Below are 288358 nucleotides of genomic sequence, written 5' to 3' on the forward strand. Positions count from 1 at the left end.
ATTTTATTATCTATAATACAAAGTAGAACGATGTCTGTATGTCTGTCTGTCAGTCTGTCAAAATCAACCAACCCTCCTTCAAGTGCCCTTAGATGCCTATAGGGGCGGAGCCGCTAGTAAATATACAAATTGATTCAACTTTCTTAATTTTTTCTAAAAATAAATTTAAAAACATTTTTCTAAATTTTTTTTTTTAATTTCTCGAAATTTTATTATACTGTTATTACAAAAAAGTTATAAATATATGCATTGTTTTTATTCTTTATTTTTGAACAAAATTCCTAGAATTAGGTTAAATAGAAAAGTCAAGTTTTATTAGACTCTCGTCTCAGTGACGTTACAAAAATGACGGATAGGGAAATGTAATTAGTTCAAAATAAAAGCTAAAAGAAACTTACTAAATATAAAGATCATTAATTGCTAATTTAAAAAAAAATTACCCCTTAAGTGGTAGATAAAAACTGGCCCCAAGTTTTAAGCCAACGAATGTTTATAAAACATTGAGTAAGAAAACAGTAAAAGTGTCTGACTATGACGTCAGAAAAAAATAACAATTAACCAATGAGAGGCCGCTATATATTTTACCATTGTGAATACTGGCTTCTCATTGGTTAATTGTTAATTTTTTCTGACGTCATAGTCAGACACTTTTACTGTTTTCTTGAGTAACATTATGATTTGTATTTCATTGCCCACTCCATCCCTAGCTAGATTACTTGATGTTTTATGGCATTATGGACAACAGACGATTAAAAAGTTACAATGTTGGGGTGTTGTCCCTTTCGTGTCAACGCCTGTTAAGGGGCGTTTCGTCGTATTTTCACAGTAGATTTTCTCTTATTTCTAGCCCCTGCGGGGCAATCACCTAACCTAACATAAATAATAACCTCTGTGAAAATACGACGAAACGCCCTTTAAGAGGCGTTGTCACGAAAGGGACTATACTCCAAAGTTGGATATGTCAATCATATAAATTTCAATTTCTTTGGTCAATTTAATTATCCATATTTTCTCTATATATTCCAGACAAATCAGGAGATCCCACAAAATAATCATCTTTTTCCATTATTTCATTATCTATTCCATACATATTAAAAATTTCTACATAATTAAATTGAAGGGATATCGACTGCTGCTATGTCAAGCGCAAGACTTCATTTGTAGGAATATCTTTACTAATAAATGCAAAAAGCTCATTAAATGCGCTGTCAGAACTTCCAGACAAAGGTCATGTAATATCAAAGGGTTGTTTTTTTGTCAAAATAAGAGGTTTAAAGTTTAAAGTTTCTCAAGGGTGTTTAATATTACAATGAAACTTTTTAAAGCTCAGCTTTAATTTTTTTTGTTGTTCTGTAAAATATTCAACAAATCATTTCCCTTTTTCTTCAAAGTTTTATCTTTATTTATATATTTCTTTCTTTTCAACAACAAAGAACAATAAACTATAAAAACCTGATTAACATAAATACTTTTATAGTCATGCTTTGTTATTTTTTACATTGACTGTATTTTTTTATTAGGAGAGTTTTATAAATACACTCTCTTATTTATTGGCTCAAAAACTTTGAACACTTTCAATAAAGCTTGTTTATCATATTTTAGGGTATATCTATTGTCCATTGTATCAATAGAATTTTAAATGAATTGCCGATATAAGATATTTATTGGGTACTATATTGTAGTACTCAAAAAAGAAGATTAGCCAATTTGATTTTTTTTTATAAAACTGTTCACCTTTATTCACCTATAAGCCTTTTTGGAAATATTTAGTTAAAGAGACGCTATAAAATACTTTAGTTTCTGGCCACAAAACCTAGATATATGTTTTATATATGCAATATATACAGGGTGCAACATGAAACTATTTTAAGTTTTAAAGAAATTATCGAACTTCACCAATATGTAGGTACAATTACATGTTTGAAAAATGGTATGAAATCTACAAGAGAGGGGTAGGTTTCTGGTAGAATCCGTAAATGTGCGTGTTTTAAGGCTTAAAAATAGTAGTAGAACGATAATATGTGTATTTCTTATTGAAAAGAACTATAGACAAAATATTTTTTTTTTTAAAGTTAACATAAACTTTTATCGTTCTACTACTGTTTTATACTTATAACACATAACCTTTACGGATTTTACCAGAAACCAGAATCTTTGTCTCCAACTCTAATCCTATTATATAAAGTAGTAAGAGTCTTGAGTTTTATGTCTGAAGCTTAAGATCGCAAAAACTATAAAACCAATTAGTATGTAGTCTACTCTATTTTCAAATTCAAGTCTTGGTTTTTAGCTATTTGTAAACATAAACTTTTGTATCCCCCTGTCTGTGTGTCATCTTCTTGTGATATTTCTGTCTACAGAAAATATATTTTCTAAGAGCAAAAAATTTGCTGAATAATTGAATTCTTTTTTTTCAGATAGAAATGTTTTTTGTTTTTGTTGCCTCCGCCTGTTGCAACATAGTTGATACACATACAATTAAGGTAACATGTTATTGCTGTTTCCCTCAAATAGCCTAGTCGAACAATGAACCCCTTATTTTGAAACAAGTTGAAAAAAGAGGGGGTTGGGGGTTGTTTATTGCTTTGGGTCAGATTAGGTTAAGATTGATTTGGTACCGGGTAGCCTTATGGGGGTCAAGTAACCCCGTAGGGATTACACATAGGAAAATAATTACCTCAAGTTTTTTTTCAAAATAAAGGGAGGAGGTGATTTTCTTCAGGGGTCTAATGGCCGATAAATTGATGTACCTCCCCAATGATGATAAATAAAATTACACTTATGTAGATTAAAATTGGTGGTTGAAACGTTTAAACAATCAACCAATCAAAATTCACTAAGGTCCCCATAGTTGTTAAGGCAACAAATAAGAAAATGTTATTTTAAAACATTGGAGATTAGTGAATTAAACAGCCCATTGGCCCATCTCTCTCTTTCTAATTGTCGACAGGCACTTTGAACAAGAGCACAACATATTATCTAATTTCAATATATTGAAGGCTGATCAGTGATCATGTCTAATATAAGCAATCATAGTATGACAAGGATGAAAACAGCTATAAAAGAGAAACTTAACAAATTAGACAAGCAAAAGTTAATTAAATCAAAAAACCTATGTTTAATATCGACGTACTTACATTTTTAGACTTGATTAAAGAAATGCTTAATAAATTATACCCTATATTCCTTGTAAAGGACATATAAAACCTGTGGTAATGATTTCAAAATTTTAACCTTCATGTCACAGGAATCATCGTACAAACATTCCAGAGTTATTACAGAAAAGCATTGCTTTTAAAAAATGAACATACTTTATGTTGATTATTGTTCTTGTTAATTTTATACACCTTCATTACATGCATTTTTATTGCACAAAACCAAAATAAACACAAGCTATAAAAGTAATAACAATACGAGGTAATTTATGTAAGTAAGACAATAAAATAAATTCTCTTTCAATTTTTAAGAACTAAACCTTTTGTATTTTTTGGTATTTTTGAGATTTATTTATTACTAGCGGCTTCGCCCCTAGAGGCACTTAATGAGTGGGGATTTGAATCCCAAAACCCATTTTTTAAATTTAGATTTTAGTATAGCGGTTAGCGAGATCCTTCGGTACAGACAAACACACATCCTGCTACTTTATTATAAGGACTAGCGGCTTCGCCCCTAGCCTCTAGGGGCTTTGCCCCAAAAGGTTTCATCAACCTATTTTTGTGGTATTTAGATTTAAAAAGAAAAAGTAAAAAAGAATTGGGGGGGGGGATTTTTCATTTTGGGGGGGAGGTTGGGGTGTCCCACCCCCCAATAAGATAGCTTAAAACCATCCCAGGACCAGTAGGAATATTCTCTGAAGAGTAGAGCCCAATCAGTTCAGTGGTTACTGAGATCTTAAGCTTCAGACAGACAGACGGACAGACAGACAAACAGACATACATAGTACTACTTCGTATTTTAGATAATAAACAAAACACACTCCCTTAATACACACTCCTCAAACAAGACAGTACCCTATTAAGTGTAAGGGGATGTGAAAAATTTGGAAGGGGGCTTGTAGAATTTTCAGCTGCGCTTTGCGTACGTCCCTAAACAAAACCATTTACTAAAAAAATCTATATTAAGACTTTATTTTCCCTGGGGCGTGATTGATAAAAAACTGGTAGACTAATTCCTCTACAATTTATTTATCCCTATAACCCTGATTATGACATCTGATTATAATGGATATACATATAATTACTTAGATCTTACACCAAATTTTCATGTTCTCTAATAAAGTGAAACTTGTAGCGGGCTAAAATAATTATAACCCTCATCCACCTCCCTTCCTACAGGATGAACGAACTGACTAATTAGTGTGTTTCATGAATAGTGTGCTCTGTGACAATTATTTTATCCACAATTTATTTATCCCTATATCCATGAATATTATATCTGATTATTGATATTTTTAGATGTATAGATGAACACTGTGAGAAGATATGCACATCTCTCTGTGACAGTTACTATATCCAAAATTTATTTATCCCTATATCCCTGATTATTATATCTGATTATTGATATATTTAGATGTAGATAAACACTGTGGAAAGATATGTACATCTCTCTGTGTGACAGTTATTACATCCACAATATATTTATCCCTATATCCATGATTGTTATATCTGATTATTGATATATTTAGATGTAGATAAACACTGTGAAAAGATATGTACATCTCTCTGTGACAGTTAAGACACTGGGATAATTGTCACACTATAGCCGATACAGGGTGATTCTCTAAAAACTTTCATAAAATAACTAGAAAAAAATTTATTACTTATAATATTTAAAACATTTTGGTTATATTAAACATAATTGAAAGATATTAGGATGATTTTTACACAATATAAATACAGTGTGATTCTCTAAAAAAAATTAATATCCTATTATTAAAAGTAGTAAGCTATTTTGTCTGCAGAGAAGGATCTCACTAACCGCTGAGCCGATTTGGTTCTTTTTTTTCAGTGAAACTTCTTATAGGTCCAGGTTTATAACTATTTTGAGGGTGGGTATCTCCACACTCCCAAGAGAAATCGTCCCCTTACTTTTTAAAACTTAAATTGATAATGTTAAGCGGGAGCTTGTCGATCTCTACCCCCCCCCCCCCTCCCTACCTTATGTTTATTTTAGATTTGTCTTACTCAAATGTTCGAAATCGAATTTTAAGAATCACAATGTTTAGAATAGAAAGATATAATACATTCAGTGTGAAGTTATCTACACATACATAGTCTACAATTACTAGGAATATAGGTAATAGAAAGTGAACCATTTCAAAAAAAAAAACAAGTTATAGTGGCCAAAACACCGAGAGTCGAGAAGTCTCAAAATATCATCATTGTGACGTCATAAAAATGAGGGATTATCCTTCTCTCCTCATCCCTCATTTTTATGACGTCCCATGGCTGATTTTTAGACACTTTGTAAAGCTTCCAAGAGTTTAAAGATCCTTAGATATACTATGTTATTTTCAGGTTAGGTAAGATTATATTGGACACTGGGTAGCCCCGCAGGGTCATGTCACCGCAACCATAGGCTTCGCAGGGTTAGGGTCCTCCGCATGGGTTAGGGGTATCTGAAAAACTAACCCCACTTGTTTTCAATTTAGTTAAAACATAAAGGGGGGTTAAGGCTAATGGCTGAGTCCGTCCGTCCCTTAAGATCTCGGTAACCACTGAACCGATTGAATTCTACTCTTCAGGGAATATACCTACTGGTCCTTTGGTGGTTTTAGGCTTTTTTTTGGGGGGTTAGACACTCCCAACCCCCCCAAAAATAAGAAAAAAATCCCCATAAATTTCTTTTGATGATGCAGATGATGCCAACTATTTGGTGCTGCACCACATGTACTACATTTTTTAAAATTACTTCTTGGGGCAAAGCTCCTAGAAGCTAGGGGCGAAGTAGATAATTTAGATATAAAAGATTAAAAAAAGACTTAATGGACGAATCTTTTTTTTTCATTTAAACACTTGTCTACTCCTATATGCCTGATATTTAGTTGTATTAACGATGCCAAATAGAAGATATTCACCGTCTAGAATTAATTGGGTAAGTAATCTTTTATTCTATTCTTATTAACAGCACTGATGCACTAAAACTGAACGTCCGTTTGTCATTCTGTCCGTGACAATATTGAGAAATAAAATTTTCTTGGATGCTATTAAAGGTAGACAGCTGATTTTTTATGTAAAAATTTTCTGGACCCACGAATTTACTTGGTTCGTCGGTTGCTTTGGCTAAAAAGACATTAACAGTTTTTTTTATAAAGGTTTCGTGATCACTTTTTGCTTATTATATATTTGAAAACAGAAGATCTGTTCTTTAACTCATTTTATATGTTTGTCTATCTATAATTTTTTGTGCTTTGTTACTTATGGCTGCTAACATCTACAAAAAAAATTTTAATTTATCAACATAATATGCTTATAGATTGTGTATTTTATGTTTACTGTATTATATCTTACTTTGCACCTTTTTGTCTTCTTGTTATATTCTTTTAACTTGTTGCTGTTGCACTATCTGAGTTGTCCTTGGTTTTATTTAAGACTGGTATTTGAAATGTTTATCAATTGTTTCTTTAGTTTACTAACAAAAATTAAACTTGTGTACTATTTTAGTAATTATTATGATATAGTTATGAAAATAATATTACATACTTACGAATTATGTATGGACTTAAGTAGTAAACTGTATTTTATATGATATTATGCTCTATATGTAATGTATTTATAAATTTTTCTAATGTTTAACACTTTTCATCGAATATACGTACAAGTTATATAAAGTAATTGTATAAATGATAAGCAATAAATTTATCTCTTTAGCTTTTTTGAGGGTTTAATCAACATTAACCCCTCCCCCATATCCCCTTAGACGTTCTTTCGCCAAGTAAGGAAGGAATTGCTTTCCAAATTATGCTGGTCGGAATGATGACTATCAGGACTTACGGACGTATACTTTAGTGTTATAGATCAGCTTCGCTTCTAACAATTACCAAGAATGACAGACATTCCAATTTGTCTGATAAACTTTGAAAACTTTTCTAATCAATTTTTTTATTATCTTTCTTCTGATTCTATCTTTCTTTGGAAATTTTAGAAATTATATCAATCGATTTTTTTGTAGTATAGCCATTCATAAATATTTGTTTTTAAATGCGTACGTTTTTCACGTTTGTCTTCAGTAATGAGCAAAATAACTTAAAAGAGGATAGAAAATTTATTTGGTTTTAAAATTCAAAATTTGTTATATTTAACTACTTGCTTTTCCCCTAGCCTCTAGGGGAGAGAAAAGGGAGGGGGGATGTTAGGAAAGTAGCAAAGAACCACCCTAAGACATTAATAGAGCATCCCTTTATAAAGAAAACAATTCGGACCAGCATTTTCCGAGATCTCAAGCTTTAGACAAAAAAAACCTTACTACTTTATATATTAATCATTTTACAATCCCTAAATCTTTACTGTTTGTTTGGTATTTTGTAGTTACTGCACTACTACTCAAAATATAAAATATTATTATTTGTCGCATCGTATTAAAAACATATTTCCGCGAATATAAAAATAAACAATAAATTTAAACCAGCGGTTTCGAAGCCACACTGGAATTATATTCCTGTTTTGTTAAAATTTATTTTGGAGAAGTAAACCTAACTAAGACGACATTTATGTGAATAGTTTCATAGGAAAGTTTTAAAACTTTCAGCAGAAGGATAAAAATAACTTTCTTTCCATGCTTACTTGTATAGTATACTTTCCTGCTTTCCTTTACACTTCATGGTTAGTTCTTCCTATTGTATTAACAATTTTCGGAGATTTCGCTCAAAGTGCTGTGTAGCAGGGAGTAAGGGAGGGGACAATGGGCAGTTAATTCAATTTTATAGTTGTGACCCTTTAAGGTTGAAAACCCAGATATTTCCAGATAAAACAAGTATTTGCAGTATGGCAACCTTTAGTGGAATTATTTGACTTTTTAAATTGTTTTTAATTCGAAATGCACCATCCTTAAACTGATGCTTTACTACAAGCCTTTGATTCTAGAGATCAAAACCCTTGTTTACAATTCATTTCCATAATTGTTATTATTTGAACTTCGGAAAATTAAGGAAACATACCATTTTACTTTTACAACATTTTTTACCCAAATTATTTTATTGTATTTATTTAAAAGCTTAGACATGAAAAAGCCTTTAAATAATTATATTACAAAACTTACTAAAACAATTACCTTCCTACAGAACTTTTAACTCAAGTTATTTCATTTAACGAAATAAAAATGAGATACCTTGCGTCAAAATTTAATACTACATAAATAAAATAGTTGAGAACATAAGTACATCTTAATTTTAAAGATCTTAAGGTTTAAGTAACATATCTTAGGATAACTGGTAGCTGCGCTCCTAGCATCCAGGACAGAAAAATAAAATAACACCATCTTGAGATTTTAATGATAAACAAACCTTGAACAACTCAGGACTTCGTGAATTTTCCCTAAAGTTTTGAAATTAATCGGATCATTAATTACAGAAATATTAAGCTAAAGACAAAAAACTTTTGCCTTTACATTAAATCAATAAGAAACATCTAACATGTCTAAAGTAACGAAAAGAGCTAACCGTTACGGACGTACAAATGTGCGGGACCTAATTATAGGAAGGCTTTGCTCATAATAACTAATAATCTTAATATAATTTCTTTCTACAACGCACTAATCGGAATGAATTAACATTAAACAAGAATTAGATATAAAAAATGTAATGATTCAATTTACAAAATAATTTTCAAAATCAAAATATTCTGTCTGCTTGTTATTGTTTATCTTTTTGTTGACGCGCTAGTTTGCCGCGAGATTATGCATGATTTTGCGTGACGTCATTCATAATTGGTCCCCAAGATTGGTTAGAAACTGCTAAATTCTTGCATGTTCCCTTTAAGCCAGTCCCCAAAGTCTGAGACTCCTAAAAATTGAATATTCGATCCATTGTCCCCTCCCTTACTCCCTGGCTGTGTAGAGCACAGAATTCACCAAACACTTATTTTTAATAAAAATGAATGGTTATAGATTATTTAAATTTTAGATTTAAGTCTTTATATTTTTAAGAGTTTAAGCCTTAGAGTATAGCGCCTCTAGAAGCAAGAGGCGCAGCTATTAATCATAATATGAAGCTTGGAGCTAACTTTTCTAGTCTCAGCTAGCCAAGAGCTGCAGCCGCTATTTACTTTTACAAAGTATTCTTAATTAGCTTGTTTTAGTAATAATTTGAGACAGTTTAACTTTACAAAGGCGTTTGATATGTTTTTTTTAATAATTTACCTTTAACTCATGGAAATTTCTTTTACATTAATCATAATTATGCAATTTTGGACAATTTCCATGTAATTTACTCAAAACGTTTTGCGAAATTACTAAGAAAATACTCTGGTAAGCCGAGCGTACTCGGCCCACGGGGTAACGAGTTCGGATTCAACGGGCCCTAGCCTTTAAGTATTCTACCAAACAAACAAGCAGGATTCAATCATACAGAATTATATATTTAAACTGAATAATATTTACAAGTTATGTTTACTATATATATACAACAAAAATATGACAATAGTTAGGTTTGAAGGGGGTGTGGGGCGCTAGGGCTTAGCGCCCGACGGTAGACAGGCTGTGGGGGCAGCGGTGGTAAAAGGGGAGGCAGTGCCTCCCGATTATATAAGTGCATGATGGACTCGTGATAGTTGCATGTTCAAGTCCCCTCCCCACATTTAGGCAGGCTTAGTTTGACCGCCGGGTGCGGGGTTAACAGCGGTCATGAGATGGATAGTGATATAATAGGATTAGTGCGGGGGGTTTGTTATCATAAGTCACAGCGAAGCAACTCTGTATTCGGCCTGTCCGTATGGGTGTCGTATTACCACAACCTCCCCTTCAAGGGTTGCGTGGCTCCTGAGCCACCAGGCCTTGAACCTGGGGATACGACAGCCGGCTCATGCGCCGGACAGGCAGTTCCTGGGGCACAGCTCGATGGAGGACAGCTCGGGCTACACAGGCTCCTCGGGACACTCGTTGCTCGGTCTGACTGTGGTTGGTGATCAGCATTGTCAGCTCCTGGTTGGCTTCTAGGCGTGGGTTGGCCACGGCCAGGCCTCGCCGCTGGAAATTTTGCCTCGTCTGCAGGATCAGTTCTGTCTCGACTGGTAACTGGACACGGAGGCCTAGGCAGATTCTGGTGGTTCCTAAGGGTGGAATGGTGATGGCAAAGGGCGCATAGAATTCCATGGGGGCGCCTGCTTGATTCAGGTTGCTTGGCCTCCTAGCTCCTACCTGGATGGGGATGGCTGTCATCAGCAGGGGGCACATGGCTTCTTCTTCTTCTTCTGGGGCGGCTTCTTCCATCGCAGTGGCTGGCTCTTCTCCTACAGGTCCGCTGCTGGCTGGCAGGTTCTCCATGTCTGCGTCAGGGTTCCAGATGGCATCTCTGAGTGGCTCTGGAGCGGGCGGCGGCGGCGGTGGTTCGTTGGGTTGCTCCTGCAGGTTTTCCTCCACTGGGTCACGATCTTGGCCGCTAGGCTGTGGGGCGGCTGCGGCTGGCTGGTGCACTGGGAACTCTCCTGGGTTGCTAGCTGCGGGCGCCGCCGCTCCCACTGGCAGCTCGGTGGCATCCTCGTCGCCGTCCACGTCAACTTGGATGTCTTCTGGGATCTGGTGGGCAGTCACATCTCCAGTGTATTTGCGCAGTCGGCCTACATGCGCGGTAACTTCTGAGATCCTGGCTACTGGAGAGGCAGGTTTGATGACATAATGGACTTCTGTAGCTTTCCTCACTACTTTCCAGGGGCCAGTCCATCTCTTGGTAATCTTGGCTGCCTTTCCTGGCACCAGGCGAGGGGCCAGGTACCAGACCAAGTCTCCAACCTCATACTTGGCCGTGCCTTCGTAAGCTGCCGCGCTCCTCCTGATAGCTCCCTCCTCCTTCTGCTGGATGGCATCATAAACTGCATAGTAGCGCTGCAACAGAGCTTGGACGTTGGCTGGAACTGAAGCATATTCGGTCTCTGGCAGCCGTAGCACCATGTCCACCGGAAGTTTGGCCTCTCTCCCAAAGAAGGCCAGGAACGGGGTCACACCAGTGGATCTACAGGCCTTGGTGTTGTAGGCAAAGGCGATGGCAGGCAGGTGGGGCTCCCAGTTGTTATCGTCTCTGTCTAGGAACAGGCGCATGCCTGTGTTGAGCGTCCTATGAAACCTCTCCACTCGGTTGGACTGCGGATTGTAGGGTGGTGGATGTGTCAGGCCAATCTCGAGCCGGGAGGCCAGTTCCTGGAATACCTGGCCGGTAAATTCCATTCCATTGTCGGAATGGATCTTCAGGGGGCATCCGAACGTGGCCAGGTGGCGGTGCAACAGGGCTTCAGCCACCGTGAGGGTGCGCTTGTTGGGGATGGCGTAGAGGCTGACAAACCGGCTAAATCCATCTTGGCAGGTGAGGATGTAGCGGTTCCCAGCTGGGGTCTCTGGCAGTGGCCCCACCAGGTCGATGAATAGGACTTGCTGTGGATACCCCTGGCGGGAGGGCACGTGGATCCCCTGCTTCAGCCTCTCCTTGGTAACTTTCTGGACACACTCAGGGCAGGTTTGTACCATCAGGCGGACGTCACGGGCCAGGTTGGGCCACCAGAAGTGCATGGCAACGCGGGCGATAGTTGCGTCCATCCCAAAGTGCCCAGCCATGGGGGTCCCATGGGCTAGAAAGAACGCATCCTGCTGGAGGGCCGAAGGCAGCAGGTATCTTGTCCTCTCTCCTGTCAGAGTCTGGTCAGTGGTGGTGAGGCAGCCATGCTCGTCAAGCCCCAGGGCTGAGAAGCGGCTGGCGTACTGCTGCTCGTCTCGTTCCTTGCCACGCAGCTCAGCCTTGGTTGGGGCCTTGCCATCAGCCACCCATTGGCGGACACGGAGCAGGAGGGGGTCCTGTGTCTGGGCTTCCAATACTCTAGCTGAATCCAGTCGGGCGGCAGGAGGCCGGCTAGCTGCGGGCTCCCCTAGCTGGGCCAGGTTGTGGATATACTCAGCCTGCTCTGCTAATTCTTCGGCGCTAGCCGTTGGCATGTTGGCATCTTCCCGGCGGCTGAGGGCGTCGGCGTTGGTATTCTGGGTGCCAGGCCTGTGGCAGACGGTAAAGTCTAAGGCCGCTAGCTCCTCCTGCCAGCGGGCCACCATCCCTGTGGATGTGTTCAGTGATTTCATCTGTAGCAGGGCAGAGGAATCAGTGTTGATCTGGAAGCTGCGGTAGGACAAGATGCCGTGGAATTTTCGGATCCCATAGATAATGGCGGCCATCTCTCCCTTCCAGGACGGGTAGCGCGTCTCAGGGTCGGTTGTCTTGCGCCCCACGGCGGCAATCAGCCTCTCCTTGCCCTCCTGGCATTGACTCAGTATGGCAGAGATGGCGCGGCTGCTGAAATCTGTGGTGAGCTGGAACACTGCTGGTAAATCAAACCTGGGCGGCGCTCGGATGGGGGCCTGTCGGAACTTGTCCTTGAGTTGCAGCAGCTGGGCTTCCATCTCAGGCGTCCAGGTTAGGGCCTTGGCCGTCTTCTGCCGATTCATCTCGTAGGTGAGGTCTGAATACTCTGGGATGAACAGGCGGTAGTATCCAAAGAAGCCCAGCAACGCCAGCAAATCCTTGGGGGTGCTAGGGGCTGGCCAGTCCAAGATGCGGTCAATATAGTCCTCTTGCATGGCTATCCCCTCTCGGCTGAGGGTGTGACCCAGATAATCCACCTTGGACCGGAACAACTTGGTCTTGGCTGGCTTGAGGCGGATCCCTCCCCTGCGGTGGGCTTCCAAGACCTCTCGGAGCCTGGCCAGGTGGGCCCAGGTATCCTGGTGGAAGGTCAGGACGTCGTCAAGGTATGACTGGAGGTTGGCTGTGCCTAGTGGGTTTAGGACCCCTGCAATAAACCTGGAATAGACAGACGGTGCCGTAGCCAGGCCAAAGGGCATCCTTTTCCATTGATACAAGCCCCTGGGGGTGGTGAAGGCTGTGCAGGGCCGGCTATCCTCAGACACACGGATGGTGTAGTATGCGGCCACCGCGTCTAGAGCACTGTAGACACGGTGCCCGCCAGCTCGTTCCACCAATTGCTGGATCCTAGGCAGGGGGTAGCTGTCCAGCTCTAGACACTTGTTGAGGGCCCTGTAGTCGACGGCCCAGCGGGTGCTCCCGTCCTTCTTCTTGATGGGCACCAGGGGGCTGCTCCAGGCGGAGTCCGACGGCTCTATGACTCCTTCCTGCAGCCAAGTGTCCAGTTGTTTCTCCAGTTCAGCCTCTTGCCGCGGGTTCAGATCCCTAAATCTCTGGCGGATCGGCTGGGTCCCTGGCTTGAGGCGCAGCTGCAATTCAACCACATCTGTGCAGCCGGGGGTAGAATTGGAGAAGACGTCCCTGTACTCTGACAACGTAGTCCAGACCTCCTTCTTGAGCAGGGGGTCCTTGCGTAGGAACTCATTGTCTTCCATCTCCAAGGCCTCCCACAACTCTTGCATGTCTATAGGCTCAGCAGGTTCTTGGACCGAGTGGAGACGCGGGGGAGGCGTATCAGAGACCTCCAGAATGTCAGGTTTGACCAGCTCCCCTGCCACTGGGAGGCCAGCATCCAGCAAGAGGGGCACCTCCCCCTCATTGACCACCAGTACTCTAAACACAGTGGCAGAGCCAGGCCTGTGGGCATACAGGCCCTCTGGAATAACAAGGTCCTCCCCAAACCTCTGTTCTGGGGCAGCTAGTTGAATGGCATCCTTGGTGCGATGGCCTACCAGCTCAACAGGGACTGCCATAACCCCGCGGCCAGGCAGGACCACCCGCTTGGCTGTGCGGAGCTGGGGTGGTTGACCGTCAGTTGGAGTGACAGCGCTCAGCCTATACGTGGCTGGTGAGGGGTCAGCCTTGGCTCCGGGACCCACCGGCCGCGACTTGACGGGCTCGGCTTCTGGAGAGGCTGACGTGTCGGAGCCAGGCTTGGCTCCGGGGGCGTCCGGCCACGATTTGACGGGCTCGGCGCTGGGAGAGGCCAAAGTGCTGGGTCCAGCTTTGGCTCCGTGGGCGTCCGGCCGCGACTTGACGGGCACAGCGCCGGGAGAGGCTGGGGCCTGAGAGTTGAGTGTGGCTCCGGGTACATCAGACCGCGACTTGACGGGTCTGGACTCGGGCTTGGCTGGTGGACTGGCTGGAGGTCCCAGGTAGAGGGGGCCAGGTGGACACGGCTGGCCGTTGATAAAAATGTCGGAGGAGAAGATTGGTTCTGGAGGGCTGGCAATCTCAGGAAACGTTGTTGGCAGGCTCTCCCTTGGCACCTTGGGCACTGGAGGCAACCCCATGGCTAGCAGGTTAGCTCCCTTGTGTGCGTTGAGCTCAGCGTCCACCCAGTGTGTGCCTTTCTCAACCACACGCGGCTGCTCAGGCAGGGGGCCTGGCAGAGGCCCCTCATAGCTTAGCTCTCTCTCGGCTGTCTCCCGGTCAATGGGGACGCCACGGAGTGGGATAAACTCCCCACGCGCCCACAAGCAAGGTGGTTGCATGTCGAAACAGAGCCTAGTTCCGAACTCCTTGAGAAAATACCCTCCTAAATTCAGAGGGTGGGAGAGATTTCGGACCACAGTCACGTGGTATAGATGGAGTATAAGAGTGTGTGAAACTGCCATATATAACTCTTTTAATTTTCCAATTACCTGGAGGGGCTGGCCTTCCTCATTAGCAGTCAGGATCTGGGTGTTGTCCGGAATCAACATGCGTTGCACGCCCATCGCGTGCATGAGGTGCTCAGAAATTACAGCAGACCCTGGTACACGGTTGCCAGAATCAACCATGGCATCAACCTGTACATGCTGGGCAGGGTCAGGAGTAGGAAACCTCACCCTGATATGGCAGGGGAAGTGGAGGTCCTGCCCTTGAGACAAGGGGGCCTCTCGTTCGGCTGGGGTTGGCAGAAACTTTGGTGGTGGCCGCACCGCAGCTATGGTGGTATCGCTTACCATGGTGGCTTAGACTGTAGCTTCGAATCACTAGAGCTTATTAATTATCACTTGGTCAACAATTTTATATTTATTTTTATCACTTGGTTGACTTTTTATACACAATGATGTGTTGTTATCACTAGGAGCTCTAGGTGTGATTCTGGAAGCACTGGCAGCAGGGAATGTCCGTCCTGCAAGGTTCAGAGGGGTGACGGCGGTAGGGAATGACCCGTCCTACAGCGCCGCTGGTTCGAATCCCGACAAATGGCGGCAGGGAATGGCCCGTCCTACAGCGCCTCGGGTTCGAATCCTGGGAGACAGCGGCAGGGAATGTCCCGTCCTGCCGTGCCTGTGGCTCAAAATCTGCTATCCGTCGCAGTGGTAGGGCTTACTTGTGTGCTGAAGCTTCGCAGCCACACGTTGCCTTCTTAGGGAGACCAGCACACAGCTGTCTGTCCCGTAGGTTTGGCCTGGGTGTCCTGGGGCTTGTCCCAGCTACACTTGCCAATTTAGACTCAGTTTTGTAGCCGTCTGAGCTAAATTATCCGGTTGCCGTGGCTGCGCACCTAGCGCTACTCCTACACGACACGGAAAAAGCGTCTTAACTGGCGCTTTTAGCAGGCTAAATCTGCTTGCCGTAGGCCAGAGGCCCACATATTGCGTTCAAAATGATGGAAATTCGACCTAAAAAGGCCGTCTCACGGGTCAGTTGGCGGCTGATTGTCCCCTTACTTGCCAAAGGGTCCAATCAGAGGTAGAATAGGCTAGTTTCTGTAAGGCTCGATTGAAACACGCTGACACCAAGTTCTGGTAAGCCGAGCGTACTCGGCCCACGGGGTAACGAGTTCGGATTCAACGGGCCCTAGCCTTTAAGTATTCTACCAAACAAACAAGCAGGATTCAATCATACAGAATTATATATTTAAACTGAATAATATTTACAAGTTATGTTTACTATATATATACAACAAAAATATGACAATAGTTAGGTTTGAAGGGGGTGTGGGGCGCTAGGGCTTAGCGCCCGACGGTAGACAGGCTGTGGGGGCAGCGGTGGTAAAAGGGGAGGCAGTGCCTCCCGATTATATAAGTGCATGATGGACTCGTGATAGTTGCATGTTCAAGTCCCCTCCCCACATTTAGGCAGGCTTAGTTTGACCGCCGGGTGCGGGGTTAACAGCGGTCATGAGATGGATAGTGATATAATAGGATTAGTGCGGGGGGTTTGTTATCATAAGTCACAGCGAAGCAACTCTGTATTCGGCCTGTCCGTATGGGTGTCGTATTACCACAATACTTTAGTATGCTAAAAATATGTTACAAGGAAAATCCACAAAAAATAAGTAATTCCTAAAAATGCAAGGTATCAAACCGACGACATTTGTGAAACTTTGTTTGAAGTAAGTTCTAACCTTGGTTGAAAATAAGGAAGGCATGGCTTTTGCCAAATATTGCAATGCAGAGATTGGGGTTAGAATTGTCCCCTTTTTTAAACCCAAAAAGTTTTAATTAAATTTTTTTTAATAATTAAGGAGTATCTTATCTAAATAAAAATTATTTTGCTCCAACATTTTTGTTAAAAAATACTTACAAAAATAATATTGTATAAGTTTTTACACTGCAAATCAATTTTAGAAAGCTTCGTTATATTTTAAAAATTTGTTTTAGTTCATTTAATTTATGGGGTTATTTTGAACCATTATCATAAGAGGTAACATGAAAGAAGGAGGCATGCATTAAAGAAAAGAAACACGGGGGACACTTTTAAATGCGGTAGGGGGGTAACTACCACCCAATACAGTTGGTTGTTGGGTGGGGTATTTTTGCAGGGAATGGACTGAAAATCATACTAGTTAACAATTTTTTATAATCATTAGTTGGCTTTAAAACTTTGAGTACTTCTATTAAATATTGATTGGTTGGGTCAAACTTTAAAAGAATTTTAATCTACAGATGAGTTAATTAAAATGTATATAAAGTTTTGTTCATTGTCTTATCCCTTAAGATCCCTGTTTTCTTTTCAATGAAGACTAGAAACTATAAACCCCCGCTGAATGCAAAAATGCAAAATCCTGCTCCTTATGTCCTATCTAATTTAAACTGGTTTTATTTAGAAACTTTCATTTTAACATTTTCTAATTATTTAAGTTAGATTTATATTATAGGATAGATAGATATAAAAAAATGTTATGGCTTCCATTAATTGTATGAGGTTTACTCTGTTTACTCTGTTTATACTAAGTAGTAAAGTTAGAGAGAGAATATAATTTCAATACAGGCATGTGTCGCCAAAAATAAAGTGGTTACAATATTCTGCAGAGAATTGTCCAAATAGAAAAAAAAACAGCTGACTAGACCAGACCTGAAGCTGTTTTTCTAGAACAGCTGTTCTGCCAACTAATCAGCTGTCAAGCTGTCATTCTATCGACCGGTTATGCTTGAAGAGAGAGGTAGGGGGGGGGGGGGAATTGTCTGGAATATAATATAAAAAGAGAGGCCAGAAGGGAATATTTCAGGCTCATGGCTTCTCATTCAAAGGAAGTTGGGACAGGAAAATTACAAATTTGGGGAGGAAGTGAAAAGAATGATAATAGGAAGTGGGTAGGGATACTTTATCTGTTAGGGGGGGAGGGGGGAGGGGGTTTCAGGCTGGCTTTGAACCTCAACCCCACCCATATACTTTGATTACTCTAGAGTGGATACAATATTACGAAATTTTTCTTAAAAATAGAATCTTCAACCCCCAAAATTTTATAAATGTTAATGTTAAATTTTAGACAAAAAGAGGCTAGATTTATAAAAAGATTAACCTTTAATCTGCATCACGATTGCCGGTTTTTTGAAGGCAAAGTTAAATGACAAAACAGCTGTTTGATTGATTGTGTCCAGTCTATGTTAGGCACAGCACCAAGTAAAGTAGAAGAAGAAAGAGGAACAACAACAAAATATTCACCTCCCCCAATTACTTGGAAATAAAAGAGTGCAGCCCCTAGTTAAACAACTCCCTCCCACTGGCGTCCTGAAAGAATCCACCTCTGAAAGTTAAACTTTCTTATCTACCTCAGCTTTGCCTCCCCCACCCCCTCACAACAACATTGCCCCTCTCCCCCCAATTGAAGTGTATACCACAGCCAAACCAAGTAAAACGGTTTTGAGAAGAACTGCCAAGAAGTAGCAGAAAGAATTGTGTTGGTGTGTGGAGTGCTGTGAGTTTAATAAAAGTGTTGAAAATCAGTGCAGCAGTGTGTAGACCAGTGGAGAGAGGACACACACCACAACAGTGCAGTAGTGTTGCAGAGGAGCGGAGACAGTGCCATGATCTCCCAGTTCTGGAACCTGTGCAGGGCTTGCCCCGCCGTTGACGTTGACAAGGTGAGCAGGCTCGTCGCCGCCATCGCGCATTTTTTTGGAGATAATTTTCCCAGTTTGTTTTGCCATAACATTTATACATACATATATCATATACATACTAACATGACAACGTAATTAAAGACAGCATATTGAATATTATTAACTCATCTATTTATTGTCGTTTATATGAATATTCTAAAGGGATAATGTATTTTTATTATCATAATGGCATAAATATGCTGAATTGCAGATATTGTTTCTTTATACATAAAACATACTTGAATTAGGATTTATTTCTATAAATCTTCTACTTTTATACAGTTAAAGATTTTTTAATCACTTAGTTTAAACTAGTTTTATGAATTTAAATGATATATAATTATCCTATTATATAAAGTAGTAAGGTTTTTTGACTGTTTGAACTGTTTTGGTTCTTAATATTGGGGAAGCTAAGCAATTTAGGTTCTTGGATGGTTTTAGGCTATTTAGTTTTATCTTCCAAACCCCGTTGAATAAATGGCCCCTATTTGATAAAATATTAAGAAAATATAATCTGTAAGAATTCAAAAAATTGAAATAATTCTACTTACAAGAAATATATTTCTGCAATATCCAATCTTAATATGTCATGCAAAAACGACGGGCAAAATGACATTTGAAAAGTACTTGTTCTCATATTGATTAAATTTAATATTCTTTAAATAGGAATCTTACATTAAAACTGTAAATTAATTAATGCCTAAAGTTTTTATTTTATTTTATTGTATATTAAGGCTTATTTGGTTCTGTTTGTTTTTATAAAAAAAAACTTTTATGAAAGTTTTCATGAATTATTGGAAAGTTATTTTTAGTCTACTGTAGAATTATTTTTTATATCACTGCATACTTTTATTATTGAATTTAGAAATATTTATTTTGCTTCCATGGTTTTTGACATGCTTGTTTTTTATATTACTGTGCATTAGAAACGTTTAAACTATTTTAATGATGACAACATACAAAAGTAATTGTTATACATTTAACAATGGTATTTAATAATTAAATATTTTTGGAACGTTTTTTTTATATAATGCTTAAAAAAATACCAGTACTTATAAAAAATTACTAAAACAAGGATGACATCATACAGAAGGAGCGAAGAACAAAAATTTTATATGGACAATCGGAAATAGTTTGTTATAAAGCAATGTTCAGCGTCATAAAAAATATTATTTCTGTTAGAGCATTAACGCCAAACCGACGAATCAAGTTAACGAAATACGAGAAAGTCATTGGTTCACGAAATCTATACAAACAAACTTCAATCTTCTATCTTAAATAACAGTCGAGAAAATTGTATTTCCCCATTGGATTATGGACGGATAGATAGATAGACAAAGTTATTTGTATAGATTTTAGAGTAGTTTCGCTATTAAAAACCAAAGATCAATATTATATGACTCAAAACTTTCCTAGATAAATAAAAAGCTTCTCTAAACCGAAATTTGCCCTTTCCGAGATCTTTTACTTTAGACAAGAAGCCTCTAATACCTTACATTATTAGTTATTCTTTAATTTAGCTGAGTATTAGATAAACCTTTATATTAAATGTGATTTCTATTGAAATGTATTTGTATTGTAGATTTCCTAGGACTGTGACATTAAATATTAATGGAATTACTAGACTTGTGATATAGTTAGTTACCAAACACATAGTCATCTTCGAGAGACACTCAAAGTTTCATTTAATGTCCTATTTTCTTTAGAAAATTAAATCTTATAACATACAGAACAATGGATGTAGAGTATACGTGGATAATATGACAGCGGAAAAATTATCGTCAATTTAGCTTGCTAACTTAGAACTCGTTAATTGGCCAGTTTGTTCATCCAGTAGAATCGATATATTAGCCCGCTGCATGCTTCACTTTATTAGAGAAAATAAAAATCTGGTGCAAGATCCAAGTAATAATAGAACACCGAAAACCTGTTAAGTAATGATACTTTGACTTATTCAAGGCATTTGATACTATGTTATAATGGGATTTATAGTCAGTGGTAAATTTTAGATGGGTAATCTAATTTTTTATCGCTATCCATTGGCGATAATAAAGCATAAGGAAGGGATGTTTACTGTTTAGTGCTGTTTTAACAATGCGGCTTTGACATTATAATACCAAATGAAGGTAAATTATTAGGTATTTATTTTCCACTAATTTATAATGTTTTTAATTATTTTAATGAATAACAATGAAATTTAGAAAGAAAAAAAAATTAAGTTTTAGACAATATCGTAAGGAGTCAACTTCTCCCTCCCCCAAACCATGACCATTGTTCTTCTCTAGACAAATTAAAATAAAAAATCATTTAAAAGAAACAATGTGGCTAAAGAAAATGTTTTGACAGCATGATCTAAGAAGTACTCAAAATATAAACACTACAATAATAATAGATAGTTGATATTAATTACTTGAGAGATAATTGAGAGAGAGAGAGAGAGAGAGAGGGGGGAGAGAGAGAGAGAGAGAGAGAGAGAGAGAGAGAGAGAGAGAGAGAGAGAGAGAGAGAGAGAGAGAGAGAGAGAGAGAGAGAGAGAGAGAGAGAGAGAGAGAGAGAGAGAGAGAGAGAGAGAGAGAGAGAGAGAGAGAGAGAGAGAGAGAGAGAGAGAGAGAGAGAGAGAGAGAGAGAGAGAGAGAGAGAGAGAGAGAGGGGGGGGAGATAGTCACATAATATATTAGTATTTAATTAATGACATCTAGTAATTGTGCATCAGCTACCCAGCTAAACTTATTATGTTGTTATTATATCAACATAAGCCTGTTAGACTTACGCAATTTGATAAAATCCCTTTATCAGGGAGGGAGGGGATATAGACCGTACGTACATTATGCTGCCAACCAATGTATTATGTCTTCAGTGCTTAAAAACTTTAAGGCTTTATAAAAATCTTATTGCTTGGCATAGGCGAGAAGTGTCCAAACTTTTCCAACAATTATTTTTAATTTATTCTGCAATTTCGGGGGAAAGTTTGCTTATTAGAATTTTGTGGATTAAATAGCTACATAAAATTTCCTAATATCAGGATATTTTGAATACAGACTTAATTATGTTGATGCAATAAAAGCACACGAGAATAACAGGGATGTATCACTCTTTAAAAAAATTCCCACGGGGTTAGGCTGGAGGTTGCGGTGTATGTCTCAACACACAACCTATATTTTAAACATCAACACATGATTATGAACATTATCACACAAAAAATGAAGTCATTGTTTGAGTATACATAATAATAATTGTTAAGCAACTAGAGGCCCCTATGTGCACTTTAATTTGTGTAATTTTTTTTTAGGATTGATTTCTCTTGGGAGGGTTGTGGTACCCCAAACTAGTTATAAACCCTCCCTGAACCTAAGAGAGGCCTCACTAAAAAGAATGGCCTGACATCGGTTTATCGGTTAACAAGATACTTCGGTAAACAAGATAAACATCATTTTTACTTTTTTATGGATATATTTAAATGAATTGAATTGAAAAAATATTGTTTTCAAATGCGCAGCTAAGCTTTAACATTTAATTTAAATGTATAGAAACAAATTAAATTTTGTCTTATCCAAAGACCTAGACATTTTATAATCCCACCACTCCTCTACTTACTTTCTTACACTCCCCCCTTTTTTAATTCCTGGGCCCTTCTGCCCTACATAGATTTAGAACACAATTTCTTTTTTTATATAAAAAGCAAGGATGACAACGTACAAAAGTAAATTTAAACTAGCGAGGGAGGGGACAATGGATTGTTTATGAAGCTTTTCCCCATAGTTTTATAATAAAGTTTTCTTATTTGTTAGATTTACAACTTTGGGGACTTTTAATGAATTTTAAATGGTTGGTTTGTTAAGCTGAGTGTCTAAAAGTTTCAACAACAAACTGTAATATGGGAAGTACATCAATTTATCGGTCATTGTCTTATCACATTAGATCCCTGAAATTAAATTATGTTTGAAAGAATCTTGATTTGGAGATTTGTAAGCAATATTGACTTCAAGACCTAATGTGTTAAGATATTATACATCAAAGACACCTATTCTTACATAGGTTAAGTTATATATAAACAACTGTCTGAGTTATAGAGTAGCTGCTTTATTAAAAAGTGCTGTAAATTGGTTGAGCTGTCTGTATATTGCATTTGAAAAAGCTTGCATTTCATATTGCACAAGCACTACTACTAAGGGATAAGACAATGGACAATGATACTTATTATGTTACTTATACCCCATCGTATAGATTAAACTTTTTGGTGGAACTGTTTAAATACTGGTAATTTTTATTTTATGTCAATGAATTGGAAAGAAAAAATCAATATCAATGATAATAAACAAATTAAACCTTCTGCTGATTAAAATGATTAGTGGAAATGTTTCACTGCTACTTTTTATTAAATAATATATTTTTTTTTTACAACTTTGGTTACCAGTATAATATTATGCTTTAAAATATGACAAAAAGGTATCAAAATTGATTTTAAATGGTTAAAAGTTAAAAGCAAAAACTTTTTTGCGACTCTCCCTATCTGTTCATCATTGATTGAAATGCTTAAGTTTTATAAGCGATGTAACCTTTTACTTAAAGTAGAGTAACTTTTTAAAAAATATTAAAATATTTTTAGAAATTCATTTTGTTTAAATGATGTGATTCATATGATTTATTATACTTTGATCTACATAAATTTTACTTCAAAGACATTAAAATTTTCCTCTTTTATCAGAAAAAAATAAAAATTTTATCACTGGTTTATAATCGTAACTGCTTTATGATAATATGCCAAAATGTCAAATGGATTAAATTCCAAATTGCTGACTGGATTTTAAAAAATCAATATTTCCGGAAAGAAAATATTTACGTAATGTCTGTCTACCTCAAATATTACTTAAGATTTTCGTCTTTTTATATAATTTAACCCTTTTCCCGGGAGGTATCTTAAAATTCTCTATTATAGTGGGGGCGAAGGCCTATGTAGTATGTAACCACCAAGTTCATCTATCTCGGGAACCACAATCCTTTTAATAAAGTAACAGAATGTCTGTCTGTCTGCTTGTCTGTTTGTACCGAAGGATCTCGCTAACCGCTGAACCGATCGGGTTCTCCTTAACAGGGTAGCTGCTCATAGGTCCCGGGAAGGTTTATAAAAATGGTGGGGCACCACCAAAGTTGTAAAGCCAACGATTAAGAAAAAGTTATTATAAAATTGGTGTAATGAACATCTCATTGTCCCCTCCCTCCCAATTTTATTAAGTGCTGTCATTGTATCAACATTGTATATTAGTTACCATTATAAAACAGAGGAGGTCTGTATGTCTATCGAAAGACCCCCTCATCTAACAACATAATCTATTTTTAGACTTTTATTTTTTTATTTGCTTTAGTTAATTTTCTATACCTCATTATGCCTGCTAATACCTATAACCTGTAATAATTTGTCACCAAATTAGCAAAATTATCCCCCAAGGAATTAAAGGGGGGGATACTTGGCACCCAATACAACAATTCTACCTTGAGCTAAATGTACACATTTTCATGATAGGGGTTTATTTAGCCCCGATATAAGATAGATAGGTACAATAATTTTTATAGGATTTATATTAAAATTTTGCAGTTTATATATGAACATATTATCTTGGTCAAAAAAGGAGTTTTTTTCTTAGGTAGGTTATCCAAATCCCTCCATTTTTGACAAAGTCAAAGTCTATGACTGGCAAAACTTCATTAAAAGTTTAGTCATTTACGAGATCTTAAAAGACAAACCTAAATGGATCTTGCACCAGATTTTTATGTTCTCTAATAATGTGAAACTTACAGCGGCGATTTCCCTCTTTATCTCCCTTTACCCCATCCATTCCCCTCCTGTTGGATGAACGGACTGACCAACAAACGAGTTTCATGTTAGCAAGCTAAATTGACGACAATCTTTCCCCTTTTATGATATCCACGAATATTCCACATCCATTAGAATGACCCAATAGGGGCAAATATAGGCTGTATCTTATTATGCAAGATGTTATGCAAAATCTTCCTCCACCACTCTCCATAAGTTATATATTTGTTATCTAATTAGATAAGCTCAAGATTAAGCTAGAAAAAGTTGCACCCAAGTTACTTAGAAACAATCTCTTTTTAAAAGCGAAGCTTTTCTATAATTAGGGTGTGTCCGTCCGTACGTCCGTCCGATAGCTTTTATTCGTTAATTTAGGCATGTTAAAATTGTCCTATCGATTTCAAACTTTGCATGATGATTCCTGTAGTATTTAGGTACGATTTAGAAAGCGTAGCAACTCTATAATCATTACCAGAATCATTTCCGTACGTCCATTTTTAACATGTTGATTTTTTTACTTTTTTAACAACAATTTTTTATGTGTTCTAATTATTCGTTTGATTTGATTTTTTTATATTGATTCCTGGGACAACAAAGAACAATATAATAAGCGAAGCAACTTTATAATCAAGTTCTAAAAATGTAAGTATGTCCTTAAACATTATCCTGTATCAAGCAGTTTTTCAACAAATTTACTTACAATTTTGCTTTGATTCTTATACTTTTATATTCTGACTATTCAGTTCAGACACTATACAAGTGTTAATATCCGTTTGTCCTACCGTTTCAGTGCTTCGCTTTTGTGGATGTTGTCATCCTTGTTATACCAGATTTTTAGGGTGTTTGACTTAATATGCAGGGATCTAAAGGGATAAGACAATGGCTGATAAAATGATGTACATCCAAAATTACGATTAGTGGTTTAAAGGTTGGACATTCAACTTACTGAATTAACTAATTAAAAAATCAATAAAAGTCCCCAAAGTGGTTAAAACGTTATTATAAAACTTTGTGGACAAGTTAAATAAACAGGCTAATGTCTCCTCTCTCCCTGCTTAAAATGTTTATAATTATCTCGACTGGATGGTGTTTTATTAATGTTGCCTGATATTTTTTTCGACATTACGTTTGACATCAAGCAATGATATAAGAAACCTAAACATAAGTTTAATCTTATAAAGATATTATAAATTGTTCTAAAAGCCTGGGATCTTATGGGATAAGGCAATGGACGTTGAAATTTGATTGTTTGATCTACAAAGGAATAATTTTGGTTATCATAATAAAGATATAACAAAAAATTATGGGATATACATCAATTTATCTCCATTTTGTATGTCTTATCCCTTTAGATCCCTGCAACAAGCTATATTTTTCTTGTTTCCCAATCTTGATCTAATGAAAGTTGTAACAAATTTTCAAGGATTTTGGGATAAGTAAACAGTATGATACTATTTTTTACTGGCTGAATTTTGAAACTGTGGATTGATTTACAACGGTTTAGCCTATAGCATCTAAAGAGGGGTGGGAAATAAAATAGCCTAAAACAATACAACTAATACATTTACCAAATCTTATTTGTTTATATTTGAGTAAATTTTCTTATCCCAAAATCCTGTATGAAATACCGGCGGCCTTGATGCTTCCATTAGAAGATAAATCAACTATCTAAGCTTCTCATAAATATCTTGTAAACTTATATAAAGACTTCTTAATACACACAACAGGCAGTTCTACAGGGAGGTAGGGGACAATTGAATTATAAAAAATACTGGTATCCAACGTTCTATAAATATTCAGGGAAGGGATAGACTTTTTTTTGTAAATATTTTTCTCTCATTCGTTTGCCTAAGAACTTTGGGAACTTTTTAAAAATCTTATTTGTTGACTCAAACTTTCACTGTCCAAACTTTACCACCAATAGTTTTAACCTACAGAAGGGGTAGTTTTGGTTGTAGATAAATTTATCTTTCATTGTCTTATATTTAAAATATAAATCGACGAAAAATTTAATTTTTCAGTCTATTTTCAATTGAATAGAACATAATTAAATTTGATGAGTACTAGTTTTGAGTTTCAGTGTCTGCTTATAGTCTATACAAACTATTATGTAAATTAGTTTCCTAACATGCTAATTACATATTTTACTCTTTGTTCATATGAATATGGACATGGATTTGATTATAAAAAAAACTTGTAGAACGCTAAAGCATAAAAGTAATATTAAATTTGTAAGTCTAAACAAAATCTTATGTAAATTTGTTGAAAAATACGGGACACTGTTTAAGTACATACTTGTTTTTTTTGTTTGATAATAGAGTTTATACACGTTCTAAATCGTACTAAACTAATACAGAAACCATCTTACAAAGTTTGAAATCTATAGGACAACTCTAACAAGTCTAAATTAGCAATAAGAGCTATAAATGAAGGCAAAATAATTTCTTGATTTCGTTTGTATCAAATTTGTCACCAACATTATATATTTTGTAGATAAGTACTTATGTAAATTTAACTAGACTGCTTTAAATAGAACACAGTGGAAGCAGCTTATAGTGCCTAATAAAATATGACGTCATAAAAAAAATCACCAGTATACATTTTACCATTGGTCAATTAAAATGTATACTGGCCTGTCATTTGCCATTTATATTGTATTTTTAATTATGTTCTACAAGCTGCTTCTCAAAGTGGTATTTGTTATAATAGTTATTTCTTTCATCGTATTATAAACGGCTTTCCGCGGATATAGAATGTGCAATTATAAGATTAAAACCAGATTTTTTTTGCCCCGAGATGCCGAAGGCACGGGCTAAAAAAACTATGAGATGCTATACTGGAAAGGACAACCATTTTTTCCAGCATTTAGCGAGATCCTTTGCTGAACACATACAACCACACCCACACACACAAACACGACAAAGACATCCTGTTAGTTTTATATAAGGATTGTTCAAAGTTGAGGTTAAAAATTATTTTAATTATCTTCTATTACATTTTAATGTACATGTTATTTGATTTGTGAATTTTCTTTGAGATTTCCCTAATTCAATTATTTAAATTTAACTGTGAGGTATGATTTTGAAAGGGTAAGGGGGAGGTAAATCTATTCATATACTACACAACACAACTGTAAACCAATGAAAACTGGTTCCTTCATCCTATATTAAATCAGTGTAACATCATATTATCAGGAGTAGGCTAGTATCACTGTTACTGTAATTATGGTATAAAAAAATTCTGAAAACCATCTAAAATCTCCTAACTCAGAATCAAAACTTTATCATCCTTTGAAGGGTGTTTATACACAACAAACAATTTGTATGTTATAGAAGATAATTAGAAGCGCAGCTACTTTAGTCTCTAAAAACTAGGAATTCTGTATGTCCATTCTTTCAAATGTTTATATTTACTGACGGACGGACATACGTATTGAGTTATTGAGTAGCCTTCTTACTAAAATGTTGCAAGAACAACTCTACACCAAAGGAACACCTCTTTGATGCACATTGTGTTCTCTACTTTAAAGGATACTGATATCTAACCATGGTGTTTTTACATAGCAAAGAATAGCAATCTGCTAAATAGTTAGGGATTAGATTGTGTTCAAATATAGAATCTTATCACTGAAAAACTGATTATGAAAAGAACAAAAATAGGCTATCTTTAATGATCATTTTCGTTACATGACTTTTACATTTAAAGTTTAATAAATTAAATTCAAATCCTTTTTGTCGATTTGGAAAAGATTAAACAGTTTTAAGGAACATAGTTCAACTTTCTGTTAATTAATTTTAAAGATTTTTGTACTTTTTGATACATTTATGTTCTAAATTAAATAAAATAACAGTTTGACTGCCTATCTTCCCTTTAGTTAAAGTAATCTATACAATAACAAGGATGACAACATCCATAAGTAGCGAAGCACAAAAAATCGTCGATGGGAATACGTACAGGTAGATTTAAAAGGTTTTTACTAAAATCAAGAATAGATTTATTGGATAAAATAAACATGAAACCTTGTTTTATTTTGCATGATGACGATGGTCAAAGTAAATTATATTAAAGATGCTCATAACAATGGGAAAAATTATTTTGATACAGATATCCCATAATAGTTTGAAAATTGCATCAAAATAAACAAAGATATGGGGAAATATGTAAAACATATAAAAATAGCCAAAAACCTGATAAAAGGCAGTCTGGCCGTCATGGTTGTTTTATTAAAACAGCTAAAAATTTAATTTTTAAATCCTTAACTTAAAAAATTTGGAAAATCGGACCATATACACTGAAGATATTGAAAAGTGTTAAATATATAAAAATAGCCTAAAACCTGCTAAAAAGGTAGTCTGGCCGTCATGGTTATTTTGTTTAAAAGACGGGAAATTTAATTTTGATATCTATAACGGAAAAATTTTGAAAATCAGACTGTAAACACTGAAGATATGGAGAAAAATGTTAAATATATAAAAAAACAGCCTAAAACCTGCTAAAAAGGCAGTCTGGCCGTCATGGTTGTTTTCTTTAAAAGACGGGAAATTTAATTTTGATATCTATAACTGAAAAAATTTTGAAAATCGGACCATAAACACTGAAGATATGGAGAAAAATGTGAAAAATATAAAAATAGCCTAAAACCTGCTGAAAAGGTAGTCTGGCCTTCATGGTTGTTCCTTTAAACGACGGGAAATTTAATTTTGATATCTGTAACTGAAAAAATTTTGAAAATCGGACCATAAACACTGAAGATATGGAGAAAAATGTGAAAAATATAAAAATAGCCTAAAACCTGCTAAAAATCTGTCCGAACGCCAATGATGTTTTTTAGTCAATTGTGCTCCTTAATGATGGGAATGTTGTCAAAAAATTTCAGCATTCTATCTTTTATAGGAGCTGAGTAAATCCCATTTCCCCCATAGCGTTACGGACGGACGGACGGACAAAGTGAATTATAGAGTAGCTTCGCTACTAATAAAAAATCATGCACGTCCAAGGATGGAGGAAAATGATTGTTTACTCCCCTCATTCACCACACACACAACAAAAAACAAAAAAATACATTAGATTACCCCCCCCCCCCACCTAGAAAAACCTATATAACCCCTCATCTTACCCCCATTAAAAAAGAAGCTTGGAACTTACAATACGTTTTGATTGGTTGATTCATTAAGTTTTGTCCAAATGTTTCAACCCAAACTTTAATCTATAGAAGAGTGAATTTTGTTTATCATCATTGGGGATGTACATCGATGAATCGGCCATCGTCTTATCCCTTTAGATCCCTGTCTAAAATATCTTTATTATCTAGTATTTTGTCCTACAAATAGTAGAACTGTTATGTAAACAATGACACAATATACCAATTACAAATATTACACACATATAAAATACTTTTTATTTTTCTAGTGCTCATTCTGTGCAATATATGCAAAAATGGTCGCAGTTTCCATTTAATTTGCAGTTGGACCACTTTAAATAAATTAGAACAATTTCCTATAGATATAAAAACAGAAAACTATTCCCTTATAAAATTGTATAAAAATCGAAGCGTTGGAAAGAATCATGTGTGACGTCATAAAAATACGTCTGAAAAATAGGAATGAAATGAGAAGTGGAGAAGAAAAAGAGATAGATTTAGACGTATTTTTATGACGTCACACATAAAACTTCCCAGCGCTTCATGAAAAGCCCTGCTTCATGAGCCTTGATGATAAAACATTTAGATGATATTAGAATTAAATAAAGGCTATGTAAGCTTTTTGATTTGATTTAATTTGTAACTCTACAAAGGGTATCAAAAATCAGCTATGTGACGTCATAAAAATGAGGGAGATGAGAGGAGAAATGGGAAAGAAAAAGAAATAGATAATCCCTCATTTTTATGACGTCACATGGCCGTTTTTTGAGACACTTTGTAAAGTTACTTTAATTTAGTAAACTTAAAGTTATATTCCCTTTAATATTTAGGGTTTATTTTGCAATTCCAAAACCAAACATTATGATACAATTGGAAAATTAAATATCCTATTTGAAGCTACTTAGATATTGTTAAGGATCTTGCTTAGTGAGTTATATATTGTTTGGTGCAAAATAAATTTCCTTCCATGTGCATAAACCCAGGCATTAAAGGATAAGTAAAAAAAACCTAAATTTTTATTCGTTGGCTTTACAACTTTTAAATTTTGATTGGTTGGTTCTTTACTTAAGCGCCCAAACGTTTCAACCACTAAATGTAATCTACAGAAGAAGTAAATTTGTGTATCATCATTGGGATGTACATTGTTTATCGGTTATCCTATTGTATAAAGTAGTAAGCGTTTTTTTGTCTGTAGCGAAAGATCTCGCTAACCGCTGAACCGATATGGTTCTCATTTAGAGTAAAGCTTTTTATAGGTCACAGGGTGGTTTTAGGCTGTTGAATTTCTATAAAAAAGTCGTTGTAAGGTTTTAAGTTATTTTTCTGCACTTTCATGTCCCTTCTAATATCCCTAGATACTAGGGACGCAACCGCTAGTTGTCTTATATTGAAATAATAATAGCACATTTTTTTGACAAGTTTCCTTTCCCTTTACCCCAAGTGCATAGGGTAACAGAGGCCACTCACAAAAAAAGTTTTTGAACATTGATGAAAATAATTCCAACTCTGGCAAACATTTTCCTAGTATAGCTTCGAATCCGATTGATATCCGCTGGATTAGAACGGGTTGTTTATTTTGATATCCGCGGAAAGCTGACTATAATACGAATCGATGACTAAATATTCTAACTCTGTTCCTATCAATGTATACCAACATTGTGCCCATTGCTTTTTGTTGTTTTAATTGTTTATGTCAAGGATGATATGTTTAAAAGTTAATTCTTTGACTAAAAGTTCATTTGATATAAAACTAGGGGCTCTGTACTTGAGGAAGGAGGGAGGAGAAGGGAAAAAAGTAGCTTGAAACCTATCCAAAGACTTTGATTTAATAAAGATTTAGAATAAAACAACTTACCGCAAATGGAAAATTAAATCAGTGTTTCAAATCTTAATAAACTAAAATGAAAACTTTTTTACAATAATTAAATAGCCTAATACACTTGCTTTAGACTATAGACACTTATGGCTGCCATAAAGTCATCGATGATGTCATCTGAGTAGAGGAAATACCTTGGCCCACAAACAGGCTAATTTCTTTACCCCGTCAATTATGGCATGGATAGCAGTTAAGTAAATTAATTGCATATTCTTTTTATCTTTATTTATTTTTTTTGGCTTATCTGTTTGGTCAAAAAGGACGGGAAAAAACGTTTACAACTCATTTTATTTATATAAGTGAATGTCTGATTGATGCAAAATGATGACATTTTTCATATTTTTCATTGAATTACAACATGGTTATAAAATATTTTATTTCCATCAAAAAGTTGCTCTTTAATTTGGTTTTATGATTAAAAAACATAATAAACATTTAGAAAAAAAATCAATAAATGTTCTTGAAATAAAATAATTTGAAAACCCTTTCGTTCTATGATAGGCCTATTATAAAAAAACCAGGTATCTTAGGACAAAAGACGACAAATCGATGTACATTCCCAATGATGATAAACAAATATTAAATGTAAAATTTTAACATTTCTAGTTTGAACCAACCAATCAAGGTTTAATAAAAGTACCAAATTTTTTTATTTAACGAATTATAAACGTATTTAAAACCTTGGGGACTAGTTTAATTTACAGTCCAATATCCACTCCTTTCCTGTAAAACCTGAATCAATTGATAAACAACAAAACTAAGATTGTCCTTTTTATTATTTGTGCAAATTTTATGGCCTCAAGCTTTGGGGTGGGATACATAGACGATAATAAATAGGCATAGATCGATATGCAACGAAACAAAGTAGTCATCTACTCGTTTCACGGTAAAATGGCATCATAATAGTTATTTATTGTATCGTATTATAGACAGCTTTCCGTGGATTAATAATAAGATTAGATTTATTAATCTTATGATTTTTTTATTTATTATTCGTAGAAAATTTTCTATAATACGATGCTATACATGAATTTTCAGCATGGCTCAAAACTGGTTTTAATCCAGGGAATATTAATCGGTTTCGAAGCCATTCTTTAATAAATTATTAAACCACTTTAAAGCTTATAATTATTTGTCAAATGTTACACTAAGGTCAAAGTGCTTTTAATTGATTAATTTTAGGAAACGGTGTAAAGTGCCTGCAAAAAAAGTGACGTCATACAATACAAAGTACCAATGATAGGCCAATGGTAAAATTTATACTGGCCTCCCATAGGTCACTTGGTTTGTATGACGTAATTTTTTTGGCGGCACTTTATGCTATTTCTATTTAAGTCTTAACTGCTTGGAATTTGAAAACAAATATTAGGCTCTCTTTTTCGTCTTTGTACATTTTGTAATAGTAGCAGTATTATTCATGTAAAATTATAGAATGTGAAGTTTTCCTAAATGTACTAAACTGGTATCTATGTAGATATGCAGGAGAGAGGGGACTTACGTCAATAAATTACAGTGATACCCAAGTCCCAAAGTATCTTATTCATTGACTTTAGTTACTTTATTAGATCTTGATTGATTGGTTTAACTAGCAGTGTCCAACCTTAATATAAATAATTTTAATCTCAAATGGGAAATTTTGTTTCTTATTATAAGGGATGTAAATTAATTTATCTATATTTGTCTTATCCCTTAGGATTCCTGACTAAACTGGTATGTATCTATGTACTTATACATATATATGTGTGTAATGTGTATCTATTTCTGCGGTACATAGTTTCAAGGCGGGTTCTAATAATATCCAAATACTGTTAAATTACAGTTATAAAGCAGCCTTGTTGAGGCTATAAACCTAATGTGATACTTTTGTATGAAACAATTATAGAAAAGGTAAGTTTCAGTTATGTGTAAAATACCTTGGAAGATTAAATTCTGTTTAAACCTTATCTTTGTAGGTCCCCAGTGATGCATTTTACAATGACGCTAGCTCCGGGTGGGTTTGGCAATTTTCTTAACTTAAATTGTGATTTTTTTAGGGATTTTAAATCTATATCCCAGATCATGTTTAACATAATTACCCTTTCTGTATTAAAAAAAAATATGATAAGAAGGTTTGGACGATACTAGTTTGACAAGTACCTAAGTTATTAAGCCAACTAATAAGATAACGTGCTTATAAAACTTTAGGTAACAGTGCAATTGAGAGTCAAATATTTCCTCATTTACTGGATATTAGACTATACGTTATATCTTTAAGGCATAACAAGGAATTCTAAATATTATGCAATTGACATAACTTCTGTCGACTATAAAAGTGATCTTGGCTAACATAATATCAACACAATGAGATTTCAAATTGTCAATGCTATAGTTGTTAGTACTATCATTGAATTGTCAGTAAACTCGTTAAATTCATCGTAGATTACTGCAAACACGTACTGGGAGACAGACGGTAATGAACCATTTATTCTTTAATTTTGAAATGAATTAAATTTTCATTTATGGAATATAATCTTGGGTCATTTAACTTGCCCTACTTTTAGCATGGAACAAAAAGGGTGGGGATGCATTGGCCATAAAAAGGGCTTGGGTGTAGTGTTTTCATAAAACAAATAGAATGCATAAAAAATATGCACTCTTTTTTGCTTGTTTATTATAAATTACATTTGATCAAAATATGCTTTTCTCGTCATTTTGTTATTAAACGAAAAAAGGTTTTTGAACTTTCAAATACTTGCAATAAATTTAAATAAGAGGTTATAAAGCTTCTAATATTATGACAAATTATAAAATAATTAAAGCAAATTTAAAAAGAGAAAATTAAAATAAGAATTATCTTAATGTTTATTCTTTTAATGGGCGAAGACATTATTTAAAAAAAAAATTTCTAAAAATTGGAGTAAAAAACTTAAAGCTGTATTACTAATGCAGCAGTAAGAAATGATGAATATATTAAAAGGTGTGACATCACTTACACATAATATCAGCATAGTGCTTTCTTTATAATTGCATAAATCAATATGCAAATTAATAAGAAGATATGGTAGTTTTTATCTTTTATATAATGCGAATATGGTAGTTTTGATTTTTCATGAGTATGTAAAACATCTTTTAACCATAAGCGTGCGGAAAAGGTATATTTGGTGATGTAAACACCCTACTAAAATAAGAAAAATGGGAGGACAATTGTTCCCTTTTACCCCCCTCCCAAACACCCTACTAGGTGAATGTCTGTGCACGCCACCATGCGAAAGTGAATGCACATAATATTATAAGATCCTGGGGATGAGATAAATTATTACAACATTTTTATATTCATTAATCTTTAAGCAACATTTTATACTCAGCTTTTCTTACACATGAAAAGATTATAGTGTAAACAAAGGGAGAGGGGGTATCTTTTACATTTAGAAGCAACATAGAAAGGATAATTATTAAGAAGTATTAAGAAAGTCTATTTTAAATGAAAATTTTTATCGGATTCTTGACTGCTTTCGATTTTATTCTCAATTGTGCTCTTCTAATGCATGTTACTAGAAAGCCTTTATGTTTGATTGGTATTCTATCGGCTGCGCACCTGGCCTGTAGGGCTCTTAATTCAAAGGGGAGGGGATGTAGCAGAACTATAGCCAAAAATAATATCGAGTCCCTCCATCGGTTCAGTAGTTATTAAAATCTTAAGACAATTAAAAAAACAATGTTTTTGAGCAATATAATAGAATTTCTGAAATAAAAAAAAATAATTAATTAGTTTTCGATTTAAAAAAGGCGAAAAGACTGATTCTGAGAGTTTAGTTTGAAGGGTTGAAAAAAGTTTATTAATCTAGGCATAATTTGAATAAATCTTCACCTCGACAAGTTTTCTTACAAAACAGCTAGCAAAATATTTTTTTTTGCATTTAAAATTACTTGGTTAGGTAAAGTAAATATTAGAAGAGCCACGCAGGCATAAGGCCAAGAAGTGTAAGAAGACTATGCTTAAGCTAAGAAACATTGTTTTAATGATTAAATATAAGAAAGGGGGGTTATCATTTGTTTAGACTGATTCATTTGTAGATTATTAAGCTAAGCTGTTTTTTCTCTTGCACAGTAATTTTAGAAAGTCATCATCACTTTTCCGAAAACTCTTGTTTTAGGATGTTTCTTAGGATTTATTATATTTCATTATCACAGTAATATCCACACTTTTTCCAGTATACTTTAATAATGTAATACCTATAATTGAACGTTTTTAGGAATCAGTTCTAGCCACCAACTTTTCCATAATTTCCTTAGAATTTCCCTAATATCCTGATATTTTAAAGATTATGATTTTTTTGTAACTTTTTACTGAAAATCAAAAAGAAGACAAAAAAGTCAGTCATTGACGTCATAAAAATGAGGGATGAGGAGAGGAGTAGTAGGAAAGAAAACCCCTAAAAAAGAGATGGACAATCAATCGTTTTATGACGTAACATGCTGATTTTTTTCGTCTTTCTTCGTCTTCATCAAAAGTCTTCAAAAAAAGTTTATGGAAGTATGGAAATATAAACAATTAAATTATATATTAAATCATTCATAGCATTGTAATTTACTTTACAACTGAAGAGATTAGAAGAAAAAATATGGCTTAAAAAGTAAAATTGAGGTGATTAACTTATTCTTAAATCATATTTTTCTGTCCAATTATAGAATACTCTTTGCTATTTGTTTTATAGAATTGATTCTGAATTACTTTTTTACTTGATATAGTCTGGAAATACAAAGTTTTGCTGAACAAGACTTTGTGGTTTCAAAAGCTGTGTGTTAACACTCTAGGACTTGACTAAAGAGAGGCAAATGTTCCGAAATATAATTTGTAAAACTGGGCATCAAAGGTTTTTTCTTGTTTCTTACAAAACCTATATGATATATATTTATATCATGGTAGTTATAGGTTTCTAATAGAAATGCCTTAATTAAAGCCTTTATTGATGCAGCTTACAGTGCCTAATAAAAAATGACGTCATACATTACAAATGATCAATGATAGGCCAGTTTACATGTAACATTTTACCATTGGTCAATTACAATGTATACTGACTTTTTAATTCCTTAAATCTTTGTTTTTATAGAATATTAGTCCGTGTACCTTTTAGTTCCAGTCAACCTTAGCTAAGCCTTTAAACTTTGAATTAATTCTTTAACTTGGTAAATCTTAAATTCATTTAACTTTTAAATCATTTAGATACCACTGACAAATTGACATTAATTTCTTAATGATCAATCCTTATTTTACTATTAGATTGTCAATAAATAGCTTCGTAAAAAAAGGACACCCTACCCAGCCTTCAACAGATATTAATATTATATGTATCGTTCTGTCTACAGAGGTCCCTAGGAATAATTAATTTAAGATAAATGAATGTACATCCCAAACTATGATAAACAAGGTTATCCCTTATGAAGCATAGTGGTTGAAAAACTAGATTGAGACCACCAATAAATATCTAATAAAAGGAACTAAAGTTTGTAAGCCAACGAATAAGAAAGCTAAAGTACTAGAAAAACTACTAAGAATGTCCACTCCCTCCCTGTTTTTCTATAAAAAATTTCTTTACTTTTGATCAATATTCTAATAAGTTATTTTTAACTGATAGTCTATTTATTCATCTATCTGTACAAAACATATATCTATCTATTTACATATTGTCTGCTTTAATTATATATGCATATATCCTTCTATCTATTTCTCTATCCTTTTTTTCAATATTCTCTCTTTCGCATTTAGTTGTCTAGCTCCATATTAGTATTTTCTATATTGTTTTTCCTCACGCAACCTTTCTGTAAACAAACACTTGATCCTTACAACATCATAAATTAATATATTTTCTCTCTTTCTCTCTTTCTTTCCTTTTTTTTCTTCTCTCTCTCCTTATCTCTCTCTCTCTCTCTCTCTCTCTCTCTCTCTCTCTCTCTTTCTCTCTCTCTCTCTCTCTCTCTCTCTCTCTATCTCTCTCTCTCTCTTTTTCTCTCTTTCTCTCTTTCTCTCTCTCTCTCTCTCTCTCTCTCTCTCTCTCTCTCTCTCTCTCTCTCTCTCTCTCTCTCTCTCTCTCTCTCTCTCTCTCTCTCTCTCTCTCTCTCTCTCTCTCTCTTGGATCTTGATATAAAACATATTATGCATTTATTAGTAAAAATGCTAATATTTCAGTCTGATATTTGATAAATAAGCTTTTTTTGTTTATAGTTTCTAGCATCTATTCTACCCCTTATTTTTAAAATGAATTTAAAATAAGGGGCGTTTTTTTTCTTCTCATTAATGCCTCTATCTCTCTCTCTCTCTCTCTCTCTCTCTCTCTCTTGGATCTTGATATAAAACATATTATGCATTTATTAGTAAAAATGCTAATATTTCAGTATGATATTCGATAAATAAGCTTTTTTGTTTTTAGTTTCTAGCATCTATTCTACCCCCTTATTTTTAAAATAAATTTAAAATAAGGAGCGTTTTTTTTCTTTCTCATTAATGCCTTTCCTGCATTATCAATAACCGCGGTACCATAACCATGTAACCAAAATACCCTAACCTTACTTAAAGTAAAACACAAACAACCCCTATTTATTTTCAAATTATTTTTTAAAAATGTCCCTCATATTGTGTTCTCATATAGTAAACTTAAACCTTGCTCGTTCCCAATTTATCCACAATGATATCTAAAATAGTCAACTTAAATGATGAAAATTGTTTGTCAACCCAATGCTTCTAGATCTAATTAAATGTTTAGTTAGCTTGTCTTTATTTTCATTTGTTATGTAATATAGTTAAATATATATTCAGATAACTTCAGGGAAGAAAGGGGCATAGGACTGTGAATTAAATCAGCGCCCAAAGTTTTTTAATCACTTTTTCTTATTCATAGGCTTAAAAACTTAAAACTGTCTGTTGGTTGAAAGTATAAGTATCCAAACTTTTTAAACAATAATTATAATCTTGAGATGGAGTGAACATCAATTTATTGTCTATTGTCTTGTCCCTTAAGATCCCTGGCTAAATTCCTTGCAAAGAATTCACAAATTAGAAGACCAAACCATGCAAGCTAAATTATTTCACAATTTTCATCTAGTAAATGGATACAGGGATCTAAAGGGATAGGAAAATAGCCGATAAATTTATGTATATCCACAGTGATGATACACATTTTTAGAATAAAATTAGTGGTTGGAACGTTTAAACACTTAACTTAATGAATCAACCAATCAAAATTCAAGAAATTCCCCAAAGTTGTTGAGCAAACCAATTAAAACGTTATAATAATACTTTGGGGACTAGTGTAATAATAGCTCATGTCCCATCTCTCTCTGAAATGGATACCTATGTTTTCGTGTCAGGGAGGGAGGGGACTATGATAGTTAAATTATTCTATCTTTTTACCCAGTATTTACATGCAAAATATTTTTTAAATTATACAAAAGTACATTAAAATTCTCCTGATGAATTATAATTTTTAATTTAGAGAAATTACCTACCTGTATATGAATGAAAGTTTATTAAAAAAAATGGCATACACATATACATTTGTATTTTTTATTTCTAGTTGATATAAATAGTATTTTCTAGTTCCAGAAATGTGCAACTTTTTGCCTTTTTTCAAAAAATTAATGTTTATATTTTTAAAAAAATATATGCATTGTTCAACCTTGACTTCACTTTGTGTTTGCATTTCAAAAGTTATTTTAGATGCGTGACATCTCTACAACACTTACTTATCATCCTCATGTAAAAGTGTCAGTCTGTCTGTACCAAAGGATCTCCATAATCGCAGAAACGATATCGTGTTCCTTTACAATATAGCTCATGTTAAGGTTTGTGACTATTTTGGGGGATAGCACCATAATCCTCCGAAGAGATTTCCCCCTCTTGGAAAAATTACAACACAAAATTTATGTTTCTTGTCTTTTTAAACAAAAATTTAATAGCATGGGGACGAACTAACCCCCCTCTCATCTAAAGAGCCCTAGAATGTCATAAGGACGTAGCATCTATTCTTAAACTAACATGCTGAAGTGATATATAAATTTTTAATATTTTTAACTTTATATTTTAATAATGTTAAAAAATATTGAATACAGCCTCCCATAAATTGAATTTTAATGTTATGTTTAAAATAATCATAGATTAGGTATTATACTTTATATTTATTTATTGGATTTTCATTTAATTTTTAGCATAAAAAAACAGGTTTTTGACATATTTTATAACTAAAACATTATTTACTTAAACAAGTATGTCACATTTTTAAACCATTAGTTTCAACTAATGGAAATAAAACCACATATAAGTAAATGATTTACGAAGTTTTATCTATAATACAAAATAGAATGATGTCTGTCCGTCTGCCCGTCCGTCTGTCTGAAGCTTAAGATCTCGGTAACAACTGAACCGATTGGATTCTACTCTTTATGGTATATACCTACTGGTCCTGTGGTGGTTTTAGACTATTTTCTTGGGGGGGGGGGGGTGGTGTGGGGGACACCCCCAACCCCCCTAAAAACCAAAAATTCCACCCCCATTTTTTTTTTGCAAAAGATTTCCCTGGTCCTTTTTTTTTTTTTTTGCAGAAAATTTCCGTGGTACTTTTTTTTTTGCAGAAGATTTCCCTGGTCCTTTTACGAATTTCAACTTAATTTGAAACTTTAAGCCCCTAGAGGCTAGGGGCGAAGCCGCTAGTATATATATACAATGGACACCAGGAATAGAAAAGAGACCAATTATACTCTAATACAAATATCTATTGGCATAATATTGCTTAATGCACCATTTGTAAATAAATTTTACAAACTTTTAAAAGTGAAATTTATGCATCAAACTTGTGTAATTAGACATTCAGGTGGTTGGCGGTGGCTGGTCAGGGCCGCAGGATCCATGGCGGGGTTAGGGTTAGGTAGGGGCGGGGTCGAATAATTAACTACCTTGCTTATTGGCAAAAAAACAATGGCATATTAATGTGGTAAGTTGAAGCGTTTCAGCTTACCGTCGCGAGTTCGAATCCAAACGAGCCCCTAGCCTTGAAGATTCTACCAATAACGAACTAGCAGTATTTACTACTACAAAGATATATTTAAAACTGAATACATTTACAATAGGGTTATTACTATATATACAAAAATAGATGATAACAATAGGTTAGGTTGAAGGGGGTGTGGGGAGACAAGGGCGGAGCCCTGCGGCGGTAGGCATTTGTGGGGTAAGCTGCAGTCAAGGGGAAGGCAACCACCTCCCGGTAGGATAGTTGCCTGGGGCGCGGGGTTGTAAAGTGGCCGCGTCCCTCCCACTATTAGACGGTCCAATCTGACCGCTGCCTGTGGGGTCTCAGCGGGCATGGGGTGAAATGGTGATAATAGGATTAGCGCTGAAGGCTTGATTTGATAAGCCGCTGCGTAGCAACTCTGTGTAATGCCCGTCCGTATGCTGCCGTCTTACCACATTAACAACAATCAAATTTATTAAATGATTTAATTTTGAATAACCAAATAAATTACAGTATTCTTCGAAAAGCTTTAAATTGAGCCTTGGTAAGGTTTTCTGCCATTTTTAGAAGCTTTATAAAATATTTTTCTTTACTAAAATGACACTTTTAATATCAGCTTCTTCTTATTACGCCAATGGCAAAATATCAATTAGTCCTTAAACAAATATTAGATTTGATTAGCTTTCTATATATCAGAAGTGTGTCCTCAAAAATAGATTTTTTGGGTACAGTCCCTTTCGTAGCAACGCACCTTATGGGGCGATTCTTCATATTTTTCAAAGTAGCTTTTCTCCTATTTCAAGCCTCTGCGGGGGGCTCTAACCCTGTGGGGCCCACTGCCTAACCCTGTGGGGCAATCACCTAACCCAGTAAAACCTAACCTAACCTAAAATAACCTATACAAAGCCATTTCAAAAATACGACGAATCGCCCCTTAAGTGGCGTTGCCACGAAAGGGACTATTCCTGATTTTTAAAATGTTTTTTTTTGTTGGTGAACACTATGGAGGAAATTAAGTGTAAAAGATATTCCCGGGTCATACACCAATATACAAATAAATAAATAAGGTGTGCTTAATAAACAACAAAATATTCTTTTTTTTTTTTTTTTAAATAATGATTTTAGATCTATCGAAGCCATTTAAAATTTAGGAAAGATTCAATTACAGTATTTCACAAATTATACTTGATATATTTCGTCTGCAATTTTTATTGATTATGGGTCGTGAACAACTGAACCGATTGAGGTCTCCATATTAGGAGAGCTTCATTTATGTTCTGGTACTTTTGGTATTTAAATTCAAGTCTTGATATCATTTTATGCTCTCTTTTTCTTTCCCTCCCTTACCCTTTGAATTCAGAACCCCTAGTTTCGTAATTATTATAAAAGGTAATTCAGGCATTTCTTCATGATTTATGATATTCAAAAATGTTTTTTTCACTGCTAACCACGACAACTCAAATAAATAATAGCCGAGGGAAAGTATAGACAAGTATTAGGAGGGGGGGGGGGGGGGAGATGAGGATATTAAGTCTAAGTTAATGCAGTATTTTACTGGATTAGCTAATATAAACACAATATATATACCACACTTCTATTTTGTTAGTTGAAGATACATACAACAGCTATTTTTGGTATATTTTATCTTTATTAATTAGTCTAAAAATCTTGAAATATAATAATGTAGAATTATAATTATTGTTTTAATACTTAATTTTTAAGTTTCTAAATGATATCATTGTATGGTTTGTTTAAGTTAAAGATGAGATATAATAATGGATTTATTTTTACTTGGATCTCACAATAGATTATCATGTACTCTAATAAAGTGAAACTTGTAGCTAGCTGGCTAAAATAACGAACCACTACCTTTACTCCATCTTCTCTCTTAAAGGATGAACGAAGGGATCAATAAATAATGTCCGTATTTGCAAATTGATAAAAATTTTTCCTTTATCAGAATATCCACGTATATGTATTATACATCAATTGATATAATCGTAATCAAACGCTTTGCTGATGTCTAATTGCTACAATAATTATAAAAATACTTTGGCTTCGATCCAAAGCAGTTTTTAAGGGAAAATATACCCAAAAACAATACATAGACTCTGATACATAAAATAGCCTAAAAATATTTCAGGAGCTAAGTAAAGCTTCTATAAAATAAAATTAGTTCAGTGGTTAGCAAGATCTTAACAAACAAAAATTCCTGTATTTAGGATTGTAAACGGTCCTACCCCAAACGTAAGAGTCCCAAACGTCAGAGTGGACAAACGCAAGAGTCCCAAACGCAAGAGTCCCAAACGCAAGAGTCCCAAACGTCAGAGTGGGACAAACGTCAGAGTGGACATTGCTTAAGTAAAACATCAGAGTCTATGCTATTTTAATTATATGACAAAAAATAGACAGTTAGGCCCCCTAGCCTGCCTAGCCGCGGGCGCTCGGCCCCCTAGCCTATAACCTAACCTAACCTAATCATAAAGAAAATGACTCTGGCTGCAGCACTCAGCACCCTGGCCTACCTAGCCGCAGCGCTCGGACCCCTAGCCTGCCTAGCCGCGGGCGCTCGGCCCCCTAGCCTATAACCTAACCTAACCTAATCATAAAGAAAATGACTCTGGCTGCAGCACTCAGCACCCTGGCCTACCTAGCCGCAGCGCTTTAATGATTATAAAATCGAGACTCATACGTTTTACTTATAAAATGTCCACTCTGACGTTTGTCCCAAAAATCCTGCGTTTGTCCACTCTGACGTTTGTCCCACTCTGACGTTTGTCCCACTCTGACGTTTGGGACTCTTGCGTTTGTCCACTCTGATGTTTTTCCACTCTGACGTTTGGGACTCTTACGTTTGTCGTGGAACCTTGTAAACAAGTAATGAAGCCATAAGCATAAAAAAAAATATTTGCACTTTTAAAATTTGCATGACTTGCTAGTTTTCAAGTAAATTATTTATACTAAAACAATATGTTCAGTCTCAAATAAACTTTTCAGGAGAAGCAGGGATAAGAAATTAAACTAGTTATGATTTCAAGCTTAAATAAGATCACTATAAAATTTGTCATTAATGAAAGGGAAAGTAGTAGATTTATTGTTTGTACGTTAAAATTTATCTAAAAATAATTGAGTTTTATATTCTTATTTATGCCCAGTGATGGTTTCAGGGTATTTATTTAGAAAGTGAAGTCTTTTGGCATTTTTATTTTAACTTTCGAATAGAGAGCCTCAAGAAACTATTGAGGACGCAACCGCTTGTTAAACTATACGATAAGATAAGTACTATTATACCATGTTTTGTTTTGTTTAAAATGTACTAAAACCTTAGATTACATTTATATGAATTTGACCGAAAAACCAACGGACCATGTAAATTATAAACTTGAGGCGCATTGGTACAAAGAACCCAAATAATATTCAGCTTTCTATTATAAGTGAAAAACGAGAATATTATTTCCCCAAAAATGTTACAGATAAACAGACGGACGAAAATTTCGAATTATAGAGTAGCTTCATTAAAAAAACTTTATCACTTTATCTCTGTTTCTTTGTATTTTTAAAACTTTTTCAGACTAATTTATTTACAAAATTTCGATATTTAGTATAAACTTAAGTTTTGTTTTACTATATAATATTAAACATTTACTGAAAAGAAAAAAAGCTTGCATGAAAACTTTGGACCATTATTATTTTTGTTGTAAATAAATGTTTTACCCTCACAGATTTAAATTTGAAATTGGTGTTTGCATAAAACGATAAACTTCAATGAAAGATTCTAGGTTTTAGTTTTTGGGGTAATTTTGTTTTGCATAATCATTAGGGTGTACATGAATTTATCGTTTCCATAGTCTTATCACCTACTCTATATACTTAAACTCTTGCTTTAAAAAAACAACTGCTGTGTAGTATGAACACTTTGAAATCCGCGGAAACTCCGCCATTAATCCTATTATGCAAAGCAGCAAAAAATAATTCACTTATCCGCAGGCATAAAGGAATCAGAGAAGTCATATTTTCTGCCAGTCAAATGCTATATTATTTACCAGGTTGATATCAATTACAGCTAAACATTAATAAAGCAAAGAATTGGGTCAAAAAATAGCCACAAACCTTCTTGGGATCTATGTAGGGCTCTCTTTAAAGGAAAACTCAATGCAAGAAAATAATTCTACAAGATCTTGACGGAGAAACAAAAATAAACCTTACTAATTTAAATAGAAGGATTTGCATATTCGTTTATTTCTGAGTTTTTGGCTGTTTAAAAGCAAAGTTAGGATGTATTATAAATTTAAATGCAGACAGTCACAAGAACGATAACTTAAATAGTTGTAGAGCTGTGGATCTGAAATATCGTTAATCGCTAGAAAAATCTATTTTTATGAAAGTTTCATATTGATTCTTATTTTTTTTCTGAACCTCTAAGAAAATTAATGTCCATATGGGGAAAAAAATACTCATAGACTAATAAGTTAAAAGTATCCCTATATAAAAGTAACATAATGTCTGTTTATTTTTGTATTTGTTTATCAATATGGCTCTCAATCAGGAAGGATACCTTTACTCTTCCATTAGAAATTAAATCTAAAGGGTCAATATCTCCTTCTGCCTTATCAAAGAGTCTTTAAAGGCCTCTAGGGGCGCAGCTGCTAAATGAATAATAAAGAAGTTGCTATTCTAAAAGTTAGATTAGGTAGAGAATGATGAAAAAAGCAAGAGAGGGGAAGGAAGATAATAAAAAGAAGAATAGTTTATCGAGTTTTATTCAAATTCGTTAAATTTACAATCTTTTTATTGGATTTATTTGATTTTACACACACGCACACACACACACACAGACAAACGCAAACAAATACACAGAAATACTTTCAATATTAAAATACCTAAATATTTTGTTCACATTCGAAGAATTTAGGAATTTGATTTGATATATGTAGATACTAAATTTTAGATTCTGTTTTTATCTAGTCTTAGCGGCTGCCCCTTTAGCTTATAAGGGGCTTTGAACGTAAAGATGAGGGAGCCTTAAACTAACCCCAAAGACATGAAATTTGAAAGTTAACAAGTTAAAAACCATCTAACTCTGTGTAGCTTCCTTAAAATGGAAGCTCAATCGGTTAATTTATTGGCGAGATCTTAATTCATATATTTTTTCTAGTTTTCTTTAGGTTATATGAATTAAATTTTTGCGTGTTTAAGGCCATTTTTCTCTCCCTCTTTCCCTTTTTAAAAGTAGAAAACATATATGCTAGGGGCGCAGTTGCTAATTTTATAAAAAAAAGTAGAATAAAGATTAAAATTTAATTTATACAGTAACCTTATATATAAAATCTTTAAATATAAAACTTTCAGTACAGACATTCATATACAAATATATATTGTATATTCGTCATTGAAAAATTAAAATATGCATTAAAATTCTTTATTTAAAAAATGATTATATATGATTATTCACAACTATTGGTCAATTAAAATGTATACTGGCCTATCATTGGTCATCTGTACGTATGACGTCATTTTATAAGGCATTATGTGCTGCTTTGCTGTTTAAGAATTATAATTACTGCCGCGGTTGCATAGGTTATACAAATTTACGCCGCTGGGTATTAACTAAAAATAAAACGGCCAGCTGTTGCCCAAAAACTGCTGCGGCTGCCGATTCTAAATATTTAGCCTCCTGATAAAAAGTATTTGAAAGTAAAGTATTTGGGCGTGAAAATTGCATCTCTCTCGTCTTCCATAGATAAAAATTCACCACTCTCTTTCTTACACCTTGCCTTTTTCATTTTTCTCTCGTACTAAGTTGGTCAATAAAACAGTAAATAATAATATAGTAAAATTAAATTTTATGAATTACATTAAGACTAGAATCTTAGTTCTTAAATAGATCTTTCATCATTATTTATATCAATATTAGCTGCGCCCCTAGCATCTAGGAAATCTGCATTAGAGAGATAAAATAGCCTAAAGCCATCCAAACACAAATCAATAAATTAATTGGCCAAAAACTTTCCCGGGGCCTATGTCAAGCTTCTAGAAAATGAAGAACTCAATCGGTTCTGAAGTTCTTAATCTTAATCTACTGACAAAAAACATTTCACATTGTCTAAGTTTAAGAATGTTTTTGATAGTAAATAAAATGCTTTGGTTAAAAACCAATTTTTAAGCCCATATTTCAATTGTAATTTAAATTTGAATTATTTTTATTAAATGATAACCCTTACCGGTCTTTTTCTCCCTTTCTTTTAATATCTTTCCCTTTTTATTTTTTATCCCAATGACATGCAACTCTCTCTTTTTTTCTCCTCGTCAACTTAACATATCTCTAAAAGCCCTCTCCTTCCCTCTTTTCTTCTTTCTCTATGGTTCCATCTCTCTTTTTCTCTTAAATTGAGATGCTCTATAACACATGTCATCTTTGCCCTTTTTTCTTTCCCCTTTTTGTATATCGACCCCACACACTTCTCAGAGTTAAGAAAATTTTGGGAGATTTTTTGGGATGAAAAATAGGGGAGAGTTTTAGAATTGGCGTGATCCGGAGACCTTTTTGGGAGGGGTTTGGCTTATAATATCATAAAGGGGAGTACGGAGGGGTTATTAAGGCCTTATGATATAAATTAGGGAGGGGTTGGACATGATGATTTTATTGAGAGGTGGTTGGAGGGGGGGGGGGGGGTGATACGACCAGTTGGATGCTAGATATTACATGTGAATCAACTTAAGAGGCATCAACATTTTTTAGATCATCTAAAAAATAGCTTGACAGATTCTTCAAAGTCTTCAATTAAATTATAAGTATGAATTTCAAATATTACAGGGATTGGTAAATTGGCAAGAAAATAAAAAAAAATATTTGATATTTTAAATGATGCAGAATTTCAGAATATTTTTTACTTGGAATAAAGATTAATATACATTTTATTTTCATTCCTCTTTATACATTATTTTTTTTTGTTTGTAATTAAATATCTCGCTACCCCTTCTACTTTATGAAAGCTCCACTTTGGTTCCGGGAAGGTTTCACTGCTAAATAAGTCTTTGGGTGTTTTTTTTTTATGTTTTTATGATACTTTTCCAACCTTTTTCTGCCCTAAATGCTTGGGGCGCAGCCGTTAGTATTTTAAATAATAAATGATTCTTAAATTAAAAGTTTTAAAAAGACAAAATAAATGAAAAAGTGTTTATCAAGACAGACTAATCTTTCTATAATCCAATGGCATTTAGTTTTTAATTAAGTTTTGTCTGTCTATCTCTTTAATCGTGTTTTCTAGAAATTATCTAGAAATAAAAAGAAAAAACAAACAAGAATGACAACATTCATAGGTTGTTCACAATAAAAAAAATCATGGATTAACAAACTGACCTAGTGAGATGTAGAGCAGATGTTTAGTGTTAATAAAAGAGAGAGAGAGAAAAGAAACCTTATGTCTGAACTACTGTATTAAATTTGTAACACGACCAACAGACTGACGGACAAAGTAAATTATATGCTGAATGCTCATTATAAACATAGAAGAATCTTCTTCAAACACGTTTCTGTCTACCTTGAATAGTTGTTGAAAAAATCACCTTTCCCCCTTTCCTTTTCCTACAGACGGTCGAATGAAAATTTCGAATAATAGAGAAACTTCGTCTCCAAAAAACTATTGGTTTGTATTTGATTTAGAAGAAGCAAGGGGATTATTAGGAAAAATTACTTCACATATAACAAATTCTGATCAAGTATAAATGTAGCAAAAACAACACAATAGCAAATATCTTTATAAAAATTTCATTGAAAACAAATTATATAACTTCATTAGATTGTTACCCAAAATTTTATTTTATAAAGTTGCAAAACATCTCATTTCATCATTTCATGGCTTCGGAAGCTTTGATAATTTTAATAAATCTTGGTTGGTTGGTTCAACCTAGTAGAGTGCAAACATCTCAACCAATTATTTTCAATACAGTAATGTTAATTTGTTTAAATGAAACATTCAATGGCAATCCTTTCTTCAAGTATAAATATTATAAGCTTTTTAAATTTATTTTGTTTATATATTTTGGTTGATTTGTATAGCAATATGAAATAAAAGATTATACTCAGCTGTAAAATAGAAACATTATTTTAGATTTATTTCAAAGGAGGTTCATAAGTTTCAAAGTTTCACCACTAATCGTAATATACAGAAGGGGTAATTTTATGTATCATTATTATGAATGTGCAACAATTTATCGACTATTGTCTTATCCTTTTCGATCCCTGGGATATTGCATTGTGTTTTTTTTTTGTAAACACGTTCTCATATTATCACTTTATCCGCCATTGTCTTATCTCCCAAGACCCCTGGGTATTTTGGTGTTCTTAAGATTTTTTAATTTAAAGAAAAATTCTCTGAAATACCTTTAATCATTTAATAAACGCATTATTGCGTTAAGATTCATGAGTGTACCTTTGAAATTGAAATAATAAAAGTTGATTGTTCTAGAACAAAATATGCAAGTTGGTGAAGTCCTAGTTAATTTTAAATTATATCCTTCATGAATAGTCTGTCATTTAAGATCTCGCTAGCATATGAACTAATTGAGCTCTCTATTTTAGGGAAGCTTCACATAGCTCCTAAGTTGGGTGTATTTTAATTTAATTTCAGATTAAAATTTTGGGATGGTTTATGGCTATTTTTTTGGTACTTCTATTTGGTTTGTTGAAAATGTTCAGTGTCCAAACGTTTCAACCAATAGATTTGATCCTGAGAAGGTGTAATCTTATTTCTCATCAATGGGGATATACATCAATCTATCATTCATTGTCTTATCCCTTTAGATCCCTGGTAAAATCTACACTTTTCAAATCATTCCCTGACTGAAATTTTTGCATTTTTGAAATGAATTTGTAATTTGTCCCATTCATACTTGATGTGAAGTGCTCTATTATATGCATTACAATAAAGACCCACTTACATTGTCATTATCAGAACAGAATAGAACCAGATAAATTCAGGGATGACAACATCCTTGAAAGCGAAGCCAATAAAAGTATAATTAGTAAAATTTTATAAAAAAGAAAAAATTCCATGTATAGTATAAGCCTGGCAAAATTACGAAAAATCTAAGATTCTTTATACAGAACTAGCCCTTGGCACTTAGCCTTTATGTCGGGTATAGAAAATTACCCAATACCCCCCAAAGACATATATTGAGCTTCCCTAACAAGAACAACCGATTCGAACCAGTATTTTCCGAGATCTTTGGCTTCACACAAAAAATACCTACTACACTATGAAATAGGATTTATATGGCAGCTAAGGCACACAATGCTTATATTTTTTTACGGAATGTAGAACCCTTAAATGTATAGAAGCCTTTTTTCACAAGGCCTGAAGTCTTTTTTCCATTAGCCTTTCACTTTATCCCTGAACATTTGAAATGTGAAGTAGTGAAAAATGTTAATTTGCATAATCATCAATAACTGATATTTTACCAATACTTCAACTCATTCCTTTATTTTTATAATATGTCTGTAAAACACCTAGTAGGACAAGACAAGGGATGATAAATTGATATACACTTCCACTTATTATAAACAAAACTACCCTTACAATAACCGGCGTTGTTACAAAAGACCTACTCTACAAAAGACCTACCCCTACAAAAGACCTACTCGTCGGTTTTACAAAAGACCAACGCCTACAAAAGACCTATTCTACAAAAGACCAACGCCTACAAAAGACCTACTCTCTAAAAGACCAACGCCTACAAAAGACCTACTCTACAAAAAATCGTAATGCTAGAAGGTCATGGCCGCAGAGCTCGGCCCCCTGGCCTGCCTAGCCGCGGGCGCTCGGCCCCCTTGCCTATAACCTAACCTAACTTATATGTAATAATGTATGAATGTTTATCGTACATTAACTTAATTATATTTTAGAATTTCGTTGATTTACAAAAAGTGGTTGGTAGATTTTTTTCAAATTTTAATATTTTTTTTTACAATATTTAGGTAAGGTTAGGTTAGGTTATAGGCAAGGGGGCCGAGCGCCCGCGGCTAGGCAGGCCAGGGGGCCGAGCGCTGCGGCCATGTATTGATTATGTATTACTTTATTAATAAATTTGATGTTTATATAACAATATATATTCGTAGGTCTTTTGTAGAGTAGGTCTTATGTAGGTGTAGGTATTTTGTAGAGTAGGTCTTATGTAGGGGTAGGTCTTTTGTAGAGTAGACCTTTTGTAGGGGTAGGTCTTTTGTAGAGTAGGTCTTTTGTAGCAACGCCCAATAACCAGCACCAGTACAGTTTACAGTCAAATGACCTCTCCCAACTGCTAGTTAGTACCAAGATTATGTTAACTATTTTTTTTTATATAAATTTAGGATTAAATTAATCTTTTTAAAATAGATATTTTAACATCCACCATACAAAAATAACATACGGAGGGATAAAGTAATGTACATAGCATAAATTAATATTTGATAGGTCATAAGAAACTTGAATATTTACTATAAGAGGTGATAAACCGATGGTCGGACATTGGTAATCGTAAAATAGCTTTGGTACCAAAAAAAATTAATAGAAAGGTAATAACTTTTCCCCTCTACTTTTCCTCTCCACATAATTTACAGAAAGAAAAATGTCTATATTTTTAGTTTAGTTTTTATAAGAGTCTGCAATATTCATTACTTGGTGTACTTTTTAGAAGTACACCTATTATAAAGTACATCCAGTTTAATTGATATGTTTTCTTAAAGGGGCAGAAAATTTCCATAAAATATAGCAAAAACCAAGGCAGGATTAAAAAAACAACAACAAAAATTGCATATTTTTGGAGGATTATAGAAACACTTTTTTCTATTATGCCACCCAATTTTCAATTCCCAAGCGAATCTTTCTCTATCCTAGTCAGTTTATTGAATTTCTATATATATTAGATAACTAGTTATATCAGGGATTTTAAGGGATAAGACGTTAATTGGTAATAAAAAATTGATTAGTTTTGAATTAATTGTGGAAAATTTAGGATGTTTGTCGCCAAAATTTTTAAGCATCAATTTAGCGAAAGTATTTATGACACCTTGGGTACCAGTATAAATTACATTCCAATATCCCCTCCCTTCTTGATAAAGATAATATTAGATAATGATTTGCACAAAAAGAAGAAAAAGTATATTTTTTACATACAAAATTAATCAGAACAAGGAATTTTTCTTTTTAAAAGCGCAACAATAATAGATTTTAGAAGCATAACAAATATATAGAAAGTAAAAAGGAATAGAATAACCAAAAATAATTGTGTTAGATTATTTTTTTGCGATATTTCTAAAATTATTGTCCTTGGTTTTATACCTATGTTCTTTTTATTTATAGAAATAGAATATTTTTTCCTTTTTAAGACGCTAAAGTTAAAAATTGTGAAATAAGAATCAAATAACGTTTACTATGTTATTTATGTTTCAGATAAGACATTAATCTTCTTATTTTGTTTAGCTGACAAGTTTACCATTTTTTTAACAGTATGACCTTTGTAAAGCATTTAACATTTATATTTTAAGTTTTAAAACATAGAAAAATGTAGTTATGAAGATTCTCTTTATAGTGACTATAAAAATGAGGTTATACATACAAATGTCCAATGATAGGCCAATACACAGACTAAATTACCAATGGCGGGCCAATATACATTTTAATTGAGCAATAACTGGGCAGTATGACGTCATTTTTTATAGGCACTATAAAAGCTTAAGTTATGAAATGTTTAAAAAAATAGAATACTTTCTTTTTCAAAACCCTAGAGGGAGCTCTAACCCTGTCGGAATCTTATTGACCTTACTTGCTTAACCTTAAGTAAAAGATTTATTTGTGAATGCCTTGGTCCATTATCTATTAAAGGGGTTTTGTCGCAACTTTTTATTACATTTTGTAATTCTAACAAAAAAAAATGATTGTCGTTTTGTTTGTCATTTATCTTTAGGCTTTATTAAAACTAATAACATTTATCTTTTTTACCCCCGTAATATCAAGGGATAAATTGATGTACATCACAATGATGATACACAAAATTTCCATTTTTTAGATTAAAATTATTTATTGAAAAGTTTGGCTCTGAAGGTTTCCCAAAAGTAACTAACGTTATTTAGTGAACAATTTAATATTAAAAACAAAAGTCTAATATCTCTTAACTCTATGCTTATGCCCCCAGCTTAGAATTTTTACATTTTAATGAAATTGTTATTTGTAATTTCTAGATACTTTTTTTCAAACTTTTTTTTGCAGAACGTTGCAAAGTGCAAAGAATAAAAGTTTTTTTTTCTCCTTGCCATTTGGTATTACTATCATTTATAACTTTATATCTATTTCCCCCTTTTCTTAAGTGTCTTGGGGTGGGGTTGATATTTACCCTTTCTACCCCCATTTCTACATTAATTGTAAGGCGAAAGGCAGGGAATTGAGAAATATAAATTTTAGTAGAAGAGTATGGTTAAAATTATTAATGGTAGCCACTTAAACTTTTCAAATGTAAGTTTGATCAAAGTTTATATTATATACATGTAATATAACTCTTACAGGATGTCTAATGAAAAACTTTTGTGTTATTTACTAATAGTAAAAAAACAATTTTAAGCATAAATAAGTTTGATTTTTTATGAAATAAATTTTAACAGCCTGCCACATATTTTTATGGGTCATATATATCTGTATATATGTTATATTTGTAAAAATATAATTTATTGCACATTTTTATGGGTCACACTGTAATTATTTTGTAAAGCTAATAGTTCAATGTATTACTTACTTTTATGGATCACACTGTAAATATATTATATATGTATTAGTTTAATGTATTACATATTTGGCACAGGAGACCTGTATTTAAAGTTTGACTACTACCTATTCATGTATATTAGCTCCATATCTCCATACATTTATAAAATTAGGTTTGACCTAAAATTTTAGATTATAAAGCGGAAATATATGTTAGTGTAACATTATGGAAGTTTTTGAAAGTTTGGGTTATTGATATTTAAATTACATTTATACAAGATGTTCATATAAAAAAAGATAGATTTTAAAATAATTTGTGTAAAACAATTATATTTGCCTACACCAAAACATATATTAGGAGTATCGAACGTTATAGAGCAGCGACGCAATCTTTTTTTGAGATATAACTATAACTTATGAATGGTTTATATAGGTTTATGGCCAGGAAGAAGGGACTTAAAATTAAACTGGGACCCAAAGTTTCATTTTAACACGTTATCTCATTCGATGAAGGGAAAAGGGAATGTGATTCTGACAAACAATTCTAAAGGAAAATTTCTCCACAACCCCCTTCCCCTTTTCCTCCCCTTCTTACCCACCCTTCTTCAATTACATGAAAAAAACAAGATATACCCCCCACCTTACTTCTAAAGGTTTTGTGATTTTTTGTAGAATTGATTGTTAGAATAGCTAGGCCTTTATTCGATGTATCTTAAATAAGTTTAGTTTAAAGAAGGTGTTTATTTTTGTTTATCATATTTGGGATGTACCCATCAATTGTCTTATCCCTTAAGCTTCCTGATTATGGTACTTGTATTATGAATAACAATTAAGCACAGAGTCCCTGCTAGCCTAACAATTATTACGGATTTACTATACACTAATAGAAAAGACAGAATAATAATTGAATACACAGGCAATATATATCATCAAGTTAGGATTTTTAAATGCCTATTTAAACAAAAAAAACTTTGTGTTATTTGGTCACAAATGACATAAGTCTATAAAACGCGATAATAACTTTTTAGATGAAATTATTTTACCAAGCAAAGCTTTATCCAAAGAAATTCAACTATTATTAAATGGAAGAAATAAAAAAATAACTGCCCTTTGCTTCCTAAATGTTTAAATTTTCTATTGGTGATTGGTGTTTCTGCTGATTTAAAATGTCTTAAAACAATTCATTGAGCTATAAAATAAAAAAAGATACAATTTTTGGGTATAGTCCCTTTCGTGACAACGCCTCTTCAGGGGCACTTTGTCATATTTTTACAGTAGCTTTTGATAAGTTATTTTAGGTTATGTTGGGTTAGGTGGTTGACCCGCAGAATTAGAGCCATCCGCAGGGCTTAGAAATAGGAAAAATCTACTGTGAAAAAACAACGAATACCCCAATTTTTTTCATGGAAAATTGCTTTGCTTAAACTTGAGAAAACAAACACTATTACCCCGTAAAGATCCTAACTATATACTAAACTCCAGTCATTTATCTATTTAAATGATAATTTATTATTCTACGACTATAATAAGCTTTAATGGAGGGAAAAAACCTAATTATTATTTGAATGATAATAGTTTTTATGTGTGTTGTATGGATGCATGATTCGTGACATAGGTAGTTGTAATTTACTTTTTAAAATCGGCTGCGCCCCTACTCCTAGTCTTAGTTAAAAGAATAATTTTTATGGAATCATATTACAGCTCTCCGCGGATATTAAAATTAAAAAACGTAAGATTAAAACTAAAAAAATAAAAAACTGGTTAAAATTTTATGATATTTATTTTGATATTCGTGGGAAATTGTCTGTGATGCAATGCTATACATGATTTTTAGTATGGCTGAGAAATGGTTCTAATCAAGCGGTTTCGAAGCCATACTGTAAAAATCGTTTTAGTGTTTTGTGAGATTTTAAGAGACTATCAATCTGGCTATTTATAGACTGTATTGCGTCTATAAAGTGGAATAGGATAAAAAGATTTTAAAGGATAAAGTAAATAGGAAAACTAATCAAATATTTATTATAATCTCTTCTTTTCCGACAATTTTTGATTTAATAATAGATTTTTAGAAAACAATTGAATCAAATTTAAAGAAATTATCTCTTTTTTACAAAAAAATAAAACAAACTCCATTTTGAAAATACAATTATATACAAAAAAGTGACTCTACTAGTATTTATTCTAAATATATCAATTATGAATTATTGTTTTGTTTGCTTATCTTTTATTGCAAAACTACTATCGCATAATTGTTCTTTTTATCCTCGTAATATCATAAAAGAGGGGAATAAAAAATGAGATATTTTTGGGATGGGGGTTAACTAAGGGTTTGATTCTGTACACTGCATGTTTGCTTTTATATTTTAAAAAATATTTGTAGAAAGTTTTTTAAAATATGAAAAAATTAAGGAGATTCCTGAAATTGAATTATTTAATGCATTATTTGAGTTTCTTACGTTTCTGAAAATTTTATGTACATTCTTGGTGAACTGGGTGCCTTTCATTAACTTTACATGTATTGCTTGTAGGCCGTGTCGTTCAATCATAATCCTTTTCTATACCCTTCAATGCAAATATACGCTTATTATTGACTTTGTATTAATACATTTTCTTTATGCACTATACTGTACTTTCACAATTTTATTTGTTAATATATTTTGCTATTTTTAACAATATGACTCAACCCTTAGACAATTTGGCAGCAAAAAGCACAGTAATTGCAAATTAAAAGTTTTCTAATGAAAAAAGAACTATAAAGTATAAAATCGTAAGGATTTAAGTTAGTTTTCTTGGTAAAGTTATTTTCTCAATTTATGTTCTGTAGTTTATGGCTTTATTAAGATGCATCCCTTTCATTGTAATGGGGAAAATCTGATTTCTTTTCTAATTTATGATCCCCACAGACACACCCACACACACACACACACACACAAAGGTCAAGAAATAAATTATTGGTCAGTGTAAGTAACTTCGGTCTGTATGTTTTAAAAGTGGATGAAATAATAAAGGGATATAGATAAAAATAATAGTTTACTAATAAGATTACTAAATATTAAACATTATTAGTGAATGCACTATATGTTTGTTTTTAATTTATACAAAATATACAACTTTACAAGAATGTATCCATTATTATTAGATTTAATGATAATTAGGAAACTCCCATTGAGGATTATACAAGGATACTAATTTGCATAGCCATGATATATTGCAAGCAAGAACTGGTTTAATCCTGGTTTTAAGACCATGCCATTGTTATATTATTCTATGTGTCTGCCAAATATGGCTCATATAATCTGTTAATTACATATTTAGTTGTAAAATTATTACATTTTATTGTTTTGAGTATAGAAATTAAAAACTTAAATTGTAACTCTATATTTTATTAAATTAGCTTTCCCTCAATTTTTTGTTAACAAAAGAGAAAAACATAAATTTAGCAGCTTTTGAATAAAGGATAGATCCCCTAGATTATTAAAAGAGACTTAAATTCAGAATGGTGCTGAGATTTGATAACTAAGTAAAGATTGCATCCACCTAAAAAAATGTGTGAATGGTAAGGAACATGTCCCTTGGGTATAGTTGAAGTCTGAAAATAGTGATAAATTATATCAAGAGGACACATTACACATGGAAACCTTATTTCTCATCTTGGATCTTGTTTAATTATGCATTAAAGTATTATTATTAGAAATAGGGTACTATTTACTTCTGTCATTAAAAATATTAGTTAGAATTAAAATTTTCTTCCTAGCCTTGCCAAATTATTATGTTATTAAACATGTAAATATATTGTATCATATATAAACTCTTCATATGTATGTTAATGTCATAGCCAAACTTTAATCAATTTCTGCTGCAAACACTTTGTATTTATGTCAGCATGTGCTTTGTGTGTGTGTGTGTGTGTGTGTGTGAGCTTTATTAGAGTTGTGTATTTTCATTTTGCATGTTATTTGGCTACTACCAGGCTTTTAGTAAGGGGATGTGGATCTGTGTTAGATGAAATTCACCTTTTAGACCTATTTGTATCATCATTAGATTTTAATCAAGTAGATAGCAACTTTATACAGTAATTTTAAAACTTAAATATCTGTCAATTTGGATCTTCTTCACTGACTTGGATCCTGCTGGCTTTAACCAGAACTGGACTGGCATCCAATATATTGGGCTAAAACTAATCTAGATGAGCAGCCAAATTAGTAAAACTTTATAACTTGGAGCATAACACTCACATACATGTATGTACAGAATGTTACAAAATATCAGAAAATGGATTACATTTTGGACATTATGTTATATAAAATTACTTAATTTTTAAGATTTGTTTGAAAGCATATATAAAATCTAAAATCACATATCAACAAAGGATCATATAACCTAAACCTTCCACCAATTTTGATTGAATGTGAGTCAATGGGAATTCTGACAGATGTGACTTAATCTGATTATTGTCTGAGGTTTTGAGAATACTTCTGACTGAGATTATTTTGAGTTTAAAGATCATAATGGAAACTCTTTAAGTAAAACTTAGCATTTAAAAAACAAATTGAAAAATAATTGTGGAGAACTATTAACTTTCTAGGCGAAAAAGTATATCTTGTATAACAGACTGTATGTATAAAAAATATGTATATAAAATTGTACTATGTTACACTCAATAATTTGATTATTACTAATCAAGTGACATTTTTATTCATTATGGAAACACATATATAACAAAAAAAGAAAATCATTTTAGTTTAATGAGATTTATTATTTTTTAAATATCACAAAATCTCATGTGAATGCATGTATCTTACTTTAGAAAATTTACTCTACCTGTGCAATAAAAGTTTGTAAGAGGGTAATAATGCTGATACCTAATCCAGAAAACTGCTCTTCACAAACTTATCATATTGAGACATTTTATGATCTAGAATTGGACAATTCTACAAAATAAATGTTTATCTAATGAACCTTCTGATATATTTTTAAAGAATTTTCAAAATTGTAAAAAGCATATTTTGACATGCTAGTTTAGATCTAATATTTATTAAAATCACTTATTTAAAATCACTGATGTGAAAAAAATATTATTGTTAATGTAAACAGTTCTTTTGATATCTTAAGCAAGGATTTTTGCAAATCTAGACACTAATAAAGTATAAAAAGTTAGTAAGATATTTGTGAGATGAAATACAGTGCAGGATAGATACACATAATATATATTTTATGTGTGTAAAAGAAAGATTAATGTTTAACATTTGTAGGATTGCCCTGGGATGGTATTTCATACTTCATGCTTGCTGCAAAATAACTTTAAGATTTGATTCTATCTTCTTTATCTGGAAAGATTAATTCCATTTGCACATCTTAGCCAGCAAATACTATGAATTTGTAGCAGAGTAAACAAATATCAACATTATTTTGAATAAAGATACTTCCTTGATTTGTTTCAAGATATTATAAATAGTGTACATCTCAGTAATCTTGGACTAAACGATCTAAAACAAAATATGAACAAATTCAAAAACTTAATATTTCAGCAGACTAAAAGTACGAAAATAAAGCAAAAGTATTTTGTATATAAGAAATAAGAAATATTTGTGAAAATTAAGGACAATAAGAGACAGACAGACACAGCTCATTTTAGATACAATCTAAACCTTCTCTATACAAATAAAGACATAGTGAGCTTTTGGAATCATATTGTAATATTTAACTTAAATCATTATTTTAGAAGACTTAATTATGTTAGCTTTACAGATGTTATTAAACCTAATTGATCATAATTCATTGCTATGTTTGAATCAGTAAATTCTGATTAATATCTAAATCTAACTATTTGTTAGAAATAAAGATACTTAGTATTTTCATTATAAAAGTATCAAATTTGTTGAAATGGTTTAAACAAGAAATTATAAAATTACCTACACGTACACAATTAGAAATAATACAAAGAATTTAATGCAAATAATTAAATTTTGGATGATGGCCCTGAGAATTAAATAGACCAAAATGCATTCATTCATTTAATGTTCATAAATAATATATGTTTGATAAATTGATATATCATAGTTTAATTGTGTACAAAAAAGTAATATTTTATTCTTTAGAACACAATCTATAAATTAAGTTTCATGTACTTGAAAAGTATCCCCAAATCATTTACCTTTAAACCTTAAATTGTTCCAAGGATATAAAGGGATAAGACTATGGCCAATAATTAGATGTACATTTCCAATGACGATAAACAAAATTACTTCTTGAATCAACCAACCAATCAAAATTCAATAAATGTCCCCAAAGTTATTAGACCAATGAATAAAAACTTTGGGGACTAGTTTAATAAACAGCTCAATGTCCCCTCCCTCCTTGTAATTAACCTTTGTAAATGTACTTTTTTTAGTTCAGCTGCACTGCACAGTGAGTACAGCAGTACATACCTGTACACTCTGACCCCTGTACTAACTTGTACTCTTTTATTTCAGCTGCACAGTGAGTACAGGAGTACATACCGTTGGTACGAGTACACACCCAAGCAGAATCAGGTGGTTAGAAGACCTCCCCAGCCTATAGCACATTCAGGTATACAGCTATTTATTAATTCGTATTTCAGATAGTTTTCCGTGGAAAATTAGAAAAAAAATATAGAATTAATTCCAGTTTTGTTGGTTCAAAGGCGCCAAAGTAACAGGCTAACAAAAGAGGCATTAATCTCAGAGTTTTTATTTTATTTTTCGTAAATGCCTGAGTTTATTATGATAAATAAATAAATGATTTTTCAGTGATTCAGTGAATTTGAATCGAATGTTAAGCCATACTAGAACGGAAATATAAGACGCTGATTTTTTTTTATAAAATGACATTTTTTAGTAAAAACTTTGAGTGGGTTGCACATATGTAAATTTATGTCAAAACATGTGAACATGGAAAAATAGTTCAGCTACTCGGAGACACATTAATTGAGTTAGTAAGTAAGAAATAAAGACAACTTCCAATGTATTGAAGCAAAAGCATTGTTATTTGTTATTTAGTGAAAGATAAATATAATCCCGATTGACCTGTTCCTGTATTCTGATATAAATATATGTTGTTGGTTTAACGTTACAGTAATACATGGTATATAATTAGTAACCTGAGCTATTACATAATACATAATGCAAAAATTAGAGTAAAACAATAGAGGAGGAAGGGATTAAATAACTGTATTTCCCTATCCGAAGGACCTCGTGCCAACTTTCAATTGGGTCTTAAATTGGGTCTGAAAATTAACCAATGGTGTCACCGCCAAGTAGCAGGGAATAGTTTGTTAGCAGACGAAAAAGGTCATTGGAAAAGAGTGGGAGTTAGTTATCTGTACATACATCTATACTAGATCTGTTATGCAAATAATAATATTGCATAATAATAATATGAAACATTGACCTGAGTGCTGAAAAGACAAGTCTAAGTATGTCTATAGTGAGCGCTGTAATAAGCAAAGCATTAATCAGTGAAAAAGAAAATGGTTAGAATGTAATGTATTAAACAGCTGATAAAGATTGAGAAATTAAATTTTATAATTATATCAGTAAATGAAACATTAATTTTTGATTATTAATATTTTGAAGGGTTTTCTTTATTTTAAAAGAATACCTGATATTTTGACATTATATTCCTTTTCATAAAGAGCTTCTTTGTATATCAATGAATTAGTTCTAGAATTAGGTAGAAACACTTTTCTCGTATTCATTTGAATCCGGTGGATAGGAACCGGTTCTCATGAATACGAAAAAACTATGTCTAGCATCGTATTATATCCAGTTTTCTACGAATATAGAAATGTACAATCATAAGATTAAAACTAGTTTTTTAGCCGGTGCCTTCGGCACCACGGGGCTAAAAAAACTAGTTTTAATCTTATAATTGTACATTCTATATCCGCGGAAAGCCGTTTATAATACGATACGAGAAATAACTATTCTCGTATTCATTCGAATCCGGTGGATAGGAACCGGTTCTCATTCATACGAAAAAACTATGTCTAGCATCGTTTTATATCCAGCTTTCTACGAATATAAAAATGTACAATCATAAGATTAAAACCAGTTTTTAGCCGGTGCCTTCGCCACCTCGGGGCTAAAAAAAAACTAGTTTTAATCTTATAATTGTACATTCTATATCCGCGGAAAGCCGTTTATAATACGATGCGAGAAATAACTATTATACATTTTGTATTGTTATGGCGTTAATTCGTTTTTACTTTTATTCTTTATTTAACTTTAGTTTTTGCAGCGCAGCTTCTCAATAAGTATAGTTTTCCATCAATGAAGTCTCTGCGCTGTTTATTCTATAAATTTTTCATTATTCGTCTACTAGCGGCTGTGCCCCTAGGATTCAGGGGCTCTGTATTTATAGGGTCAGAGAGTGGCTAGAAAACATCTTAAAACCTTCCAAAGACTTAAATCTGAAAATAAAATAGCCTAGACCCATCACGGGATCAAAGTTATTGATATCTTAGCTTCAGACAAAAAATAACCTTACTACTTTATATAATAGGATTATGTTATTATTTTATTTTAGTTTAGTGTACCTTTTAGTCAATATTTTGTCTTACCAAAACAGTATTTCTGTTGATTTATTTTGACACCGAAATATAAAAACCTACTAAGAATCTCCATCAATTCTGCCAATCAAATTTTGCAAGCTTTCCATCCATCCATCCCACTTTATATTACAAAGTGGTTCCTTTAATTTGTCTTATATTGAAGTATCACAGTTAATTTAAGGTCGGGCATGGCTTTTTTTTATTATGTTACAATTCTAAAGTGTCTTTATCTTTTTTTTACAATCTTTCTTCTATCTTCTTTTTAAACAGAATCGTTTAAAGTGTTCTTAAATCTTTTTACTTACTTTTTGGTTAATTTGTTTGATGGGAATATTTTTCTCTAAAGACAAAACAATTATTAAACTGCAAATTATACTGGAACCTAAATTCTTATGATTAAAAACTTTGGGTACTTTTATTAAATCTGGATTGGATGGAATAAAATGTAACAGTTCCTTAACGTTTAATCTATAGAAGGGTAAAATTATTGGGGAATAGTCCCTTTCCTAAAAATGGGAGAAAAGCTACTTTGAAAAATACGAAGAATCGCCCCTTAAAGTGCATTGCCACGAAAGGGACTATACCCAATTATTGTTTATTGTCTTATCTCTTAAGATTCTTGGAGTAAAAGTATAATTTAAAGTTTAATGTCCCTCCCTCCCTTGTTTTCAATTCCATTTTTTTTATTTCTTTTTGTCCTATGACTATATCCCTGTGATTATGGCCTAATAAGTTGATTACTAAGTTATCAAATCTTGTAAAGTTTTGCGACTCTGCTAGAATATAGAATTTATAGATTGTGTCCGGGGGGAAGACATTTACCAAGTAGTCCTAGAATATACGCATATATAAGTTTCTATGTACAAGAGCATATAATATTCTCTTGTAAAAATGTTGAACTATGTATATATATAGGCTTTGATGATCTCTTCGTTTTAAGCATTTAACAATTAGAACTTTATTAAAAATAACCCATATATAATGTACAAAATTGAGACTTAAATATACCTGTCTTTGTGCCTTGGTAGAAAAAATGCCACTTTCTATTCAGGTTTTGTTGGGCATGAAAAACCCACCCATTCTATGATTTAAAGAAATAAGAGTTTTTATGCAATGCCAATTCGTCTTTTTGGCTTTTTTTATCCTCTTCAGTTAGGAGTAAACTTACTACCCCCACCCTGAATATGAGTTGTATTTTATAAGTTGGTTCTTTTCTTTATGTTTTCTTCCCTCCAAGATATATTTTATTCCAAAGTTAATAAACCATTAAAATTAAAGAAGTGGTCTATTTTGTAAGCAAATAGAACTCGAATGGTTACTGTTTGAAGCTCTTCGGACAGGCTAATTATATATCCCTCTACAAAGTTACCAGTTAGCTTGGTTCAAATTTTGTATTTTTGATTTTTTTTAATTTAAGATTCTAGAAAATCTGATTGTTTACCATTTGTGCTTTTTATTGAGACTTTGATTCACTTTTATAAGTTTGTTAGAGTCCTTTTTATAGCTTTTTTCATTATCAAGAGTATGATATATCCGACTTTATTATGATATTAATTACTTACTATTGTTGATTATTTTTGTTCTTGTTGGTTAGTCAGGCTAAGATTATTTACAGAATTATATCATTGTAGGTTACATCTGAACACAAAATGATGTAGTTGCCCAAAGCATGTTTTATGATATTGGTGGCTTTGCAATAGCCATTAGGGACACAAAACTCAAACATTCAAACAATTTGCTGGACTAATGTCTAAATTACCTGAAAATTTACGATTGATTAGTCAAAATATTAGCATTCATACAAACAGACAAACTTATTTTATCTACTTAGGATGGTTTTAAAGCTGTATCAATTAATATACAAACCTAATGCCAACCTCCACTATTTTAACATATCTTTGCCCCTATATCTCTGGTTATGAGCATCTGTATCTTTCTACTAGAGTTTTCATTCTTTGTCCCTATATCTCTGATTATGAGCATCTGTATCTTTCTAGTAGAGTGGTTATTCTTTGTCCCTATATCTTTGATTATGTTCATCTGTATCTATCTACTAGAGTTGTTATTCTTTGTCCCTATATATCTGGTTATGAGCATCTGTATCTATCTGCTAGAGTTGTTATTCTTTGTCCCTATATCTCTGGTTATGAGCATCTGTATCTATCTGCTAAAGTTGTTATTCTTTGTCCCTATATCTCTGATTATGAGCATCTGTATCTATCTGCTAGAGTTGTTATTCTTTGTCCCTATATCTCTGATTATGAGCATCTGTATCTATCTACTAGAGTTGTTATTTTTTGTCCCTATATCTCTGATTATGAGCATCTGTATCTATCTGCTAGAGTTGTTATTCTTTGTCCCTATATCTCTGATTATGAGCATCTGTATCTATCTACTAGAGTTGTTATTCTTTGTCCCTATATCTCTGATTATGAGCATCTGTATCTATCTACTAGAGTTGTTATTCTTTGTCCCTATATCTCTGATTATGAGCATCTGTATCTATCTACTAGAGTTGTTATTCTTTGTCCCTATATCTCTGATTAAGAGCATCTGTATCTTTCTAATAAAGTTGTTATTCTTTGTCCCTATATCTCTGATTATGAGCATCTGTATCTTTCTACTAGAGTTTTCATTCTTTGTCCCTATATCTCTGATTATGAGCATCTGTATCTTTCTAGTAGAGTGGTTATTCTTTGTCCCTATATCTTTGATTATGTTCATCTGTATCTATCTACTAGAGTTGTTATTCTTTGTCCCTATATATCTGGTTATGAGCATCTGTATCTATCTGCTAGAGTTGTTATTCTTTGTCCCTATATCTCTGGTTATGAGCATCTGTATCTATCTGCTAAAGTTGTTATTCTTTGTCCCTATATCTCTGATTATGAGCATCTGTATCTATCTGCTAGAGTTGTTATTCTTTGTCCCTATATCTCTGATTATGAGCATCTGTATCTATCTACTAGAGTTGTTATTTTTTGTCCCTATATCTCTGATTATGAGCATCTGTATCTATCTGCTAGAGTTGTTATTCTTTGTCCCTATATCTCTGATTATGAGCATCTGTATCTATCTACTAGAGTTGTTATTCTTTGTCCCTATATCTCTGATTATGAGCATCTGTATCTATCTACTAGAGTTGTTATTCTTTGTCCCTATATCTCTGATTATGAGCATCTGTATCTATCTACTAGAGTTGTTATTCTTTGTCCCTATATCTCTGATTAAGAGCATCTGTATCTTTCTAATAAAGTTGTTATTCTTTGTCCCTATATCTCTGATTATGAGCATCTGTATCTATCTGCTAGAGTTGTTATTCTTTGTCCCTATATCTCTGATTATGAGCATCTGTATCTTTTTACTAGAGTTGTTATTCTTTGTCCCTATATCTCTGATTATGAGCATCTGTATCTATCTACTAGAGTTGCCATTCTATCAAAACTTAAATTGGATGGATGCCAGAGTTTTATAGTTAGATACATAAACCATTTATTGTGTATGGAAGGAGTCTTAATCTATAACACAATGAAGAATAAAATGGCACTTCTAGCTCGAAACAACTAAAGATTCAATGAAAAATACCCAAATGTTTTAAACAAATTGAAGAGAGCATTCATTTTTTAAGAATTAATTTTGAAAATTCTTTAAGAATAAGATACTTGTTGCCCTATCTTAGATCAGACAATGAATCTTGGTTTAATTTTTTAAATCTTTTATTTTTAAACAACCATGATGATAACACATTAGCTATCCAGTACAAATAAATCTATTTGAGTATCTTACTATTTTCAGAGAAAATATCATCTCTGTACATAGATAAAGGTACACACTACTGATACAAAAATATCTTTATTACCAACAAGTGTAATTATTATTCAAAGTCATAAATAAAAACCCAAAGATATCATTCATGCAGTGGTTCGAGTTTAGAGAGTTTTTTTTTAATTAAGAACAAATGTTTGCTTAGATTTTTTTTAGTTTATTATAAATGTTTGGAAGATTAATTTGTTCTATAAAATCCTATTCAGATATACCTATTTTACAAAGCTAAAGAAAATGTCACTTTTGGTGGATTTATATGATCCATATATCTCTGATCTATCTATCACTTTCTAACAAAATATGGAAACATCATATTTTATATAAAACTCAGATATTAGATAGTATCAAAATTATGTGTTGAATCTCTTTGATAAATTCTTGAATAATATACAATTTTATATATGTATCATCCCTATTTCCTTGCTGATTGTATTTTGAATTCTTCAAATTTTCGAGGAGGGAGAGGACAATGAAAATTGTTTAATATATAACCTCTCCTCTTTCTTTTTAAATGTTTTTATGATGGATATGTGCAATTCATTCTATGTTAAGTTATGAATATTTAAATCTACGATCTATGATTGTTTTCGGTCTTGTTTATACATTAAGTCAACAGTATATTGCAAAAAATATTAGTTGCTTTACTCATAAAGGGTGTTAAGAAAAAACCCAAGCGCTTCACTTTTTTCAATATAAACCTTACAGTTTTGGTCCAAAACTAACTAAAAATAATACAGTTCATGCCCAAGCAATGACAATAAGAAAACAATATTCAATTTTGAATCTACTCACCATTCCAGAGCACTAGAGCTCAAAACCTAGCCCTTGCAGAGAAATTTGTCCTTCGCCGAAAGTGCATATTTTATTATAAATTAAGACAAATTTGTTTTTTCTTTTCAGATAAAAAGAACTAACCATCTTAAGAGCTTGAAATCTTTGCAAACATCAATAACTAGAAATAGACAGAGCCGTCATGCCTCAAAATTGGATGGGTCTTTCTTTTTCATTCCAAATTGGCAAAGATTCAGTTAGAAATCTGGTTAAGGTGTCTATAGAAAGATTTTTATATGCACAATCAAAAACTCTAAACATTATGGGGTCTATCACAAAGATTTGAGGTACTTATGGTGGTTCAAATTGTGATCGATTGTTTTTTTTAACACCCTTTATATAAACTTTACATAGTATGAAAAAAATTTAATTCTATGATTTTGGTACCCTCTATTAACAATTTATAGAGATAGAACCACCGCAAAGTTTATGGCTGGTGTCAGTTTTGCCATCTGATAAATTAGTTTTAACTTCTTTTATAACCTTCATAATGATGTTCATTTTAAGTTATTAGTTTTCTAATCAATTAAAGTTTTATATATTTAGCAAGGAAACCTAGAATTAATATAAATCTTACAAAATTATCATATGTTACGAGATGGTTTTATGCTATTTTACTACATTTTAGCCCTGAGATAATTTTGGGCTATTTTATGTCCCTTTCTCATTTACACCCTTGAATAAAGAGCCCTTAGATGCAGGGGCTCAGCCGGTAGAATTATGAAAAAGTGCAAAAGGGTTAATATTTAAAAAAATTTCAGCCAATTAACAATAAAATTATAAACTTAATGATTCCTTTTGTAAGTAGTCTAATATTTAGCCTTCATGAATTAGGTTACTAGTCTCTAAACTACATGTATCATGCTCAGCTCATTGCTCCTGTTACAATTTTTAAAAACTTCTTTTATTTACAGGAATTGATGGTGCTGAATTTCCGCGAAAGAAGAAGCACCCCGAGATAGCCTACAAGAGTCATGACTTCTTTGACCCCAACGCTGTAGCTCATCCTACTAGAGCATCTAGGGTAAGTTGGGGTATGTTTTTATTAGGGTATGTTTATTAAGGTAATGGTAATGATAAGTATGGGTAAGTTGGGTGGTTTAGTAAAGGAGCAAAAGCAATGACTTCTTTGATCCTAACGCTGTAGTTTTTCCTATTTGAGCATTTAGGGTAAGTTTGGGTCAAATCGATAAATTTTAAGGTATGAAAAACAGTTTGCTCTATATTTCTTGTTTTACATACGTTTGTCAAAGTACTTTTCACGTATCTAGGTTTTGTAAATAAACAATTGCAACATATCTCCATACAATAAATTTACATAGAAAGGGAATGTACATTCCACTAGTAAGACAACTTTACTTTTTTTTTAAATATTGTTTCATTGATCTTTATCTCCTCTATTTTACAACCTCATTTGAACTGCGTCATAATAAAGACAATAAAAATTGTACCTACTACCAAGAAAGCTAATAAAGGGGAATGCATAGGCCAAATAAAAGGCTCAACTCATTATCAACCATCATTGTTTGTCTTGCTAGGGATTACTTTTGGTACCGTCTTTACAAGTAGTGTAAAGGGTATATTTTTTATTTCATTAAACATATCTCTGCCCCTTCTTGTACAATGTACATGCATAGTTTAAGCACATACAAACGTACATATTACACAAATGCACAATAAGCATTGCACAAACTCAATAAATATGAATGTGTGTGGGTGTGTTACATAAAAAGTTTGATATTCTAACCGTACATGTTAGCAAAGATGGAGATGGCATTGGACTGTAAATTACACTGGTACCTAAAGTTTTATAAAATTGACACCTCATTCGATTGCATAAATAAACTACTTATCAATTTTAATTGTTTAGATCAATTACTAGCAGTGTTCAAACTTTTCAACCAATAATTTTTCATTTACATAAGGGATAATTTTATTTATCACCAATTATTGGTGATGTACACAAATTTTTCGTCCATTGTCTTATCCCTTTAACTCACTGCATGTTAACAGCTGTTACCATGTATTATTACAAATGGAATAAACTTTAAAATTATTTTAATATTTTTCAATGTTTAACCTTAAAAACAACAAAAAAAACTTTAGCTAAATTAAATGAATTACTGATTATGTTTTTAAAATTTCGAATATGACCAATAAAGGACGTCCAAGCTTTTTGATTTGGGAGGGGTAAAAAATTGAAAATAAAAAATATAATTTTTTTTTTGGGGGGGGGGCGGTAATCTTTACATCATAGAGGCAAGGACGTCCAAGCTTTTTTTTATTTAAGTGGGAGTTTAAAATTCAAAAATCAAAAATTCTGGGTGGATCATCCCTTTAACCCCCTCCCCCTTCCCCTTGGACGTCCCTGTGACCAATTTATAATAATGGAGAGGCCATATTTGTAGATACATTATCATTATAAATTATTCATTCCAAATGATTCATATTGAGGATTTATATTGAAGAAAATGTATAACGTAGATGGATTCCTAGGACAACAAAATGCAATATTTTTAGCAAAGCATCTCTATAATCAAGTCCCAAAACTACAAATATGTCCTTTAACCTAATCCTAATTTTGCAACAAGTTATATAATTTTGTGTATACCTTAAAATTAATTAGTTTTGAATAAGTTAAGTCTACAGGTATTGATATTGGTTTGTTCTGCCATTTCAGAGCTTCACTTTTCTGAATGTTGTCATCCTTTTTTTGTTGTAAAAATCCTTGAATAATAATTGTTTGTGCTGACTATGGCTCATAGATCTGCCAGAGATATTCTTTAGGATAATTATTCATTGCTCAACTCTCTGCTATATCCTTCTATTATCTTAAATATACATAGTATAACTTATGTGTTGAAAGCATTTTTGTTTTATTAAATAGATTGATTAGTATTCTCTCTATCTATATATTTTTAAAAATATATTAAGATTCAATTCACATAAAATAAGTATTATCTTTTTTCTGACTCTATTACTCATAAAATATGCAGAAATTAGCATGTCATTGAGGATTGCTTTCAAGTAAATTTTCTCTTTGTTGAATATGACAACTAATTAAGATCTCTTATTTAAGAAGTAAGGGTCATTTGCAAGTTAAAATTGTAAATTTTTTTTGTTCAATTGTTAATATATCTTTTACCAATTCAATGGCTGAATTCTCCACTTCAGAGAAGCTTTACTATACAGTTATGGGTTGGTTTTCATCCATTTTGATTAACTATGACATTTTAAGGAAATAATTGATAATTTCTAACTGCTAAACTGATTTTATTCTTCTTCTCAATATAGCCCCTAGAAAAAATTACCCCCTAAAAAAAATTTTTTACTTCTTATTTTCAAATGTAAAATGAAATAGTGCCACTAAGGGGTTGTTTATCAAGTATATGATAACTTTGTAAATATCTCTTGAGATTTTTTAAGAGAAGAAAAATATGTTCAAGTTTGGTGTATTAGTTTGTTGTGAAGGGCATAAGCACTATTCAGTTTACAATAAGTGGATATTTGTGTAGTGCTCATTGTTTTTTTATGACCTATATTTATATTCTTTTCCTTATTACTTAATATGATAGTATTGAATGATTTCAAACACACTTTCTACAAAAGGTTGCCAAATAGTCACACGACTTTGTCTATAGAAAATATCAAATTGCACTTAATCACTTAATACTAAATAAAGAATTTAAGTTAAGGTACATTAAACCTATGAAATTTACAGATTTATCTATACTTTTTTTCCTTCGAAATTTTCAAAACTCTAACTCTAATATTGCTTATCTATTATGAAAACTAGAACAAACACATCATAACCTACTAAATACAAAAATATCATGTGTTTATATAACTGTAAGAGTCTGTTCTAAATTAGAAATGATTTTAAGTAATCTAAAGTTAGAATGAGTTTAAATGAATAGTACAAAGTTTGTCCAACTTCACTCATAGTAACTTCACTTGAAAACAAATTTTTATTTCACTACTTCACATATGGAAGTTACAACAAATGATATTTTCATACTTTTTTGTTGGATGTTTAATAAAAATTTTATAAAAAAATCTAAAATATACATAGGAAGTTAAATAAACATTGAAGATTAAAATTCAAATAAAAGAATCATTAATCAAGAAAAAAGTAAACCACAAAAATAGAAAAGGCAAAACTTTTAAAACCAGAAAATGATAAAAGTAAATTAAACAGTAGATTATTTCACAAAGTATTAAAGCTATCAAGAAAATTCAATTTTCTACATACCAACAGACACTATGTGATAGGTTGATAATCCCAAGGACCCTGTACCGACTTTCAATTGGGTCTTTGAGAATTAACCAATAGCGTCAGGAATATTAACACCGCCCAGTTGCTACAAAAGAGCAGAACGCTATTTGCTAGTAGATGATATTAAAGGTCCCCGACTTGGGGATTCAGGTAGTTGTTTGGTTATACATCTATATTTATAGATTTATTATTTCAGCATACAGAGAGAGAGTCTAGCTCAGGTATGCAGCGTAGGAGCCAGAGTGAAGGTCCAGTCACCAGAAATCCCCTCTTCCAGTCAGAATACAGGTAAACATATTAAATACATTCACAGGGACAACTAAGTCAGGCTTTTAAATATAGGTTTATGTTCCAGAATAATTATGTTTCCTAATTTTTTCTGAACAAAATTAAATTAATTTTTTATGGCAGTTGCAGATTTTTCAAAAATTATTTGGATACAAAGTAGTTAGTAATATCAAAACTTTAAATAAAAAAAAAGTTTACAAGTTCAAGCTTACCATTTGGCTATCTTTCTCTTTTTATGTTTGCTAATATACCATTACTAATTTTTAGATTGCAGTTTGCATCCTCCAGAAAAGCTAGAGAAAGATCTCATGATACTGAGGAAATCAGACCACAGGTATTAATGCATAGTAGTTGCCAAAGACAGAGTTTTGCATATAATGATTGCTTATCTATATACATATAGACTAACAAATTTTACTTTTTTTAAAAAAAAATCATCTTTATTACTATATTCATATTTTCTAAGTTGGGAACTATGTGGTTTTAATTATTTGGTATACCAATACTTTTCTTGCCTTTTCTTTACAATTTAATAACAAAAGAGACAGATACTCTCTCGATCCTTCCCATCTAAAAGGCACTTCCAAGCTGGACCCGTCTACCTTAGCCTTCAGAGCCATTCTTTCTCCCAAAGATGGTCAGTTTTTGTATTTTTAAACTGTATTGGCTCCTATTTAATATACCTTTTACGACGATTCCCATATGCCGTCATATAAAGGGAAAAGAAAAAGGGAAGGGGGGGTGAAAGAAAATCTCTTCAAAAGAGATGGGAGAAAAGGGAATCGTCTTGCTCAAAAGTGGGACAGATTGGGCTTCGTCACCTTTTACCTAATAGCATTCAATATATAACTTACTTCTTCTGTCTGTCGGTCAAGCTACAATTAAAAAATTTTATATTATATACACCATATATTCTTTTACTTTTTAATGGCCACTGAACATTTGTTTTATAACTTACCCTATAGTACATCCATTCATGATTCTTATTTTTTCTACTTATGGATGTTGTCATCCTTGTTGTGTTAATTACTAATTGTTTGAAGTGTGTTAGTGTCTCTAAACTATCTAGCCATCCTTACACAAATAAACCAGAGGCGGCGTTGAAATGATAATGGCCACGGTCGTACATATTATGTTTATAAATATAATCTCCATGGCTTCGAAACCGATTAATATCCGTTGGATTAGAACCGGTTCTCAGTCATACTGAAAAATATTGTATAGAATCGTATTTCAGTACATTTTCCACAATTATTAAAATAAAATTATAAGTTTGTAGCAGTTTTGTTAGCCCGGGACTTTGGCCCCTCTAGATAACAGAAATGGTTTTAATCCTATGATTTACCGTTTTAATGTAAACGGAAAGCACCCTTTGTAACAATGCGATAATAGTTATTTCTCGCATCGTATTATAAACAGCTTTCCGACACCTCGAGGCTAAAAAAACTGGTTTTAATCTTATATTTGTACATTCTATATCCGCGGAAAGCTGTTTATAATACGATGCTAGACATAGTTTTTTCGTATGGATGAGAACCGGTTCCTATCCACCGGATTCAAATGACTACGTGAAAAACTATTACTTAATATCAAATTTGTTTTCTAATTCATACTTTATACTTAAGAACAACGAAAAGTATTATAAAATGCTGATTTAACTATTTGTATAAGCTACCTTTAAGTATTTATCATCATTCAATCAACCTTACTATAATGTAATAGAAATATAAGAATAGAAGCATATTCTGAACACTTTTTTCGTCAAATCTAACAAGGAACATTTCTAGCAAACAAAAGTATTGTTTACTTTCGACTCAAGCTGATGTCGATTCTTAAGAAATTATAGACTCGCTACTCGATAGTGAGGCAAAATTATTTTTGTGAAAAATCATCCAAAAGCACATTAAAAATCTACAAAAATTAAACAAAATCATATGTTAATAACCCTTTTAAGATTTTATTTAATTTTTGTAAATTTTTTTATTCGATTTTGGAGGATTTTTCACAAAAATAATTTTGCCTCACCAGCGAGTAGCCAGCCTAACTTTTTTTTAAAGAATCCTCCTAGTTACTAAGCTTTCAAACTTAAACGAAATTTTTGGGCAATTAATTCTGATTCCGCAAAGCTTTCTACTAAGAAAATATACTGTTTACAGCTGACTTTTATCTATGTATGAAATGAAAAAAAACATGCATTCGTAACAAGATGTGTACAAAATTTCAACCAATGAAATTAAATGTATGTAACGATGCGATTCTCCTTTTGGCTCAATCAGACATTCCCTCTCTTTCTTAGTACCTTTATTTATAATGTATAATGGATGTATTATATACGTAGATATTATGATAGGGGATACAATTGTCGTCCATTAAGGTTGCTAATTAACCTGTTACTTATTGGTCAATTCGTTTATCCAGTAGAAGGGGAGGGGATGGGTTAAGGGTAGGGGGAGGAGTGAATCCTTATTTTAGCCCTCTTTATTAGAGAACATAAAAAATCTGAGGTGAATTCTTTAAAAAATTTGCCTCACTAAAATCAGTGTGGCTCACTAAAAATTTAGATGGGATAATTTTGCCCCACTAGAAAAATTTAGTGAGGCAAAAGTTTTTTTAAGAATTCACCACTGGTGTAAGATTCCTGTAATGATAAATCCATTATAATGTTAAAATGTATTCAAGTGTATCTGCCTGTCCAATACTTGAATCAATCTCAAGTTTATTCTCTTCCAACAGTTCAATTGTCTGGAAATACAAACAAACTCCAGTCCACTCTTAAGAACATTTGTTATACAAATATAACATCAGAAATTGAAGCAATTTTATATTACAATCATACTGTAACAGTTCATTATCTAGCAAATTCAAAACCAGCTTTGTGTTATACAATGTAGAAATGTACTACAATTTAAATAAAGCATATATACATAAATGTTATATATAAATTTATATGGTTATTGTCCAATAAACTATATAGAAATAATGGGTTAACTAAATGTGCTTATAAAAGTAGTGAATTTTTCATAATTTTTTTTACGCAGATAAGGTCAATAAATCACAGTTTTCGGATAAAATTTATCCGTTAATTTTACATTTTAAGTTTAAAATAAAACATGTTTTAGTGTTGTCGTCGTACATACGTACTTACGGTCAAACTATAAATATTGCATGGCTACGCTTTAAAAGCATGACAATTTTTCAGGGATGGAAGGGACATGCTTTCTTATCCGCTGGATTAGATAGTTTGGGTTAATTAAAGCTTTATTGATTTTCATTGTATTATCCCTAAGATGCCATCAAATTTTTCTATTGCTATAGTCCTGGTGTTATAAGCATAGAATCTTTGTTGTGCAAGATTTTGTTTTGTGTGTAATAACTCAAATTGTATTTTATACTTTTAAAAATGTCATTTAAGTTAACTGCACTTTTAGATTTTTAAATATTTGATTTAATTTAAAACCTTAATTTATTTAAATATTTATAGAGTAAATTGATTTTGGTCTCAGGGTTATATGGTTTATTTTTGAGCCTTATTTATTTTATGGTGAATGCTGTTTGCTGTATTTATATTTTTACAACAATTTTGAGCAGTATGACTTAAGCATAGCATTTAAAGTAATTAAATTTTGTTTGATATATCACTTTGAGATACAGGAAAAGGACAATGGATGGTTAATCAACCTTAGATTTTTAGGTTTTATTCTGTGAATATGTCAGTGAATTTTTCGTTTTTACAAATGAATGGTTATAGAATATACGTGGATTTTATTTATGGGAATATTGTCGTCAATTTTGGTTGATAACATGGATCTCATTTATTGTTCAGTTTGTTCATCAAATAGGAATGAACGGGTATCGCTATTTTAGCCCGCTGCAAGTTTTATATGCTCATAATCTAAAATCCATATTTTTCAGGAGCCGAAGCCAACTGTAAGCTATCCCCCACCAGCCCCTAGCAGTGCATGGAGTCGTAGACAGGCTAGGTAATATTTATAGATAGATAGTTATATAGATTGATAGATAGATATATAGATAGATAGATAGATAGTTACATAGATTGATAGATAGATAGATATATAGATAGATAGATAGATAGTTATATAGATAGATAGATAGATAGTTATATAGATAGATAGGTAGGTAGGTAAGGCAACTGTAAGGTATCCCCCACCAGCCTCTAGCAGCAAATGGTTGTCTGTTGGATGTTACTTAACATACTATCCTTGGGTGTTAGATTATCGCATCCCATTACAAGCGGATGATGCTATGGCCTCTCTAGATGATCCCTTAAATTGAAGGAGAATCCCACTCCAAAGAGCTAATTAATTAGGTAACTTTTATTCGGAAAATATTAACTAATAATTTATATGTAGCTCCGATATTAGTAGAATTTAAAAAGAAATATTCATACAATTTTGAATTTAAATATAAAACTACAAAACATTTAAATTAGTAAAATTCTAATCTATAAAATGAAAGTAAAAAGATAACAAGACATAAATATGTAAACCTCTAAAGAATTGCCTAAGTAAGACAGTTAGAGCCGAGAACAAATTTTTGTTTTCTACTTCTTTTTATTCGTTGTTTGCTTGTTTGGAAAAGTATTTTATTATACAAAGCTGATATAATTAAAGGAATAAAATTTTTTTTTATCGAAAAATGTATGAAAGGTATTTATTCTATAGCTCATAGTCTAGAGCATTTTCTCCTGGAGTAAAGAATGCTGTGTTCGTTAATCTTACTGTGCTAGTAAGGAAAAAAGAAATTATATTAGTCCAATATTATGTATAGCGAAGCAGAGAGGAAGGGGACATTGGACTGTTTATTGCACTAGTCCCCAAAGCTTTATAATAACGTTTTCTTATTAGCTGGAACAACAATTTTGGTTTATTATGTTGAGTGTTCAAATGTTTTAAACATTAATTTAAATCTACAGACAGAGTAATTATGAGTATCATCATTGGGGATGTATATCAACTTTTCGGCCATTGTCTTATCCCTTTAGTTTCCTGATAGAATAGCCAAAAGAAGAAAAATAAAGAAATGTTAAGTATTTTCTCTTACTTAACAAATATACATTGTAACTAGAAAAATAGAGAGAAAGGTACAGACAAACAGACAGACAGATAGACTGACAAAGGTTGAGAGGCTTACAGAAAGATAAAAAAAAGAGATAAGAAAAAAGAGAAAGATGTAAAAAGATTAATCAAAAGATAAAATTTGAATAAAAAAGTAGAAAAATGGAGAATGAAAATTGGAATAGCATTGTACAAATTATGAGACTGCAATTAGATTTGTCTGCATAAGCCCAGGGAGGACAGATTTACTGACAGTTTACTTACTTTAAACCCCTTTTTTTCTTAATAACATTTTGAGGATTTTAAAGTTTAAACTTTTCCTTCATTTCATTGTCCATTGTCCCATCTCTTTTCCTGACCTGAGGCCTCTAAGGGGTCCTTGAGGGAGGAGGGGGTCGAGCATCCATTAGTTTAGGGGTATTTTTTTAGGGTAAAAGTGGAAGAAGGTAACACTCGAAAAAAAGTAACTGTAAAGAAGAACATTATCGGTCGTTGTTACTTAGAAAAAATTATGTTACATTTCTCTTTCTATCCTTATATCCCTGCTTTACCCTAGTGAATAGACATAATACTTCTAGATGGTTCATCTGACTCCAAGAATCATCAAACCTAAAAAGTGAATCCCAGCATACAAACATCTATTTCTATTTCTTGTTTTCAAGTAATACAAGCGACGAAAATTTACAAGCTCACTTTATTCTAAGGAATTCAACAATTCATAGCTGACTTATTATAGGTTTTGTCATGTGCTTTAAACTATACTAGTAAACAAATTTTTATACGGTATAGTTTACCCAAGAAAAGCTTTATTTCAAGTAATGCGACTTTTCATTGCGAAGGAAAGGATAAAGATATTTTTTACCAAAATCTGCACATAATTTAACCTATTATATGCTCTCTAGATTATCTCTATTGCGTAGTGTTACTAGGTCACCAAATAAGTTGTTACTTAGAAATGCACTTTATTCTACAAAAATATAGAATTAGCAAGAAATTGGTGTTCTATTGCTTCCACACAAACAACTTTGACAATTATTATGTCATAAAATTATGTAGTAAAAAGTTTTTATAACGCCTAACATTTTAATATAATATAAACTTTTTTTTGTTTTTGTGTGAATTATTTAACATCTTATTGTTGGCAAAATTATTAATTTTCAAATTTGGCATTTTCGTTTAAACGATTGAACACCAAAGAAAATACGGGAAAGAAAAAATGGTCAAAATAACACAGATGGGGCTGGTTTTAAATGCCCGCATTTCTGTATTCAAAATTTTTATGGTTACTTAATATCTACTCTTTAACTCTCTTTGTCCATTTTCCATCTATTTTTTGTGATTTACTAATTATGGATGTTGTTGTCCTTATTTTTACGAAAGTAAAACGTTTTTCTCTTTTGATACTATATTCTTTGCTACAGGGGTTATCAGAATTTATAAAAAAAAGCCCAAAACCTTACAAAAATACATTTAGATGGTCATAGATTTTAATTAGAATATTAAAAACTAAATTTAAACCGACAATTTTATTATTTAATAACTAAGATCTTAAAATGAAGAATGTTTTAAATCCCTTTGGATCAAAGTATATCTCTTTTCAAGGATAAAAATAGCTGAAACTAATATATGAAAATATGAGAAAAATGCAAAAAAAGAAGGATTTGAGTTATGAAATAAATATATAAAAACGGGTAATTTCCCTTATACAATATATGGACCACAAACAAACTTTTTGGGTCAGGTGAAGAAAGGGTTTGAAGAGTGACAGTACCCCGTAAGGACATAGCCCCGCTGGGCAGGGTTAGACTTCCAAATCATGGATAAGAAAACTGTTTTCCAGTGAATAGAATCGTATTATAGATAATTTTCCACGAATAATAATATAAAAACCATAATATAAATACCTGTGTGGCCAACAAACTGTTTTTATTTATTTTGATATCCACGAAAAGCTGTATATAATACGATGCGATAAATAACTATTCTAAAAATGAAAAGGAGGGGATTTTTTTGTTTTCCATTATATGTAGATATGAATAATGAGTATCATTGGAATATATGATAAATGTGTTTATTCACCCCATTCCCATATGTCACAATAAAAGACATTTATTTAAAACATGGGTCGAGGGCGGTGAAACATAAAATTTGTTTGAAATTGGAAGGTTCATTGTCTGATAATTTAAAAAAAAATTCTCAAACTTTTACCTACTCCGATTAAAATTTTAGAAAATTTTCATTTAGGTTCTAGTACGGTTTTGGGCTACTTTACTTCTAAATTAAAATCTTGGGATGATTTTAGACTATTTTTATGCCTCTGTAGACAATAGGGGCAAATTAAGATAATTGTTTTTATTTATTATTTAGAAACTTTTCTTAAAATTAGCCTAAGTTTCTTTTTTTTCTTAAAGTTTTTTGTAAAAACAAATATGTTTTACATACTTAGAGAAGTTTCGATTAAGAGATTTTATTTTAGAAATTAAGGTTACAAATAATATAGCCTATGATATAAAGTAGTCTTTTTGTCTTTAGCTTAAAATTTCAATAACAACTACACGTCAAGGGGTGGTTTTAGATGCATAACAAAACAAAATTGAAGGCACCCTTCCAGAATTTTGAGAATAGCGTTATATTGAAGATATCAGCTTCTTCATCAATTTTTATATATTTGTATTATTTTTTTTACTGTCTCTGTTTGTGAAAGTTTGTCGAGAGAAAAATATGTTCATAATTTTGAAATGTGCTATAATTTGTCATACACAGAGTTGGGGTCTAAATTTATTAATATACTAGAGTAACACTACAATATAAAGGCTGTAAATGTTATTATTGCTGTGATTTCATTGAAACTATAATTCTGGAACTCACCTAAAGTTGAGTTCTGAAAAAAAATGCACATATCATATTACTTTTATCTTAAAATTACTTGAAAGGTAAACTTTTTTATTTTATGACTGTTCCTACCCAAATCTAATACATCATTTTATAAGATTAATTCCGGTTTTAAAAAGGCCCGGGCTCACAAAACTGGTCTTATCTTATGATTTTTCACTTTAATATATGTAGAAAGTTGTCTATGATTCGATAAGATATATGACCTTTTAGTATGGCTGAGAATTTGTTCTAATCCAGCAGATATTTATTGGTTTTGAAGCCATGCTGAAAACATTATTAGGCTATACATCAAGTTTGATAAACTTCAGGGAAAAGACAATCGATCCCAGATTATGATAAACAAAATCATCCCTTCTATAGATTGCATAGGTATGCCCTTTGCTAGTTAGAAAACTTTGTAAGTAACTGAGAAAACATATTTATTAAAACTTAGGGTACTTGTAATTTCCAGTTTTTTTGCTTAAAAAATATAAGGGAACGTTATAAATAACAGTTTAAATTATTTTTTTTATAAAAGCACATTGATAAAAGGGAAAAATTTAATTTAAAAGTTAAACATGCATATGATGAAAAATATGTATACTGATTACATTTAAAATGATGTCGCTGTAAAATTGTAAATTAATGGGAACTTTCTTAATCAATACTGAAATACATTATTCAATTGTTAATTTATAAGCGGTTGCGCTCTTAACATCTAGAGGAAGTGCCTAAAAATAGCCTAAATCCGGCTCGAACTTAGAAATAAATACAAAATGAACTAAAACCATCCTGGAACCTAGATGACAATAAAGAACTTAATCGGTTTATAATAGCTTTAATGGACCAACAAAAAACCTTATTACTTTATAAAAAAGTAAAATTTTATAAATACATTGTAAAAACATCCCCTCATATTGTATGGTTACTTGTATTTGGTAGTTGAGGGATATGCATTTAGTGTTTCCACAGTATAAAATATCTGCTGGTTACGCCCCTAGAAGCTATGGGCTCTGTATTCTAAGGGTTAGGTAGGGGTAAAAATTGCTTAATACAATCACAGGACCTTTGTTAAGCTTACCTAAAATAGAGATCTTAACCTTTAGAAAAAAAATAAATATTATTACTTAATATAATAGAATAGCAAGCCAATGGTTTTAAATCCGTCGTTTATTTTTAAAAGATAATTGAAAAATGTTTTATTATACCTTTTTTGTAGAATTGTATACATACTGCATTTGTTACCAAAATTATGTTAGAACTAATTAATGTAGTAGATGCAAAATTTCCCCAACCCTCACACTTCAGTAAGATGGACTCTGCAATTATAAAAATGCAAAAAAATTCAAATTTTGTTAAGAAAATGCAAGAAATATATGTTAATCTTTTATTATGTCAGGTCATATTAGAGCTAGAGGGCATGACAAATTTATTTGATTAAGAATTTCCGACTTTAAGTCAGTCAAAGTCATGTTTTGCTTCCTTCATCCTTTTAACAACCTTTGTTTTTAAAACCTCTTTTACTTAAAAGTTTTAAAGTTATTTAATTCTCTTATTTTCGAAGCTTTAAGTAATTGTTTAGAAAATAGAAATAGTAAATGTTTTATGTAAATTTTATGTTAGAAGTACCAAAATATGATTTTGGCGGCAGCAGCTAAGCTCTGCAGCTTTAAGCCTTCCGACCGTTAAGGGTTAAACTTGACCAATACTTGTTAGACTATTTCTGGATACAAAATCTTATTTCAGTTTGAAGTTCCGCGATGCAGTCGCCGACAGAGACAGGGAGGGACGTGAACCCAAGAAGTCCATCTCCATGGGGCAAATTCAACAGACAGGCAACCAGCCTTCTTCTGGACAAATACAGGTATATATAGATAGACAGATGGACAAACAGACAGATAGAAAGAAAAACAAACAGACATCTTCATGGGAAAAGTTCATCAGACAGGCAACCAGCCTTCTTCTGGACAAATACAGGAATATATAGATAGACAGATGGACAAACAGACAGATAGAAAGAAAAACAAACAGACATCTCCATGGGAAAAATTCAACAGACAGGCAACCAGCCTTCTTCTGGACAAATACAGGTATAGATAGATAGACAGATGGACAAACAGACGGATGGAAAGATAAACAGACATCTTAAAAGAACAAACTTAAGAGACAGCTTTTAAGGGCTTTCAAGGAGAATTGAAGAAAATTTTTTTTTATCAATGTTCATAGTTTTTTTTATACAAATTAATAAAATTTTTAACATTTTACTTATATCTTATTGTCATTGGTTAAAAAAAATCTACAAAATATAAAATAAAAAATCTACGAAATTAAAATTTCATTTAGGCTGCGTCAAGTTCTTGCGGGCTCCCTGCACAGGCCTCCTCCTCACAGCAGCATCACACAGCAGCAGCAGCTAGCAGCACACCAGCACCTGCACACACACAACAGCTTACACAAGCAACAACTAATAGCAGCAGCGCTCATAAGAGCAGCCATCAAGAGTCTTCAGTCCTTGTTCATGACTTTAATGGAAATGCAGGTAATGATCAAAGTCAGATATAACTCAAGGAATTGAAGATAATAGACGTAATCATATATTTTTTCCTAGGCTAACATGAGTTAGGTCTTAGCCTAGCCTTAGCCATACATAGATATAAAGGGATGTGTAAGATTAACCATTAGCGATTTTCCTTTCATGTTTGATCTTATGAATAACAGAAATTACCCTCTAACTAGAGCTTGATCTTTAAATCGTTTTTTTGCCGCGCTGAATCGGGGCGATTCAGAGGTGAACCGTAGGCGCGCTGGTGGTAAGCCACAGCGCACCTGATTTTTAAAAGATTTTCGGCGCGGTGTTGTTAAATCGCTTGCGCACTCACTAAAATATCGATCCGCGCCAGTACAACTTTATTACTTAAGCAGTGCCAGTAAGGTATTTTATATAAAATACCGTGTCAGTATGGTATTTTATATAAAACATTAATATATAATTTATTTTAAAAATAACTATAAAAATGTTTTCACGATAGTTTTGCAATAAAATATTAAAGTAATTAAAAAAATATCCATTTATTACATATGCAATGGGTCTTTCGTTGGGGCTCAGTGCATGATTCACCCCGATTTAAACCGGCAATGCCACTCGGTGAGTGCCATTGCCGCGCCGGGCCCGCGCCACTGCCCGATTCAAATCGCCCATGCAAAATCGATTTAAAGATTGATATTAATAATTTGATGGTGCGCCAAATGAATCGCCCCGGTTTAAATCACCTATAAACGATTAAGATCGAGCTTAGGAAAACTTTTCATGGACCTTTAAGAAGCTTGCCATATTTGAAAATATGGATGGAAAAAAATTGGCACAATTTGAATTTAAAGTAATGCAGCTACTCTATACTTATATCCTCTCGTTGTTTTTCAGACACTGTTGACGGTCGCACCTCTACACCTCACTTTGGTTCACCAGCCCATATTCCAAGGTAATGGTTAGGCTGTAGTTTAAAAACACCACGCACCACAAGATACTGTTATTTAATAGAAATGATGATTCCTGTAACAGTAAAGTACAGTGCAATGTAGAAAACAAAGCAACTCTAAAAGTTAAAATTGGAGGGTCGACTTTTACCACCCATCCCTTTTCCCTCATCCACGAGTCCACAACCTTACTTTCCTCCAGATGCCCCTTGAGGCCTTTATGGGTGTAGCCGTTTGTATCTTATTTTATTATGTGAAAATTTTCTCGATTATTAAATTCTCTATTGTAAAAAAAGCTTTCCATTTTTAGATATGATGGATTTAGGCTATTTTCCTTTCATCTCTACTGAGTCCTTAGTTGCTGGAGGCGCTGCCACTAGTGTATATAAATAGTAGATGAAATAATAAAAAAGTCAATTCTGTCTGGACTGATATATTGTCAAAATTGTGAAAATTGGATAATTCTCATAGATTATTGGAACAAAAGTAAATAACTCAAAGTAAAAAAATAATTTTATCGTTTGAAATAAAAAGTTTTAGCTGATGACAATTATAGCATGCTGCTGCATGTACATTAGCTTACAGAAAAAAAATAATATAATTTTTGTTCTTCATTTGCCTATCTGCGGGCAGCTGTCTGTAGAGCTATATGATATATGAAGTAGCAAGTTTTCTTTGCCTGTTAAACTCTAACCCGATAAAGTTTTCTATTTTATGCAGCTATTATATTTGTAAAATTAAATGATAGAATCATTTTTGGCTGTTTTAAAATGCCCTCCTCTCCCCATGCCATAGAGCCCTTAGATGCTATTCAGGATCCCAGCCTACAATATTATATTCTATCATAGTATTTTGTTCTTCTTTTAAAAAAAGAATTACTTGAAATTGCTAAAAATACGAACAATCTAACATTTATTGATTCTTGCTAAAAGAATTTTGTACAATTTTCTCTCCGAGTTAATAATAAATATCTAATATTGAGTTCCAAATCTCACAAGAATAGAAAAGAAATTACTTGGGGCAAAAATGTTAATATTTCCTTTTATTCTTTTCTAGAAAATTGTTACTATTTAAATTATGTGAAAATGAACATGCTGTTTTGGTACTTAAAAGTATTTTTTTTCTAACCATTTCCCTAAGGTTGTTTGCTTAATTCTAATTAAAAAAATGTATTTAAAATCGTAGGGAATCGATATTATCTACGAAGGGAGGGGACATTGGACATGTTCCCTTTTTCTTTAATCTTAAAAGTTTGGGTACTTTTATTAAATTTTTATTGTTGGGGGACAGTACATAAATTTATTGTCCATTGTCTTATCACTGAAGATCATTGCTATATTATTATTCAGTCTTTAAAACCCGTTAAACGCCGTTAATATTAACAACTGGTATCTTTACTACAGAAAAGATGGAAGTTATTAAAAGTGGCTGACTCAAATTATGACGTCAAAAAAAATTAACCAATGAGAGGCCACTATAAATTTTACCATTTGTCAATTACAGTGTATACTGGCCTCTCATTGGTTAAGTTTTTGACGTCATAATCTGAGTCAGCCACTTTTACTAGCTTCAAAAGCTGCCAGCGGCTGTTGAACCCTCGAGCAAGAAAAATGGGACTAAGAGGTTCTATTACTCTTATAATGAAAGTTTTCAGTTCTACCATCCCAAAACTTTGTTTGATTGAGCTAAACTTTTTTTGGTATGACCATTTCTCCCCTCTTTTTTTCCCCTACCACTTCTGTATTTACATCTTACTTATTTTTCTTTTGGATCTTATTGTCACCACAATTAATTCTGATTTAAAAAATGTTTTCCTTTCCAGCAAAGCTTCTTGTATTTAACTTGTTTATTTCTTAACTAGCGGCTTCGCCCCTAGCCTCTAGGGGCTTTGCCCCAAGAGGTTTAATCAAACCAATTTTTAGTATTTTAGATTGAAAAGAAAAATTATAAAAAAAAATTTGGAGAGGGAAATTTTTTTTTTGTTTGGGGAGGGGTAGTCGACCCCCACTATTTTAATTTTAGTTTTAAAAAGAATTTTTTTGGGGGGGGGGTTTATTTTTCTTTTTTGGGGGGTTTGGGGTGTCCCACCCCCCAAGAAAATAGTTATAAACCTTCCCGGGACCTATGAGAAGCTATCCTGTAAAGGAGAACCCGATCGGTTCAGCGGTTAGTGAGATCCCTCGCTACAAACAGACAGACAGACAAACAAACAGACATCGTTTTACTTTGTATTATAGATATTTTCTAATGGAGAGGGGGGATGTTTTTTGTATTTAACAATTCACATATACTTTATTAAAATTGTTTTAATCTCATTCAAGGCTCTCGAGGGATAATGAATTAATGACAATGGACGATAATTGATATATTTCCCCAATGATGATAAACAAAGTCCCCTTTCTGTTGATTAAATTATTGGTTGAACTACTAGTTTTGAACTAACCAATCAAAAATTAGTAAAAGTACCCAAAGTCTTGGAGCCAATGAATAAGAAACGTTATTAAAAATATTTTGGGTACCAGTGTAATTTACAGTCTAATGTCCCCTCCCTCCCTGACTTTAATAATAATGTTTGAAGTTGTACTTTTCCTAGTAATTCCAAAACCAATAAAGGCTCTGGAAGAATAGATATGGCGTCATTCATTCATTTTAGTCAGGGATCTAAAGGGATAAGACAATGGCCCATAGATTGATACACATCCCCAATGAGGATACATAAAATTACCCCTTCTGTAGATTACAATTAGTTGTTGAAATGAATGGACATTCAACTTAATGAACCAACTTATCAAAATTCAATAAAATTCCCTAAGTTGTTAAGCCAACCTAAAAGAAGTTATCAAAACTTTGGGGACAAGTGTAATAAACATCTCCATTTCTCCTCCCTCCCTGTTTTTTATTACACAAAAACAATATCTAAACTTTAAATGCTACTACGTCAAGGCTTGGTTTTGTAAACCCAATTTTTGTACTTTTTTGAATGAAAAAACAAATAAAATAATTTTATAGTAGACATTAATAATTTAAACGTTTTCTAAGTAAATTTAGAAAAAAAAAATACAAAATTCTTTTGGAAAAAAATAATATTAAGATAGTAGGTTTTATACTATAAAGATGACAGCAAAAAATTACACCCCCAAATTTTTAAAACTGAATTTAGATTGAGGGGGTGGGTCGACTTCTTCCCGCCTTCCCAAGTTTCCCTAGAGGCATCCAGGGGGGGGGGGGGGTAGGCGCTAGTATATAGATAATGTAAGCCTATGGTGTCTATTCATTTGAGTATCTCTTAATTAGTTCTTTACAAATAACCAATAGGAAAGTGGTAGTCATTTATCTTTACTCTCATTTACTAACACATCTATCTGTTACATTTTAGTTAATTTCTAGATATATATTTATTAGTAGATATATAGACAATCAAGAAGAAATAAAGATAGATAATCATAAGATAAGATATGGATAGACAGTTAAAATTGAGATAGATATTTTGAATATGTAAAAATTTAAAGATAGATAATAGATTGAAAGATGATAGGTAGTTTGATAGATATAAGGTATTTATTTTATCTTTTTCGTAGAGTAGAAGGAATGAATTGCTTATTAAAGGGCTCGGCAGCTGCGCAAAATCAACCTTATGTATAAATGTTTAGAAATAGATAGATAGATAACTAAATAGATAGTAAGAGTAATAGATAGCTATAAAATAAAACTAATTTTAGGGAGTATAAGTCGGAATATAAGAACAAGTACCGACCCTTCTCTCAGTATGAATATGTTGGGGATGGAAAATTCTTCAACACATCAAACTCTCCACCAAGTGAGGTAAGACAGGAATCTAAAAGAATAAGAAAAAGATAAGTTAATGTACATCTCCAATAATAATACACAAAATCACACCACCTTCTGTCGATTGCAATTAGTGGTTGAAACGTTTGGTCACTGAACTAACCAATTAAAAGTATTTGATCAATTTATACCACACAGAACATTTTATTTTTTTTAAATTCAATCTTTATTGTTTCTAAAACCCTCCACCAAGTAGGATATATTTTTCTTTCCCTTAACTGCCTATCTCATCAATTCAATACTATCCAAAAAATCTTACATTTTTTGTTTGAAACAATTCTTGTTCATTAAAGAAGCTAGTAAAAGTGGCTGACTCAGATTATGACGTCAAAAATTTAATTAATGAGAGGCCACTATAAATTTTACCATTGGCCAATTACAGTGTATACTGGCCTCTCATTAATTAAATTTTTTCGACGTCATAATCTGAGTCAGCCACTTTCATCAGCTTCTTCATTAAACTCTCCATCAAGTTATTCAGGATATTCAAAACGTCTTTCTTCCCTGTAATGAGTTAGTTTCTACCTTTTTTTCCATAAAGCATTTAATGAAAAAGATTTAATTTACATTTGTATGTAACCTATTAAATAAGTATTTTGTTACAGTCAAACACTTTCATTATTCACTTGTTTTATTTTGTTTAAGGACTATTTAACATGCTCTCTAGGGAACTTTACATCTCTTTCTTACTACCACACTATACACAAATAAATTAGTCATTATACAAAAATAAAGAAAGTCAAAGAACTGACTTAGCTATATATTTACTGAATGAATATAGAATTTATCTTTATAGGATTTATTAAAACTTTGAAATATCTAACTATTGATACTGACTTGTAACTAATTGGAAAAATAGAGCAACACAAATTGAAAAAAAAACATAGTCATGATTTTCAATTAGGAAAAAGGTTGAATCTCTATTAATATTAACTCTATTATGTGTCCTCGGTTCTTTGTGGACAAACGGTTTGAAGCACAAAAAGTTTGCAACTAAAATTAAAATTGTCTGCCTTGCTATTTCACATTTCATTTAAATTGTGTACAAACATTTCAAACAAATTCTTTCATTAAATTCAATGTCTACATAATTAACCCAAAATATATTGAACAGAGTAATTTTCATTACTTTTAAATCAGTTGGAAATTACCTTTAATTACAACTCTGTTATTTATCAAAACAGCTATACAAGCCTTGCAGTCGTATAAATAGTTGTGTTACAGGAAAACAAACTAAGATACAGTATTAACAAGTCTTTATAGAACTCACACGGACTGGAGTAAGATAAAAATTAATTAGTCCTACACAAAAGTTTTCAGTAGAGGTTTGGAGAGTTTTGAAAGACTTTTCATGATGGGTCAACAAGCTGGATAAATAATCCTGAGCTTCAGCAAGAACGTTTTAAAAATGTATTAGGAGTCACCCTGCCATATTGTAATTATCCAGACAACTAATCACATTTAACCTTTTCTGAAAACACCGAAAAGGTAGGAAAAGTTCCAAAAATGGATACGAGTAGAAAATTTATGTATTTTTCTTTAAACACAACTGTTGTTCAAATATTACACCCTGCATTCAGGTTGATGGCCCCACAAGCTTGGTAAGCCTGCACTCTAGCAGCCAGAAGGTTGAGAAGCTGGAGGGAGAGCCATGGTACAAGGAGGTTCAGGAACTCAGGAAGGTCGCAAATGATTATAAGGTAAGAATATACTTTCTCGTATTCATTCGAAACCGATTTATATTAGATTAGAACCGGTTCTCATCCATACGAAAAAAACATGTCTAGCATCGTATTTTATCCAGTATTCTACGAATATAAATATATACAATCATTCCAGTTTTTTTAGCCCGTGCCTTCGAGAAATCAGGGCTTAAAAACTGGTTTTCATCTTATAATTGTAAATTTCATATCTGCCAAAAGCTGTTTATAATACGATGCGAGAAAAAACTATTTTAAAATTGAAGAACAATTATTTTAAGGAAATTGTTTATGTATTTATTGAAAAAGTTTTACTTTTAAAAAATCAGTGTTTTGCAAATATTAACTTGATTAGTATGCTGAAAAAGTCCTTCTATTATTTTTGTTGAAAATTCTTCTTGGCTAAATAAAAAAAAATTATAGAACTTATGAAACAAGTATGTGATCAATTTTAAGGATTTTCTTGCTATGCTCTTTGGTATTTTGTTGCCTTGTTTTGTAGAAGATAGGCAATGCAGTGAAGCAAACATATATTACTAAGATTCTTAATTAGTGAGTTGTTACATTTATCTTGGCGCAAACCTAACCAGCTAAAAGTATTTGGTTTAATTATTAAAAAAATTTTAGATTTCTATTTGAAGATATGAAATCAAAAATTCTTGTTTGACTTTGATTTGATTTCTATAAAAAATTTGATAGGTATACAAGACACAGTATTTACAAAAAGGTTGGATAAGATGTTTTTTAAAACCATGGCTTTATAAAATAAGTTTCAAAATCTCCTGAGGCGTGTAATAATAAAAATGTAAGTCTTCTGTTTTCTTTTCTTTCAAAAATTGCTTTGTTTTCGTTTAAAACACAAATATATCTTTTTTTTGGGAATAAATAAATAATTAACAGTACAAAAAATGCAAAAGACACATAAAGAAAAAAATTGAACCAAATTCCATATCTGCAGTTTTTATTATGCTCCTATTTCTGATATTTTTTGCAGGCTCTACTGTTGCAAGATTCTAAATTTTTGTGCTTGAAAAGAATACTTTATGTGTTGAAAAGTGCATTTGTGAATGAATTTAATTTCCTGCCAACAAATATCATACAGTCAAAAAAAAAAATAAGCCTGGGATTTAGCAGTAAAATATTCCAATCTTCAAGTCCTACATCTTTGCTATAAGAATAAAAAAAAGGTGTTTTACCCTCTTTTTCCAATTCTTTTAATCGTCTTAAAATTATAAAATTTGCAGCTTCAAGTCATGTTTAAAACCTTTATTTTTAACAAAGGTATATAAGTAAAAGTTTGGGAGTGGTAAAAATGGTTTTACTTAAGTTAAATGTTCAACCCACTCCCTCTTCAAGCTTTTCAAAGCAAAGAATTGAACAAAAAGTATACTACCAGTTCAAATAGTGAATGCCATTTAGTCATTTTATGTATATATTATCAAATTCAAATTGTTTGCAGAGAAATGTATTTGAAAATAATTTATAGTCTCTCTATTAGTTTGATGTCAAATTTAAAATTGTTTATTATAAATAAGCAGCTGTGCATCTAGAAGCAACGAGATGCACTGCAAAATAGTAAAGGTCAGGTAACTATAACCCTTTGGGATCAGTGGTGAGCTAGATATGATTTTTTGGTAAAAGTTGACACAATAGACAGACAGTCAAAAAAACATATTGCCTTTCATTTAAGGATACTACTTTTTTAGTGCCGCGGCTGGGGAACCGACCTGGTGCCTCCTCACATGTCCCAGCTGTACAACCAGCAGCTCAACCTTCATGAACAGGCTGCCAAGAGGGAATCTTTGTCTGCACTTGCACTAGCTATCAGCACTCCCAGGTATAGATAGATAATTGTATTGCTAGCTAGATGGCAAAAATACTTAGAAGCTGACCTGTCTATCTAAAGGTCAACCTTTTTTCAAGAAAATTTTCAGTTTAAGCAGGAACGCATTTTAGGTGATTTTTTATGAAATTGTATTATTCTCATGAATTGTAACCAAAAAAGTTTAATGAGTCAACTGATTGTACATTTACAAAGTTACATAATGATCTGCCTAAAGCAAAAAAATTTGTATTTTAGGTGTCATTCTGCATTTACATTTTAGATTATGTAAATAGGTGAAATTTGTGCAATCAATTTTCATAATCCAAGTAATATTGCCTATGGATTTATGTGTTCTATAACCTGATATAACTAAGGGAGGACAATTCATCCCTAAAATAATTTGCTTAAACTATATTGTATTATGCATATTAACAATACATTTTTACAGTTATGATTTTTTTTTAAATGGTTCCAAAGTTAAAAGCAAAACTGTTTCTTCACATGGCAGGGAGGGAGGGACATTTGGAGGGACAGTTATGATTTTTTTTTTAAATGGTCCCAAAGTTAAAAGCAAAACTGTTTCTTCACATGGCAGGGACGGAGGGACATTTGACTGTTTATAACACTAGTCCTCAAAGTTTTATGCTAATGTTTTCATTGGATTAACAACTTAAGGTACTTTTATTGAATTTGAATTGGTTGTTTCATTAGGTTTGGTGTCAAAACGTTTTAACCACTAATTGTTAACTACATTATGTGTAATTTTGTATTATAATTGGGGACGTACATCAATTTATCAATCATTGTCTTATTCCTTTAGATCCCTGCCATTGTGGATACACAGGTTCTTGCCTTGTGTCTCTGATATTGAGATCATTTGATGTGCAATAATAGATATATTATATCTAGATGGTCCATCTAACCAAAAAATTCAATAAACTTAAAAAGACGCCTTAGTATAGTTTTGCATTATACAAGCAATGAAAGTTTTCGAGAATATAATTTGTAGAAAGCTAACTTTATCCTAAGGAATTTAACCATTCATAGCAAACTTATTTTAGGTTTTGTAATTTTCTTCACACAATACTAGGGGATCAAGGGGGGGGGGGAAGTTTTGACACATTTGCGTAAACCTGGCACCTAGGCTTTATCTTTGGACTGAGAGGATAGGTTATTTATGATAAAATCATTCTTTTATGAAAAAAATGAAAAATTTTTTTTTTTTGAAGTTACAGGTCAACTTATAAAACAAAATATGCATCTTTTTTAATATTATTCACATATTTGAAGAAAAAAGATGCATATTTTGTTTTATAAGTTGATTTGTAACTTAAAATTTTTTTTCTTTCATTTTTACCTGTACAGAGACCACCTGGAGGCCTGGAGCTCCGGAACCTGGAGGCCTATCCAAAAAAATCTTAAAACTTCGTGAAATTCATCATATAACCTATAACCTATCCTCTCAGTCCAAAGATAAAGCCTAGGTGCCAGGTTTACGCAAATGTGTCAAAACTCCCCCCCCCCCCATTACACAATACAATTTACCCAAGAAAAGCTTTATCTTAGGATACGCGACTATTTATAGCTGACCCATTAGGCGTACAAAATGAAAAAATTATGCCCTTTCCTACCAAAATATGTACTCTATTTCAACAATTGACATGTCTGGAATGTATATTCTTTTTTTCCTATTGGATGATTGAGAGAGTATGTCTCTTGATTATCTCTATTTGTGCAGTTACAAATTTTGTGCACTTCCATATTTTACCATCCCCAGGCCCCATGGCTCCAGATAGTGGTGTTTTTACTTTACTGTAGATTTTTGTTGACAATTTTTGTCTCAACCATCTTTTTTCAGATAGGTATGCGATAATGGGCGTTTAAAACTATCTTAGCAGTATTAGTTTCGAAAAACAAATAATTGCTTTGAAAAAAGAGACCAAAATCTGTGAATATGATATGAGAATAAATGTATTTAGTATATATGTATAACCCAGATAGCACTTGGATCCAGTGTTAGGGGAGGGGGGCTTTTCGTCTGCTAGGAAATTCTTTCTGCTCTTTTGTAGCGTATTAGCTGTGTTAATATTCACGACGCTATTGGCTGAAATATTAAATGTCGGCATAGAGTCCACGGGTTGGGGACATAGAGTTCTTTAATACCTCCCCCTCTACTGTTTTACTTTAATGAAATTAGAATGAATTTGTTAATTAAAATAAAAGTTTAAACAGAATTTAAAAATGTTCTGTTTTGAAGAAACCTGGTGGATATTGATTAAGTCTTATATGAAACTGTGTGCCGTCCTGTCCTCACCGTTACCATAAATCATCAAGATTAAATTTTCTCAGTCTATTCCAGTTTTACAGGTGTCCTATTAGTAAAGCAAAAATACCTATTTCTCGTTGGAAGCTTTAAAACCAAAAATACTTAATGAATCGAAACCACATATCAAATTGAAAACTCTACTTTCATCTGTATATGTATGAGCTATGATCATAATTGAAAGTTTAATAGTTGTTTATCACATCGAATTATAAACAGGTATCTGCGGTTTTTAAAAAATATAAAAATGTCTTTAATATGATGCTATACATGATTTTTCAGTTTGTCTAAAAACCGGTTTTAATCATACGGATAGAAATCGGTTTCGAAGCCATAATTATCTTCAAAATATTTTATTATTAATCCATTAGTCTGATATACAAAATCTATTTTGTTAAATTAAGTTTTTCTGAACACAGTAATAGTGTCTGACTAATTATGACGTAACAAAAAAAAATTAGCCAATGAGAGGCCACTATAAATTTTACCATTGGTCGATAACGGCCTCTCATTAGCTAATTTTTTTTGTTACGTCATAATCAGTCAGACACTATTACTGTGTTCAGTTTTTCTGAATATTAAATGTCTTTTGAAGAATAAGTTTGGTTCTTGGTTTTTCCGTAACGCTATTTGGAAATGTGATTTTCTCTGCTGCTATTTAGTATAGACAACTTATTTTCAGTGACGATTTCTATGATCTAGCCTACATTGTTTGGCCATCATAGTTGTTCATACTTCATAAGACAAAAAATACATATTATTATAAAGGTTTAGGGATATTCTTGGATTTATTTCTATTATCTAATGACAGCTTTACATCTGCTCTATAAATCAATTTGTCTATACATTGTTCTTTTCTGCTTCGCTTTTTATGAATAGAGTCATCCTTGTTGAGTTATTTTAATGAAACATGTCTATAAGTTTTTTTTCCCAATGTGGCATAGAATTTGATTAATAATCGCTGGATCAGAACCGGTTCTGAGCCATACTGAAATATCATGTATAGCATTGTTTTACAGACAATTTTCATCATATATTGAAATAAGAAATTATAAATTTTACTTGTTTGGTTTGCCCGGGTCCTCAATCCCTCGGGGCTAAAAAACTGGCTTTAATCTTAAATTTTTTATTTGAATATCCACGGAAAGCTGTCCATAAAACGATGGTGTTAGTACTTGAACTAATATTATGGAGTGCACTCAACTCAATTGTGAAAAATCTATAATTTCGTGACTGAAAGTTATTTAGTTTCCAGTGGAATATGAGCCACTAGGCAACACAAAAATAGAGTAAACTTTTAATCTTTTAGTACCATTTTTTTTTGTATAGAATAACTTTAAAATACATTTTAAACTGATATTAAAAGAAGTGGCGTGCGAAAGGGGGTGTAGAGGGATTGGCCCCTTAAAACTGAAATTACGATTTTTTTTGGTTTCAACCTCCCCCCCCCCCTCATCCGGCCCTGGTGAACTGATGTGCACGCCACTGATTAAAATATTATTATAGTTTGTTGTGTTGTTAATGAATTTAAATAATATTTAAAATTTGTAAGACAAAAAAATAATTATAATTTTTGGAAGTAATGAGAGTAGTCTAGATCTGCATGATCATTGAGAGAACCATTATACTTGTATTTTTCCAAATATGTTTGTGATTGTTCTATAATCTCAAGTTTCCAATTCATTTTACTATTCTAGGACATTATATGTCATTTCAGACATTATCATTACTTTTTATTAGGCAATCTTATACAATTTCTTTTCTTATAAATCATATTGAAAATATTCTATTCTATTTTAGATTATTTCAACAAAAAAAAATTTTCTTTAAATTTTATTAAAATAAAATGAAAAAAGATTTCTTCTTTCTAATGCTATTAATATCCTCTTACTTTGTTGAGAACTGTATACATTTGAAATACATTTTACACTATTAAAAATGAATTAAATGTATTCCTTGCTTTCAAGTGTGTGTACATAAAATATATTATTCATAGAGGTTTAAACATTTTTTACAGCATGGTTGCGAAACCAATTGATATACTTCTTTTTAATTTTTTTCTTTTTAATATCGTCGGAAATAGGTATATAATATGATGCTATAAATAACTATTCCAGCTTTAAAATTCAATATTACTTTTAAGTTTTAACAAATCATGTATGTTGATACATAAAGTAAAGATGGCTTATATTTTTAAAACAAACTGTAATTAAATGATTAAAACAATTTTTTGTGACACTTTTTTCTTTCTCGTTGCAGATTTGTGTGTAAGAAGGTGTCTTAATCTTATATTAATATGATAGACAAACTCTAACTGAAGATATTCTGAATAAAAGAGCTCTATATCAATTTGTCTATTGGTTTTCTTTAGAATGGACAGACCGACATACAGATTGTACAATTTGCATGTGATTCTAGATTCTTTAAACTTATTTAAAAAACTTTACAGTTTGATGATGATTCTAGATTTAATATTAAAAAGTCCAACTTTTGAATCTCTATCTAAATACGTTTTTTGTAGAGTGTATAGTATAACTGAGGAATATAAATTTAGCCCCAGGCCTAAGATTACACAGAGCCTGGCAGACTGCTGTAAGGAATAAAATTCTCTTTACACTACCAAGATATACATAGCACATGTAGATTACCTTTAATTACATTATCATATCTTTATCATTATCAGAAATCTCTTTTACTTTTTAGTATTTGTTTACATTTATCAATAATGTTTTCACAACAACTGATATGAACCATATATTATCATAGACATAATTTCTATCTTTGTCTGTAAATGAGCTCTAAAAGCATAACTTTTCTTATTAAATTTTTAATCTTCATTTTAAATTTTTATTCCTTTCCATTACAAACTTATTGAAGAGTAGTGCAGCTTATTTAAACCTAAAAGTTTATCCTTTTAAAAGATTAATATGATGTCTTAAAGTCAGTTTAACGAAGGATCATGCTAACCGCTGAAAAGATATGGTTCTCCTTTATAATATAGCTTCTCATAGGTCCTGGGAAGGGTTATGACTATTTTGGTGGAGGGTACCACCACGCTCCTAAAAGATATCGCCCCTAGAAAATAATATCCACCCCAAATAATCTTTTTTTTCTTTTTCTTTTTTAAAACTTAAATTGAAAATGGTGGGTTGTCTTACTTAACTCCTCCCCACCCCCCCAAGTTCCCCCTAGGGGCGTAGCCGCTTGTTATGAAAAAATATAAACTATTCTAACATTTATGAAGAACTTTATTAATTGCACTAAGACATCATTTTACTACAATTTATCACAACTTATATTCTATGTCTTTGCTTACTGAGCATAAATAATAATATTCTCCTCTCTAAATGAAAAGAAAATAAGCATTTGTTGTTTCAATGGTAAGCTCAAATTGGTTTTGTTTGTTGTTGCAACTTGCAAGTGAAAAGGTTGATTGTTACAGAGCACTTTTTTTGCTAATCCATCCTTTTGCATCTAACTTTTAGACCATTTCGGCATTGAATAGAAAATGAGTATTTTCAGAGAGCAATTTTAAAACACTTTTTATTTCTTGGATTCATGTGGACATGTAAAAATTTTTCCAACTTCCAACTTTTTTAGTCACAAGAGGAGTGTCTTGTCCATTTTCCACTTTTCCTTTTTTTTCAGAGACTTCATCAGCATACATCTTGATGTATTCCATCGGTTTTTTACCCTTCCTCCAGTGCACAACAAATTTCATTCACCAATTCAAATTGCAAGAACAGCATAGATTGACTGTTTACATAATACAGCCACTTAAACAACCTGAATTGAACAAATATGTTTAACTTATTTAATACTAATGAACACTCTAATAAGCAATTTGAACAAAAAAAGGATTATAAAATAATTGTATGACATCCATAGATTTTAGAATCTTCACCTTTATATTCTTGTGTAACCTTTGATAAAAGATTTTGTGGCTTCATTGTTTAAAGACCTATACAAGTAATTTTCATACCATTATCCATATTTTCTTTATCTGTTAAATCATTAATAATATATTCTAAATCATTAGGACTATAACTTAGCTTTTTGGTAAGGACACCCTGAGCAAGTACTTGCAAACAATTGATTTCCACTTTATACTTAATGCATCTTTCCATCAGGGAGGGAGGGGACAATGGGCTGTTTATTACACTAGTCCCTAAAGTTTTATCACAACGTTTTCTTATTGGTGTGCTTAACAACTTTTGGGACTTTCGTGACATTTAATTTGTTGATTCATTAAGTTGAGCGTCTAAACGTGTCAACCATTAATTGTAAACTACAGAAGGGATAATATTGTGTATCATTACTGGGGTTTAACATCAATTATTCGGCCATTGTCTTATTCCTTTAGCTCCCTGAATATTTCACAGCCTCCCTCCCCCCCACTCATTTTTTATGGTGCACAAGAAAGACCTATTAAGGTTAATTTTGATTAGAATGTAAACAAAATGGCCAGCTGTGACAATTTTACCCATTTTTGAATGAGTATACCAAATTCTTCCATATGTAAAAATTATCTAAGAAAAGATTAAGTCTGTCCGTAAGAAACTAAAGATCTTGCTAACATCTTTACTTATTGGCCATACCATGCTCTTGCATGGGCTGTCTTGTGAAAAACGACCCTCAACATTAAAATAAGATCCAACTGCTAAGAAAACATAGAATCTTAATTTTTAAAAAAATATTGAATATAATCTCTTTAGGAGGAGCCTCTAGAGGCTATTAGGGAAGGCATTAATACAAAAGTACTATTTGTTATACTAAATGAAACTATTTTGTTTTACAAAATTTTTCATCTACTTTCATGTTTGATTAAAAATACTAATTAAACAGATTCAAGTGTCATTCTTTAATATGAATACTCTGATTCCAAATCAAATTAAATATTTTGATACATTTTTCAGGTCTATGAAGAAAGATGAGAAGGATAAAGCCAATGAGCGCAAGATGTCCCCAGCTCCTATTAGGCTATCCAGACCCAAAACTGCTCCGGCTAAATCTAAAAAGGTAAAACTAGATGTGAAATTTTAAGTATTACTAGGTGTACCAACTTAAAACAAAGCAATACTACTCGAATACAGAGATGGATGGGATATTATGCTGTAAATTATATTGATACCAGAAGTTTTATTATCACTCCTCTCATTCTTAGCCTTAAAACTTTTGGTCTGTTCGGTACAATCTATCATTTTACAATATAGGGGTAATATTGTTTATCATAATTTGGGTCATACATTGTGTTATGACTTAAGTTCCCTGGGTTTTAGAAGTTTGCTAGTACAGAAATGGCGCAAACGTTAGCTAAATTATTTGTCCAAAAAATCATGGTTATACTCATTAAATATGTAAAAGATATTTTACAAGAATTTGAATGAAATTAGTACAACTTTAACAGGCCAGGTGCAAAAATTAACAAACTTTTATAAAGTTATGATTCATCAAACTTAAAATTTTAACTAATTCAAATATTTTCTTCCTTAAAAGTTTGTAATTAACCCTTTGATGTTCTTGGAAACCACTATATGTGTATGTATATATTATATGCTAAGATCAAAAGAATTAATTTTTAAATTTTGATGCTCAGTCTTTTAGAGAAAGTAGGTTAAAACCATACAACTTTTGAAAAAATGTACACAAAAACATATAAACTGAAAATACAAAATTATGAAAAACTAGGTTTCGTAATTTTTCTTCAATATAATAAAATAAACAGCTGACTCAAACACCTTTTTAACGTTAAACTTCTTATAAATACTAAAATTATTTTATCATTTATTCTCAATCTTTATGGGATTAAGAAGGTTGAATCATGGAAAAGGAAATGTGATTCTGACAAACAATTTAAAGTAAAATTTCCCCACAAACTCCTTTACTCCCCCCCCCCTTCTTACCCACTTCCCTTTAACTACATATAAAACAGTTTTACGCCAACTTTACACCAACAAAATAGTTAATTTTATGCAATTTTATATAGAATTAATTTGCTGAATAGTAGCCCAAGGGTTGATTATAATAAAAATATAGACTTTACTTTTTATTTGTAAGTGGCCTTGCCAAAAAAAATGACAAACTGACAAAAATTATTATAACAATATTCTTTTTTTTTAAATTTTGATAATTTTTCAGTCCCAGAGCCGGCCTGAATCAGCGGCGGCTGGAGCCAACAAAGAAAATCAGGCAAATTCAGGTAGAAACATTTGTTATAACTATTCTTTTCAAGTTAAAAACTGAATGTAAATACAAAAATGGGCTAATTCTAAATTTTTCTATAAATTGTTATATTGGTGTTATACATATAATTGTTGTTACTTGTTCAATAGGATCTTTATTAAAGTTTTGCCTGTGTTTTTTCTTTATCATTGTCTTTCTATTATGTTGTCAAAAAAGGGTAAATTTGTCTATTTCTAATACCAAGTCAGTTTTATTATAAAAAAAATAAACTGATGTAAAATATTGATATAGATGGAACAAATTTACAAAATTACTGGCTGGATGAACTAGAGCACATCAAAAACTATAAACATTTTCATATCTATATAATCAAACTAAATAACATAAAGCCTAAAAAGTAAAGTTGATTTTACAATATTGTTTTGGTACATAAATATTGTAATATGTATTAATGTTAAATGGGCCTTTAAAATTAGCGCAAAAGGGGGAATTTTTAAAAATGAATAAAATTCTCCTCTTTTACATTGTGTCATCGGTAAATGTTTCTTGTAAATATTAGGTCTATATCCTTGGAAATTCATGAAATATATATTAAAAAATGTATTTAAGAAACTATCAAAAATCTATCTAAGAGTTAGCAATTTATTCTATATTACTTGCTTCAATTAGCTTCTGCTATTTTATTATCTTTTGAATTATTTGGGCTGTTTTAGCTTTGTTTAGGTTTCAATATTTAGCATGTGACACAATATTTACTAGACTTTAGATTAGTTAAGCATTTAGTAATTAAAACTATTTTAAAAGGTCATTATATAAATAACAAATAAGACTCTATGCTTACAAATCTAAAACTTAGTAGGTCAATTTATAACATAAATGGATTTAATAGAACCAAATCTTTATTTCAATCTTTTTTATAATATCTCCGCTTAAAGGCTTTGGAAAAAGAATATTGGGTAGCTTTTTCTTGTTTATTTCTAGCATGTATTAGTTATTGGTTAACTTTATTGTGTCTTTAATTTTTTGAACGTTATGGTGTTAGCCATAATCTTTAAAATCTTTAAAGGCACATCTTAGTTTTTTATCAAAGGCGTTTTCAAGGCCTAACAGCATTAATTAAATAAAGGTCCGAATTATTCTTTTTATGTGATTAATAATGTCTTAATATTTAAAAGAAGAATTTAGTGTTTGAATTAATTAATTCTTGTCGTTATTTCATTCCAGCCTTAAAATTGTACATAAAATATATCATAATTTGTTCATTGCTTTGTTTAATTAAATTCTTCCAAAGAAATTGTCTGCTATTCTGGAAATAACAACTAAAAGCTAAAAGAAAATGTTAAAAAAATCTTTGCATACACTTTGAATCAGGGCTTTTCCTTTCTTCTTTTCTTTAATATATTAATATGTAAAATAAAAAGTTAATTTATAATGTGGGACTTGCATAAAATGATAAATATACACACCATTATAAGGTTAATGTCCTGAAAGTACATGTGTATGTTTGTGATATATTTATGATAATGATTGAAGTAAAAAAGTGACTGCTGGCATGAAACCATTTTGCAGGAAGCATTAGTGTTACTGACTCCCCGTGTCGGGCTCCTCTCGGAAGCAAGAAGGACACTGTCTCCGGCGGGACAGTGCACAGAAAGACTCCGGACCCGGCCAAAACAACGGTCAAACGTCAGAGACCAAGTGAGCATTTTTAAATCATAAACACATTTTTAATAACTTTTGTATACATAAGTTCTAAACTGTGTATAAAATATTCTTTTATTTTGGCATATTAGAGTGTTTAAAAGGGATTTTTTGTGTTTGTTTATTATTTATAAGTATATGTTATTAGCAAATGACATTTGGCACAAAATTTCTATTTCTGAACACTCTAAACTGCCTCTACTTTTGAAAATAGTTTTACACTTAAAAAAACTGGATTGGACACAAATTTCTGTAAATCAGGTTACTTAGACTAAATTGTATTGTAAAGTTATGACATTAAAAAAATTGTTGAGTATTGTTTCCTACTGTTCACCTAGTGATCAAATTATAAGGTCGATTATGCACTCTAACATGACTAAATTTCTATGGTGTTAGGAGATTTTTCACATAGAGTAGATAATTCCTCTAGATAAGACATGTAAATTAAGTACACACAATTGATTAGTATATCCAATAGAGTATTTTAAGGGTCTTAAAGAGAATTTAATAAGAAATTTAAATCATAACCTGAATAAACCAATTTTGAAGGGTAAAAAATGAATGCTAAAAGCATGGGTCTATGCAGAAACAAATAATCATCTATAAAATCAAATAAGGGGACAGTGCAACTATTTAAACTGCAACTTTGTGAAGGAGAAACTAAATGAGAAGTCATTATACAAATGCAAAGCAGTTATATTTGATGCCATTTTGGTGTAAATATTTTATTTTGCTGTACAGATGTTTGAGAATTTTGGTTAGGCTAGCTAGGCAGCTATTTCTGCATGTTTGGGGAATCCTCTTTATACAAAGTTGATTTTTACTTCTATGGCTTTAGATTTTGAATGGAAAAAATATTTTATGCTTTAAACAAAAGAAAAAAAAAACAACAAATAAACATTCCAAGTCTGAAGTCATTTTGTGTTATAATTGACTGATGCATTAATCTGATAAGACTGATGTTGCATCACTCCTGTTCATATACTTATACTCTTACTTGTACACACAGTACATTATTTCCTTTATAGAGCAATTGACTTACTTTGCTTTTTCACCTTTTAGCAACCTTAGAAACTAGTAAGCACAAGACTAGTAGCAAACCTAAGGATGAAGTGGTGGGTGCCAAATCTAAACCTGGCCACCATGATACTGCTGCCGCAGCTACTACTAAGAAGGAGGAGGCAAAACCGGTTTTACAAGAAAAATCTGGGCCTTCAAAAACTATAAAGACGACAGCTGCTGCTGCTAGCAAGCCGCCTGCAGCAGCCAAACAAGATAAGTCAGCAGCTGCAGCAAGGAAAGTAGATGTTAAAAGTAAGTTAGTGTATGTTTAGTGCTCTGTGTACAACCCGTACACTTGTATCAGTGTATAGTAGATTGCTATAAATTTGTATACTTTGTGTTTGAAAAAAGGATAATGACACATTTCTCCCCAATTACATAAATAAATTGTATTTTAAAGTAGCATTGTTTTATCTTAACCTTGAAACATTGTTTACTGCTGCTAATATAAATGGGGTGAAATATGGAACTATCTTAAAATGGCACTCAAGATTCTACACATTCCTAGAAGCATGCATAAATCTTATATTCCAGGATTATATTTGCAAACTGCAAAGTGTACATCTCCTTCTGACTAAACTAAACTCAGTCTGGTGTTTTTGCACATAAAACTTTCTGTTATATTTCCCCTAGTATTCATGTGAGACATAATTGAAATTAAAAACTTTGTTTTGCATATTTTGTTTGTGAAAGTTTGAACTGGGAGCACATGTGTGTACCTACACTATAAAAACAACAACATTCTTTGTGATGGCATGATCATCTTTATTTTCTGTTTATGCAATGCATAATCATATTATTATTCTCTTTATTTTTATTCTGCAGTTTAAATTTAAATTTACTTTTGCCTTAAGGTACCTAAGCAATGTAGCAGTTTATTTTATTCAAATAATTACAGTATGATCTACTCCAATATTTAGTTTAGTGATGTTTTAAAATAAGACTTTTCAAAATTAAATTTTACCCATTTTTTACTTCCTAAATTTGAATTTGTGTTACTGATTTTAATTTAAAAGCCCTTTCTGTTAAAAATCTGCCCCAAGTGGTAGTATTATGCTTTAAGCCTGCTTTCTTCTCTATCTAATGCTTTTGTCTTGACTAATTTGCTCACTAAGTGCTAACTGACTATAAGGTTATCTCCTACTAAGTATTATTTAATAAAGAGTAAAGTTTATATCAATCCAAAATCATAAATAACATCTCTTAAAGTTTGTTTGTGTATATTTCTTTTTTTGTGACATATCCTAGAGATAAAGATTGATGAAATTATGTTCCATCTAAATAATTTCTATAGGTTTATATAGCATGTAAACCTTGTCTTATTTGCTATATACCTTAAAATTTCATTATTAATTAAAAATATTTATTTTTATATTATGTAACAAAATTATCCAAAACTATATAAGATTCTTTAAGCACAAATCTGTTTTTATTCTTCAGAAATATATATCCTTTGTCCTTCATTTTTTATAACTATATGTGAGTGAAATAATAGTCTTTAGGTGTGATTGTTAAAATGCCTTGGTAGCATTTTTAACCAATTTCTTTCAATTAGTTTTTTTAGATGAAGGAAAGAGAGGCCCCTCAAGATCAAGTAGTAAAGCAGTTTCTAGAGATCCATCTAGACCACCATCTGCCATAGGTACCTATTTTTAGAATAAGTGTACACTCTAGAGACGACAAGTAGCACTTAAGAGGGAGTGCCGGGGGCTCCACTTTTAACTTTAGTTTGAAAAGAAATAGTAATTTTTGGAGAGGCTCATTTTTTTCTAAGGGCAATTTTTAATGCGAGGGTGGTTGTACTCTCCCCCAAAACAGTCATAGACCTTTCCCAGTACAATATAAAGGAGAATCAGATCGGTTCAGCGGTTAGCAAGACCTTCCTGTAAACACACGCAGATACTGCTACTTTTAAAAAGGGTTCCAGCTAAAATAAAATATTTAAATTTTAATGAACTGAAGACTACTTAGGTGTTCTTTATATTAGCAACAAATTATATGTAACCTGAAAAAAACCCAATGGCAAAAGTTATAAAATATGTAATAAAAGATACACGTATTCTAAATACAGTTTTTCCTTTGCAGAGAATCAGATAGATTATTTCCGCGAGCCTGTTGTAAAGTCTCCTCCAGAGCCAACCAGAGTTAAATCTCCAGAACAGCTTCTCATCAGGTAATATATCTTCTAATATTTCACAAGTATTTTTTTTTGTTGAAAAATCTGTGAGATATTAAACATATTTAGCATATTAACATTGTTTATAACAGTTTATTATAAGCATATGAGGATTCTACATATCTGTACATGATCATGTAATGCAAAAAATATACATCTATTATTTTTATTTGACAACTTGTCTTTGTTATGAAGTTTTCTATAAAGCATGCTGTAATTAATTAGGTAGATATTACATTATACGAATATCTACTGCTCTAGATTAGATCACAATTTACGGGTATAGTCCTTTCCACGACATCCCTCCATAAGGGGCGATTAGTCGTAGTTTTAAAATGGCTTTTTATAGGTTATTTTAGGTTAGGTTAGGTTATATTGTGTTAGGTGATTGCCCCACAGGGTTAGGTAATTGGCCCCGCAGGGTTAGAGCCCCCCGCAGGGGCTAGAAATAGGAGAAAAGCTACTGTGAAAAATACGAAGAATCGCCCCTTATGGTGGGATGTCGTGGAAAGGACTATACCCCAATTTACTTTTTATAAATTTACTCTGTCCAACATAATTTAATCAAAAAGTTTAAATATCTATAGTTTTGAAATAAGATGCCTGAAACGGCACAATTAACAATAGTTGTCCATTTAGATCGCCTGACCCAATTAACTGGACAGTTCCCTTGGATACCGGTAAAACTTTCTCCGTCACACAGAGCGTCAGAGACAGTGGTAAGTTTTTTTTATATTTTATTACATATTCCCATAAAAAAAACTAAACAAGGAAGACAACATTCATAAGTAGTTGAGCACAAAAATAATTTTCATTAATTCTCTCGAAGCTGTTTATAGTGTCTATACAAAAAATGTCGTCATACAATATAAAAAAATCAATGATAGGCCAAAACACAAACTAAATTACCAATGGCAGGCCAGTATATATTTAATTGACCAATGTATAATATCATTTTTTATAGGCACTACAAAAAGCTTTTTATTCTAAGCAGTGATTTGATGTCTATATGTATGCAAAAGTTGTAGGATGTAAGACGTCTTTTGGACAGATTTTTAACCTTAATTGTAAGTTTCTAAACGTTCTATGGGGGTCTGTAAATCTGTACACAAAAGTACAGTAATCATTTTTCTATCAAAAATACATCAGTTTTCATATTTATGTTTACTCAGACCTTTAGCAAAGTATTTGATTGACTTTTCTTTATTTAGACTCAGCTAGGAACAGCCCCATGAGTGATCACAGCAGCCATTTTGACAGGTGTGTATAAAATACCCGGGAAGGAGGGGAAATTTGGTTGTTTGTTAAACTAGGTTCCAAAGTCTTATAATAACGTTTCCATATTCTTTGGCTTAACAACCTTGGGGACAATATTGAACTTTGCTTGATCGGTTCATTTAGATGAGTGTCCAAACGTTTTAACCACTAATTGTAATCTAATGTAGGGATTATTTTGTTTTTCGTCATTGGGGATGTAAATTGTCATATCTTTTTAGATCCCTGATAAAATGTGCAAATATTTATAAGAGTAGCAAAGCCAATAAGGAATGTTTGAAAATATTATGCGTCCTGCTTTTCTGCCATTCAAAGATACTCTGTTTTTTTTTCGTGTTCCAGAACAGTATTTCATACAAAGAAACTGGTTTTGACTCAAATTTTATTTTTAAATGGTGGAAAGTTTAAAAACAGTTTTTAAACTCTTTGAACTGTTTTCTGGCATCATAACTGCTAAAATCCTTATATTTTTTTGAAAATTTGATTGGCGTCTTCAAACAAAGTGCCCTGGTATTTTGAAATAAATTGAAAATGAGGGAGGGAGTGGAATTTTTTATTAAGTTAGATTATATTAGGTACTGGGTAGCACTGCAAGGATCAGACTAAATAAAATGAATTCCTCCCCATTTTTAATTTAAAAATAAAGGAGAGGGTGTATCAAGGTTAAACCGTTCATATACAAAGAGTGCTCATTTAAATGTAGTACTAAAATATGTATTTCAGTGCGCTGGCGCTGCTCTTAACTTGGGAAATTATATTTCAGTGTATATGGCACTGTTATTAACCTGGGAAATTATATTTCAGTGTATCTGGTACTGCTATTAAACTGGGAAATTATATTTCAGTGTATCTGGCACTGTTATTAACCTGGGAAATTATTTTTCAAGGTATCTGGCACTGCTATTAACCTGGGAAATTATATTACAGTGTATCTGGCATTGCTATTAACCTGAGAAATTATATTTCAGTGTATCTGGCACTGCTATTAACCTGAGAAATTATATTTCAGTGTATTTGGCACTGCTATTATCCTGGGAAATTATATTTCAAGGTATCTGGCACTGCTATTAACCTGGGAAATTATATTTCAGTGTATTTGGCACTGCTATTAACCTGGGAAATTATATTTCAGTGTATCTGGCACTGCTATTAACCTGGGAAATTATATTTCAGTGTATCTGGCACTGCTATTAACCTGGGAAATTATATTTCAGTGTATCTGGCACTGCTATTAACCTGGGAAATTATGCTGTCAATGAGAAAGGGTCTCTGCAATATCCAAAGGTAAAATTTCTATACACTTTAAAAAAAACTTTAGTTTTATATATTACATTTTGTGTAATGGAAAATTCAAAGATGATTAATTTAGAATCAAAGAAATATTTCATTTGAATAAAAAATGTAGTTCCCTTTTCACTAATAAATGATTATTAACATCCTATTAATCTATAAGTACAAAGGGAATAGTAGCTTTCACAATGAGTAAAATTGTGAATAAGATTCCAGTCTAAGGCGCTTATTAGGTCAAACTGTTTTAAAAATAGGCGTTTAAGTTTGGTCAACATTACGAACAGTTAGACTTAATAAGCGCATTTGACTTGAATCTTACTCATAACTTTGCGCAATATTATGAAAGCAACATAAGATTACATAAATTTTGTAATCTTTTTAGGTATCTGCTCTGGCAAGAGAGGCCAAGGAGCTGCAGGGTCTAACTAATAATTCTGGAAACAAAGATTCTCAACCAAAGGAAGATTCAAAAGAAGGTTAGTATTAGTAGAGAACAAGGATGACGAAATCTTGCATAGTTAAAGAAGAAAAGATTTTCAATGCAGTGGTCATTAAAATAGAATATGAAAAAATAGTTAAAGCTTCATATATTAACTAGCGGCTACGCCCCTAGCAACTAAGGGATTTATATTCGACGGGATATGTAATTTCAGAAAAAAAGCCTAAAACCAAATGCATATTTTTTTTTACAAAAATAAAATAGCTTAAAACCATTATGTAACCTTTAAGAAGCTTCACTGTAAAGGTGGACCATATCGGTTAAGTGGTTAGCGAAATCATTCGCTATAGACAAAAAAGCTTACTACTTTATAAAAAGTTAATTGTAGTATGTAGCACAAACACAAAAGAGAGGACATTCAATAATTGAAAATGAAAGGAAACTTTTAAATAAAATTTTTGAAAATAATTATTGGGATCATGGAAAAAAAACGAAGTAGGGGGTTTTGTCGCATTTTCACAGTAGCTTTTGATGGGTTATATTTCGTAAATTTTAATGATTGCCTGCAGGGTTAGGAAATAAGCCCCAGAGGGTTAGATCCCCCCGCAGTGGCTAGAAATAAGATGAAAGCTATATACTATGGAAATACGACGAAACCCTGTTATTTCTTTTACTTTCCATGATCCAAAGATTTTTAATAAATATTTTTGTTTTACAGGTAAAGGATTGAACGGTCACAGTGTAAATGGGACACACGAGCCAGTGGTGAAGATAACAGCTGCAGCAGCTAACCCCACCACAATCAAGTGCTTGGATGATCCCAACTTCAGCTTTGACGAGGCTCCTATTGGTGGTGGGGCTGCTAACAACAACAAGGAGGAAAGTAATGCTGTGCCTTCTTCTCAACAACCCACCGCCACTGAGGTAAATGAAATGTTAAAACAGTTTTTGATTCTTTAAGTCAAATCATATATTCAACAGCAAAAGAAGTCTGTATATACTGTCAGTTGTACATTTTACAACGATTCACAAATTTTTTTTTCCTATTACTTTTTAGAACAACTGCGATCCTACTGCAGCCGCCGCAGCCTCAAGCCCTGCCCCGCCCAGCACCACTGCCACACCACCACAACCAACAACTGTTGTAACACCGCCCACAGCACCGCAGCAACAGCCCTCCCTCATCCCACAGCCCACATCAGCTGCTTCCAAGCCTGCCCCAAGCCCACAGGGTCCCGCCTCCTCCAGTGATAATATGCCCAACTTAATTCAAGCAGAAAAGAGCCCGGAGAAGAGCAGTGCAGCTGTTAATAAAGGTAACTGTTCTAGAAAATTATTCAGGCTAAATAACTAGCACAGCAATAAGAAGCTAATTACAACTTTACAGTATGGTTGTGATGTTCAATTTAGTGCAATGCAATATTTCAATGTTATTAAAGTCAAGGATAAAGAATTCTACAATCCTTTTTACAAAAATACTTTGACAGACATGGTATAGTTGATTAAAGAGTAGCTTAGCTAATTTAAGTAACAGGATGACTATGTAATATAATCAAAACTGTAAATATTAATAAATCTATCTTAGCCCCAGTTAGTGCAGCCCCATCTGGTATACCTGTGCCACTGGCCTTGCCTGCAGCAGGCTCCAGCAGTGCCACACCAGATATTCCAGTTTCTGCACCTCCTACAGTTAAGAAACCATCCTACAGGTTGGCTCAATTAATTTTTTACAGCAAGCATAACGGATAGATAATTTAGGTAGGTATTGTACAACTTGAATTACTAGGACAATTAGGCAGAATGTTATAAGCGAATAATCTCTAAAATTAAGTTTTAAAATGTAAGTATATCCAATCCATTGCAAATTAAGCATTCAGTATTTAAGTTATTCTGGAAAAGATTAGTACGAATTAATAAAAACTCTGTATTTGTTCATCTTCACCTCTTACTCTGTAACACTCCAGATTTAAGGGTGTAGTCATAATTTTTTTATAAATAGAGTTTTTTTTCCAAAAATAAGTGAATTTAAAACTGTTTTCCTATGAAACCTTATTTTTATAAATAGAGAATAAAAAATTTAATTTTCGTAATAACTGCAGACACATTACTACACAACAAAATTAGGCTAGAAATAAAATTATTGACTCAAAAACTCTTCCAAATTAGGTATATTATAAAAATTTATAAAATCAGGTCTTTTTTAAGACATTCATACAAATGCATTTTTATTCAGGGTTTTGGAAGACCCCGACCTCGAATTGCCCAAACCTAAAGGCTCTCCATATAAGGTAAACTATTCTATTCTATAAAAGTAACCGGATGTGTGTGTGTGTGTGTGTTTGTACAAAAGGATCTTGCTTTTCTGCTGGTCTAACAACGACCTCCTTTACGTCCATAGAAGGTATCTAACTATTTCAGGGGATGGTACCACCAATCCCCAAGAGAAATCGACCCCGGAAAATGTTTTTTACTTTCTTTTTAAAATTGAAATTTAAGATGATGAGTTATCGCCCCGTCCTTTATCACATGTCCCTAGAGTCCCTTAAGGGCGTAGCCTCTAGAATAAAATAAAACAAAATCAATAAAACTCAAAGTTCTTAATCTTCTAAGTGAAAATTTAGAAATTGATTATATGCTATTGTAAGGTATTGGAGGATCCAGGAATGATGACAGCTTCAATATACATGCCTTCAAACAAAGCTGACTAAACCAGGTAAACATTTATGTTAGGGTTGGCAATCCGCCCAATTTTTCAGATTCTAACAAAAATCCGCCCAAAAATGCGGATTAATCCGTGGATTGCGGATTCTTGTTTTTTTTTTATGCGGATTTTCGGATTGTGGATTGCGGATTCTAGCAGTATTCTTAAATCTCTTTAAAAAAAATTCTAGCCCCTACAGCGGCCTTTTTAAACCCTTACTTAACCTAACCTAAAATTGAATACGCTTGAAAAGCTACTGTGAAAATAAAATACAAAAAACTTTGAATGCTACCAACCATTTTACCTGTAGTGAAGAAACAATAAAATACTTTTTTGTTTTGTCTTTCACATTTAAAAAAAAGTGCTACAAAGATAAAAAATTAACAATCCATTTCTGGGTCCAAAAATTTGGCGGATTTCGAATTTGGATTGCCAAGCCTAATTTATTTAGAATACAAACTTCAATTTCGAAACAAAACTGTAAAACCTTTTAAGTTGATTAAATTGGCTCTCTTTAAGTAAACTAGATTTGGAAAAACAAAGGTTAGAAAGATTATATATTGACAGATTTACTTTTGTATTCACTCAAGTTTTTCAGTCTAATTTTCAAAAGCAAAGCTTTTCTATAATTAGGGTCGGTCTGTCCGTCCGTCCGTCTTAAAAATGTAAATATGCCCTTAAACATTATCCTGTATTTCAGCAGTTATGTAACAAATTTACTTACAATTTTGTTTCGACCTTCATACATTTATATTTTGATGATTCAGTTCTGACTCTCTACAAGTATTAATTTTCGTTTGTTCTATCGTTTCAGAGCTTCGCTTTTCTGGATTTTATGTTGTTATGGCTGTTTTAATACTAATAATGAGTAAAGTTTGTAACAAATATGATATTTTGTTTCAGGTTTTTATCTGGAGACAACTTCTGATGATCTCAGACAGAATTATACAACACACACACATAAACACACACACACACAGACACCACACACAACAATGTTAACCAAACTTCTGCGATGCTTTATTAATTCTAGTCATTATGTTTTGATCAATGCCGCATTCATATAATTATATTGTTTGTTGTATACCACCATCTGCAGTCTTTTTGTCCTAGTCATATTGTCAGATCCACAAATTAAATTGAAAAATATGAATAATATTTAATTTACCTAGATTTAACAATGATGCAAAATGTTTATAACAAGGGGTATTCAGTTTTTGAAGTTTTAACCTACCAATTTTCAATCTAAGGTGGAGTAAAAAATATATACTTCTTATTGCATAAGCAATAGTTATGAAAACAACCCTTTAAGTAAAGTCTTTAATTTAATCTGCAGAAAAATTATCTTTAATCTAACACACAAAAATAAATAAGAAAAACTTTTTTACCTAAAATTATTCGTATTTGTTATAAAAAAAAACTAAAGTATTCTTAGATTGAAACTTGCTCAGTAGGGTAGGCAATGACATTGAAAGTTAGGTTTGGCTAGAACTTGTCAGATTATTATAGGAGAATTGTGTGATTTATAACAGAATGAAAGATTGTCTAGAGTGCATCATGATTGGCTGAACGTTGTGTATGGTTTTTTACAAAGCAATATTATTAATTAGCAGCTTCTAAAAATATCAATTTGTGATAAATAAAGTCAAATTAAAAGACATATACTTCAATAAATATCCCAGAAACTAGATATTTAAAAGTTTTCTAACTTAAACCAATGGAAACAGTATCGAGAGACCTTTCTAAACATAATAATATGCATATATATAAAGTTATGTTTATGCTGTTTCAGTTCATATAAATTCAAAAAAAATTGTACGACATCTAGTTTTTGAGATATTTAATGAAATATCAAGTCTCATTAATTTTTACTCAGACTTTATAAAAAGATTCTTTTAAAATTAAACAAAAACTGCATAGGTATTTTTCTATTATGTTGTCTAAATCTAAATAAAATATAGAAGCAGGCAGTCACAAAATGTCTGCTTTATTGTGATAAATTTCTTAATTTAAATTGAGATTATTATCAAATTATCTAAAAGTAAAATACCATTTGTCTTCCTAATATAAATCAAACTCCTTACCAAAATAAACTTGTCTGAATTCAAAGATAATTTTTCAACAAAACTTTGGCTACTTCCTTTGATTTTATGGTTCTAAATGGTATCTTAATCTTTATTGAAACCTAAACAAAGAAAATATAAAGTAATTTTTATAAAATATAATCAGATATGCAAAATATTAGAAAATGTAAAGTATTCTATTGTTTTAATTTATAAAAAATGTATAAAATGTGTGTGAATGATTGTGTGTTTAGTTTACAGTGTGATGCAATAACCAGGATTCATTTTCTCCTCAAACAAAAAGTGAAAATAAAATATTGTTGCTTTTTCTTTATTTATAATTTGTGATAATTTTATAACATGTGATACATTGACACATTATTTTCTAGACTCTTAGACTTAATTTTTGTTTCATTAGACAAAGTTGCTCTGGCTTTAAGTATTTAGAACATTGTTATCCAAAACTAGTATTCTTGAACTGAAGGAGACACAAATGAAAGAAGAATGTAGAATGATCTATTTAAAAATGAAATAAGAACTAATAAAAATAAGTAAAATGTGTGTGAGGCCAAATAATGAAATTGTGATGTGGTCCAGAATACAACTTGTGTGCTTTTCAATTTCAGAATAACAAGCTGAGAGTTCAGTCAAAAATTAAAATTAAACTTCCATCCGAATTTGTCATTTCTTTACCAATTTGTTGAAAATGTAAATGTTAGAAAGTTTCCTCGTATATTTAAGCCTTAGTTTAGCATTACTTCTCCTTTATTTGCTATATGTAGATTTAACACATTTCCATGAAATAAAAGTTCAATTTATTATACATAGAGTGTAGTTACTTTATTATTATCTTGATTTTAAAGTTATATTATCAAAAATATAAACAATATGTTATTTGTAATTCTGTATTCTAATGTGATTATTTCCACTAGTTTGCATTAATATAAAAAAAAAATTGAGAACAAGTATAACTCTTTGAGAGTGGTCTTTTATAAAGAAAAGAAAAATACAATTTCTAATCATAATTTAATTTTTCGCCAATATCTGCTTTTTGTCCGTTTTGACTTTTCAGCTGAGATTTTGTCAGATAAATCTAGTATGGAAAGATGACAAAAAGCTACAGAAATAGACATTTCTTCATTCTTTATCTTTAAATTTTCTGAATTTTGTTTACATTGAAACATAATGCACTGCCAATTTTAAAAACAATACACTTTGACATGATAAGAAATTATACTTTTCTGATATCACTGCAAAATAAATATAATTCATGTAAAAAAATCCATCAATGTTCTCACATGGCTTCAATTGTTGTCTTATTATATTATAATCCTTGTCTGTTATAGCAATGCTAATTTTGTCCTTTTATTTTTATTTAAACTTCCAAGTCATGGTGGTAAATCCTGATACATTTTATACCATGAAACATAAAAATGAATGTTCTTTTTAATAAAAGCATGGGACAAATACTCAAAACTAAAGTTGATCATTTTTACAATCTTAGCATTTCTTTAACCAAATTCTTTATTGTTATAATGGACATCCTATTGTAAAAACATAATCATAATTTTGCAATTATTACTGAACTAAATCGAGCAGTATCTAAATTGTCACTTTACTTATGCTTTTACAAAAGTATGTTCACTTTGCCCACTCATTGCTAAATTAAATTATAATTATTAAAAATTACCAAAAAAAACAAACTCTACAACGCTTGTATTACTTTGGTTCAGCTAAAAAGTGGCGCTGATCATGGAAATATGGGTCTTTTTACGCTGGCCTTTGATCTGTTGCTTTGTATAACTTTGAAAATATAGATTCTAAACGCAATATTGGATTAATAAATATATTTAGGAAACTTGAATGTAGTTTAGATGGAATTTGATGTGGTAAAGGCTTTTGACACTTTCCCGTTTTAGACACCCAAACTAAAAGTTGCCATTTACAAGATTTACGTCTTTAAAAGACAATTATGTTCATAATTAGCTCATCAATAACAATAAAAAAGACTGAATAGGGTCATAACACGTAGGTAAAGATGCAATGAAAACATATATACATAGATATTAGGTATAGCAATGAAAGAGAATGGGCTGGTTGCAAAAGATGGGTACATCAGGGAGAATTTATGTGAAAAACATATTACAAAATAAGTTTCCAGGACAAACGTAGAGTCCCAAACGTCTGAGTGGAAAGTCGCAGAAGTCACAAACGTCAAATTGGGACTAAAATATAAAATAGTTCAGGTTTCAACTGCAACACTTGTTTGGATATTTCTACACAGGTTGGGTTAAAATATGAATTTACAGTAACCCCCCCCCCCCCCCCCATAGTTATCAAACAAATATTTCAAAATATGTTAGATTATGAATAGGATAAACAAATAAGCCCCCCCCCCCCCCCAACCACAGGGGTTTACCTTTAAGGAGCTGATAATAGCTTTTTTCATATTTATTTAACATACATGCTAATACAAAACACAAGGTTTCGTGATGTTTGATAAAAAAATATATGAGTTAGTTTTGGCTGTGGACATTATTCATTTTCTATACCATTTTAAACAATTATATTCAAATCTAAACTATTGAGGAATAAAAGTAGTAAAACTATACCCAAAATGAATTTCAAGAAAAGGGAAGGGCAAAGTCTTACTTTAAAATCTATATTCATGCGTGTGAATAAAAAGATTTTTATATTAAAACTATTCCTTTTTTTTATAAAGTAGTAAGGTTTAGGTATGTCTGACGTTTAATTTTTCATTAACTATTGAACCGATTTAGATTTTCATTTTAGGGAATCTGCTTCTGATGGGTCCTGGTTTAGTTTTAGGCTATTATTATTTTTATTGATTTAAGCTAACTTCATCCCCTTATAACCCTTAAGAATCTTAGATGCTAAGGACACAGTCACTAGTCATTTAAAAACCAATTGCAGTTAAAGTTTATACTTCTTTATGACAACTGAAACATTTATTTTTTTTATCATAGAATACACTTAGAACATAATTATAAATAAATTAAGTATCTTTTATATTCGTTTGCATTAAATTTCAGAGTAAAACATAAATTTGGCCACTCGACATTATTTTGTGTTTCAAACATTACTCCCTGTTAAAGTAAATTAACTTGGCGTGTTTTCTCCAAAATCTCTCCTAGCCTGAAATAACAAAAAAGAGGATTACGACATCCATAAGCGAGATGCTCTAAAATCATACGGTAGAACAAACAATTCCCTAAATGCATTATTTTGCTTAAGAAATTACTTATATGTTTGGTAATTGATATATGTTTCGCCCAAAAGTATTGTACCTCGTTAGCCTAGCAATCACAATTCCAAAATGAGATAAAAAAATTATCATACAAAGTTAAACAAACAAACAAACAAAATAATGAAATTAAATATTGACGGGTTTCCAAGTTCATAGTCGATCACAGACCCCTACACTTTTTTAAAAATAGATAGAAAATAAGAGAGGTTTAGTTTTTTGTTTGTTTGTTTATATCACTTTGGGTCAGGTTAGGTTAGTTTATATTGAGCACTGGGTAGCTCTGCGGGGTTAGGGCACCCACAAATATCATTCAAAAAGTATGATTTGGGAGGGGGGATGTGAGCTCCATGGGCACTATTAGGAAAAGCACCAATTTCTGTGATACCTGATACAGCATTATCCAGTAGGTTACAACAAGCCCAACTATGGTGGTCAGGGTTGACTTGTTTAGTGTGAACTGATTAAATGGTGCAAAGGGTCCCTCCTAAAGTGCAGTGAATGTGTTTATATCCAATAAATATAGAAAGTTAGGCCCCAAACTGCTCTATTGGATAATAGAAACACAATTTATGAACAATCTGACCATATTGTTGGTTAGAAAGTGTTCACATTTTGGTAAGAAAGGTAATTTTTCCTTTTTTCATAAATATTCATATTTTAGTAGCAAAACTACTCTAAAAGTATTTGTGTTAGTGCTTCTAATATCAATTTTCCATGAAAAAATAAATTACTAAGGTGTCCAGAAAAAAAAGAAAATTCCTAAAGGTATTCGGGAGAAACTTGTAAATTTTCCAATGTTTTCAGTAGGAATATAAAAAATTTGAAGGTCTTCGGGAGGGAAATGGGGTATTCCTGTCCATTTTTTTTGTAAGAAATATTCATTCCATTGCAAAAAACGCGATCTTTGGTTTGTTTAAATGTCCATTTATTTAGCATTTTTCAAGAATGTCAAGCGTGGGAAAATTTTTAGAATGTGGGAACCATTTATTTTGATTTAAATGGAACATATGATTTTCATTTAAATTCATTTTTTGGACCCGTGAGAAAGTTTTTTCAACAAGAGAACCATTTAATTTTCATTGAATTTCATTTTTGGGAAGTGTGGGAAAAAAACGGGAGAAAAAATATGTTTTGGTATAAAGAAATGTTCTATCAGTTTCAAACCTTTTTCATTCGATAGATCATACTGACTTGGGAAAAACTGTCAGACCAATTTTTGAAATTCAATCTGTGAAAAAAGATATTCAAGATTTAATTTTTTGTTTTGAAAATATTATTTTACATGTATTGACGCCATCTTGGATTATGATAATTTTTTTTTGTTAGAAGATTTTTAAAAAATATTTTACAAAAATCAACTTTTTACAATAAAAAAAAATCTTTGAACTTAAATGGACCAATAATTCAAAGATTTTTTTCTCTTTGATTTGAAAGATTTTTTATGATTTTTATTTTTAATGTCAAATAAAAACACAACAGTGAAAAAAATGAAAATTAAATGAAAAAACGTTTTATGATTTTATTCAAGAAATTATTTGCTAACATCACCTTTTTGTTGCAATAGAATGTTATTTAAGCAAACAAAATTTAGCATAAATGGATATTTGTTTGCTTAAATAACTCATTCCATTGCAAAAACGCGATATTGGGTTTGTTTAAATATCCATTTATTTGGCATTTTTCAAGAATGTCAAGCGTGGGAAAATTTTTTGAATGTGGGAACCATTTATTTTGATTTAAATGGTACATATGATTTTCATTTAAATTCATTTTTGGGACCCGTGAGAAAAATTTTGGAATGTGAGAACCATTTAATTTTCATTGAATTTCATTTTTTGGAACTGTGGGAAAAAACAGGAGAAAAAATATGTTTTAGTATAAAGAAATGTTCTATCGGTTTCAAATCTTTTCCATTCGATAGATCTTCCCGACTTTGGAAAAACTGTCAGACCGATTTTTGAAATTCAATCTGTGAAAAAAAGATATTCAAGTTTGAATTTTTTGTTTTGAAAATATTATTTTACATGTATTGACGCCATCTTCGATTTTAATAATTTTTTTTGTTAGAAGATTTTTTTTCAAAATTTTTTTTAAAATTAAATTTTTACTATGAAAAAAAATCTTTGAACTTACATTAACCAATAATTCAAAGATTTTTCTATTTAATTTGGAAGATTTTTTTTATTTTTAATTTTTATGTTCAATAAAAACACAACAGTGAAAAAAATGAAAATTAAATGAAAAAACGTTTAGTCATTTTATTCAAGAAATTATTCGCTAACATCACCTTTTTGTTGCAATAGAATGTTATTTAAGCAAACAAAATTTAGCATAAATGGATATTTAAATCCCAAGGTATTAAATGATCGAGCGATAGCTCATCATTTAATACCAATTTAATAACTCATTTATATCCCTGATATCAAGTTTCTTTTAATAATTAATAAAAATTCTAAAATCTTCCAAAATAAATTAAAAATCTTCTAAAAATGACTATCTCCGGGAAATAAATGACTACCTCCGCGAAATAAATGACTACCTCCGGGAAATAAATGGGGTATTCCTGTCCAGTTTTTTGTTTAGGAATGAATATTTCTTACCCGAGGGAATAAATGATGGATAGGTCATCATTTATTCACGAGGGTAAGGAATATTCATCCCTAAACAAAAAACTGGACAGGAATATCATTCTCATTTAAACAAAAAACTCATTTTATGCTAAAATGTGGTTTAATTTTGGTTTTTAATTTTCATTTATTTCCCGGCTATGATCATTTTATCATCTTCTAAAATCATACCAGGGATATAAATGAGATACCAGGGAAATAAATGGGGTATTCCTGTCCAGTTTTTTGTTTAGGAATGAATATTTCTTACCCGAGGGAATAAATATTCATTCCTAAACAAAAAACGGGACAGGAATATCATTCTCATTTAAACAAAAAACTCATTTTTTATGCTAAAATGTGGTTTAATTTTGGTTTTTTAAATTTCATTTATTTCTCTGATATCGTTTTTCTTTCTTTTAGTAATTAATAAAAATTATAAAATCTTTAAAAAAAAATTAAAAATCTTCTAAAATCATACCAGGGATATAAATGAGATACCAGGGAAATAAATGAATATTTACATCCACTATTTAAGGGGTTGTTTATATGGGAATGAATATTTACATCCACTATTTAAGGGGTCGTTTATATGGGAATGAATATTTACATCCACTATTTAAGGGGTTGTTTATATGGGAATGATAGAACTCTGGGAGTAATATGGAAATCACTAATTTTGTGAAAGTTTATCCATGAATATACATATACAAATAATATTAAGAAAAATGTTTGTGTTTTATATTTTGATCTTAAAATAAAATAAAAATCAGTAGTATATATTAAAAAATAGACACATTCCTGTTCCATAGTTTTAATACCAAGAGATAGTTCTCTAAATTGTACTGTTTCTAGAGGGATGGCCAATTTACTGAAAATTAATATATAGGCAATGAATTCAAATGTAAGGTTCTATGTCAAAAGTAAGATTTAAAAGCTAAGAAAAGCTCGCAGTTTATAGAATTAACATTCAGATTTTGTACACTTCAGTACACTAGTCCCCAAAGTTTTATAATACAGTTTTAATACTAATTGTAATCTACAGAAGTTGTAATTTTGTGTATCATAATTGAAGAAATACATCATTTTATCAATAATTGTTTTATCCCGTTAGATCCCTGTTCTTCTTCAAACGTCTCCTGACTACTGAAACAATTCGGATCTACTTTTCAAGTATCATACTTACTGTTCCTTCTTTTATTAAAGCTATTTTCTTGGGAAAAAAAATCTCCTCAACAAAAATATTTGTATCACCTTTTGGACGAGCCTAAAGAGGCTCGGTTCGAAGCAACTACTGCAGTAAAAAGTACCTCATAAAGTTGATAAGCTGTTGAAATACACCATGACAATCATCCAGAATAACAAGGATGTGATAGAACAGGGCAAGGGTAACACCAACCTTAACATTGTATTATTCAGATTTCCTATTATAAAATGTGGTATGTCTTTTAGCTAATGATTAAGATAATGTTGTTACAAAACTTTGGGTCTTTGTGTAATTTACAGAATATCCACTCCCGTCCTAAATATTTAGGAAAACAATAAAAATATCAATGTAAAATAAAAGTTTAAAAACCTATTAAATTGTACAATTCAGAAATGGGTTTCACATAATTTAGAAGCACTAAAAAATGAAATGTCTAACCTCAAGATATCTAAGGAGTATATTATCATTCATGCTAACTGAAAATAATTCAACCACCATAAGAAATACTCCTATTATGAACATTATTATCTAATTCTTTATCTGAACTGTTTTGGTTTATATGAATTGGGCAGGCGTTAAAGCTTAAACATCTACATTATGTTTAATAGTTATTTATCACATCGTATCATAGATAGCATTTCAATGATAGAAAAAAAAATTAATTCCTGACATACTACCTTTCTTGAAATCTTCCCTGGAAATTCTATATTATGCTTATCTGTCACAGGCATCATTATACAAAATGTGTAAACAATAGGACAATTCTAAAATAACTAAAATTGTATTCGTTTCAAAGTACCAGACGTACTGATCATTGATTTGAAAAAAAAGAATCTGATTCCTGAAGTAAAGATGACGAACAGCAAAGGTCCAAGGGCTGTCTTAATCAACCTGTAATAGTTATTCAGCGTATAGTATTATAGACAGCTTTCCGCGGTTATTAAATTGAAATATTTGAAGAGTAAAACCAGTTTGGTAGCCATGTTAAATCCATATTGGAAATTGAATGTTAAACCTGAACTCCTCAGTTAGATGGTAGGATAATTCATCCATTAACATTTTGCTTGAAAATCCAAGAATCTTCTGATAAAAACAGGTATATTTAGTAATTTTAATTGATTTAGAATATTTTTTAGATTTATAAATATCTAGGGACCATGGAATGAAAAAAAAATTGCGAGTTTTGTCGTATTTTCACAGTAGGTTTTCTCTTATTTCTAGCCCCTACGTGAGGCTATAACCCTGTGGGGCAATCATTAACATTTACTTAACCTAACCTAACCTAAAATAACCCATTAAAAGCTACTGTAAAAATACGACGAAACCCGCAACTTCCTTTTCTTTCCATGATCCATATCTAGATTTTATAAAAAAAATGACCTTCAAGTTGTTCAATTTCTTTGAAAACCCTTAATTTTTTGGGTATTGAGTGCCATGGTTCAATGAGATTTTTAAAAAATTAAGTATAGTTTGACCTAAGATGTTTGTTTTAGACCCCTTAAAAAAAACCTGGACGGCCTTAAGTCTATCCATTACTGATTATGTGCTTTACTGCGCGTGCACGGACATTGTTACCTGTTCCCAAAGGTTGAAATGCGCCACAGCCACACTGATAATAGTGATCCCATAGATCAAGCACAAAAAGTTTATCACTTTATGCACAGCAAACGAGACACCTTGTAATCAAGGATACAAGTTCATAAGGATAAAAGATCAAATATTTAGTGTCAAGAAGGATAATGATCAACATCTTATTTACTAAGTATATTTGCGATAACTTTTATTTAATGAAATCTTCAAATTTTTAACATGTACAAAACGGCCTGCTTAATTGCTTCAAGATCCATGTCAGATCTATATAGGAAATAAATGTCTATAAACGAGCTCAAGTTTTCCAAGGAATATTTGTTTAAAACTCATAGTGCTCCAATAATCCATAATAAACTCTCATTGACCAGAACGATAAGACCCATTATTTTACTTTATTAAAAATAAATTCCTTTTTTTAATTTCATGTTGCTATTTACCTGATATCAATGTATTTAATTTCTAATCATAAAAAAGAAAATTTAAATTTATAATATAATAAATTTAAGAAAACTCTGTTTTAAAAGAATTCGATTGTGGCGACACTTTGTGTGTTCAAATATTAAACTAAAATTGTAATCATCATCATTAACCCTTTGGTGATGGTAATGTAAAAAAAAAATATGTAATTTAAAAAATCTTTTAAAAATCATTTAGATTATTAAATATTTACTTTCTTTTAGATAGTAATGCCGGGTGAGGAAAATAGATTTATTGAGAAATAGATATGCATATAGAAAACTAGCCAATAGGGAGATAATTATATCGAGCCAACTCTAGTAAAGTAACTATAGTTTAATTATTTTTTTGACAATATCTTAGATTTTGTCTGAATGTCATAACTATGCAAGGTATTAGTTGGTCCAAGTTATTCCCCCTTCTCTTTCTATTAATATCGAACATCTTCCATATTAGCATTAGGTACAACTTTCGAACCTATCAACTAACAAACGACGAGTGAATGCACTACAGTCGCAATTACGTTGGTAAATGCTGCACCCCCCCCCCCCCCCCAAACACACACACAACCCCATTAGTTTCCATGGGTTAAAATCTACTGTCTATGTTGTATCCTTAATTCCTGACAACATGGAGTTGTGGAAACAAGCCATAGTGATGATAAGCACCAAGTAAACAAGTGAGATCAGACACAAGCTCCACAAATTCTTTGGCAGTGGCAATCTGTCATCCTAAAAAAAGTTTTATTATCAACTTCCATAAACTCAAAGAGTTACACATACGAATAATATCAAGTAAGAGAACAAGTGATTTTAAAATAGAATATTATTTATGAATAAATCTAAAAAAATATCTCTCACAAATTAGCCGGTTTGAAGAATTTATCTAAGTGGAAAACTAAATTGATACTATAGTTATTGGTTAGTAAAAGAGAGAGGCTAGAAAAATAGCCTGTAACCAAAGACTTAATAATAAAAAACAGCCAAACACCATCAATGAAAACTTCCCTTTAAAAACAAAACCCAATCGGATCAGTAGTTGTTGAGATCTTTAGCTACAGACATAAAAATCTTACTAAACTATAAAATAGGATAAAACCTGAATAATGTGACTGTATTTGAGGCCAGCATAACAGATACACAACAGAATAAGGTAGGTCCGCAGATCTGGCACTAGGCTGTATATCAAAACTGTCGTCCTTGTTATTTTTTCTTTCAATTATATCTTTAACTTTAAGCTTAAGATCTCAAAACTACTTAACATATTGCGTTATCTATTTTTGATTTTACATAGGTTCTGTGATGTTTTTAGGCAATTTAATTTTTTATATTTAGGCATTTGACTAGTTTAATGTCGAATATAGAGCCTATAGATGCTAGGGTCCTGACCGATAAAAGGTAAAAGAGTAAGAAAAATATCCCTTGTAAAATCCAGTATTATCAGTTTAAATGATATGATAATTGTATGTCATTGGTTTTCTCTATAGAAATTAACTAGAAGAAAAATTAAAAGAAAAGAAACCTTTTTGAAATTGACATATGTCCGTCATAACCCATTATGTAGTTGAATACATTCTCTATTTCAGATGCATTCAGAGTAACATTCTTCTCTTTTAAGTGGTACTCATAAATATCAGATCTCAATTGAACGGCAGCTAAAGCAGGTTCAAGCTCAATTTATGTACATACATTTTAAATAAAAGATAAGATAGTGAAATAAAGAATTTCATTATTTTTTTATTTGTTGCTACTTATTAGTTTTTTTTCAGAGATCGGAAGAAATGCAATCAACTCTTATCATAATTTAGGCTGAATTTTATATGATATTTTAAATGATGAAATATGACCTCTATAAAGTTTCACTACTATCTTAATAAAACAATATTTTCTAATTGTCATAATTAAAAATTAAGGGCAGCATTTGTTTTGGTTTGGAAATTTATTTCATAAAGAAATTTTAACATACTTCGTTAAAAGTCTGTAAGCTGTTTAAAGCTTAATTGGATTTATTTTTCAATCTCTTTGGCTTTTTATTATAAGGGTTTATGGCAAGGGGGTGAAGGGGGATGGATACACACCCATTTTGCACGCCTCTGGTTAGAATAGCTTAGGTTTAAAAACATTAGATATATTTCCATTTGCAAGGCCCAGACTATACTAGGTTAAAGTGTACTGTACACTAACACAATAGCTTGTCAAAAAAGAATAATGGGCAAATATTCTGCTCTAGTTTAAGGGATATTTAATGTATGGTGCATTATTTGCCAAATGTACCACTTTTCTGCACTACCTCTCCGATTTTGTTAATGCTCTATATTTTGGTCCGTTGGGTGATTCAAGGATGCTGGATGGCCAAAAAAAAGTTTCAGAGTCCATGGATGTCTAGATATCTAGCTATCTATGAAGGTAGGTAACAAAAATTTAAAAAACAACCATTTTTTCACAATTTTAAAAATTAATTTTTTCATCAATCTTACATCCAACCTAAACATTTTATACACCAAAATGATCATTTATTCATGTAAAAAGCGCACATAATGCTATTTTGGCCAAAACTCTAATTTTACAGGGTGTCCAACAAAAAGTGTATTTTGGATATCTAGCGTAATACCCAAAATACCTGTCCGAAAAAAATCATTTTTTTGGCTTAAATCCTGTGTTTTATCTGTGGGCATATGTGGTATATAACGGTCCTGAGGACCCGTGACTATAAGGTTGTCAATTTTCATTTTGGAACACCCTGTAAATGTGATTTTTGTGTCTGTAGAGCTAAAACTTGGTCCAAATTGGCTATTTTTTTTCAAATTACCCTAATATGTGTCTTAGTATGTTTGGCCATAGTGTTTTCTGACCAGATCAATATTTTCCTTTTTTTGGACACCCTGTATTTTCAAAAAAAGAGAGAAAAAAATGTTTGTTTTTATTTAAATTTTTTTCCATTTTTAAGTTACTTAAAACTGTCATATAGATACAGATTTTGACTAATAACAATATATTTGCCTATTTTACAAATTTTTACACTTTTGGGACACCCTGTGCATGTTTTTGAAAAATGATGGTTTTTGCCCATTTTTGGGAGGAAGGAGTCGTTTTAAAGCCATAGACTATTTCTTCATTTTTGTAGAACTTTTCAAGATACATCATTTGTTATTTATGCAAACAGCGCAAAAACCAAACCGTTTTGCCGTTATTCACTGCCAAAGGCGGAATTTTTTACGTTTTTTGCCGTTCCCGAGGATTTAATGCGCATTATAGGTAGGAAGACGTTGATTTTTCAAGATAACTGTGAAATACTTTTATTTAGGCATTTTATTTTACTAAATTTCATGTGAAGTAAAAAATTTTGTATATCCAACCGATTTTTGTCAAAAGGAATTTCAAATGCACATGGTTTATGTTTCTTTTATTACTTATAGCAATTATTTATATTATATACACTTCATTTTCTTGTTTTAACAATTGAAATCCATCTCGACAAAAAACGGTTAGCTGCACAAAAAATTTGACTTAATATGAATTTTAGAAAATTAAATTTACTAAATAAAAGTATTTCAGAGTAATCTTGAAAAATCAACGTCTTCCTATCTAAAATGCGCATTAAATCCTCGGGAACGGCAAAAAAACGTAAAAATTCCACCTTTGGCAGTGAATAACGGCAAAACGGTTCGGTTTTTGCGCTTTTTGCATAAATAACAAATGATGTATCTTAAAAAGTTCTACAAAAATGAAGAAATAGTCTATGGCCTTAAAACGACTCCTTCCTCCCAAAAATGGGCAAAAACCATAATTTTTTAAAAACATGCACAGGGTGTCCTAAAAGTGTAAAAATTTGTAAAATAGGCAAATATTATTGTTATTAGTCAAAATCTGTATCTATATGACAGTTTTAAGTAACTTAAAAATAGAAAAAAATTTAAAAAAAACAAAAATTTTTTTTCTCTTTTTTTGAAAATACAGGGTGTCCAAAAAATAGGAAAATATTGATCTGGTCAGAAAACACTATGGCCAAACATACTAAGACATATATTAGGGTAATTTGAAAAAAATAGTTAATTTGGACCAAGTTTTAGCTCTACAGACACTAAAATCACATTTACAGGGTGCCCCAAAGTGAAATTTGACAACCTTATAGTCCCAGGTCCTCCAAACCGTTATATACCACATATGCCCACAGATAAAACACAGGATTTAAGCCAAAAAAAATGATTTTTTTCGGACAGGTATTTTGGGTATTACACTAGATATCCAAAATACACTTTTTGTTGGACACCCTGTTAAATTGGAGTTTTGGTCAAAATAGCATTATGTGCGCTTTTTACATGAATAAACGATCATTTTGGTGTATAAAATGTTTAGGTTGGATGTAAGATTGATGAAAAAATTCATTTTTAAAATTGTGAAAAAATGGTTGTTTTTTAAATTTTTGTTACCTACCTTCATAGATAGCTAGATATCTAGACATCCATGGACTCTGAAACTTTTTTTTGGCCATCCAGCATCCTTGAATCACCCAACGGACCAAAATATAGAGCATTAACAAAATCGGAGAGGTAGTGCAGAAAAGTGGTACATTTGGCAAATAATGCACCGTATACCAATTTAAAAGAAAAATATGACACTATTTAAAGAATTTGGTTGAGAAAAATTGTTAAGAAATGTAATACTATCAAAACAAGGATGACTACATTAATAAATTGCGAAGCACAACAGACATGGGATGGACTAACGGACAAAGTGAGTTAACGAACAACTGTTCAGTTATTATAGCATAGAAAATAAAGAAAGAGAATATGCAAAAATTTAAAGAAAATCGCATAACCTTAAAAAAAAGGATGTTATGTGATGCAAGCCGGTAAATTCACATTTCACTCATAGCGTTACTGACTGACTGACGGACATAAAAGTGGAGTAGCTTCGCCAGAAAAATATAAGAAAACTGAGTAAATCTTTAATTTAGAAATTATTAAATGAGATACTATAAATTATTACAAATGTTATGTATTGCACATATAGTAAAATTTGTAAAAAAAATTTTTTACTTTCTTTAAGCAGGATATGATAAATATAATTTTTTAAAAATTTACTGATAACTTAATTCTTTAAAAAGCCAATAATATTGATTTAAATAATTGTTCTCGTAAAGGTTGGCCTCAGCAAATACAATAACTAGACTTATTGCAAAGTCTTAATTAATTTTGGCGAAGAAATACTTCCATTAATTAAAAGTTTTAAAATTGTGTTTTTCATGTTTGTATGTTTTAGTGTATAATGATGTTTATCTGTCTGTCTGTATGTCCGTCTGGATGAATCTAAATATCTGCTTTTCAGAAAAAACTTAATAAATTATTATACAATGTTTTCAAACTATTTTTTGGTAGGGGGGGGGGGGGGGAGGGCATCACAAACGAAATAAAGTTGAAAAAATGACTAATAGAATAACTTTGCTAAACCTATCTTCAAATTTTAGTTTTTGAAAATAGTATCCTAGAGGATTTTACCATTTCTTTTGAAACGATTGGTCCCTTTCTTTCCCCTAAATGAATTAAATATTTTACTTGAAGCTTAGATACCGATATAGTTGTCCTTTACAGTGAAGCTTCTTATAGATACAGGAAAACTTTTAAACAAAAAATACCAGAAAAGCTCCAAAAATAAATGCTCCGCATCCCTGCTTTTCAATAGCTTTGAGTAAATAAAAGTAAAAAAAAATCCTCGAAATTGTCAAGCACTTACGTCCTAGCTACCTTGACGACAAAAATTACCGTAAAATATAAATGGTAAAAGTGAAACACACATCATGCAGTAAAAATTAAATAATATTTATACATATAACAAAATACCTCTGTATCGCATTGAGTTATATACAATTTGCATTTTACGATAACTTTTGTCGTTAAGGTAGCTATAACGCAATTGCTTAACAATTTCGAGGAATTTTATATGCAGTTCTTTTTCAAAGCGTAGCTTTTCTATAATTAGGGTAGGTCCGTCCATCCGTACGTCCGTCTGTCATCCAATAATATGTAAACAACCCACTTAAACACTTATTGATTAAAAAATGAAACTACAAAAATTATTCCGTGACCAATATGAAGCTTCTTAAAAAGAGAACTAAACGGTACTTTGTTCAGTGAGAATTTAACTAACAAACATATATTTAAACATTACTACTTTAAATATTTTCTCCATCTACATTGTCAAACTCTTTTTTAAAGTCTAGATGCAATTAAATAAACATTTCAGGGTTTAAAAGGGGGACAAAGCACCAAACAAGGAACCAACTAATTCAAAATTTATATTTAAATTCTACAATACTATCTAAGAAACTAACGGCTTTGAACAGTTTCTCTGTAAACAAACATGTCTATTTACAAAAAAAAATAAAAAAAAAAATAATTTTTCTATTTGGGGGGATGTTGGGGGTGTCTTATCCGCCCGCACCCCCCCCCCCCAAAAAAAAATGCTTAAAACCACCAACGGACCAGTAGGTATATTCCCTGAAGAGTAGAGCCCGATCGGTTTAGCGGTTACCGAGATTTTCAGCTTACAGACAGAGGGAGAGACACCAAGCTTTTTTGAGGTATAGATAAAGAATAGACAATGACAGAAATCGAACACAGTAAAAGTGTCTGACTGATTATGACGTAACAAAAAAATTTGCCAATGAGAGGTCATTATTGACCAATGGTAAAATTTATAGTGGCCTCTCATTGGCTATTTTTTTTTGTTACGTCATAATCAGTCAGACACTTTTACTGTGTTTACAGAAATCAATTTACAATATGCAGGGACAATATGAAAATCTATATTAAATTCCATCTATGTAAACTATTAGAGTACATTCTTAATAATTGCCTGTTTAATATAGTAAAAGAAGTAAAGAAGAAAAAAGGAGGTCTCATATATTCTTATTTGAAAAATCTCATAAATGATAGTTATTTAATACATCGTCCTAACTCCTATTTACGCGGATATTGAAATAAATAACTGTAAGACTAAAACATTCTCCTCGGGGCTAACAAAATTTATATAATTGTTATAATCTTTATTTTAATATTTGTAGAAAACTGGCTACAATACGATACGATTCCTGTCTTTTCAGTATGGTTCAGAACCAGTTTTAATCAAGCGGATATTAGTCGGTTTCAAAGCCATAATGGAAAGTTTATTGAAAATATCTACTAAGGATTAAAACACCATAATTTTCTTTTGAAACCCCAGGCTATGAATGCTTACAAACCGCTAGCTTCTCTACCATTTATAAATGATTATATCATTGCCCTCACTATGCAAGGTTATTCATGCAATAAAAAATACCTGCTTGCTTTCTCAAAGTATTTTCATTACTGTAGTTGCCCCTAGTGGTTTCTAGTGTTATCAATAATTATAATCACATTATACTTCAAGTCCGGGCTTTCCTATTTTAATGCTGGTATTATTTGTGGTTATTTGACGGTAGAAATCAATAAAATTCCTTTCTATTAAACCATTGAGTGGAAAATTGTTATTTTGAACGAATTAATTTTGGTTTTATATTTTTATTAGTAAAAGACAATAAAGTATAATATTAAGTATTTTTTTAATGTTTCGCATATTTAAAAAGCAGTTTTGATGCCTAGAGATAATTTGTTGTTAATTAGAGGGATGTAGAGACCAATTGACTGTAATTCATAAAGTTAACCAAAGTTTTATAAATGCATACTCTTATTTTTGGCTCAAACACTTTCAATATTTTATTCAATTTTATTTGTTGGTTTCAAACTAGACGTGTCGATACTTTTCTATCAATAATTTATCTAAAAAAGTGATCATCTTTATAAATCAATTTATCGTTCATTGTCTTATCACATAAGAACCCTGTGTAGATTACAATGATAACAAATAAAAATTAATACATTTTGTCAAAATAGTGGTCTTCTTTCTTAAATTCTATAAAACGAAAAATAAATTAACTTTGTCTCTAAAATGTTCATTTTAGTAATAGGAAATTATTTTCATTTATAGAGAGACATCCTTTCGCGGATAGTAAAATAAAATTTGTTTTTATTATTCATAGAAAATTGTCTAGATACTATGCGATAAATGTTTTTTCAATACAGTCTAATCCTGCGGATAATGGTCAGTTTCAAGGCCATAGTGAAAATATCTTTCTCAATTCTTCACACAACTTGCAGATAATACTAAAAAATGTTCTCCATTTCTCCATTAGTTGACTAGCCGCTGTATAAAAAAGCTGCTGTTTAATAAGCTGCTAACTGCCACGCCATGCAGCTGCGTTACCTGAAGAACATTCAGGAGGTGCAGGATGGAGCGGCCAAGATAACAGCTATGGCCTGGTCGCCTAACAATCTTAAGCTGGCCGTTTGTACTATAGACAGGTAAGCTAATAATTTTTCCTATGTAAAAGTAGCATCTGATGTTCATCATGGTTTATCTGACTGTGTGTTTGTACAAAATAATTTATCTAGCTAATTGACTGATATGGATCTCCTTTACAGAGGAGCTTGGGAAAGTTCATAACCCTTGGAGGGAAGGGTAACTTCATACTACAAAAATAAATAGCCCATGGAATTCTTTAATTTAGGGATCTTGAGGGATAAACAATGGAGATTAATTAATGTACAACTACATTGATGATACACATTGATACCCCTTTTCGTGTTGGTTAAACTATTCTTTCCATTTTTAGAGTTGTTTTGCTGTTTGATGAAACTGGAGAAAAAAGAGATAAATTTTCTACCAAGCCTATTGATTCTAAATATGGTAAAAGAAGCTACGTTGTAAAAGGTAAGTCAAATCCTAATAAAAGCAGCAGTAAGTCTGTTTCTCTGTCTGTGTCTTACCTCAAAATCTATCTAACTGATTTACCGATATGGTTCTCATTTACAGTGAAGCTTCTAATAAAATTCATGGAAATCTTATAACTATTCCACCCTAATAAGAGGAAACTCCCCTGGAAAGTGAAGGGTCGACTTTCCCCATTCACTTTTACTTAAGTCAATAGGAGCTTATCACTATAAAAAATTAAGTATACTTATGAATTGTTTAAGCAAAAGATAGGTATAGAACTATTTTTCTAAGATTTTAATGAAAGGTTTCGTGATTTTTTAATAGATTATGAAAAAAATTGTTGTGCTGTGCAATAAACTTTATGCACTGTTCATGGTTACCAGGACAGAATTGATTAGGATTTAGCTCCTTTACAGTTAATATAGTAATTTTGATTGTATTTGTATCTTATTTTTTTTGATTTTATGACTTTGTTTAAAGAGAAATATGCACGAATGAGAGAAAATGATTCTAAGCACTTTCCATCTAAATGTTTTTTTTGTGTTTTTTTTTATGTTTATAATGGGGTTATGTTTAGTATCTTCATATCAATTTTAAAAAAATAAGTTTCACCATGGTTTTATTTGAAAAAAAAATCTAAAATGTCAGGCTTTGGCTATTTATCATCAAATGTTTTGTTGAGTTCAAACTGCTGTAACACAAACGTAAACTTTTCCAATGTAAAATGTTAATTCAGAAAAAGGGATTGTAACTTGTAATATTGTTTTTATTAAATTTTTTTATTAGCGTATTTTTCTAATTTAGAGCATTTGATTATGATTTGTCATGTTATTTTATTTGAACCTTTAAACTCAACAAAACAATTGATGATATTCATCAAAAGAAGCTTAAAATTTCAAAGTTTAATTCATAGAAAACCATGGTGAAACTTAATTTTTTTTTTAGTTGGTATAATCATATCAAACATATCCCTAGTATATATATAGGTTTAGCCTTCAGTCCTGATTCCACCAAGTTAGCAGTGGCTCAAACAGACAACATTGTTTATGTATACAAGATTGGTGAAGATTTTGGGGAGAAAAAGGTAAATGTTTGTTTTATTGATATAATTTCATTAAGGGGCGTCGTAGCTCAATGGTAATAAAACCATCAATATATTTAAAATGTTAATAATATTGTAAAATAAACTGTCTAGTAACTCGATTGGCGGAGTGTCCAAAGATCGGGGGTAGTTGTATGATCTTATGGTTAATAAATGATTTTGATTTGATTTTTGATTTAATGCACTAAGTTACGGTGGTGAGAGTTCGAGTTCAAGTCCCCATGTGGCAACTCGAATTTCTCAGTCGCAATTCATTCACACAACTTCCCCTTAGTTGTGTCAGAAGGGTGATAATTGGGTAGTTTGGATACTCAATAGTCAAGTACACAATATCAGTACAACCCTTACCCAAGCTCCTCTGTGGAGAGCATCATTCATTACGGTGAATTTATTTGGGACACCTGCCATACTCGGCGAGGGTGAGGTAATAAAGAGTAGGTCCCTTGAGACAGCGGATCAAGTACTTGTACTTGAGCGTGGACCTTGAGCTGGCTCTGGTGCTAACATACAAAAGTGTTTCGTCCTACTCCATGACTACTTAGGTTCAAACACTAAGAAACCATGGCTACACACACACACATATAAATCAAGATTTGGATAACTAATAAACCTATTGAATTCTTCATTCTATTGAAGGCTAATTTACTGATTTAAAGCATTCATAGTTTGATTTCAAAATAGTCAAAACTCCAGATCAAACTTTATATTTCTTCAGTGACTATACTATATTTAAAGTAGTAAGGATTTTTTTGTCTTAAGTTTAAGATCTCAGAAATTGCTGGTCCGTATTGGTTGTACTTTTCAGGAAAGATTCGTAAATGTATTCGGGTGGTTTTAGGATATTTTATCTAAACATCCCTGTCTTCCCCTAGAGGCTAGGGGCAAAGCAACTGGTTAGTATTACAAAACTTTAATTCTAAATGATAAGAATCCCAATTTTTAAAAGCAAAATTGTCTATTTCAGGTGATCTGTAACAAATTTATCCAGACCAGTGCTGTTACAAGTATTTGTTGGCCAGGGGCAGGACCCATTGTCCTAGGATGTGCTGATGGAAAGGTTAGAGAGCTTCGATGTTCTAGTTTCTAGAGTGGTTATAAAATAGATGTATTATTAACAGATGGTGAAGAATGTAAGCCACAAACAAAAAAGCTTTGGTGATTAGGTTTCTAAAACAATTTTATCTTTAAAGCAAGTAAGGACGTCCATGCTTTATTGAGATGGGTAATTTAAGGGATTTCAAAGGTTTGTGGGGGATAATCTAACATATTTCATATAATATTGATGGGGTAAAATGTGGGGATTCAAAGTTTGAAGGGCATAGATACACCTTTACTCCTTATATAGAGGTAACAATTGTATGCTTAGTTACTTTTAATATACTTCGAGACCTCTTTGTTCAAAGTTTAAAAGGGGTACTTAGTAAATTGGCATACATAGGTCAGTGTTATAAAAATGAACATAGAAAAGCTAAAAGATTTTTTTTCATCTAGGTTAGAGTAGCCCACTGTAAAACCAACAAAGCGCAGACATTGTACAGTGCGGACAGCTATGTCTGCTCTTTAGTTCCTAATGGAAATGGAACCGGTTTTCTCTCTGGCCATGCTGATGGATCAATTATCAGGTAAAACTTCTTTAAATTCATGAAAAATGAAAAAAATATTTGTTGTTTAAATAATGTTTTTAATTACAACTCTTGTTCATTTAAAACACTACCACTTTGTATCATGATTTGATAAATTTGAAAATCTAATTGTGTTTTTTAGATGGTATGTTGCTGAAGACCAAATGGCTAAACAACAAGGTAAATTTAGTAAATATTCTGTTAAGCTGCTATACAAATACTTATTGAATATTATAACAAAAATAATCTATTGAGAAAGCTATATTACACTTAATCAAAACATAGCAAAAAGTTTCAATTCTGTTTAAAGTCAATTTTTAGGTAAAAAGTTTTCTATTAAACTATGTTAATAAAAAGTCAAATACAATTTAAGGAAAAGTAGTTGTCCACTCTATCCCTCCCTATGCTATCTGCTGGACCTCTCAGCATATTTGTGTGGCGGGACCTGATAAGAAGGTCGTCTTCTATACTGAAGATGGCCTACTGGCCCAACAATTTGATTATTTCAGGTGATTTTTAATTATGACTGCCTCATTTTTAAGTTTTCCTATATAAACTTTTATGAAAATATTCAAGTACAATTGATAAAAGATATAATATAACAAGGATGACAACATCCATAAAAGCGAAGCACTGAAACGGTAGAACAAACGGACATTAACACTTGTATAGTGTCATAACTGAATAATCATAATATAAATGTATAAGAGTCAAAGCAAAATTGTAAGTAAATTTGTTGAAAAACTGCTTGATTCAGGATAATGTTTATGGACATACTTACATTTTTAGGACTTGATTATAGAGTTGCTTTGCTTATTAAATTATACTTTGTTGTCCCAGGAATTAATATACCAAAAATCAGATCAATCGGATGATTAGATCACATAAAAATTTGTTGTTAAAAAAGTAAAAAAATGAACATGTTTAAAATGGACGTACGGACATTTTGGTGATGATTATAGAGTTGCTACGCTTTCTAAATCGTACCTAACTACTAAAGGAATCACCATGCAAAATTTGAAATCGATAGGACAATTCTAACATGCCAAAATTAACGAAAAAAGCTATCCGTTACGGACGTACGGACGGACGGACGGACTTACGGACGTACGGACGGACCGACCCTAATTTTAGAAAAGCTTCGCTTTTAAAAACCACTTTGAAAAATAAAACTCCAAACCGTGAATGTGAGATATTGAATTTCTTTGAATTTTAACTATATTAAGAAATACACAGAGAAAGACTAAACTACATAACTTTTGTGTCACTTTTGAGGAAGACGATTCCTATATGACCTCATATAAAGGGAAAAGAAAAAGGGAAGGGGGGAAGAAAATCTCTTCGAAAGAGATGGGAGAAAAGGGAATCGTCTTCCTCAAAAGTGACACACAAGTTATGTAGTTTAGTCTTTCTCAATACACAATGTCACTTACATCATTTCAAAAAAGCCATGCAAAGAAGCTTGACTCTGATAGAAAGAAATCTGAAAAGTTTCTTCAAATAATATAATTTTTTTACTTTAGGGAGCCAGATGAAAAAGAGTTTACAGCAATGTGTTGTAGCCCTAGCGGTCAAGCACTCTGTGTTGGTAGCTATGACAGGTAGCTTTAATGGTTAGATTGATAGATAGATAGACAAATATACAAATAGGTAGATAGATAGATACAAATATTTACAGCAATGTATTGTAGCCCTAGCGGTCAAGCACTCTGTGTTGGTAGTTATGACAGATAACTTTGATGAATAGTTAGATAGAAAGTTAAATATACATACCTATGGATAGATAAATAATCAAATATATTTACAACCAAGTGTTGTAGCCCTAGCGGTTAATCACTCTGTGTTGGTAGTTATGACTAGTATCTGTAATGGGGATAAATATCTCAAAAATCAGCCATGTGACGTCTTTAAAAAAGGATTGTCCATCTCTTTTTTAGGTTTTTTTCCCACTTCTCCTCTCATTTTCTACTTAATTATGGCGTCACATGTCTTATTTTTGAAATATTTTGTCCCCCTCCGCATGCAAGGTAGATAAATAGATAGATATATTAGATTGGAAGAGAAATATATCTATACAATACACACTTGCAGTAATCCACAGGTAAAGTTCATGTAGAGAGATAATTGGATTTATGGATTTAAAAATAGAGAAAAAAATATGACAGAAAGGTTAATGTTATTTTTAAAAATCAAATAAACATTTTCTATCTAGATTGCGGGTGTACAGTTGGAGCCCAAGGAAAAACTTGTGGGAAGAAAACACAAGCAAAGAATTTAGGAATCTGTACAGCATTACAACGCTGGCCTGGAAAAAGGATGGATCTCGGTAATTTTAAATAATTTTTGTTTAACTTTAAAATTGATAGTTTACCTTATGTTCGTTGACTAGACATTCCAACCTAAGCTAAATAAATGTATGTACAGTAGATATTTTTTTAGAAAGAAGGTAATATATTAATTAAAAATTGGAGAATTATTTTTTAAAATATTTTCTAAAACACCTTTGTAGTCCCTTATTTATGTCGTTGAAATTAAAAAGAAGTTATGTTAAGGATTGCTGTTGGATCTCTGTGTGGTGGAGTCGAGCTGTTTGAATCTGTATTGAAGCGGTCAGTCTGGAAGAACAAATTTGAGCTAACCTACGTGGGACCCAGCCAGGTACTGGTCAAGCCTCTGACTCCAGGGGCCAGAGGAGTGATACTGAAGTCATTGTATGGTTATGAAATAGAGGATGTCAAAATTATGGGAGGTGAGGGGTATCTAGTAGCCAGAACACCTGAAACTATCCTACTTGGTGACCTCCAGAAGAATTTGCTGAGTGAGATACCCTGGCTGAATTCTGGAGGCAATGAAAAGTTTTACTTTGACAATGATAATGTTTGTATGATTTTTAATGCTGGGGAACTAAGTCTTGTAGAGTATGGCAAGAATGAGATTCTTGGTTCTGTGAGGACTGAGTTTATGAATCCACATTTGATCAGTGTCAGAATTAATGAGCGCAAGCAAAGAAATGTTGATGAATCCAAGAGGTTGGCTTATCTGCTTGATTTGAAAACAATTGCTCTTGAAGATCTTGTCTATGGTTATAATCTTGGACAAGTATCTCATGATTCTAAAATTGATTGGATAGAGTTAAATGAAACTGGAAGAAAGCTGCTGTTCAGGGATAAACGATCAAGATTGAATCTGATGGATGTTGAGACCATGAAGAAAACCTCAATTCTCAATTATTGTACATTTGTCCAATGGATTCCAAATTCTGATGTAGTGGTGGCCCAGTCACGTGACAATATGTGTGTTTGGTATAATATTGATGCTCCAGAAAGAGTTACCATGACTCCTATCAAGGGTGATGTTGTTGATGTCAACAGAGAAGATGGTAAAACTGAGGTTATTGTTCAAGAGGGAACACATCAATTTATTTATGAGCTTGATGAGGGGCTCATTGAGTTTGGCACTGCTATTGATGATGGCGACTTTAACAGAGCCATAACATTTTTAGAGTCTCTTGAAATGACTCCTGAAACTGAAGCTATGTGGAAAACTCTTGCAAAGCTATCTCTGGAAAATAAACAACTTCAGATTGCAGAAAGATGTTACGCTGCATTGGGTGATGTTTCTAAAGCAAAGTTTCTCAGAGAGACACTAAACATTGCTGAAGCTATGTCAGATACTTATGGTGGAGATGGTATGGACTCTCCAGATGTTTGGGCAAGACTTTATATCCTTGATAAACAATTCAAAGCAGCAGAAGGAATATATCTGGAACAAAATCAAATTGAATCTGCTATAGATATGTATAGAAGCTTGTCAATGTGGGATGAAGCATTGAGTCTTGCAGAAGCTAAAGGACATCATCAACTTGATGAACTTAGAGAAAGCTATATGAGATGGCTCATGGATACAAATCAGGAAGAAAAGGCTGGTCAACTTAAAGAAGAGGAAGGCAATTACATGGAAGCTTTGAATCTTTACTTAAAATCTGGCATGCCTTCTAGGGCTTCAAGGCTTATTCAAGGACATGATCACCTGCTTGGCAACAATGATCTTGTTGCTTCAGTGATTAGTTCCTTGCTTAAAGGTGAATTCTTTGAACAGGCTGGAGAATTGTATGAGAAAACTGGTCAACAAGAACAGGCTCTTGACTGCTATAGAAAGGGTGAATGCTTCGCTAAAGCTGTTGAGTTGGCAAGACATTACTTTCCCACTGAAGTTGTTGTTCTTGAAGAGGATTGGGGTGATCATCTTGTTGGAAACAAACAGCTTGATGCTGCAATCAATCATTACATTGAGGCTGGCAAGTCATTAAAAGCTCTTGATGCTGCAATAGGTGCAAGACAATGGAAGAAAGCTGTTCAAATCATTCAAGTTGTTGAAGATGATAGTGGAGCCCTGAACAAGTATTACTTTAAGCTTGCTCAACATTATGCAAGCCTTAGAGAATATCAAATGGCTGAACAGTTTTACTTGTCTGGCAACTTTAAGAAGCATGCCATAGAAATGTACAACAGTGCTGGCAAATGGGATCAGGCTCATCAACTTGCTTCAAAGCATCTTCAATCAGATGAGGTTACTAAGATGTATGTTGGTCAAGCTCAGGAACTTGAAGATATGGGGAGATTCAAAGAAGCAGAAAAGCTGTATATTAGTGTAAATGAACCGGATCTTGCAATTGCAATGTACAAGAAGCAGAGACAATATGAGAATATGATGAGGCTTGTTCATACCTATCACCCTGATCTAGTCCAATCTACTCATATTCATCTTGCACAAGAACTTGAAGGTGAAGGCAACCACAAGAGTGCTGAGACCCATTTCTTGGAGGCAGGTGATTGGAAATCTGCTGTACACATGTACCGCAATGTTGATGCTTGGGAGGAAGCGTACAGAGTGGCTAAGAACAATGGTGGACCTAATGCAGCTAAACAAGTTGCCTTCCTTTGGGCTAAACATCTTGGTGGTGAAGCAGCTGTGAAACTACTTAAATCCTTTGGAATCCTTGAACATGGTATTGACTATGCTTGTGAAAGCTTCCAGTTTGAGTTTGCTTTTGAAATGGCAAAGCTGGCCATGCAAGAGAAAACTGAGGATGTTCATTACAAATATGCTATGGCCCTTGAGGATGAGGGTAAATACAAGGAAGCTGAGGCTCAGTTTATCAAAGCCAAAAAGGCTAAAGAAGCTGTGCTCATGCATGTACACAATCAAGATTGGGATTCAGCACAAAGAGTTGCTGAGGAACATGATCCAGACAGTGTAAGTGATGTTCTTATTGGACAAGCTAAAGTAGCATTTGAAAGTAAAGACTACACCAAATTTGAGGCCTTACTACTGAGAGCCCAAAGACCAGAATTAGCAGTAAAACAGTACAAAGACAATGGACTTTGGCCTGAAGCACTCCGAGTTTGTAAGGAATATCTACCAAACAAACTGAATGCTCTGCAAGATGAATATGAAAGAACCAACATGTCTGCAGGTTATTCTGGATCTGATGGGTTCCTGGCCCAAGGCAGGAAATGGGAAGAGAGTGGCGAGTATCAGAGAGCAGTTGAGTGTTACCTCAAAGTTGACACTCAAGTTACAAGAGATATGAATACTCTATCAACAGCTTGGACCAAAGCTGCTGAACTTGCCATCAAGTTCCTTGAACCTGACAAGGCGGAAGAAGTTGCAAATGTTGTTGGACCAAGACTTGTTGAAATTGGAAGGCACAATAATGCTGCACAGCTTTACCTAGGAGTTGAGATGGTCAGAGAAGCAATTGATGCATTCATATCAGGCGAAGAATGGTCTAAAGCTAAGAAAGTTGCAAAAGAACTTGAACCAAGACTTGAAGGTTATGTTGATGAAAAATATAAAAACTTCCTCAAGAATGAAGGTAAAGCTGAACAGCTTGCTAATGTTGATCTCATCAGTGCTCTTGACATGTATGTTGAGCAAGGAAACTGGAACAAGGCTCTAAATACAGCCTCAAATCATGGTCCTGAAGTTCTTCATAAGTATGTTGCTATCTACGCTACACAAATGATAAAGAATGGGCAGCCAGAAAATGCTCTGGATTTATACAAACAATATGGAACTCCTCCCTATGCAGCTAATTATAACATTTATAAAAGGCAGGATTATAGGGATAAGTAAATGGTTCATACTAAAATGCAAATAATTTTTATGAAACTTTCAAATCAAAGTTAGATATGGTTTTGTGTATTAATAAAGAGTCATTCATATTCTAGATATTTAACAACAATTATAATTGTTAGTTTCAAAAAATAGCATTATTTCACTCATCCCTAAATTCTTGAACCAGGATTGGCATTGATTTATTCTCCAGAAACATGGATCCTGGTAACTCCTACCACCTGTGGGCGTCCCTCAGGGACATGTACTACAAGCTGCTTGACTCTATAGGCAACAGTGATGCTCAAGCTGCCACTCAGTTCAACCTGCTGCTGCTGATATCACATTACTATGCGATGAGATCAGCAACTTTCCCTCATAAGAACCTGGAAGAGTTGTCAACAAAAATAACAGGAATTTTTCTCCTTCCGTAAAGAAATTATTAAAAGCGAAGCTTTTCTATAAATAGGGTTGGTTCGTCAGGAACAGTTAGACTTTTTCGTCCATCTAAAATATTTTAATTGTCCTATCTATTTCAAACGTTTCATGACGAATAACAATAAGGAAGGATACCAGAAGCTTAGACACTATATAATTGTTACAAGAAAGTCCGTACGTCCATCTAATACATGATGACTATTTACTTTTTTGACTAAAAATTATTGTATGATGTAATTGTAATTCTATTTATCTGATTTTTACAACAAATACACTTTTATAGGTGAAGCATTCTATGATTAAGGCCTAAAAATGTAAATATGTCCCCAAACAGCATCTAGTATTTAAGGAGTTTTGCAACATTAATATACTTACAATTGTATTTAGACTCATACATTTATATTCTACTTATTCAGTTCTGACACTTTACAAGTGTTATTGTTTTACCGTTTTGGAGCTCCGCGTTTATGGATGCTGTCATCCTTTAAAAAAATACAGATATCTATTAAAGAAAAAGAAAAAAAAATTTCAGTAAAAAAAAACATAATATGAAATGTTGCTTTTTATGATAGCATTCAATTATTTCAAAACGAGAAAAATATAAATTTTCAGTATCCTTACTGCGCCACAGTGATATAATACCAGCAGATAAAGCTTTCTTTGATGCTGGTACAGCATGCAAGAATATGGGATGGGATAACATGGCTTTTGTATTTTTGAACAGGGATAATTCATCATATATATTAACTAAGTAAAACTATAAACTTTATAAACAAATTTACCTAAATGTTTAATCTTTTAATATAAAGTAGTAAGGCTTTTTTGTCTGAAGCTAAAGATCGCAGAAAATATTAGTGTAAAATGATTTTATTTTTCAGCGATGCTTCAGAGCTATTTTTCTGACGTCCTCGCCATGCCCCTTAAGGCAAGGGGCAAAGTAATTCTAAATGAATTGATTCTCTCATCTTTATGATTCTCATTTGCAATTTGATAACTTGTATTCTCAATATTATGCAGGTAATTTGCACCTTTACACAATAGTTTCAAAACTAAGCAATTTTATTACTAAATGTATAACTAAATTAAAAAGATTTTTTTCTATAATGAATTTTACCTTGAATTAGATACTTAGATATCTATGAAGCCATTGAAGAGAGATCTCTTGATCTTCTGGATAATTCAGATTTTGTTGATACTGATATTCCATTTGAAATTCCTCTACCAGATGGACCTTATCTCAGGTTAGTTTTAGATTTTAAATCATATTCAATATTTTATATAAAAAGAACTGACGTCCAAGGAAGAGGGGGTAATATTCTCCCCCACAAAAAATGTGCTACATTTTCCCCCTCATAGCAAATTTCCTCCAATAATGAGAATAAGAACCCTTTTTTGAGTAAATTGTTAGAATCTTCCATCTATTGATTAAATTTAACATTAGGTTTAACTACTGAATATAATTTTTTAGTGATAGAATTCATGAGGAGGTTAAAGAGTGGGTTCTGGCTGTATCTATGGATCAAAAAGTGGAACAGACTTTACCTATTGATTCCAGGTATTATATAAATTTGAAAAAAAATTATTTAAGCGTATAGTTTTTATGATTTCTTTACAAACAAATTGATATCTTTCCATATTATATTTTAACCCTTAAGATTTAATTTAAATGAGATTTTACATACATAACAGAAGGCATGAAATGAACTCATCTTATTTGTTATTTGCAGGATGACCTATGAAGCTTCTCTGGTAGCTGTAGGATCTGGAATCAGATCTGAACCTTGTGTCGTCACTGGTTATCCTGTTCTGGACAACAGGTAAACTATCTATCTAACTATCTATCTATCTATCTATCTATCTATCTATCTATCTATCTATCTATCTATCTATCTATCTATCTATCTATCTATCTATCTATCTATCTATCTATCTATATATCTATCTATCTATCTATCTATCTATCTATCTATCTATCTATCTATCTATCTATCTATCTATCTATCTATCTATCTATCTATCTATCTATCTATCTATCTATCTATCTATCTATCTATCTATCTATCTATCTATCTATCTATCTATCTATCTATCTATCTATCTATCTATCTATCTATCTATCTATCTATCTATCTATCTATCTATCTATCTATCTATCTATCTATCTATCTATCTATATATCTATCTATCTATCTATCTATCTATCTATAGGATTGAGTTTGCTCGTGGAATGTATGCCAACAAGGAGGATTGGAACAAGCTGATTATGGCCGCCAAAATGGTTTCAGATTCCAATATACAGGTATGGCAGTTCTATTTTACTTTTGTGTTTGCGCATATTAGTCACTAATTGATAAAAAGAAATTTAAGCGATTGAAGAATGATCTAATATAAAAAAAATTAACAGATTTTAAATCACGAAACCTTTCTATTAAAAAATGATAAGTGCATTTTCAAAGTTTTTTTTTTAAATATATAGATATCATATACTCATTTTTATTGGGGAGAGGGAGTGGTGTTGACATCACAGACACCATTCTTCTTAGTACTGTAGATGAAAGGTTTTTGGGGTAACATTATATTTTCAAAGAAAAATTAAACAAACACCAAACCTCTCTTATTAGCCTCTATCCTTATGAAGTTTTTGTACTAATTTATCAGAAGTAGCGAAGCTACTCTTGAATTCCCATTGTCTTTGTTTGTCTGAGGTAAATGTGATTTTTTGGCTGCTATTGAAGAAAGAAAGATGAAATTTTTAGTGAAGATTCCTAAGATACATGTTCACCTAGTCTATACATTGTTTTGTCTGTCTGCTGTATGTTATGCTTACATGATTTTTTTGTGCTTTGCCACTTATAGATGTTTTCATCCTTGTTATCATTTATTTGTAATTATCGTGTTGATTGATAGATTTATGTTAGAGATATAAATAGGAAATATTTATAGAATTATCTAAAATTATTATTATAAACCTGACCTCCACTTTATAATAACTTATCATGTGAACATTTTTAAGTATTTTCCAAAATTTACAGTTTGGACCATTTTCCAAAAGGACCTTATTAAGTTTCCAAATTGTTTGTTTGTTTTGTTTTATTGTGAGATGCGAGAAATGACCATTATTTTATTTCAATAGTTATAGAGAACTGGTTATAACAAGATACGATATATGATTTTTCAGTGTGGCTGATAACTGGTTTAAATCCAGAGGGTATTATTCGGTATTGAAGCCATATATGAAATTTATTTTTCTGTTGATTTTAATATAATGTTAAGCATTGTTAGGCATTGTTCCAACTTTTCTCCAATGCCATTTTAGGCCGAGAATCGAACCTATAAACCTCCGTATCTAATAGCGGAATAGCTAATTATAGCATCGAATTATAGACTTTTTCTCTGATACTAAAATAAAGCTATAACATTAAAACCAGGCCCGTGCTAACAAAACTGGTATCAATTTTTCGTGGAAGATTGTCTGTAATACGATGTTATACATGACTTTTCAATATGGCTGAGAAGCGGTTCTAATCCAGCGGATATTAATCGGTTTCGAAACCACACTGGAAACATTTCGCTTTTTGTGCATTAAAAAAGTGCTAGGTGGGGGGGGGGGGGGGGAGGGCGGTAAATTATGGTTACATTTTAAAAAGTGGATAATTTTAATATCAATAAATAATTATTCCTTAGCTTACTAGAAAGAGATTTAAATCTAACCATAATTGTTAAAATTATAATCATTATCATATAGCGCTTTTAACCCTTTATAGAGTATTAGGTTAACTTGTGCTTCTACTTCCTGGTTTTTAATTATTTGTCAGTCTGTCTTATTCAATTATTGATTTGAAGTTTTTTGTTATGAACAGCATTTTTGGAGTGTTTTTATTGTTATATTTTTTTACCATTATATATGTGTTCACTAATCTAACTTTTTGTCTATCTGTATATTAGAACTGACCATTTTCACTAAATCTAGAATTGTTAAAAGGAGTAAAAATATACCTAATCTAAACACCTTATATGAATATTGTTTTTACGAAAATCCTTTCCAGTATGCTTCGAAACCAATTAATATCCGCTGGATTAGAACCGGTTCTTAGTCATACTGAAAAATGTATCGTATCGTATTACATCCAAGTTTTCTGCGAAATATACTATCAGAATATTAAACCAGCTTTGTCTAGCCCGTGCTTCGGCATCTTGGATCTAACAAAGCTAGTGATCTTATAATTGTACATTTTTATATCCGAGGAAAGCTGTTTATATCAAGATGTTTCGCCCCCTAAAGGCATTATCAAGATCAATCGAAACAGACAGACAAACATTCTGTTACTTTAAAATTTTCTTAAATTGAATGTAATTCGTCTGTAAAGGGATAAAATGGACCTAATCTAGAATTATCTAAAGTTTGGATATGTATCCTTACTTCTATATTAGCTTGAATTAAAGTGTTTCTATAAAATTAAAATATTTTATGATCCTAGTTTTTTCGTTTAGTGTTTACTTTTTTAGTTTCGCAGCTATTCTGTAACTAGGATAATTCTTCCCAGCGTAGTGGCAAATTGTCCTTGTTATAAAATGTTTCGTGCTAATGGATATTGAATGCGTGGATATTGTGGATATAGGAGAATTTGTATCAACAATTTAGGTTGCTAATATAGTCCTTAGATATTGGCCAATCGTAACTCGAAGTTCAAGGAAGGTGCTTAGGTAAAGTCAATCCTTCACAATATCCACGTAATTTATATCTTTTAAACGTAGCGAGATTGAAGAAACACTTCCAAGATTGCGCTGAGAAAATTTGTCTAAAATTTCTCACGGTTCATGTGTGTGTTTATGTGTGTTAGTGTGAGTGTGCCAGTGTAACACTGACCCTGAAAATTTGAATGACCAAGACTGGCCAACAAGAATTTGTGCGATGCAAGTACAGTAAACTGTAATACAGTTAAAATAATAAGAAATGCTACTTTGGTAAATGGTATTGTGTAAACTGTCAAATACGTTTTGTTACAGTAAAGTGGTCAGATAATCTTTATTTAGGATTAAGAAAGACAAAAAAGAGGTTTTTTTATTCGAAAATTTGAAGGGAATAGGTTTAGGGCCCATTTTTCTGTTCTTGTTAAAAATAGATGTAATGATCAATATATTAGGTGTATGTTTTGGTCCATTAAAATTTGTGTTTAAGTAGCCATAGCAAGGTGCAGTTGTAGTTATTAACATCAGGAATGTAGGGCTCAATAGGAGCATCCGTGATTTGACTAGGAAATGAATCTGGAATGATTGTATTTCACAAAATTTGTCGACTTGACTTTGCATTGGGTTACATTGACGTCATGTCTATTACAAAAGTATTGCAACCAAGAATCTATATATATTTTGTTAAGCTATACAATTGATAATAGTCAGGGACAAGACATGGCTGATAAATAAATTGATGTACATCTCAATTGATGTTACTCATAATTATCCCTCCTGTAGATTACTATTAGTGGTTGAAATGGTTAGACACCCAACTTAATGAACTAACTAATCAAAATAAAATAAAATTCCCCAAAGTTGTTCAGTCAACAAATAAGAAAACATTCTTATGAAACTTTAAGACAAAAAAATATCCCTGTATCTCTGAGTAAAGTAAAGTAAAGGCTGTTGTGCGGTTTGGTTGGTCATCATTATACAAGCACAACAAGGACCATTGCAAGGAAAAATATACTTTTTTCTTTTTTTGGTATGTTTATTTCTCAACAAATTGTTGCGCCTATAGCATTTAGGGGACTTGGGATTGTAGAGTAAGCTTCCCTAAAATTTAAAACTTATCCGTTCAATCTTATCATAGGAACCAAAAAAATCTTACTACTTTGTAAAGAACGATATCGCTAGGTTCTGAATTTTTTTTTCATAATTAAACATTACTTCTATACACAGTAGCAAGGTGTTTGACAGATACGAGTTTTCCAAGAAGCTTTTTAAAGGTCCCAGGGTGGTTTTCACTTTTTCTTAATTGAATTTTTAGATGGTTTAAGACTTTTTTTCCAACAAATGGAAGCTTCTATTTTAAATAAGAATCTTTCTAAAATATCTGCTATTTTATTGTGACCTTTTCTCAAATTTTGTTGAATATTTATGTTAATTTGAAGTATAGAATGCTACGTTGCATGTCAATTTTAATTTGACCATTGTATAGGAAAATTTTTGACGATTTCCACACTGCACTGGTTGTTTTGTAAACTTATAAATACCTCTCTTATGGGTAAATTTCGTAGGCATAATTTCTTAAAGTAGATAATTTAAGATTTAATATTTTCATACAGTTTTGAACATAAGATTTTTAATAGAATTTTTCTTTACTTATTTATTTATCACTCTGTACAAACGTCTAAAATATATCTAGTCGAATTATTGTGTTACACTAAATTTTTTGTTGCTAGTATGATTTTTGATGAGGAATAATTAATTAGTTTATGTATAAGAAATTTATTTATGCTTGCTTTTTCAAGGATTTAATAAGATTTCAGCAATACAAAGTATTACCATATTCATATGTATGTTGGTTCATCTGTTGGTCCTTATGTCTGTTGGTTTATCTGTCAGTCCGTCTGTCTGTTAGTTTATCAGTCATTCCGTCTATCTGTTAATTGATCTGTCCGTCAGTCTGTTAATTGATCTGTCCGTCTGTCTGTTATTTCATTCATCTGTCCGTCTGTCTGTCTGTTAATTCATCTGTCAGTCTCTCTGTTAGTTTATCTGTCAGTCCGTCTGTCTATTAGTTTATCTTTCAGTCTCTCTGTCTGTAAGTTCATCTGTCAGCCCGTCAGTCTGTTTGTTTAACATAAAACATAAACATAAACATATTTATCTTAACTAGGGGCGATGCTGTTCTATATATTATTTGATACCTTTATACGCCATGTTCATTATTTGACTTATTTTTTATTTCATTTTTCAGGATGTGTTGAAGTTTATATCCGAGTGGTGTGGCGTTGGCGGTAGCTCTCAATTAAGTTACTCCTTCCATTAACAACCTTGGAATTGGATGAATAATCAAATTGGAGTTAACTTGGAGGAATGGCGTTAAACTTTATGTGTATGTTAGGGGAGTGTGGCAAGCTTACAAATTTCTTTATATTAATAGATAATTCTTTTTTTTCAATATAACGCCATTCTAATAATGTTATTAGCCGGAATCTCAAACAAAATTGAATTCTACTAACATCTCAGTTAAAAGCTTATTCTATTTATAATGTGATTTTAAAACTTTAAAAATTAAAAACATGATTTTTACTGTATTATTAAAGTGTAATTGTAAGAAATATAAATTAATCAATGTAATATAATTTATTATGTATTTATAAAATAAATTAAAAAAACAGAAATTTGTATAAAATTTTTCTTAATTTACTTAAATAAATTGCCCAAAGTTCCAAGGGTAACCAATTCTTGGATAGTACAATTACATCTTATATGAAACTTATATGGTAATCTAAACTAACACCTACCTGACAACTAGCGGACGTTGCGGTGCTTTATACCTGGGGCTAGGCACATGGTCGTGAAATATTAAAAGAAGCTTATAATCAAAAAAATTCAAAACAGAGATATAAAATCTGAAAAAGTTATGAAAATTTAATAAAGAAAGGGCAAATATGATTCAGACTACAAAAGTATAACAATAATCGAACTAACCTCTGAACCAATATGGTTCTCATTTACCATGTAGCTTATCATACGTCAAAGGATTTTAAGTAATTTGGGGAAGGAAGTGTATCATCACCCTCCTAAGAGATATCGCCAATAGAAAAAAAACCCCATCCCCCCCTTCCACAAAGGTTTTACACTATTTTTTTAAACGAATTCTCCATAAATTTGGTTTTTAATCCTTGATATTAAATCTTTGGAAGCCTTATTATTCTATTTGTTTAGCAAAATGCCGTTCCCTGTCTTTTAAGGATCATCAAGTTATCTCAATATTAAATCTGCAGGGTGAACCGTAAAATTTGTGCATAGTAATATTTTGCAGAAGTGTGTTATTAAAAAAGTGTCAAAGAACTATCTTTTTATGACTTATTTGAGAATATGAGGCAAGAAATCATACTTTCATACGGTCAAATTTGTTTTGTATGTTCAAATCAAAGTGTCATAACTAAAGATGAAACAAAAATTATCTTTGAACAAAATAGACAAATCTTTAAATATTAAAAATACTCTATAATCTTCTAAAATATCAACATTGAAAAAACTTTTCCAGTGAAAACATCTAATAATGTTAATGCAAATCTTTCTAATGATATATGACGTTTTTAAAAATTTGCTACATTACAAAACAAATGGTTGCGAATTTAATATTTGCGCTACACCCTGTATGCAAAACTAATCCTATTTTGCAATAAATAGACTATTTGAAATTATCTGACCACTATAAGCTGGTTCCTTTCCTTTGTAGGGGGATAAAATGCCCTGTTTAATAAAAAGGTGATATTTTCTTGTATATATCCTGTGGAATTTAAAGTGTCATGATACTAAATATATAAGTCTAAACAAATTTGTTTTAGGACATATGTACTTACAGTTTTCAGTCTTTATAATTAGCATTTTACCTGATTGTCTTAGAAATCATCAGACGTACGGACTGACAGTAATTATAGAAAAGTTTTGCTTTAAAAAATAAAAGATGTATATAATGAAAAAAAACTAATAAAAAAACAAGGATGACAGCTTCCGTAAAAGTGAAGCTAAAAAAACAGCCTAACAAAACAAGTATAAATTTGATACTGTTGTAAACTTGATTATACAATATACATATGCTTATTACATTCTGCCACTTCGATTTAGGAATTACCATTTCAAAAAATCAAAGAAAAAGTACAACTGCATAATGAGTTAAAAATCAACGTGTAAAAAAAAACAAGAAAACTTGAGGCTATTTAAAAAAAAGCCTCACGGTAAAGAAAGTGTTATCTGTCCAGCAAAAAACGAGATCTTTCGGTACAGGCAGAGATAAAGATAGACACACATCCTGCTACTTTAATATAAAGATAGATGCATGGGGCATTTTCCAAGCTCATAATTCTTACTGCCTGTAGATAGGATTAAAGGGTATAATTGAGAATTTTACAGCTGCATAATGTACAATAATACATATTTATTTTTAGTAAGGATGCTAACATAATCACTTTATTCCTTCACTAGTCACTTGGCCTTTAGCCTCTAGGGAGGAGCATGTTAGGCCAGGAAAATAGCCTAAAATCACTCAAAGAAATTTATGACTAGCCATTTCCGAGATCTTTAGCTTTCGACAAAAAAGCTTTTCTCTTAGTATCTAACGGTTTTGTATTAAATAAGGTAAGGCGAATGGCATAAATCCATCCCATAACTTTCAGTTAAACTGTAGCCTACAACCATATTGGGAACTATTATATTTCTGAATATTTCCTTCATTAGATAACTCAATAGGTTCAGTGGTTAGCAAGATCTTTACGGACACACAAATTTAAATAGATTAATTAAGAAACTATATAAAATTTATGTGTAGATATTATAAATTTATTTATTGCACCATATTTCATGTTCTCTAAAAAAGTGAAACTCGCAGGGGGCTAAAATTACGATATCCCCTATCCACCCATTTATCCCATCCCCTTCCCTTTTTCTAGATAAACGAACTGACCAATGAATAGTTCCATGCTAGCAACCTAAATTGATAAAAAAATTTCCCTGATGTCATATCCACGTATGTTCTATATCCATTATTTTAGCACCCTTATTTATATTACATAGAGAAAGTTAAGATTTTGATTTATTGACGTACTCAAAACTTTCTTCTAATCTTCTTAAAATAAAATATCTTCTTTATTTTTTTTTATTTCTTACATATAATACAATTTAAAATTGAGATTCTTTAAACTATAACGAAGATTTTCCGATTTAAATTTATCAATTGGTATTTTTTGGCCTCTAAATCAAAAAGTACATTAAGTAACCCAGCTATAAAACAAGCATTTTATTAGAAATTTTAATCGAGACTTATTGAAATTTTTGTCCTTGTTTTATAATAACGCCACTCCCATTTTTTCATATTTTTGTTTTTGTTAGCACAGCTACTATTCAAGATTCTCGTGTTTGTGCGTTAATTTTAAACATGTAAATTTTTAACTTGGTACGATATTATCATTCAAATCATTAGATTTTTTGGATCTACTGCAGTTCACGGTAAAATATTGCTGGTAACGAATATTGCCAAAAATCTATGAATTTTAAAGGCTGCTAGCTGCCTAACGGCTGAACGTACAGATCATGCCCGCACACAGTTTTAAGCAGCATAATAAGACCTACAAATAATCTGGAATAGCCATAAATTAATAATGCATAATTATCTTGCAGTGCAGAGAAATGCGCGAAAAAGGCCTATTTTACGCGTTTTTTCTTCAGTGAAGCTTTCCCTGTGCATCATTGGATCTTGGCTATTTCAAATTATTTGTAGGCCTTCTTATACCGCTTAAAATGTTGTGAGGGTATGATCTGTAAGTTCAGCCGTTTGGCAGCTGGCAGCCTTTAAAATTCATAGATTTTTGGCAATATTCGTTACCAGCAATATTTTACCGTGAACTGCAGTAGATCTGATTTTTTAACTATAATTCCTAGGACAACAAGGTACAAGGACAGATATCTCTATTATTAAGTTTAATAAATGAAATCATGTCTTTAAACAGTATTCTGTATATACGCAATTTTACGCAACAAGTTTACATTAAATTTAATTTTGTTTAGACTTATAAATTAGGTAATATCTTGCTCATAAATTTTTAAATAAAGTTGTATTCTTCGTTTGCCAAAACGTTTGATTTTAAGACTTTTATTTTATAAATGATGACATCCTTGTTTATAGAAAGATTTAAAAGCATAAATCTATTAATAATGCAAAGCCTATTAAGGATAATTTAAATTGCATTATAGTTAATGCAATATTGCTACTTATTTCAAAATTAATCAAAGATTGATATCCTTTTATCTTTAAATATAAAAGTATCTTTTAAATAATGTTTTAGATTTCTAATAAAATTTGATATAATGAAATTATATAAAGAACATAAATAATTATATACATATATTAAGAATAACTTAAAATTAAAATTAGCCAATCAAGATTTCAAAAGAGTACCCAAAGTTTTTAGGACTATTAATAAGATTATCAAACTTTGGGTACCAGTGTAATTTACAGCCCAATTTCCCCTCCCTCCCTCTGTATTTACCTAACCCAGCATCCCTAAACTTTAGTAGACCAAAACCCAGACAGAAACAGACTTTTTATGACCACTTTCACTGTTTTTGTTTTGTCTTTAGCATTTTTCTATACAACCTTTTTATCATTTGATAACTACTTTTTTACATCCTATATATGACTGAACTTTTAGTATCACTACAAAAATAGCATTTTTTGTTAGTTGGTCAAAAATACAAATTATCAGAGTAAAAAGGAAAATAATTTTCATTAACATTTTTGGATCTGAAGAGATAAGACAATGGCCGATAAAATGATGTACAACGAATAAGAAAACGTTAGCCCCGGGAGGGAAAAAGCCCAGAATAACAAAACTGGTATTAAGTTTATAATTTCATTTTCATATGCGTGGAAAAAAGTCTGTAATGAGATTGATTTTAATCCAATTAATATTTGCTGGATTATAAATAGTTCTATTCTTGCTGAATTTCTTTGGACTCAAACAGACGCAATTCACAACTTTTTCACTTTTCAACAAAAGTCAAGCAATTACAGGGATTTTGCCTGATGAAAATTAGAGTTTTTAATTCAAATATTAGATCGAGGTTCATAATGATTTCTAGTTATTATTTAACTGACATTCTTGAAACGTCATTTTAATGTTGTCTAAATGGTTTGATAGAATTATCTTCAGTTTGATTGTTTAAAATATCAAAATATTTTATATTCACTCGTAAAACTAAATATAGTCAGGGACAGGGCAAGGAAAATCAATAAAATATACAGGGTTTTTTACACCCCCTCAACCTAATTCGAAGGGGGTGTAGGAGGATATGAACTTTATGGGGTTGGTACACCTCCCTAGGTGTCCATATTATACAAAATCAACATAAAGTGGCAAAAAAGCTCGCAATTTTTTTCACACCCCTTTTTAATTTAATTTTTTTTTATCTTTACACCGTCTTTGGCTGTTTCTTAGAAACAGAGGGTACCCCCAAAAATCTAAACTGAAACATTACCTAAAATCTTTAAAATAATTCTTATAATAAAATATTTTCAGGTTGTTATTGCTGTTCTATTTATTAACACATTTGTTTTTATTAGATTAATTGTCCCCATCCATGTATGACTATAGGACATTTTTTATTTGTCTATATAATTCTAATATAAAGAAAGTATAGTACATAATATAAAGTTTTTATTTCTATTAAAATCGTAAACTGTTAAACAATAGAATTTTTACTAACTTTTAACCTTAACAAAAAAGAGTTTCATTCATAAGAGCGGTTGTGGTTATTGAGGAGATTACATTTAGAAACACAGAGAGATGGATAGATAGATGGATAAAGATAGTTCGATTTATTGAGAGCGCAAGATAAATAGATGGAGAGAGAAAGAGATAAATAGAAAGAGAGAAATCCCCCCCGCCCCTCCCATATAAAATAGGTGCTTTTCCACAAGTGGCTGGTTGAGCTATGATATCTTCTTATGCCTAACCCCTGCAGGGTCTTTACCTGCATTGCCCTAACCCTGTGGGGCTACTCAGTACCCAATCTCCTGACCTAACCTGACTTAAAGTTATAAATTGAGAAACGAAAAACACAATTACAACCTTTCCTTTATTTTCTTGGGGGGGGGGGGAAATATCAATGCTCAAGAGAATCACCCCCCCCCCCCTCCCTAAAAACACATCTATAGAAACATCACAATTGCAGTTACTACATACGTTTGTCCGTCTGACCATACTTTAAGGAATGGGTTATAGAGTAGCTACCTTTTAAATAGCTATTAATCTAAGCATTATATACATATATGGACATTAAAGGGCTTCGAATAGTGGAATGTTTTACTAAAACAAATATTTGATTTTATTTAGTTAATAATGTTTAATATTTTATTTTTAGTGGTGAAGCTAATCTGTATTTCGTAATGTCGGTCCGTCCGTCTGTCTGTCCGTCTGTAATACGATATAGAAATTTGAATTTATCAGCTGCTATTCAAAAAAGAAAAAAATATTAATGAGCATCCAGTGTAAAATTTACCTGGTCTGTCATTCTCACGACAATGCTCCTACGGTCATTTGATCTATATTGAAAAAAAAAATATTTTACTCGGCTGCTATTCTTGACAGACAGCTTACTTTATCAGGTAAAGATTTTCCTGGTAGATATTAGAATGTTTATTTTTTTGTGAAAATTTAGTTTAAAGCTTAAATGTCCACTAAGCAATATCATCATCACTTACTATGTCCGTCTGTATGTCCGTTAAGTAGCCTGTTTCCTATCTTTTACTCTGCTATTATCAATTTTACATTCTACAGCTTCGTTATCCGGGTGTTGTCATCCTTGTTTTATCATAAAGGTTTCTTTATTCCCCATGTAGTGTAAGTTCCAATAATCTATGCAATAATTCAAACCAACGTTATCTCTTTTTTTTGTCCTGTAAATGTGCGTTGTATCTGTTCATATGCCAAGGCATTTTCTATACTGGATTATTGGTCGAAAATTATCTCCAATCTTTCTCGACAATTTTTTTCAGAATAAATATCCCCGTCCTTGTGCTTGGTTTGAAACATTGAAGGCCGGGGTATTAAAAATGAATTTTATGACGACAATTTTGTGATCAAAGGTGACCGATATGAATGTTTATGATACATGGAAAACTTGCAGGCATACGGGGAACTATAAAAGGCTTCTAAAACCATCTACTTTACCATACTCATCCCTTCTCATTTAAAATGTATCATTAACTGATTTTTGTTGTGATATCCTATTTTCCGTATAAGAACCAGGGTATGTGTCTGTCTGTACTGAAGGATCTCGCTAACCGCAAGACCGATATGGTTCTCCTTTACAGTTAATCTTCTTAATTGGTTGTTAAGGTTTGTCACTATTTTGGGGGAGGGTACCTCAAACCTCCCAAGAGAAATCGCCTCTGGAAAAAAATAACCCTTTGAATTTTGTTATTACTTTTCTTTTTAAAACTAAAATGAAAGAGGATCGACTACTTCCCCCCCCCCCCCCTCCCTCAAGTGACCTAAGACGCCTCTAGTGGCGTACCTGCTATTAAGTAACAACCTACTTAACTTAGATTTAGCATTTTTCCCTTGTACTCAGTTTTACCTACACCCCTGATATTTATGAAATAGTAAAGGGTGTGTTCTAAGAATTTTTCCCTATGTATTAAAAGGATTTACTGTGTAGTGGTGCTACAAGAAAAGAAAATGAAAAAAAGAGAAATAAAATGATAAATTGGGAAAAGATAGATACAGAAATAGATAAAAATAGAAAAAGAAAGAAATTGAGTTAAAAAGCAAAAAAAATCGATAGTGAAAAAGAGAGAGATTGCGAGAACGATTAAGATAAACAAAATAATTCTTGAAAAAAGATTAAGGGTGGAAAGTTAGTTAAGGGTTTCTACAACCCTATCAACTGTTTATGAAAGTTCAAAAAAGTTTTTAGCCAACGAATAAAAGAACGTGTATATGAAAACTTAGTAAAAGTGAGGGAGAGAAAGAAGTAAATTTATATAAAGAAAAAAGATTTTAAAAAGTTTTAAGGTAGAGAAAGGCTGAAAAAGAAAGAAAGAGGAAAGAGAAAAAGGAAGATAGATATATAGATAGAGAGAAAGAGAGAGAGAGATAAAGAGAGAGAGAGAGAGAGAGAGAGAAAGAGAGAGAGAGAGAGAGAGAGAGAGAGAGAGAGAGAGAGAGAGAGATAAAGATAGAGAGAGATGGAGGAGAGAGAATGAGATAGATAGATAGATAGATAGATAGATAGATAGATAGATAGATAGATAGATAGATAGATAGATAGATAGATAGATAGATAGATAGATAGATAGATAGATAGATAGATAGATAGATAGATAGATAGATAGATAGATAGATAGATAGATAGATAGATAGATAGATATATAGATAGATAGAGAGAGAGAGAGAGTGTGTAAGTAATGAAAGAAGGGAAAGTGAAAGAGAATAAGGAAAGGTGATTTTTTATTGCTGGTTTGACCATGAAGCTTTTAAACTCAAATTTATTACTACTATGCAAAGTAGCGCAACCTTCTGGAGAAAAATTGTCGTCAATTTAGGTTGCTAACATGGAACTTACTCATTCAGTAGAAGGGGAGGAGATTGGTTAAAGAGGGTGGATGGGTACGTGTATTTAAGCCCGCTTTGAGTTTCAATTTATTAGAGAACATGAAAATCATATTTAACATCCAATTAATATAACCATTGTCCTCATAGATATAGAATATAGATTGACTATTTCATATTTTTAGGGAAGCTTTGGAGAGGTTTAGGTCATATTTGTGATTTGAGTGGAATTTGACCCCCCCCCCTTATTCAACACAATAAAGGCCCTGAATAATTGTTATCCATCTCTACACCCCTCTCAGATATTTTATGTCAAAAAGAGGAACCCCTAACTTTTAGAGCGATGCCTCTCGAGACCAGGGTCTTTTGTTAACTTTGCAATTAAATAAAGTAATTCTGTAAATAATCAATGTATAAAAGTCTGCTTTTCTATTCTTAAAATATATGTTGCGAACAGAAATGATAGTTTAATATAATATTTGACTTGAAGGGCTTTAAAAGAATTTTTTGAAATCTTTTTACAGATATTTCTGAACACACAACTGAACGTAAGACTTGAAGAGTATCGTTGCGCTTAAAAAATGGGTGTCTAAACTTATGTCTGGGTAAAGCACCCTTTTTCTCCCTCCCTTTGTTACCTTTTGATGTCGCCTTTTTTTAACACCCAATTCATGAGGTGTACGGAAAAATAAATAAGCTAAAAATTGTCCCGCTATTTTGGAGGTACAATACATTATCCATTTAAGAAATGTTTAATGCAGATAACTACTTGGCACCTGGCTTAGCAGCAGTATGAAACATTTTTAACGTCTTTAGTTATAACGCAGTGTTCAGCCGAGATTCGAACATATCACCTCTGCGACACGGTGAGCGGATGAGCTAAATGTTGAGCCACGGTCACGGGTTAGCATGAGCATTACTTTCTTATTCCTTTTTTCTTGATCAATATCCTTGTAAACGAGGGGTGTGAAAGTTTTTAGAAATCCTTTTAATTTTGAGTGGATCATAAATTAACCCTCTATTTTGTAAATTTATAAGAACAGTAAATAAATTAAGTCCATAAGTAGCGAAGCAGCCCAGGGAGGAAGGGGACATTGAGGTGTTTATTTCACAAGTCCCCAAAGTTTTATGATAACGTTTTCATATGCGTTTGCTTACCAACTTTGGGGGCATTTATTGATTGGTTGGTTCATTAAGTTGAGTGTCCGTTTCAACCACTAATTTGAATATACAGCTGGGTTATTTAATGTAACCTGGCATCAACCTTAAAAAAAGAAAATATGTTATGGCATATTCAGTAAATATAATAAGGTAATATAATATAATAAATATTTAAAGGTACTTTTTAAGTATTAGGGAAATTTGAATATTTTTTTGTGTATTACTTTATGATTGCGCATGAAAGTAAAATTTCAATGTTATTCATTACCACGTACATAACATATAGGAAAGGTATTAAAACACTAGAAAATCATTACCTGGTAGATTATGGTTTCAAGGAGTAATTCTTAATGTTTAACTAATGTTGATGTAAATATCAGCTTCAATAATAGAATGTCAAAAATATTTCAATAATAGCCTAGGTAAAAAAAGGCCATATAGTTATAATTTAAAGATTTTTTTTATTAATATTTATCCCTGTTTCTTTTTCATGATTATTACTACAAGGATGGCAATATTTGATAGTAGCATAGTTAACTATCTAACCAATAAAAAGACCGAAAACGGTCATAACTCGACAGACAAAAATACAGACAGACAGAGAGATTGAAAGTTAGACATACATACAGACGTACAGATATACATTGGGACAGATATACAAACAGACATTCATATAGATTTAAAGACTTATTTACAGACAAACATACAGATAAACAAACAGACATACATACAGACATATGTACAAACAGACATAGAGACAGACATACTGACAGATATATATACAGACATACTTACAGACAGACATACAGACAGACAAACATACAGAGATAGAAAAAGATATACAGACATATATACAGATAGACATACAGACAATCATACAGACAGTCATACAGACATACATACAGATTGACATACAGACAGACATACAGACAAACATACAGGCATACAAACAGACAGACATACAGACAGACAAACAGACAGAGATACAAAAAGACATACAGACAGACATACAGACATATGTAGAAACAGACATACAGACAGACATACAGACAGATATATATGCAGACATAATTACAGACGGGCATACACACAGACATGCAGACAGACAAACAGAAAGAGATACAAAAAGATATACAGACAGACATACAAATAGACATACAGACAGACATGCACACAGACATACAGACAGTCATACAGACATACAGACAGACATACAGACAGATATACAGACATACATATAGACATTACAGACAAAAGAACAAACAAAAAGATAGACATTCACACAAGAAAGTAAATTTTAGGGCAGCTATGATCCAAAAAGGGTGGATTACTAAAAAGCGAATAGAAAAGGATATTTGAATAATTATGTGACATCCATTGACCAAGTTTTTAGAAGCGAAACTTTTCTAAAATATTGTGATCTGTACCCTGGGACGCCCAAGCTATTAATTTTGAGTGGGGTAAAATGAGTGGTTTGTGGGAGTAAACACCCTTTATCCAGCCTTAGACGTGTCCGTACCTAGATATTGTTCTTAAAGTTTCAAGCTCTGGTATTAAGATTTATTTGAACCATTTATAACTGTTCTTTAGCTGTTTTTGATCCATGACTGAACAAGCCCCAAAAAAGTTTTTGCCCATAACCTCTAGCTCTATGAGATTCGCCAAAAAATATGTTTATTCCCAGACAATTCTATATATTTTTGACATATATAAAGGCCTAAAAGGCATTGTACATTTGCTGAAAAAGCAGAGCCTAAACTATCCAGCAGTTACCGAACTGTTAAGCAACATCCGTACGTACAGACGGTCTATCAACTTTCTACTTGGCATTAACCTTAATGTACAATTTTCCTTCTAAAATCACGCAACCTCAACAAACTAAAAATAAATTGCTTATGAATATTTGGGTTTTAGTAAACGTTATTTTTGAAACCTTCTATAATTTAGAAATTGAAAAGCTTTTTACGTTAAAGCTGTTTTCGAAACCAAAAATAATAGAATGCATAAAAGACACCTAATTAATAGCCAGATATTTAATTAATTTGTATATTTTGTGATTTTTTTCTTCTAATTTTTAAAAATATAAAAACGTATAATTGGTCCCCAGGAAGGTGATTGATGGGTTCAAATCTCGGCCAAAAACTGAGTCATAACTAAAGACGTTCAAAGTGTTGTTCCTCCAGCTGCTATATCCGATGCGCGTAATTAATAGTGAGAATAGGTCAACTTAGTACCATACAAAGGTCATACAATCAAAGGATTGGTTGTCTACCTCGATGTTTAACTCAAAGGTGTAGAGTATTTATGCTCCTTAAAATTATCAGCTAAATTATGTAAACTTAAAGCTCACGAAAATACAATATTGCCAATTGTAAACAGACTACTTAATCAGGGAGGGAGGGAGGGTACATTGTGTTTTATTTTGATTGAATAGTTCAATAAGTTGGGTGTCCAAACGTTTGAACCACTAATTGTAATCCACAAATAGAGTAAATTTTTTTATCATCATTGAGGATGTACATCAATTTATCGGTCATTGTCTTATTCCTTTAGCTCTCCTCTACTTAACAGTAATCACCAATGATTGGAGCAAAACTTTTGTTCAATTAGATTTCACTTACAATTTTAAGTTCTCCTTAACAGAGAAGCCTCAAATTTGTTTCCCGTTTAAGGGAGGTTAGCTCGCCCCTCCCAAGAGAAATGTTCCTTGAAAAAATATTAAACATATTATAAGGCCCATAGAATCTATTCAGAGGTGAAACTTTAGTAATGAAAATACTCCTGAACAAATTTGATCATAATTTAGCTACGCTATTCAAATTTAATATACAAATGCTTAAGGCCTACTATTTGTCATTATTTAACAAGCTTATTAGACAAATATTAGAGTGATCAAATCCATATCCTTTATATAAAAATGTAAAGTATTTTGTGTAAATAAAAAAATCTCGGAAAATACTGGTCCGAATGGGCCATACTTTTCAAGTAAGCTTTATAAGTGTCTTGGGTTGGTTTCAAGCTAAATTTCTTACTTTCTAGAACTAGTATGTAATAAAAGTACTTGAATTATCATCTCAATAAAGTTTTTCATAATTATAAATTTACTTGCTTCTGTAATCAAATATTTGTAACCTCATGTTTTATAATATTTTTTTCAATTAAGGAGTGTTTTCTATATTTATATACTAACTCTAAAATGCACTGAAAACTGGAAATAAATGCCGGAACGATGTTTCTATAATACCTACCAAAAATTAATAATCAAGATTCAAGATTATACTGTAAACATAAGGAAAAAGGATAAGAGGATGAATACTCACCCCTTTTTCATGGTAAAATACTACTTCCCCATCCCTAAATTTAGAAGCAGCCGAAAATCAAAAACCGCCAAGGGCTTTTTGTAAGTCAATCATAAATAATAATGTGAATAAAAAGAAAAGCGATATTTAACAAACAGCCGTGGGCGGTCAGAATCAGCTGAATGTTCATTATGAAAAAAATTTCCCCCTTTTTAGAAATAGAAGGATTCATCTTTCATGAACAAATTTTTTTAAATAAAAATAAAATTCTATGTAATTTTTAATTAAAACATTAAAACAAAAATATCTAATCTAATATTCTTGCCCTAAATATGGAAATAGTAAAAAGTAAAAAAATATTTTTTTTAATAATTTTTAATCCTCCCATTTTAAAAGTAGTGGAATAGCAATAAATTTTAGCGCGGCAATAGCGCTGAGTAGGCCTCTAGGCCCACTGCCTATTTTCGTCTTCTAGTTGCTTCGATTCCTCTCTTTTATTTTTTTCTCTATGACTGTAAATAACATTTATTACACTACTAACCCTTTGTTTTCACAAACTTTGTTTGAAAGTACTAGAAGGGAAATTTATTCATTTTGATATTCTCGGGAAGCCTACACAATCTTGCCATTTATTTGTGATTAAAAAAACCTTCTCATAAAAAGATCTGATTTAACCCCCAATTATTTTAGGCCAACAAATGGAATAATATTAACAGTCAAATGCCCCCTTCCTCTTTCATTTTACATTGAGCTTTTAATTTTTTTGTTGGTTGTTTTATATATTGTTAAGTGCCGGAACTATGATTGGTATAATAAGTTTACAATAGCAGGAAACAAACAATTACTATTAAATACCAACAACCAAGTCAAGACTTCTTTCTAAGATAATTGTGGCCATCCCCCTAGCATCTAGTTAATTCATGAAACAAACCATTACTACTATACTACAATAAGTAAAACAACCAAGTCAAGATTTTTTTCTTAGATAATAGTGGCCATCCCCCTAGCATCTAGTTAATTCATGAAACAAACCATCACTACTATACTACAAGTAAAACAACCAAGTCAAGATTTCTTTCCTAAATAGTAGTGGCTCCGCCCCTAGTCTCTAATTACCTAAGAAAAATTTGATAACTACTACCAGTAAAATAACAACAATCAAGTCAAGACTTTTTTATTAGTAGCATTAGCTCCGCCCCTTGCATCTAGTTACTTCAGTAAACAAACAATTACTACCAAGACTTATTTCTTACATAGTAGTGGCTCCACGCCTAGCATAGTTACTTCTGGAAACAAACAATTACTACTGATTGGTTGGTTCAAACTAAAGGCATTCAATCATTTTCACTGATAATTTTTATCTGCAAATGAGGTAATTTTGTTTATTATCATTGTAGATGTACATAACTTTATTATCAATTTGCATCATATTATTTGGGGATTGGTATTTTTACAGACCATTTAACTTTCTTCAGCGTTGGTAGGAGGGAGGTGAAGATGATTTAAGTCTCTCCACAGATTATGACGTCATGCGATAAAATAACTAATGAGAGGCCAGCATAATTACGATTGGTCAATTACAGTGTATACTGGCCTCTCATTGGCTATTTTATTGAATGACGTCATGATTTTGTTTTTAACTGATCTTGCTTGAAACAAAAACACACAATCGTACATCCAGCTACTTTATTGAAAAATTCAAGAAAAATGAGCAGTAAATAAACCTTCCCATCAAATTTATGCCGAATGTAAAAAGACCAAAGCTTGATAAATTGGCCAACTTTCTAACAAGAAAGGTTTGAAACAAACCACTAAGAATTTATCCACTATTGTCCCAACCCTCCCTGGGATTGTAATAGCTGTAAAATGACCTAAATTTTGTGATTAAAACTATGTCCTTTACCAAATTAAGGTATGCAATCGCTCACACAAAATTTTCTTTCCGAAAAATTGCTGTATGGATAAAACAAGGGACAAAAATGAAACATTCAACTTAGAATAATTATGTACGAAATTCTGCCGTTGAATTTCATGTAAATGTAAAAGGATTTTAATCCATCTTTGTTCTTAGCCTCTTTGCAAAAAAGCATGTACAATTTATTAGAGCTCAATTCTAGGAAATGGATTATGTTGCTTCGACCTTAGCATCAAAGGGCTTTGCAACCAAAGATTGAATAATAGCCTATAACACTCTAAAAACTTAAATCTATGAGAAAAAAATATCCCTGGACAAATGTAAAAAATGAAGAACTCAATCGGTTAAGAAGTTATAAGAAAAAATCTTAACTACTTTATATAATAGGATAGACGGTTATGATCACCTTTACAGACATGATAAAACTCCTCAAATTTATTGGCGTAAATGACTAGCACAAATTAGGACATTTTTTTGTTGTCGAATAGTACATGGAATAAAATTCTTTCAAACAATTGGTAGAGCATAGCAGGCAAGCAATGAGGGGACATTTGACTATAAATGATCCCCCCAAAAATATAATCAAGAACTCTCTTATGTTTACAATCATTTGTCACTTTTTCAAATCTTCATTTTGTTGTACATACTTTTCTACCAATAATTTTAATCTATCGTTTTGTCCCCTTTGGTCTCTGATAAGGTCCAATAAGTCAAAGGATTTTCTATTTTTTAAAAGTTCTACCTCTGATAATAAAATATGATATGATTATACATTTTTTTTTATTTCCCTGTCCAAGATTTCTTGGACCATAGATAATGTTTTAGGCACGTTTGTTGCCAACTTGACATAAAAAAGGTTTCTGGAAAATAAGTATAAAATGTTTAAAAATAATTTCAAACAAAATATAATTTCTTTGGTTAAAATATACAACTAATTATTATAAAATAGAGATAAAAATGTCTTAAAATTACTTTTTTAAGGTTGGAAAAATGGGATAAAAAATGTTTTTCTATTCCCAAAAAAAGTTTTAATTTAAGACTTAATGGGCTGAATGAAATAATACTTTAGTCATGGTTAAAGAATATGTTTTTTTCAAATTACCCTCTGTGCCCAACGTATATTGATATAGTGAGGCAAAGACTTTAATGTTACATAGAAAAGTATCGCCGAAAAAAAAATAAATAAATTAACTTCCTAAAAAATTCCACTGACTATTAATGGACAAAAAACGGTACTTCTATATATTAAACTAGTTTATACGCCCCAAGAGGCGCTGAGTTCACTTTAGGGGAGAGTTGAATTCGACAACCAATACTTTTTATTTTATATTTAAAAAGAAAAAGTAAAAAAACTCTTTTTTTTTGGGGGGGGGGTTGGTTGGTTGGTTATTTTTTAAAGGCGATTTCTCATAGGAGGTTGCTGATACCCTCCCCCAAAATAGTTAAAGACCTTTCTAGACCCTATGAGAAGCTACCCTGTAAAGGCGAACAATATCGATTTACTACAGACAGACAAAACACTGCTATTACTTTTAAAGCATAAGAATACATTTGTGTCTATCATAAGATAATCATAAGGGAAGTTAATTTATCTTCCATTACCCGATATCCATATCCCTTCAGGTTGTAGACTAATTATAAACAGGTGCAGAGAAAACTAATAAGATCATGCACTAATGGATTTATTATTACTTGGATGTTAAATAACATTTTAATGTACTCTAAAAAAGAGAAAAATGCAGCGGGCATCCACCCCTTTCCCCCATCTTCTAAAACTTCTATTGAATAAACGAACTAACCAATAAATGAGTTCCATGTTAGCAACCTAAATTGACGAAAATTTTTCCCTTGTCATGATATCCACGTATATTCTATATCTATTCATGCACCACTGTTTATAATGCATAAAATTACCCTTTTTAAAAGCGAAGTTTTTCTATAATTAGGGTCGGTCCGTCCGTCCGAACGTCTGTAACGATTTTTTTTGTAAATTTAAACAGGTTAGAATTGTTCTATCGATTTCAAAATTTGTTTATCCTACCGTTTTAGAGCTTTGCTTTTATGGATGTTGCCATCCTTGTTATTGTAGCGAAGATAGATAATGATTCGTAGCGCAATTACTAAGCTGTGTCCAAACTTTTCAACCAATAATTAAGTCTTTAGAATGAGCGATTTTAGGGTTGTATAATAATATACATTTACATTTACTTAATGAGTTGTTTAACGTTGTTTTAACATTTGTACTCTGCTATTTATTGATGTTGTTATCATTTTTACTTCTAAGATTATATTTTATTTATATAATTATTTTTGGACTAAAGCAATTTTTGGCAAGACAGCTATTCTATAACTAGAAACGTCCGTCTAACCGTCCTTACTTTACTATGGCTAGTAAAAATAGAAACTAATTGAAGTTTGTGCTAGTTTTTTAATGAGTAGAACCCCTGCCCACATTTATTAAACATAGGAATCCCATTTTTTATACCCTGCTACTTGTTTTTCAGAACTCTAATGCCTGCTCCTGTCAACTCAGGAGCAAGCAAGCTCCATGCTTTTGGAACACATCCAAATTTTTACAGTCCAAATGAGATAATGGATTTAGCCTTCAAAAAAATGGAATTTTTGGTGCAGGGGACGCGTAAGTTACGGTGACAGGGACGTAGTGTGGGATAGGTTAGGGCAATTAAATAACCATCTCTGATCTAAAAGTTTGGGCTACTGTCTGTCTTTACATGAAGATAATTTCCCACAAATCATGTATAAACACTAGCCTAGGTTTGGCATTACATACTTGCATTTAAATATATGTTTAACTAGTCAAAATTTTATAAACGGGTTCCATCATTAGTTGGCTTAAATGCATTGGAGGCCTTTGTTAAATCTGTATTAGGGGGAACAAATTCATAGTTTCTTAACTTTCCAGAATTTTATCTACAGAAATGGAAATTTGTTTATCATAATTTGGAGTGTTCATAATTTTATCGTCCGTTGTCTGGTCCCTAAATATCCATGGGTATAAGTTTAATTCAAATTTTGTTGGCCCCGAAGGGCTGTAGACCTTGGCAACAAAACTGGTAATAATTTCATGATTATTTTTTTATTCGTAGAAAATTGGTGTGCAATACGATAAGATGCAATCTTTCTTTATGGCTCTGAATATAGCATATATGAAACGGGTTCGAAGCCAAACTTAAAAATTAACTTCTCAGTTTAATTCTGAAAAGTCTAACATTAACTTCTCAGTTTAATTCTGAAAAGTCTGGAGAATCCATCTTCCCTGATTTGTCAGCCGTAGCCGGCTTCAACACAGTGAAAGCTTGTTGTTGGTAGACAAGTTGCCAAAGTTGAGAAAGGTATACAAGAAATTTAAAAAAATTAAATTCACATTTTAGATTAAACTTGTATTTTCACAATTGATATAGATAACAGAACATACGTGGACATGACAGGGGGAAAATTGTCGTCAATTTAGGTTGCTAACATGGACATAACTTGGTCAGTTCGTTCATCCAGGAGGAGGGGAGTGGATGACGGTGGATTGTTATTTTAGGCAGGTACAAGTTTCACTTTACTAGGTAGAACATGTGTAAGATCCAAGAAATAATAGATCCATTGTTTTCACCAAAGAAACTTATTGATACTGTTTATAATATTTTTATTTTATTTTCAGAACAATTATCCCTGTCTGTCCAATATTCCTTTACGACTGGCTGACTTTTACCAGGAAGTTGTTTATAGCTAAATATTTATACAGAGATGGAGGGATAGGACAGTAGAAGAAAAATTTTTCTTGTGAATATTTGAGGAAGAATAATCTATGTTTTTTTTACATACACATTTTCGGTGATATAGTTCGTCGCTCAAACATATTTTTCTGCCTTTTTAGTATATATACTACTAGCGGCTACGCCCCTAAAAGCCTCTAGTGGCACATTAAATGTTTGGTGTTTAAAGAAAAATAATGTTGCGAAGGAGTCTCTATCAAATTTCTACAATACTTTGCAATGTTACGTAGGAGGCTCTATTCGAGAAGAAAAAATTTCGATTTATTGTGATTTCTCTTATGAGGGTGGTGGTACCCTCCCCCAAAACAGTTATAAACCTTCCTGGGACCTATGAGAAGCTACCCTGTTAAGGAGAACCCGATCGGTTAAGCGGTTAGCGAGATCCTAGGGTACAAACATACAAACACACAAACATCCTGTTACTTTATTATAAGGATAGACATTTGACAAGTTACCTATTATCTATCCCTGAAAATAATACTTATTAGATTTTAATCCTTTCAATTTTGTGTGTATACATAGCAAAGATTCTCTATTAAACAATTTGTTTTTTGTACGTCGTATTTAAAAAAAATCATACATGATACGATAGTGGGATGACTGTATGCCTTAGTGACCAATCTTATTATTTGACAGGAAAACTTGGGGTACTTTAGTTGGTTAAAATATAGTAGTGTCTAAAGTTGTTAACCAATAATTTTAATCTACAGAAGGGGATATTTATCTCCATTCTTTAAGATCTTTTCCTATCCCCTTAAAAATGAAACATAGACAACCAAGCTATGAACAGCTATGGACACCTTGGTGCTTAGTCGACAAAACCAAATTGCAACTGTCAACACAATTCTTCCAGGTTTGCTTACCCTAGAAAGAAAAAGAGATTTTCTCTGTTTTAAATTATTTTAAGGATTAGCCCTCACCCCTTAAAAGCATCTAAACGTGTTATATATTTTTTTTGCTTTCCCTCAATTCAAAATCAAGGGATAAAAAGTCTTAAAATTAAATTCTAAGTGAAATACTTTGGTTAGTTGTTGGGGAAATGTATGTTTACGTTCTTTGCTCAGACCACGTCATTCCAGAGACATTAATTTTGGCATTTAACAAGTTTTAATAAACATAACGTAATTCTAAGGGTATATAAAGCTCCCCGACAAATACATATATAATGGAAAGACATCATGCAGAGTTCTGCTTTAATGAGTAACTGGGATAGGATAGTCTAAAATTTGGTATTAATCTTTGTCTTCTTTGTTATTTGTATTATTTTTCAGAATATTAAACCTTCGCCAAAGCTTTCCCTTTTTAGCGTATGTGGTCAAATAAGTGAAATTTACTTGATGCTTTCAACCATTTACTTTTACTACCATGTAGGGAATAGGGAATGATATTCGGTAATTTCAGGAATCCTAAGGGATAAGACAATGGAAGATAAATTAAAACATTTCTATAGATTTAAACAATTGGTTGAAAAGTTTTAACACTTCTTGTTTTGAACTAACCATTTAAAATAAAAAAGTACCCAAATTTTTTTTAACAAATAATAAAACTTTGGGTACTAGTGTAATCTACCAGAGAGGTAGGGAAAATTGGGCTGTTTATGAAACTAGTCCCCAGAGTTTTATGATTACTTTTTATTTTTCGTTGGCTTAACAACTTTGGGGACTTTATTAATTTTTGAATAGTTGATTCATTAAGTTGGCATTGTCTTATCCCTTTAGATCCCTGGTTATTTACAATCCAATGGCCATTTTTAACTTTTAGACTACAATAAAGTAGACCAAAATCTGTAAATTTTTACCAACATTACTACAAAAATGAAATCAATAAAGAACTGTTGAAATTTGAATATTAATCCCTTTTCCCGACTATTACCTTTCATACAAACATTTCTTTTAAAATAGTATTTTTACAAAGGAAAGCTTTATTCAGTTTTATTTTCTTTTTCAAAAGTTTCTCCTTTTTTTACAATAACAGTTTTTAGAGCCCTTTAAAAATATCTGATTTTGTATGGTAGTTCTCTTTTTGGCATTATGTACTTCAATTTGTACAGTTTTAAATTTTTCCTGTTGTAAAAAATATTTTTTTTCCATGTAGCAATTTTTTTGGTGTAGGCCTGTCCTATCTTCAAATAAATAGCTTAAACCTATCAAATGACTTGCATAGGTCTATTCTCTGAAGAGTATGGGTGGACTGACGGACAAACATTGTTTACCTTTGTTTATTAGATTTCTGAGTAGCCTATTTTCTGTCACGTAACTAAACTTTTACATATGTTAATTCTGTGTATAACAAGGATGACAACATCCATAAAAGCGAAGCACTGAAACGGTAGGACAAACGGACATTAACACTTGTATAGTGTCAGAACTGAATTATCATAATATAAATGTATAAGCGTCAAAGCAAAATTGTAAGTAAATTTGTTGAAAAACTGCTTGATTCAGAATAATGTTTATGGACATACTTACATTTTTAGGACTTGATTATAGAGTTGCTTCGCTTATTACGTTATACTTTGTTGTCCCAGGAATCAATATACCAAAAATCAGATCAATCGGATGATTAGATCACATAAAAATTTGTTGTTAAAAAAATTAAAAAATCAACATGTTTAAAATTGACGTACGGACATTTTGGTGATGATTATAGAGTTGCTACGCTTTCTAAATCGTACCTAACTATTAAAGGACAATTCTATCATGCCTAAATTAACGAAAAAAGCTATCCGTTACGGACGTACGGACGGACCGAGCCTAATTATAGAAAAGCTTCGCTTTTAAAAATAGTTAATATTTCATCTACAATAAAAAAGTAGAACTATGTCTGTTCGTCCGTCTCTCTGTCTGCCCGACTGGATAAAGTCTAGTGGCAAGGCTTATATTACAATTATATAATAATTGCCTTTATAAGAGTTTTGGATAAATTACCTTGGCTTATAAAATAATCAGAGTTTAAAATTATGCTGATTTATCAGATTAATGAGAATGACCCATTGCAGTGAACAATTGGTGATAAATCACAATTTCTTTGTCAGAAATTCTTCTAGAAAGAGGTAAAGACTAAATTATTTGCTATATTTATATCCTTTCCATGGAATGATCAGACATAGATTTAAATCTGATAGATACAAGTGTTCTGTTAATAAAGCAAATCATTCTATTTCAAAATAATAGCAAAAGGAGTAAAATTTTGGAAAAAGTAATGTTAAAAAAACAAGCAACCAAAATTTCTAGCGAAAAAGAACAGTAATATGTAATACACAGAAATATGTAAGAATACGGACATATCATAACATAAAAAACATCAGGATGTCTGGCTGTCTGTCTTTTTCCTCATAAACTAAAATTCTTACTAAAATAAAATTGTTTTATATGATTGAAAACATGTTTTAGTTTATGCCTAAAATTAAATGATTAGAAATGCGCTAGTCATGTATGCAAAAAGACGAAAGTTAGATTTTCAGTGAAGCTAAGCTGTTTTCATTTATATAATTTCTCTAGATTTGAAATGAACTTAAATGGCTTGTTATTATTATTCATATCATATTTAGATAAGGAGCTGATGAAAAGTAGCTTACAGACGCGCACCAGCCAGGGATCTAAAGGGAAAAGACAATGGCTGATAAGTTGATTTACATCCACAATAATGATAAAAAATTGCCCCTTCTGTAAATTTTATAACTGGTTGACACACAACTTAATGAACCAATCAGAATTGTTAAGAAAACGTAATTATAAAGCTTTGGAGACTAATATAATATACACCCCAATGTCCCCTATCCCTCTGCTTACAGACACTTTCCATACACGTAGAGGACAATGGAAGATGAATTAATCTACACCCCTTACATACACCAAGTTTTAAAAAGTACTTATGACACTTGAAAGGTAGATTATTTTAATTTTCATTGCTAACCACTTAATCCTTGGACGCGTATAAATTATATTTCATAGATGAGCTACAAAATATACAAAAAAAAAATTATCGCACAAAATATTTTAGAGTTAATGTGTGTATATGATGAGTCATGTAACGGCATACACAAATAACGAAATTATTTTTGCAGTATGGTTTCGAAGCCAATTAATGACCGGTTCTCAGAATCTTAGACATAAGGTAAAATCATGTACAGAATCAGGGCTAACAAAACTGGAATTAATCTTTTTTTATTCAGATATAACAACCCGCGGAAAGCTGTTTTTATTACCATGCGATAAACAACTATTCCAGTTTGGCTTCGAAACAGATAAATATCTACTGGATTATAACAGATTCTCTGAATCTGAGCCATACTGAAAAATCATGTGTAGCATCGTATAATAGACACTTTTCTACAAAAATTATAAATTGTCTATATAATACGATACGATAAATTACTAATATTTTATTTTTATTTTTCTAGCTATTTTCTGGGCGTAGGATTGTTTAAGAAAGTCCATTACTAACCGAACGAGCATTTGAAGAAATATTATTTCTCAATTAATTGTTATTTTGTAGCTCCAAAACTGCATGATATGGTAGGCCTTCCAAATATCAAGGAGGATATTAGGAAGGAGGGGTGTGGGGATATGCAAAAACAATGCCCCCTCGCCCCCTGAATTTTATAGAAGGAAAGAGTTTATCCAGTAGGGGGTGTCGATCTGATATTAGATTGATAAAGATATTAACACTTTACAAGTTTGTACTTAGTCTGATATGTCAAATATGACCTTAGTAGAGGAATTAGTAAACAAACATTATACAATTGGATAACAACGCAAAAGTTTTGACGTACTACACTATTAATCCTTACATAAAAGTATCTTATGTCTTACTGTTATTCTGTCTGTACCGAAAGATCTTGCGAACCACTTCTATAATATTTTTCTCCTTTACAGTGCAGCTTCTCAAAGGAAGGTTCATAACTATTTTGGGAGAGGTAGCATTTCCCTCAAAAATAGCAAAGCCCCTTATAAAAAAAGGGGGGGGGGTTACACTACCCTCCTTAGGGGCTTAGCGCTAGTTTATATTAAGCTCCGCCCGTAGCATCTAATGGCTCCGTATTCAAATGTAAGAAGACAGAAAACTAGCAAAAAACCATCCCGAGGCATAGGTGAGCCTTCCCTGAGAACTCAATATCATAAGTTATTAACATTTTGAGCTTTAGACAAACCCTACTACTTTTTGTAATGTTAATAATGTAATGTAAATAATAAATTAGTAAATGGAATGTGTAAGCATAATTTGTGATATTACTGATAAGAAACACAGAGATGATATCATATGTAGCTAGAGTAGGGCTTAAAGTGAAAAGGGTTAACATACAAACCAACACATATTTGAATATTTATTGTTGTCATTATTGTAATTAAGCAATGTAAATTAGTCCTTTTCTGAAGTGAAGAAGCTTCTTTCGGTTCAGTGGTAAAGCAGATTCATGCACAGACATTTATTCGGTTACTTTTATAAAATCATTTTTTCTTTGAAATAAACAAAAGAAGTTTGAAACAAAGCAGTTTTAAATAAACATAACGACTATGGATAGTAGTGGTGATTTATTTTATTCATTCATCTAACTAGAAAGGGTGTTCACATTAAAAAAATTACAAGTTTGCTTTATCATTAATTTAGATATGAGGATTACCATAAAATGTAGGTAGCGGGACAAAGTGTCTCATAAAACAGCCAAGTGACGTCATAAAAATGAGGTAGATGAGAGGAGAAGTGGGAAAGAAAATCCCTATAAAAGATATGGATAATCCCTCATTTTTATGACGTCATATAGCTGACACTTTGTTCCGTTAAAAATTTAGGTTAAAATTTAGAAAGCATAGCAACTCTAATACCAGAAAGTCGGTACATTTATTTATTTAAAGCATGCTAATTTTTATTAATAATTATTCTATCCATCTGATTATGATTACCGATTCCTAGGACAATTTTAAAAGAAAAGCATCTCTAAAAGTATAACAGTTTAGAAATGAATTTTTTTTGTGGTATTACAAAAAGTATAACTTGATGATGGTGAATTATTTCTTCGATACATTTTATACAGTATATGCATTAGGGGGCCTATCGATTCTGTACAGTGTATACACTCGGGAATACACTGAGTCACTGAAAAACCAGACCACATTTGAAACTTTGATTTAATACTCGTCCTAACCCTTAAAACTTGACACTTTAGTAACTTAAATATATATTCTGTAGCAAAGGATCCCGCTAACAACTTAACCAATATGGTTCTCCTTTACAGTAAAGAATCATGAAGCAACGGGAAAGGTTTATAACTATTTAGTGGGAGTACCTTTTTAAAAAATTGTCACTCCAAAAAAATTAGATGGTAGTAGAATATATTGTGTAGATGGATGATAATAAAGCAGTGTCTACTTTAGTCATGTATATTGTATAACCATGACTATAGAGACACTACCTTATCTATAATTATAAAGAATATATAGTGTAGATGGATGATAATAAAGCAGTGTCTACTCTAGTCATGTATATTATATAACCATGACTATAGAGACACTACCTTATCTATAATTATATAGAATATATAGTGTAGATGGATGATAATAAAGCAGTGTCTACTCTAGTAGTAGTCATGTATATTATATAACCATGACTATAGAGACACTACCTTATCTATAGTTGTATAGAATATATAGTGTAGATGGATGATAATAAAGCAGTGTCTACTCTAGTCATGTATATTATATAACCATGACTATAGAGACATTACCTTATCTATGGTTATAAAGAATATATAGTGCAGATGGATGATAATAAAGCAGTGTCTTCTCTAGTCATGTATATTATATAACCATGACTATAGAGACATTACCTTATCTATGGTTATAAAGAATATATAGTGCAGATGGATGATAATAAAGCAGTGTCTTCTCTAGTCATGTATATTATATAACCATAACTATAGAGACATTACCTTATCTATAGTTGTATAGAATATATAGTGCAGATAGTTGAAAATAAAGCAGTGATTATTTGCTATATATCAGGGAACATTAACCAGTGATTTAACTAATAAAGAAACGTCCTCTGATATAGAACAGAGAAAATCAAAGATTTTTCACATATTATTTAATATAGATGGATGTGTTGACTTGACTTTAAACAGTTTATTGAAAATCCATAAAGATCATTCGACTGTGATAAAGGTTTTAAACATGTATCACAACTAAATAACCTTAATGGGCTGTTTCCCGTGTAATGTACTTGAATTGTCAATTCTGCTAAGGATGAGAAATTTAAGAATATCTTTTGTTTATATACCCATCATTTAATTGAAATGATGAAAGCGAACGAACATTGGCGGTCAAATAAGCGCGCTAGCTCTGGGGCGGTCAAATAATGCTCTGCGCACTAAACAAGCTTGAGTCACACGCGAGAGCATAGTAGTAGTCAAACCGGACCCCTATAACATGTAAAAGCCAGGGATAGAGGAGATATTGGACTGTAAATCAAACAGGTGCCTAATTTTTTTTTTTATAAATGCGTTTTCTCTTTTTAGTTAGCTTAAGAACCATTAATTTATCTACAGAAGGAGTAATTATGTTAATATTAATGAGAATATATTTCAATTATCGTCCATTGTTTTATCCTTATTTGATTCCAATGTAAATAACACTGTTACCCAATTTTTTTTATAAAAAAAATGTTAATTTTTTAAAATTCCGATTGCTTTAAAAATATTGGGTACTTTATTAACTCTTGAATGAATGTTACAAACTGGCAGTGTATAAACTTCCCCTCCATTATTTCAATCTTTAAACATTGCTTCATTTGTGATACCTTTTAATACTTTTGTGCTTCACTACCTATGTATATTGTCATTCTAGTATAAAAGTAAAAGTGTGTCTGTCTGTACCGATACGGTTCTATTTTACAATGTAGCTTCTCCTAGATCCTGGGAAGGTTTATAGGTTTTTTGGATGAGAGTACCACCAACCTCCGAAAAAAATGCTCCCGCTCTAAAAATGTTCATTTTATTTTTTAAAACAAAGATAAAAAATGGATGGGGGTTCAAATTCAACCCACCCAGCTCATACCAATAACGAAAATAATTCGGAAAAAAATCAGGAAACCTATATGTGTTTTTCAGTCGTTGGGGGGAAACACATCGTACAATTGACGACCTCTCCATTTGCCCCCCAAATATTATTTTAGATTTATTTTGCTTGTTGGTTATACCTTATTCCTGCAACCCACCACCTTCTTAGGTGTCCCTCTAGGCCTCTAGGGGACGAAGTCGCTGGTTAAAGATATAAGATAAGGAGAAACCAAGAGATTATATTATATTTGAATGGACAAAACAATTAGGTTAAATTACTCCCATTTGTGTCCTATGGCGACTTCAACAAAAAATAGGGTTTCTTAATGGATAGAGAAAAAACGTGGATATTATGAAAGGGGGGAATTTAGGTTGCCAACATTGACCTCATTTATTGGCAAGTTGGTTCGTCCAGTATGAGGGAGGGAATGGGCTAAAAAGGGGGGGGGGAGTAAGGGGTATCGTTATATTAGCCAGTTAGGAGAATCACTTTATTAGAGTACATGAAAATCTGGTGCAACATCCAAGTATTTATATATCGATGGTTTGCTCTACTTCCAAGAAAGGGATATTCGACCTGAAGAAAAACCTACGGACAGTAAAAAGAGAATGTGATTCTGACAAACAACTTTAAGTAAAATTTTCCCCCAAACCCCCCTTCCCTTATTTCTTCTAATTCTTATCCACTTCCCTTCAGTTAAATCAAAAGACGCCAACAAAATATTTAATTTTCTTTCTTAAGATCCCTGATAAAAATATGCTTTACACAATTGATGCATAAGAATTGTAGAGTAGATTTGTTATAAATAACTTAAACTAAATCTTATAAATCATATAACAAGGTAGGATTGATTACAGCAAAAAAACAACAGCGTATACTTACATGAAAAAGGATGACAGCATTCATAATAGCGAATATTAAGGCCATATAAAGGAACATTAACAAATATAGAGTATCAACGCATTTAATATTCGACATTATTTCGAAATATGAACAAAACTTCTGTATCAATCTATCTCAAAACTATTAAAAATATAGGAAGCCTACACTATAGCCTTATGTATGGTTTCTGAGTTGTTTTAGGCTATTTTTCTGACTTCCCGTGCCTAGAGGGCTAGAGGCGAAGCAACTAGTAAAATCACAAGTATGTTATTAGCTCTTGGAGCACAATTCTTGCCTACACGAATTGTAGACTGAAATGTTTTATCATATCATTAAAAATGAATTATTTATATGTAAGAATTCTTATTTAGATCATTTATACAAATGTCAAAGGTATATTCTTTGAAGTTTGCATTGATAATAATATATTGTTTGAGGGATGTCAACCCTTTACAGTCGGGCCCCTTGCCGCACCTTAATCAGTCGGGGGGGGGGGGGGCGTTCAACGCCCCCCCCCATTATTATCTCAGTTCCTATTAGAGCTAGAGGGCAAAATTTTTTTGTGCAAGTCCTCTGTTTGATAATGAATTTCCGACCTTTTATAAGTCTAAGTCAATTTTCGCTTCCTTCACCCTTTTATTTAACAACCTTTGTTTTTAGGTCTTTTTTACTTAAAAATTTCAAACGGCTGTAATTTTCTTATTTTTGAAGCTAGAAGAAAATTTTTTTCTCCAAAAAATGTTTATCTTTATGTAAATTTTACATTAGAAATATCAAAATTTAAATTTCAGCGGCCGCAGCTGTACTTGGCAGCTGCCAGCCGCCGCAGTCGGCGGTCGGCGGGAAAACGGCGGCGGATCTTCATGAAATTTTAATACGTTATGTAGACATGTGAGAAAGGGTTAAGTTTAAAATTTGAAGTCTCTAAGTCAAAAATTGCGGCCACAGGAGCCTTTTAAAGATTTCTGGAGACCTGGAGGATCAGGGCCTTCAGGATCATACCTGGAACCTGAAAGTGACTTGAACACCTGCATTTCATATAAGGATGTACTACTAGAGGATTTTTTAGTATTTTGGTATGATAAAATGCTTTGTTTTAGTCAAAAAAATATTATTGCTCTTTACCTGGATGAGCCGGCCAGGTTTGCTGGCATCCTGTGCCCGCCAGGATGGAGATATTCAAAAAATTCCAACTCTCAGTTATGTGTCATACCCATACTTAAAAAGTCAAGCAGTTTGGGCTCTTTATCTTTCACACACAGAAAATGAGATACAAAAAACCGGAAGGGGGGGCGTTCAACGCCCCCCCCCCCCCCGACCGTTAAGGGTTAATAGTTATTTATCGTATCGTAATATAGACAGCTTTCTGTGGATATAAAAAGTAAAAATTAAAAGATTGCAACGAGTTTTGTTACCACCGGCCGAGTGGCCGAAGACCCAGGCTAAAAAACTGGTATTATGATTTTTATTTTTAACATTTTGTAATTTGTCTGTAAAACGATAACATTCATGGTTCTAATCCAGCGGATATTAATCGGTTTCGAAGCCATATTGAAAAATTAATTACTACAATTAATTCGCAATACACTTTTTAAAAAAATGTTCCAATTGAAATTGTGTAAATTATTATGAATGAAGGTCAACACAAATTTAGTTGTGCGATCACTTCCGTATAAAAAGAAAGACCAAACTAACGAAATCTACCAAAACCGACAAAGGCTTGCCCCTGCTAGGTGTCATCCCCATTACATAAATTAAAAAAAAAACTAAAGATACACAAAATTTATAAGAAGCTTTACAAAGTGTATCAAAAAACATCCGTGTGATGTCATAAAAGTGAGGGATTATCATACAATCTTTCTTTCCCACTTCTCCTCTCATTTCTATGACGTCACATAGCTAATTTTTGTGACACTTTGTAATGTTTCTTTTGTTTATCATCAACTCAAAAACCATTGTCTTAACCATTCAGATCCCTAGCTTGTTGTTGCGATTGTTGCAGAATAATTTGTAACTGCAATGATAGGACACTTGTAATTGAAAATTGAATGTGTGATTGTTTGTGACATTGAAAACTTTTTAGAATTCAAACAATTGGTGACCGACAATTTTCACTAATATTTTCAACATTATGGTATGTGGTAGAACAGCAACGACAAACAAAATATATTTTCCAGTTTAGCTTCGAAACCAATTCTGAGCCTTAAGAAAAATCATGTATCGTATATAGCAATATGAATAATATAATAAATTTATAATAGTTGTGTTGACCTGGTCTTTCGGCCCCTAGGGGCCAACAAAATTGTAATTTTTCATTTTACTATCTCCGAGAAGCTATCTAAAATACGATGCAGTTAGAACTATTAAGGGTTTAAGACTGTAAAGCAGTAAAAAATATAAGTTCATCGCCATATTCAATAATTGTAACTTTTAGATAATGATAACAGTTAGGGAGTTGAATCCATTTTTATAGAAGCAGAAATATAATCTATGATTATGGTTTGGACCCTCTAAAACTGTAATCTACCTTTCCACTTTCCCCTCTCTTGGTGAAGATATCTTCAACGCCGATACGATTTTTGAAATGTAAGATTCCACTTTCCCCTCTCTTGGTGAAGATATCTTCAACGCCGATACGATTTTTGAAATTTAAGATTCCACTTTTGCCTCTCTTGGTGAAGATATCTTCAACAAGAGAGACAAAAGTGGAATCTTATATTTCAAAAATCGTATCGGCGTTGGAGATATCTTCACCAAGAGAGGGGGAAGTGGAAGGGTAGATTACAGTTTTAAAGGGTCCAAACCATAATCATAGATTATATTTCTGCTTCTATAAAAATGGATTCAACTCCCTAACTGGATAAGATTTGAAAAATTAGACAAATTGATTACATGGCTATAAAAACAACAATAAAAAACATTGAAGTAGTTAGGTTCAAATGTGAGTCATCAAAAATTTAAACAGGGTTGGTGTATTGGAAGTGCGAAACTTATCTGTAATTGTCCGTTTGTCAATTCGTCTTGTCAAACTATATAAAAAGTTCCGCGCTAATCGTGGCTTTAGTTATCCTTGTTAAGTTTACCAGGGAACTAAAGGGATAAGACAATGGCCGATAAATCGATGTATTTCCCCAATGGTGTTTCACAAAATTACACCTCTGTAGATTACAGTTAGTGGTTGAAACGTTTGGGCACTTAACTTCATGAAACAACTAATCAAAATTAATTTATGACCCCAATGGTGTTAAGCCATCAAATAAGAAATCGTCATTATACAACTTTTGGGACTATAATGTAATAAACAACCTAATATCCCCTCCATCCTTGAAAATTTACACACATATTCGTTCCAAATAATAGAACGTATTTACTTTATTAATCACGAAACATAAGGAAAATCAATATATAAAACTATAATGGATATATAATACACGTGGATATTATTAAAGGGAAAAATTGTCGTCAATTTAGGTTGCAACATGGACATCACTTATTGGTCAGTTCGTTTATCCAGTAAGGTGAATTTATATTGGAGGGGTCATTATCTTAGCCAGCTACAAGTTTCACTTTATTAGAGTTCATTATAAATCTAGTGTAAGATCAAAGTATAAATCCATTATAAAACTGCATACATATTAATCAATATTTTTAATTAAGCTATTTTCATATATCATCGATTTTAAACATGATATACGAGTTGCTATGTCCCTAGCCTCTTATTCGTTGCCCTAACAACCTTGAGGACTTTTATTGAATTTTGAATGTCTAATTCATTAAGATCCTGGCTTTCTCAATCGTACCAAACTAACAGGAATCCTTGTACAAAGTTTAAAACGGATAGGACAATTTTAACATATTCAAATTTATGACAAGAGCTATCCGTCTCGGACGTACAGACGGACAGCTCCAAATTAAAGAAAAGGTAAATTCCTTTAAACAAAATCTTTGCCAAACACTATCTTACAATTAAAATAAAATAGTAAAGTTTATGTCCGTATAAAATGTAATTAGTATTAATAAATCTACTAAAAAAAGTAATTAAATGGCTGGTATATGATAGTGGGTCTCGCATAATATCAAAGTCATGCTCTAATTGGACCCTAAAAGCTTGCCATATTCAAAGTAGACTCCTATACTTTAGTTGGTTTTAAATTATAAAAATTTTTATTATAAAAAGCTAAATTATTTTATTAGTCAATTAAATGTCAGCATCTTTTTCAAAATTAGTGGCTGCACCCCTAGAGTGATCTATGGGCGTTTGAGATGGGTAGGAGAGTTGACCCGCCCCCCATTTTTAACATTCTTTACAAATTATTTTTTTACGGGGTCTTTTTTATATGGGCAATTTCGTTAGGGAGGGTGATAGTATCCTTCCCGAAAATAGTTTAAAACTTTCTCAGGACCTATGGGAAACTACAATATATTGTGGAGAACCATATCAGTTCAGCGGTTAGCAAGATCCTTCCGACAGACAGACATCCTGTAGGGAAACAGTTTACAATTGTACAGCAACTGAGAAATAAAATACTATTACATTTAGGTTAATTTTTAAACTTTACAAAATATTAATTTTTCTTTACATATATGTCCTTTTCTAAAATATCCTCAATACATCTTTAAGCTTTGGAGTTTCCTCTAAATGTTTGCAAAAAGTATAGTTTCACAAATATGTGGCTCTAGGAATCAGAGTTTAAGCGATAAGTAAGATACAATCAATGATAACAGCATCCATGAGTAGCGTAATGATTGACAGATTATGCAAAAATTCAAAGCCTATCCGATACACAGACTGGCAAAACAATGTATATAATAAATGGGCATATTTCATAGGAATCTTCACTAAAAATTTCAGCTGTTTATCTTTAATAGCAGGATAGAAAATCAAATTCCCATTGCGCAACAGACTGGCTAAAGGACAAACAAAGTGAATTATAAACTAGTCTTAACTACTGTAGGCTTACACTTGGTAGATAACATACTATTTTAGTTTTTAATTGGTCGGCTTTACTCCTTATTTTTTGGAATATTTACTTCAGCTTTATTTCTGGTCTGTTGGTCTGTACGTACGTACATATATGGTGTCATGACTTGTAATATTTGTTACAAATGGTCACAAGAACCGAGTAATCATATCATAATACACATGATCTTAGATTCCCTGTTTTAATCATGTAAAGTAGTGTAGACTGTTAGGCTATCTATTTTCTGCCAAGCTAGATAGTTTTTATACAAGTAACAGGAGCTCTGTAAGTCTTTTTGTGCCGAGGGATCTTGCTATCCACTAAACCGATTCGTTTCTCCTTTACAGTGTACTTTCTCACAGGTCTTGGATAGGTTTATAGCTATTTTTGTAAGAGTGGGAGGGGATTCCACTAATTTTGTAATGAACAAACGTACAAAGTGAGTTATAGAGCAAATATTCACTTGTCATAACAAAGAAAAGAAAGAGAGAGAATATGTAAAAAAAACATCATAGAAAATCACGATAACTTTACAATATAAGGTTTATATCTTTTGAGGCATGAACGACAGACAGACGGACAAAAGAAAATATAGACTAGATGTGCATATGACAAATGAATCTTTACTGAAAATTTCAGCTGTCTCTATTCATAACCTAATATCTGTCCCAATCCCTGACTATAAGAGCCCCAAGATAATTAGGAATAATATTTTAGAATATGTTCAACTCTTTTCTATGGAATGTTTTCAACCAAAATAGGTTTTGGGTCATTGCGTCATTTAAATGTAAAAGTTTTTGAGGGGGAGGGGTGTGAAGGCGATCTTCTAAAAATAAAAGAAATATTCTGTTTGTTTGAAACTATGTAAAACTTTGGGTCATTGTATTATCTCCATGGTTGGACATCCCTCCCCCTTTGCACATTTAATTTATTATCATTATTTTGGGTGGGGAGATTTCCTTGTCAGGATTGAAATAGACTCTCGTAAAACATTTAGCAAAAAGAACAGAAATTGATAAAAATTTTCCCTCGAAATTAAAATTCAATTGATCACTGATTGAAAGATTCTAAGAGACAGACATTCAGAAACACTACGCATTATACACGCAGCACATGGCTTGTGTTTAGAAAAATTTTATGTTCAAAGTTTAGAAAAATTATTACATTATAAATCTGCTGCATTTTAAAAAACTAAGCTTTACTTTATTTAAGGGTAGGTCCGTCCTTACGGCCGTTATGGATAGCTCTTATAATTTATTTAAGCATATGAAAATTCTCCCTGCGATTTAAAACTAGGCATGATGATTCCTATAACAGCTAGGTATGCTGTTGAAATCGTGGCAGCACTTAGGTACAACGTTATAAACACAGCATGCCATCTCTATTACTAAGTCAATATTTAAGAGCTACGCTTTTATGGATGTTTTTGTCCTTGTTGTTTATAGTACGACAAAGGATTAGCAAACGCAATAGAAAATATCTTTGATCCTGATATATAAAGTAAAAATATGTTTTGTCCTAAGCTTAAGATTTCAATAACTACTGACACAATTGAGTTCTCCTTTTTAGGGAAGCTTTACATATGTCCCGAGATGGTTTTAGGCTTTTTAATTTTTAGATTAAGTCTTAAGGAGGTTCTTATAGGTCCAGGGAAGGTTTATAACTATTTTAGGGGAGGGTGCCCTAACCCCCCAAGACCAAGAGAGAGTTAATCATTTAGCAGAGTTAGATTTTATTGTTTTAAACGATGACAGGATCATTAGATTTAAAAATGTAAAAAAAACAGCAGTAAGTCTGCGGATTTTGATACCTAAAACTCAAACCTTAAGTTTAAATTAGTATTGTTTATATGATAATAAATAATTTCTAAATGGCTTACTAAGAATAATATTTTGCTATGGTACAGGGTAAGTTATTCCATAAAAAAATAAGCTTATTAAAAATTAATCCTTCTCTCACTTCCTTTGCCCCTCCTGTTGTAGATGAAAGAAAATTGGTGGAACAGTTTAGACCCTAAAATAATTGAAGCTCACACCTCCACCCACCCCACCCACCCATAAAAAAAGAATAACCTTGGTGTAAAATTTACATGGGGAGTGGTAAAAACATATTAATATAAAATTACCTGATTTATGATAACTAAGTGCTTTGAACCATGGCGCAGATCTTGTTATGTTATCCCTAGCCTCTGGAGAATTCGCCCTAATTGGTATATAGAATTCTTCTTAAAGCTACATATAGAGATATCATAAAAAAATAATCTTTTCAATGGAAAGTGTAAACATCCATGATTCATTAATTTAAAAAATAAAATAGCTGAAAACCACCGAAGAACCAGTAGCTTTATTCTCTGTAGAGTATATCCCAATAGGCTCGGCAGTTACCAAGATCTTAAGGTTCAGATGAACATCGTTCTACTTTTTATTATAGAAAATATATATCTCTGTCTGTGTATAAATTGTAGACAAAACATTTTATTCTTTACGACTTTAGATCAGATTTCTAAATTATATGTTTTTATAAACTTTATTATATAAACATGTTTTTGTTTAATATATTACTTTTTTAGTTTGTTTGTAATATAGTAGCTTTTTTATGTTAATTTTTTTTAAAATTCATCACATTTTTTAGCTTTTCTGGTGTTTAAACTAAAAATTAACAAAATAAAGTATTAAAAAAATAAGTTTCTAACAATTTTAAAGAAAAATTTGTGTTAAAATAATTGATATATTACTACTTGGATACTGCACCAGATTTCCATTACTCTCAGTCTCATAGAGTGTTACTCGCAGCTGGCTAAATCAACGATACCCCCCCTCCATTCACCCTCTTTACCACATCCCCTCTCCTTTAACTGGATGAACAAACTTAACAATGCATATGATCCATATTAGCATGCTAAATTGACGACAAATTTCCCCATGCCATTATATTTACGTATATCCTTTATCCATTGTTATAATTGTTTTAAATAACAAGTTATGCATAGTTGATTTATATGAGTAAATTTGAAAGACATAAATACGCTCTGAGAAACCTTAGTTATATAGCTGCTACGTTTTTAAAAATGACTTAATTTGGAATGGCTGTGTTCCTGGTAAACATATAATTTAATCAAAATTTTTATGGCTTTACTACGTAGATGGATATAGGATATTTGTGGATGTATTGACAAGGGAAAATATGTCGTCAATTTAGCTCATTATTGATTACTGATTTTTTCGTTCATCCAGTAGGATGGGAGTGGATGGGGTAAAATGGGTGGATGGAGGTTATCGCTATTTGAGCCAGCTGCGAGCATCCCTTTGTTAGAGTACAAAAAATCTGGTGAAACATCCAAGTAATAATATATCTATTACGTCGTATAATATTATGAGAAAAATGTGACTTCTAGGTATTTTAGTGCCAAAATCTAGGCTTTTTACCCAAGTTTTTAACTTAGCATTTTGTTTGAGACGAAGATACTCTATAATCAACTTTTAATGTAAGGAAATGCCCATTCAAAAATATTAAAAAATTTAAAGTAATTACTTTTGCAGTATGGCACCGAAACCGAGTAATATCCAATGAATTAGAACCGGCACTAAGTAATACTGAATAAGTCTGTATAGCATCGAATTGCAGACAATTTTCTATGAATGTTAAATTCAAAAATCATAAAATTAAGACCAGTTTGGTTAGGCCGGGAATTAAAAAAGTTATAATCTTATGATTTTGTATTTTAATATCACGGAAAGCTGTCCATAATACGAAGCAATGTAACTATCATAAAATGATTATATAGTAGAAACTACCTATATCTAAAATTGTTATTCTTGTTAATTTTCCATAAAATTTCAACTTGTCTCAATGTCCATACAGTTCAGTTAAAGTTTGATTTGTTTTGAAAAGTAAAAGATACATTTAGACTAATCTTTGTATCACGATTAGTTAGCCATTAGATGCTCATCTTCAAATTAGTGACTATAAAATAACATTTATTAATATGAAGCCAGTTTTAGTCCCAAGTATTGACATGATTTTAATGATATACATAGAGAATTATCATAAATTAGATAGAATGGAAAAGAGGAGTAGGAAAAATAGCTTTAGCATTAGACTCTCCTACAATGCTTAATCGATTAAGGTGCGGCATGGGCCCGATTGTTAAGGGTTATTACAGACGGACTGACGAAAATAATTGTAGTTAAGCTACTTAAAATTCATAATTTTGTATGAATACCACAAACCAGTCAAATTGTCTCCAAGCCTTCTTATGTTGCCTTCGCTTAGAAATTGACAAATTTTCTCATAAAATAAGGATTTGAGCAAATATGGACAAAATGAAAGGAAAATATTATTCTTATATAAAAGCAACAGGATGTCTATTCTATCTGTCGGTATGTCTCTCAATCGCTGTACCGAAAGACCTCTCTATGGGCTGGGCCCATATGATTTGCCTTTACAATGTAGCTTTTAATAGGTCCTAGGAAGATGTATAACTATTTTGGGGAAGGGTAACATCAGCCTTCCAAGATAAATCACTTCTAAAAAAAATGAACCCTCCCCCCCCAAAAAAACACAAACTTTTTCCTTTTTCTTTTTAAAATTAAAGGAGGCTTCTAAAGTTAATCACCCGAACTAAACAACTGCTGTAGAACAAATAGTTTGGAGCTTCTTTAAAAGCACAATTTAATAAATTTTAACATTTTAAAATTAAAATTCCATGTCCCTGAAGTTATGACAGAATTATAAAATTTATAAAAATTTACATGAAACAAGGAAATAGAGTTGGTGGGAAAATAGTTTCTTGGCACTGTGTACGTGGCTTTCTAACATGGCTTAATATTCAGAGATGTAGGGATGGGACACTATACTGCTAATTAGACTAGTACCCAAAGTTTTATAATCTCATTTTCTTATTGATTAAAGCTTTGGATACTTTTATAAACTTTTGATTGGTGGGTTCATCAACTAGCGCTCATCATTGGAGATGTTGTTCTATTTATCGCCTATTGTCTTATCCCTTTAGATCCCTGCTTAATTTTTATTTTTTTTTTATTTTATAAGTTGCCATGCAATATAGTAGCTTATGAACGTATAATGGCGCGAAATAAAATTGTTGTAAAGATATTTGTAACATGGCGCTATATCATAAAAAAATATTATAAAACAAGGATGACACCAATGAAAGCGAAGATCTAAAATCAAACGAAACCTGTATCATGTCAGGACTTAAGAATAAGAATATTAATTTATAAATCATAAAATGAAAGTATCAGTTTCGTAAATGTAGGCTTGTTTGAATTGTCCTATCAATTTCAAACTATGGATAATGATTTCTGTAACAGCTAAAAAAATCGTAGCAACTCTATAATTGTTACTAGAAAGTCCGCATGTCCATGTAAAACATTTCACCTTTTTGTATGACATAATTATTTATCCTATTCATCTGATTTTAGAAATAATAATTCTTAGAACAAGAAGGTGCAATGTTAAAAGTTAAGTAATTTTTTTACCAAAGCTTGAAATGTAGGCTTTGCTTATATGGAAGTTAGCCCTTATTTGATGAGAAACTATAAAAATAAACAAAATTCGAAAAAAAAGTAAATAATCATAATATTTTTGTTGTCTTAATATATTTTTAAGGTAAAACAAATAAAAAATATAATTTTAAGATTTCTATTTTCTTTTCCACTCCCATTTCTTTCAAATTACAGAAAAGTCGGCAAATTTTTGATAAATAGGGGGGTCTATTCTAGAAACAGGGTTGATTATGTCTATAAGTAGCGCAGCAATAACAAACAACTTATTTTGAATGATGAACAAGGCCAAATATGTCCATAAGTATGTAGATAAGTATTAGAGTAATGACTAGATTTTAGTAATATTACTACATATTTATTACATGGAAATATTTAATATTTTGCATACTTTGTACGGCCTTTAAATGCTTTCACTAAATACGTACACAACCTAGTTAATTATAGTTACATTTCTAATTCTAAAAAGTCTTTTTTTGTAGGCTTAGATCAAGTACTTTTGATAATGGGGTTATTTTAGACAGCTTTCAGCTGATATAAAAGTGAAAAGAATAATTTAAGTTTTTTTGGCTCCGAGGGGCCGAATGCACTTACCTACAAAACTGATATTTATCTTTATATGATTTTTTATTTTACTGCTTGTGGAAAATTGCCTGTAATAAAATGCGATACGTTATTTTTCAGTATGTCATAAATCCAGTTTTGATAAGCGTACATTAATCGGTTACTGTTTAAAAGTTTTAGAATATGGGCCCTGTTGAAAAATTTGTACTCGGATAGGAAGATGAAATATTTTCAAATTGTCAAGCTACATAAGACAACATTTTATAAGGGAGAGGGAGTGTGTGTTGAGGTAAAATACATTTTAAAATTCCATTGCCCTATCCCTGCATCCTTGCAAAACTCAGGGAGGGAGGGGACATTAGGCTTGTTATTACGCTAGTTCTTTAAGCTTATAATAACGTTTTCTTATTCGTTGGCTTAACATCGGAAACTTCTATTTTATTTTTATTGGTTGGTTCATTAATCTACAGAAAGGGATTATAAGGGATATACATCAATTTATCGGTCATTATCATATCTCTTTAAATCCCTGGCAAAATTACAAATATTGTGAAGCTTTTCCAAGCTTTTTACGTTTCTATTATCATTCAAATCTTGTGAGAACAGGAATACATATTCAGCAGCACATTTAAATTTTAATTTCCATAGAGGGAGGGAACATTGGACTGTTTATAACAATAGTCTCCAAAGTTTGATAATAACATTTTCTCTTTCGTTAGCTTTACAACTTTGAATACTTTCATTGAATTTTGATTGTGAAGTTGAGTGTCCAAACGTTTTAACCACTAATTGTAATCTACAGAAGGGGTAATTTTGTGTATCATCATTTGGGATGTACAACAATTCATAGGCTATTCTCTTATCCTAGTGAAGCACTAATATTTATCAAATTAATAGTATTACTACCAAGATGATAACATTCATAAGACACAAACTTCATAAAACATGAATGGATGAAAGAAAAACAGTGATACTGCATATCATAGACGTCCAAGGGGGGGGGGGGGGGGTAATGGGGTGATTACCCCCCCCCCCCCCCATTTAAAATTTACCCCTACCCTGGGGTTGCCGTAGGCACCCCCAACCAATTAGGAGTGGGTATTTACCCCCCCCAAAATAAAATATCTCTATTAAAAAATATATTACATAAAATTTAAATTACCCCCCCCCAAAAAATTTTACCCCGGGGGTAAATTTTGGTGGGGGGTAAACTAAATTTACCCCTGCCAACAGATTTCAGGGGGGGTAATTACCCCCCCCCCCCCAAGCAAATTTTACCCCCGGGGTAAAAATTTTGAGGGGGGTAAAAAAAATTTGCGGCGCGCTTCGCGCGCCATTTTACCCCCCCCAAAATAAAAAGCTTGGACGCCCCTGCTGCATATGTTCAGTGGCCATAAAAAAGACAATGAATGCAAACCACGAAACCTTAATAGATAAATATATATTTTATAGTAAAACGTCATGTTTCACTTTATTTTTATCTTAACTTTTATATAAACTTATACTTTCTCGCTTTAGCATTCTTCAGAAAAAATATTATTTTTTTAGATGATTTTTCTAAATATTTTTATAATCTTCAATAGATCTATGTAAATTTTTATTCTTCAGAGTACCCATCCCTGTGTATGTGATGAAATAAGCAGCGCAAGGCACACCTTTATGTTATTTAGCAACAAGACGTCTTTAGACAGATAATCATTAGAGCTTCTATTCACTATAGGGGAACCCTAACCCGTCAGGACTCTTTTAAAATTACTTTTCCTAAACAGAAAATTGACATAAAAATCCATCTTTTCCTAATAGTTTCTTTGTGATTCACTTTGTGTTTGAGGGAAATTGCCGAATTTTTCCGAATAGGTAGGACTACCCCCTTCCAAACAAGGATGACAACATCCATAAAAGCGAAGCACTGAAACGGTAGGACAAACAAACATTAACACTTGTATAGTGTTAGAACTTAATTATCATGATATAAATTTATAAGAGTCAAGCAAAATTATAAGTAAATTTGTTGTAAAACTGCTTGATACAGGATACTTTTTAAGGACATACTTACATTTTTAGGACTTGATTATAAAGTTGCTTCGCTTATTACATTATACTTTGTTGTCCCAGGAATCAATATACCAAAAATCAGATCAATCCGATGATTTGATCACATAAAAATTTGTTGTTAAAAAAGTAAAAAAATCAACATGTTTAAAATGGACGTACGGACATTTTGGTAATGATTATAGAGTTGCTACGCTTTCTAAATCGTACCTAACTACTAAAGGAATCACCATGCAAAATTTGATATCGATAGGACAATTCTAACATGCCTAAATTAACGGAAAAAGCTATCCGTTACGGACGTACGGACGGACGGACGTACGGACGGACGGACGGACGGACGTACGGACGTACGGACGGACCGACCCTAATTATAGAAAAGCTTCGCTTTTAAAAATTATATTACCACCCCCATAAAACTATTTCAAGTAGTAATTAAAAATATATATAACAATGTGCAAACAGGAAAGGATGTTTGTATGTTGAGATCTCGCGAACAGTTGGTCCGATTAATTTCCCCTTTTTATTGGCTTCATGTAATTTCTTGTAGGTTTTTATCTATTTTTAGAGAGGGAAGAAATTATGTTAAATATTTTCATTAATTAAATAACATTTTTGGTTAATCCGTTAATTATTCTCCAAACCCACTGCTTTGTTCATAACCCCCTTTTAATTGATTTAAACAGTATATTAATCTGGGAGGGAGGGGACATTGGGCTGTTTAATACACTAGACTTCAAAGTTTTATAAAACCATTCCTTATTCGTTGGCTTAATAAGTTTTGGGACTTTAATTGTTTTTTGATCGGTTGGTTCGTTAAGTTGGATGTCCAAACGTTTCAACCACTAATTGTAATTTACAGAAGGAATAATTTTGTGAATCATCTTTGGGAAGGTATATTAATTTATCGGTCATTATTTTATCCCTGTAGATACCTGGAATTAATCCATTAAAATTTTGTTTAGTATTAATGTATCAACGTAAATATTTAGTTAAAATATTATTAAGATATTGAAAAAATGTCAGTCAGCAGCATACACTTTTATTTTATGGTATTTTGTCGACAATAATATAATAACATTAATAATATAATCTTTGAAAATTCTATAATGAAACAATCTAAAATATGTCTAATAAGAAAAACTACAAAAAGGAAACTTTCTTGACTTCAAAGATTTTATTACTTTCGTTAGTAAAAAACCTTAAGTCAATATTTGCTTTTTTATAAACAATATTTTGAATATTATATTAGGAAAAATAAACAAAAATAAGCAATTTTTGTCAAATTCAAAGATAAACAAGGATGACAACAGCCATAAAACAAAGCTTAACAAATCAAATATAAGAACAACAATTATAGAGAATAACCGCTTTGATAATTTAGCCATTTTAAAATAAAAATCTAAAATTTATTTTTTAAGAAATTATCTAAATGTCTTATGCCTAACATTAAATATTTAGATTTGCTACTTTTTTATATGGTACCTTATTGAATTTGAGTTTTAAACTAATAGTATGATCACTTCATAAAAAAATACAATATTCTAAGAACAAATAAGCTTTTTTTACATAAATTTACAGACAAACTGAAAAATATTTCATACTACGCCCCTAGATTATATTATGTTGCTGCAAACAGCATACTTTTGTTAGAGACAGATAGGAGGACAGACATGTTAATGTAGGAAACATTGCTTTAAATAAACATATGTATATTTAATAATTACTATTTAGGCCAATTTATGAATATTAAAGTATTGGCGGTTTCTATCAATATTTTTCCCTAAAGTGGAATAAAATCACAGCAAGATGTCAGCCATAGCAATGGATTTATTAATACTTGGATCTTACACCAGATTATCATGTACATACTCCTATGAAGTGAAACTTGTAGAGGGCTAAAATAAATACTTCTATCCCCTATTTTTTCACCATCCCCTCCTCTCCTGGTTGATAAATTACAGGGGAAATAGCAACCTAATTGAACAATAATTTGTCCCCTGCCATAATTTCCACGTACATTCTACATCCAATGTTCTTAGGAATGGCTACAGAGGTAGAATAACAAAACTGATTAAATTATTATCGGCTATCATTATCATTTACATATATGGGATGGGGTTTCAGTAGCCAATTATTTAAATTTATTAAATGAAGAATCTAAATTATCCAAAAAAATATGGTAAAAAGGTAGCTTAGAATGTATAACAATCTGGATTTTTTTTCTCAACAATTTGAAGATGCAGCCAAGCAAAATTAGAAATAATCTGCATGTAAAACCTTATCTTGTAAAGATATATATTGTCATCAATTTAGCTTGCTAATATGGATCTGGTGGATAATTCTTTTTTCCAAAATTAAAATCAATTTTAATATTCCTAAATCTTAATATATTATTCAAAACAAAAGAATACACATATATTTAGTTAATTATTCTTTTACTGTTAGTGTAATTTAAGTTTTTGTTATAAAGATCTTCATTATATTTTCTGTTTATGATTACTGTATTCAAATTAGTTCAGAGAACTAACCTATCTTATACAAAATATGGATAAAAATTCTTAAGAAAAGGGTAAGAAAATGTATTATATTACATATTTTTAATATTTTTTTGGTAAAATTGATTGATTTAAAAAAAATTCTCTTGGGGGAAGGGGTACCATCCTTCCCTAAATTAGTTACATGCATTACCAGGACCTATGAGAAGCTTCCCTGTAAAGTAGAACCATATTGGTCAAACAATTAGAGAGATCTTTTGGTATAGACACACATTCTGTCACTTTCATATACAGATTGATCAAATTTAAGTTTCAGATTCTACATATCTTTCCTTTTAATGAGAAAATTGCAAGAAATCTTTTGTCTTGGTAGGTAACCTATATGCAATTATAAATTAGTTTTTATAGCATTGCATTTCTACGCTAGTTTTAGTCCATTTGTTTCCCTATAGATATTTTAAATACTGGTGTCCAAAGTTTTTAAACATGTTCTCTCATTTCTTTGCTTAACAACTTTTTATTCTAAAAAAGGGTAATTTTGTCTATCATCATGGGAAAAGTACATCAATTTAATGTATATTTTATTATTCTTGAAGCACATTCCATAAAAGAATTAAATTTTTTAATTTGTTAATTAATTTTTTTTTCTTTTGTTTTCTTGCTGCAATAACCCAACTCTGTTAATATATTAATCATAAAAGTTTGCTAACATTTGCTGTTATCAATAATCAATTTATAACAAATTAATGATTAATGATAGTAATTGCAATGTTAATACAGGGATTTAAAGGGATAAGACGATGCCGATAAATTGATGTACAACCCTAATGATGATACACAAAATTAATTAATTCTAATGAACCAACCAATCAAAAAACAATAAAACTTCCTAAAAATAAAGAAAACGTTATTATAAACTAGTGTAATAAACAGTCCAATGTCCACTCCCTTCCTGTAATAATTGCAATGTTAATAGGTAATTTTATATGCATTTATGTGCGTTTTATTTATGAACATTCTGGTCAGCATCGAATTATTTTAATTACGTTGTCTGTCCGTCCGTTAGTCACGCCGTAACGCTAGAGGGGAAATGTAATTTTCTAGGTTCAAAAATGTATTCTTAACTAGCGGCTACCCCCTAGATGTTGAGGGGCGGGGGAGGGGTTGAATTCGACAATCCAATTATTAATTTTTGGTTTTAAAAATAAAAAGTTCAAAAAATGCATTATAAGGAGGAGGGATGGGGGAGTGGAGTCGTTCATCCCCTATTATCAATTTTAGTTTTAAAAGAAAAATTTAAAAAATTGGATTGGGACAATTTTTTCTACGGGTTATATCTATTAGGAGGGTGGTGGTACCTTCCCAGGAACATATCGGTTCAGAGGTTAGCGAGATCATCCGGTACAACAGACACACAGTGATCCTGTTACTTTTATATATACTAGCGGCTTCGTCACTAGCCTCTTTGCCCACCCCCCCAAAAAAATAGCTTAAAACCACAACAGGACCAATAGGTATATACCCTGAAGAGTAAAATCCGATCGGTTCAGTGGTTACCGAGATCCTAAGGGACGGACAGACGGACGGACGGACGGACAGACAGACAGACAGACAGACAGACAGATATCAAGCTACTTTGTATTATTAGATAAGGATTGCTTTATTACAGTCCTCTGATTTTACATATGTTGTTGCTCTTAAAACTATATAAGATTGACATCGTGCATATAAGAATTAAGTTAATTTTCTTAACAATAATCAATTTTTAGTACTTTTTAATGCATTATTGGTAAATATAATGATTTATTAACTATATAAACCTTATAATTAGCTATTATTCTAAGGAGTGATTCTTTTCTGTAATTGTTGGTCTGTCACTGCGCTTATAACGTCTAAGGAAGCAGGAGGGAGGTAACATTAGACTGTAAATCATACATATACAGGTTTTGAGCTTTCCTAAGTGTCCAAACTTTTCCATCAATTATTTTGATCTTGAGTAGCTGTGATTAGTGCCCTATGAAAATGGGGATAGATGTCACTGCTTTTGGCCTACCTATTCTATTGACGTCATAGTAGAGGTAAAGAGATAGAGAAGGGGAAAAGAAACCCCCTAAAAAAGAGTTGAAGTATTGGGTATTTCCTGACGTCAATAGAATAGGTAGGCCAAAAGCAGTGACATATATCTCAAATTTGCTATGGCTCTACAGACAACTACTGATCTAAACATTGCTAAATTTTTCGCTTTTATTGATCAATAATTTTTAAAATCTATTCCATTTCTCTAACAAAGGAGTACCTTTATGAAATAACGGTGTTAAAATAAGGCCAAAAAATCTATAGAAATCATTGATTACTAATGAAAATATATAATCCACGTTCAAAACTATATAAACAAGGATGACTACATCCACTAAAGAGCTGCTTAACAAACTAGCTAGCATTAACTCGTATAAAATAAAAAAAATAATCTTAAAGAAACGAAATATTATTTATGTGTCTAAAAAACTCTTTAAATTTTTCACAAAATTGCTTAATTAGAGGATTCTTCATCAGAATGTACTTACGTTATAAGTCTTGATTAAAGAAATGCTTTGCTTAAATCATTTTTCTCTATACTAAGTATATGGTTATAGAAATTAGTGTAAAAATGCTAATAAGCACTTACCAAGAAGTATCTAATTTATGAAGGACGTACGGACAGTTAATTTTTATAGAGTAGCTTCATTCAAAAATATACATATAATAATATATAAATAATAAATGCATATATTCTCATGAAAAAATCCTATAATCCACACACCTTTTATAATTCTAACGAAAATTACAAAAAAATGTTTATATATTTGAGCAAATTTAGGATTTAGCAAATTAAAGTGTTTAATATTCAATTAACTATAATAATCCTCTATGGAAAATAGTGGGGGGTTCGATAAATAGCCTTAAACCACGCACAGAAATGTTTGCAGCTTCCTTGAAAAGCACAGTCTATTTGAATTGACATAAAAGAGATCTTTAACTTCAGAAAACAAAACTTACTATTTTATTGTAGGATATTCAGTAATTTATTAATAATATATGCAGATAGGAAGATTTAGTAGTCTTATATATATCAGTGTTGATATCAGCGCTACTTTATAAAACTTTGATTATTAAGAACAAATTTAATTTTAGAGTTTCTTCTTCTTTTAAAAAATGAACCAAATATTTTTAGCTGTTTTGAAGTTGTGCTTCATTCAAATAATAAAAACCAAAACTTAATATTTTCAGTAAAATTGGGGGGTTGGGGGAAAAGGGTTTGCATGTTATAAATAGTTTTATTAGAAATGCAGCAAAATATAAAATATCTCAGGCTATAAAATATCTCATTAGTTCTGTATTTTTAATATTTTATTCATTAGAGTAAGCTGGAACAGCAATTCTTTAAAAATATTAATAGTTTTTTTTGTATTCGTAAATCGTAAAATCGACAAAATTTCATAAGTTTGTGTCGATTTTTTAACATCTATTCCAGTATGGCTTCAAGACCGATTAATATCCGATGAATCAGCCATACGGAAAAATATTGTATAGCATCGTACAGACAATTTTCAACGAATATTAAAATAAAAATCATATAATCAATACCAGTTTTGTGACCGGGGCCTTCTGTCCCTCGGTGCAAACAAACCTAGCTAGAATTTCATACGTTTTTATTTTAATATCGCGCAAAAAACTGTCTCTTATACGATGCAATAAATAACTATTACAGAATTTTATGTTAGCATAACATTGACCTGTTCTTTAGAAGATAAGTTTGCCTTTATTTTCATTGATATTTTTGCTATACAAGAAACTCATATCTTCAATGTACCACAATTATATTCCTATTCATAGCAAAGCGTTTAAAACAAAACCTTTATATAATTCGAGAAAGTATCAGATTTTAATAAATGTGTTAATCATGAAAAAAGTGTACTTTATTGTAAAAACACAATGTTTCATTATATTTGGTAGTGTATCAAAAATAATAATGCTTTATACTAAGTTCCTTTCCTATGGGGAACAAAGGGATATTTCTATTGGGTAATACATATAAATAAATGGTAATTATTTTTAGGTACAGACATTTGTCAATAATTTTCTCAGAAAAATCTCAAACATGATGGAGTGATATATCCACTGACAATAAAACAGAGAAATTGGAGATAGTGGGTCACATTCTAATTACATTAAAGTGAAATCCCCAAGGAATGAGAAAAAAAATCCACCTGGAAATTCTAATCTTTCAGCAATACCTCACTACTTACCGCTTTCAAACACCTTTGTAAAATTAAGGTGTGTCTCTTAGAGATATATGGGATTAATGTAACATTTAAAAAACACAATTAAAGAATAGTATTTTATTAAAAAACAGTTGAATCTAGTAAAACAAATACTCATTCTATAAAAGTGTGTAAATTACTGATATGATCCCTTTATGGGAGTTGCTATCCTGCCAAATTTATTTCTCTCATTTACCTATCTCCTTTTCCAGTTTTATATCCTTTACCCTATTACAATATTTTTTCTCGTATTCATTCGAATCCGGTGGATAGGAACCGGTTCTCATCCATACGAAAAAACTATGTCTAGCATCGTATTATATCCAGTTTTCTACGAATATAGAAATGTACATTGTACAATCATAAGATTAAAACTAGTTTTTTTAGCCGGTGCCTCCGGCACCACGGGGCTAAAAAAACTAGTTTTAATATTATAATTGTACATTCTATATCCGCGGAAAGCCGTTTATAATACGATACGAGAAATAACTATTCTCTCTCATATATATACACATTGTAAATTTAACAATAATTTTTATTATTTATTATAAGCTTTCGGCATTTTTTCTTTGGCGTTCATGCGATTTCGCATATTCTAAAGTAGTAAGGTTTTTTTGAAGCTTCAGATTTCAATAACAACTTAACTGGTTAAGTTCTACTTTTGATGATAGCTTTACATTGTACATTTTGGATTAAAGCCTTTAGATGTTTTTAGGCTATTTTTATGTCTTAATCTTATCCCTTTGATAATAGAGCCCATTGATGATATTAGCGCAGCCGCTAATTGTTCAGGTAATTAATAAAATTAGGTTCTTGAAAGTTTTGAATATCTGATTATTTGCTAATTATATTTTTTGTCGGTTTAAAATGAATAACTTTTATTTTACCCTTTTTCTTTATATTTATTATCGTTATAAACAAGCCGATATTATTGAGGTTTATAATATTTTTATCACATGAATTAAAGTAGGGTTACCTATCTCAAAATAAGTTTACTTTGTATGTACACTAGCGGCTGCGCCCCTACCATCGATTTCCTCTTTATTCAAAAGGGTAGAAAAGGCTTGAAAATAGCTTTAAAAGACTTAAATATAAAAATCTTAAAACGAAATAGCCTAAAACTGTCATGGGACCTATGGCAAGTTTACATAAAAAAACAACGCAATTGGTTTAGTATTACGCGCTAGTTAATGAATATAGAAAACTAGCTAAAGACTATATTTATTTTGTTTAAAAAATCGCGAAACCTCTCACTTACAAATTATAATAGTCAATTTGTGGAAACTAAATTTTTGACAATCTAAAATGTAATTTGGAATAAAAGTGTTAAAAATTGTTTAGAATTTTAAATAGACGATCACTTAACTTTAAAAAAGGTTTACTATTAACTATTTTACTATTGTAATTTCTAAATGCCATAAATTAAGGCTATAATCTATTTTTATAATTCTACAATAATATTTAGCTTTTTTGATTTTAAAAAAGTAGTAAGCTTTTATTTGATAAAATTACCTTAAGTCTTGTACATTGGTGGTTCTCAGCCATATTGAAAAATCATGTATATAGCATAGTATATTACAGAAAATTTTCCCCGAATATTAAAACAAAAAAAGTTAATATTTGGCCACTCGAGGCTAACACATCTGGTTTTAATCTTATAATTTTTTATTTCATTATCATATTAGCAAAAAATTGTGAAAAATACATGCATATTTCGTTTTTTAAAGTTTAATTCTATTTAATCCTTATAATCCGAATATGAAGGATATTTTAAGTTCGTTTTTGTGTATTTAGGGATAGAGCTGGGGATATGACAATGGCAGATAAATTAATCTCCCTCCAATTTATCAGTTTTAAAGCTGAATTTGTTGGATTGTAACTATTTGGGTTGAAGTTATTCTAGACTCCCATTTGATTCTCCCCAGTGGCGTGCGAAGCACTTTGTCTAGGGGGGGGCATTTTGAAGATTTTGTAAAATTTTGCCCCCCCCTAAATCAAAGTGCCCCGGGGGGGCACTTTGCTTTAGGGGGGGGCATTTTGATTATATATACTAATTTTAAATAAGGGCGTTTTAAGGGGTGGGATTATTTGATTATGGGCCTCCTATTCCTTATCCCTTCTTCCCTATCCCTTCCCCCATCCCTATTTCCCATTTATATCCCCCACTTCTCCCCCCCCCCTATCTCTTCCCCCCCCTATCTCTTCTCTCCCATCCCTTCTCCCCACCCTGCAATGACCGAAGGGAAGGGAGCTAGAAAGCATCTTTGAAAAAAAAGTACAGAAGATAAATTAACCTTTCTTCAAATATGCAGGGAGGGAGGGGTTTTTGGGCTATTTATTACACTAGTCCCCAATATTACATAGCAGAAACCATTCGGAAGGGCGCAAAGCGCAAATTTTTTTCTTCAAATATGCAGGGAGGGAGGGGTTTTTGGGCTATTTATTACACTAGTCCCCAATATTTCATAGCAGAAACCATTTGGAAGGGCGCGAAGCGCAAATTTTTTTCTTCAAATATGCAGGGAGGGAGAGGTTTTTGGGCTATTTATTATACTAGTCCCCAATATTACATAGCAGAAACCATTTGGAAGGGCGCGAAGCGCAAATTTTTTTCTTCAAATATGCAGGGAGGGAGGGGTTTTTGGGCTATTTATTACACTAGTCCCCAATATTTCATAGCAGAAACCATTTGGAAGGGCGCGAAGCGCAAATTTTTTTCTTCAAATATGCAGGGAGGGAGGGGTTTTTGGGCTATTTATTACACTAGTCCCCAATATTTCATAGCAGAAACCATTTGGAAGGGCGCGAAGCGCAAATTTTTTTCTTCAAATATGCAGGGAGGGAGGGGTTTTTGGGCTATTTATTACACTAGTCCCCAATATTTCATAGCAGAAACCATTTGGAAGGGCGCGAAGCGCAAATTTTTTTCTTCAAATATGCAGGGAGGGAGGGGTTTTTGGGCTATTTATTACACTAGTCCCCAATATTTCATAGCAGAAACCATTTGGAAGGGCGCGAAGCGCAAATTTTTTTCTTCAAATATGCAGGGAGGGAGGGGTTTTTGGGCTATTTATTACACTAGTCCCCAATATTTCATAGCAGAAACCATTTGGAAGGGCGCGAAGCGCAAATTTTTTTCTTCAAATATGCAGGGAGGGAGAGGTTTTTGGGCTATTTATTATACTAGTCCCCAATATTACATAGCAGAAACCATTTGGAAGGGCGCGAAGCGCAAATTTTTTTCTTCAAATATGCAGGGAGGGAGGGGTTTTTGGGCTATTTATTACACTAGTCCCCAATATTTCATAGCAGAAACAATTTGGAAGGGCGCAAAGCGCAAATTTTTTTCTTCAAATATGCAGGGAGGGAGGGGTTTTTGGGCTATTTATTACACTAGTCCCCAATATTTCATATAAAATTTTCTTATTCGTTGGCTCAACAACTTTGGGGACTTTAATGGAATTTTGATTGGTTGGTTAATTAAGTCGAGTTTCCATACATTTCATCCACTAATTGTAATCTATATAAGGGGAAATTTTGTGTATCATCATTGGGGATGTACAAAATTTCTTTGGTAAAAAGTTTATATTATAAAAAATAAAATACTTCCTATAACCTGGTTTGTTATGTTCAGTGAAAAAAGAATATAACCTAATTTCTACATTAATTTAAAAATTTGGTAAGGTTAAATGAATAGTAACTGTCTGTTTGGAGCGAAGCGCCAAAAATTTTTTTTGGAGTATTTCTTGATCTTTTTTTTTGGAAACTGGGATAGTTTTGCTTTTTGTAGGGTAGGGGGCAAAAAGGGGCATTTTTGTTGACCAGGGGGGGGCAAAATGGGGCATTTTTTAACATTTAGGGGGGGGCAGGGGGGGCGGTTGCTAGGGGGGGGCAGGGGGGGGCGTTTTGGTCGCTAGGGGGGGGCGATTGCCCCAAATGCCCCCTTCGGTTCGCACGCCACTGATTCTCCCTCCCTAACTTTTATATATTATATGTATTTTGAGGTATATGGCTTAGGATATGAAAATAATGATTGAGGTAGGGGGGGGGGGGCACTTACACACACACAACTATTAGTTTGGGGGTATTATTTGTTGGTTTTGGGGGTTGGGAGAAAGAAAGGGGTAAAGAAGGAAGGATGTGTGTGAAAAAGGGATGGTTGGTCAAAGCCATTAATAGGTGTGTACATTTGAAATTTTTAAAGATTTTAATTTTAAAAAGGATTTAATATGCCCTTTTGCTCAATTAAATTACGCAAACTGAAATTTAAATATATATCTTTGTTTATTGACTTATTTCAAGATGTATAATTGTTATTTACTTGAAAAGTAATTTTCTATAAGCAAAAGCATATTTCATAGATTTTAAGAATAAAAATCATATATAAACCTATTTTAGATATACATAATATAAATTTACTCTTGAATTTAAACTCCTTTTCTATAAATTCTTTTTTTTTATAAATTATTGTTAATTGTACAGTCCTTATTTATTTCAAAAACCATAGACTGCAATCACACACACACACACACATACAAACATACTCACGCACACACACTGATAATTTCACGCACGCACACGCAAGAAAACAACGCCGGTACGGTACAACACATTTCTCTCTACTGGACACCATTATTATACTTCGCAACTTAGTGCCTTAAAAGGGAAATAACCAAAGGGAAGTGGGGGAAGAAAGAGCAAATTAAGTGGAGGTGGGATATGTTTCAGTGGTCGATAGAAACACAACAACAAATCTTTGATTAGTTTAAGTTTGACAGATCCATTGCAAACACAAAGTCCACAAAGTGTGTTTGTCATTTTTTGTTAGAAAATTTATTTTACCAAGTGTAAGGTAAAAAAAGTGATACTTTTAAAATAAAAAGACATTTTTGTTGATTTATTGACATGGTGCTTAGGGGCACTGAGGCCCTAGAGGCCTGGGCACGCCGGTCTTGCTCCAGCTATCCAACCATCAAGATCAGAAATATGACCAGCTCTTTTAAAGATGGCCTGGCATTTTGCGCCATTTTACACAACTACCATCCCGACTTGGTGCCGGAATTTCATAGTCTAAAACCTGCAAATATCCGCGAAAATTGCGAGCTGGCATTCAGCCGGGCAGAACAATATTTGGGCATCCCACCTCTGCTAGACCCGGAGGACATGGCTGAGTGTTCGACACCCGACAGAAGATCAATTTTGCTGTATTTATCAGAGTTATATGCTAAGCTGGGGGGACAGGCGGCTAATTCACCTGCTGCTAGTAATGTTGTTGACACAAAAACAGCCGTGGGCAATTCAAATTTGCGGGCTAACTTGCCCCCCGCCATGCTGAACTCAACCCAGAATCAAAAGCTGACAAACAACATTAATAATAAATCACCAAATGAGGCACTTGTTAAAAACATTGACAATAATATTACTAAACCAGTGATAAAAGCAGTTAGTCGCACCAACATTATTGAGAGTGATTCCCTTAGCAGTGATGCTGCCAGCAGCTCTAGTGCTGATGATTCTGTATCAACAACATCCACTGATGAAGTATCTGCCGACAGTGCCGATGAAACAAAAGATTCTGACGGCTGTATCGACGCTGAAGTTATAGCTCATAGCAGCAGGACCCCACTCAAAAAGCGGGAGTCAGTGGAAAGAAAAAATTCTATTGATTCTGGATTTGAAACAACACTATCATGTTCCATGGATTCATCAAGTTCAACACAGGCATCACCAAGAATATCTCCATGTTTTGTATCATCAACCCCCACCAAAGCTAGCAGTACCCAACAACATATTAACCAACAAATCCCTCCAACACCAAGTCCAAGAAAGATATCAAATATAAATCGAGATAAAGTTTGCTTGAGGGAACGTTTGAAATCAGAGAGTGAGAAAAGCAGCAGTAGTAATCCTTTCTTGGAAGCCAGGGCTAGATTACGGCCACTGTCCACGGCATATCCTGCCAAATCCACCCCGAGCATTGCTACAAAACATGACCAAGATGAAAGTATGAAAATCAACACTTCAAATAATTCAACCACCCCTAAGTCAGACATTCTTGATATCAGCAAAAGTTCGTCAATTTCCAAATCCTCAACCCTATCAACATCATCATTTTCTCTGCTTAACAACTCCGAGTTTACCGTTTTCACCCCAACCAATTTAAGCAAGAGCTTTGCCCAACGGCGGCAGCAGTTTCTAGAAATGAAAAAGTTGTACAAGAGCGAGGAGAAGCTGAACTCGCTGAGGGACTTTGCTCTCAGCACTTCAGATATTACAACAACAGACAACCAACACAACGCTAACAGTGACAATCTAAGCAAGTCCACAATTGAACTTGTCTCTAATAAATCCAGTGATAATATTGATAATGATAACCATAAAAATAATAAAAGTGATGAAAACACAAAAAATGAAGATAATAAAAAAGATGTTATGACCAACTTAGAAACTTCATTCAAATCTGCCCTCAACAAATTTAAACAATGCGAATCCAAGTCAATGTCTAATTTATCCATGAGCCCGAACAATGGAGGTTTTAGGAGCAGCAGCTCTGCTGCATTCAGCCGCGAAAACAGCTGTTCAGCCATCAGCCGCGGCGACAATAGCTGTGATTTTGAGTCACCTTCCGGACCTAGCAGCATGGAGTGCAAAGCCATCCAGACAGAGGAGAGTATTTTGGGCAAGGAGGGAGGAGACAGACATAAAAAATCCGGAAATGCAATTGTTGATGGTGATAGTGGAAGCAAGTACCAGACACACACAACATCCACTAACAACAGTTGTGCAAAGTCAGTCAACAGCACAACAACAACACAAGCAAAGTCTGCAACAACACAACAATTGACCACCACCGCTGCTAACACAACAACAGTATTGAGACAACAACAATACCAACAATTTAACCCGACACCTACATCTATTCTAAAAACCCGGTACAGGAGATCAATGATTGAGACAGCTACCAAACGGCCATTGTTGTCGGAAACATCAAAAGATTCAATGGTCAACAACCATTTTTTCCCGGCTGTGGTCCATGAAGGTGTTATGAGTTATGCACCTGTTGGAGAAGCAGTTAGAAGCAGGCACTCAGTATCCACCAGTCATCAGCAGGCCATGTATCATATTCCTAGCTACCAGGGACACTCACAGCAGGCTGTTGCTGGGCCACAACATCCACCCCACCACCGCCAACATCCTAGCCACGGCCACAGTCATCATGAGCCAATATATCAACAGCCCCAACTGCGAACCCATCACCCCCACGCCCACCAAATGCCACAGCAGTCCATCTACACAACCCTAGCCCAACATTCCTACAGTACCAACAACCTAACCGCCAGCGGCGGTTGTGTTCGCCGTCCACAGCAGGATGCAACGGTAACCGCCAGCCCACGGCTATTGCAAGACGCTTTAACCAACCAAACCGCCGCTGTTAGCGCTAACCACAACCGCATTCCCGCCGATGCTGTATATGCACAACCCCACCAACATCCAACCGCTACAGCGGTTAGAATGCGGCCGAATAATGGCGGTAACGGCGGGCCTAAATGTCACCAGCGCAACCGCCATTCATTTCATAATCTTAACCATCTATTAAAAGAAATGAAAAAGAGTTCTTTTGACTATTATGAAGGACAATCTACTTTGGTTTAATTTTATTTTATAATTTGAATCAAAGCCCTAACAACTATAATCAAACTTTTATTAACTATTATTATATTCTGCATTATTTTGTTTTATTTTATTTTAATTGAAAAATGTCTTCTTTAAAAATTATAAAAAAAAACTGAGTTTATTTGAGCTATACTTTTTTAGATTTATGGAAGGATATGCATTATTGAAAAAATAAGTGAACAGTCCTTTTTTTCTGTCACTCTATCTAATTATCAGAATACTGTCCTTAACCTTGGCAAAATTATGTTAAAGAGACATATAAAATGAGCTTAATTATTGAACATTTAAAATTTTTTCTCCATGCATTTTGCATTTTTTGATCTTTATCATTGAACTTTACTACAAAATATATATGATGTGCATTACTTTATTGTGATTTTGAAAAAAATATATAATTACTATGAAAAATGTCTTACAATTATTTTATGTGGTAGATTTGTAGTCAGGATTTTGAAGCTTTTAAAGCTACTCTATAATTTACTTTGCTTGTAAGTCTGTCAAATTAAAACTTTGGATTTTGTAGCATAACTTCTCTATAGTTATACGAATTTTAAAATGGTTGTAATTGTCAAATTGTCTAGATTCTTAAATGTCCTTAATTTTGATTAGTTAGGAGTTTGAAGATTTCAAATCTATTCTATAACTTACTTTGTTTGGAAGTTTGTAACATTATACAGTTCAAAGCCAAGCTGAAAACTTTTGATTTACTAGCATAATTTTCAGTTGTTAGTTCCAAGTTAGGAGTTTGAAGGTTGTATACAAAAATCTAAATTGAAAAAAAATTTCTCCCACGTTTTTAACTTCTGTGTTTGTCCACTCCGACGTTTGTCCCAAAATTCTTGCGTTTGTCCCACTCCGACGTTTGGGACTCATGCGTTTGTCGTGGAACCATTGAAAGAATAAAAAATGGTTGTAATTGGTTTCAAATTAATTTAATTCTCAATTGCGGTACTATCATTTTTTGTTTTAGTTACGAGTTGAAGATTTAAAAGCTATTCTCAATTTTCTTTTCCACAACGTAGAGCTCTTTTCGTTCATTTAGGCCAATTAGAATAGTCCCCATCCATTTCCAACTTTGCATGACGATTCCTATAAGATTTAGATAATTTAAGTATAAAAATATACAAAATTCTTTGGTTCAGTCTTCTAAATGCGTTGTTACTAATTATTTGTTTGATTTGTTGAGCTTCGCTTTCATGGATTATGTCATCCTTGTTAAAACAGTGTCGTTTTCAGTACCTAGATATTCATGGATCTTTTAATCGGTTTGATAAATTTGTATTTTTGGGTTCGAGTAATTTTTTAAAAGCAAACCTTTTCTGTTTATGGTTGGCCGTCCTATTCTGTTCCTATGTTCAGACTATTCGTTAACTAAGCATGTTCTATCGTTTTCAAACTTTAATCCCTTGAATACGTTTCCCTAGTCCGTGATAATCTTGTACAAGGTTGTAATTTTGTATTAAATTGAATTTTGCAAGCTTGAGTAACTTTTTGCGGCGAAACTTGGAATTCACACTCGCCAAGATGAACTAGCATAAATTTCTAGTTTTGTACACTCTGTAAACGAAACTTGGAATTGACACTCGCCAAGATCTTCTAGGATTTATTTCTAGATTTGTACACTCTGTAAAAGAAACTTGGAATTTACACTCGCCAAGATGTACGCTGATTTATTTCAAGATTCGTACAGTATGTAAAAGAATCTTGGAGTTCACACTCGATAAGATCCTCTAGGATTTATTTCTAGATTTGTAAACTCTGTAAAATAAGCTTGGAATTCACACTAGCCAAGATTTAATTATAGATTTGGACACTTTGGTAAAGAAACTTGAATTAAGCTACACATAGGTCATGGGAAGTTATTGAGAAATTTATTTTAAGATAAATCACATCTAGAAGTTTTTTCCCTCCCCTTAAAATTATTTACTGACAATGTTGATTAGGAATGTAAATAAAAAAACAATCTATTTTCTGTACAAAACTTAAAATATTATCTAGTTGTTATTAATTTCAATATTCATCCAACTTATTCATTTGCATTCAATGTAATAAATTTGTGGTAGTGTAACTACTCCAAAATAATTTAATTATCTGTTAAGTTATCCGTTATTAGAAAAGCTTTATTATTGTCTTAATGATGTAAAATAGGTTATATATCCTATAGAATATTCCTCTATCATACAAAGTAGAATGATGTCTGTCCGCCTGTCTGTATGTCTTAAGCTGAACCTATTGGATCTACTCATCCTCATAATAAAGTAACAGGTTGCCTATTTGTCTGTACCAAAGAATCTTGCTAACCGCTGAACAGTTATGGCTCGCCTTTACATGGAAGCTTCTCACTTTTTTTTAAAACCTACGATAGAAAAAATTGGTTTTCTAATTCAACCCCCCCCCCCTCCTCAAGTGCCCCTAGGGGCGTATCCGCTAGTTAGGAATAAAGCAGTCCTGGTCCTGCGGTGGTTTTAAGCTATTTTTTAATACTATAGAAAAGCTTCATATTACATATGTTGAACAAACCTTTTGAACGAAATGACTGTTTAATTTTTATTTTAAGCATCGCTTTTTTATATAACATTTAAGTATTAAAATATTACATCACAGTTCTAACAAAAAATGACAATTAAAAATAATTTAACAAGGATGACATTGTCCATAAGGAGAGAAATATTTCCTATAAAATTTCTTCCAATCATAGAAAACTAGCGGGTAAGCTCCTAGTATCTAAAGGCTGTGTATTCGAAGGTGTATAAGAGAGGGGCTTGAAAAATAGCTTAACACCAACCCAAGCATTAAATCTTAAAATTAAATAGTCTAAAACCAACACAGGACCTATGTGAAGCTTACCAAAAATAGAGAATCCAATCGGTTCAGTTGTAATTGATATCTTAAGCTTCAGACAAATAAACATCTTTATGTAATGGGATTTATTGGTATTATTTTAAATAACATATCAAATACTTAAAATGATTTGGAACTCAAAGAATGTTTCTTTGAATGTGTTACACCATATTCTCATGTACTCTAATAAAGTGATGCTCGCAGCTGGATAAAATAACAATATACCTCCTATTACCCCATCCCCTACCCTCCTAATGGATGAGCGAACTAATCAATAAATTATGTCCATGTTGGTAAACTTATTTGACGATGATTTGTAATATTCACGTATATTCCTTATCCATTATTATAGAACCATAATACTATTCTCTGACTTATACGAAATATCAAACATATAAAATAGTTTCGCCTTTAAAAAGACCGTTCTGGTAAAGTTCATTGGTTTTTCTATATAGGAAAAAGACATTTACTCTAAAACATAATTAAAACCAGATTTCATATCTACTTCGTCCGTATAAAAGCGAAGCCTTTCTATGATTAGGATATATCCGTACGTCTGTCTGTTAGTCCATTCGTTCGTAACGGATAGCTCCCTTATCAAATATTAGAATTGTCCTATCGTTTCCTGTAATAGATAGGTACGATGAAATAATAAGCAAAGCATCTCTATAATCAAGTTTTAAAATGTGTAAGTAAGCAACTTTGCAACAAATTCATCAACAATTTTGTTGAGACTTATTGTATGTATTTTTTAGCTTTGACTTTGTACTAATTACATTCCATGTTCTTTTACTTTTTCAATAGTATTTTAGTTAACCACTAAAATTTTTGAAGAAAAAAAACATAATCGGTTTACTAACGTTGCATTTTAAAAAGTAAATAAAATTAAAAATAAAATATATAGCAAAAATGTAAAGATTATGTAAAAATAGAAAATATTATCTAAATAGGTACATGTTACAAGAAGAAAAGATAATTGTGAATTGCAGAGAAAAGATTAATGCAAATGTCTTTTTTCATCGTTATTTAGGTTTTTACAAATCCTTGCATAAACAAGAAAGTTGCAATGAATTTCTTATGCTGGACGTTTGGACGCATACTTTTAAAGAATACTTGCGCTACTTTGCACATAAATACTTCACAAAATTTAGTCACTATTTTTTTAAAATCCAACTTTTGTTGATTGATTTCGATTATTGAAAGAATTAGATAAAACAAGAACAACAATGTAGTAAACTTAAGAATAAAGGAATTGGTTAATGAAATTAAATGCAATCTTCAATATAAAGAATTCATGAAAAGGAGAACCGAATAAGTCCATTACATAGAAATAAGCATACATAATATAGGATAAAAAATGTTAACCATGAAAACAAATTTCTATATTTATCATTTTAAACTTTAAACGTTTTTTTTGTATTTGGCATTACGTTATTTCTTTATCACTGAGTAAAACTTGACAAAAAAGAAACCTGATTGCTTATTTATTTAGTAGTAATAAAGCTACTCTTAATTTATTTTGTTTGTCTTTAATTTTCGTGAAACTTTAAATATAAATTAGAGCCAAATTAAAAAGATATGATGTATGTCTTTTAGAATCTCGTTAACAACTGGGCCAAGCAGACAAAACAGGTTTTCTTTTTCAGGGATGCTTCATTTGGGCTCTATGAATTTGCATATTTTACTTCCTACATGTGCATATAGGTAAATAGGATTTATAAAATTGCTATGTTTATGATTTCTTAAAAATCTTAGTATGGTTTTGAATGAGGTTTAAGGCTATTTTCATAAGGAATCATTTGTTACATTTTTACGCTAAGCCATGCAACATAGGACAAAATTATTCTTGGTATTAATATTTTCTGCTTTCTGAATTTCAATAGCTTTTTAAAACAAGTATTAAAACAACATTTAAAATAATAAACAAAGATTTAGGAAAATCTAAATAAAAATTTATATTTTTGATAAAAACTTACAGTTTGATCGCCTAAGTCTCTAGAATCGAGGACGTCCAAGCTATTTATTTAATTTAGGCAACCTGTATCCAAATAATTTCGGGATAGATTTTCTTACAATTCTAAATAATGTTTAATATGTATAGTGTTAATATTCGTTTTACTGACTTTCTGATTGGTTAACCCTTACAGATCGGGGGGGGGGCTCAAAGAGCCCCCCCCTCTAGTTTTTTCAATCTCATTTTTTTTGTAGGTAAGATGGAGAGCTGTAACTTCATGACTTTTTAAGTTTAGTAATTATACGTCGGCAAGAGTTGATTTTATTAGGATATCTGGTCTGTGTCGGTCGTGGTGTCCGGTCAAAGTCGGTTGGGTAGCAAAAAAAATTAGAAAAAAATCTAAATAAATATTAATTTCTACATTATGACTTTTGTGTATGAGGTAGAAACCTAAAATTTTTTTGGTGAATACTTAGATATCAATGACCATCTGAGAAAAGTGGTGTTATGACCGTTTGACCGCTCCCTGACCGACTTTATGACCGATTTTTGTCCGGCTTTTACTACAGACATATATCATGAATATTGTAGCTTCTATTACAGCTAGAGACCTATAATTTTTTTTGGTAAATCCTTGAGCAATAATAAACAGATAAAAATATTAATTTGCGCCGCCAACCGCCGTTTTACCGCCGTAACCGCCGAAAATGGCGGTTTCCGTTATTTGACGTTTTTCGGCGATGATCAGAAAAAGTAATTTTTTTGTTATGAAAAATAAAAGTTCGTCCTAAAATTTGGTCATCCTAGCTGCAAAATTGGCCGCTCTACAGCTGTTTTAAAATTTAGCGGCTGGCCGCTAAAAAGCGGCTAAGGAGCGGTCTGACTGCTATGACTAGAAAAAGTAATTTTCTCTAAAAATACACATGAACCACCAGAAAAAAATTTTACGTCTTTATCTGTACCAGGAGCCGAGATAGAGGGGGGGCTCTTTGAGCCCCCCCCCCCCCCGATCTATTAAGGTGGGAATTGGGGCCCGATCTGTAAGGGTTAAGATTTGCTTTAATGGACGTTGTCATCTTTATCATTTTAGCTGTTCGCTTTATCAATATCTTTTAAAAAAGAATAAGACATAAAAACATCTGAAGAAAACAACTATCCAAAAGAATTAGGATTATAACATTTTGTGGATAGGTTTCAGTTTTTTTAGTGGCGAAGCTACTCTATAATAAAAAAGTGTTTGTTTAAATCTATGTAAAAGAGAAGATGAATAACAAAATAAATTTAGAATAAAAAAGCTTTCTATTGATCAAATAATCTACAGAACTTGTGGCTACGCCTCTAGGGGCACTCGAGTAGGGGAGGGGGGGGGGGGGGTGTAGTCGAACCCTGCCCGATTTAAATTTCAGTTTTAAGAAGAAAATTTAATGTGGAGGTGTCAATTTTTTTCTAAGTGCAGTTTCTCTTGGAAGGATGGCGTTACTCCTAATAGTTCTAAGCCTTCCCTGTACCTATTAGAATCTACATTTTAAAGGAGATGCATATCGGTTAAGCGATTTAGCGAGATCCTTCGTACAGACAGACACACAGAGAGACATCCTGTTATTTTAAAATTAAGACACAAAACATGCCAGAAGAAATAGTTATGGAGCAGGTGCGCTTAGCAATATACTTGTTCGCGTCGCGCGTCGTATTGTTAAATTGGTCGGTGAGTTTTTTTTTTTAAATGGTCAACAATAATCCATATAAGATTCGTACATTTTGTCCTGTAAGTCAATAGGTTGACTATTAACCTGATTTCTGTCGATTATAATATAAGATAATTGTATTAATGGCACAAAATTAATTGTTTTTTGAAATCTCGTTTTTCAAACTGTTCTGTTCTGTAAATTGAATGTGAAATTATTAGGTAATTCAGAATCTACACCCCCAATTATAATAAACAAAATTCTGGCTACATACATATTGTTGGAATAATTGTTGGAAACGTTTGAATACTACTGGTTTCTACAACCAAATTAAGATTTTATAATACTGCACTGTATAAATCCTTAAAAGATATCTTGTTTTCTGTTTGTCGGTATGTTTTAAATTACATCAGATTTTAAGCTTCATTGGACAATATGTTGTTATGGCTTAGTGTTAGCACAACAAAACTTAAAATCTATAAAACAGCAAAAAATCGGATTACACTTTCTGAACCTTAAAAAAGAACAATTTGATTGGACAACCTTTACTTGGAAGTACTGACTATCTTCCTAAAACTGCATACACTTTACATTTTAGATGTAAGGAACATTATTAATTATAATACAGTTAAAGCAAAGACTCAAACTTTTCACATAGAAGACGCTATCAAAATTAAAAATTATTTTTTTAGTTTAGCTTTTAAACCGATTGATATTAATAGATTAAATCTGGTTTTTAGCCATACTGAAAAATCTTATATCGTATCTTGATATAGACAATTTTCTGCGAATAGTAAAATTATATATTATACTATTACTACCAGTTTTGTTATCCCGCGCCTTTGGCATCTTAAATCAGCGTATATCTGTCTTTGAAACGATGCGATAAATAACTATTTTAATAATGAAAATTTGACTGGTTTGAAGAAACACTGTTGCTCTAGCCTACTTGCTATTTCAATTAACCGTGTGGATTTTAGTATTTTAATGCTTTTATTACGAGTTTTAAAATTAGGGATAAAGAGATAGATAAAAGGAAGTACTTTAAAAATAACTAGTTGCCTCGCTCCTAGCTTCTAGGGGAGGGTGGGTGAGGTCATGACTATGGACTGAAAACAACCCCTAGGGACCATCAATTTCCGTGATCTTATGCTTCAGACAAAAAAAACCTTACTACTTTATATTATAGGATTAGACATGACCTTTTGTAAATCAATAGTAAGTAGTTTTTAAATCTCAATTTAAAATAGTTAAATTCCACTGCACAAAAACAGAATAATAGAAGTAACTTTTAGAGAAGTTTGCCTTTATTAGAAATTCAAACTTAAAAAAATATTGACCATTTGTAATGTATTGCTTATTCTTTTATCCATGTTTTTAGATTCATTCAAGTTTTTTTCTCCGCTTCCTGTTACAATTATGCTGTCGTACAATATATTCCACAAACGCGTGGCTAAGCAGCAATGGCTAATAGTGTTATTTTGACATGTTAGAATTGTCCTATCGATTTCAAGTTATGATTCATCAGATAGATACGATTAAGCAGTAAATTCTGTAATCGTTACCAGAAAGTCTGTAAGATCTTTTTGGACAACAATATTTTGTATGAAATGAATGTGCTTTTCATCTGAATGTTGAAATAATGATTCCTAGGTACAATATTAAGCTTAGCATCACTATAATCAAGTCCTAATAATGTCCTATACATATGCAAAATTCGAAATGAAGACATTCGAAGAATTTATTAAACTCCTAAAATTATCTGCTAATGAATTAGCGATAAGTAATGACAAACAAGAACTAATTGATCCATGAGTACATTGCTTAAATTAAATAAAATTATAAAAAAATATTTGTTAAAGCAGCTTTCAACTATAGTGAAGCAGTAATTAAACTGTGTTACTTTTCGAAAAATTTTCAGCTGGCAGGAGCAAGGAAGGGGGGTGGGGTTCTGAATGCCCTTATTTTCTAGATGCTAGTGGCAAAGCCAATGTAACATTAAAAATATTTACTGTTGAATTGTTTTAAGAACTTCCTCATTTATGCAACGTTTATACAAAAATATTTTTCATTATTTTTAGCAAAAAGAAAATTAGAGCAATGGATATTTGTAAAATAAGTGGATATATTGACAGGGGAAATTTTGTAGTCAATTTAAGTTCCTAACCAGAGGTGAATTCTTAAAAAAATATGCCTTATTAAAATCAGTTTGCCTCACTAAAATCAGTGAGGCTCACTAAAAATTTAGAGGGGATAATTTTGCCATACTAAAATTATAGTGAGGCAAAAAAAGATTTTTTAAGAATTAACCTCTGGACATCACTTATTAGCCAATTCGTTTATCTACTAGGAGGGGATTGGATGGGGTAAAGTTGGTAGATGGGAGGTATCGTTTTTTTTTACCAGCTGCGAGCATCACTTTATCGGAGTTAGAAAAAATCTGGTGTAAAGTTCAAGAAATGATATATCCATTCTTGGAGCTAAAACACTTAAATTCATTACACGAAAGAAACACCTTTTAATATAAGTGTAACAGCTCGGCCAATGCATAGTAGACGTTAATTTTATAGTCGAGTTTCAATTAAGGTATAACACCAGCTTATAAGGGTAGTTTAGACTGAAAATTCTACTGTGAAAAACTGTCCAAAATAACTCTATAATTGTCTTGAATTGTAAAAATTCCGTTTCATTCTTATTTTTATTTTATCCTTATAAAATGTAATAGTTAGGTAATACTACTTATTTATAGTATACTGTTATTTATTGGATCAAATAGATTATTGCATGAATGGATTTAGTGGCGTGCATAGGGTTTGGCCAGAGGTGTGCACGAAGCGCACCCAAAAAATGACACCCCTTTAACGATTTTGACACCTTCCCACCCCCCCATTAAAACAAAATTGAAGGGGGTTTGAATACAAAATAAAAGTAGGGATCGACAGGGACGGTTATATTGATGTACATCCCCAATTATGATACACAAAATTACCCCTTCTAAGACAAAATTGACTGGAATATTATAGAACTCATTAAATATTTTTTAATGCCTAAAAACCACCCTAAATTGTTAAACATACATGAACAATTGATAGTCTTTCAAAAAAAAATTCATTTAGTCATTAAATAATACAAAATTAAGTTTTTTCGTTTTGACTTTAGCAACGCCATCAATTTTAACACATTGAAGAGGAGATACTAATTTTGTTCTAAAACGCACAATTTTCAGAGTTAAAACATGAGTAATACCTTAATCTCTTCCTTTAAACTTGCTTGAAAATCGAAAACCTTTAAATCAACACATTTATTAATGTGTAGGAGTACAGCTCTTCACAAGTCATTTTTACCTGGAGGTCGATTGTGGAAAAACCCCTGCCTAATATCAAATTTTTTTTTCATAAATGGAATAGTCTATACTTGAGTAAAATATGGTATCAATTCTAGATTGAAGACGTTATTCAAACTAGTTCTATAACTGATTAATCTGTTACCAAAAATTTAGCTGTCTTTCTTTGCACTACTTTGTACTTTTTTTCTTTTCAAAATGATAAAATGTTTTAACAAATAGTCTTAAATATATGAGGTAATATAGATAGAAAAGGATATCTAGGGAGTTTGGCTAAATCTTCCCTTATTACCTCTTGGCAGATGAACTATCCCTTCCTGTTAAACCTACATAAATGGGACACAAAAAAATACATTATGCATGAAAACAACTTTACAGTAGCGAAGCTACTTTAAAATTAATTTTAGTGTGTTTTAGTTAATTATGAGAAAATATATCAACAGTAACGAAAAACTGCTGAGCTGCAAAATTGTTGTAATATTTATTAATAGCCACAGCCAGCGGCTGGTAGTTTGCAGCTCAACAGTTTTTTGTTACTGTTGATATATTTTCTCATAATTAACCAAAACAAACCCCCCAAAAAAACAAGATTGCATGTTTAATTTTACAAGTTTAGCTGAATAATTGCACCAGTGGTCAGCCGCCAAACCGCCAAATTAAAAGTTTTGCAGAATATTTATAGACTGACCCATAGTATTATAATTCAGAGCTCTATCTTGAATATTGGCCTCAGAGCGCACTGTTACTGTGAAAGTGTACAACCCCCTTCCCCTTTTTTAAGTTTGATAAAGACTAAAAGTCATTCTAAATGTTTTAAATTACAAATCCACTTATAAATACTGAATTTTGACACTATACTGTTAAATAAAAAAAAACAAGGTTCACAACATCCATAAATAGTGAAGCGCAAAATCTATTCTGAAATAGACAAACGGACAAAGTGAGTTATAGAGCTGATTATCTGTTATCACAAGAAAGAAAAGAAAGAGCAGTCTGACCGCTACGGATGTGTTCTACCTAATTATGCTCCATATTTATGTGAATAGCTACAAGAATTTTCAGCCTTCTATCTTTTACAGGAGCTGAAACATCACGATTCCACCCCCCCCCCGTTTTGTCTCTAACAGACGGACATTTCAAATTTTAGAGCAGCTTTGCTACTAAAAGAAATAATACATTGAGAAAATTAGTTGTGAAAAATATAAGCGGCTTAACAGCAGTCCGACTGCTATGGATGTTTTATACTTAATTATGCTCCATATTGATTGAATGTTTACGAGAAGTTTCAGCCTTCTATCTTTTATAGGAGCTGAGAAAATGATGTTTCCCCCTTTTTGTCTCTAAAAGACGGACAGACATTGCTACTAAAAAAATAATACATTGTTAATTTTTATTTAACCCTTAACGGTTGGGGGGGGGGGGGGGCGTTGAACGGTATGATCCTCCAGGTCCTGATCCTCCAGGTCTCCATAAATCTTTAAAAAAACTTCTGTGGCCGCAATTTTTGACTTAGAGACGTCAAATTTTAAACTTAGGCTTTTCTTACATCTCTAACGTATTAAAATTTCATAAAGATCCGCCGCCGTTTCCGCCGACCGCCGACTGCGGCGGCTGGCAGCTGCAAAATACAGCTGCGACCGCTGAAATTTATGTTTTGATATTTCTAATATAAAATTTTACATAAAGAAAAACATTTCCTAGAAAAAAATGTTCTTCTAGCTTCAAAAATAAGAAAATTACAGCCGTTTGAAATTTTTAAGTAAAAAAGAACCTAAAAACAAAGGTTGTTAAATAAAAGGGTGAAGGAAACTAAAATTGACTTTGACTTATAAAAGGTCGAAAATTCATTATCAAACAGGGGACTTGCACAACAAAAATTACTCCTCTAACTCTAATAGGAACTGATATAATAGGGGGGGGGGGCGTTGACGCCCCCCCCCCCCCCCCCCGACCAATTATGGTACGGCGAGGGGCACGACTGTTAAAAGTTAAAAGGATGACAATATCCATTAAAGCAAAGCCCTTAAGATTAAAAAGAAATTGATGTAAAATCATGGTTGCCGTTTAAGATTTGTAATATTTACTATACCTTATACATATTGAGCTGTGAAGCATATCATGGATGCTTATATTCATCACAATCATTGGATCTTCGTTTAGGAAGGCCTAAACAGCTATTTGTTAAATCATTTTATCATTTTGACAAGAAAAAAAAGTACAAAGAAGTTCAAAGAAAGGACGCTAGATTTTTAGAAAAAGATTATTCAGTTATAGAACTAGTTAGAATAACGTCTCCAATCTAGAATTGATACCATATTTTACCCAAGTATAGACTATTCCATTTATGAAAAAAAAATTTGATATTAGGCAGTGGTTTTTCCACAATCGACCTCCAGGTAAAAATGACTTGTGAAGAGCTGTACTCCTACACATTAATAAATATGTTGATTTAAAGGTTTTCGATTGCCAAGCAAGTTTAAAGGAAAAGTTTAAGGTATGAAACTCATGTCAACTCTGGAAATTGTTGAAATGAGAACAAAAATACGGTTTTAACATTTTTGTGTTGGCAGCCATGGCTTCACCATAGACGATAAGAAAAATATAAAAATCTCTTTCAATTGTTGGAAAAAATATTTTTTTTCAACACACAATCATTTCTTAATGTATTTTTTATAATTTAGGATAGTTTTTAGGCTTTTTCCGTTCATGCGTGATATTTTTGTATAAGGAAGTAAGAAGTGCTCTTCTGTAGATAATAAATAGTGGTTCAAATATTTAAACACTGAATATAATGAACGAACTAATAAAAATTCAAGAAAAGTCTCCATAGTTGTTACGCCAACGAATAAGAAAACGTAAATATACAACTTTAGTGACTTGTGTAATAAACAACCCATTGTCCACTCCCTATTGCATTAAAGTTACATGTTAAGGGGTTTTGATTATGCATTATTTATACAATAATTATAATATTATTCTATATTTATGTATGCACCCTTATTTAATAAAGGCAGGAAGACGTTCGTTTTCTATTTATTTACTTAAGGTGGCATTGACCAAAGAAAATATAAATAAGTATCACAACATCAAAGAAAAAAATTAAAAGCTTGGACGTCCTTGTCTATATGATATAAAGGACATCCCCTCCCCCCCCCCCCAATGAAAAAGCTTTGGCGCCCTTGACAATATCCATAGTCGATTCGTCCATCCATTCTTCCCCAAGTTAGAGCCACCTATTCGTTTGGTACTTATATTCAATTTTTATTGTTTGCTTTTTTGATTTAGTTGGTTAAACTTATCATTCAATAGTTTTAATCTACAATAGGGAAATTTTGTCTATCATCATTGGTATCGCACAATAATATATCATTTATTAAGATCTTTGATATTTATTTGAAAACACTGAACAAGACTGAACGTTAAACATGTATTAGTATAAAAAAGTGGGTGAAGTTTAGATTCCAATGCGTTCCTGTAAGTCCAGATCTACCAGCCTCCTAGAAACTTATAGTGTTAGAATTGTCCTATCGATTTCAAACTTTGCATGGTGATCCCTGTAGTAGTTAGGTACAATTTAGAAAACGTAGCATCTCTATAATCGTTACCAGAATATCCGTACGTCCATTTTAAGCATCTTGATTTTGTTCACTTTTTTAACAACAAATTTTTATGTGATCTAATTATCCGATTTATCTGATTTTTGGTTTACTGATTTCTAGGACAAAAAAGTACAATATTATAAGCGAAACAACTCTATAATCAAGTCCTAAAAATAAGTATGTCCATAAACATTATCCTGTATTAAGCAGTTTTTCAACAAATTTACTTACAATTTTGCTCATAGTATGAGATTAACTTTTTCGAATATACTTTTTCTGTCGTGATGATTAGAAAATGATTATGTATGTATGTGTGTGTGTTTTTCGGTAAGAAAAACAAATTCTTTTATCTCTAACAAAACAAAACTTGAAAGGATAACAGAATACGTAAACGAGCTATCTATTGAGTTAAGGATGATAATCTCCATTTTACGAGAAGCATATATGTAGCAAATAGAATCATAGATAATAGATAAATAATAAAGAGTACGTAATATGGTTTATATAATTTCTTTTATCTTGTATTCAACATTTCTTGATGTGGATAAATCAACTTGAGATGCATTTGTATATCCTATGGATTCCCACAAAGATTCTAGCCGAGCAAAGAAACCCCTCACATTCCTTAGACAAGGTTTGGTTAGCAAACATTGGGTACAAGTAGCCCTGCTGGGTTAAGACATCTCAGGTATAGGTCATGCAGGATCAACAATGAAAGAAATACCTACTTTAATTTAAATTTAAATTAAAAATAATGATGGGGTTTCTGTGCTCGCATGGCACTTTGAAGGAAAGAACCAGGTAATTACTTTATATTTGGAACTAACCTTATCATAAGTTTGAAATACAAATCATTATTTTGTACAACAAGGCTTTCCCTTTATCCTTGAAAACTTAAAAGTGTGCCGCTTAACAATTTATGAAAATATACAAATCAAACTTTTTACTATAATATTCATTAAATTCTAAGGAAAATCAAATTCATAATTTTTATTAAGAATATTGTTTCTCGTATTCATTCGAATCCGGTAGATAGGAACCGGTTCTCATCCATACGAAAAAACTATGTCTAATATCGTATTATAAACCGCTTTCTACGAATATAAAAATGTACAATCATAAGATTAAAACCAGTTTTGTAGTCCGATTTTAGTGTTCAAAGTGTCAAATTAGGGGTTGTTTGGGCCTGGGAATTCATTTCGGTAGAAGGGGAGGGGATGGTGTAAAGGGGGTGGATGGGAAATCCTTATTTTAGTCAGCTACAAGTTTGTTCAGTGATAATAAATCCATTATAAATGTAGGCATGATTGACATTAATTTTTATAAACTAATATCTATATTTATAATGAAATTATGATTCTTGTTTACTGTTTATCTGTATATTAACTCTTAACGGTTAGGGGGAGGGGGTCGTTTCCCCCCCCCCCCTTCCTCCCCTCCGTTTAATTCTATCATATTTTCTGTGTGTAAAAGATAGAGGGCTATTAATGAGTGACTTCTTAACTATGACTATGCCACATAACTGAGAGTTGGAATTTTTTAAATATATCCCCAGCCTGGCGGGCACTGCATGCCAGCAAACCTGACAGGTTCATCCAGATAAAAAGCAAAACATTTTATCTGACTTAAACAAAGCCTTTTATCTTACTAAAATATCATCTAGTAGTAAACCCTTATGTAAAATATAGGTATTCAAGTCAATTTTAGGTTCCAGGTATGATCTTGAAGGTCCTGATCCTCTAGGTCTCTAGAAATCTTTAAAAGCCTCCTATGACCGCAATTTTTGACTTAGAGGCTTCAAATTTTAAATTTAAGCTTTTCTTGTATGTCTACATAACGAATTAAAATTTCCTAAAGATCCGCCGCTGTTTTCCCGCCACCCGCCGACTGCGGCAACTGGCAGCTGCCAAGTACAGCTGCAGCCGCCAAAATTTATGTTTTGAGATTTAAAATATAAAATTTACATAAAGATAAACATTTTCTGAAAAAAATTGTATTTGTAGCTTCAAGAAAAAGAAAATAACAGCTTTTTGAAATTTTTAAGTAAAAAAGGACCTAAAAACAAAGGTTGTTGAATAAAAGAGCGAAGTAAGCGAAAATTGACTTTGAATCACTTGTAGTCGGAAATTCATTATCAATCAGGGGACCTGCAAAAAGAACCCCCTCCCCCCCCCCCCCCCCCGACCGATAAATGTGCGACAAGGGGCCCAACTGTTAAGAGTTAATTAACAAACAGGGATCTAAGGGACAAAACAATGACCGATTAATATATGTATCATTGTATATTGTATATACCTACATAGTATTGATACATCAAATTATATTACGAAATTGATTACTGTAGATTACAATTAGAAATTAAAATATTTAAACACTTAATGAACCAAGCAATAAAAAATCAATAAAACTTCCTAAAGTTTTTAGGCCAAAAAATATAAAAATTTTATTTTAAAACTTTGGGGACTAGTGTAACAAACATCCCAATGTCCCCTCCCTTCCTAAATAAAACTGCAGATTTTAAAATGAAGACCAAATAATTACATAATTTAAAAACAAAGCATTACCAATAGACAGACACATAACACTTGCTAATTCCAATTTCAATTAATTATAAGAACACCACGTTATTTGGATATTAACTTAACCTTTGGGACATTTGGCTGTTTATACTTTATAACGCTAGTCGCCAAAGATTTACAGTTGTGTGTTAAAATGTTTTGAATACTAATTTTTATCTACACAAGAGGTAATTTTGTGTTTTATAATTGGGAATGTACATCAATTATATTGACCTTTGTCTTATCCCTTTAGATCATTGATAATGGTAATAATCCTTAGAAACAATTATTTAGTTACATTAAAACTTCGAACATAAAGAGCCCCTCCCCACCATTTAGTGCAATATCTATCATCTATCCATCTATCTAGTGTGGTAAATTGCAAAATCCATCTATCTATCAATCTATCTATCCATCTATCTATTCATTTATATATCCATCTATCTATCCATCTATCAATCCATCTATCTATCTATCCATCATCCAACTATCTATCTATCTCAACCTCTAAGGAAAACAATAAGGTTGTTACAATTCATTAGATAACGAAGCACAAAAAATCTACTGTGATCAATTGTGAATATGGTCAATTAAAGAGCAAATGCTTAAATTTAATAGTAAATTACATACTGAATAGCTTTTATAGTGTTTCCAATTTATCTAAACACTCTAAAATAATAGACATAATATACGTGGATATTATAACTGGGTAAATTTTGTTGTCAATTTAGGTTGCTAATTTAGTCCTCATTTATTGGTCAGTTCTTACGTCCAGTATGAGGGGAGGGGATATCGTTATATTAGCATGCTGGAAAGACCATTTCATTTTAGTTGGAGAAAATATGGTGCAACATGCAAGTAATTATATATCCCTTATTAAGATTCTAATTTCGGGTTGTTACAATATTGACAGGAAGAATTATCTAATAAATTAGCGCAGCAATATCAAACTTGAAAAAACCCATATATTTTAGAGGTAAAATAAAGCAGGGATTTAATGAAATAAAACAACTATGTTATTAAATTTTGACTTTAAAAGCGCCTTTAAAAGCATTTTCTTACAAAGTTTTTGTGCACCCACCTTCAGAAAACAGGCAAAAAACCCCTACGGGGGCGCGGGGGGGTAAAATGAAACTAGTACTGGCGATCATAATATGTCTTTTGGTAATCAAATATCGCTTTTTTAGCCGGTGGCACCCGGTGAAAACATGTTTCCTGATACTGTCTACTTAAGTGTTGATTTTAAAACAAACAAAAATAAACTAAAATCTTGACTTCAACTAGAATTATGTAGGACTAATATCTTCAATTTGTGCTTTTTTCTTTTATATTCTCAATATACATGTAATGCATGACTCAACAAAAGTTATTTTGTCTAATTACGTTAATTCTAAGAGATTTTATAATACTTTTAAAATTGTTGGTGAAACACACAAAATATGCCTTTTTCTGTAAGAAATTTTTTGCATTTCTTAAGTTCCAGGCATTAGAAAGCTTACTTAAAAAGCGTAATTTTATGATTCCTTTGAAATCTGATGTAATATGGAAATAATAATACTCATAGAATGATTAAAACTTGATTTGGGGGTGGTGAATAAAATCCCCTGGTTGCCCCTATGTGCATTGGTTAATTAGCTATTGAAATCTTAAGCTATAGACAATAAAAACTTACTACTTAATATAATGAGATTTTCAATAAACCAATAACAGCCATGGCCAAATATCAATCCTGAATTTTGCGAACAAAGAGAAATAGGTGTATTAAATAATTCTCTGAACTACAAAATGCCCAAAAAATCCACCAATTCTGAAATTGGCATTAAGCATGGAAAAAACAAGCCAATGAGTCATTTCAGAACAAACGGGAAATGTATATTGGCTAAAAATGATTTATAGACGATAGAAAATGGCGTCTAGCTTCTAGGGTATCTCATTAAAAAAAATATAAACAATTCGATCATAGTCTAGAATTTAAAAAATGAAATAGCCTAAATTCATCCTCGAACCTATGTGAAGCTCATTTTAAATGGAGAATTCAATCAGCTCAGCGATTTTTGAGGCCTTAGTAAAAAAAAAAAACTTACCACTGCACTGTAATGAATGAAGGATGAAACACTTTTTGAAACTCCATAATAATTTAATAAAAACAAGGATGACAACATCCATAAAAGCGAAGCTATGAAACGGTAGGACAAACGGACATTAACACTTGTATAAAAAGTCAAAGCAAAATTGTAAGTAAATTTGTTGAAAAACTGCTTGATATAGGATAATGATTATGTACATACTTACTTTTTTAGGACTTGATTACAGAGTTGCTTCGCTTATAATATTGTACTTTGTTGTCCCAGGAATCAGTATACCAAAAATCAGACCAATCGGATAATTAGGTCACATACAAATTTGTTGTTAAAAATGTAAAAAAATCAACATGTTTAAAATGGACGTACGGACAATCTGGTAATGATTATAGAGTTGCTACGCTTTCTAACTCGTACCTAACTATTACAGGAATCACCATGCAAAAATTGAATTCGATAGAACAATTCTAACAAACCTAAATTAACGAAAAAAGCTATTTAAAAAAGTAAAAAAATCTACATGTTTAAAATGGACGTACGGACATTTTGGTAATGGTTATAGAGTTGCTACGCTTTTTAAATCGTACCTAACTACTAAAGGAAGCACCATGCAAAATTTGAAATCGATAGGACAATTCTAACATGTCTAAATTAACGAAAAAAGCTATCCGTGACGGACGTACGGACAGACGGACGGACGGACGTACGGACCGACCCTAATTATAGAAAAGCTTCGCTTTTAAAAAGGTTTAGAAAGGGGGGAGGGGGGTAATTTTTTCCAGGGGTTATTTCTCAGTGGTAAGAGAGATTCTTCTCAACACGCCAATAGAGAGAGAGACACACAAATGGACAGAAAATTGTCTTTATTTCTAAAAAATGGAAAATAATATCTTCCATTTACCTATCTCTGAATCTTTAGTCATGACTAACTATATGAGTTATGATTTCATGATGCTTCAAAATAAACTTGTTTGTTAAAATCAGGATATATGGCTACTATGTTAGTGTGTCCCCCTAGGACAGAGATAGGGCTATGGTTGATAAAATAAACTTGTTTGTTAAAATCAGGATATATGGATACTATGTTAGTGTGTCTCTAGGACAGAGATAGGGCTATGGTTGATAAAATAAACTTGTTTGTTAAAATCAGGATATATGGCTACTATGTTAGTATGTCTCTCTAGGACAGAGATAGGGCTTTGGTTGATAAAATAAACTTGTTTGTTAAAATCAGGATATATGGCTACTATGTTAGTATGTCTCTCTAGGAAAGAGATAGGGCTTTGGTTGATAAAATAAACTTGTTTGTTAAAATCAGGATATATGGCTACTATGTTAGTATGTCTCTCTAGGACAGAGATAGGGCTTTGGTTGATAAAATAAACTTGTTTGTTAAAATCAGGATATATGGCTACTATGTTAGTATGTCCCTCTAGGACAGAGATAGGGCTTTGGTTGATAAAATAAACTTGTTTGTTAAAATCAGGATATATGGCTACTATGTTAGTGTCCCTCTAGGACAGAGATGAAATATAGTTTACAAAATAATCTTTTGACTTGCGTACGGGTGGATAGACAATTATAGAATAACTTTGCTACTGTAAACGGTTTCCGTGGCTGTTAAATCTATTCTATTAAAATATGATTAAAATATGATGTTCAATGTCCTGTTTTACACGCTTTCAAAAAGTTCATACAATAATTATTTTTTTTTTAGATTTATGTACCTTTCTTATATGATTATTTTATATTTTAGATTTAAAAAAAAAAAAATTTAAAGATGATTTTTTTCAATTGTTGAAAAAGCTTTCTTTATATAAATAAGGATCTTAAAATCTCTGATTATATATGCATAAAGCAAAAAAGTCCAAATTGGTACAAAAATCTAGAAAGACAAACACAATTTTTGAAAGAACAATGGTATGAAAAAAAATAATGTTCGGCAGTAGCACTTCAGTCACCTATGACATATTCGACGTTTAAGTCATTGTCTAAACCGCCTGCTATTTAACAAGGCAGTAGATGGACAAAGTGACAAAAAAAAATGAGTGATTATCAATCTCTCTTTTAGGGGTTTTCTTTTCCACCTCCTTATCATCTCCCTCATTTTTATGACGCCACATGGCTGATTTTTGAGTCTCTTTTTCCCTCTGCACAAGCCAATCTGCTCATTCAGTATTTTTTGACAGACAAACAAGCTAATTTTTGTGGCGTTGGCATAGGTGCTGAGCCTTGTTGAAAAAGAACCTTGACAATTATTATTGACTCTCCTACCACAATTATTAGACCGGAACATTTATCATAAACTACCAGGGAGGGAGGGAGGAAGGGGACATGGGATTCAAAATTTTTAATTTTAAAAAACTTTTGGTACTTTTATGAAATCTTGCTTTGCATATACACACTAACATTGTCTAAACATTTCTACCAATAATTGAATCTAAACAACAATTAATTTTGTTTATCATATTTGGAATATAAATCAATCTATACTACATTGTCTTGTCCCTTAAGATCCCTGTTCACAACACAAAATTTTGATGAGTGTTTTCAGATGAACTTTTCTAATTCTAGTTCTTTATTTCATTTTTCAAACAAATATTTTAGAATTTTCAGAATTCTACGGTAACAAGGATAACTATGGACAATAGCAAAAGTAGTCCTAACTAAAAAGTAAAAGGATATCTGTCTGTGTGTACCTCAAGATCTCGTCAGCCGATGGACCGATAAGGTTTTCCTTAAGAGTTAAGCTTTTTATAGGCCCAGGGAAGGTTTAAAACTTTTTTAGAAAAGGTACTTTCACTATTGAATATGAAATTTACATGAAAAGAAATATAATCATGTTAGATTTACAGCCTGCTATAAGTTAAATAATGTATGGAATGAAAAAAGTATATTTTAACAGTTTTAAAATGAAAAAAAGTTATTAGAAATAAGACCAGAGTACTGAAGAGGGGTGTATCCACCCCATTGGCAAAATTAAGGAAGGTGGAGCACTCCAGGTTAAAAGCAGATCTTCTCAATAACTAACTCTCCTACACCCACTTCTTAATGGTCTACACGCCCCTGATTCAACCCCATAATACAGCCAAGGGAGAGTTCAAGACAAAAACACGTCACGCCTCCTTTAAATTTATTTTCCCTGGCAAACACCTTGGTAAGCGTATTACTTCACTTAGAATGTCGGACATACCGACAGAACTTAGTTATAGAGAGGCTTAGCTTTTAACAAGGAGTTAAATAGTGGGAAGATTTTCTTTTTATTCAAACAAAGAAAAAAAAATCGACGCAATCAGTTTTTAGAATTAACTCAAAAATAAAATTTTAGCACCTTTCAAATTGTTTTCAATTTGAACAAGGATGATACATCCATAAAAGTGGAGCTCAACAAATCAGGATATATTAATTGATTTAATCATGAAAAGTTTAAAATTGATATGGCAATTCTAACTTTTAATGTAGTATTTATCTGGGAGGGAGGAGACTTTGGGTTGTTCATTTCACTAGTCCCAAAAGTTTTATAATAATATTTTCTTATTCGTTGACCTAACAACTTTGGGGACTTTTGAATTTTGATTGGTTGGTTTATTAAGTTGAGTGTCCAAACGTTTGAACAACTAATTTTAATCAACAGAAGGGGTATTTTGTATATCATTATTGGGGATGTGCTTTAATTTATCGGTCATTGTCTTATCCCTTTAGATCGCTGACTATTTATCATCACGCTAAGTTCGAATTGGTTGGGCGATTCTAACTTGTGCTTTTTGTGAATACATTTGTACTTGTTAAATGCACTTTTCCGATCAATATAGGAAGTATATTGTTCTAAAATATATAGACATCATAATTACAATTAAATATATACCATTAAAATATATAATAATCAAACAATAAGCTAATATCTTTCAATATCTATAATTGAGAGGTTTTAGAAGCAAAGATACTCTTTATTAATCCCTATACGTCTTTTTCATACTTTGGACCGTTGTTAAAAGTCGACTAATAATCAATTTAAAGTAAAAAAATTACGTTTCATTTTATTATGTATACTTTAAAAAAGACTTCGCCCCTAGCCTCTAGGGCCTTTGCCCCATGAGGTAGTTTAAAAATTTTTTTTTTTTAAATTTGGGTGCCCCGAACCATACTCCCCCCCCCCCAATTTTTTTTTGAGGAGGGGATTTTATTTTTTCGGGGGTTCGGGGGTCCCACTCCCCCAAGAAAATAGCTTAAAACCACCACAGGACCAATAGGTATATACCCTGAAGAGTAGAATCCGATCGGTTCAGTGGTTACCGAGATCTTAAGCTTCAGACGGACAGACGGACAAACATCAAGCTACTTTGTATTATAGATAGCGGCATCGCCCCTACGACTTATGGCACTTTTTTCAATAATAGTTTTAACCTTCTTAGGGTTGGTTCAGCGGTTAGCGAGATTCTTCGGCACAGACACAAAAACACAGACATACAGTTACTTTTATATAGAGTACGCCTTTGTAATTAAGTTATTTAATCTTTTCAGCTGCGATACTATGGAAGTCTTAAAACACAAGAAAATTGTAATTTTTAAAGACAATATTGTATTTTTATCTATTTATTATTTTGTTGTTGACAGCCACAATTATTTGGTTCCTTGCACGCATAAGGGATATGTTAATGGAGAGAAAAAATGGATAATTTGATTGAAGGTAGAAAATGTTTGTTCAATCGTTAAAGAACCCTCCAACCAGACTGCTCTTTGATCATACGACATTTGTAGGCATGTTTTTATTAAAATGCTTATATTTTTTTCTCTACACTTTTCTCTTTCTCTTAATGTTACGCATCTGACAATGCAGCTGTTGGAATCACTTTTGTATAAAATATTGATTGTATAAAAGTTTGATATGAACTACTTTTCCATTTTTCCCTGGTTCCATATGATATACGGAAGTTAAGTAACAAGTTCTTTACAGATGGGTGGATGAAAATCGTTCTTCTGTCTTTAAAAGGTTACCCCTGTTAGTTTTAAATATTTATTTTTGTAGATTAAGAAGGCATTTAGATGGTTATATTGGCAACATCAAAAAGTGTCTATCGAGCCCTGAAAAACCTCTCCTCCTTATTTTTGAAAAAAATATGAAAAAATGGGACGGGAGACCCTCTACCTAACACCTGTTGAAGCCCCGCCTAACCCTTCGGGCCTACAGCTGCCGTGTACTAACTCTGCAGGGCTACCTAGTTACCAATTCAACAAATTAAAAACTAACCCCCTTTATTTCAAATTATTAGTAAATTTACTTCAAAATAAGGGGAAGAGGAGTTTTTATATCTCAACAAGGAATTTTGAGTGAAAGCGTCTATATACCTTGTATATGTTTCAATGTATGATATCAATGTTTGATTTTAAAACTTTTAAAGCTAATAACAATGTGTTATACCTCTTAACTGTATTAGGTATAAAATATATTTATTTGCTGTAGGCTTTATTTGTTGCAAGTAAACAATAAACAAGGATGAAACACATTAATAAGTAGCGTAGCTGATTTAAGAATACTGATAGTATTTGCTCTAGGCTTTATTTGTTGCAAGTAAACAATAAACAAGGAAGAAACACATTAATAAGTAGCGCAGCTAAATTTGGAATACTGATAGTATTTGCTCTAGGCTTTATTTGTTGCAAGTAAACAATAAACAAGGATGAAACACATAAAAAAGTAGCGCAGCTGAGTTTGGAATGCTGAAAATAGATGCGTAGCCTTTATTAAGAAATGAGATAATATTTTTATCTTCCAATCCCATCCGTGGACAATCCTATCTTATAAAGTAGTAAAGTTGTTTTGTCTGTAGCTAAGATTTCAATAACTACTGAACCGATTGAGTCATTCATTTCAAGGAAGCTTTACATTGGTTACGGGATAGAGTTCCATTAGCTATTTCATCTTCAACTTATGTCTTGGGATAGATTAAGGCTATTTTTCTGTCCTCCTTAGTCATTACCCCTCGAAACAAAATGGCCCCTAGATGCTAGGGGCTCATTCGATATTTGATTGTAAAGCTATACCAGAAAAATGTCTTAAAACACAACAAATACGTAGTTTTCAATTACAAAGTTTGACTTGATGAATAATTACAATTTTTAAATTTAATGGATGAATGAATTGTATATACAAAAATTTGCGGTGCTTTCCCACAAAGTACATGCCAAGCACTGACCCCCCCCCCTACTTTTTATGTTGATTGAAAATAGGGGTGGAGTTGTGTTTTTTTCTCTTCCAATGTGAGGCTACCTAAAGTAATAAACAATCAAACAGAAAGCTATCCACCTCTTACATCCTATTTTCAATTTTGACTTAAAATCCATATTAGTTTTAAATTTAAACAGAATAAGTGGATATATTGGAGTGGGAAAATTTGTCGTCAATTTAGGTTGCTAATATATTATGGAACTCATTCATTTGGCAGTTCGTTTATCCTGTAGGAGGGGAGGAGATTGGGTAAAGGGGGTGGATAGAGGGAACCGTAATTTTAGCCAGCTGCGTATACTTAAAAATCTGGTGCAACATCCAAGTAATAATATAACGATTTAGCTATTATCTATATGTGTAAAAACTTTGCTTTACTGCATACATTTGTTTTATTTATTAATTAATTAATTTTAAAATTGACTGATCATTCATATGAAATATATTAATTTGGTCTTAATGGTATATTTCAAGTTTTATACAGCTGCTCTGATACAGTAGTAACAGCTATTTCAAAATTTGTATATCAACTCTTATACAAGGGGGAGGGGAAAGTCACAAGGTGCAATCCCCCCCCCCCCCCACTCCAACACAAAAAATATTTAGACGTATGTAAATCTAGGAGGGCAAGTAAACCTCCTTCCCCCAATAGGTAAACATATATTATCAGAGCTTTATATGCACGCATTTCTGATTTTTATTCTATATGTCCTATTAATAATTATTCACTAATAAAATGTCTGTCAGATAAAGTACACTGAACATATACTGAACATAAAACCAAAATAAGATGTACAATTACTGTAAGATATCTTGAAGATCATTATCAAAATAAATGTATATGAATGATATACTAAACATAAAACCAAATTTGATTATTTGAAAAATACGGATATCAATGATTATAACTTCACAGTATACTTTTACTATTTACAAACCAGCAGATCTTTTGGAGGGTTTCGTTATTGGAAGGGTGTGGTACCCCCCCCCCCCAAAAAAAAAATGGTTAGGTGCCATCCCTGGACCAATGAGACGCTTCACTGAAAAGGAGAACCATATTAATTCAGCAGTTAACGAGATCCATCGGTACACACAGACACACACCCACCAGATAGACAAAGAGACATTCTACTACTTTTATGTAAGGATATAGTTATAAGTATTTTAAGGAAAAATTAAAAAGTTATGTGACTTGACGCAGAACCATACACAAACATCAATATTAAAAAGGGGGGAAGTAAATGTCATAATGACGTGGGTTTCGTCAAAATTTGTCCATCCCCACTTATGATAGATAAAGTTAACATTTCTGTATTTTGAAATTAAAGGTGAAAAAGTTTGGACACTTCTAGTTTAACAAGCAATCAATTCTTAAAAAGTACCAACGAATGAAGGAAAAATTATTATACGTACAATGTCCAAAAACTAAAAGTTTTTCAGTTAGCTAAAATAAACATTCAATGGATTGTTAGAACACCAACAAATAACCAATCTATAAATATCACAACTATGTGGTATTTGATTAATAATATCAATTATAAATATTTATGTGTCATTCGTCATATGTTATTATTATTTTATTTAATAAATCAATCAAATTTAAATAACATTACATTTCACAGAACTATTGATAGGTAAATTTATACTTAATAGTGACTGCGCCCCTAGCATCTAGGGGATCCGCATGCAAAGGGGAAGAAAAGGTCGAAAATAGCCTAAAACCATACCAATCTAAAAATAAAATAGCCTAAAACGGATAACTTAATAGGAGAAGTAGTTATCGAAATCTTAATCTACAGACAAAAACAAAAACCATTATAGAATTGCTATGCCTTTTAGACTGAATTAAGTTTATTTAATTTTATGCAATATATTTGTTTACTATTTATAGCAGGCAAATTCATGGTCCGATTTAGTACATGGGTATTTCTAGAGTTTTACTTATAAAAGGTTTATTTATGCAATATTTAAAAGTAAGGGGGTTTTAAGACCAAATATTTCTTATAAACTTGTAGAAGATAATTTAGTGGTTAGTTGCCTATGTGGTTTGTACTTTTTAAATTTGCGTACATTCTCGGAATTCTGACCACCTTGCACCTTATTATCTCACCCAGTAATTTTAGTAAACCAACACTTTGATTACATGACCTTAACCTAAAAATATTTACCTTACATGGTATTGCATTCCTTCTGTTTATATTGGTCAAGGCATTCTCATATATTATTATTATGCTACATTTTTTAACGGTTGCGTAAAGTGGACAGACATACATACGGACATATGAGATTTATTGAGTGACATCGTTATTATAAAGAGAGTCAGTTTAACTATCCATTTATTTATTTCAGTGATTGATATAACATGTAATTCAGTTAAAATTTCAATTAATTTGCCAGGAATGTTTATGCTTTATTATGTTGAAATTTAGATACGAATTAAAAATAAATTACGATTGATTATTTTCATTTACTTTTCATTGATGTTTGCCACTTGTGATATAATGTCGACACAAATATCTAGTAAATCAGCTAATATGACTGCATGTTAAAAGACTATCGGTTTCCTGCTTTATTAAAAACAATTGACTACGCCCCTAAAGTAAAAAATAGGGGGGGGGGGGGGCATTTCTAAAAATAGATATAAACTTCCCCTAGACCTATTAGAAGCTTTACTGTAAAATAGAACCATTTCAGCTTAGCAGTTACCTAGATCCTTTACAGCAGGCACATGCACAAGGCAGACAAACATCTTGTTACGTTTTACTCTATAATTCTACTAGAAAAATGAGGAGGTAAGGATCACTTAAGGGGTAAGGGTTTTTTAACCAACATTGTTTTCTCCCTTTCTTAAATTAAACATTAATAAAATGTCCAAAAAGTTAACTGTCTTTATGTCAGACTGACGCAAATTTGAAGTCAAATAATAAAATTCCATTTTAATTTGGACAAGTTTTTGCTTCTTGTATGAATTTTAATCTTACTACATTTTGTTCTTTTAGGGAATATGGACATGTATAAACAAGTCGTATTAAAATTCGTTATTATTTATTCTATTTTATTTTTCAGTCTTTTGTGCTATGAACAATGAACATAGCAGTTAAAAGTTAAAAAAGGATGACAGCTGCAATAAAAGCTCTAAAATCAGACGATAGGACAAACGAACATTTATACTTTAATATTAGAACCTAAAAAGAAGATCAACTAATAAGTCGATACAAAACTGTGTAAATACAGGATACTGTTTAAGAACATACTTATATTTTAGAACTTGATTATAGAAATAATTCACTTCAATTATTGCACCTTGTTGTACTAGGAATTGTTGCACAAAAATTAGATGAATAAGCATTTTTTGCGATGAATAACTATTTGGAATATTGATCCCTTATTCTGAATTCACTCACCATTTTCAATTGTTTAAAGTTTTTATGATATGGTCAAATCTCAAAATTCTTATGGTCTCTTTCATCCCGCACAGCGTGTTCTTTAAAACTTAGATTTTGAACAAGCAAAATGACAAGACACTTCAACATCAAAGTAAGAATACTTATTTTTAGCATACATAGATGGATATATTTTAAGTGGATATTGTGTCAGGAGAATTTTGTCTTCAATTTATGGTGCTAATAATGTCCTCATATATTTCATATATTCATTCATTTTCAGGCAGGAGGGGGTAATGTTTTAAGAAAGGGTAGGAAGGGCGTAACGTTGTATTAGCCAGCTGGAAGAATATTTTTATCAGAGTTTTTGAGAATCTCTTACATTATCCACATATTCTATGACCATTATTACAGACAGCTTTCCGCGTATCGTATATTGAAAAATTACAATATACAAAAATTACAAGTATTCAGAAGATCAAATTGTCATCAATTAACCTATCAAAACATTCTTAAATATTATTTGATTCCTCCAAACTATGATTTTTGTGTATGCTTCTTTGGACAGGTTATCGTCCTTGTTTCTAAACTGGGCTTTTTATCCTTTTTGCGTACTTTTGTGAAACATTTTAAATCTAAAACAAATACAATGGATTTGATAATTATGGATTAAGATTTTTTTTTGTTAATTTACGGGTCTGAGTATAAATTTATGAATATGTCTGTCTGTCTGTCTCTAAAGCCGTCTGTCTGTATGTAAAGCTGTCGGCTTGCCATCACAGCTGTATATCTGTCTGTCCTTTTGTCATGCTGTCTGTCTGTTAAGCTGTCTGTCAATTACGTCGTCTCTCTATTAAACTGTTTGTCTGTCTTAACAACTGTCCAACTTGTCATAATATACATTTATATCTGTCTTTCTTTTTCACTGGCTGTCCGACAGGATGACTGTCTATCGCATTGTCTGTCCGACTGGATGTATGTCTATCTCATTGTCTGTCCAACTGGACGTCTATCTTTCTCACTGTCTGTCCGACTGGATGTCTGTCTTTCTCACTGGCGCTCCGACTGGATGTCTGTCTATCTCATTGTCTGTCCAACTGGAAGTCTGTCTGTCTGTTCATCTATTTATCTAAATCCACTTACAAAACAAAATATTAATTTTGTAAACAAATAAGATTATATTTTAAACTTGTTAATGTTTTATAACAAAAGGTCCCGGGATAAAAAGTTTAACAAATTTAATCATGAAACAATACTGTTTGATTTTTGGTCACAAAAAGTATTCAAAGTTTTGGGTCAAAATTTTGAGATTCTAGACCATGTCAAACTCAGACCAATCAAAATAAAAAGTAATAAACAAGTATGATTTTGCCTATTAAAAGCGCGATAACAATATGTTAATAAAATTTACTTTAAATAGATCAATAAACTATAATACAGTAATATAACAGACTAGCAGAGATATTAAGGGATAAGACAATGAACAAAAATGTATGTACATTCCCAATGAAGAAAATTAAGATTACCTACTCTGTAGATTAAAATTATTGGTTAAAGCGTTTGGGCACTACTAGTCAGTCGAAATTTAGAAAAAGTACCCAAAGTTTTAAGTCAAGAAATGAAATAATGTGGTTATTCAACTTTTGGTACCAGTGGAATTAATTGCCCAAAGTCCCCTTCAACCCTGCATAATAGCTTAACCCTATTGCCTAGAACTAAATCTATGGAGGGGAGTGTGTCTGTTTGTTTTTAAATCAGGGATGTTGATACAAAACACAAGATTTTCTTCAACTATTTGCTGGTAACATGTTGTCATGTCAATTTGTTCGCTTATACTGAACTGATGAATGTATATTTCTAAATATATATATTTTTTCATGGTTTACTTTTTTGGTTTTCCGGATTATAATACGTATAGAATACGTGGATATTGTGACAGGGAACTTTTGGTCGTCACTTTACAATTGATAATATAGTCTTCATTAATTGGTCAGTAATATCTCACACTATTCACATATTCTATATCTATTCCACAATACTTTATAAATTATTTTGTATGAACACGACTAGAATTACATGTGTGTAAAGATGAAATAAAAAGTGTATAAAACGTTATTCTTTGGTTAGCTCACTTTTTGCTATACAATATCTCTTAAACCTTTCTTTGGCCACAAAAATTGCCCTCTCTTTAGATCTTTGCTACTCTATACATTGCTTTCACTTTCAACAGTTATAAATCTATCTCAATAATAACATTTATCATTAGTAACTACTGATGCTTCCTAACGATATATATTTCAAAGAAAAAATCTTCATTATCAATCGCATCTCTTGTAGAAGTGCATCAAGCAATATTAGCTTAATCGTTTTAAATATTGCTATGTGTGTTTGTCTATTTTCTGTCCATTTGTTTTGCGAACAGGAAGAATAGTGTTATATCTTTTAAAAAAGCCTCGTATTTCTCGTGTATTTTTCTAGTTCCTTTTAAATTAATTTCTCATTTTAAAAACAATATTAAATATCCTTTTTTCGTAACTCAGTATTCTGTAACAATTAAGATTTAAAAATATACGGTGAAAATTTGCAATATTAAAAAAAGTAGCATTACAGACAGGCAAACAGACCGACGTTAGTGACATGTATCCCTTTTGTGACTTTATTATGTCATTGCATTTATAGTTTTTTTTAGGCTATTTCATACTTTAAGGAAAATGGCCACTTTTGTATGTTTTTGTCAGACTAAAATCTGGAATAATATTTGGCTGGGCGCGGGAAATAAAATATCTTAAATATTTCTTATATTTTATTTTGGTTCTGGTGCAGTTCACGGTAAAATGTTCCTAAGTGTTTATCTCCAAACGGCTAAAAGTACATGTTATACCCGCACATTCTTATAAGTAGAATAAGAAAGCCTCTAAATAAAATTTGAAAAAGCCAAGATCCAATTATGCACAGGGAAAGCTTTAATGAAGAAAACAAGCGTAAAATAAGATTTTTGTGCATTTATATATATGTTCAATATATATGCCAGCAGTTCGGCCGCTAGCAGCCTTTAAAATTCTTAGTATTCAGGAGATAACCAATCCCAGGAACAATTTACCGTGAACTGAACCTGATCCTTTATCTTATTTGTTCATTGTATTATTCTTTTGTAGTAGTAGCGATCTCGCTCTTTATATTTCAACTAGCGGCTTCACACCTAGAATCCTCTAGGGGCACTTACGGTGAATGGAGGAAAAGTCGAACCTCCCCCTTTTCAATTTGAGTTTTATAAAAAAAACTATAAACAAAGTCATTTTTTATCGGGAGGGTGGAGAACCCTTCCACAAAATAGTTAAAAACCTTTCCTGGACCGAAAAAAGCTTCACTGTAAAGGAGAACCATATCGGTTCAGCGGTTAGTTAGATTCACTACAGATAAAAAATGCTTACTACTTTATATAATAGGAGAGTTTTTTTTAAGCGAAGCTTTTTGACATCATATTAAGTCTATCAAATCATTCGACTTTACAGCTACTTTACTAATTTTAGATTAAAGATTTTTTTTGTTGGATGAAGGATATTTTTTTCCAGAGGCAATTTCTTTGGGGGTGGGAGTACCCTTTCCAAAATTAGTTATAAATAGATTAGTTTATTCACTTTTTTTGTGGTGTTTTTTCTTAAGCGATGTCTATCCTTTAAAGTGACCCCTCTCCCCGCACGACCAATGCAAAGCCTACTTTAAAATTATTGTTCTCATGATTCTGTATTTAAAAAAGTATATAAATAGCAAAGTAAGTATGTGGAAGGGGGTGTCAAGTACCACCTTAAACTTAGTAATATGCATTTGCCATTTTCAACCCTGTCAAGAAATACATCACTCTGACAAAACCCAGTGCACGACACTTAATATCAGTATGATTAAAAGGCCAACAAAAACTTTTTGAAAGAAATTTTTAAGTTTTAGATTCAAGCTTTTTTTGAACGAAATATTAGATGTCTAGGGTAGCTTTGCAAGTAAATTTGTTAAAAACTGAATAAATACAGGATACTGATTGAGGACAAATTTACATTATTGGTGCTTGATTATAGAGATACTTCGCTTATAGCATTGTTGTTGTTTTAGGAATCAGTATTAAACAAATCAGATCAATCTGATTATTATCACTTGAAAAGTAATTGTTAAAAAAGTTAAAAAACAACATGTTTAAAATGGTCATACGGACATTCTTGTAACGCTTATAGAGTTTCTACGTTTTCTAAATCGTATTAATACTACAGGAATCACCATGTAATGTTTAAAACCGATAGGACCATTCCAACATGCATAAATAGATATACGAAAAAAGCTATCCGTTCCAGACGTACGGACCGTTCCTAATTATAGAAAAGCTTCAATTAAAAAAATGTTGCAAGCCAATAATATAATAAGAAAAACTCGTATAAAAAATTAATCTATGTCTGAGTTATAATGCCTATCTGTCTTGAAAATCTTTAAAATCCATCTGATATGCAATAAGGGAATCGGCGATTGGGAATAATGTTATAAAAATCAGATGTATTATATAACAGATACAATTAGAAAGAAGGAGGCGAGTTTGATAATACTTATTTTAAAATGATGATAATTTTAAATCAGTAATAGCAAGATTTTAGATTAAATAAGCATGCCAAACACCATATAAGCGAAGTTCTTAAATCAAACGGTAGAACAAACGAAAATTAACACTTGTAAAATGTCAAAACTTAATAAACAAAATACTAAATTAGAATTAAAACAAAATTGTAATTTTTTTTTCAAAATTACGTGAATATTAATAATTTTGAGAAAACATATCCCTACCCCTGCGGGGAACTAAAAAACTAACATCTTGTTCAGCCATATAACTAAATAACTATAAGCCCATTATAAAATTCCATTACGAGCTGCAAAGTAATTTTTAACGTAGTTTTTTTTACTAAATTACCTCAGCTTTTAAGAGAAGCTAATCATAAAATTAAAAAATAAATATCCGTATTTTATATAATACAAGGTTGTTACACGTAACGCATTTGCTCATTTTTTGAAAGGCATTTGGTTCAAATCTTAGCTCGGCCAAACATTTTGTCAAAACTAAATAAGTAAAAATATGATCCTACTTCTGCTATGTCAGGTGGGCGACATAAAGGATTAGAATAGAGGAAATTCCTTTGCCCAATACATGTGCAGCGAATTACCATGGACAATAAGTGCTTCTGGATAAAGGTCGTGCAATCAAAGGGCTGGTTGTCAAAAGGGCGTTTGACCATATAATCATACACATCATTAGGAAAGATTTGGTTTAGAGATACAACAATGTAAGATCTTGTCCCCTTTCTAGGCTAACCCGATTACTTATGAAGCTTCTCTAGAAAGCATAGCCCACTATACGTCTTAAATGAATTCTTTACTACTAACATAATTTAAGAATAAAAAAAAAACAATAAACTATGCTACGAATACAGTTTAGATGTAAGAATACTTTTACAAAAAAACTTTGGTGTACTGATTTAAAATAAGTGGCCACCTTATGGAGGGGGTAAAAAAGTAACTCATTAATGGATTTCTTATTACTTGGATCATACACCAGATTATCATGTGCGCTAATAAAGAGATAATTGTAGCTGGCTAAAATAACGATTTCCCCATCCACCCCCTTTATCTCATCCCTTCCTCTCCTACTGGATGAACAAGCTAATCAATACGTGATGTCCATGTTGGCAACCTAAATTGACGACAATTTTTCCCCTGTCAAAATATCCACGAATATTCTACATCCATGACCAATAGTATATTTTATACAATTAATTATGGCAATAAGCATGTGGGAGGCAACTATAATATTGCCTCTGGCAATCATAATGGGTGTCAACACAAAAATTGTCCACATTTGGGGGCAACAACTGGCAAGTTTTTCTTTAGGTTCGCCCTGTGAAGTTGATTACTTTTTAAACAAGGACAATTAAGAACAAAATTAGTACACCAAATTTATGCAAAATTTTAAGAAAATAAATATAAATAAAAAATATTGAAAATGAAAAAAATTAAAAGATGAATAAAAAAAATTGTACAACAGAAATATATTTACTCATAGATCTAAAGACATGAGACAATGGCCGATAAATTGATGTACATCCCCAATGATTATAAACAAAGTTACCCATTCTGTAGCTTACAATAATTGGTTGAAACGTTTTGACACCAAACTTAATGAACCAGCAAATCATAAGACAATAAAAGTCCCCAAAGTTGTTAAGCCAACTAATGAGAAAACGCTATTATAAAACTTAGGGGACTAGCGTTAAAGCCTAATGTCCCCTGCCTCTCTAATATTTATTATAAACAGAAACAAGCAAACACTCCCTCCAAAGTTATAGAGTAGGATCGCTGCTAAAAAATCATTAATTTTTGATCAAATTAACCGTATCAGGTGTGTGTAATTTAGAGACAAAATTTGCACAGTTTTACGCATGATTAGTTAGGTGGGGGGGGGGGGGGAGTTGTGCATAATACCAACAGGGATCTCAAGGGATAAGACAATGGCCGATAAATTTATGTACATAAATGATGATGATACACAAATTTACACCTCATGTAGATTACAATTAGACACTCAACTAAATTAACCAACATATCAATATTCAATAAAAGTCAACAAGTTTGTTGCTCAGCCAGTGAAAAAAATGTTACTGAAGGCTTTGGGGACTAGTATAATAAACAGCCCAATGTTCCCTCCCTCCCTGGGTTCTGTGCAGAAATTGGCGTTGCGTAATAAATTATATTGCAATATTGAAGGTTAATATTATAAATATTAAAGATATAGAGAATTAAGAACAATTATGTTCATAGGTAGTGCAGCTACATCAACATTTAACGACATTAATTTATAAACAACCGTAATAGTTAGTATAGCATCGAATAATAGACAGCTTTCCGCAGATATAACAATGATAAATAGTAAGATTGTAAGCAGTTTTGAAGGCCTAACAAAACTTGTATTCATTTTATGATTTTTATTTCAATATTCCTGTAAATGGTATGTAATACGATGGTATACATGTTTTTTTTTTCATTATGGCTGAGAAATGGTTCTAATCAAGCGGACATTGATAGGTATCGAAGCCATACTGGAAAATATAATGCAGTATTACTTCATCAAGTAGAAGGTGAGGGTAGAGTAAGCTAATTTTAAATGATCAAAACATCAATAATAGATAGATGAATGGATATATAGGGGGAAAAAATGGTAAATACGAGAAACTTTAAAAAGAGAAATATAAGAAAAGGCAGTTTTGATTTTTAGAAAATCTTTATACAAGGAGAGAACAAGGTTAAGGATATATAGTTTAAAGTTTTAAAAACGGTGTAGTTATAACTAATTTTTCAGAGACATTTAGGAAAACAATTGTATGTTTATATCAGCCACCACCTCCTTACTTTCAATCAATAAAATATAAGATGGATGTTGTTCGGTGCTCGAGAGGAACTTTGATCGAAAACACGGATCTTTTGCTACAAATACACAGAAAGAAAGGGTAAAAAGTTAAACATTTTGTTATTTTTTTTTGAATAAATTGGAGAAAAGGTAAAAATTATGAACAATTAAGTACAACAAGTATGTTTTAATACAAGTTATTTTAAATACAGATAACAAATATATTGCATATTGTTGAAACTAAACCTATCCCATGATATTGATAAAATCAATGAGGTAGAACTATTGACAACTAGTTAAGTGTAAAGTGCAAATTGCAAGAAAAATTGCAATTTTGCTTAAGGAAAAAAAACAATTTTGCAAAAAAAAAAAAAACAGAAAAAATCGTATATGTTGATATACAAAGTAAAACGGTGTTTGTTTGTCTGTCTCTCAGCCTTTGATGAAGATAAAGATCTCAGTGATCGTTATATCTATCGTAGTGTGCTTTTCATGGAAACTTGATATCAAATGGTTGAATTGCCTCAAAGAGCCTAACAAGCACAGTTGTTAAAATCTGTATGCCTATCCTGCAGGATTTATACATATGGTGCCCTAACTCTAAGGAGCTATCTTAAATCCATTATAACCTACCCTAAAAAGACCTAAATTACAACACAGACACACGGAAATGATTTAAAGTTAAGTTTCTTCTTAGGTCCGTGTTTTGCGGGGTATGTTGCACTCCTATCTAGGGAAACTTGCCATTAAATAAATTCTTTCCCCAGCGAGCAAGGTTTTTAAAGGCTACCCTAGATCTAATATAACCTACCCTAAACTGATCTAAAGTATTCCACAAACACACAAAAAATACACCCCCCATTATTTTCAGTTTTTTTAAGGGGAAGGGGGCACTTTAAGAAAACCGTTTCTATTATGTCTGATGTTTGAGAATTTATACAAGATGAGAACTACATCTTGTCCTTGATTGAATTCTAGTTGAAATAATGGCAACAGTTTTGCACTGAACAAACACTATAGTGTTTAGAAATTGTTCAAACTAAAATAATATTATTCAAAGCAAATATAAAACCATAAAAAAATAATTGTTTATTAAAGTTCAAGCGGCAATGACCTAAGAGGCTTCTATGAGCACATGAGTGCAAGGGGCTTCATATGAGCTTCATTGTAAAGGAGAACCATATCGATTCTGAAGCAAGCAAGATATAAAGCAATTGACACACAGACAGACATTCTATTTCATTGTATCAAGATAATTTTTTTTCATACAAAAAAAAAGAAGTAAAACACACCCCTTTCAACTATTTAATTCCTGCTCTAAATTAAATAGGCCTAGTCTTTTCAGAAAAGCTTTTACTTAGCTTAAAATGTTCTTTGGAACTTGTAGGTTAAAGCTAGATACAGAGTATCCACATTTTTTTTAAAGTGCATTCTATTTGAAGAGATTTTACTTCAACAAAAGATAATCTGTAGAAGGGAAACATTCTGCAAACTAAAAAAAGTAAATTTTATTGTAGCAAAAAACATTGCAAATATTATGATGTAATCAGTAAATATGACAATTATGTATTACTAGCGGCTATACCCTGCAACCCTTTAGTGGCACTGAAAGTATGTTGAAGGGGTTATTTATCTTGGGAGACTTCAGGTAACCTCCCCTAAAATAGGTATAAAAAAATCCCAGAACCTATCAGAAGCTACAATGTAAAGGATAAATATAACGGCTGAGCGGTTAGTGAGATCCTTCAGTACATAAAGACAGACACATAAATAGACATCCTATTACTTTAGATACGGATTTAACGCCTAGTTTTATGAAAAATCAAAGAGATTATTTACAGAATGTAATTTTTAAAATATTTTGATATCATTGACTGCCTTGATATAGTATTTATTTTTTGTAAAGCACGGCTTTATCCTAGTTTAATCCAGCTTTTAAACGACAATAAAACACTAGGACTATGAATAGGAATTTAATCTCCTCTAAATTTTCTCTGAAAGGGATGCACATCTTTAGATTTTACAACATAGAGTTTTTCTCAGAAATAACTTTCAAGAGAGATTTATGAAGTCTAAAATGTTATAGTTAGATAGACAACTAACTCTAACAGAACATTCAATCATGTGCTTGTAAGTCCAAACATTGTTTACATTACACGTATATCATATCTATTACATAAAGTACTGATTTTTTTGTCTGTAGCTTGAGATTTCTATAAATACTAAACCAATTGAGTTCTCTTTTAATGGAAGCTTCACATAGGCCCCGGGATAGTTTTAGGCTATTTAATATTTAAATTTCAGTCTTAGGTTGGTTTTATGCTATTTTTCTGCTTTCCTTTCACCTAGCTTCGAATATAAAGCTCCTAGATGATATCACCTAGATGCATCTGCTAGTATTAAATTAATCATTAACTAGCAGAACTTAAAGGTTCAAATAAAAGAAATTGTTTACTTTGAAACATAATGCACCTTCTTTCTTACTGAAATCTAAGCTAAAATTTTGCCAATTTTTTAAAGCTTTTTATTTTAGCATATTTTTGCAAAGTAATAGATACCCCTACTGTGCACAATTTAGGAAAGTAAAAGAAATATGTAAAAATAACTTTATGTCACTTCCTATTGATTTTCAAGGTAACGGATTTTTAATGTAGAGCGAATTGTAGTAACTTATTTTGATAATAATTTTGAGGGGGGGGGGGGAATCTTAATCTATGATACTAGCCTTTGTCTGGAAGTATAGACATGTTAATGAGTTGCGCCTGTTTATGTGCTAATTTATATCTCCTACTATTACTGTTTGTTTACTTTCCAAACATAGCAGCAAAAGGTACTATTTTTAACGTCACTTGTATGACGCATTGTGGTCCAGACTCAAGCCCGACACCTCCCGATAATTCCATTTCATTTACTCTAATGCAATGGATTCAAAGTGTTTGTATTTGCGACCAACGTCCAATCTTTCTTCTTTTCTTTTATAAACAATGTACTTTCGTGTAATTGCTGCGCTTGTTAAGGATACTGCGATTTTCTATTCCAAATATAAATCTTTTAGCTTATGAGAAAACTTTAGGTAAATATAATTGTGATATCACACATAAAGCCTGTTGAGTACTATAACCCCTCTTTCATTATTGAAATTAATTAAAGTAAAGGCGACTGCGGGGCTTATACATACGGTGACCTAACCCTACAATTTACCCAGAACCTTATATAACCTAACCTAACCCCACATGAAGTAATAAACGAACAAAATTAAAACTATCCCTCCCAATTCATTTCATAACAATAAGAGGTGGGGGTACCCGAAATGAGTTTATCGATGCTTAAAAGGAAACTATGTGCGAAAGCGCCAAAATATTTGCAAAAAGATCCTTTTTTGCAAAGTATGTTAAATAACAGTGTGTTACTATTTTACAATTCTAAAATAAAATTTACTATACTAAACCTATAAAGATAATTTGGTTTTAGAGTTTTCATTTAGATATGGTTTTAGATATGTATGTAGAATAGAAGTTGACTAATGTACTCTAATTCATTATATTTCATCCCATCTAGTTTATGATAATGGAATAAATACATATAATAAAAATGTAACATTACTTCAAATTTTATCTTCTAGCATCTACTTTTATATTAAGTTTAAATGGAAAAAATACTGTTTTTTTTCGAAGTTATTATTTATTACTTTGAATATTTGCGCTTACCTATAAGTCTAATTAAATTTGCTCTAAAATCAACCTATTTATAAGAACTATTACTCAATATAATCTCTATTGTAAACCTAAAGATAAAAGACTTGTCATTATTCGAAATATTCTCTATTATTCATTTCTTGTAATACAAACTGTTATTACTCTAAATAATTTATATTATTGACCTCTAGAAAAGAGGTTACTATTAATCTTACTAGGAGGGTAGTTATTACTCTATATGATCTCTATTATTAACCTATAGTCATGGTGTGAATTAACAGTAGGAATAGATTATTATAACTCTAAATAATGTCTATAATAAAATTTTAGTTATAAGAATTATTTCTCTATATGATATCTATAATTGAAAATTATCACTCTAAATAATCTCTATTATTAACCTCTAGTCATGGTGTGAATTAAAGGTATGAATAAATTCTTATTACTCTAAATAATCTCTATTATTAACCTCTAGTCATGGTGTGAATTAAGAGTATGAATAAATTCGCTACACCTTGACCAAGGAGTATTTACTTACGGTGGGTAAATTAAGAAAAAATGAGAATTTCTTAGAAGTAAAGTCATTCAATAACTTAGTCTGTCAGTTTTTAAATAATTTTTAAATAATAATCTTTAACAGATAGGGTGTTTTCCCTCAAAGTGTATGGTTGAACATTGGAGACTTAACTTATTTGGTAACAAAAATTGGCGTTATCCTCTTAGAAATATTTTTAAAAATTTTTTATACTACCTCCTGTTTTTATTTCCAAAATAAGAGAAGAGGGGTTTCAGGGCTCGACAAGCACTTTGTGAAAAGGCTCTAAAGTTAGGTTAACTTTCCATTTAATTTATTCTTTCAGTTACCTTTCAAACTTCGAAACGCCACAATTTATTCCCAGGGAGTAAGGGAGGGGACAATGGGCAATTAATTCAATATAAGAGTTATCTAAGAAAGGGCATGAAATCCAATTTAATCCAATAAATTTGTAGGAAATTATAAAGGGATTGTTAATTAAATAATAGATTTCCATAGCTTCATGTAAAGTGAAATCACAACTTGTTTTTGATGAAATATATTGAGGTTTTTTGGTGTGATTTTTATATTAAAAGATTATTGGACCCGGCCAGCTGCTAGCAAGAATATGACTGCCCCTTTTAGCTCTGTTTATTTCCCTTGCCCCTTACCCCCACCTCCCTTCTCCCTTCTCCCCGTCTGCTACATTCCAAACTAACACAACGAGTGTTTATTTCCCTTCCCCCCACTTCCCTTATCCCTTCTCCCCGTCTGCAATATTCAAAACATACATAACAAGTAGCGGCATTTCATGCGCAAGTCCCCAAACTCAGTCAGAAACTGCTAAATTCTTGCACATTCCCTTTAAGCCAGTCCCCAAAGTCTGAGACTCCTAAAAATTGAATATTCGATCCATTGTCCCCTCCATTACTCCCTGATTTATTCCCCCTTAAAAATGCAAATAGTGCATTAGATTACCCTCTTCATACTTTGAAACCACATATTTACCCCCCCAAAATAAAAAGCTTGTACGGACCTGAATTTAATAGAATGATTATATTAATTTTCCTATATGTAAATAAATAAACCTTGACCATTACCTGCCGTTGCCTGTCCACCATTTCAAATATTTTTTTTCGCAAATTTTTTTTTGCAATAAATCCAATTTTACGGCAGTTTTAATCTTAAATTCTAATTGAAGGGATCCCGCGCTCTTGCAATATATAATTTAAGAGTGTTCCCACAAATCAATAAAAAAACAGAAGAAGTTTAATTATTTTTTTTTTTTTTTTTTTTTTTGGGGAGGGGTGGTTAGAGAATTATAGATGTAAAGTAGTAAGGCTTTTTTTCTAAATTGAATGGCTTCTCTATTTTAGAATAACTTCAAAAAGGCTCTATTTTGGTTTTAGGCCATTTCGATTTTAAATTCACGTTTTTTGAGGGTATTAGGGTATTTTTTAGTACCCTCTCCTCTACCCCTTCGAGCAAAGGACTACAGATGATAGGAGTGGAGTCCCTGGTATAACATGTAAACATAAAAATATTTTAAGGTCCAATTAAAGTTTCTAAATATATGCCTACGTTTAGAAGACTTAGTATAGGTTAGACACTACAAAATTAATAAGCTTTTTTTTATTTTTGATAATTTCGCGATTTTGTACGAAAATGCATTTATAAATCTCATTTATAGGTTTTCAATCTTCTTTTACTGGCCAAAAATGACATTAAAGCAATCTTCTGACATTTGATTAAACAATTTTGAACGTATAATGGGTAATACCAGCCGTTTAATTAGCGGCAGGGCAGCTGCCTTTGATCATTAAAATGATTCAGCTGGTGATAAAAAGCTGTTATTGAAAGGATTAAAAGTAATGTTATGCACAGGGTTTGGTCAAGAGGGTGTGTTAATTTTTTGACAGGGGGTGGATACACCCCCCTATGTGTCCATACCATAATATATATACTCAAAAATCTTACCGGACACCCCCATTAAATTTAAGGGGTGTGTAATTTTTTTATCCCTCTTGGATGTATTAGGGGAGATTTATCAGGGCGGTGTTGACCCTTGTCAAGGGGGGAGGTACACAGAGAGTTTGAAAGTATGATTCTTCTAGGTCTTATAAAGCTATGTACGCTGTATTATCTCCGCTGCTAAAGACACAATGCAGCTTTAAAAAGTTTTAAAGTTATCGCGGCCAAAATTAGCCGCTGACTGCGGTTGAACAACTCCAGTTTTCCTTTTTAAAATTTGCAAAGTGTTAAAAGTTTAATTATCTTAATACCTTATTTAGCATTTTAAAGCAAATTTTAACATTGTAAAATTAAACAAAGACATTTATCTTTACAATTATGCAGTTTTGCTTTTTAAAACTGGCTATGTAAATTTTCTTATTTAAATTTAAATAACTGCCGTTTAAAGGGTTTTTATTTACTCTTTTTTATAATAATAATAATAATAATAATAATAATAATTTATTTCCTTTAAGGTGCATATAATTAGGGCGGGTTACTGATAAAGGTTACAATGGTTTACTATAATTTCTTCCTGAAAAAGATTGCATGTTTATAATCTTAATAATGATTTCTTCCTGAAATAGGTTGCAGAGTTTTAATCTTTCATATATATTACAACTAGCCTACAGCTCACGTTGTTCGCTGGTCTGTAATGCTCTTGGGAATATTAAATATCCGTACTGGAAAGGTAGAAGGCTAATGCAATTATTAAGGTATAAAATCCGATCAGTTAAGAATTTCTAGAGGGCCCGATCTTTCAGGGTTAAGACAGAAGACTTATTTTATGTTTGCTGACCAATGCACATCTACTCTAAGAATAATATTGTCTGTTGGTCTATCGGTAATGCTCTTAAATACTTTTCCCAGCTTTTATCGAAGTTTTTTTTGTGTAAAGATTCACTATGCATCATTACTGTATATGTCTGTCTGTTGTGCACCCTTTTTGCTTTTATTTGCTTTGCCTTTTGTTTTTTTTTTAAATTCAAGAGCTTCTATAGTTATGGCTGTTGTCATCCTTATTTACCTTTTAAATGTTAGTAGCGAAGTCAATTAATTTAAACTTTAAAAGTTTTATTCCTTACTTAGTCCGTTATTCTGTCTATAGACTACTAATATTTTGTGTGAAGATTTGTATGACCACTGCACTGATCATCGTTCGTCTGTCTGTGGGTTATGCCGCGTTTTCTTCTTTTTGCTTTTGAGTTTTACTTTTACTATTAGGATTTTTGCTACTTATGGATATTATCATCCTTGTTGATGATTTTTAAACTCAGGGATCTTAGGAAATAATGTTTTATATTTATTTTACATCCCCCATGATGATAAACAGGGGTAAGCCTTCGGTTGATTTAAAAGTTTGAACACTTCTTGTTTAGAACTGACGAAACACTGATTAGGTTTTTTAGTCAAAGTTATTTGTTATTATAATTGCTTATTGCTTATTTATAATTCAAAATGTCCGTCCGTTCGTCTGTTGGCTAGGATTAGAGGAAAAAGTAATTTTCTCATTTGCTATTCAATGGTTGAAAATTGTGTTAATATTCCCTATATAGCTTGCCATTATGGACCTTATCTATTGGTTAGTTCTTTCATCCAGTAAGAGGGAAGGAAATGGGGTAAAAGGGTTGTATAATGTTAATGATCTATTTCTTGTTAAAAGCTAAACTTTTCTTCAGTGGGGGTTGATCTGTCCATCCGTACGTCCCTAACAGATAGTTCTGATAGCCCTATCACCATGACATTAGTATGTCCAAATAAAATGACTTTTATTTAAGCTATTAAATGACACATTTACTTAAATTTTTGCTGAAATCTAAATATTTTCTCTTTTAAGTGCAGTTACTCTATATTTCTAAATTTTCTTTAGTAGAATTGATTAATGTTTCTCTTTTACGGATTTTGTCATCCTTGTTAATGTTATTAATTATCAGAGATAATTACTCTTTTTAAATACTATCGCTCTTTGCCTTACAAATTTTATTCTCTTTTTCTTCAATTAAATGTTCATTTTATCATCTCTTCAAATTCAGCTTGTAATAAAATTAGAATGCCTATGATTCATTATGTACCCCCTCCCCCCATCTCTCTCTCTCTCTCTTTCTTTTTCTCACTTCCCCCCCCCCCCCAACCTCTTTCTCTCTCTCTTATTCCCCCGTTCTCTCTCGGTCTACCCCCCTTTCTCTTTCTATCTCTCTTGCTCCTTTTTTTTCTCTCTCTCTTCATATATACGTTACACATAATGATATTTTACGTTAGAATATCTGTTTATAATCAGTAATTATTAGTTTTATATTTACACCCAATGTAACAATACACGATTTAACGTTTTGCTCCATTTTTTATCATATTTTAAAGATTGAAATCCTAATATTCTTCATTTCAATTTATTGTCCTCAAAGGGTTGAAATGTTTAGTTTAATATCTGACCACATTACGGGAGTGTCGCACGAATCATTTCATTTTAAAACTAAGTTTTCTTAGATTTACTATATTATAAATTTAAGTTTTCTGTTTTATGAATAAAAATCAAATACTTCAATGTTATTTAAATAGCAACATGAATTAAAAAACTGAATTTATGATGCTAAAAGTAGAATAATGGGTCTTAACGTTCTGGTCAATGAGAATTTAATAGGGATTATTGGAGCACTATGAGTTTTATACGCTATAAGCTTGGAAGATTCGAGCTCAATTATAGACGTTTATTTCCTATATAGATCTGTCATGGATCTTGATGCAATATAGCAGGCCGTTTTGTACATGTTAAAAATTAGAAGATTTCATTAAATAAAAGTAATCGCAAATATACTTAGTAAATAACTTTATCAGGTGATAGTTTAATAAATGATTTATAATTTTAGACCTTAGCTCAGGGCTGTAGTGAACCTACTCCTTCTCTGTTCACCTACATAATATTTTTTTTGCTGACATGTTTAATACAATTATGAACACTGAGCACTAATAATTACTGGGTATGCTATTTGTGCCATTATGACAGATGTTCCACTTTAGAATAAACGGGCTTATCCAGGGTAAGACCGGTACGATTAAGTTACCAGTGCCGCGGAATTTACCGCGTTCCCAATCCCGTCTTGAACTGCGGCTTCCACCGTCCTAAAGTTCCCTGGATTAGATAAATGTTGAATTGAGTTTTTTTTAAATCCCGTGAGATAAAAAATCTCACAATTCTATAGGTAACCAGTTGATCCTCCTCCCAACCGTTTACTTGAGATTCCTTACATCCCTGTATGGTTTAAGAAAATAAATAAATGAATAAATGAATGATAACCACTTAAGAATACTTATTATTCAAATATTTACTATCCGCCGGGTTCGACATGACATTAGAATTTATTTTAATTGTTAAGTTTTAATTTTGCAATAACAAGGATACCTAGTTACGAGAGGCGTGACTAGGTACCTAAGAAAGTAGATAAAAAAACAAAAGAAATGAAAGAAAAAGACCAAAGATAAAGCCTAAAGATAAATAAAAATGATACAAATAAGAATTTTGTAAGAACAACTAATTTTGTGTAGGAGTTGAGTTTTTTAAAGTAAAAAAAATAATATTGGGTTCCGGAATAGAAAGTTCTATCGATCAAATTCTTATTAAGTTAAAATATGATAGGTTAAGATAAGATATTGTATGATTGGTTTGCACACCATTATTGAAGATAATTGATTATATATTAATTTAATATTAAGTTAATATGAATTGAAAGAAAAGAAAAGAAAATTTTAAAGGATGAAAATAGAAGATATTGACTTGTTTAATCTTTGGCACATCAGTTTAATGTTATTGTTCTTTGATAGAGTGATTCTCTCATGTTTTATTTAGATGAATTTATAGAAACAAATTTGATATAGACGTGATTTGGCGGCCGAGGGCACATTTTCTCGCTGCGGCAGCTAAGACCAGGCTTAGCTGTCTGTCCAGATTGAGTTTGTTGCGACGCATGCAGTCTGCCGCTCCTGTCTTCGAGGAGAGGATTGCTGCATGCGTGGAATTTTGCTCCAAGATCCTGTGCGCTCGGCGCGCCAAACCACGCCCACTTATAAAGTTGAGTAACAGACGGTAAAGATAAAAATAATAGGGATTAACAGACATTGATATTGATATTGATAGACAGTTTCTGAGTAATATCCTATTTTTTTCTTCTTTGTCAGCCGATAACAATCGAGTCGAATCTAGCTTCCGATATAATTTCGAGGCTGCTCCACAAGAAGCCAGCGGTAAACTATCCCATTTGATGCATTTTAAACTAGAATTTATGGGAACTTATTTAATTAGTTAAATTAAGGTTAAATTTGATAAAGAAGAATTTAAGAAAAAATAAGTAAAAATAATAATTAGAGTAAGATGAATGACTGTCTTAGAAAGATTGAAAAAATCTAGTTACTTTTGTTACTGATTTATCTGATTTATCTAGAATCTAGAAAGTTGAAAAGATAGATATTTTTGTTCCCTTGCTTTCTGTGTAATATTATGTTGTAATATAATATAATATCAATGCTACTCTACAACAATGTGATGTCTGTCCTATAGCAGTAAATAATATATAAATGTTAAATAATAATTATTAAGCAAAAATTGAATTATAAGCAAACATTAGGTGTGTAAGGGAGTATGTATACGCCCCCCCCCCCCCTCCCCTGGTATAGGTTCAGTCCTTACAGGACTTATACCTAATATTTTGAGGTTGTTCTATAGCAACAATGTGATGTCTGGAAGGTCCTATAACAGTAAATATGTAAATGTGAATATTAAGTGGGTAAAGAATTTTGCATACGTCCCCCCCCCTCCCTCCCCTGGTATAGGTTCAGTCCTTACAGGACTTATACCTAATATTTTGAAGTTTTAACAGCAACAATGTGCTGTCTGTCCGTTCATTTGTCTAGAAGGTCCTATTACAGTAGGTAAATAAATAAATAAATACATAAATATTAAATATTTAATAATATGTAAGTATGTAGATATTAAGTGGGTAAAGAATTTTGTATACGTCCCTCCCTCCCTCCCCTGGTATAGGTTCAGTCCTTACAGGACTTATACCTAATATTGTGAACCAATGAAGAAATAACCCTTCTTTTAACTTGTGAAAAAGTTGGAAAAAGAATTTATAAGAAACCTATTCTACAAAATTTTTATGTCCTGTGAAAGTATGTCGTACAAATGTTTGTATATAAAGATAAAATGGTATTCACTTTTAGAATGCTAAAAGGCTAGCTAGGAGGAGTATAATAGCTTTCTAATACACTTTCTAATGTCCTATTGTTTACACATTTCCAAGCACTTTTGACCTCATAACCCCCCCCCCCCTGCCCCAAAATTTTTCTAAAGCAGATGTATAAATAAAACTCAGAGATTTTAAGGCATAAGGCAATGGGCAATTTATATATGTACACCCCCAATAATGTAAATCAATACTAACACTTCTTTATATTGGAATTATGTTTAGCATTTATAGTTTGTCCAACTAATCAAGATCTAATGAAGGCTTGTAAAAGTTTTGAAGCAAACGAATGGTGGAACGTGTTTATAAAACTTTGGGTACCAATGCACTATCCTCTTCCTCCCTGATAAAAACTAGACTTCTCGCAGACAAAAAGTATTTCCATAAAACAACTTTGGCTAGAAATTAGAAAAATGTGACAATCCGAAGAAAATAAAATAATATTCTAAATTTGAATATTGTACACTAGGTTAACTATAAGACTTTGATAATTGTTATTCTATCTTTTAATTATAATTTTAAACATACCGAAAAATAGAAAATTTATTCTTAAAAGATTTTTGTATGGAATATGAAATTTCGTTTTAAAAAATATCTAAATATCTACTGAACGTAGACATACTTTTAGCTATAGTTTTTTTTGTTAGATTGTTTTGAAAGGAAACCATATACAAAGTCGCATTTTTCTGGTAAGAGCAGTGAGAGGTCATAAAAATACCACCCGATTATTTTGGTCAAATTGGCAATTAAGAAAATAGTTTGCCCTGTCCACAAATCACTATGGAATAAACATGGCCAAATTATCCATTAGAAAATTCAAACCACTAAGGGATAAGTTGATTAAATATGGAAAATCTTAATAGGTCATTTTAGTTTTTAGAATACATTATTGTCTGTTTTAAAATTAGGATAAAATTTACTATTTGAAGCTTCCATTTAGATTTTATGGACAAAATTAATCACATTTGCATAATTTTGCCTTGAGAAGCAAGTAAAATTTGTATATCAAATATGATTATTTTTAACATGTAGAATATATTAAAGTTTAAATTTCTTATCCCGATGGCTATTGTGTTAAAATAATGGATTTATAATTACTTGGATCTTACACTAGATTTCCATGTTCTCTAATAAAGTGAAATTTGTAGCGGGCTAAAATTACGATCTCTACCTTCCTCCCCTTAACCCCCTCCCCTCCCTTCCTCTCTCTCTAACTGTATGAACGAATTGACCAATAAATGACATGGGAAATAGCAATCCAAATTAACGACAATTTTTCTCGTGTCATAATATCCACATATATTCTGCATCCATTGCTGAAATAGGTAAACCAAAAAATGCTTTTCTCATTTAGGTTCGTTTTAGGATTATTATTTAGTATTAATATAACAGCACCCTGGAAGGCTGTCTTATGCTAATAATCTAATGTTATTCTATGGTCTCGTAAGACTTTAACCCCAGCTAAGCTATCTAAGAATGATGTGTTTGTAAATATATTTTTAGTGACAGTTATACTTATTTCTAGGTTTCCCAAATATTACAAAATTATTTTTGGATAGCAGCAAATTTTTTTAAGAAATAGGAGAAAAGTTCATGAGATACACATTTCAATTTATACTTCCTAAGCATACAGGGGTAGGGAGGCATAGTTGTCTAAGGGTGGGGTTAAAGGGGTGTTTTTTATCCCCCTTAGACTTTAAAACCCCACATTTGAATGTACTATTTTTTAAAAATACATTAAATTACCTTCCTCAAAATGTTAAAACCCTCATTTTACCCCACTCAAAATAAAAGCTTGGACGTCCTTGTTATAGGGTTACAAACAATTTCTTCAGAGATCATCACTTCAAATATATTTTAATGATTAATAAGAAGCTTCCTAAAATTTTAAAAATGACCAGCGGATAGGAAGATTATTACCTATTACCTGATTAAGGCAAGATTCTCCTTCGATTTTTAGTGATCATCTAGACAAACAAAGGGCATTATCCGCTTGTAATGGGATACAGTACTCTAACGCCCACTTGTGGATATTAGGTTAGTAACATCCAACATACAACCAACCCTTTCATTGCACGGCATAGCAGTAGGAACCATTGATAAGGTCTTTAGCTTTGACGCAGTTAGGGAGATTATAAGCAATAAACAGACATTTTACCTCTTTTTATCTAAAAATAAATCTTTTTTAGCTATTAATCTAAATCTTTTCACCATTGTAGAAACACTAGACATATTTTTTGACCATTACCAAATTTTAAGTCTTACAGTTAGTTAGATATCCGCATTTTTTATTTTTTCCTTAAATGGACACACTGCACTATGTTATCAGTGAAAAACTACTATACAATTATGATGAATTGGTTTGCCTAAATATTATTATTTGAAATAAACTTATTTAAAAGGATTTTGATTATTGTACAAAATTGCTACATAAATATATTTTACCCTCTTCAGTCTAAATAATTTCATGTATATCTTCAATGATGATAAGCAAATCAAAATTATTAGTTTGAAACCAATAAATCCTAATACACAAATTGTTACAGCCAACGAATAAGATAATGTGCTTATAAAATTTTTAGTACAGTGCAATTTACAGTCCAATTTCAACCTCCCTTCTTGAAAAATAGAAATAATATAGCTTGAAAGAAACAATTGATGGAACAAAGTAAATATAAATAGATTCCTTTGAAATAAGACGGAATTTTACACGAACCTGTTTTTTTATGGTTTTTAAGATAATTTCATTATTTTATCTAAGAAAAGTATTTTTTCCTTGTGAAAACCTAAAAACCTTATTGCTTAAGAAAAGGGTTAAAGAAGCAAAAATGTCTTTGATTGTTATATATTCGGAAAATTTTTAAACATAAAATAAACAAGGCACTCATTTTTTAACCTCTATCTATAAAATAAATAGACAGTGCTCGGCAGCTGCCCCTCAGACGCGCCTCGGCCTCAAACCTACTTGAATGCAAAAAATCCGAAAAGATGGATTGCCTTTTCAGGAACAGGTTTCGACATCCATCTGAATACCAAAGTTATAAAATGAAGATTTCGCGGAGGCATAAATGCAGTTTATGCGCGGCTGTCGAGCTCTGACAGTAGAGATATTATGTTTGTTTTTCTTTAATTTAAGTTTCATAAGTATATAGTACATTTTATGTATAAATATTTGACAAACATATTCACAAACTTATAGTCAATGTTCAATTTGCAATTTTTCGAGGATTTTTGGTGTTACTGATTTATTTAGTGTCACAGTGTAAAATAAATAAAAAAATTGTTTTATATCAAGATGTTATTTAGTAAATAGACTGTAATAGAAACCACCTGCGGTCAATGTTCAATTTGCAAATTCCTATATATACACTAATATTAGAGCAATCATAGATAATTTTGTCTTTTGAGTTTTGCTTTACCAGTAAGTTTGCCGAGAGTTCTTTTCAGAAAGATTGCGCAATGTTTGTTTAAAAAATTGTGTATGCTTGAAAAATAAAATAAAGTTTTGTGTTTTTACTTTTAGTTCTGTTTTCGCAATAATAATATAATACGATGCCTCTTTTTCCGTCAATTATAGAAAGTCAATTATATAGTAGCTTCGCTACTAACAACTAAATTTTAAATGAAACAACTAGTAAATAAATACTTTAGAGGGTTCTAAACTGTTTAATGTTAGCATCTAGGGGAAACACATAGGGCCATTTGCTATGATTTCTACTTTTTGCAAAAAAAGGTTATTTTTGCACTCTTAGTCTAATATGAGTATACATAAAGTGTATGTGCGTATATTGTTATATTTATGAATGTGTGTTATAATATAATGTAATGAATTTGCTTGCCTAGAGCCATACGCTACTTTTTCATATGTCCTAACAAAACAACAATTTTGTGCTTTTTGTAGCACAGCTACTCTTTAGCCCTTAAGATCGATTGGTTTGGCTGTCCTGGGTTTACGGTTATTCATGAACGTTAAGATTAGATACTTTCCAGTTAGGCTTCGAAACAGATTAATATTTGCCGGATTAGAACCGATTCTCATCCATACTGAAAAATCATTATATCACCGTATTACAGACCATTTTCGACCAATATTAAATAAAAAAAAAGTAAAACCAGTTTCAATCTTATTACTTTTCATTTCATTCAAAGATGTCTAATTAGAATGAAAAAATTAAATTATTTATTAAAACTTTACATTTCTTACTTTTTATACTTATTATTACTTGCCATTTTTATTGTGTATAACATATCTTACTATTTAAACTATCAAAGGCATAACTTGATATGGAAGAATTGTAGGAAAGATTAAATTAACGTCACTTGCCATATCCCAATGAAGAAAAATAAACCAATCCATTGGTCTTGTAAAAATTTACACAATTAGCTATATCTTATTCACATTATCGTAGTACCAACTGCTTTAATTTAGTAAACTTACTTCCGTATGCAAAAAATAAATGTTATAATCCAATTTTTTATCTATATGATCATCTGTAATCATAGATAGATAGATAGGTTTATAGGTAAATGCAGTTTCGTGCACAGGATTTTATAGGTGTAGATTTTGGGGGTGGATACACCCCCCTCGCATTCCTCTGGTTAGATGATAAATAGATATATTAGTTTAGTAAGAGTATTATAACATAGTTTAATATATTCAATCATATTTTTTCAATAAAGATAAAGAGATTATAAAAAAGTAGATTCTATATAGAATCATGATGGCTAAAACTAAAGCTGATAAAAGAAACTAGGATACTTGTGTTCATAAAAATAAAAGTTTTCCATAATTTTATGGATTTGCTACAAATACATGAATATTTTTAATTACTGATTAGTTTTGATATTCTAAACCAATATTTAAATGCAACCTTCATTACTGAGAGAAACTTGTGCTTTCACACAAAGTACCTTAAGAACACTGATAACCACGTTCCCTTATTTTTGAAATAAGATGAGAATAAGAGGGTAATCTAGGTTTCTTCTTCCTATGCTTTAAAGCTACTGGGAGCCCTGCAGGGTTCATATTGGCCTAACCTAATCTAAAGTTGTAAACAAAAACTACACCACTCCTTAAATCAATTTATTAAAAAAACAAAAGTGGTAGATGAGAGTCGCTCAACAAGTACTTTATGTAAAAGCGCCGAGATAATAATATCCAGGAATAAGGTATAACCAACAAGCAAAATAAATCTAAAATAATATTTGGGGGGCAAATGTAGAGGACGTCAATTTTACGATGTGTTGCCCCCCAACGACAGCTAAAAAACACGTATAGGTTTCGTGGTTTTTTCCCGAATTAATTTCGTAATTGGTAGAGGCTGAATAATATCTACTATGAAATCTTGTTTCTAAAACAATATTAGTTCTACAGTTTGATGTTGATAAAATATGCCTAATTTTTCTAATAACTAGGGAGTGAGGATTAGGCTGTTTATTATAGTAGTCCCCAATGTTTTAAAATAGCTTTTCTTATTTGTTGGCTTACTGCGTTGAAGACTTTTATTAAATTTGAATACTTCAAGGGTAATTTTTTTTTACCATCATTGGGGATGTACAGTACATCGGTGCATCGTCTACTCTCTTATCTCTTTCTATTCCTGGCTGATAATACTCTTAAAATAAAAGGATAAACTATCACAATTGTGTATTAAGAAGCATCTCAACTAAAAATTATAATCTAATCGTAGGTCATCCAGTCATAAATCTTGAAAAAGTAAAATTACATGTCAAATATTTTTATTTAATAATTCTTAAGTCTATAAGAACAAAAGATATACAACTAGGAATATAGGAAAAAGCAATTCATGTGGCTGTTGATAATTGTGGCAAAATTTTGGTTTGTGTTTTGGCAAAGATTGTTTAATACAAGTTGAATTTTAAAGAACTTTAGGAAAACTAGAAATATCTTTAGACTTTTATCCTCATAATGCACCGTTAAATTTTCCTTTGAATTAGATTATGAACTGAATTCAACTTGTTTGAAATAATTGTTTGTTGGTCTTACAAAATGTATTTGGAGATAAAACCAAAGAACAAATAATTTTTATCCAACCTTTTATATATTGGTTTATCCATGAAGACAAAAAAAAACATTTAAACCAAATTGAAGATTTATTAAAATGGAAAAAAATGGATTGGAGTCTAAATGTAAGAAGACGTTTTCTTATTTTTATTGGTTACCGGCGACTACGCTTCTAGATGTCTCTATAGGTAAGATGAAGATGGATTGGATTTAACCTTCCCCCCTCCCTATTAAATTTTAGTTTTTAAATGAAAGATAAATCATAAAGGAGAACCATATTTGTTTAGCGGTCAGCGATATCCCTCGGTACACAGAGACATCCTGTTATTTTTATATAAGGAATAGTTATTGGTGATTTCATTGAATTGACATGACCCTTGTAAAATTTAGCCGTATTATTTTAGAACTTATTAATTTATTTTTAGAAATTGTATCACTGTCTCCGAGAAAAAAATAATTGTTTACGGCTTCGGATGTCCTATCCTTGAATAAAGAAAATATAACAAGGACGTTTAAATACAACAGTTTTGATTATTTTAGTTAAATGAGAAGTACATAATAATAATTTAGAACAAAGTCTAAATTGAAAAAAAAACTAAAAATCTTGAAACTGATGTTTAATAAAGCACCCTCGAGGCTCACAAACTGGTAATAATCTTACATTTTTTTTATTTTAATATCCACGGAAAGCTTTCTATAAATAACTATTATTATTGCTGCTAGATTTTGTTCATTATGTCGACGTAATTGCTATTGTAAAATATATTTTTAAAACAAATTCTATAAAAAATGAAGCCACTATGTTTGCATAACCCTTAAACACAAACATACCAACATTTTACACATATTTAACAGCTACGCATCTAAAAACGTCTAACACTTGTCAAAATTATGATTTTTCTTGCATATCATTGTTTTAGCCTCGGACAAGAATATTTGGTAGCCACACTTTACTTTACATGGAGGGACAGGACATTGAGCTGCTTATTACACTAGTCCCCAAAGTTTTATAATAACGTTTCATAATTCGTTGGCTCAACAAATTTGGGGACTTTTATTGTATTTTGATTGGTTGGTTCAAACGTATCAACCACTAATTCTAATCTACAAAAGGAATAATTGTGTGTTTCATCATTGGGAATGTACATCATTTTATTGGCCATTGTCTTATCCCTTTAGATCCCTGATTACTTTACCTAATTAAGTTTTGGGACGGGATTCTCCATCGTTTTTAAGTGATCATCTAGAGAAGCCAGAACATCATCCGCTTGACATTTGAATACTCTAACACCAACTAGACGACATTTGGTAAGAAACATCCAACTGAACAAACCTTTTGATTGCACGTACTTTGTCTGAAAGTCCCAACAATGCAAAGTACTGAATTTGGAATTTGAAAATAAATATATTCCTTGGTCCTCATTTTATCTTAAGTTTAAAAATCTTGCTAGTGTAACAACAAATGACTGAGCTCGTTTTATTTTTTTGTACATTTCAGTAAAGCTTTTATGTAATCATTTGAGGTATGAATGCATTTTTCCGTCAGGCGCACTATGGTGCAACTCTTTGATATTAGGGTTAAAGAGAAGATTCGCACTTTTGTAAAGAATATATTTTTCATTTTCTATTTGAAATACTAGTGTTACCCAGAGAGGGAGGGTTTAATAGTCCCCAAAGTTTTATAATAACGTTTTCTTATTGTTGGCTTTACAATTTTGGGGACTTGAATTTTGATTGGTTGGTTTATTAAGTTGAGTGTCCATTCGTTTCAACCCCTAATTGAAATCTACAGGAGGGGTAATTTTGTGTATTATTATTAGGGATGTATATCAATTCATCGATCATTTTCTTATCCCTTCAGATCCTAGTGTTTAATGAAAAGTCCTCTCAACCCTAGTATGCAATACTTACATATTAACTTGAGAAGGCATAATTTTGTAAACTATGATTGTATTTCTGAATACTCCTCACATCCCTAGTATGCAATACTTACATATTAACTTGAGAAGGCATAATTTTGTAAACTATGATTGTATTTCTGAATACTCCTCACATCCCTAGTATGCAATACTTACATATTAACTTGAGAAGGCATAATTTTGTAAACTATGATTGTATTTCTGAATACTCCTCACATCCCTAGTATGCAATACTTACATATTAACTTGAGAAGGCATAATTTTGTAAACTATGATTGTATTTCTGAATACTCCTCACATCCCTAGTATGCAATACTTACATATTAACTTGAGAAGGCATAATTTTGTAAACTATGATTGTATTTCTGAATACTCCTCACATCCCTAGTATGCAATACTTACATATTAACTTGAGAAGGCATAATTTTGTAAACTATGATTGTATTTCTGAATAATCCTCACATCCCTAGTATGCAATACTTACATATTAACTTGAGAAGGCATAATTTTGCAGACTATGATTGTATTTCTGAATACTCCTCACATCCCTAGTATGCAATACTTACATATTAACTTGAGAAGGCATAATTTTGTAAACTATGATTGTATTTCTGAATACTCCTCACATCCCTAGTATGCAATACTTACATATTAACTTGAGAAGGCATAATTTTGTAAACTATGATTGTATTTCTGAATACTCCTCACATCCCTAGTATGCAATACTTACATATTAACTTGAGAAGGCATAATTTTGTAAACTATGATTGTATTTCTGAATACTCCTCACATCCCTAGTATGCAATACTTACATATTAACTTGAGAAGGCATAATTTTGTAAACTATGATTGTATTTCTGAATACTCCTCACAACCCTAGTATGCAATACTTACATATTAACTTGAGAAGGCATAATTTTGTAAACTATGATTGTATTTCTGAATACTCCTCACATCCCTAGTATGCAATACTTACATATTAACTTGAGAAGGCATAATTTTGTAAACTATGATTGTATTTCTGAATACTCCTCACATCCCTAGTATGCAATACTTACATATTAACTTGAGAAGGCATAATTTTGTAAACTATGATTGTATTTCTGAATACTCCTCACATCCCTAGTATGCAATACTTACATATTAACTTGAGAAGGCATAATTTTGTAAACTATGATTGTATTTCTGAATACTCCTCACAACCCTAGTATGCAATACTTACATATTAACTTGAGAAGGCATAATTTTGCAAACTATGATTGTATTTCTGAATACTCCTCACAACCCTAGTATGCAATACTTACATATTAACTTGAGAAGGCATAATTTTGTAAACTATGATTGTATTTCTGAATACTCCTCACAACCCTAGTATGCAATACTTACATATTAACTTGAGAAGGCATAATTTTGCAAACTATGATTGTATTTCTGAATACTCCTCACAACCCTAGTATGCAATACTTACATATTAACTTGAGAAGGCATAATTTTGTAAACTATGATTGTATTTCTGAATACTCCTCACAACCCTAGTATGCAATACTTACATATTAACTTGAGAAGGCATAATTTTGTAAACTATGATTGTATTTCTGAATACTCCTCACATCCCTAGTATGCAATACTTACATATTAACTTGAGAAGGCATAATTTTGTAAACTATGATTGTATTTCTGAATACTCCTCACAACCCTACTATGCAATACTTACATATTAACTTGAGAAGGCATAATTTTGCAAACTATGATTGTATTTCAAGGTTTCTCATGGATCTAAAGGATAAGACAATGGCTGATAAATTGATGTACCATTGTACACCCCAATGAATATACACACAATTAACCCTTCTGCAGATTACAATTAGTAAACCAACCAATCAAAATACAATAAAAGTCTCCAAGGTTGTTAAGCCAACGAATAAGAAAACGATATAATAAAACTTAGAGGACTAGTGTAAAAAAGTGTAATGTCCCCTCCCTTCCTCCATGAGGTTTATGCACTCATACTTTCATTGTGCTAATATACTCAGGGGGTTCATTCAATCAAGTGTAGACCATTTTAAAATCGATTTTTAAAAGCGAAGCTTTTCTATAATTAGGGTCGGTCCGTCCGTCTATCGTCCGTCCGGAACAGATGGCTTTTTTTATCAATCAAGAATTGTCCTATCGATTACAAACATTGCATGGCGATTGCTGCAGTAGTTAGGTACGATTAGAAAGCGTAGAATGATTTAGAATGTCCGTACGTCCATTTTAATCATGTTAATTTCTATTTTTTTTAACAACAAATTTTTATGCGAATCACTTTAAATCTTTAATATTCAAAACCCCTCTGATGAATACACAATAAATTTAGTGCTATATTTGTAGGGAGTAAGGGGACAAAGAAATATAAATTACATTTCTACCCATAGTTTGATAAACACTTTAACTCTAACAATTTGTAAAATTCATTGTATTGTGATTATTTGGTTTCAAACTGGTAATGTCCAAACTTTTCAAAAACTAATTTTAATCTACAGAAGGGAAAGATAGGTGGGGATAATATTATTTTTTTTTCATTTTCTAATCCCTTAAAAACATGTATATTTGTACTAAATGAATACCCACTTGATATTTGTGGCACCCTGTGTGCTTATAATTGACAAATAAAACTTTTGTAGTTTGCTGCAATGGTCCTCACTTATTGGTCAGTTCGTTCTTCAATATGAAGGAAGAGGATGGGTAAAGGGGGTGTGTGGTGGGTATCGTTATATTAGCAAAAGTAACACTTAATCAGAGTACATGAAAATATGGTGCAATATCCAAGTAATTATATATATCCATTGTGCTTATTTATTTATTTAGTAATTATCATTTAAGGTTATACTATGTAAATATAAAGCAGGGGTATAGGGAAATGACAATGGGAGAAATTATTCTCTCATAATCACTTTTAAATCAAAGAAAGGTGAAAATTTGGTTGGGGGGAGGGAGGAAGGATTTTATATTAATTCATTCGTCTTTGATCCAGTAAGTAGGGGATATTGGATGCAAATTACACTGGTTCCCAAAGTTTTATATCCATTTTATCATATTCGTGGGCTCAAAACTTTGGGTACTTTTGGTGAATTTGATTAGTTGGTTCGAAATTAGTAGTGACCAGACTTTAACACCAAGAATTTAAATATATTAAAGAGGTAACTTTGTTTATTATTGTTGGGGATGTATATCAATTTATCCCTTAAGATCCCTATCTTTATTCCCTGTCTTCCTGTAAACAAATACATAAATATGAATGATAAATATAATTTCAAATTTTATATTTAAGATCACAATGGCGTAATTTAATATTTTTATAATAAATAGGGATCTAAAGGGAAAAGACAATGGCCGATAAATCAATGTACATCTCCAATAATGATACACGAAATAGCCCCTTTTGTAGATTCAATTAGTGGTTGAAACGTTTTGACACTCGACTGAATGGACAAACTAATAAAAATTCAAAAAAGTTCCCAAATTTGTTAAGCCAATGAATAAGAATAAGTTGGGACTAGTTTGATTGACAACTCTGTCCTCTCCCTCCCTGCATTTATATAAAACGTCGGTCGGAACATTGGACATAGTCTGGCTATAGAGTATCTGTTTTATTATCAGTCTACGAATTATGTGCAAAGATCCTAAAGTGAGATTCTAACAAATAATAATTTAGAATATGAATATGCGTAAGAAAGTAAACTTTGAAGGGCGTTTATACACTTATGAGGCGGAATACTTAAACGGACTGTAAACAAATAATAATATATTTTCAGTATGGCTTAGAAGTAGTTTTAATCCATATTGCCATAAATGTTTTTACTTTGTCTAGTTGAAAACCATATATGATAAATACTTTTTATGCACTTAGCATTAGATTGAAAAGCAGTAAAAATATTTCTTATGTTTCTTTGTCTCTTTTTTGCTCATAATACGATTTATGAAGTTTTCTTTAATAATTTTAAATACAAGGCTACTTTATACATCACATTGTCTGTTCATTGGACATCCAGAAAAATTAGGTTATATGAACTTCTAAAACTATATCTAAGACTTTGGAATATAGTTATTATAGATATCGTTCTGTGAGTGGTAAAATGAAAAATCAAAAGATTAATTTCAGTTTTGGTTGCTGGAAATTGTATATGTATTATATGATACATGATTTTTCAGTATGGCTCAAAACTGGTTCTAATCCAACGGATGTTAATCGGTTTGGAAGCCAAACTGGAAAAAAATAACTCTGACCATTTTGACCAATTGTGTATTTGTTTTTTTGTCATCTTCATGTTAACTTACTTGTTAAAGAGCATAATTGCATTACTTTGTCTTTCTAGCGATAATATGTGGTTTTTAATACAACGTTCTATTTTAGGTTTTTATAAAATTTAAACGTATAGTGATTAAATACAATAAAGAAAAGAAAAGTACAAAAAAATTGTTGTTAATTATCTTTGTTTCATAATTGATATCCAATAAATGACAATGCAAGATTTTAGATTCAGAAAATCTTTACAGGTTTTTTCTTTCCCTTACTGCTTTAACTGAAAATAGCTTTAAACTACCCAAGACTTACTTAAAATAGAAAACTCAGTTAAGTAATTATCGAAATCATAAGCTACAGAAAAAAATCTCAATTCTTTATTTATTAGGATATAGATAATAGACTATGAATTTATACATATCCAATAATGAAAAGCAACGTTTCTTGGCAACGAATAAGATGGCGTTTTTTAAGACTTTGGGTACCAGTGTAATTAACAGTCCAATGTCACCTCCCATTAAAGCTTTTCCATAAAAAGCAAAGCCCAATTTATTTAGCAGTTTTTCTTATTTTATCAGCTATATTTTCAATTTTAAATTCTATATGCATCTTTAATCATACATTTTTATTATCATTATCCTTGTTATTTTTTCCAATTTCTAATTATAGATTAACATTCCAATGTAAAAAAAAAATACAAAAAGGTTTAGATGTTTTTATTTTGTTATTAAGCCATGCAAGAAATTAATATGAATGTCTCTTTGTACAGAAAATTACTAGTGTTACAATCTATATATAATTATTTGGAAGTTACACTATATTTTCATTTACTCTTAAAAAGTGATGCTCCCAGCTGGCTAAAATAACGATACCTCCTCCTTCTTCTTCTTCTTGTAGCCTCGCCTCCTCAGTTAGTATCATCATCAGTTTCATCATGGGTAGCCAGGTTTAGGAATCTGGCACACTCTAGAGGTCTCAGCCAAAGGTCACGTGGGGTGAGGGTGGTAGGATTGGCTGGACAGTTGAACAGGTGGTTCGTAGTATGTCCTGGTTGTAGACAGAGAGGACATATGTCTGGAACAGGATCTCTTTTGTTGATTCTGGATTTATAGCTAAATAGCATAATGCTATATCCAGATCTAAGCTGGGCAAGGGTGGATCTGGTGGCTCTGGGAAGGACTTTTTCAGAGTCACAGATCTTGGGGGGTGGAGCACCTAGGACTTTATTGTGCTCTAAAGTAGCAATCTGGTCACGTACAGAGTTGGTATGAATGGCCTTTAGTCTCTGCTTATATATCTCAGAGGGAAGGTCAGGGTAGGACATTTGCTGGATTTCCCGACCAAACTTGGACACCAGGGTTTCATTCATCTGGCGTACAGGGGGGGGGGGAGGGGGTTGGTTCCAGTCAACTCTGTTTGGGTGATTCGGCAGCTGTGTTGATAGCAGAAACTGCTTGCTAAGCATTTCACAATGTTCTTTAACCCTCATGATCTTGGTCTCCTGGTGGAGGTGATCAGGTTTGGACATTATGTGGCAGCCGGTAGCTGCTCGCAAAGCAGCGTTCTGGGCAACCTGGATTACTTCCCAGGTAGTGTCAGCCAAGGCAGGTGTCCAAATAGGACAACAGTAGTTGATGAGCGATTTGCCTATGGCTTTGAAGGTGGTGGTTATGGTCTCCTTGTCTTTACCCCAGGTTGAGCCTGTCAATGCCAACAAGACATTGTTCTTGGCCTGGAGCTTGGACTTCAAACCTCCAAATACCTCCTCCTCCCCCCTCCCTTCGCCCCTTTTACACCATCCTTTACCCTTCTACTTTGTGAACGAACCGAACAATAAATAAGGTCCATATTAGCAACCTTAAAAGACGACAAATTGTATTTTTTTGTCAATAAAGTTATTCAAGTTTTTCGAATGCTTACTTAAATAATAATTACTTGAATGTCATTCAGTTCCTGTGTGTTAGAGCCAGGTGTCTGAATTACAAGAACTTACTCAAGTGTAAAGGCATGCTTGGAGCCATAACTAAACAGTTAAAATGATAGTAGTAGATTTGTTTATGCTGTTACAATAAATGTATAACCCAGAAAATTACCTGCATCCAGTATTGGAGCCCTTTTTCGTCTGTTAGTAAATTACGTTCTACTCTTTTGTAGCGATTTGGCTGTGTAAATAATTCCGACGTTATTGGCTGATATGCAAAGACTTAATTGAAAGTCAACATAAGGTTCACGAAGTATTTAACCTCTCCGAATCTATTGTTTTACGTTAATGTTTTTACTATTAGTAATAGAATATTCTTAAATGTCTATAGAATAACAAATATTTTAAGTCACTATTTAGAAAAATGGTGATTTGCCAAGGCGATATTACGGACATGCCATGCAAGTACTATTTATCTATCTATATTACTTTCTTAGAGCAAGTTTCTATCTATCTATAATACTTTCTATGCAAGTTTCTTTTAATCTAGCTATATATGAAATATTCTTATAACTTTCTATCTATATGTGATACTTTCTTATAGCAAGTTTCTTTTTATCTATAATACTTTTATATATATTTAACTATGTAAGTACCTATGTGTAAGTTCTCTCTGATCCAATACATATGCAGGTATACAAATGAATACGTAGGTCTATAACATGTAATTTTTGTCTGCCCTGTTATACTTTCAAAATATATTATGACTGGTTCCGTCCAGGGGGGGGGGGGGGCATTGTGATGTTTAATACACTAGCCCTCAAAAGTTTTATTATAAAATTGTCTTGTTCGTTGGCTTAACAACTTTTGGAACTTTTATTGAATTTTATTTGTTGGTTTATTAAGTTAAGTGTTCAAATGTTTAAACCACTAATTGTAATGTACAGAAGGGGTTATTTTGTATGCCATCTTATATTTACAGAAAATACTTAGTTTAGGTATCGATTAACAAATTTTACAACCACTAATTGTAAACTACAGAAGGTGTAATTTTGTGCATTATTATTGTGGATGTACATCAATTTATCGGCCATTGTCTTATCCCTTTAGATCCCTGGGTCCCTGTTAATCTTGTAAAGTATGTTTGTGCCTGTTTATCTTATAACCATATCAGTCAAGCTTTAATCCACAGTAGTAGTAATAAAAGGACTCTCATAACCTTAAATTTATTATTAATAAATTGGAAGAATTTCCAATAATTCTAGTAATAAGTTTTAAGGAAGTGGGGGATGATAATATCTCATATATATAGTAGCAAGCTTTTATTGTCTGTTGCGAAATATCTCACTAACCTCTGAACTGATATGGTTCTCCTTTACAGTGAATATTCTAATAGGCCCAGAGATGGCTTTAGGCTATTTTATTTTTATAAATAAGTCTTGGTAAGGATTTAAACTATTTTCTGCCCTTCTATATCTCTTGGAATAAAGAGCCCCTAGATACTAGGGGCACAGCTGGTAGTAGTTAAAAAGCTATAATCTATCAGTTTACATACATTTAATTCAACTAAAAACAGAAAAAGAAATTAACATAATTTTTAGAATAGTAGAGTTAACTCTTTTGGAGTTTGAATTGGTATTGAAGAAGTTACATTTTCCTAAAAAGAATAGTTATTTCTCGTATCGTATTATAAACGGCTTTCCGCGGATATAGAATGTACAATTATAAGATTAAAACTAGTTTTTTTAGCCCCGAGGTGCCGAAGGCACCGGCAAAAAAAACTGGTTTTATTCTTATGATTGTACATTTCTATATTCGTAGAAAACTGGATATAATACGATGCTAGACATAGTTTTTTCGTATGGATGAGAACCGGTTCCTATCCACCGGATTCGAATGAATACGAGAAAATATATTTTACCTTATTACAAAGCTTACCAGAAAATTGCACATCACTGCTTATTGCTCAATATAATGTCTAAAAATTAGAAAATCTTCAATAAAAAAAAGAAAAAATGAAAACAGAGAGTGTCCTTTTATTATTCATCTAAATCCAGTGAAAGGAGTTTCTCTGTCTGTTAAGGAGTGGGAAAATGGCTTAATAGAATTGTCCAACAAAACAGTGACATTTATTAGGAAATAATTATTGAAATTATTGATAAATTGATCTTTTGTAATGCGTAAATTTTTTTTCTTATAGTAGCTCATAAATGTAATTAGCGGATGCGCCCTTAAGATTCTAGAGGATCTTAATTCGAAATGGTAACAAAATAGACTAAAACCTCCCCTATACTTAAATCTGAAAATAAAACAGCCTAAAACAAAAAAACTTATAGTGTATTCCAAGAAACATAAATCTTAATCCGATTCAATATATAGCTGCCTTGAAAATTGAATACCTTTTTGAATAAGCTGTTCAACTGATATAAAGTAACACGCAGACCCACAACTAACTCAATTTTATAAAAGCAGTAACTATACCGAGGTGAATTTAATCTACCTTTGTACAGAATAGTCTAAAACCTGCAAAGCTTCCTTTAAAAGTTTAGAATTCTATATCCATATATTTAAGAACGGTTATACACATAGCCAACCGAAAAATTATTTATATTTAACTATTTACAGAATGCTTATTACTATCCATGATTACTTAGAGACAGCCATTCATTTCAATATGGGAAATTAAAACTTTCATTTTTCTTATACAACTTTATTACAAACTTTCATTCATATTAAAATATGAGATTTTCCTTATAGGCTGCTTTTAAATATATAATTTTATTATGTATTTTTCCTGATAGGATATGAAATAATTAATGAAAAATATAAAAAAAAAATATTTCTCTCCCACCCATAAATTACGTTATGGATTCTATTAAACTCAAAAAATTATGCAAAAACATGGTCAAAATAGTAGGGATACTTTCTGACAATCAGGTTCATACCAGTCCAGTGGTATTTAAGATTTCAAGCTTAATGTTGACAAGCAGATGGACGGACTTGCAGACACCAGTTTACCTTGTTAACTCTTAATAATACTATACTTTATTTTTTAAAAGAATTAATTTATCACATTTGAAAATATGTTTTGCTTATAAAATATGCATTATATTATAAAAGCATTGTTTTAAAGTATAGGATTACCATTACATATTTACATGTTTTTTTTTTTTTACAGAATCAAGCATATAAACTTACAATTAACGGCTGTTCAACACTTTACAGGATAATTCTATCATAGAAGTTCTAAGGCATAAATTAAACTTCAGAGAAGCCACATCCTTCAAAAACATCAATAAATACACCTACCTTATATAATGCAAATTAAATTTCATCAAGACAAACTACTATTAATTGGAAGTATACACATAAAGCTAGAATAAGAGTTGCTATGCTTCTTTTAAAAACATGGGTGTAATTAAAAAAACCTTTTAGAAATACTGGTTTAATTGTTAAGCAAATCTTAATAAAAATCTGATTCTAATTGAACAAGAAAAAAAGAGCAAATAAAACTGCAAATATTTAAAAAAAAATATATTGAAACTATTGACCCTTTTTTTCTGGCCCTTCAGAAATGAGTGGGAGGGGAATGTTCAAAGAAATGAGGATTTTCAAAGTTTTCGTAAGGTGTGATTATCTAATATTCTTCAAACAATTGTGGGGAGCCATATTTGTTAGGGGTTGTGGGATTATTCCCCTTTAATCCCCACCTATTGGACGTTCTTTAAGGGGAGGAACCCTAAAGCAACTAGTTTTTTTAAAATTGCTAAGGGCCTTAAAATTTTGGTTAGATTTTTAAATAATGAAATAGTCAGCTCAAATTTTGCCTCGTTTGCCCCTTTTTATTGAGCAACCTTTGTCTGAAGGTTTCTATTACTATTAAATCTTATAAGGCAATTTTTGATAGATAATATTATATTTTAAGCCAATTCTCAAAGTTGTAATTTGACTGTTTTCTAATAGCAGCTAAAATGTCTCTAATTAGCGTCAGATTTAGATCAATTCAATGATCACTGAAATACAAAGGAAATAATAAATTAGTAGAATATTGTCATGATAAAAAACAAGTACAATTGAGAACACTTAGGTTTCATGGTAGCGAAGCCTTTTGAAATAAAATATAGGAAAAAAGGTATAAATGCATAAATAATTGATTGCAGCCTGTTTATATTTGCTAGGGCTCGGTAGCCACGCGTCACCCGCCTGTAAGCCTGAGTTAAATCCAATTTTTTACAGTTTTAAAAATGATCTGGAATTCCAAATCTGAACTGAACATGACAATCCCACTTTTCCAAAAATTTCCTCAGGATCCAAACGGTTTAAATTTGAGACTTCAACGCGACTTAAAGCTTAACCCCGGCAGGGTACCCAACCTAACCTAGCCTAAGATAACAATTAACACCAGAATAAACTACCCAAACCCCATTAACCCCTACAGATCGGGCTCCCCCCTCTAGTTTTTTCAATCTCATTTTTTTTGTAGGTAAGATGGAGAGCTGTAACTTCATGACTTTTTAAGTTTAGTAATTATACGTCGGCAAGAGTTGATTTTATTAGGATATCTGGTCTGTGTCGGTCGTGGTGCCCGGTCAAAGTCGGTTGGGTAGCAAAAAAAATAGAAAAAATTCTAAATAAATCTTAATTTCTACATTATGACTTTTGTGTATAAGGTAGAAACCTAAAAATTTTTTGGTGAATACTTAGATATCAATGACCTTCTGAGAAAAGTGGTGTTATGACCGTTTGACCGCTCCCTGACCGACTTTATGACCGATTTTTGTCCGGCTTTTACTACAGACATATATCATGAATATCGTGACTTCTATTACAGCTAGAGACCTAAATTTTTTTTTGGTAAATCCTTGAGCAATAATAAACAGATAAAAATATTAGTTTGCGCCGCCAACCGCCGTTTTACCGCCGTAACCGCCGAAAATGGCGGTTTCCGGACACACAGAAAACTGTCCCGAATTTGTATTAATTTTGAGGAACAAGACTCGAGTGACGTCATATTTTTCTTTCCCGAAAAAGGGAAGGGGGGAAGAAAATCTCTTCAAAAGAGATGGGGAAAACCCCCTTTTCTCCCATCTCTTTTTTCTTCCCCCTTCCCTTTTTTTTCATTCCCCCTTCCCTTTTTCGGGGAAGAAAAATATGACGTAACTGGAGTCTTGTTCCTCAAAATTAATACAAATTCGGGACAGTTTTCTGTGTGTCAAATTTGGTCATCCTAGCTGCAAAATTGGCCGCTCTACAGCTGTTTTAAAATTTAGCGGCTGGCCGCTAAAAAGCGGCTAAGGAGGGGTCTGACCGCTATGACTAGAAAAAGTAATTTTCTCTAAAAATACACATGAACCACCAGAAAAATTTTTACGTCTTTATCTGTACCAGGAGCCGAGATAGAGGGGGGGGGCTCTTTGAGCCTCTCCCCCCCCCCCCCCCCGATCTATTAAGGTGGGAATTGGGGCCCGATCTGTAAGGGTTAATCACAATTAATTTCAAAATAATGGTGAGGAGTTTCTTTGCTCGACCAGGAACTTCGAAGGAAAACCACCAGCTTTACTAATTAGGTGTTCTTTCGTCCTTGTTATGTACTTGTATGTTTGTATGGGTTGCATGATAAAAGCTTGATATAAGGCTTAAAAATACTTCATCTTAAGATCTACAAAATTGTGTTTAATTATTTGTACAGTTTTATTTTAATCAATTCATTTTCTAAGGGGGAGTCATTTTGTCAATATTAGTTTTTAAGAAAAAGTTTATTGTTTTTTTGTGTGGTGGGGAGGATTAATTTTTTTTCTAGGGCTATTCCGCTGGGAACAGAGGCACCTTCACCTCAAAGAGTTATAAACCATCCAGGATCTATGGAAAGCTACACTGTAAAGGAAAAACATATATGTTCAACGGTGAGCAAGAGCCTTCAGTACACAAGACATCCTGTTGCTTTTATATAAGAATTATGAAAGCTCTAGCATCTTTTGTGGTCATTTTGGTAAATTGAGCAATCTTTTAAATTCTAAAGTCTTTCTTCTTTTTAATTATATGCGTATTTGCTTTTGTACATGTACATAACCTAAATTTTTTATTGCAGATCTTTCTTATTTGTAATATCCAATTAGTTTAGTAAATACTGTATCCAGTGAAAGTATGTATATGAAACACCCCATATAAGATATACAAGATAGCATCACTAGGGATATACCAAACCTTATCTAATGGAACAGGATATGTCTGTCTGTACTTAAAGATCTCTGTAAGTACTGAACCAATATTGCTCTCATTTAAAGTGAAACTTATCGTATGTCCTGGAAAGGTTTACAACTATTTTTGGGGAGGTTACCAACTATTGATTTCTATACCCTACACCTTTGGGGTTCTAGAATTACGAGGCCCTAACCCTGTGGGGCTGCCAAGTATTCAATATAACCTAACATAACCTGCCCTGAAGTAATAAACAAACAAAAACAACCACCCACCCCCCGGCTACTTTAAATTTTATTACGAAATAAGAATGTAGGTGTCGGTGCTCAACAAAGCACTTTAAGGGAAAACACCGTTTAATTTTGATATTCTACCTAACCCTATTCAAGTATAAGTAACCATATAGCTAGATCAGATAAGTATAACATTGAATGTTCATATGTTATAAACGGGTACTTTAGATTTTCAATTAGTTTTATAATATATTTATAAGCAAGGCCAAAATTAGCATGCTTTTTAAAAATTTGCAAATTATCATTTTTATTTTTATTTTGCCAGTTTGCAGACGGTTTAACAATTTATAGCATTTTTAAAATATACTTGCAAAAACTGAAATCTTTATTAGTTATTTATCTCAACGTATTATAGACAGCATTACGCCGACATTAAAATAAGGCCTGGTCTAACAAAACTGGTATCAATTTAATGATTTTTATTTTGATATTCGTAGAAAACTGGATATAATATGATGCTTTACATAATTTTCAGTATGGCTGTGAACCGGTTCTAATCAATCTAATCTAAACTTCTAAATTATGATACAGGCGAAAAAGAAATTTGGAACGAAGTGCGGAACTGACGCGTATGTGATAAATGGTTAGTTAAGATTTTAAATTAAGTCCATCATTGCATGTTAGAAAAGAATAGTTAGTTAAGCATTCCTCAGATAACAAATACATGTATAAGTATAGATGTATATTCCAGACAACTTCCTGGCCCAAGTGGTGTAGACCCTTTCGTCTGATAGCAAATTTATATCTGTTCTTTTGTAAGGACTGTCCGTGTTTATATGTACGACGCTATTAGGTGATTTCAAAGACATAATACAAGATCGGGATAGGGTCCAAAGCCTGTGGGCATAGTTAATAATATAACTTATGCCCCCTCTATTCTTTTACTTTGATAGAAAATATTCGAACATTTGCTGCTACTCTACAATTAATGTGGTTAGTTTGCATTGTATTTAGAGTTGGAGAATTGTTAGGACTAACTATCCAATTATCTATCTATCTAGTATTTTATCTATATAGTCCACATAGAATGAAAAACAAAAGTTTATTTGTAAAACATTTTGTTTCATGCATTAAGCAATCTTCAGTTTAACTTTTGATACAATTTTTATCTTATTTTACCTATATATCTTTTTTCTATCTAGCTTTATATTTATATATTCTCTATCTATCTACCTAACTATTAATCAAGTAGAAAATAAAGAAACAAAAACCATGTTCTTAAATAATAATGTTTAGAATCAACTTAATAGTGTAATAATTAATACAGGAATAAGGGCATATCGAAGTCAGGAATCTAATGGGATAAGACAATGGCCGATAGATTAATGTAAATCCCCAATGATAATGCACAAAATTACACCTTCTGTAGTTTACAATTAGGGGTTGTAAAATTTGGACACTCAACTTAATGAAGCAACTCATCAAAATTCATAAAAGTCCCCAAAGTTTTTAAGCTAACGAATAAAAGTACATGATATAATTCTTTGGGGACTAGTGTAATAAGGAGCCGAATAAGTATTTTCTATAATTATAATGTATTTAATTCTTGATTTGTAGAATGAAAACTTTTTTTCAGGAGTTCTGAATATCCCTGAATCCAAGGAAACCTTTCCTCCCCTAAACAAAGATTAATTTTAATTATAAAATATTTAAATCCTTCACCTAAGAATGTTTCTAAGCATATTGTGGTATTCGGCGACCCTGAGCCATGTGATGTGGTAACCCTGACCTTGGTTCGGAGAAGGGCCGAGGGCCCTCCCCCTAGTACCGGGGAAGGGGTCAGCCTGACCCCTCCCTATGCTTTAAAATTAATGATAGATTTTGACAGCCGTATTATGGCTAAGCTGCATTGTTTGGTTCCCCCACCCCTTCCAGGGATGGGGGATCATTGTTGCCCATGTTGATTAATGTATATATATTTATATTGATTTTGCTCTAGTATTATTTATTCCAATCTGTGTATTTATTATTTGTTGTATTGTAAATTAGTAACCTTTGGACCCTGAATAAAGTAACATCCTAATAGACTTTGTTTGTTATTTAGTGATAGCCAGAGAAGCCCAGCTTCTCTATAATTATACGTGTCCACGTCTGTTCGCACTGCCGTAGTCATTTGAACGTGGGTAACGGCCATTTAACCGAGGCGGTTACCACAATATATCACTTTTTTTTATTTGGGGATGGTATAATTGCAATAAAAGAAAAACAGATAGATAGAACAAAACAAACAAATTTAATACCAAAGGATAAAGACGTCCAAAGAAAGGGTTGATTCTTAGCCCCCCCCCCCCCCCCCCCCCTCCCAAAAAAGCCTTTGAAAACACTCCAAAAAATGTTCTACCTTCTGGATTAATGAATTATCAATTTTTAGTAGCGAAGCTACTCTATAATTCACTATGTCCGTCCGTCCGTCAGTCAGTCAGTCCGTCCGTCCGTAACGCTATGGGGGAAATGGGATTTACTCAGCTCCTATAAAAGATAGAATGCTGAAATTTTTTGACAACATTCCAATTATTAAGGAGCACAATTGACTATAAAACATAATTTGAGGTCGGACCGATTTTTAGCAGGTTTTAGGCTATTTTTATATTTTTCACATTTTTCTCCATATCTTCAGTGTTTATGGTCCGATTTTCAAAATTTTTTCAGTTACAGATATCAAAATTAAATTTCCTGTCGTTTAAAGAAACAATCATGAAGGCCAGACTGCCTTTTTAGCAGGTTTTAGGCTATTTTTATATTTTTCACATTTTTCTCCATATCTTCAGTGTATGGTCCGATTTTCAAAATTTTTTCAGTTATAGATATCAAAATTAAATTTCCCGTCTTTTAAAGAAGACAACCATGAAGGCCAGACTGCCTTTTCAGCAGGTTTTAGGCTGTTTTTTTTATATTTTTAACATTTTTCTCCATATCTTCAGTGTTTATAGTCAGATTTTCAAAAATTTTTCAGTTGTAGATATCAAAATTAAATTTCCCGTCTTTAAAGGAAATAACCATGACGGCCAGACTGCCTTTTTGGCAGGTTTTAGGCTTTTTATAAATATATTTAACACTTTTTTCCATATCTTCAGTGTATATGGTCCGATTTTCCAAATTTTTAAAGTTTTTAAGGATTTAAAAATTAAATTTTTTGTCGTTTTAAGAAAACAACCATGGCGGCCAGACTGCCTTTTATCAGGTTTTTGGCTATTTTTATATGTTTTACATATTTCCCAATAGCTTTGTTTATTTTGATCCAATTTTCAAACTTTTATGGGATATCAGTATCAAAATAATTTTTCCCATTGTTATGAGCATCTTTAACATAATTTACTTTGACAATTGTCATCATACAAAATAAAACAAGGTTTTATATTTATTTTATCCAATAAATCTATTCTTGATTTTAGTAAAAACCTTTTAAATCTACCTGTACGTATTCCCATCTACGATTTTTTGTGCTTCGCTACTTATGGATGTTGTCATCCTTGTTTATTTATGATTTCCTGTCTCTGTTATGGCATTTTTAATGTAATGTTTTATTTCTTAATGTTCCTTATTAATTAAAATACTAAGAAGTAATAAAAATATCAAAGAAGATAAAGTATAGAATAGAATCCAGGTAGAAGATTCTGCCTGGCTAGCCTGAAGTAAAATTGGAACATTTGAAAGACCAAAACGGCTATAAAGCTGTTAGTAAATAACATGATTTTAGTAATTAATCAGAAAAAATATTCGAAGTAAATTCCTTTTGCAATAATTTACTAAAAGCCTTGTAGCCAAGCTTCAGCTTTCTCTTCCCTATTCACAATGGATTAAAAATGAATTTGATGTGCATTTTAAGCCTTAAAATATTTAATTATGTAAGAAAATTTACAAAAAATATTGGTCTCTGTATTTATTATATTAGAAAACTAGGTTGCGCTCTTATTTTATAAGATTTTGATACAAATTAAATTTTTCTAATTTTGTCCAACTAGTCATTGTGATTTGTACTTTAACATTATTGTCTTTACTGCGCAAGTCAAAGATTCCTTCTAATTTCCCAGAAAATTTTAGGGTTTTCACTTCTATTCCTCCTTATTCTATGAAAAATATATAAATTAAAGCAAAAAATAATAAATAGTAATTTTTTGCTTTAATTAAAAGATATGTAGTGTAATTATTTTTGTTTTATTATAAAAAGAACAAATCTGTATTTTTAATAAATTCCTTGAAAAAAGGTTAGCTTGTCTATAAATACTGTTTGTCCACTCGTCAGCTCGTATCTTCTGTAGATTAAACTAATCAGTTGAAAAGTTTAGACACTGCTAATTTGGAAAAAATTATTAAATTCAAAATGAGTACTCAACGAATAATAGAATTGTGGTTATTAAACTTTGAATACCAGACCAATGTCCCCTACAAGATAAATAGCGCAGCATTAGCTAGATAACATTTATGACGTTAGTTTTAAGAACAGAAAAAGTTACAATTTCTGCCATTGAAAATCTCACATATAGCAGGATATGTCTATGTTACTAAAATCTTCAATTGAAGTAAAGGACAATTTTTAGAAGTGAGACAAAGTGTTTCAAAAATTGGCCTAAAAATACCTAAAAAAGAGATAGATAATTTTCCATTTTATGACGTCATATGGCTGATTTTTGAGACACTTTGTCTCACTACCAATTTTTACATTGTAGGTCTAAAAAACTTATTATGAGAAGTCAATAGCTTTATGGAGTTTATATGTAGAATGTGGATATAGATTTCAATGACCGTCTCACAGTGTAAAAGACATACATACCCTAGTATAGAATAACTTCTTTATAACCTAGGTAAATAAGTAATACTAATGTTAAATTAATGGGAGTTGCTACGTGAAGATCTAGAATTTCTTTAGTAAAGCCAGAATTGATATATATCAAAATATGCATATGTGCTAGGCAAAGAGAGGGAGGACGATTATGGAACAAATTTATAGTATAGAAGTATAACTAGACCGCTAATCCATGTTAAGGACCTTTGTCGACTTTTCTGCTCTTTTGTACCGACTTGGCTGTGTTAATATTCCCAACGCCATTGGTTGATATTCAAAGACCCAATTAAAAGTTAGCAAAGGGTCCTTGGAAGAGGACATACAGTTATTTAATCCAATTCCCCTCTAGTGTTTACTCTAATGATTACGGAGTGTGTATTTAGTATTTGTATGATAGACAGTTTTATGTGAAAAAATATTTAATTTCTTTGGTATAATTCCTGATATGGTGGCTCAAATGGGCTGATTAGACCTTTTTTATGTTTACATACAAATAAGAACAAGAGAGGTATTAAAAGGGTTATTCAAGGGACTAGATGAGCAAGAAAATTTAGGAAAATTTGAAATTTTTTCATCAACTTATTATCAACTTTTTGTCAGCATTCTTTTAGGCTATCGAAAAGTTAAAGTATTTTTTTTCTTGAAGAATTATCAGTTTATAGAGAATATTTATCATATTTTCTATAAACATGTTATCAAAACCAGAACATTAATACATATAAAATTAATTGTAAGAAATACAGAAAATATTTGCAGGGATCTTCAATAAAAAAAATGTTTACACCCTAAATTATGATAAACAAAATTATCACTTCTGTATTTTAGAATCGTGTTAGTGGAAAAGATTGGACACTACTAGTTTGTACCAACCAATCGGTATTGAATAAAACGTACCTAAAGTTTAAGGGCAAACAATGAGAGAACGTATCTTTAAAACTGCGTAACTGACAAATATAACCAAATTATGACTTTTTTTGGCCAAATTTTCACTAGATAAGACATTAAAGTTTTTAAAAATTAATTGAAACTAAGATTCAATATAAAAATGATATTTTAATATATATTTTCTAGATAAATAATAATGAAATCAGCATAGTGTAACAAACAAATACCGGTCTAGAGTTTATTTAAAACAGTCTATTTTCATTATAGCCATCATTTGTAATATAATTTTGAATAAAAGGTGGTAGTACCCTCCCCCAAAAAAGCGACGAAGCCCAATCTGTACTACTTTTGATAAGGAATTCTCCATCTCTTTTTTAGGGGTTTTCTTTCCAACTTCTCCTCTCAAATTCCTCATTTTATGACGTCACAGGGATCAAAAGTGGTGCAAAAGTGGTACAGATTGGGCTTCGTCCAAAAAAGCTATAAACCTTTGTGAACTATGAGAACCATATCGGTTGGTTCACAGAGATCTTGTTGCTTTTATACAAGGATAGTTATGTACTAAATAAGTTCTAATTTCTTTTATACAAGGATAGTTATGTACTAAATAAATTCTAATTTCTTTTATACAAGAATAGTTATGTACTTAATAAATCCTAATTTTTTTTTGCTACACTGCACTGTATCAAGTTTTAAATATAACTTAGGTTAGCTGAATTTGAGTTTTCGATTGTGTACATAGTTTTCTCACCCTATCTCAATATTTACTACTAGCTAAAAAAGCCTAAAACTTCAAAAAAAAAAAAAATATTTGAAAAATTAAAATTTTGAATGTATAATCATTTAGACATTATATTGCTTTCCCTTTGACCGGAGTAGCTGAACATAAGTTTTGTAATATTTGGGTTATCTGATGTACAACTTCGGAAATTACGGAAGAAATAGGCAATCAATTTTCAGTTGATTATAAGTTATGTATGTTATAATATAATATTTATAATTCAATTTACAGCTAGTTTTATACCTTCTTTGTTGGACTACATGTTGTTATCTTAGGGAATTAAACAACTATGGAACTTACTTCAAGTTTCATGCAAGATTGTACTAATAAGATTGTTTAATTGTGCTGATTAGATTATAATTAGCACACTAGGTAGTCTAGATATACAGGTGTGGTAACAAAATAGCAGATTATAATTAGCACACTACGTAGTCTAGTATACTAGTGTGGTAATAAAATAGCAGATTATAATTAGCACACTATAGAGTCTAGATATACTGGTGTGGTAAGAAAATAGCAGATTATAATTGGCACACTATAGAGTCTAGATATACTGGTGTGGTAACAAAATAGCAGATTATAATTAACACACTATATAGTCTAGATATACTGGTGTGGTAACAAAATAGCAGATTATAATTAGCACATTAGGTAGTCTACATATACTGGTGTGGTAACAAAATAGCAGATTATAATTAGCACAATAGGTAGTCTAGATATACTGGTGTGGTAACAAAATAGCAGATTATAATTGGCACACTATATAGTCTAGATATACTGGTGTGGTAACAAAATAGCAGATTATAATTAGCACATTAGGTAGTCTACATATACTGGTGTGGTAACAAAATAGCAGATTATAATTAGCACAATAGGTAGTCTAGATATACTAGTGTGGCAATAAAATAGCAGATTATAATTGGCACACTATAGAGTCTAGATATACTGGTGTGGTAACAAAATAGCAGATTAAAATTAGCACACTTGGTAGTCTAGAAATACTTGTGTGGTAACAAAATAGCAGACTATAATTGGCACCCTTGGTAGTCTATAAATACTGTTGTGGAAAAAAATAGCAGATTAATTCAAAGAGTAGGAAATGATTACAAAATGTGAGACAATTTTATTGAAACACCAAAATAGGCAGATGTTATAAGGTCCACAATTTTATAACCTTCCCATAATACAACCAATTAAATATTAAGCATTATAGCACAAACTGAAAAAAAGTAAATTTGTCTTTATGTCTCAAATCTAGTTTAACCAAAATGCTCAAATACCAAAATTTCAAGTTGAATCAATTTGCTGAATTTTTAATTAATAATCGCTAATACTTTCTCTTAAATTTGAAATAATTTGTAATAGTACATGCACATATAAAGGTTTTTAATTTTATATTATCTTGGTTCATATTCCTAAGATTTTTTAGAATTGATACATTTTTTTAGAAGTGATGCTTTTTTCACTTTGAATAGTTGATTGAACACTTTATACGTTACGATGCTGTTATGTTGGCCGTTAAAGTCACTTAAAGAGATTCTTTTTTAATCCATTGACCTCTCTTCATTTTGTATTAGGACAGCTACTCTATAATTCACGATATCTAATAACTGATTATTGGTTATAACTCGCTTTGTCAGTCGGTCTGATCATACTACGTACGTCAAAAGGTCTGTGAGACCGACAGTCTGTCAGCTGACATGTTTTTTTGAAAAGATTCCCTATACACATAAGAGTTTATTATACAATTTACTTAGTCCATCAGACTGTCAGTCATGCTGCAAAAATATATCATTAAAAAAATTAAGTATTGTATTTTTATATTATTTTTTTATATGACCACTAAATATCTCTGTTTATATTAACATTCATGAGTTTTTGATCTTCGCTACATATGGATGTTGTGTTGTCAACCTTATTTTCTTGTGCATGGTTTCGAAAATCCTATTATATGAAGTAGTAAGATTTTTTTAGTCTGTAGCGACGAATATTGCAAACCGCTCAACCGATAGGGTTCTCATTTACAATTTTACGGTCATTTTACAATTCTTATAGATTTTTATGAATAAGACTGCATGGTTTTGAGCAATTTTTCTGCCCTTCAATATCCCTTCGAGCCCCTAGATGCTAGTAGCACAGCCGCTAGTGTTTTTTTTTTAAAGTAAAAACAATGAAGAAAATGGATCGTAGAAAGTCCTAAATGAAAAACACGTTTTTAATTGGCAAACTAACATTTTGGACTTCATCCAACATAAATTATTGAACCGAATTTAATAGAAAATTATAAATTTTTCAGATTCAGATAATTGTAAAGATCGAAATTTGTAATCTGTGTAATTATATATTTTATTGTATTATTTAGTTATTTCTACACTGGGAATTAATTTTTTTACTTTCCTTATAATATTGTACCTTGTTGTCCTAGGAATCCATAATTTGATGAAAAGGGTAAATATATCACACAGAAATTGAAAAAGTATGTTAAAACTTAGCATGTTTTAGATGAACGAACTTGTTTCTTTGTAACGATTATAGAGTTGATACGCTTTCTTATCTGTACCTAACTATTGAAGGAATCATCATGCAACGATTGAAATCGATAGGGTAACTTTAACATGCCTAAATTAATAAAAAGAGCAAAATATTACGTACGTCCTTACGGAGATACGAACAGGCCACAATAATAGAAAAGCTTCGCTTTTAAAAACTCCAGTTGCAATCTAATAAATTTGTATGTATTTATATGGTCAGAACTAATATATAAAATTTAACAAAAAAAAGATGACAACATCCATAACAGCGGAGCTCAACAAAACGAAATAGTACGTTTTGAATATTTACAATTTGAGATAAGCATAACATTTAATCTTGAAGAATATGTCGTATATATACATATGTAAATCTGAACAAAATATTAATATTTCATCTTATTTTGTTAAAAGAGGGAGGTTCCCTCCCCGAAAATAGTTATTAACCATCACTGAAGATATACAAAGCTTCACTGTAAAGTAGAACAATATCTGTGCAGCGGTTAGCGAGATCCTTCAGTACAAACACACTGACATATATCTTGTTACTTTTATACTGACTAGCGGCTACGCCCCTACTTGCGGAGGGTAGAGTCGAATTTGATAACCCAATTTATTATTTTAGATTTTAAAAGAAAAAGTAAAAAAAATCTAATTTAATTTTTTTTAGGGGGAAGGAGGTATTTTTTAATTTTTGGGGGGGTTGGGGGTTTCCCGACCCCCAAGAAAATAGTTACAAACCTTCCCGAGACCTATGAGAAGCTACCATGTTAAGAAGAACCCGATCGGTTCAGCAATTAGCAAGATCCTTCGGTACAAACACACTGACATACATCTTGTTATTTTTATAATGATTGACGGACCAAGTCCTTAGTATATAAAGTTTTGCTGATTCAAAAAGAAGAAACAAATAATTGTATAAAAAGCCTTCACCTAGATGTTAAGTCAAGTGGACACATATCAAATAAATAACTAAAATTATTGGTAGTTTTCACACAATAACAAATATTTAAACAGCTAAATACAAATAGAAAGCTGAAGTTATTAAGATTCAAATCTTGGTATGGTTTTAAGCTGTTTTATCAGCCTCTCTGCCCCTTCGAATACAAAGCCCCTAGCCGCTTTGGGCGTAGCTGCTAGTAATTACATAAGTTTGTTTATCACTTTTTTATGTTTCTTTTTAATAAGTAATCAATTTGTTTTAAGAACTTTTCTTAGCAATGTTAAAACACTGAATTGTTTCATATGATTGTTATTGAAAGAATATTGCTTTTCATTACTTGGAGTGTGTCTGTTCATTACTTGAATTGTAGATTTCCTAGATATTAAAATAAAAACTTATAAGATTAAAACCAGTTAGATGGCACTGAGTGGTTGATTTTATGATTTTTATCTTAATAATCGTGGAAAATAATCTGTAATAGGATGCTATACAAGATTTTTTAGTATGGCTGAGAATTTGTTCTAATCCAACGGATATTAATCATTTCGAAGACATTCTGAACTTTGAATTTATTAATGTTTTTGTCCTTGTTTACTAACTAGAATTGATTTGTCAGTATGTCATGCGTCAGGATAAGTAACTTTTTTAGTTTGGCTTTTTTATAGCAAGTTGAATTATAGTCAGTAACTTTTGAAGTGAAGCATTTAAAGCATATTTTTAAGTGCAAGTTAAATAATAGTCAGGATAAGTAACTTTTAATAGTGTGGCTTTTTTAGAGAAAGTTAAATAACAGTCAGGATAAGTAACTTTTTATATAGTGTGGCTTTTTTAGAGCAAATTAAATAAAAGTCAGGATAAGTAACTTTTTATACTGTGGCTTTTTTAGAGCAAGATAAATAACAGTCAGGATAAGTAACTTTTTATACTGTGGCTTTTTTAGAGCAGTCAAGATAAGTAGTTAGGAAAAGTAAATTTTTTATAGTGTGGCCTTTTTAGTTCAAGTTAAATGATAGTCAAGATAGGTAACTTTTTATAGTGTGGCCTTTTTAGAGCAAGTTAAATAATAGTCAGGATAAGTAACTGTTTATATTGAGTCTTTTTTAGAGCAAATTTCTTAAAGGAATCTATATTAAATTCTAAAAGTATGATTGTCAGCCTGAATATTTCCCTTGAGCTTTTAGAAATAGACGTATATAATTTCTATTTCAAGCACATAATTTCCTCAGATATTAAACTAGTTAGTAATCCATGGTTGTAGGGGACATTGCATTGCAAATTACAGCAGTACACAAAATTTTATAATCACGTTTTTCATATGTTCGCCTGAAAACTTTGAATACTTGCTTTCTGAAAAGGGCTATCTAAAAATGTGCCAACATTTTAAGCACAAAACAAGTTCCTATATTTTCGAAAAAATATTACTCAAAATATGTATCTTACCCTAGCCTCCAGGGGTTTTACATCGAGCAGCTAGGAAGACCCTAAAACTTCAAAACATTACCTTGGTATTTACAATTGTAGCAATTAACTATTTGCGTCTCTAAAAATCATCTTTTTGCCTATCCAAATGTTGCAAGAAAATACCCTTGTCAATACAAATGTATGTCACTAAAAAGCCAAGTGCCTTACATGCCTGTTTTTATAGAGAATGAAATATCATTATTAAAAAACAAATGAACAGTTCAGAAAACAAGGATGACATTAATTGAAATAGCGAAACTTAAACATTAAAAATGCTTTGAAGATTCATGAAGAATCAATGCGTTAGTGTAAGTGTAATCTTCTTTAATAATGGGAGAAATACAGACAGACAGACAGACATAGGTTATAGTTTAGAGTCTCATTTGTCGAGGAAATCTTTATTAGAAAATCAGAAAAATATCTATTATAGTAGTGAGTAACTAACAAATTTGTCCTTTTGCTTAAGGACAATATGGGTTATAAAGTAGCTTTAATAATCAAATTGTAAATCAAATCAAACAGCTTTAGTATTAACAGCATAAATTTATACTAATATTCCATCGCTTTGGATTACATATGTTCTTGTTTTTCTTTTTGTCTCCATTTTTATTTGCTTGTCCCTTGCCTACCTTGTTTTGCCATGCCATTTCTGCTGGGATCTAAATGGATAAGTCATTGGCCAAAAAGTTGTTTACATATTACAACCAGAGGTTGAAACGCTTGAAACTTAACTTAATGAACCAAACAATCACAATTCACTCCTCAAAGTTGTTAAGGCAACGAATAAGAAAATGTTTTTTTTTTATAAAACTTTGAGGACCAGTGTAATAAACAGCCCTTCCTCCCCGCGTTTGTGCTGGCATTGATAAAATTGACATTGAAATATATTTGATAGCTAAAATACTATGAGAAAGAAAAGAGTTCACAAGAAATTGACAGGTGACGTGGATATGACACAGCAAATAATGGAAAATTTGTCCAAAAGTAGTATTAGAAGCATTATGATTTAACAAATGAAAAGTAAAGTCTGAGGGTCCTGTTTAGATTATCTTGTTGTAAAATAGCCACACTCCTAGAAAAGAATTCTCGTTGTAATAAACCCACACTTTTAGCAAAGATGTAAGATTTCTTGCTGTAATGTACACGCACCTAAAAACTTACAGTTCTTTGCTGTAATAAACCCACATTTAAAGATATATGATTTAACAAATGAATAGTGAAGTTAGAGGGTCCTGACTAGACTACTACTAAGTTGTAATATACCCATTAAGAGATATAAGTTTTCCGGAATTGTAATGTAGGGAGTAGATTTGAAATCTGCATCAAATTTTAAGGATTTTTTTTATAAAATTCGTTTTTTGTATAATTCTTTATCTAAAAGCGGAAATACAAATTAAGTTAATTAATTTTGGCATCTGTGATTGGTGGATTTAATAAATCTGCGCTCTGATTGGATGTCGTACATCATTCAACCAATTAGAGCGCAGGTAGTTTAAAATCAACCTATCCTATTGGTCAAAATTAATTAACTTAAAATGTATTTTCGCTTTTAGATAAAGAATTTTACAAAATTTAAATCTACTCCCTACATTAAAATTCCGGAAAACTTATATCTCTTAATACCCATAACCTATAAAACAAAACGTGTAGTGTTCTTGTTGTAATATACACACACTTAAAGACATATGATTTAGCAAATGAATAGTGAAGTCAGGGGGTCCTAACTAGACTACCAAGTTGTAATATACCCACAACCTATAAAAAAAACGTGTAGTGTTCTTGTTGTAATATACACACACTTAAAGACATATGATTTAGCAAATGAATAGTGAAGTCAGGGGGTCCTAACTAGACTACCAAGTTGTAATATACCCACAACCTATAAAAAAAACGTGTAGTGTTCTTGTTGTAATATACACACACTTAAAGACATATGATTTAGCAAATATATAATGAAGTAAGAGGATCCTGACTAGATTACCATATTGTGAAAAACTCACATCCATAGAGAAGATGTATAATTTCTTGCTGTGATCTACCCACACTTAAAGACATATGATTTAGCAAATGAATAGTGAAGTCCTCAGGTCCTGACGGAATTCAGGACAAATATTTATATTAAATTCTCATAACTCTAAATTGTTCCCATGTTTTCCCTTGAAATGTAGAAAGATATGAACAGGGCAGATTAAGTGTTGAATAAGATAAAGTAAGATTCAAAATAAAAGTTTGGATTTAGAGGTATCATACTTTGAAACGTTTAATCAAAATATCAAATCAAATCATTATTTTGTCTGTTGCTCAAGACTTTGAGTTCTTAATTACAAGTAGGCTTTGTCGACATGGCATTTGTTCAAAAATAATTTTTGAAATATTTACGTATATATTATCATATGGTATTAGCTTAAAGTGGTTTTGTTCAGGGTTCGGAAGCCGCAGCCGCAGCCTCAGCCTCAGCCACCAACAGCCGCGCGGCTTTCTCAGTCACCCAATAAGCCTCAGCCTTAGTCGCAGCCGCGCGGCTTAAAGAAAATATATGCCACTGTAAGCCTCAGCCGCATTCAGCCATTGCATTGCATGTAAGCCTCAGCCATTGTAAATTTTGTTTCAGGGGGTTGTTGACAACCCTCATTCGCACACCACTAAGACAACATTTTTTTTATAACAAATGAAAGAAAATAGCCTAAACGTGTACAGCTTATCTAAAAACATATATTTAACTGTTGCTACGGCCGTTATAGAGATATTATCCCCAGACAAACAAATACACTTCCAACTACTTGTATTCATGTAACAATATTCGTGGATTTTAGTATATTAAATTGTAATCGTGAATTTAATAGTTGATAATTTCATGACCAAAGGATGGCTTCGGGCAAAATAAAACGCTATTCGATAACAATACACATTTTAAATATACATACATTTGAATTTTTAGAGGCGTAACTACTCTAGTAATAGTGTATGTTTGTTGGTCAGACCTTCTTTTAAAAAGTAAGAGGCATTGATAAAAATATCCTATCATCTATAATACAAAGTAGAACGATGTTTGTTTGTCCGTCTTTCTGTCTGTTTGTTTGTTTATAGCGAAGGATCTCGCTAACCGCTGAACCGATCGGGTTCTCTTTTACAGGGTAGCTTCTTATAGGTCCCGGGAAGGTTTATAACTATTTTCTTGGGGGAAGGGACACCCCTAACCCCCCCAAAAAATGAAAAATACCCCCCCCCCCACCCTTCCAAAATTATTTTTTTAAAATCTAAAATGCGAAAAATTAGTTTGATAAAACTTTGTCTCAACCATGACACTTTGGTTGAGTATGACTTCCGAATTAGCGGGAAGTTCTCGAGATCTGTTGGCAAACATACAAACCCCCAATACCAGGAACCATCAAGTTTCAACAGCAGGTTTGAATATAGATTTATTGATGAAATTGTTTCAAAGTCCTGAAATTACAAAATCAATTAGTTCATAATTCCAGTTATTTATAACCACGTAATCTTAATTGCTTTTTAAAAATCATTTTTCTCTACGGTTAAGAATCTTTGGAAACTTTGGCTTTAAAGGAAAATTATTTGGTTTAATAAATCATTGTTAAATGCAAAAATAAAAGCACATAAAAAATACTAAAACATATATTAATCATTATTAAGTTTCATGTTTAGCTGGCTAAAGCCTTTTTAAAACTACATATAATCGTCCTATACACCATTCTTCTTAATAAAATTAACAAATTCTACCTGAAGTTCTTATGGTTTCAAATCCCTGGTATACTAGGGTCGTTCACGCACTATGAGACCAATGATAGGCCCAATTTTGTTCTCCGAATCTTCACACACTCATATCTCATTCAAAAGTAACGAACGTGCGCATCAAAATATATAAACAATCCATGCCGCGTCGCATTATGAAAGGAAAGTCAAAAAAGACGACATTTGCGCTTAGTTTTAGGATAATGATAAGGAATTAATTTCGAACTTGATAAACACAAAGCTTCCTCGAAAAGAGGTTAAGACAAACTTCTTAGGGCAAAGCCCCTAGAGGCTAGGGACGAAGCCACTAGTATAACATAAAGTAGTAAGGTTTTTGTGTTTGAAGCTAAATATCTCGGAAATGGCTAGTATGATATGGTATAATTGTCTAGAGGTGGTTTAAAGCTATCTTCTACCTTGTCCCCTAGAACCTAAGGGCGAATCAGCATAACATACATTACCATAATAAAATTTTGAACACAGTAATAGTGTCTGACTGATTATTACGTAACAAAAAAAATTTGCCAATGAGAGGCCACCATAAATTTTACCATTGGTCAATAACGACCTCTCATTAGCTATTTTTTTTTGTTACGTCATAATCAGTCAGACACTATTACTGTGTTCTAAAATTTTACAAAAAATTCAGTTTCGTCTTAAAACCAAAAGGGGGTGGGGTTGATATAACGTACCCCAAGACCCCTCCTGACCTAACGCCGAAGAAGATAAGGGCGCAGCAACTCGTCTAAAAATATGTGTATGTTAAAACATAATATATTGTGTGTACTTTAAACAAATATTTAAGTCTTTGTTTAAACAAAAAGCCTTTAGTAACCGTTTTTGTTATTAATATTGTATCAAACATATTGATTTTAAAAGCCCTTTGTTTTATCATAAATGTATATGCATGTGTATATGAATATTAATATACTAACAAGGATGACAACATCCATAAAAACGAAGCACTGAAACGGTAGAACAAACGGACATTAACACGTGTATAGTGTCAGAACTGAATAATCAGAATATAAATGTATAAGAGTCGAAGCAAAATTGTAAGTAAATTTGTTGAAAAACTGCTTGATACATTATAATGATTATGGACATACTTACATTTTTAGGACTTCATCATAGAGTTACCTAGAGTTCACCCTAATTATGGAAAAGCTATGCTTTTAAAAAGAACTAGGAAGTTAATATCTATGCTAGCAAAGTCAAACAATCCAGATAATTGGATTGATGGCTATTAGGATATTAGTATAGCTATTTATTTTGGAGTTTCATTTATTCAATTAATAGAAAACTGAATCCGATCCATTTCTTCTGAATTAAATCACTTAATAGCGCGGATCAATGGCCTGAGGGGACCAACAAAACAGGAATAAACCTACATTTTTTAATATTCCTTTACCCTTGGACAATTAATGATTTTATGCTAATTTATCTAAACTTTACCTTACCTAAATTATACCTCATCGTGACGCCCATCGCCATGCAAAGATTACAAACTATGGAAGAACTTTATATAAACGAAGAGAAGGCACTGCACTGTACATAAATATTATAATTTTTGGTTATTTTTCCTTATTTCAATTATGTCACGAATTTCTTAATCCCTCAAAAACTATAGAAATTCGAAGAATGTGGTGTGTCTGTTCGTCTGTTAAGAAGGAATACATCTGTCCACCTCTCCCCCGGGGGTCAATAGTGTAAATGATGTTTTCTTAAAACCGTGGAAAAAAAATCTATGAAAATGTTTATGAAGAACTTGTTTGCGTTAATGTTCGTTTTTCCTAAAGTCTGATTTTAGAGCTTATATGAATGTTGTCATCTTGTTATTATACAAATCAAAAGTGTTGCTATTCCTATTTTTTTTACTAAATTACAAAGAAAATTTACGGAATTACATGAGAACCTTAGTTTATAGTATACATTCCAATATTTAGTAAAAATTTGTCATCTTTCCACATGAGTGTAGATCTGATATTCATAACCCTGCGGGAATCCACGGATATTGGAAGTAATACTTAGTATTCAAATATTTCCAGGGATATAGGGAGTAATACTTAGTATTTAAATATTTCCAAGGATATAGGGAGTAATACTTAGTATTTAAATATTTCCAGGGATATAGGGAGTAATACTTAGTATTTAAATATTTCCAGGGATATAGGGAGTAATACTTAGTATTTAAATATTTCCAGGGATATAGGGAGTAATACTTATTATTCAAATATTTCCAGGGATATAGGGAGTAATACTTAGTATTTAAATATTTCCAGGGATATAGGGAGTAATACTTAGTATTTAAATATTTCCAAGGATTTAGGGAGTAATACTTAGTATTTAAATATTTCCAGGGATATAGGGAGTAATACTTAGTATTTAAATATTTCCAGGGATATAGGGAGTAATACTAAGTATTCAAATATTTCCAGGGATATAGGGAGTAATACTTATTATTCAAATATTTCCAGGGATATAGGGAGTAATACTTAGTATTTAAATATTTCCACGGATATAGGGAGTTATACTTAGTATCTAAATATTTCCATGGATATAGGGAGTAATACTTAGTATTTAAATATTTCCAGGGATATAGGAAGTAATACTTAGTATTTAAATATTTCCAGGGATAAAAAGAGTAATCATAAAACCTCTTTAAATAGCCTAAAACCTAAAAAAATCCATTTACAGGATATTATTTACCACACAACATATATAGAATTGTAAATATATAACACTACTGATAATGATATGAATCAATGAATAACAATTGGGTTCAGCTGCTGTTTTGTTTATTATTTAATCCTTTTATTGGTACTAGCGGCTTCGCCTCTAGCAGGGGCTTAACCCCAATAGGTTTGATCAACCTATTTTTGTTTTATCTCAATTTAAAAAATATAAAAAAATTAGGGGGGGGGGGGATTTTTTTTTCTTTTTTGGGGGGAGGGTAGGGTAGTTGACCCTCCTTTTTAAATTTTAGCTTTAAAAAGAAAAAAAAATTTTGGGGGGGTATTTTTCATTTTTGGAGGGGGTTGGGGGTGTCCCACCAACCAATAAAATAGCTTAAAACCATCACAGGAACAGTAGGTATATTCCCTGAAGAGTAGAGCCAAATCTGTTCAGTAGTTACTGAGATCTTAAGCTTCAGACAGACAGACAGAAAGATAGACATCGTACTACTTTGTATTATAGATTATACAAAGTATTGATATTAGAAACTTTTGTTGCTAGATATATGATTTTAGTATTGAGTGCTTTGAATTATGCATAGAAGAAAACAAGTGTTGCAGTGTAATCAAACCAACCGATAACTTAGTAGATAGAGCATAATTTTATTACTTTTACATTTACTTTGATGGACAAATATGCACTATAAGTTACCATACAACATTATTAGGAAACTTGAACTAAGCCCAAAAACAAATGTCGACTGTATAACACTTTCTAAAAGTGTTCTTTACTGACTTGTTATTGGCATTATATTATAAGAGATAACGTCGTCCAATATCAAGATTAAAGATTGAACTATGACACCACTCGTATTTTACATTCTGACAAAACATTTGTTGATATGATAACTGCAAAAGAAATCATACTGAAAAAAATATTTTTTACCTGTTTTTCTAGTATCAGGGATGAAATTGATTTATTCTCTATTTACCTCTTCCCAACCTTAGTTTGAAGATAATTTTCTTGAGAAATCTGTGAACTGCTCAAACCCAAGCACATGCATACCTCAAATCATAAATAATTATTCAAATATTTTAAATAAATATAAAGAAGGTGTATCAACTTTTTTTTTTTATAGCTAGCCGGTTCTTTTAGTAAGTAGTAGATGTAAAATTTTTCATAGAATTTAGATATGCAATCGGTTTTTTTGTAGACCTCTTATTTTTTAAGTAATTTAAGTTTTTTAAAAAAAGATTAAGTCGATTTTAAGGTACTAAAACGCAACAAAAAAAAGGAAGAAAATGTCCATTATGAACAAAAATAGTAAGATCTTTAATTTGACACCTTACTTTTTCAATTCTGTCAGGTAATTATTGAAAAAATCGATTTTAAACCCACGAGAATAAAAACTTTGAACCTCATTTTATCATTTCACAGGTAAAAAAATATGGGTTCATATATACCTTTAGAATCAGAAAAATATTACGAATTCATTGTAAGCAAAATTGAAAAAAAGTAAAAAAATAAAAAATAAACAAATGACCACTTATATTTTTTGTTCAGGCAACACTTTCGTCTTCCCTTTTTAACCCCCTCTTTACCCCCTTCCCATTTTTATACTCAATTCAAGAATTCAGACGTTGCCTGTATAATATAATATGATATTTTCATATAATTCCTTTTATTGTAGTTTATATACTATATTGTAAACTTTTTTTTTCAATTTTGCTTACAATGGATTCGTAATATTTTTCTGATTCTAAAGGTATATATGAACCCAAATTTTTTTAACTGTGAAATGATAAAATTAAGTTCAAAGTTTTTATTCTTGTGGGTTTAAAAAAATCGATTTTTTTTTAATAATTACCTGACAGAATTGAAAAAGTAAGGTGTAAAATTAAAGATCTTACTATTTTTGTTCATAATGGCCATTTTCTTCCTTTTTTTTGTTGCGTTTTAGTACCTTAAAATCGACTTAATCTTTTTTTAAAAAACTTAAATTACTTAAAAAATAAGAGGTCTACAAAAAAACCGATTGCATATCTGAATTCTATGAAAAATTTTACATCTACTACTTACTAAAAGAACCGGCTAGCTATAAAAAAAAGTTGATACACCTTCTTTACAATTTTTTATATTTTTAAATTTTAAAGATTTAAAACTGTAGAAAATTATAACCAAAGAAAAGAACATCCTAGATCTTGTAAAGAAAAGCGAGCAAAGTGCAACGAAAATCAACGAAATTTATTTTGCATGAAGAGAGGGAGCTAAACACACCTTTATCCCATTCCTTGGATATACATAGACAAAGAGTTAATTTAAGTATTAGGAATTCTTCAGAAATACGTTTCTTAGACCATCTAAATAAATATGAAATATTTCAAAATTTATTTCTATGCCATTTCGCTTATTATTGCCTTTTTGTGGCACTATTGTTGCTGCGATACTTAGAATACTTAGTCCTTGTTTTGTAATATCTAAGAGTTTAACAAAAAATGTAAAATCTAATGAAATATGTACCAAATTTACAAATATTATTTAAGAAAACACAAAAATGCACTTTAAAGATTGAAACGTAATAAAAATATTAACATTTTTTCCAGTATGGCTTCAAAACCGATAATATCCGCTGGATTATTACCAGTTCTCAGCCATACTGAAAACTCATGTCCGCATCGTACTACAGAAATTTTCCCCATCACATTTTTTAAAAAGATAATACTCACCCATATAATAGTTCCTTAGAATCTTTATTCTTAATTAATTGAGTTATTAAAAGAAAGGTATCCTTAAAGCTTTTTAAATGCTGCAATGGAATGATTTTTTTTCCAACAAGAAAACCAGAAATTCTCGTTAATTTTGTATTGCAAACACAAGGAAACAGAGATGATTAATAAAAAAGTAAGTTTATGATAATTTAATCAAACAATGATTATAGTGTCTTCCCTAAACGAGCTTTTTATTATATTTGGTAGCCCTGCAGGGTTAGGGCCCTCTAAGTGGTTAAGCATAGGAAGAAACTAATTCCCCCCTTATTTTCAATTTATTTCAAAAATAAAACGGGGGAAACAAGGTTTAATTTAGGGATTTAACCCCTACAGAAACTTAATTCTTTCAAAATCTAAACAGCTTCGATTTGCTTACATTGTAAAGTTTATATGTATTTAATAATTTAACATTTACTTTTTTGTTGGTGTTAAATTAGTTTTCAGATTCTAATTCCCAGTTTAAAGATGCGAAAAAATGTTGGTTAGAAAACAATTTTGGCAGGTGATTAATTTTCATAACAATTTTCTTGTATAAAGTCATAATTGTTTGCTTGGCCTTTTTCTTTTTTAAAAATTCTATTTATCTATCTATCTATCAAGTTTTTTACAGTAATCTAAAGGAATAAGACAATGGCAGATAAATGTATG

At 31.9% G+C, this 288358-nt stretch overlaps 4 protein-coding genes and 2 long non-coding RNA genes across 15 annotated transcripts; 3 read left to right on the forward strand and 3 right to left on the reverse strand.

The window, feature by feature from the left end:
* The first annotated feature begins 2433 nt into the window (after positions 1-2433).
* Positions 2434-112632, forward strand: LOC145314026 (uncharacterized). 10 transcript variants are annotated; one of them, XM_080153753.1, is made up of 31 exons: positions 2434-2483; positions 4685-4771; positions 5230-5295; positions 6044-6093; positions 59449-59545; positions 67118-67227; positions 70676-70767; positions 71035-71101; positions 74680-74747; positions 80463-80580; positions 81060-81255; positions 82138-82195; positions 85910-86012; positions 87617-87736; positions 89443-89573; positions 96801-96903; positions 98023-98083; positions 99637-99765; positions 100831-101082; positions 102395-102472; positions 102916-103003; positions 103634-103725; positions 104218-104266; positions 105496-105565; positions 105954-106047; positions 106729-106934; positions 107068-107326; positions 107596-107719; positions 108244-108298; positions 108656-108723; positions 109615-112632. In XM_080153753.1, exons 4-30 carry the CDS (start codon positions 6055-6057, stop codon positions 108716-108718), a joined length of 2922 nt encoding a protein of 973 aa, XP_080009879.1. In that variant the 5' UTR covers positions 2434-2483; positions 4685-4771; positions 5230-5295; positions 6044-6054; the 3' UTR covers positions 108719-108723; positions 109615-112632. The 10 variants fall into 10 exon arrangements, with proteins under 10 accessions (XP_080009879.1, XP_080009880.1, XP_080009877.1 ...); XM_080153754.1 differs by lacking the exon at positions 2434-2483 and having other exon boundaries at positions 4710-4771; positions 5225-5295; XM_080153751.1 differs by lacking the exons at positions 2434-2483; positions 4685-4771; positions 5230-5295; positions 6044-6093 and adding an exon at positions 18169-18411.
* A 1262-nt stretch (positions 112633-113894) lies between these two features.
* LOC145312927 (uncharacterized) lies at positions 113895-118377 on the reverse strand. Its single transcript, XM_080152136.1, has 5 exons — positions 118294-118377; positions 117959-118047; positions 117444-117519; positions 114428-114526; positions 113895-113930 (listed from the first exon to the last, which is right to left on the reverse strand). Exons 1-5 carry the CDS (start codon positions 118375-118377, stop codon positions 113895-113897), a joined length of 384 nt encoding a protein of 127 aa, XP_080008262.1.
* Positions 118378-118556: 179 nt separating this feature from the next.
* LOC145315240 (uncharacterized) lies at positions 118557-119519 on the reverse strand. The gene is made up of 3 exons (XR_013877992.1): positions 119431-119519; positions 118871-118938; positions 118557-118746 (listed from the first exon to the last, which is right to left on the reverse strand). It is a non-coding gene; the product is annotated as an uncharacterized LOC145315240 (long non-coding RNA).
* Positions 119520-120503: 984 nt separating this feature from the next.
* Positions 120504-121552, reverse strand: LOC145312928 (uncharacterized). The gene is made up of 3 exons (XR_013877179.1): positions 121423-121552; positions 121000-121099; positions 120504-120632 (listed from the first exon to the last, which is right to left on the reverse strand). It is a non-coding gene; the product is annotated as an uncharacterized LOC145312928 (long non-coding RNA).
* Positions 121553-128078: 6526 nt separating this feature from the next.
* On the forward strand, positions 128079-145335 carry Oseg2 (intraflagellar transport protein Oseg2). The gene is made up of 17 exons (XM_080153761.1): positions 128079-128278; positions 128590-128687; positions 129677-129774; positions 130757-130849; positions 131284-131414; positions 131557-131594; positions 131788-131923; positions 132938-133015; positions 133627-133740; positions 133967-137530; positions 137722-137939; positions 138576-138720; positions 139094-139210; positions 139438-139524; positions 139697-139786; positions 140178-140268; positions 144907-145335. Exons 1-17 carry the CDS (start codon positions 128166-128168, stop codon positions 144976-144978), a joined length of 5283 nt encoding a protein of 1760 aa, XP_080009887.1. The 5' UTR covers positions 128079-128165; the 3' UTR covers positions 144979-145335.
* A 51692-nt stretch (positions 145336-197027) lies between these two features.
* Positions 197028-200347, forward strand: LOC145314029 (uncharacterized). The gene has a single exon (XM_080153762.1). It carries the CDS (start codon positions 197171-197173, stop codon positions 199916-199918), a length of 2748 nt encoding a protein of 915 aa, XP_080009888.1. The 5' UTR covers positions 197028-197170; the 3' UTR covers positions 199919-200347.
* The last annotated feature ends 88011 nt before the right edge of the window (positions 200348-288358 follow it).

This window comes from Acartia tonsa, chromosome 3 (assembly GCF_053477335.1).
Source record: "Acartia tonsa isolate MP-2025a chromosome 3, ASM5347733v1, whole genome shotgun sequence".
Lineage (NCBI taxonomy): Eukaryota > Metazoa > Arthropoda > Copepoda > Calanoida > Acartiidae > Acartia > Acartia tonsa.

Coding starts and splice junctions, on each gene's coding strand:
- LOC145312927 (XM_080152136.1), bottom strand. CDS start 118,377: ATGTTCATAATAGGAGTATTTCTTATGGTGGTTGAATTATTTTCAGTT. Junction 118,048..118,293: donor TACTCCTTAGATATCTTGAG/GTTAGACATTTC, acceptor TACAATGTTAAG/GTTGGTGTTACCCTTGCCCT. Junction 117,520..117,958: donor CAGCTTATCAACTTTATGAG/GTACTTTTTACT, acceptor ATTAATTTTCAG/TAAATTGGCCATCCCTCTAG.
- LOC145314029 (XM_080153762.1), top strand. CDS start 197,171: ATGGTGCTTAGGGGCACTGAGGCCCTAGAGGCCTGGGCACGCCGGTCT.
- Oseg2 (XM_080153761.1), top strand. CDS start 128,166: ATGCAGCTGCGTTACCTGAAGAACATTCAGGAGGTGCAGGATGGAGCG. Junction 128,688..129,676: donor AAGAAGCTACGTTGTAAAAG/GTAAGTCAAATC, acceptor GTATATATATAG/GTTTAGCCTTCAGTCCTGAT. Junction 140,269..144,906: donor TTTCAGATTCCAATATACAG/GTATGGCAGTTC, acceptor TTCATTTTTCAG/GATGTGTTGAAGTTTATATC.
- LOC145314026 (XM_080153751.1), top strand. CDS start 18,355: ATGATCTCCCAGTTCTGGAACCTGTGCAGGGCTTGCCCCGCCGTTGAC. Junction 98,084..99,636: donor AGAAAATCAGGCAAATTCAG/GTAGAAACATTT, acceptor ACCATTTTGCAG/GAAGCATTAGTGTTACTGAC. Junction 106,048..106,728: donor AAAGGAAGATTCAAAAGAAG/GTTAGTATTAGT, acceptor TTTGTTTTACAG/GTAAAGGATTGAACGGTCAC.